At 43.0% G+C, this 288358-nt stretch overlaps 1 protein-coding gene and 1 pseudogene across 1 annotated transcript; one reads left to right on the plus strand and one right to left on the minus strand.

The window, feature by feature from the left end:
* The first annotated feature begins 304 nt into the window (after nt 1–304).
* On the plus strand, nt 305–146368 carry LOC126458376 (uncharacterized). Its single transcript, XM_050095351.1, has 6 exons — nt 305–353; nt 29319–29488; nt 54025–54245; nt 82971–83103; nt 110206–110353; nt 146172–146368. The coding sequence occupies exons 2-6, from the start codon at nt 29333–29335 to the stop codon at nt 146345–146347; spliced, it is 834 nt and encodes a 277-aa protein (XP_049951308.1). The 5' UTR covers nt 305–353; nt 29319–29332; the 3' UTR covers nt 146348–146368.
* LOC126459550 (5S ribosomal RNA) lies at nt 99451–99568 on the minus strand (annotated as a pseudogene).
* Nucleotides 146369–288358: the final 141990 nt, after the last annotated feature.

The raw sequence follows: 288358 nt of genomic DNA on the forward strand, positions 1-288358 counted from the left end.
AAATTTCTGCAAAGGCCCATGAGGTTTTACGCAGTTGTTCTGCACATATTTTATTACTCAGTTTAACACTGCCAGCGGTCTCGCATATTTGAACACAGAAATTTACGTTTTGGTGGTCGTAAACAGTTCATGTGATTGAAGGCAGCTCTTTGTTAAGTGACCGAGCTCAGAGCTGAATGTTGGGAAGACGGACTTCGGGCCGCAGATAAGATTAGGGCTGAATGTCGCACTGGTCACACAATGCGCGGTGACACGGGGACCGCTATTTATCACCGCCCCCAGTCTCCGCTAGAAATCACTCTGTGGTCTGCTGCGCACCTTCAGCTCCAGAGCGCTCTGTCGTCGTCACCTGTGTGAGTACCTTGTTAGGACGTCAGCTGGGTAGCTTGTAATTATGTAGTCGATATTTGGTGCACCTTCTTGTCCCAGAGAGGGGCACAAGGCACTCTGTTCTCAAAAATCTCTGAGGAGGTAGCTTCCAACAGAATATTCAGCCATCTTTCTGAGAATAACCTTTTGACAAGAACTCAGTCTGGTTGCCGTAAAGACTCTCACAAAGTGAATTAAACAAGAAAAGTTAGCCTTTTAGTATTTTCTGTGATCTTGCCAAGGCCATTGATTATGTAGATCATAAAATTATTCTAGACAAACTAAAATAGTATAGCATTAAAGCTCTTTCCCTTATATGGATAGAGTTGTATCGTATCAATAGAAAACAGAGGGTCCCATTAGGTGGCACGACTTGAATGGGGAAACGTTATTAAATATGGTGTGCCACAAGGTTTAGTATTTGGTCTGATCTTGTTCTTAGTTTACATAAAAGATTTACCCTGGACATCGGAGGATTCTTCAAAAACTGTAAAGTTTATTGATCAAAGGCCAGAACAAATCCACATCAGACATAGCCAGGAGCGTAATGGAACAGCTCACAACTTGTTCACAGCCAGTAGTTTAATCCCTTAATCGTACAAAAGCTCATATAATACCAAACAAATGAAAATGGCTTAGAGTTACCAGAAGTAGACATCAATGGGCATACATGCGATGAGGCTCCGAGTGTGAAATTCCTACACTCTCACATGGACAATAAACTGGGGTGATACTAGAACATGGATACGTTACCAAAAATTTTAGTTCTACCTTCTTTGCACTGAACTGTCTCATTGCGCTGTTAGACTGGACTGCTAGCATAGCGTTCATATTTTCACTCAGTACTTTACTATATTGTAATATTTTGGGGCAATGCAGCTAAGGGGGAAAAAGAACTTATTCCACAGAAGCACGAAGTAAAAATCATATGTAAAGTTGACTTTACGTTCCAATAATTAGCATACCCCATAATGGTTTTTGTGGTTAATATCGGGAGTTTTAGAATGGGATCTGCAATCGCTTAATAAAAGCTAGTCTTCTGGTTCAGACTGTACACCAATTAGGTTCCTTTCGGAGTATGCTGATGCATTAGCTCCATACTTAACAATCATATACAACCGTACGCTAGACGAATGATCCGTACCCAAAGACTGGAAAGTTGCACAGGTCACACCAATATTCAAGAACGGTACTAGGAGTAATCCACTAAATTACAGGCCAATATCGTTAACGTCGATATGCAGCAGGCTTTTAGAACATATATTGTGTTCGAACATTACGAATTACCTCGAAGAAAACGATCCATTGACACACAGACAACATGGGTTTAGAAAACATCAGTCCTGTGAAAGACAATTATCTCTTTTTTCACATGAAGTGTTGAGTGCTGTTGACAAGGCATTTCAGATCGATTCCGTATTTCTGGATTTCCGGAAGGCTTTTGACACTGTACCACACAAGCCGCTCGTAGTGAAATTGCATGCTTATGGAATATCGTCTCAGTTATGTGACTGGATTTGTGATTTCCTGCCAGAGAGGTCACAGTTCATAGTAATTGACGGAAAGTCATCGAGTAAAACAGAAGTGATTTATGGCGTTTCCCAAGGTAGTGTTATAGGCCCTTTGCTTCTCCTTATCTATATAAACGATTTTGGAGACAATCTGAGCAGCCGTCTCCGGTTGTTTGCAGATGACGCTTTCGTTTATCGACTAATAAAGTCATCAGAAGACCAAAACAAACTGAAAAACGATTTAGAAAAGATATCTGAATGGTGCGAAAAGTGGCAGTTGACCCTAAATAACGAAAAGTGTGAGGTCACCCTCATGAGTGCTAAAAGGAACTCGTTAAACTTCGGTTACACGATAAATCAGTCTAATCTAAAAGCCGTAAATTCAACTAAATACCTACGTTTTACAATTAAGAACAACTTAAATTGGAAGGAACACATAGAAAATGTTGTGGGGAAGGCTAACCAAAGTCTGTGTTTTATTGGCAGGATACTTAGAAAATGTAACAGACCTACTAAGGAGGCTGCCTACACTATGCTTGTCCGTCCTCTTTTAGAATATTATTGCGCGGTGTGGGATCCTTACCAGATAGGACTGACGGAATACATCGAAAAAGTTCAAAGAAAGGCAGCACGTTTTGTATTATCGCGAAATATGGGAGAGAGTGTCACGGAAATGATACAGGATGTGGAATGGACGTCATTAAAAGAAAGGTGTTTTTCGATGCGACGGAATCTTCTCACGAAATTCCAATCACCAACTTTCTCCTCCGAATGCGAAAATTATTTGTTGACACCGACCTGCATAGGGAGGAACGATCACCAAGATAAAATAAGGGAAATCAGAGCTCGTACCGAAAGATGCAGGTGTTCATTCTTTCCTCGCGCTATATGAGATTGGAATAATAGAGAATTGTGAAGATGGTTCGATGAACCCTCTGCCAGGCACTTAAATGTGATTTGCAGAGTATCCATGTAGCTGTAGATGTACCACAATACTTGGAAATGTATTCTGGGTTTTTCTCGTAAGTGCCCTCAGGCGAATTTTCTCTGGTGTTTCGTCAAATATTTGCAAATTTTATTTCTGCATTGTGTAGCTGGAGTGAGCCTAAACAAATACTGCTCACCGTCTATTCATGCAAGACCCAGTCTCTACGAAAGTCGTGTGTCGGTTACAAACAAAACAGTTTTTAAAGCGGAATTTTACGTGCCCATTCCTTAGCGCGGTCACAGATACTACTCTAGTGCGATATTCGTTTCATCGGTACGTATTGACAGGGGTGGTAAAACACGAATATAACGTTTGCCGTCGACAATTGGCGTCGCATGAAAGATGTGATGAGCAATATTTTCTTGGGCTGACTCCAGGTACACAAACGAAATGATATTAACGAAACACCACAGGAAAAGCGCCTAACGCCTCTTAGGAAGGACACCCTGTACACAAGATGGTCAGAAATAGTCTGAAAAGCTTGCAAGAGTGCTGCAGAGTAGGTTGTCCTGAGAATTAATTGTTATGAGAAAAGTGCGATACACCGTGTCGTTTCTTAGAGTTGAAGTCAGCCGATTACGCCGTTGGGCGTTCACATTCGCTTACTAGACTGCTCAGCCTGCGGCTCGGGTTCGCTCATTACTACCATCCCACGACCAATTATTGTGTTTCTCTCTTGTTCGGTTTTAAGAAACCAAACGAAGAACGCGTTTAGCAACACCGTCTCTGGCGGACCGTTTGAATTTGCGGGTGCAACGACCTAATGGGCTAATTTCAAAGTTAAATAACTCGGAAATGGCGAAACGTATCGATTTTTTTCTTAACAATTATTTTCCAGCACAACCTACTTTGCAGCTCCCTTATAAGCTTTACAGACTCTTTCTGACCACTCTGTATATGTATTAGATACACATTGTCAGTATAAACATACAGCTGACGGTGTGCTGTGTAAAGTACGAGTAATATACTAACTTTGCTTAAAGTACTAAATAAAAACAATAGTTCAGTAGTATAGGAGGAGATGCAGTGACTTTTTTCAATGTAGCTGGTTTTTTCCCAGTACACATACATATCTTAATCTAGAATTAATGCCTATGTTTATCAGTGTGAGTAGATTAGCGGTAGCCACAGTTGGTCGTTAGCAAATTTTGCAAAAGTAACCAGACAGGGCCCGTACGAAAACATGATTGCACACAAGTGACTTATCATTTGGCACCACCCTCTCCACCCTCCACTTTTTCCCCGTACACCTTCAACTTTGTCAGTTTTCGCTACTGATTGGGATAGGCGCTTTACAGGCATAACAAACCCTTGTACCTGGGAGCGATCCCAGCATCGCACCCCAAGCGTCGGCTTATCTCGCTTTGTTCTTAAACTATCTCAGTGTCTAGCTGCTTCACCCAGACTGTTCCTAAGTCATGAAGACCCTCCTTCATGTCGTGTGAATATACACTGAAGACGCAAAGAAACTGGTACTCTTGCCTGATGTCGTGTAGGGGCCCGCGAGCATGAAGAAGTGCGCAGCATGTCGTGATGTGGACTCGGCTAATGTCTAAAGTAGTGCTGGAGGGAACTGACACAATGAGTCCTGCAGGACTGTCGATAAATCCAAAAAAGTACGAGGAGGTGGAGATCTCTTCTGAACACAACGTTGCAAGACATCCCAGATAAGCTCAATAATGTTCACGTCTGGGGAGATTGGTGGCTATCGGAAGTGTTTAAACTCAGAAGAGTGTTCCTGGGACCACTCTAGCAATTCTGGACGTGTGGAGTATCGCATTGTCCTGCTGGAATTGCCCAAGTACGTCGGAATGCACAATGGACATGAATGGATGCGGGTGATCAGACAGGATGCTTACGTATGTGTCACCTATCAGAGTCGTATCTAGACGTATCAGGGGTCCCATATCACTCCAACTGCCGAGGCCCCATACCATTATAGAGCCTCCACCAGCTTCCAGTCAGCTGCTGACATGCAGGGTCCATGGATTCATGAGGTTCTCTCCATACCCGTACACATCCATCCACTCGATACAATTTGAAACGAGACTCGTAAGACCAGGCGACATATTTTCAGTCATCAACAGTCCGATGTTGATGTCAGAAGGCCTAGGCGAGGTGTAAAGCTTTTTGTCGTGCAATCATCAAGGGTATACGAGTGGGCCTTCGGTTCCGAAAGCCCGTATCGATGGTGTTTCATTGAATGGTTCGCACCCTGATACTTGTTGATGGCCCAGCACTGAAATCTGCAGCAATTTGCCGAAGGGTTGCACTTCCGTCATGTTGAACGATTCTTTTTAATTGTCATTAGTCCCGTAGGATCTTTTTCCGCCCGCAACGATGCCAGAGAGTTGATGTTTTATCGGATTCCTGATATTCATGGTACACTCGTGAAATGGTCGTGCGGGAAAATTCCCACTTCATCGCGGCCTAGGAGATGCTGTGTTCCAACGCTCGTGCGCCGACTATAACATCACGTTCAAACTCACTTAAATCTTGATAACCTGCCCTTGTAGCAGCAGTAACCGATCTAACAACTGCGCCAGACACTTGTTGTCTTATGTAGGCGTTGCCGACCGCAGCGCCGTGTTCTGCCTGTTTACATATCTCTGTATTTGAATACGCATGCCTATACCAGTTTCTTTCCAGCTTCATTGTATTTGTCAGTATAAACAGGCAGCTGACGGTGCTCTATGTAAAGTATGAGTAGCATACTAGCTGTATTAAATAAAAACAACAGCTCAGTAGTACAGAAGGACGCGCAGTGATTTATTTCAAAGTCTTCCCAGTACACATACATACATGAATCTAGAATAATGCCTATGTTTATCACTGTGAGTAGATTAACAGTAGCTATAAGCTGTTGTTAGAAAACTTTATAAAAGTGTCCAGCCAGGAACAGTTCAAGACATTATTCCACACAAGTGTCTTATCATTTGGTACCCCGTCTACACCCTCCGCTTTTTCCTGGTACACTTTCGACAGTGTCAGTTTACGCTACTAATTGGGATACGCACTGTACAGGCATAACAAGTCTTGCACTTGGACGCTATCTCAGCAGGACGGCCAAAGCGGCGGATTTTCTCTCGTTTTGGTCTTAAACTAGCCCGGTGTCCAACTACTTCACCGTGTTAATGTGTAGCTTGACTTGTTTCTCATTCATGAAGGTCGTCCTTCATGAAGTGTGAATATATGAATGAGTCGACGCAATGGATTTGTATTTGGGATGAGCAGGGTCGAATTCTCCCTCCCGTTATTCCGATTTTGAATTTACGTGGTTTTCCTGTTTCTATTAAGACAAATGCTAGGACGTATGTTTTGGGGAAAAAAACCACTGCCGATTACCTTGCTCATCCTTTTCAGTCCGAAATGAAGTCTTGTCTCTAATGATCTCGCCGTCGATGGGATGTCAGTTCCAAACTTTCTCTTTTTCAGCCTAATTGCTCCGATTAGATGCACACCAATTTTTTGATTTTTCTGGTGTTATTGTTTCAGTCTAGACTGAGTGAACAATCGATATCGATTCTTTTCGTACATTTCGCAGTTTACATTAAATTTATTTATGTTGCCTCTATGTCTACAACTACAGTTTCCGCGAACAGTTTCAAAGAACCACAAATGTTGTTTACCAGGTAGTTCGTATACAGGATGTTGCAATCAATACAGCAGCCAAAATATTTCCACAACTATTAAATATAGCATGGTGCAATCTGAGCACAGTTATAGCTAACAATATGGCGAAATTTCTGTCGTTCTAGGTGCTTCAGTCTGGAACTGCGCGACCGGTACGGTCGCAGGTTCGAATCCTGCCTCGGGCATGGATGTGTGCGATGTCGTTAGGTTAGTTAGGTTTAAGTAGTTCTAGGTTCTAGGGGACTGATGACCTCACACGTAAAGTCCCGTAGTGCTCAGAGCCATTTCAACCATTTTGAATTTCTGTCGTAGGCAGTTAGTTTGTAACGTTCGTAACTACAAAATTATATCATCGACATATTTTTTAATGGCGCTATGAAACTACATACTTTTCCTGTGCCGAACCACGCTGCTGTTCGTCGGATCTTCTCTATCTCTTATATTTAACCATTGGGAATGGTCCCATACTGGCGGCAATACTTACGATATTTTGAACAGGTTTTTTGTTAGTCACTTTTTTCGTGCATGGATTACATTACCTCAGGGTACTTTCAACGAATCTCAGAGAGACATCTGCTTTTACTAGAACTAGTTTCAAGTGGTCGTCAGACTTTACGTTCACTCCGGACGGTAACTTCCAGGTATTTTACGGTTGTTAATGTTCCTAGTGATGTATTGCCAATGTTGTACTCGTTAATGTTCTTTAAGCTCATATACTGAGGTAACGGAAGACATGTGATACCTCCTAATATCGTATGGGACCTCCTTTTGTCCGGCGTATTGCAACAACTCGACGTGGCATGGACTCAACAAGTCATTGGAGGTGCTCTGCAGAAACATTCGGCCGTGTTGCCTCTATAGCCTTCCATAATTAAAAAAAATGTTCAAAGGTGTGTGAAATCTTATGGGACTTAACTGCTAAGGTCATCAGTCCCTAAGCTTACACACTGCATAACCTAAATTATCCGAAGGGCAGACACATACAACCATGCCCGAGGGAGGACTCGAACCTCCGCCGGGATCAGCTGCACAGTCCAAGACTGCAGCGCCTGAGACCGCTCGGCTAATCCCGCGCGGCCCTCCATAATTACCCAAGCGTTGGCTGTGCAGGATTTTGTGCACGGATTGACCTCTCGTTTATGCCCCATTAATATTCTATCGAGTTCATGTCGGGCGATCTCGGTGGCCAAATCATTCGGACTAATTGTCCAGAATGTTATTCCCAGCTGCGAAAAGCTATGGCCTTGTGACATGGCACATTGTCGCCCATAAAAACTGCGTCGTTGCTTGGGAACACGAAGTCCATTAAAAGCTGCAGAAAGTCTCCAAGTACCCGGACACAACCAGTCCACCGGTGTGGCCAAGCGGTTCTAGGTGCTTCACTCTGGAAACGTGCGACCGCTACGGTCGCAGGTTCGAACCCTGCCCCGGGCATCGATGTGTGTGATGTCCTTAGTGTTGTGTTGGCAGAAGATCCAACACCGTGTTACTAGAGGAGGCCGAAATGCACGCGTTTTATCTCACGCAGGCTGGCGTGAGGAGGGAAGGACTATACTGACGTGAGGTCTGGAACATGACAAGGAATTAGAATTCAGAAAGCGGACGGAATTAGTTTGATACTTAACTTTAATCCATTAATGATGAACGTCACTCTTGACGGTACATGACTCACAATATTATCTGTTCAGACTACATTCATAGAAGCTCAATATGGCGCCTTGCTAGGTCGTAGCAAATGACGTAGCTGAAGGCTATGCTAAACTGTCGTCTCTGCAAACGAGAGCGTATGTAAACAGTGAACCATCGCTAGCAAAGTCGGCTGTACAACTGGGGGGCGAGTGCTAGGGAGTCTCTCTAGACTAGACCTGCCGTGTGGCGGCGCTCTGTCTGCAATCACTGATAGTGACGACACGCATTTCCGACGTCTACTAACGGACCGCGGCCGATTTAAAGGCTACCACCTAGCAAGTGTGGTGTCTGGCGGTGACACCACACTTAGGCTAGATAGGTTTAAGTAGTTCTAAGTTCTTGGGGACTGATGACCTCAGACGTTAAGTCCCATAGTGCTCAGAGCCATTTGAACCATTCCATGTAAACATAGCCCCCACACCATCGTGGAGCCACCGCCAGCTTGCACAGTGCCTTGAGACAACTTTGCTCCATGGAATCGTGGGGTGTGCGTCATCCTCGAGCCCTACCATCGGCTCTTACCAACTGAAATTTGGACTTATCTCACCAGTCCAACGTTTACCAGACGTTTGGGTCCAACCAGTATGGTCATCAACCCATCAGAGGCGCTGGAGTACGTGTTGTGCTGTTCGTGAAGGCTCTCGCGTCAGTCGTCTGCTGCCGTAGCCCAGTAACGGCACATTTCGCAGAACCGTCCTAACGAATTCGTTCGCCGTACGCTGCACATTGATTTCTGCGGTTATTTTGCGTAGTGTAACTTGTCTGTTAGCACCAACAACTGTACGTGAACACCGCTGCTCTCGGCCGTTAAGTGAAGGTCGTCGGCCACTGTGTTGTCCGTAGTGAGAGGCATTGCCTGAATTTTTGTATTCTTGGCACGACCGATGACACTGTGGATTTCAGAATACTGAATTCCCAAACAAGTTCCGAAATGGAATGTCCCCCAGCATATAGTTCCAACTATCATTCCACTTGAGAGTCTGTCGATTCCCGTCGTGTAACCATAATCACTTCGGAAACCTTTTCACATGAGTCACCTGAGTACAAATGGCAGCTCCGCCAAAGAACTGCCCTTTTATATCTTGTGTAGGCGACACTGCCGCCATCTGTATATGCATATATCTCCATCCTATATGGATATATAGATGTTCTGCGTATGCCTCTAGATTTTCTTCACAGAATTTATCTTCTAAGATATTTTTTATGAAGCTGTTACTTCAAATTAGGTTTACAATTAACGCAATTTTTCTTCTCTGTATAACGTTAATCAGTCTCCTTCCCTCGTCCCTTTCTTTTAGTATTTGTTCACTAGACTTTCTTTCAGTCCATGATGTTTTTGTGGCCCTTCAAAACCTTAGCTTAAAATGCTCCAAATAAATATCTTGATGTATTCCTTTTTCGTTTATGTATTAAGGTGACTGTTTGTTAGTAAATTACCCTTATTTCTTAAGGTTTTTTTAGTCGTCCTAATTCCTCTTTTACTATCGATTCTGTTCTCATCTGTTATTGTAATTCCTATGTAGTAAAATGCATTTACATGCATTAGAATTTTATTTCCTGTCTTACTGTATGTCCTTACTTGTCTGTACGATTTATCTTCCAATATTATTTTAGACTCCTCTGCGTTTATTTTCTGCTTCTGGTTGTCCAAGCCACCAGAAAAAATGTTTTGGTGACTTTTTCCGGGAAGCCACTTCCGGCGCAGGTCTTATTACATTCGACGCCGCATTGGGCGCCCTGCGCGCCGGATTGGGATGAAATGATGATGAAGACAACACAAAACCCAGTCCCTGAGCGGAGAAAAATCTCCGACCCCGCTGGGAATCGAACCCGGGCACATAGGAAGGCAATCCATCACGCTGACCACTGAGCTATCGGAGCAGACCAAACTACCAGACAAAATTATTAACTACAGTTCATGTCCTTTTCAGAATCTGCTAAGACTACTATAACAACAGGAAATCGAATACAATGTACTTGTTTATCATTAATTTTGATCCGTTCGTTGCAGCTTTACATTGTCTGTATGTCAGTTTCTCTAAATCAGTTAATAAGTACTGGGAGAGAAGAGAACCTTTTTGGACACGTGCCGTTCTTCCAGGCTCTTAGTGCCATTGATGTCTATTTGTGTACTCTGTGTTTTGTCTGGATTGAGAATCAGTCTTTTTGTTTGGTGACCCATTACTTTTCTCAGCGGTTTGTAGATTGTGAAAAGCCTTCGACACAGTAGAGCGCAGTTTTTGAAAATAATTCGCTGAATGCGATTTCCTTGACATCAGCTGTTTTAGGTATAGATCTACTACCCAGCAATGAAATGTGAACATTTGTGGCGGATCGAGACTCTCTTACTGCGAGCAGTCATCGTAAGCATGCTCTCTGGAATAACCCAGACTCTCATATCTCATACTGCTTACATCCTTACGTCGTGCTCCACTAAATTCATCACTAATGCTCGCAACATTACTTGGGTTTCCGCCTACGCGAATGATCTCTATTCCTCGCTCCCTCATCCTCCCAGTTGCGAAAATCCAGGTAATGTTGCGAGCGTTAGGAGATGAACTTAGTATACTACGATCTAAGGATGTAAACAATATGACACATGGGAGTATGGGTCAGTGTGGGGAGCGTGCACGGATTACCGAAGTGGTTGAGGTGGACTTCTCCCGATAAGCGGGAAACTTAGTTTCGAGTCCTCGTCCGGGACAAAATGGCTCTGAGCACTATGGGACTTAACATCTATGGTCATCAGTCCCCTAGAACTTAGAACTACTTAAACCTAACTAACCTAAGGACAGCACACAACACCCAGCCATCACGAGGCAGAGAAAATCTCTGACCCCGCCGGGAATCGAACCCGGGAACCCGGGCGTGTGAAGCGAGGACGCTACCGCACGACCACGAGATGCGGGCCGTCCGGGACAAATTTTCGTGTGGGGGCTGTGGGGTAGTAGAGCTACACCTAATACAGGTGATGTCAAGTAGTTTGTAATCATCGAATAAGTTTCAAAATATTGAGTACAGCTCGGAATAGTCAACAGTGCCTGTCCTTTCAGACATTCATGTAAATATAAGAAAGTGTCATTAGTGGGACGAAGTCCGCAATTATAACCAGATGGTGCAGTCGGCGAGGGACAGAGAAGGATGACTACATCAACAAGACATTTCCTTTAGTGTCTGATGACGACGAACCATATGGTGCACTTCAAAACCTGCTTACTTTACGATGCTTTACTTTGGTGCGTAATACAAAGCGGTAAAGGGCATACAGAGAGCGTTTCGTAAGTAATGCGACCAATTTTTTTCTGATGCAACGGTACGCCACAGCTTGTTGTAATCGGCTGGACTAAGTGGAGGGGGGTGTTAGCTTCGAAACGCTTCTTGTCTCATTCGGCTGCGAGCTGCACGGGCACAATGGATCATTCTGTAGAGCAACGGTACGCTATCAAATTTTGCGTTAAACTTGGGAAGTCCGCCTCCGAATCGTTTCCATTACTTCAGCATGCCTTTGGAACTGATTGCTTGTCCAAATCACAATTTTTACGATGGTACAAGTCGTTCATGCAGGGCCGAGAGTAGATCACCGACGAACCTCGCAGTGGACGGGCATCAACCGCACGAGTCGACGAAAATGCGACGCGTGTGCGCGATTGTTTGAACTGACAGACGACTGAGCATTAAATTGATAGCACAAACTCTAAACATGTCAAAAACAACCGTTTTCAGCATTGTGACCGAAGATTTGAACATGAGAAAGGTGTGTGGCAAACTCGTCCCAAAAGTGTTGAGCGACGAACACAAGCACATGCGAGTGCTTCGGTGCCGAGAAATGTCAGAAATGTGTGAAAATCATCCTCATTTCTTAAATTCAGTTATCACTGGTGATTCGTGGATTTTCCGAGTACGACCTTGAGACAGAAAGGCAGAGTTCAGAGTGGCACACCCCATCGTCGCCCCATCCCAAGAAGGCATGCATGAGCAAGTCCAGGATCAAAACCATGCTCATTGTCTTCTTTGAAGTCAAAGGCATTGTCCACCACGAATTCGTACCTACCGGGACTACAGTGAACTCAGCTTTCTACTTGGAAGTGCTCAAAAGACTGAGAAGGAGGCTCTCGCGCTGCCGAAGCGACATCAAGGACACGTGGAAAGTTCACCACGACAACACGCCGAGTCACAGCGCCTTCATTCCTGACCAGGACCGAGTCCCCATTGACTCCCCAGCCTCCCTACAGTCCTCACCTGCCTCCCGCTGACCTTTTTTTATTTCCTTGGTTAAAAGGAGTCATGAAAGGGAAACACTGGTACACAATTGAAAGCATCCAGGCGCATGTTACATCAGCTCTAAAGGACATTCCGGGAAAGGCATTCCAGGATGCCTTCTAGGCATGGAAACACCGCCTCCAGAAGTGTACCGGCGCAAGAGGGTGCTATTTTGAAAAAAATTGATTATCTGTACGAGTATATTCAACAAATGGTATTTTATGAATTTGGTCGCATTACGTATGGAACGCACCTTGCACTGTAGGCAGAACGTAAGTAGGGCAACGCCAGTACCCAAGAGGAGGAAACGCTAGCTCGATGTTAATAAATTCTCTCTGTGTCCGTCTCCGTGTGTCTCGTAATACAATTAAGTCGCGCAGGACTTGAGCCAAGCGTCGGTGACATCCGTAATGACTTTCTTGGCAGTGCGAACGGGCTGCGTGCCAAAGTGTACAGAGGACGGAAAAGCCGATACCGCAGCGGGGCGCCGCCTGGGCGAGATAAGGCGTGAACAGGGCGAAAGGGCGGAGGGAAAGGTACTGCAGCGGGGAGCTCCGCTGTCACCGGTATAGTCAACTGCAGGAGGCCGACGTGTCAGGTGAGAAACAGCAGCAGGGCGAAGGGGGAGGAAAAGTTATATTCCGTGATAAGCGTCTCAGCATAAAGAAGAACCCCAGGTATACAAAACAGAAATCACGATACAGAACTGACAGCTGAAAGAACTACTTAAGAAACACAGGAGAAAAAAACTCACTGCCGTAAAAAAATTAGTACAGCCTTTTAGAGGTTTCAGTTCACTCAAGATTTACTATTACAATAGTGCGTATGAAGTACATGTAATGATTACATTTACAGATCAATACCAAAAGCGGTTGTGACGTACCAGGTATCAACTCACGCTAAAATATCCATATTAACACTTTGCCGTCCGGCGACACCACAGTGGTGTCGTGTGCATAGTATCGCTAAGTGGCCGGCGACACCACAGTGGTGTCGTGGGCTTAGTATCGTGCAGTAGGCGGTGACAGCACTTAAGTACCTTTTTCATTCTGTTGGTGTTTTGTTTACGTGGCAATAAGTTACACACATCAACAAATTTTTTGTTTTTATAAGTACTTGTGCACTTTCATCATGGCAGACGAAAGAGACGATACGATTATTAGCGATGAATGCCTGGACGTCTTGTCTGACGTTCCGGACGACTTGGACGATTGGGAAGAAGACACTGGATATCAAAAAAATGAAAGTGAAGCAGAATCGTCGGAAGGCAGTGAAATACGTCCAAGAAGAATTTGGCGAACGCTACAGATGCCAACTGATTCGGCTGAATCAGACGAAGAAGACAGACTATGATTTACTGAGGACCAATAATAAATTTGAAGGATCTCTGGGTCCACACATATTTCCCAGAGATACACAGAGCGTCGTGGATATCGTAGAATTATATATTGGGAACGCTCTATTTGAATATATTAGCAACTAAACCAACAAGTATTACAGTGAAAATTGCAATAGAAGGGAAATAGATAAAAAAATGCTAAATTTGTCGACATTACGGGACCCGATCTTAGAAAATAGTTTGGGCTTGCTATACTTATGGAAATTGTAAAAAAAAAAAAAAAACAAAGATCGATGATTACTGGTCAACGAATCCGTTGATAGACACATCGATATTTCGCAAAACGATGTCACGCAACCGATTCAGACAAATATTATCATTTTTACATTTTTCTGACAACAACAATAAACCAGATATTGCCGATCGGCTTTTCAAAGTGCAATTCGTAATTGATTATTTTTCCAAAAAGTTTAAAGAAACGTTTAATCCAAGTCAAAACATCTCAACTGATGAAGGAATGATATCGTGGCGTGAACAGTTAAAGTTTACAATCCGTCGAAAATTACGAAATATGGCATACTCCTTCGGTTGCTGTCTGACTCGAATACGGGTTACATTTCCTCATTCAAGATATATTTTGGCGCTGGATAACCAATAGCAAAAACAGTGATTGAACTATTGACACCTTTTTATGGAAAGTGGCATCACCTCTCCGTGGATAATTACGAGGGTCACTCCGAAAGAAATGCACACTATTTTTGTAAAAATACAGTTTCCATTCTGCATGTGCGAAAGTTTTAAAGTGTGTAGATACATCCTTCCCGCTTGTTTTCAAACTTAGTTCATCCTTTTCTCGTGAGTGGTGCTGTCACAGCATGTCTTCAAGATGGCTGCTACACTTGACGTTCGTCAGAAGCAACGTGCTGTCATAGAATTCCTGTGCTGTGAAAACTAGACAGTGGGAAACATCCACAAGAGGTTGAAAAAGGTGTATGGAGATGCTGCTGTCGATCGCAGTATATTTACACATGTCAACAAGTTTTTTTGTTTTTATAAGTACTTGTGCACTTTCATCATGCCAGACAAAAGAGACGATATGATTATTTACGATGAATGTGCGGACGTCTTGTCTGACGATTCAGACGACTTGACCAGTTAGTAAGAAGACACTAGAAATCAAAAAAAAATAGTGAAGCAGAATCGTCGGAAGATAGTGAAATACGTCCAAGAAGAATTCGGCGAATCCTACTGTTGCCAACTGATTCGGCTGAATCAGCCGAAGAAGACAGACTATGATTTACTGAGGACCGATAATAAATTTGAAGGATCTCCGGATCCACATATATTTCGCAAAGATACACAGAGCGTCGTGGATATCGTAGAATTATAAACTGGGAACGATCTATGCCGGCCGGTGTGGCCGAGCGGTTCTAGGCGCTTCAGTCTGGAACCGCGCGACCGCTACAGTCGCAGGTTCGAATCCTGCCTCGGGCATGGATGTGTGTGATGTCCTTAGGTTAGTTAGGTTTAAGTAGTTCTAAGTTCTAGGGGACTGATGACCTGAGATGTTAAGTTCCATAGTGCTCAGAGCCATTTTTTGAACGATCTATTTGAATATATTCGCAACGAAACCAACAAGTATTAAAGTCAAAATTTCAATAGAAGGGAACTGGATAAAAAAAAATGCCAATTTTTCGACGTTACGAGACCCGAACTCAGAGAATGGTTTGGTCTTGCTATCCTTATGGGAATTGTGAAAGAAGCAAGGATCGATGATTATTCACCACCGAATCCGTTGACAGACACACCGATATTTCGCAAAACGATGTCCTGCAACCGTGTCAGAAAATATTATCATTTTTACTTTTTTCCGACAAAAATAATCCGGATAATGCTAACCGGCTTTTCAAAGTGCAATTCGTAACTGATTATTCTCCCGAAAAGTTTTGAGAAACGTTAAATCTAAGTCAAAGCATCTCAATTGATGAAGGAATGACACAGTGGCGTGGACAGTTAAATTTTAAAGTTTACAATCCGTCGAAAATTACGAAATATGGCATACTCATTCGGATGCTGTGTGATTCGAGTACGGGATAAATTTCCTCATTCAAGATATATTCTGGTGCTGGACAACCTTTAGCAAAAACTGTGATGGAACTATTGACACCTTCTTATGGAAAGTGGCATCACCTGTACATGGATAATTATTATAACAGTGCAGAACTTGCAGAGAAGTTACTTTAAAAGAAAATTGGAGTTTGTGAAACAATACGGCAAAATAGAGGGTTTCCGGAAAAATTAAAGCCCAGAAAAGCCAATGTGTTTGAAGCTTGTTATCAACGGAAATGTGACAAGTGGCTAGCGACAAGCCAAGTAATCCGAATTAGCACTGCCGGCGGCAAGAGAATGAATTTGTAGTCCGGCCGCGGTGGTCTAGCGGTTCTAGGCGCTCAGTCCGGGACCGCGTGACTGCTACGGTCGCAGGTTCGAATCCTGCCTCGGGCATGAATGTGTATGATGTCAGGTTAGTTAGGTTTAAGTAGTTCTAAGTTCTAGGGGACTGATGACCACAGATGTTAAGTCCCATAGTGTTCAGAGCCATTTTTGAATAAATTTGTTCAAGACGTGTGGACGGTAAAGTGTTAGTTCGTGGAGTAGCCTTCACGGGAAGGAATGCAGGCGCTGATTCTGGCATCAAGTCGATGTTACAGATGGCGAGTACTGTCCTGGGATACGTTATGCCACGACTGCCCGACCCGTTCATGTAGGTCTGTAAGAATTGTTGGTTGACGAGTTGAACGGGTCACTTCTCGTCCCATCATATCCCAAACATGCTAGATTAGAGACAAGTCCGGAGATTGCGTTGGCCAGGAAAGTTGCTGCACGTAGTGCAGAGCGCATTGAGTTTTAAGGGTAGTGTGTGGGTGAGCGTTATCCTGTTGGAACAACACAGCACCTTCCTGTTACAGCTAGTCAGCGTCCCCTTCAGAAAAACCAAAGGCGAATGAGAATTCTGGCTTATCACACCCCAGACGATAAGACGTGCGGTGGGACCAGTTTGTCTTGGACAAATGAACTCTACGAGGCAGCGCTCACCAGGTCTACATCATACGCGGAAAAAACCATCGCTTGCTTGTAGGCAGAATCCGCTTTTATCGCTGAAGAGCACGGCGCGCCTTTCCATCTCCCAAGTGATCCTCTGAAGGCACCAGTCCAGCCGTGGACATCGTCTCTGTGGCGTCAGACTAGATGTGTCCTGCCCGCAGTTCCACAGCTAATAACCGGTTCGCATCAGTTCGTATTGACCCGTCTGGCCTCACAAGCCGTCTTATCTGTGCCATGTTAGCTGTACAGTCTGCCACTGCTGACCTTACAATACGACGATCCTAGCTGCGTGGACGTCGAGAAAGTCGTCTACGCGTGTGAAAATGTTTACGTGACCTCTGATACCAGCAACGTTAATAAAACATTCTCGGGTTTCAAGACGCGTCAAGTGGTTTACTGCCCACGAGCTTTCGGCAGAGATCTCCTCTCCCATTGTCAAGTGGACGACTGTCATGTTGTTGTCATTGTCCTGCTTATATAGCCGCGCCGTCGCTCTAACGTCACTGGTGCTCGGTCCCGCGCCATATGTGGTAATGTTTTGGCCCCGAGACAGCCGGGCCCGCCGTGTGTCCCCATCACAAACTCTATTGGCATGCTGTCCCAGCTCTTTGAGGACCCCATCGTGGATTCATTTAAGCACAGTCTGACGTCATCATATTTCTTACTTGATGGAAAATACACTACTGGCCATTAAAATTGCTACACCAAGAAGAAATGCAGATGATACACGGGTATGCATTGGACAAATATATTATACTAGAACTGACACGTGATTACATTTACAACCACCTCTGACCGTAATAACGGCCTTGATACGCCTGGGCATTGAGTCAAACAGAGCTTAGGTGGCGTGTACAGGTACAGCTGCCCATTCACCAACACGATACCACAGTTCATCAAGAGTAGTGACTGGCGTATTGTGACGAGCCAGTTGCTCGGACACCATTGACCAGACGTTTTCAATTGGTGAGAGATCTGGAGAATGTGCTGTCCAGGGCAGCAGTCGAACATTTTCTGTATCCAGAAAGGCCCGTACATGACCTGCAACATGCGGTCGTGCATTATCTTGCTGAAACGTAGGGTTTCGCAGGGATCGAATGAAGGGTAGAGCCACGGGTGGTAACACATCTGAAATGCAACGTCCACTGTTCAAAGTGCCGTCAATACGAACAAGAGGTGACCGAGACGTGTAACCAATGGCAGGCACCCCGTACCATCACGCCGGCTGATACACCAGTATGGCTATGACGAATACACGCTTCCAATGTGCGTTCACCGCGATGTCGCCAAACACGGATGCGACCATCATGATGCTGTAAACAGAACCTGGAATCATCCGAAAAGATGACGTTTTGTCATTCGCGCACCCAGGTTCGTCGTTGAGTACACCACCGCAGGCGCTCCTGTCTGTGATGTAGCGTCAAAGGTAACCGCAGCCATGGTCTCCGAGCTGATAGTCCATGCTGGTGCAAACGTCGTCGAACTGTCCGTGCAGATGGTTGTTGTCTTGCAAACGCCCCCATCTGTTGACTCAGGGATCGAGACGTGGCTGCACGATCCGTTACAGCCATGCGGATAAGATGCCTATCATCTCCACTGCTAGTGATACGAGGCCGTTGGGATCCATCACAGCGTTCCGTATTACCCTCCTGAACCCACCGATTCCATATTCTGCTAACAGTCATTGGATCTCGACCAACGCGAGCAGCAATGTCGCGATACGATAAATCGCAATCGCGATGGGCTACAATCCGACCTTTATCAAAGTCGGAAACGTGATGGTACGCATTTCTCCTCCTTACTCGAGGCATCACAACAACGTTTCACCAGGAAACACCGGTGAACTACTGTTTGTGCATGAAAAATCGGTTGGAAACTTTCCTAATGTCAGCACGTCGTAGGTGACGCCACCGGCGCCAAGCCTGTGTGAATGCTCTGAAAAGCTAATCATTTGCATATCACAGCATCTTCTTCCTGTCGGTTAAATTTCGCGTATGTAGAACGTCATCTTCGTGGTGTAGCAATTTTAATGGCCAGTAGTGTATTTTAACCAAAGGCGTGGCGATGGGAAGTCCATTAGCTCCAGCAGTAGCAAACCTCTTTATGGAGCATTTCGAAGACATCGCCTTGGACAAGGCTCCTGCAAAGCCGAGCTGTTTTTATCGCTACGTCGACGATACCTTCGTCATTTGCCACATGGACAAGAAAAGTTAGAAGAGTTCCTGGAGCACCTCAACAGCATCCACGACCACATAAACTTCACAATGGAATTAGAGAAGGAGGGTTGCTGCCGTTCTTGGAGGTGCCTGTCCTCTGTAAACCCAATGGGTCTCTAGGTCATAGCGTTTACCGCAAGCCCACCCACACGGATCGGTATATGCACGCCACCAGCTCCCATCACCCAGCACAGAAACAGTCAGTTCTGAGGACCTTAGTACATCGAGCTGAAACCGTCTCAGACGCTGAAAACTTGCCGAGAGAATTGAGCCACTTACGCAAAGCTTTTAAGGAAAACGGTTACAACAACAAACAGATCTCACAAGCTGTGTCATGCAAGCCTCAAGGGAAGAAGACCTCTGAAGAAGACACCAAGCAGGTTGCATTCTTACCATTTTGTGGTTCGACAACAGGAAAGATTAGTCGGCTCTTGAAGAGGCATAAAATAGACACAATCTTCAGTCCACCGGCAAAGATCCGGTAACTAATGAAATCTGTGAAAGACGATGTAGGCCTCAGAACGCCAGGAATTTACAAGATACCGTGTGGATGTGGGCAGTTCTATGTTGGCCAGACTGTTCGCACTACTGAACAGCGCCGCATAGAACATGAAAGGTGTTACCGTCTGCGCTATCCCGAAAAGTCAGCTGTAGCAGAACATGCTCTGGAAAACGGACACCGAATTGCATTCGATGAGACGTCTATTATTAAACGGACTCATGGCTTCTGGAATAGAGTGATAACGAGGCCATAGAGATTAGAATTTCTGACAACACCTTCAATAGAGACGGTGGATTGCAGCTGAGTACAGCGTAGGGTGCGGTGTTGAGGGAGTTGAAGCGGGCCCGATGGTCGCGCGGCCAAAACATATATGTTGCGGGACCGAGCACCCGTGACGTCACGAGCGACGGCGCGGCTATATAAGCACGGTAGTGACAACCACACGACAGTCATCCACTTGACAATGGCAGAGGAGATCTCTCCCGAAAGCTCGTGGCTTTGACGCGGCTTGAAACCCAAGAATGATTTACTAACGGATATTGCCGCGAAAGCATGCATTCGTATGCCAGTAACGTTGCACAACTGAGGCAGCGCGCCCAACTTGCGTCGGAATGCTGCGAAAGGACCACTCGGAAGGCCACAATTTGACCCCTTTCAGAAAATGGCTCTGAGCACTATGGGACTTAACATCTGAGGTCATCAGTCCCCTAGAACTTAGAACTACTTAAACCTAACTAACCTAAGGACATCACACACATCTATGGCAGAGGGACCCCTTTCATTTGGTTCCCGGGTTCGATTCCCGGCGGGGTCTGAGATTTTCTCTGCCTCGTGATGGCTGGGTGTTGTGTGCTGTCCTTAGGTTAGTTAGGTTTAAGTAGTTCTAAGTTCTAGGGGACTGATGACCATAGATGTTAAGTCCCATAGTGCTCAGAGCCATTTGAACCATTTGAACCTTTCATTTGGCTGCTGAAAGCACAAATCCTGATCTCCGTGGCATGGTTGCCTGTTTTCTTCACACCTTTGCACCACACCGGGCCTTCTGGCTGTGAGCATCCACTATTGAAAGGTAAACACAGATGGCGTTCCGTGTAGCTATGCCACTACGCTATCAGCTGACGGACGACGTTGATACCATTACCAGTGCATCTACTATCCCGCCGGTGACATATCTGGTCATCGGAGAAAAATCGACATCCTTTCCAATTGTACTAATTTTTTTCCGGCAGTGTATGTAATTAGATTGGAATCCATATGATCCCGTTGTGCACAGCGATCATTCGATACAGACAGTGGAAAAAAGGACAACAATCGAACGCGAAATGCGTCCTTTTAGCACAGAGGATCTAGATTTAAACTATTACATAGTCATCGTGAGTACATATAACAGCAGTTGACATTAGTCCAAAGCGTCAGGTAGTAAAAAATATTAGTTGATGTTAAACGTACGGTCTGAGACGTCTTGTCACGGTCCGCGTGGCTGCCCCCGTCGGAGGTTCGAGTCCACCCTCGGGCATGGGTGTGTGTGTCGTCCTTAGCATAAGTTAGTTTAGGTTAGATTAAGTAGTGTGTAAGCTTAGGGACCGATTACCTCAGCAGTTTGGTCCCATAAGGCATTACCGCATTTTTTTTTAAACATGCAAAAGTCTAACAACTCCTGTCTGTTCTAAATCAACCACTCTTGTTATCTACGTGGCACTTTGGACTAATGTCACCTGTTATTATATGCACTCAGTCCGCCTCGATAGCTGAATGGTCAGCATGACGGATTGCCGTTCTACGGGCCCGGGTTCGATTACCTGGTGGATCGGGGATTTTCCCCGCTCAGGGACTGGGTGTTGTGCTGTCTCCATCATCATTTCATCCCCATCCGGCGCGCAGGTCGCCCAATGTGGCGTCGAATGTTTCAAGACCTGCACCAAGGCGACCGTACCTGCCCCCCAAGGGGCCTCCCGGCCAATGACGCCAAACGCTCATTTCATTTCCATATCACTCAAGATGGCTACATAGTAGTTGAAATCTAGATCTGCTGTAATAGAACGACGGATTCACCAAAAACAAACATTACCAAGCCTAATACGGTATAGGAAAACCGTTGGCATTCAAAACAGCTTCCAATCCTCTCAGAATGGATAAATACAGGTCCTGCGTGGTTTTCAAGGTTCAAATGGCTCTAAGCACTATGGAACGTAACATCAGTCCCCTAGACTTACAACTACTTAAACCTAACTAACCTAAGGACATCGCTCACATCCATGCCCGAGGCAGGATTCGAACCTGCGACCGAAGCAGCAGCGTGGTTCCAGACTGAAGCGCCTAGAACCGATCGGCCACAGCAGCTGGCGGTTTTCAAGGGAATCATATAACATCATTCCTGCGCCTCGCGTAGTAGCCGCGTGGTCTCAGCCTTCTTGTCACAGTTCGCATGGCGCCCCTGTCGGAGGTTCGAGTCATCCCTTGGGCGTAGTGTGCGTGTTGTCCTTAGAGAAAATTAGTTTACGCTAGATTAAGTAGTGCGTAGGCTTAGGGACCGATGACCTCCGCAGTTTGGTCCCATAAGACCTTCCCAGAAATTTCAAAAATTATTCCTGCAAAAAGTTGGAAACTTCGGGTAACAATGATGGAGGTGGACAGCGATGAAGGACACCCTTCTCTCCCAAGTAGACCACAAAGCCTCGATAATACTGAGATCTGGTGATTGTGGTGTCTAGATGAGATGCAACAACTCATCCCCTTTCCCCTAATTTCCAGGCTGTGTCGGTAATTAAACGGGTGGATGGGACGCTGGGCCACAAGGCATATAGAAAGAACACTCATACGGATCGATACCTCCAAAAGGAATCAAAGCATCATCCTAGGCAAAAAAGAGGTGTCATGAAAACCTTGGTGGACGGAGCCAACAATATCTGCGAGCCGGCTTACTTACAAGATGAACTAAATCATTTACAGTCAGCCTTCATTGTTGTTGTTGTGGTCTTCAGTCCTGAGACTAGTTTGATGCAGCTCTCCATGCTACTCTATCCTGTGCAAGCTTCTTCATCTCCCAGTACCTACTGCAACCTACATCCTTCTGAATCTGCTTAGTGTATTCATCTCTTGGTCTCCCCCTATGATTTTTACCCTCCACGCTGCCCTCCAATACTAAATTGGTGATCCCTTGATGCCTCAGAACATGTCCTACCAACCGATCCCTTCTTCTGGTCAAGTTGTGCCACAAACTTCTCTTCTCCCCAATCCTATTCAATACTTCCTCATTAGTTATGTGATCTACCCATCTAATCTTCAGCATTCTTCTGTAGCACCACATTTCAAAAGCTTCTATTCTCTTCTTGTCCAAACTATTTACCGTCCATGTTCATTAAAAACGGATATACCTGCAAGGAAATTGATCGAGCCCTCCATCAAAGAAGAAAGGAAGCCAGAAGTCCAGAGCAATAACGGTCACCTACGGCAAAAGTTTTCCTACCGTTCATTAATAAAGTCACGGACCGTATCGGGAAAGTTCTGGCCAAGTATGGGATCGAAACAATCTTCAGACCCACCAAGAAGATTAAGGAATATTTAAGAACTGCAAAAGACGCCCGACACCCCCTAGCAACACCTGGGGTATACAAAATTCCATGCAGTTGTGGACAAGTATATACTGGAACAACAGAAGTAAGTGTAAACACACGCTTAGCCGAACATAAAAGAAATTGTCGCTTAGGACACATCGAAAAATTGGCCGCAGCTGAGCATGTTTTTCGAGATGGGAACCACGAAATTAAATTTAACGAGACAAGCGTTCTAGCACGAACATCCCATTATCATGCGCGCATGTATAGAGAAGCAATAGAGATTCACAAATACCATAACAATTTTAATAGAAAAGAGGAAGTTTTAAAGTTAGACAAAATATGGATGTTGACGCTGCGCCAGCCGAATGACAATCGATTACTCTTAATCGAGAATGATGACGCGTTCCAAAGATAGGCATACCGTCGGCATCACGTGACGAATGGTGATGCGCTCTATAAATGCGAGAATACCTGGAACCTCAGTGGCAGTAGCCGGACGACCTAAGAAGATGTGGAAATTTTATACATCGACCACGGCCTCTCAGCCCGGAAGTTTCAACTAAAAACTCATCCCCTTGTTCACAAAATCAGTCATGGGCACTGCCAACTTTGTAAATAGGAGTCCCGTCTGCATCGAACACAGCATCACCACTGGTCAACAAACACCGAACCGCGGACTGGAACTGATCAGCCAAAATGGTCACATAATCCTTGGAGGTAATGTGGCCTTCCAGAGTAATCAGGGGTCCTTGGAATACCACGATATGGCTGCCCAATAGCCACTGAAACCCCGCTTTCATTTTTGGCTCGTAAACTCGGCCAGAAGATGGAAACTGTGAAGCGAGATTCATCTGACCATATGACCTTTTTCATCGCTCTATAGTCGATGATTTGTGGTTTCGTCAGCACGTTTTCATGTTACGGGCATTTGCCTCACAGGGGTCGCTGGCCGGCCGCTCCGCGTTCCATCAGCCAACTATGTTTGCCCTTCAGCTTTTCTACCCAAAGACCGCATCGTCTAACGGTGCTGACATCTGCCGGGCATCTCCCCACACCTTCTTCAGCCTTTTATGAATGCGACTGGACGTTTCACCTCGCGCTGTAAGGAATTCAGCCACAGAATGCCGTCTGATACGTACCTCAATGTTGGCCACTTTCTAAACTTATACAGTATTGCCACCCGATATTTCCATCTTTTGATGTAGGACGCTGTTACTGAAGTGGGCCGCAGGAGAAGGTTTGTGGTAGTGTGGCAAATTCATCATTACTACACTACGAACTTAATGAAGGAGGAAAAAAAGAAAACAGGAGGCACTATTTTCGTATTCAAAAATACAAAAGTTTTTGTGATTGAAAAGAAGCACAACTGGCGTGCAGTATTGTACAAAAGTGCAAAAAAGTTATACCAATGTTGTAACTGTTTTTATTCTTCATGTATAAAATATTCTACTAAGAACAGTCAGTCAACGCAATAAAAGCTTCTATTAATGAAGGAAATAAATATCCTGATTAAGTCCGCGATCACTGTACATATTTTGTGAGGAAAACCGTCTAGATCGGTCAATATACGCCTTTATTTGTAAAGTCGTTTCGGCTATTGCCCGAATCAGACCAAACTTAGAACTTGTTTGCAAGTTCAGTTTGAATAGAGTATCACCAAACTTTGCTTTAAAATTCGCCAGAGACGTTGGTCGTCGGCAGAGACGTGCACAGTGCGCGAGTTGCATCTATGACTCCGCAATCGATCTGTGTTGGCATGTGGGTATATCATTGTGAGCTGCACTGTGACGACGTGTTTCTGAGTTTATTACACCAAGTGCCGGATTCCATGATTTATCAAGGTTGAAACTACTATCTCTATTATTTAAATTCGACGTCAAGCGAATCTCAATTGCCTCCTTCACTATCGAGTCCAAAAAAGATGATGTAGTTGCCAGAATTTCGACGTTGTCATACAACATACTGTTTTCTTAAGTTTTTACTAAGGTGCTGTGACAAGGGCATAATTCCTAAGTTTACCAGATTAGTACATTTTATAAAATCGACGTCTATGAATAAGATTTTAACAAAAGCTGTTTCTGCTATTGTTAATGAGAGGATCCACTTTACTCGCCGAAAACTAGACCTGGTTTCTGAAGAACTTTATCGCCTGCACCTGAAGATATCTGTGGTGATACCCTATGATTCTTGGAGTTGGATTCATGGTACAACTTGGGCCAAACCAGACTGGATTCGTAAGTTGGCCACATCTAGACAGGCTGCAAAATTTAGTCGACTGAAGACGACATCGCAGCGAGAAACTGCTATTCGACTCCCTGTCATTAATATGACAGGTAGAGATCTGGACGATGCTTCTATAAATAAATTGACCACCATAGGGGATAAGGGAGTACCTTTGGCGACTCCGTCCGTCTGTTCAAAAACTTCGTTCTTAAATAAGAAGTATGTAGAGGTCAGAACATGTTTGAATAAAGCTGGACTGAATTTTGCACCCACGCCACAGTTTCTGTCATTACCTTCGTTTATCAGCGCCATTGAAAAACCAGTACGACCACTTCCCTCGGATTCAGCAGAGGAAATAAGACATGAAACATGCCGTGCAATTATGAAGACTCGCCCACAAAGAAACAATTTATCTGTGGCAGAGAGGGCTGCGCTACGGAAGCTTCGGCAGGATACTCAGACGGTGGTACTCCCAGCAGATAAAGGTAATGCTACTGTTTTATTGTCTCGGGACGAATACCATGATACAATGTACAATTTACTGAGTGGCAGCATGTACAGGAAGATCAGCAGGGATCCCACTAATCGAGTGCGAAGAAAACTGCTTCGCTTCTGAATGATTCTTCCTTCCCACCAGAAGTTGTTCGGAGATTGAAACCAAGTGGTGCGGTGCCTCCTAGATTATATGGACTACCAAAGGTCCACACTAAAGATGTTACTATCCGAGAGTAACATAGGCTCTCCAACCTATGACGTTGCCAAACACCTGGCATCGTTGTTGAGGCCTCTTGTGTGAAAATGTGCTCGCCACATAAGAAACTCTGCTGATTTCATTAGTAAACTGAAATCATTAAAAATGAAACCTTTTGATATATTAGTTGGTTTCTATGTGGCGTCTTTATTCATAAAGGTTCCCCTTCCAGAATCTCTACAACTTATTGAAAGAAGTTTAGACAAAGAGATTTCAGCTTTATTCAAACATGTTCTGACCTCTACATACTTGTTATTTAACAACGTAGTTTTTGAACAGACGGACGGAGTCATCATGGGTAGTCCCTTATCCCCTCTGGTGGCCAATTTATTTATAGAAGACTTGGAGCAGAAGGCGCTTGAAGCTGCTGACCTGAAACCCACGGTATTCTGGAGGTTTGTTGATGATACCTTTGTAATTTGACCCCATGGTGAAGATAACTTGCAAGACTTCTTAAGACATCTGAACTCCCTCCTCGATCGAATAAAGTTTACATTGGACATTGAAAAGGAGGGATGCCTTCCATTCTTGGATGTTCTGGTTCGGCACAGAGAGGATGGCACTTTGGGACATGAAGTGTATCGAAAGCCGACGCACACAGATTTGCATTTATGTGCAAATAGCTGCCACCATCCTGCCTAGAAGATGAGTGTTCTTCGAACTTTGATCCATAGATCGCATATTATTTCTGACGAAAGCAGTCTGAAAGATGAATTTTCTCACTTACAAAGAGTGTTTGAAGACAATGGGTACTCCCCACAGCAAATACAGAAGGCACTGATAATGAAACCGAAAGAGGCCACAAAGAAAGCAGAAGAAGACGAAGAAACCTTTAAATCGATGGCCTTCCTGCCATATGTGGGTAGCCTCTCATCAAAAATAGGACGGATTCTCAACAGTCACAAAGTAAAAGTGATTTTTCGTCCTCCACCCAAGACAGCTGCTCTCGTGGGCTCCGTCAAAGATGATCTGCTGCTCCGAAAATCTGGAGTTTACAAAATTCCATGTGAATGTGCCCTTTCTTACATCGGACAAACAACTCGAACTGTCCAAGAAAGATGTACAGAACACCAGAGGTACACACGACCTTCACAACCTAACAAGTCGGCAGTGGCAGAGCATTGTAATGACACTGGTCACAGTAAGTTGTATGACAACGTCGAAATTCTGGCAACTACATCATCTTTTTGGGACTCGATAGTGAAGGAGCAATTGAGATTCGCTTGACGTCGAATTTAATTAATAGAGATAGTGGTTTCAACCTTGATAAATCATGGAATCCGGCACTTGGTGTAATAAACTCAGAAACACGTCGTCACAGTGCAGCTCACAATGATATACCCACATGCCAACACAGATCGATTGCGGAGTCATAGATACAACTCGCGCACTGTGCACGTCTCTGCCGCCGACCAACGTCTCTGGCGCATTTGCATCTGTGGCCGCATGCGCAGTCGCGCTTGTACGCAAGCATAAAGCGAGCACTGGAGCGGCAGTCTTGCAGCTCACTCTGAAGATGTCTGAACGTTATACAGCCGAAATCTTAGAAGAAGAAGTAGAATTCTTCCGGCTGCACACCCGGAACTTAATGGAACAGTCTTTGCGCCGCCTAAACCTGAAGATTCACATTTGCTTTAAAAGTTCTAAGTTTTGAAATCATGCTGTCAGTAGCCGAAACGACGTTATAAATAAAATGCAGTAGTTAACAGGAAAACTGCCTTTTGTATGCCTAATCTTTTTTATTTTGTTTGTACACTCAGACGCGTTTTGCATTTTAAACTAGGCATCTTCAGTGGATGTCCTAGAATATTACATAAGTTTTTTGTTCTCCTATATTGGTTACAGATTTGAGACACAAGATTCCCATAGTAAAAGAGAAAGGCGCTGATCTGTAAACGCCTAATTCATTATTTGAAAACGAAGCATCTTTTCCTTATGTCAAAAGTCGATTGAAAGCCTAAAATTTTTCCTGTAGCCACTGCGTTTTCGTAACATAATTCTTTGACTGTCATTTCCTGTGTCTAGAACATCTGTTTTTGTAAGTGTTGTCAACTTGCCCCGTTTTTGCTTTCAGTTGTTTTTTGTTTGACTGTACGTGAGCCGTAAGTCTGTGTGCGTGCGTCACTATATACTTTTTATACTTAGGAGAAAAATTGCATCTGTGATCATCTAATGGGATGCTTATCTTTTAAATAATCAATTAGTGTAAACAGTGATTGGTCATTCAATAGTAGTCATTTAGTAATACCTTCTTTTCACTCTTTTCTGGCAAATAATGGCAGAAAATAAGCTACTCTGACAACGAAAAAATCAAGTAGTATTCAAAGACGTCCACATGGAGATGCCTTGCTAAAAAGGTGAAACATTTTTGTGTGTATAAATAACATAAATAATTAATGCACAGCTTGCAAAAGGCGTTTTTCTTGTAAACTACTGCAATTTGTATACGGCTGCTGCAAAAATGGTCACCACAGGACACCTGTTATAAATAAAGACAAATATTAAGCTACCTGCACGGTTTTACTCAAAACATGTAAAATCTTTTAGTGAAATGTTGTTTGGGATGATGTTCTTCATGACAACTCTTTGGATTCGCGTCTGACTTAGCGATAGTACATCACAGGAGTAAGATATGCAGAGACGCTTGGAGCATACGGCACTTGACACTATATACTGTATGTGAGTTATTCATATTTTCGTGATTATAGCTCCTGTGGGTATATAGTTTTGTGTAGAAAGAACATATCTATGACATTGTACACATCTGCATCCATTCATGTCCATTGTGCATTCCAACGGACTGGGGCAATTCCATCAGGACAGAATTCCTACAGAGTGGCTCTAGGAACACTCTTCTGAGTTTAAAGACTTCCGCTGGCCACCAAACTTCCGGACATGAACATTATTGAGCATACGTGGGATGCCTTGCAACGTGGTGTTCAAAAGACACCTCCACCCCCTCGTACTCTTACGGATTTATGAACAACCCTGCAGGGTTCATGGTGTCAGTTCCCTCCAACAGTACTTCAGACATTGGTCGAGTCCATGCCACGTCCTGTCGCGGCACGTCTGTGTGCTCGCAGGGGCCCTGCACGAAATTAGGCAAGTGTATCTGTTTCTTTGGCTCTTCAGTCTACTTTGGACACTGGTGGTGAAACTACAGGTATTTGCACAGGTCTACCCACCAACATGCAGAGAGCAGAGGCGTCCAGCAGTAGAAGGTGGCGGTCGTCCGCAGCGGACACCATACGTCAGCTGGAGCAAATCTGGCCCACCCTGACGTGGCCAGCCAAGCGTCTGCCCGTACTGGACGTGGGGTGCGGACCCGGAGACATCGTGGCCAAGGTGAGGTAGCCTGACTGTCTTCTTCTGAAAGGAACATCAAATCTTGATTGTTGACACAAAAAAGGGCTAAATGTGCGCAGTACCCGTCCTGTACTACTGAAAAAATTCACTACTAGCCATTAAAATTGCTACACCACGAAGATAGACGCGAAATTTAACCGACAGGAAGAAGCTGCTGTGATATGCAAATGATTAGCATTTCAGAGCATTCACACAAGGTTGGTGCCGGTGACGACACCTACAACGTGCTGACATGAGGAAAGTTTCCAACAGATTCCTCATACACAAACAGCAGTTGACCGGCACTGCCTGGTGAAACGTTGTTGTGATGCCTCGTGTAAGGAGGAGAAATGGTACCATCACGCTACAGACTTTGATAAAGGTCGGATTGTAGCCTGTCGCGATTGCGGTTTATCGTATCGCGACATTACTGCTCGCGTTGGTCGAGATCCAATGACTGTTAGCAGAATATGGAATCGGTGGGTTCAGGAGGTTAATACGGAACGCCGTGCTGGATCCCAACAGCCTCGTATCACTAGCAGTCGAGATGACAGGCATCTTATCCCCATGGCTATAACGGATCGTGCAGTCACGTCTCGATCCCTGAGTCAACAGATGGGGACGTTTGCAAGACAACAACCATCTGCACGAACAGTTCGACGACCTTTGCAGCAGCATGGACTATCAGCTCGGAGACCACGGCTGCGGTTACCCTTGACGCTGCATGACAGACAGGAGCGCCTGCGATGGTGTACTCAACGACGAACCTGGGTGCACGAATGGCAAAACGTCATTTTTTCGGATGAATCCAGGTTCTGTTTACAGCATCATGATGGTCGCATCCGTGTTTGGCGACATCGCGGTGAACGCACATTGGAAGCGTGTATTCGTCATCGCCGTACTGGCGTATCACCCGGCGTGAAGGTGTGGGGCACCATTGCTTACACGTCTCGGTCATCTCTTGTTCGCATTGACGGCACTTTGAACAGTGGACGTTACATTTCAGATGTGTTACGACCCGTGGCTCTACCCTTCATTCGATCCCTGCGAAACCGTACATTTCAGCAGAGTAATCCACGGCTGGATATTGCAGTTCCTGTACGGGCCTTTCTTGATACAGAAAATGTTCGGCTGCTGCCCTGGCTAGCTCATTCTGCATATCTCTCACCAATTGAAAACGTCAGGTCATTGGTGGCCGAGCAACTGGCTCGTCACAATACGCCAGTCACTACTCTTGATGAACTGTGATATCGTGTTGAAGCTGCATGGGCAGCTGTACCTGTACACGCCATCCAAGCTCTGTTTGACTCAATGCCCAGGCATATGAAGGCCGTTATTACGGCCAGAGGTGGTTGTTCTGGGTACTGATATCTCAGGACCTATGCACCAAAATTGCGTGAAAATGTAATCACATGTGAGTTCTAGTATAATATGGTTTGTCCAATGAATACCCGTTTATCATCTGCATTTATTCTTGGTGTAGCAATTTTAATGGCCAGTAGTGTAGATGTATGTGCTAATCCACGCGAGTCACCTTACGGTACGTGGTGTAGGGAGCTTTTGGTACTACTGTAATCAATGGGGTTCAAACCAGCAGCCGGCTGTTTAGATGCGGGTTTTCCCCGGTTTCTTTCATTCGTTTAAGGCCTGAGAGTCTACTGCAGCAGGAGACATGCAAATTTAATATGCACAGGAAAGGAAATAATGAAGTCCACAACAAAAGGCTGTCCGCAGGGATCTTTGTGTGGCCCAGAGCTTTCAAATATAGCAGTGCCATCCATACTACAGAAGCTACACGATAGCGGTAACGTAAGACGACTGGTTAGCATTTGCAGTTGATGTGGTGCTCGTTTTAATCGGCTATTCCAGAAGATTGGTAAAAGATACATGTAATGCAGAGCTCGATGAGCTTGAAGGATAATGTAGAAGTGATAAATTATTATTGCCATCTGACAAAGCCACGCATCTCTTGCTGGAAGAGAAACTAGCAAGAAATATTAAGACAAAATTAAACGATCTAACTACACTGACAGAAAAAAAATCGCAGCACCAAGGAGTTGTGCGACGTAAACGAAAGTTCGTAAGCGTGTTTCTACATCTCAAGGATGATGTCTATTCCAATTTCGCGCCAGTCACACAGGAGTGGCGCTAGTAATGGTACTATGAGAATGCAAAGCGGGTTTGCGTTAAATACACACGGTAACGCTCGTGAGACTGGACGTGGTTTATTTTATTTATTTATTGTTCCGTGGGACCAAATTAAGGAGAAGTCTCCATGGTCATGGAACGAGTCAATACATGAAATTATAACACAATAGTGGAAACAGATAAAATGAAATATAAGAAACATATTCAGGCGACAAGTCGTAAGTTTAAATAAAGAAAATCAACAGTGTAACACTGGAATTTGCTTAATTTTTCAGCTCTTCCAGGAGCTTCTCGACAGAATAGAAGGAGTGAGCCATGAGCAACTCTTCAGTTTTGACTTAAAAGTGTTTGGGCTACTGCTAAGATTTTTGAGTTCTTGTGGTAGCTTATTGAAAATGGACGCAGCAGAATATTGCACTCCTTTCTGCACAAGAGTCAAGGAAGTGCAGTCCACATGCAGATTTGATTTCTGCCTAGTATTTACTGAGTGAAAGCTGCTAACTGTTGGGAATAAGCTAATATTGCTAACAACAAGCGACATTAAACAAAATATATACTGCGAGGGCAATGTCAGAATTCCCAGACTATTGAATAGGGGTCGACAAGAGGTTCTCGAACTTACACCACACATAGCTCGAACAGCCCGTTTTTGAGTAAAAATACCCTTTTTGAATGAGAAGAATTACCCCAAAAAGTAATACGATACGACATAAGCGTATGAAAATATGCGAAGTAGACTATTTTTCGTGTTGAACTGTCACTTATTTCAGATACTGTTCTAATGGTAAATAAAGCAGCATTTTTTCTGAACAAGATCCTGAACATTGGCTTTCCACAACAGCTTAATATCTATCCGAACGCCTAGGAACTTGAACTGTTCCGTCTCGCTTATAACATGCCCATTCTGTCTAATCAAAATATCTGCTCTTGTTGAATTGTGAGTTAGAAACTGTAAAAACTGAGTCTTACTGTGATTTAGCATCAAATTATTTTCCACAAGCCATGTACTTATTTCATGAACTACATTATTTGATACTGTTTCAATACTACACATGATATCCTTCACTATCAAGCTGGTGTCATCAGCAAACAGAAATATTTTTGAATCACCTGTAATACTAGAAGGCATATCATGTATATAAATAAGAAACAGCAGTGGCCCCAGCACCGACCCTTGGGGAACGCCCCACTTAACAGTGCCCCATTGGGACTGAACATCACTGCCACTCTCAATATTGCGGAGAATTACCTTCTGCTTTCCGTTCTTAAAGTAAGAGGCGAACCAATTGAAAGCTACTCCCCTTAGTCCACAATGGTCCAACTTCTGCAGTAATATTTTGCGGTCAACACAGTCAAAAGCCTTCGTTAAATCAAAGAAAACATCTAGCGTTCGCAACCTTTTATTTAATCCGTCCAAAACCTCACAGAGAAAAGAGAATATAGCATTTTCAGTTGTGAAACCATTTCTAAAACCAAACTGTACATTTTACAGCAAATTATGTGAATTTAAATGCTGCTGTAACCTTGTATATACACCCTTCTCGATGACTTTAGCAAACACCGATGGTATAGAAATAGGTCTAAAATTATCAACATTATCCCTGTCTCCCTTTTTATAAAGTGGCTTCACAACCGAGTACTTTTTATCGGTCAGGAAACCGGCCACTCCTAAAGGAAAAGTTACAGATATGTCTAAGTACTGGGCTAACACATATAGAACAATACTTCAGTATTCTGCTAGTTACCCCGTCATATCCACGAGAGTTCTTGGTCTTTAGTGACTTAATTATTAACTCAATCTCCTTCTTGTCAGTATCACGGAGGAGCGTTGATGGTAGTCAAGAATGCCTTTGAGACGACAAAGACGCCATTTTGAGCACCTGACTGAGTTTGAAGGAGGTCGTGTAATAGGACTACGAGTAGATGGATGTTCCTTCTGCGATCCTGAAGGAAGACTTGGCATCACTGTAGCCACTGTAAATGATTGCTGGCACAGGTACGTACGGTCGCAAGAAGTCCGGGCTACGGGTGGCTAAATGGCACTATCGAGAGGGAAGACCATTGTGTACGGCGTATGGGATCTAGCGCATCGTTCTCCATCTTCAGCAGCAATCTGAACTGCTGTCGGCACCGCAGTGATACAAGGAACTGCTACAAATCGGCTATTTCAAGGACAGCTCCGAGCCAGACACCCTGTAGTGTGCATCCTATTGACTTCAAACCACCGCCATTTGCGACTTCAGTGATATCAAGTCATAGCTCACTGTAGGGTACTGTGGAGGTCTTTCGTATTTTCTTATGAAATCTGTTTCTACTTGTACTGTATCTGCGGTAGTAGAGACAGAACGCGAACGATATTCCACAATCCGTTTTTATTGGGAAAAAAACAATAAACAAGTACATTGCTGATGACGACAAAGTAGTCGAAAACAAAACACAAGTTAAGCAAGAAACAAAGAGCGGATCCCACTTCGGATCTTATAACAGAAGAATAACAAAATAAACTGTTTTTCTCACAAGTCTCTCGCTCGAGAAAATCCACCACAGAAAAGTCCGCCCCCGGTAGCTGAGTGGTCAAAGCGACAGAATGTCAATCCTCAGGGCCCGGGTTCGATTCCCCGCTGGCTGGGTCGGAGATTTTCTATACTCAGGGACTGAGTGTTGTATTGTTCTAATCATCATCATTTCATCCCCATCAACGCGCAAGTCGCCGAAGTGGCATCAAATCGAAAGACTTGCACCCGGCGAACTGTCTACCTGACGGGAGGCCCTAGTCACATGACATGTACATTTATTTAGCACAGAAAAGGCGGAAACAAAACTACTAGAGAGTGGTCGGCGTAGCACAAAGCTGTCCAGGGAGGCCAAACCACCCACAGTTACACGACACTCTAGAGTCACAGTCAGAAGCTACCATTCCTGACGACCTGGGACTACCAGCAGACGAGGCGTGTGGATGTTGTTCCTGGGATGGCAGATCCCTAAAAGTCCGGGCGGCGTGCCGAACTGCCTTCTTCTCAGAGGTGCGCCGGCTTATAACGCCGGTTGGCGGATGCATCTTCTGGGACTATTTTAGATCACATGAGTGGCGTAGGAAAATAGTCTGCTTGTCGATCGCGATGTCTGGCGCTGCTGTCGATCCACGGTGGTGGAGTAGCGGCCGTTGGCAGAGACACATGGCTGTGTTTTCATCTCCGGCAGCGTCCTCGGTCGTGCCGTAAACATCTTCTTTTTGTTTCACTCGCTGTTATGAATGCATCCCTCATATCTGTTCTGTCATGCGGGATACCGATGTCGCACGCAAACGAGACTGATGCTATAACCTCGGTGCCAGTCAGTGATGGCCGTGTGTTGGTTGGTTGAAGGTCACTTGATAACCTGCAACCCCACTGTCTGTGTGCTACACATTTGATGTATACGTCTGGTATAGTCTGGGGTGCGATTTCGCATGACAGTAGGAGCACTCTCGTAGTTATCCCACGCACCCTGATTGCAAATTTGTACGTCAATTTGGTGATTCGACTTGTTGTTCTGCCATTCATGAAGAATGTTGTTTACCAACAGGATAACGCTCGCTCGCAAACCGCTGTTGTAACCCATCTTGCTCTACAAGCTGCCTTGGTCTGCTCGATCACCAGATCTGTCTCAAATCGAGTATGTTTGGGGCATCTCTGCATGACAACTCCAGAGTTATCCGCAGTCAACATTAGTCGTCCCTGTACTGATCGACCAAGGGCCACATGCATGGAACTCCATCCCACAAACTGACATCTGGAACCTGTACAAGACAATGCATGCATGTTTGCACGCTTGAGTTTAAGATTCTGGCGGCTACACCTTTTACTTATGTACCAGTATTTCACTTTTGCAGTGGTTTATCTCGCGCTCACATTAACCCGTAATCTTGCGATGCTAATCACTTAAATATTTTACCTATACAAACGTTTTCCTGAAATTTCATTACTCTACATTTATTATTTTTTGGTGTTGCATTTCTTACTGTGAGTGTATTAGAAGAATATGAATATTGGAAAGAATAAGAGGTAACACGATTATTACACCCATTTGTAATGAAGATATTTTACGTCTGCATCAAAGTCTCATATATTTGTATCTAAAATGATACACATTTCTGTATCGAAAACCATTTTGTTCTTGAATATTGTTCGTCAGGAACTGACTTTTGTAAGAAATTTGCGTTTTTGTAAAATACGTGACATAATATCTGTTACTTTTTTCTGTTTATTGTAGGTCCTCAGATGATGGGTGTAACCCAAAACGCGTCATTACAGTTAATAAACAAATTCAGAGAAAACCAGGGACTGTTTTTAAGGCACAATATAGTCTTTTTAAATTCTTTCCAATAATCATATTCATAATGGCTACATGCCTCTAAAAGGAAATTCAGTCTAATTTAGAATACTAGAAGAAACGCTGTAAGGAGGTATCGAGAGCCATTAATGAACGAATGTCGTAACTTTGCACATTATACAGGGTGTTACAAAAAGGTACGGCCAAACTTTCAGGAAACATTCCTCACACACAAATAAAGAAAATATGTTATGTGGACATGTGTCCGGAAACGCTTAATTCCCATGTTATAGCTCATTTTAGTTTCGTCCGTATGTACCGTACTTCCTCGATTTACCGCCAGTTGGCCCAATTGAAAGAAGGTAATGTTGACTTCGGTGCTTGTGTTGACATGCGACTCATTGCTCTACAGTACTAGCATCAAGCATATCAGTACGTAGCATCAACAGGTTAGTGTTCATCACGAACGTGGTTTTGCAGTCAGTGCAATGTTTACAAATGCGGAGTTGGCAGATGCCCATTTGATGTATGGATTAGCACGGGGCAATCGCTGTGGCGCGGTACGTTTGTATCGAAACAGATTTCCAGAACGAAGGTGTCCCGACAGGAAGACGTTCGAAGCAATTGATCGGCGCCTTAGGGAGCACGGAACATTCCAGCCTATGACTCGCGACTGAGGAAGACCTAGAACGACGAGGACACCTGCAATGGCAAAGGCAATTCTTCGTGCAGTTGACAATAACCATAATGTCAGCGTCAGAGAAGTTGCTGCTGTACAAGGTAACGTTGACCACGTCACTGTATGGAAAGTGCTACTGGAGAACCGGTTGTTTCCGTACCATGTACAGCGTGTGCAGCCACTGTCAGCAGCTGATTGGCCTCGACGGGCACACTTCTGCGAATGGTTCATCCAACAATGTGTCAATCCTCATTTCAGTGCAAATGTTCTCTTTACGGATGAGGCTTCATTCCGACGTGATCAAATTGAAAATTTTCACAATCAACATGTGTGGACCGACGAGAATACGCACGCAATTGTGCAATCACGTCATCAACACAGATTTTCTGTGAACGTTTGAGCAGGAATTTTTGGTGATGTCTTGATTGGGCGCATGTTCTTCCACCTACGCTCAGTAGAGCACCTTATCATGATTTCTTACGGGATACTCTACCTGCGCTGCCAGAACATGTGCCTTTACAAGTACGACACAACATGTGGTTCATGCACGATGGAGCTCCTGCACATTTCAGTCGAAGTTGTTCGTACGCTTCTCAACAACAGATTCGGTGACCGATGGATTGGTAGAGGCGGACCAATTCCATGGCCTCCACGCTCTCCTGACCTCAACCCTCTTGACTTTCACTTATGGGGGCATTTGAAAGCTCTTGTCTACGCAACCCCGGTACCAAATGTACTCTTCGTGCTCGTATTGTGGACGGCTGTGATACAATACGCCGTTCTCCAGGGCTGCATCAGGGATTCCATGCGACGGAGGGTGGATGCATGTATCCTCGCTAACGGAGGAATTTTGAACATTTCCTGTAACAAAGTGTTTGAAGTCACGCTGGTACGTTCTGTTGCTGTGTGTTTCCATTCTATGATTAATGTGATTTGAAGAGAAGTAATAAAATGAGCTCTAACATGGAAAGTAAGCGTTTCCGGACACATGTCCACATCAATATTTTCTTTCTTTGTGTGTGAGGAATGTTTCCTGAAAGTTTGGCCGTACCTTTTGGAACACCCTGTATAGAAGAGGCTCGAAGGAAAGGTATGAACACGATGAACAAAATTCATAGCAGATAGGCAATTTTGACTTCCTTTGAAAACAATCAGAGCAAATCACCAATATTTATTGACGTAAAAAATCGCAACATCATAAAATAATTAATGTAGAGTAATGAAATTTCGGGAGTACATTTGTCTGGGTAACATATGTAAGGCATTAACACTGCAAGATCACATGTTAATTTACGCGCGAGATAAGCCAATACAAATGTGAAATATTGTTAGATAAATAACCGGTGTAGCCGCCAGAATACTGAACGCAAGCATGCAAACATGAATGCATTGTATTGTACAGGTTCGAGATGTCAGTTTGTGGGATGGAGCTCCATGCATGTCGCACTTTGCCGGTCAATACAAGGACGGATAATGTTGGGTGTGGATGACTATGGAGTTGTCCGATGATTCCCCAAACATGCTCGACATATTCGATCTGAGACAGAGTTGGTGATCGAGCAGGCCAAGAGAACATGTCGACATCGTGCAGAGCAAGATGGGTTACAATAGCGGCATGTGAACGAGCGACGACCTGTTGGTAAACACTCACTGAATTACTCTTCATGAATGGCAGCACAACATGAAACTTCCTGGCAGATTAAAACTGTGTGCCGGGCCGAGACTCGAACTAGGGACCAGGAAGTTTCATATCAGCTCACACTCCGCTGCAGAGTGAAAATATCATTCTGGAAGCACCCCCCAGGCTGTGGCTAACCCACGTCTCCGCAATATCCTTTCTTTCAGGAGTGGTAGTTCTGCAAGGTTCGCAGGAGAGCTTCTGTAAAGTTTGGAAGGTAGGAGACGAGGAACTAGCAGAAGTAAAGCTGTGAGGACGGGGCGTGAGTCGTGCCTGGGTAGCTCAGTTGGTAGAGCACTTGCCCGCGAAAGGCAAAGGTCTCGAGTTCGAGTCTCGGTCCGGCACATAGTTTTAATCTGCCTTGAAGTTTCAAAGACGTCATTATCAACATCTCACTGAACTTGAACGAGGTCGCGTAACAGGGCTACGAAAAGCGATGTTGCACAAAAACTTGGCAGGAATGTAGTCGCTGTACATGATTGCTGGCAGCGGTGGTCAACAAAATGCACGGTCGCAAGAAGTCCGGTCTCCGGACAGCCACGTGGCAGTACCGTGAGGGAAGGCCGTCGTGTTCCGCGTATGCCTCTGTCGCATCGTACTGCATTTGCAGCAGCAATTTGAGCAGCAGTTGGCACCGCAGTGACACAACGAACTGTTACAAATCGGTTACTTCAAGGACAGCTCCGACCCAGACACCCTGTAGCGTGCATTCACCTGACCCCAAACCACCGATATTTGCAACTTCAGTGGTATCGAGTGAAAGGTCACTGGAGGGCAGGGTGGAGGTCTGTTGTGTCTTGTTCTGGCTCGGTGTCAGTGATGGCCGTGTGTTGTTTAGATTAAGGTCGCTTGAGGGCCTGCAACTATCCTCTCTATGTGCCAGACACAATTCACCTACACCTGTTGGTATGGTCCGGAGTACGATTTCGTATGACAGAGGAACACTCTCCACGCTTCCTGGCTGTAAATTTGTACGTCAGTCTGGTGATTCGAATTGTTGTGCTGCCAGAATGAGATTTTCACTCTGCAGTGGAGTGTGCGCTGATATGAAACTTCCTGGCAAATTAAAACTGTGTGCCGGACCGAGACTCGAACCTGGGACCTTTGCCTTTCGCGGACAAGGGCTCTACCACCTGAGCTACCCAAGCACGACTCACACCCTGTCCTCACAGCTTTGCTTCCCGTGGTACCTCGTCTCCTACTTTCCAAACTTCACAGAAGCTCTCCTTTCTTCCAGGAGTGCTAGTTCTGCAAGTTTCGCAAGACAGCTTCTGTGAAGTTTGGAAAGTAGGAGACGAGGTACTGGCGGAAGCAAAGCTGTGAGTACGGGTTGTGAGTCGTGCTTGTGTAACTTAGTTGGTAGAACACTTGCCTGCGAGAGGCAAAGGTCTCGAGTTCGAGTCTCGGTGCGGCACACAGTTTTAATCTGCCAGGAAGTTTCATATCAGCGTACACTCCGCTGCAGAGTGAAAATCTCATTATGGCGTCTTTATCGCCTTAAAGGCATTCTTGACTAAAGTGAATTCGTCACATCTACTCTCGAATGCAAGTAACGCTCACGACTGCTACAGCGTGTATTTAAAGAAAATCTTATTTGTATCCTCATAGTGGCGTTAATAGCGCCACTCTTATGCGACGCGCGAAATTTGAATACACATTATTTTTCAGATGTAGGCAGACGTGTACCAGCTTTCGTTTACGTCGCACAACTCCTTCTTGGTGTAGCGATTTTTTTCCGTCTGCGTATATTAGTATCAGTCGTAGGATGTGGAGCGGTGTTTGGGCTCGTAGATTGCAGCTTGTGGGGCGAGCTTCAGTAGTCAGAAGAGTTCAATAAGGAATGCTACTAATTGTAAGATCAACGGGCGCCTACTGGACTCCCCCGAATAACACATTGAGAGTACCTTTAGGAACATGCCCACTGGATTTGGAAAGTAGAAAATGGGGAGTAGTTTGTTAGTTAAAGAAAGGCAACCAAAGGGAAGTACGAAGGATACTTGGAATTGAGGCCAGTACAAAAAAGTTAATACAAGATCGCATATTACAACTGTGGCAAAATGAATGGGAGTCTTCAGGCACCGGAAGGAAGACATACGAGTTATTGTCTAACATCAAGGAGGTACTAAAGATAAGATGTCTTCAGCCGTCGAGTGGACTGGTACATTACCTGACTGGTGACGAACAGAGAGCTACGTACCTGTACAAAATCAAAAGGCAGATTAATGATAGTTGCAATTGCGGCAATGTGTGCTGTGCACTCCACAGCACACGTTGAGGTACAGTGCGCTCTACGAAGATGCAGCGGCTAATTGTTGCCAGGCGTCAAGGAATTTTTTGATTTGTGGTGAGGTCTTACGGGACCAAACTGCTGGGGTCATCGGTCCCTAAGCCTACACACTAATTAATCTAACTTAAACTACCTTACGCTACGGACAACACGCACACACACCCCCATGTCCGATAGAGGACTCGAACCTCCGACGGGGGGGGGGGGGGGGGAGGGGGGGGGGGGGAGCCGCACGGACCGTGACAAGGCGCCCCAGACCGCGCAGCTACCCCGCACGGCTGGCGTTAAGGTCGCTGGATCTCTGAGAAGCACTGCGAGACGAGTCAGCCTGGTGCATCTTGGACGACACTGCAGCCGCGGAAACCAACAAGGCCAAGGAAGACATCACAAGGCACTCACAAGGGGACCCTCCATATTGTAAATCACGGATTTTGGTGCACTTCAAATATGTTGTAGAGACACTTACTCTCACAAGGGAACCTCCCCATGGCACCCCCCTCAGATTTAGTTATAAGTTGGCACAGTGGATAGGCCTTGAAAAACTGAACACAGATCAATCGAGAAAACAGGAAGAAGTTGTGTGGAACTATGAAAAAAATTAGTAAAATATACAAACTGAGTAGTCCATGCGAAGATATGCAACATTTAGAAGGCTGGGAGTCTAGGTGCGCCGTGGTCCCGTGGTTAGCGAGAGCAGCTACGGAACGGGAGGTCCTAGGTTCAAATCATCCTTGGAGTGAAAAGTTTAATTTTTTATTTTCAGTTTATGTGACAAACTCTTATGTTTTCATTACTATTTTGGGAGTGATTATCACATCTACAAGAAAACCTAAATCGGGCAAGGTAGAAGAATCTTTTTACCCATTCGCCAAGTGTACAAGTTAGGTGGGTCGACAACATATTCCTGTCATGTCACGCACATGCCGTCACCAGTGTCGTATAGATTATATCAGACGTGTTTTCCCGTGGAGGAATCGGTTGACCTATGACCTTGCGATCAAATGTTTTCGGTTCCCATTGGAGAGGCACGTCCTTTCGTCTACTAATCGCACGGTTTTGCGGCGACACTAAACTTATTACAGTGAACAGAAACGTCAATGAACGAACGGACACATCATAGCTTTGCAAAATGAAGAAAGTAAAATTTTCAGTTGAGGGAAGACTTGAACCAAGGACCTCTCGTTCCGCAGCTACTCACGCTAACCACGGGACCACGGCGCTGCTGGGCTCGCATTGTCCTTGATGTTGCTATCTTCCATATGGACTACTCAGTTTGTATATTTTACTAATTTTTTTCACGGTTCCACACAACTTCTTTCTGTTTTCTCGATTGATCTGTGTTCAGTTTCTCAAGGCCTATCCACTGTGCAAACTTATAACTAAATCTGAGGGGGGTGCGATGGGGAGGTTCCCTTGTCAGTATCTGGCTATCCGGTTTTTTAGCGACGGGCCTTGGTTTCTGAGAAAATCGATTTTGAAGTTCATTGCGCGCTGTGTATACCTGTAACATTACATATGTTTCTGAGCAAGTCAGTGTAGCGCAGCGGTAGAGGTTCGCGGCTTCCGCGCTGGAGATACCGTGTTCGAATCCTGCTCGTGTACTTCACTTTTTTTTTTTTTTCAAAACCGACCGAATTTTTCAATTTTATTTGAAAGAATATCAAAAAACAGTGTAAGGTGTGCGAAATTATAAAGCCGTATTCAGTTATTAATTTTTTCTGTCATACAATACTACAAAATCTTATTTTTCATCGTCCACATTGCTTGATGTGCCAGAACAATATTGTGGGTTATACTTATCATAGAAACAGCCGAAGCACAAATTTTCGCAGCACTACGCGCATTTTATGAAAGCAACCGTCTTGCAGGCGCACGGTTTCTTCATGAGCGATACCGGGAAACACGATTCTTTTGCATTCAAAAAGATTTCTCTTTCACCCACTAATATCTATGCGAACCATGCGTATCCAATCGTGCTTTCAAAATTAGGTGCGCTGAATTGATGTAGGATTAGCGAATGTAATTTTATCGAGTCTTCCCTAGAAGCGATCTCTCTATTGTCTTTCATTAAGCTGGGAACATTCTGAATAATTTTCGTGAAGATTTTCACCTGTCGGTAAAAATAAACATCGCATGGCTGGCAATAGGAGTGCACTTTGGTGGGACCACTTTTAGGGTACAGGTGCTCGCTTTCCTTTCGTCAGTGAACAGATGATCGTATAAAGTGGAATCGGTTTGCCATCCCCATGAATCGATAATGCAGAAAACATTTTTCTGTCCCACGTGCGAAAGAATTACAGAACGCAAAAATTCTTCGTACACCAGTTTCGTGAACTTCCAGGATTTCGTGCAGGACACGACTTCATTTCTGTATTTCCCAGTTAATTCGTCTACTCGTTTTTGAACGTTAGGTCCAAATTTTCGGGACGGTTCTGGAGCAGAGTTCGAACACGGTACCTCCTACGCAGAAGCCGTGAACCTTTACCGCTGCGCTACGCTGACTTGCTCGGAACAAATATAATGTTATGGATATATAAAGCTCGCAATGAACTTCAAACTCGATTTCCTCAAAAACCAAGGCCCGTCGCTAAAACACCGGATAGCCAGGTACTCAGGGTAAGTGCCTCTACAATGTATTTGAAGCGCATCAAAATCCGTGAGTTACAGTATCGTGGGTTCCCTTGTCAGCCGCACGGCGGTACGCTGCCATCCCGGCTAGACGAGATACTCTACAGATGGAGAGAAGAAAATTGAAGTTGGCGGCCACTGAATGAAATGGTGTTTCAAGAGTCTGCATTGTGTTGGTGCAAGTGGTGATGCAAGTTTGAATTCTGAGGCGTTTCAGTGAAACGTGGAATCGCTCGCGCCGTGGAAAAGCCCCTGTCGGTGCCCTAAGCCCAAGGAGTCCAGCAGACGGCGATACTGTCCAGGGCGTTATGAGGGCGGATGTAGCAGCGCAAACAGATATGAACTGGTTAGATGCACCCTAAGAAATGGACACCAACAGAACAGAATCTGTAGCACTAAAATACTATTAATAGTTGGGTAACTGATTGAGGTTAATTTTCTGAATTTCAATTTTGTAGAGGTAAACTGTAGTGGTAGCATTTTTTTTTAGAATTAGCTTTTTTTAAAGATATTTAGAAGTGCCAGAAACAAATAATTAATTCACAGATTTACAAAGGACGTTCAAAAAGTTTTGTACAGTCGTCTCTAATTTCTTTATTTTTTGCAAGAGGAGAATGAAATTTTTTGTGAGCATACTTGGAACATTTAGCTATACATTGAGCCTACTCAACGAAGCCTCCATCAGTTGTGACGTATCTGGCCCAACGTTCTTTCCATGATGTAAATGCACTTTGGTAAAATTCTGTGGATTTACTTTTACACCATCGCTTGACACAGGAAATAAGGTCTTTCTCACTATCAAATGTTTTACCGCGCAGGTGGACCTTCAGACGACTAAAGACGTAAAAATCAGACGGATCCATGTCCGGACTATAGGGAGGATGAAGATCAGTTTTCCAACCCATTTTCCTGATTTTTTCCTGCGTCATAAGGGCTGTATGGGGTTTGGCATTGTCATGGTGTAGTCTGAATGAGCTGACCCTGAAGCCGTGATCTGTGGGCCTTGATGGCACGTCGCAGCTTGTCCAATGACAAACAGTAACGGTCCCGTTTAATTGTGGAGCCTGGTTCCAAAAAGTCAATGAAAATGACACCACACTGATCCCAGAAGAAGGAGGCCATCACCTTTAGGCCTGCTGTTCGTGAATGTCTTGGTTTCTTCACCCGAAGGGGACCCGGATGACGCGACTCCATGGATTGGGTTTTGCTCTCAGGTTCGGACAAAAACAACCATGTTTCATCCTGGGTAACGACGCCGTCCAAACACTGTTTCCACTCTTCAGTAAAGGTCTTCATGAGACCCTCGCACACATTCTTCCTCAAAATTTCGTTTCTCTTGTCGATAATCTAGGCACCCAACTTGCACAGATTTTTCTGTACCCTAGTGACTGTACCAGTGATACCACACTACCCAATGACAAATGAGTCATTTCAGCAAGCTCTCGTGTCGTCACTCATCTGTCATTTTGGATGATCTAATCAATGGTCTCCTTATTCGCATCACTCACTGCCGTCGATGGTCTACCGCATCGTGGATTGTCCAGTAGAGAGAAATCACCTTCTTTAAAGCTCTGCAACCACCGCTGGATACTGCTGCGGTCCACTGTGTCCTCCGCATAAACAGGGAGCAACTTCCTGTGAATCTATGTGGCAGAGTCATCGCCGGTCTTGAAGAGGAACTCCATCACCGACCGGTGTCGGAACCTGACATCTACTTCACTGTCCATTATGACTCAACTGTAAATACGAGGGCAGTTCAATAAGTAATGCAACACATTTTTTTTCTGAAACAGGGGTTGTTTTATTCAGCATTGAAATACACCAGGTTATTCCCCAATCTTTTAGCTACACAACACTATTTTTCAACGTAATCTCCATTCAATGCTATGGCCTTACGCCACCTTGAAATGAGGGCCTGTATGCCTGCACGGTACCATTCCACTGGTCGATGTCGGAGCCAACGTCGTACTGCATCAATAACTTCTTCATCATCCGCGTAGTGCCTCCCACGGATTGCGTCCTTCATTGGGCCATACATATGGAAATCCGACGGAGCGAGATCGGGGCTGTAGGGTGCATGAGGAAGAACAGTCCACTGAAGTTTTGTGAGCTCCTCTCGGGTGCGAAGACTTGTGCGAGGTCTTGCGTTGTCATGAAGAAGGAGAAGTTCGTTCAGATTTTTGTGCCTACGAACACGCTGAAGTCGTTTCTTCAATTTCTGAAGAGTAGCACAATACACTTCAGAGTTGATCGTTTGACCATGGGGAAATACATCGAACAGAATAACCCCTTCAGCGTCCCAGAAGACTGTAACCATGACTTTACCGGCTGAGAGTATGGCTTTAAACTTTTTCTTAGTAGGGGAGTGGGTGTGGCGCCACTCCATTGATTGCCGTTTTGTTTCAGGTTCGAAGTGATGAACCCATGTTTCATCGCCTGTAACAATCTTTGACAAGAAATTGTCACCCTCAGCCACATGACGAGCAAGCAATTTCGCACAGATGGTTCTCCTTTGCTCTTTATGGTGTTCGGTTAGACAACGAGGGACCCAGCGGGAACAAACCTTTGAATATCCCAACTGGTAAACAATTGTGACAGCACTACCAACAGAGATGTCAAGTTGAGCACTGAGTTGTTTGATGGTGATCCGTCGATCCTCTCGAACGAGTGTTCGCACGCTCCGCCATTGCAGGAGTCACAGCTGTGCACGGCCGGCCCGCACGCGGGAGATCAGCCAGTCTTGCTTGACCTTGCGGCGATGATCACACACGCTTTGCCCAATGACTCACCGTACTTTTGTCCACTGCCAGATCACCGTAGACATTCTGCAAGCGCCTATGAATATCTGAGATGCCCTGGTTTTCCGCCAAAAGAAACTCGATCACTGCCTGTTGTTTGCAACGCACATCCGTTACAGACGCCATTTCAACAGCTCCGTACAGCGCTGCCACCTGTCGGAAGTCAATGAAACTATACGAGACGAAGCGGGAATGTTTGAAAATATTCCACAAGAAATTTCCGGTTTTTTCAACCAAAATTGGCCGAGAAAAAAAAATGTGTTGCATTACTTATTGAACTGCCCTCGTACAAGAAAATATTTTTGTACACCAACTTACGGCTAAATGTTCCAAGTATGTTCACAAAAACATTCATTCTCCTCCTGCAAAAAATAAAAAAATCAGAGACGACTGTGCAAAACTTTCTGAACGCCCTTTGTATTACTATCCATAAAAGTGTGATTGTATTCCTTATGCTAGCTTTGTGGATGAAATGCTGCAATGTGAATAAGAAATAAATATAATAAAGAAACTCGCTTAATGCAAATGCCGGGATGGTTCATCTACATCTATATGAGTACTCTGCAATTCACGCGTAAGTGCTAGTCAGAGAGTTCGTACAGTCACTTTCAGACTATTACTGGACCGTTACACTCTCTAATTGCACGCGGGAAAAATGAAAACCTAAATCTTTCCTTGTGAAATCTAATTTCCCTTGTTTTATTATGATGACCGTTTATCGCTATGTATTTACGAATAAAAAAAAAATATTTTGACCCTTGGAAGAGAAATCTGATGATTAAATTTTCTTGAAAATGCTTTTTGTTTTCAATAACTGCCGTCCCAACTCCTTTAATCTTTCGTGAGACCGTTTCCCCTATTTAGCGATAATACAAAACGAGCTGCCCTCCTGTAAATTTTTTCAATGTCCTCCGTCGATCTTACCTGATGCGGATCCCGCACTGCGCAGCAATACGCCAGAAGAGGACAGACAAGCGTAGTGTAGGCAGTCTCTTTGGTAGACCTGTTTCATTTTCTAATTTTTCAGCCGTCGCAACGGCCTTTGATTCGCGTAATGGTTCCAATGCAGACTGCTCGTAATCGTAAGTATTTCGTTGAATCAACAACGTCTAAATTTGTATTATTTATCCTCCACCCGAAATTTAACGGATTCCTTTTAGTACTAATGTGGATGACCTCATACCTTTTAGAGTCAGCTGCTCATTTTCTGCACCATGCAGGTATCTTTTACTATATGGTATATGACATCAACCGCTAACAATCTAACACGGCTGCTCAGAATGTCTCCTAAGTCGCTTATAGAGATTAGGAACAGCAGAGGGCCTATAACACTTCCTTGGGGAACACCAGATAACAGTTCGGTTACACTATATGACATCTCGTCAATTTCTTCGAATTGTGACCATTCTGACAGGAAATCACGAATTCCGTGGCACAACTGAGACGATGATTTATCGGCGAGAAATTTGATTATATGCCACTTTTGAGCAGCGGTGCCATCTTCAAACCTAGAAATATGGAATCAACCATAGTGTCCCTCAGTCATTACTTGGTAACTCTTGATCTAATGGTTATCGTTGCTGCCTCTAGATAATGGGATACCGATTTCTCTTCTCGGCCGGGTCGGAGAGTTTCTTCGCTCGGGGACTGCGTGTTTTTGTTGTCCTAATTATTTCATCTCATGTTCAGCACAAAGACACACAAGTCTTAGAAATGGCGTCAAATAGAAAGACTTGCACGCAGCTGGCAGACAACCAGAGACGTGGTCTCTTTGCCAGTAGTGCCAGAAGAACATTTCATTGCATTACTTGGTGTGAATAAGGAAACAATTGCACTCGTTTGAAACGGAAAAGTCCGAATTCCCGCCTCGTCCATCCTAAATCCAATCTCATGCTTCGTCTCTAAATGTCAGTTTTATGAGATAATCGTGAATTAATATGAATTGGATCAATTCAAATGCTTCGAGAGCCGCGCAAACAGCCTTATCAGTTTCGTTCAAATCATAGCAGAGCTGTAATAATAACGAAGAAAGTGCATCCACTTGTATTCCTTACTGAAAGTAACAATACTCCTTACATATGTAAAGAAAACAAAAAGGCATTTTATGCTTCATTTCAAAGTAGTATTCCAATTACGAACATGCATAAATACATGTTATTTACATATATGAACACATTTTAAATCAGACTTTTTCTAAAAATTGTTTGAAGGAAGGAGACAGGAATCTGATGAATGACACATGTGAAGATAACGAATTACTTTTTTTTGATACCGACGATCTTGTTGTGAATCCAGTATTTTTTGACATCAAAAAACTTTGAACAAAGTGCCAGAGCTATGATTACGAACGTACGGTGGTATGGCGTATCAAACTATGTATGTGACTGGATTCTGGATTTCGTGTCAGGGAGGACGTAGCGCTGTATAAGGGAAGGAGAATCTTCGAAATATGTAGGAGCATCTTCAGGGCTTTCGCAGACAAATGTGTTGGAGTCGTTGGTGTTCATGTTGTGTAGTGACGACCTAGCGGAAAATTACAGGCCCTAATAGCAACCTAAAATCTTCTGCAGTTGATTCTGTTATCTACAGTGAAGGAGTATCTGAACACTTCGCATAAATACCGAGTTAGATATTCATAATATTTCAGAATGATTCAAAGATTGTGAAATTGCTTCAAACTTCATGCACTACAGAGAACGACTTCATCATAATATCCTTTGGTATCAGTCGGCTCATACAGATATTAGGTCGATGAATAAGCTATTAGGGTTTTTGTTTTGTATGTTGGTATTCCAGACGTTAAGGGCTTGTAATTTTTTATTTGTATTTCACAGTTGCTATTTGGGTTTACGTATGGTCATTTTGTCAGCTGGAGATAGTCCGTCCCCGGTAGCTGAGTGGTCAGCGCGACAGGCTGTCAATCCTAAGGGCCCGGGTTCGATTCCCGGCTGGGTCGGAGATTTTCTCCACTCAGGGAGTGGGTGTTGTGTTGTCCTAATCGTCATCATTTCCTCTCCATCGACGAGCAAGTCGCCGAAGTGGCGTCAAATCGAAAGACTTGCACCCGGCGAGCGGTCTACCCGACGGGAGGTCCTCGTCACACGACATTATTATTATTTGGAGATAGTGAATGGAGCTGTGGGCGCTAGAAAAATGGAGTGCCAGGAAGAGAAATCGGAACATTTCCGGGATATTCTTCTGTTTGAATGCAATAGATGGGTGACAGCAAAGTTTTGCTATGCCGACGACCTTGCCATAGCCGTACAAACCAGCACACTTGAGGAAGGAGAAGCTATGTTATCTAGTGACTTAGAAATTCTCAACACATACTAGAAAGCATGGAGACTCCATCCAAATGCAGCAAAGATAGAAGTCTGCGTATTCCATCCAAACAACAGAATTGCAGACCAGCAGTTGAATGTCAGCTTCTGCCAATAAAAGGTTAGACATAATTTCCAGTCTAAATACCTTGGTGTCGCGCTAGATCGGACTTTGACGTATAAAAAACACTTGGATAAAACCAGCCAAAAACTAAAGGGCCCACACGAGGAAGCTGGACGTACACCTGAAAGAGTCAATGAGGGTTATTACGGGCACATTAAAATCCGCCCCGATCCCCTGGCTGCACACCATCAGCAACATCCCACCACCTGAATTACGACGCCAATAAGCAATCAATCGAGAATGAAGGAAACTACACGACTCCGACTACCCACAAGACCTCCCAATTCATACAGTCTTAAACAACCCTCCCCCAGACCGCTTAAAATCTCGCAGTTCACTGGGGCATAATGGAAGGAACGATAAGAAGTTCGGCATTAAAGAAGAGTGGCACAAGAGGTGGAACAGTAGTACATCGAGGTGACCAAGACCCAACTGCCAGCCTACCAGGATTTCATCTGCAGAGAAGGGATTGGACAAGGCTGAACAGAATAAGAAGTGGCCACGCAAGGTGCAACGCTATGATACACAAGTGGGGACTCCGAGATACTCCAGCCTGTGATTGTGGGGCCCCAAGAACACTTGTTCATCATATTGTTAGAGACTGTCCTCAGGGGAAGTGTCCTGGACCATATAGTGACTTTATCAATGCTACTCCTGCTGTTAGTTGGCTTCAAACATTAGATATTGAACTATGATTAAATGTATGTGCCTTTTTTAACTTGAAATTATATCAGTCAAAGTAGTCGGTAATATTAATTAGTAATTTTCACAATTTAAAAATGGGTGTACAATCTGTGCTAAAAGTAAAACCGAAGTATATGTAAATACTTAACTAGGTATACATGTAAAATTAAACTTTATGTACTTTATATTTGCTGTTGTTGCCATACGATGAATAAAATAAAATAAATAAATAAGCAGTGGTGCCAGCTATGAACGTTTGCGCCGTGTATGGGGATAATGCCATTGGGTAGAGTACGGCACTAAAATAGTTGTTCCGTTTAAAGATGGTCGTTTTGACTTCAGAGACTCTCCACGTTCAGGAAGACCTTCGGGTTTTGATGATGATGTTTTCACGAGCTAATCTACAATGATCCACGTCAGTATACTCGAAAACCTTCAGATATGGTGAACTCTGATCATTCCACCACCATGTGATATTTGCATGCAATGGGGAAGGTGTGTATGGGTACGGTATGCTCTAAGCCAAAATCACAAAAAACACCACGTGACCACATGTCCATCTCTGCTTCCTCATCATCAATTGACTTGTGAACAATACCGTCCACTCCTATCCCATGTCGTTACTGGTGATGCGAAGAAGTGTCTTTATGCTAACACAAGGAAAAGAAAGGAATGATTGAGCAAACAAAGCAGCAATTATCCGTACAAAGACCTGCAAAATACACTACTGGCCATTAAAATTGCTACACCACGAAGATGACGTGCTACAGACGCGAAATGTAATCGACGGGAAGAAGATGTTGTGATATGCAAATGATTAGCTTTTCAGAGCATTCACACAAGCTTCGCGCCGGTGGCGACACCTACCACGTGGTGACATGAGTAAAGTTTGCAACCAATTTTTCATACACAAAACAGCAGTTGACCGGCGTTGCCTGGTGAAACGTTGTTGTGATGCCTCGTTTAAGGAGGAGAAATGCGTACCATCACGTTTCCGACTTTGATAAAGGTCGGATTGTAGCCTATCGCGATTGCAGTTTATCGTATCGCGACATTGCTGCTCGCGTTGGTCGAGATCCAATGACTGTTAGCAGAATATGGAATCGGTGGGTTCAGGAGGGTAATACGGAACGCCGTGCTCGACCCCAACGGCCTCGTATCACTAGCAGTCGAGATGACAGGCATCTTAACCGCATGGCTGTAACGGATCGTGCAGCCACGTCTCGATCCCTGAGTCAACAGATGGGGACGTTTGCAAGACAACAACCATATGCACGAACAGTTCGACGAAGTTTGCAGCAGCATGAACTACCAGTTCGGGGACCAATGCTGCGGTTACCTTTGACGCTGCATCCATCACAGACAGGAGCGCCTGCGATGGTGTACTCGACGACGAACCTGGGTGCACGAATGGCAAAACGTCATTTTTTCAGATGAATCCAGGTTCTGTTTACAGCGTCATGATGGTCGCATCCGTGTTTGGCGACATCGCGGTGGACGCACATTGGAAGCGTGTATTCGTCATCGCCATACTGGCGTATCACCCGGCGTGATGGTATGGGGTGCCATTGGTTACACGTCTCAGTCACCTCTTGTTCGCACTGACGGCACTTTGAACAGTGGACGTTACATTTCAGATGTGTTACGACCCGTGGCTCTACCCTTCATTCGATCCCTGCGAAACCCTACATTTCAGCAGGGTAATGCACGACCATATGTTGCAGGTCCTGTACGGGCCTTTCTGGATACAGAAAATGTTCTACTGCTGCCCTGGCCAGCACATTCTCCAGATCTCTCACCAACTGAAAACGTCTGGCCAATGGTGGCCGAGCAACTGGCTCTTCACAATACGCCAGTCACTACTCTTGATGACCTGTGGTATGGTGTTGAACCTGCATGGGAAGCTGTACCTGTACACCCCATCCAAGCTCTGTTTGACTCAATGCCCAGGCGTATCAAGGCCGTTATTACGGCCAGAGGTGGTTGTTCTGGGTACTGATTTCTCAGTATCTATGCACCCAAATTGCGTGAAAATGTAATGAAATATTAGTTCTAGTATAATACATTTGTCCAATGAATACCCGTTTATCATCTGCACTTCTTCTTGGTGTAGCAATTTTAATGGCCAGTAGTGTACTTTTCGACATAATCACCATTTCTGTCGATGCATTTTGGTAGACGCTGTGGCAGTTTTTGTATGCCCATGTCATACCAGCTGACCGCCATGTTGTTTAGAAAGTTATGAACCTCTTCTTTCACCTCGCCGTCGAAGCTGAATCGCTTTCCGGCCAAATGTTCTTTTAACTTAGGAAACAGGTGATAGTCACTGGGCGCCAAGTGAGAACTATAGGGTTGGTGGGTGATTATGTTCCACTGAAACTGTTGCAGGAGAGCAACGGTTTGCCGAGCGATGTGTGGGCGAGCTTAGTCATGGAGAATGTGTACGTCCTTGTTCAACATTCCTCTTCTCCGGTTCTGAATTGCGCGTTTGAGTTTTTTCAGAGTCTCACAGTACCTGTCAGCGTTAATTGCGGTCCCAGCGATTCAGCTCCGAAGACGAGGTGAAAGAAGAGGTTCATAACTTTTTGAAAAGCATTGCGGCCAGCTGGTATGACATGGGCATACAAAAATTGCAACAGCGTCTACAAAAATGCATATTCAGAAATGGTGATTATCTCGAAAAATAGCTGAATGTTCAAGCTGTAAACTGATGTAAACCATTGTAGAAATAAACGGGTCTACGTGCTTATAAAAAAAATTGGAAACCTTACTTTTGGAATTACCCTCGCAGATGGTTTAGTAGATAACCTCGATGGTTCGATGAGACATTTCGCGGACGATGCTGTTGTATACAAAGAAGTCGGCTCCCTAGGTAACTGCAGCAGAAAGGCATGCAGAGAATCGACGCTTGTTGCAGGGAAGGTCATTGATCATCAACATAAACACATGTAACGTATTGAGAATACGTAGACATAAGACCCACTGTTGAACGATTACACAATTGTAGAACAATCACTGGAAGCAGTTACTTCCATAAAATATCTAGGAGTATGTGCACGCAGCCATTTGAAATTAAACGACGATATAAAATTAATCGTGGGTAACGCAGATATCAGACTGAGATTCCTTAGAAGAGTTCTCAAAAAATGTGGTCCATCGACAAAGTAGCTTACAAAACACTCGTTCGACCAGTACTTGGATATTACTCGTCAGTGGGGGATCCGTTCCAGACAGAACTGACAGAGGAAATATAGAAGCTCCAAAGAAGAGCAGCACGTTTCGTTACAGGTTCGTTTATTAAGCGCGAAAGTGTCACAGAGGTGTTCAGCCAGCACCAGTGGCAAATGCTACAAAAGAGGCGTTGTGCATCACGTGATGGTCTACTGTTAAAGTCCCGAGAGAGCACGTTCCTAGAAGTGTCAACTAATATATCGCCTCTTCCTGCGTTAATATCGCGGAAAAATCATGAAGAGAAAAAAAATGGTTCAAATGGCTCTGAGCACTATGGGACTTAACATCTGAGGTCATCAGTCCCCTAGAACTTAGAACTACTTAAACCTAACTAACCTAAGGACATCACACACATCGATGCCCGAGGCAGGATTAGAACCTGCGACCGTAGCGGTCGCGCGGCTCCAGACTGTAGCGCCTAGAACCGCTCGGCCACTTCGGCCGGCTCATGAAGATAAAATGAGAGTGATTCGAGTCCACACGGAGGCTTACTGACAGTCGTTCTTCCCGTGGACCATACGCGACTGGAGCAGGAAAAAGAGGGAAGTGCACTGATACACAAAGTATCCTCCACCACTCACTGTAAGGTGGCGTCTATGTAGATGTAGATGTGAAGACCTGAGTAATGTTACTGTTTTATGCTCACAGTTCTTGGCGCCGCGGGTCCCTGAAGGCACGAAGATAATCGCTTGTGATGCGTGTCCGGAAAAGTTGGAACACGCTAAAGGGCGCAACTCTGTGCCCGACGTGATCATACACGATTTGTTTGACGTGACGGGGAAGGACTTGCAGAACACTTCTGTCTGGAAGCAAGGGCCCTACTGCAAAGTGTTCAGCCTGATGCAGCAGCTGTGGTTGCCAGAAAACAGGTGAGCGGCGAAACACTGCACTGTAAGCCTGCATTTCTGTTTCTCTTCCACAATTTTATTTCACTTCCTTGATTGCTTCTTTAAGTACCAGTTTGACAATATGTAACCCTGCCTCACTCATTTCGCAACACAAACTTGTGTTTCTCGACTGTCGTTTTTGCTAATGACCCGCTTTCGGGTGTTCAGTCGAGTCGTTGATCCCATATTTCTCCACGGTATTTCAGCGACCTAACAAGCCGTCTTCTTCGGGTGCAGCGAGCTATATCGTTATAAACTGATCAGGCGGAACAGTATTACCAGCGACCTCCTATGGATACAAATACATTCAGGCAGTAACAGCGTCACCTGGCGAGGAATGGCTACTATTCAGACACACACACACACACACACACACACACGATGCATCTAGTACGAGGGTCACTCCAAAAGAAATGCACACTATTTTTTTTAATCCATCTTTTTATTCTACATGTTTGAAAGTTTTGCAGTGTGTAGATACTTCCTTTAGAAACAATATTTACATTTCTCCACATAATTTCCATCCCTCTCAACTACCTTACGCCATATTGGAACCAGCGCCTGTATACCCGCACGGTAAAAATCTGGACCAACATGTTGGAGACACTGTTTGGCAGAGTGCACAAGGGAGTCATCATCTTCAAACCTTGTTCCACGACGAGAGTCTTTCAGTTTCCCAAAGAGATGATAGTCAGGACTGTAAGGCGGGTGTTTCAGTGTTGTCCATCCGAGTTTTGTGATCGCTTCCATGATTTTTTGACTGACACGTGGCCGTACATTGTCGTGCAACAGGAAAACGTCCTGCTTTTGCCGATTTGGTCGAACACGACTCGGTCGAGCTTGAAGTTTCTTCAGTGTCGTCACATATGCATCAGAGTTTACGGTGGTTCCACTTGGCATGATGTCCACAAGCAAGAGTCCTTCGGAATCGAAAAACACCGCAGCCACAACTTTTCCAGCGGAAGGTATGGTTTTGAAATTTTCTTGGGTGAATTTGCATGATGCCACTCCATTGATTGCCTCTTTGTCTCTGGTGAAAAATGATGCAGCCATATTTCATCACCTGTCACAATTCTTCCAAGAAATTCATCTCCACCATTCTCGTACTGTTCCAAAAGTTCGCTGCATACCGTTTTTCTTGTTTCTTTGTGAGCCACTGTCAACGTCCTGGGAACCCACCTGTCACAAACCTTTTTTAACGCCAACACTTTCAGTATTCTGCAAACACTTCCTTCCCCTACCCCCGCATTCGGGAGGACGACGGTTCAATCCCGTCTCCGGCCATCCTGATTTAGGTTTTCCGTGATTTCCCTCAATCGTTTCAGGCAAATGCCGGGATGGTTCCTTTGAAAGGGCACGGCCGATTTCCTTCCCAATCCTTCCCTAACCCGAGCTTGCGCTCCGTCTCTAATGACCTCGTTGTCGACGGGACGTTAAACACTAACCACCACCACCACCACCATCCCCTACCCCAGCGTAGGGTGACAATTCGTTCACTGTGATGCATCTGTCAGCAGTCATCAATCCTCAATATTACCGTGCCCGCTTTCATCACATAAACTGCTTGCCCACCGACAAACTGTACTGCGATCGACAGCAGCATCTCCATACACCTTTTTCAACCTCTCGTGGATGTTTCCCACTGTCACGTTTTCACAGCACAGGAATTCTAAGACAGCACGTTGCTTCTGACAAACGTCAAGTGTCGCAGCCATCTTGAAGACATGCTGTGACGGCGCCTCTCACAGGAACAGGTTGAACTAAGTTTGAAAACAAGCGGGAAGGATGTATCTACACACTGTAAAACTTTCACTCATTCAGAATGAAAACTGTATTTTTACAAAAAATGTGTGCATTTCTTTTGGAGTGGCCCTCGTATCAGTGAGCGTGCTGCCCGGGTGTTGAATGTGGATGGCGCCATCTGTCTTTGACCGAGAGATTGTGTTGCCCTGGAGGCCAGGCACGAGCATTTCGGAAACTGTACAACGTGTTCGGTGTTCGAGGAGTGCTGTGGTGAGTGTCTTCAACACGTGACGAAACCAAGGTGAAACCACATCCACAGGCCGTGGTTCTAAGCGCTTCAGTCTGGAACCGCGTGACCGCTACGGTCGCAGGTTCGAATCCTGCCTCGGGCATGGACGTGTGTGATGTCCTTAGGTTAGTTAGGTTTAAGTAGTTCTAAGTTCTAGGGGACTGATGACCACAGATGTTAAGTCCCATAGTGCCCAGAGCCATTTGAACCATTTTTGAACCACATCCACACGTCGCGTCGTGGGGTTGGGCGACCACCCCTCATTGCAGAAGTCGGACGTCGTAGATAGGTAGACTGGTAAAACAGGACAGGCGGCGAACTATGGAGGAACTAACTTCAGACTTCGATGCTGGTTCAAAATGGCTCTAAGCACTATGGGACTTAACATCTGAGGTCATCAGTCCCCTAGACTTACAACTACTTAACCCTAACTAGCCTAAGGACATCACACACACCCATGTCCGAGGCAGGATTCGAACCTGCGACCGTAGCAGCAGGGCGGTTCCGGACTGAAGGGCCTAGAACCGTTCGCCCACAGCGGCCGGCTTGGATGCTTGGGATGTTGGGCAGAGTGCAAGTATGTCTGAACATGCAGCGCACCAAATGCTCCTATCGATGGGCGTCCGCAGCTGACGACCCATGCATGTGCCAATGTTAACACCAGGACATCGGCAACTACGACTGAAATGGGCTATGGAGCATCGGCAATGGACGTTAGCGTAGTGGCAACGCGTTGCATGGTCTGACACCTTCTTCCTCATGCTGATTGGAAGGGGCGGGTCCACCGTCTTCCAGGGGAACAGCTCCTTGGCACCTGCACTGCGGTACAGGGACAAGCTCGCAACTGCTCCATTTATGTTCTGTGGAACAGTCAAGCGGGCATCCAAGACTCCAATCGAGCCCGTGCAAGCCACCAAGACGGCCAAGGAATATCGTACACTGGTACACTTATACACCCCTTCATAACGATCATGTTTCCCTATGGCAGTGCTATTTTTCAGCAAGATAATGCGCGATGACACAACGCCAGGAGTGTGATGGAGTGGTTCGAGGGACACAGTGGTGAGTTCCGTTTGATGTGCTGCCCCGCTAACTTGCCAAATCTGAAACCGATCGAAGACATCTGCGATGTTGTTGAACGTGGAGTCACAGCTCGTCCCCTCCCCCTCCCTCCACCCCCCCCCCCCTCCCCACGGTATTTACGCAGCAATTAGGTGACTTGTGTGAGTAGATGTGGTGCCAGCTCCATCAAGCGACGTACCAAGGCCTCACTGCTCTCATGCCACGACACGTCGCCTCTGTTATCCCTGCCAAAGGTGGACATACCGGCTAATAGGTAAGTGGTCGTAACGTTGTGGCCGATCAGTGTATGTACTCGCTGACTAATTCAAAGGGTCGGCGGAAGACAGTCCTAATCCAAGTGAGCGTAGATTTATCACATGTTCATGTTAAAAATTTGTAAATAATAGATCACAATGGACTTACTTACAACTTTTTCTACGAATTCTTACACTACTTTTTTAGCTACGTAATCTGCCATGTGGATAAAAAATAGTTAAAAACTCTTAGGATACGGTTTATTTGTAACTTTGTTACTCCTACAGTGGGTTAGCACTGCCATAACCACCAAGTACTTGGAAAAGTTTCAGAGCAATACGTGGCTTTTACTGTCTTACTTCAGGTAGGCGTATGCCAGAGACACTGAACATAAGAAAGAAAGAAAAGTGCAACAGCATATTTACAAAGCAACAATGTGAGTTGTTCTGTAGTGACAGAATTAATACAGTAAGCGTTTCAGAACTTCCGTGTCAGTTCTCCTTTACATTAGAAAATATGATACTAGAGAATGCAAATTTCTCACATTAAGTAAACTGCAAAAAATATGTGTAAAAGACTCAGGAGGAAACTATGAGAGTTTTAGGTAAGTTTAGTCCCAAAATAATAAAGAAATTTTGGATTTTTATTTTCTAATAATAAAGAAATTTTGGATTTTTATTTTGTTAATTACCTCGGGGAAGATCAGTTTGGATTCCGTAGAAATGTTGGAACACGTGAGGCAATACTAACCTTACGACTTATCTTAGAAGAAAGATTAAGGAAAGGCAAACCTACATTTCTAGCATTTGTAGACTTAGAGAAAGCTTTTGACAACGTTAACTGGAATACTCTCTTTCAAATTCTCAAGGTGGCAGGGGTAAAATACAGGGAGCGAAAGGCTATTTACAATTTATGCAGAAACCAGATGGCAGTTATAAGAGTCGAGGGGCATGAAAGGGAATCAGTGGTTTGGAAAGGAGTGAGACAGGGTTGTAGCCTCTCCCCGATGTTATTCAATCTGTATATTGAGCAAGCAGTAAAGGAAACAAAAGAAAAATTCGGAGTAGGTATTAAAATCCATGGAGAAGAAATAAAAACTTTGAGGTTCACCGATGACATAGTAGTTCTGTCAGAGACAGCAAAGGACTTGGAAGAGCAGTTGAACGGAATGGACAGTGTCTTGAAAGGAGGATATAAGATGAACATCAACAAAAGCAAAACGAGGATAATGGAATGTAGTCAAATTAAATCGGGTGATGCTGAGGGGATTAGATTAGGAAATGAGACACTTAAAGTAGTAAAAGAGTTTTGCTATTTAGGGAGTAAAATAACTGATGATGGTCGAAGTAGAGAGGATATAAAATGTAGACTGGCAATGGCAAGGAAATCGTTTCTGAAGAAGAGAAATTTGTTAACATCGAGTATAGATGTAAGTGTCAGGAAGTCGTTTCTGAAAGTATTTGTATGGAGTGTAGCCATGTATGGAAGTGAAACATGGACGATAACCAGTTTGGACAAGAAGAGAATAGAAGCTTTCGAAATGTGGTGCTACAGAAGAATGCTGAAGATAAGGTGGGTAGATCACGTAACTAATGAGGGGGTATTGAATAGGATTGGGGAGAAGAGAAGTTTGTGGCACAACTTGACTAGAAGAAGGGATCGGTTGGTAGGACATGTTTTGAGGCATCAAGGGATCACAAATTTAGCATTGGAGGGCAGCGTGGAGGGTAAAAATCGTAGAGGGAGACCAAGAGATCAATACACTAAGCAGATTCAGAAGGATGTAGGTTGCAGTAGGTACTGGGAGATGAAGAAGCTTGCACAGGATAGAGTAGCATGGAGAGCTGCATCAAACCAGTCTCAGGACTGAAGACCACAACAACAACAACATTTTCTTAATTATTCAATCGAAGGCTTGCAAAACAGTAATTATGCATTGGACATTTATTGCAAACTGCTAAATCTCTTTTTGTTGATAGGATGTGGACCTTTATGTTTTCTTGATCTCTAAGATGATATGAATTGCATCTCTGTATCTGTTTCAATGAAACGTTTAAAAAGTCAACATTCATTTAATCTCTGACCTTAGTGGACATTGCAGTCTGCTTTCTATTTCTCTTTCAGTGGATGTAGATTGTACTTCTTCCTAGAAATAAATACACATAAATGTTTATGGAGAAATAAAGTAGCAAAAATAATATATTATGTATCAGTAGATAGTAATAGTAGTAGACTAGCAACAGCAGACGAATATTGACTGATGGGAATGAACGGAACAGGAAGTCGCCAGGTAGATCTTTGCACAAAGCATGATTTAATCATCGCTAACGAATCATGAACGAAGGTTGTATACGTGGAAGAGATGTGTAGACACTTTTAGGTTTCAGATTGATTGTAATATGATAAGAAAAGATTTCTGAATCATATTTTGAACTGCAAGAGATTTGCAGGGGAAATTTGGGCTGTGACCATAATTTATTGGTTACGAACTGTAAATTAAAACTGAAAATTTTGCAGAAAGGTAGGAATTTAAGGAGATGTCACCCGGATAAGCTGAAAGAACCAGATGTTCCTAAGAGTTTCGAAGGAAGCATTAAGCAACGATTGACTGAAACGGGGGAAGGGAGTACAGCAGAAGACGAATGGGTAGCTTGGAGAGACGAAATAGTGAACGCAGCAGAGGATCAAATAGGTAAAAAGACAAGACCTAGGGGAAATCCTTGGAAATCACAGGAAATACTGAATTTAACTCATGAAAGGAGAAAATATAAAATGCAGCAAGTGAAGCATACGAAAGGGAATACAAAAATCTAAAAAATGTGATTAATAGGAAGCGAAAAAGGACCAGTGAGGAATCGCTAGAGGACAAACGGAAGTCTAGAAACGTTCATAACTAGGAGAAAAATAAATTCCACCTACAGGAAAATTAAAGGGGCCTTTGGAGAAAAGAAAATTAGTTCTATGAATGTCAAGAGCTGAGATGGAAAATCGGTACAAATCAAAGAAAGAAAAGCTGAAAAGTGGAAGGAGTTTATAGAGGGGCTATACAAGGGAAATGAACTTGAAGGCAACGTTAGAGAAAGGGAAGTAGAGGAAGAAGAGGTGGGAGATACGATACTGCGAGAAGAATTTGACAAAGCTCTGAAATGTCTAAGTCGAAACAAGGCCCGAGGGGTAGAGGACATTCCGTCGGAACTACTGATATCCTTGGGAGAGCGAGCCACGACAAAACTCTTCCACTTGGAACTCAAATGTATGAGACAGGCGAAAAGGAATGCAATGATTCCAATCCCAAAGTATGCAGTTGCTGAAGGTCTGAATATTACCGAACTATCGCTTTAATAACAGATGATTGCAAAATACAGACCCGAAATATTTACAGAAGAATGGAAAAACTGGCAGAAGCCGACCGCGGGAAAGATCAGTTTGGATTCCGGAAAAATGTGGAACACGCGAGGCAATACTGACCCTACGGCTTCTCTTAGAAGGTAGCTTAAGGAAAGGCAAATCGACGTTTTTATCATTTGTAGATTTGGAGAAAGATTTTGACAATGTTGATTGAGAAACATTCTTTAAAATTCTGAAGGTAGCAGTGGTACAATGTGGGGAGACGAAGGTTATTTACGACATATACAGAAACCAGAGGGCAATTATAAGAGTCGAGAGGCATGAAGGCGGAGCAGTGGTTGGTGGTTGAAAAGGGAATGAGACAGGGTTGTAGCCAACCACCAATGTTATTGACTGTACACTGAGGAAGCTGTGAAGGAACGCAAGGAGATATTTGGAAACGAGAATTAAACATCGTACAATGAGACAGTCCGGCTTGCAAAGTTATTTTTGTACAAATAACGCGTTTAGCCTGGTTAAAGGTTTCTCAGATTTTTTTAAAGGATATCAAAGCAATGCATATCACCGGCTGGTAGAACGTAAGCTCTATAGGAAATTAAAGTTCAGGGTGAAGAAATAAAAACTTTGCAGTTTTCCGATGACATTGTAAAGCTGTCAGAGACAAGAAAAGACTTGAATGTGCAGTGAACAGAACAGGCCGTGTCTTGAAAGGAGAATGTAAGTTAAACATCAACAAAAGTAAAACAAGGGTAATGGAATGTAGTCGGATTATACAGGGTGACACACAGGAGACGGAAGGTTTTGAACTCCATAGTACTGAGGGCGCGATGGTGGTATGTGTTCATGGTGGGGATAGTTCTGATCCACGCAAGACGCCATTTCATTTACTCAGTCACTATGGAGCAGTGGGACTTGCAACGTCGAGTGTTTGTCCATGACAGTTTCGTGAAAAGTGGTGAGTCTATTATTGCTGCGCAACGATTGTTTCGTGCGCGGTTTAATGTCTGTCGACATGGAGCTGTTCCGAGCCGTAACACAATCCTCAGATGGGTGGAAAACTTCATATAAACTGGAAACATACTGGGAAAGAAGCATCCTGGGCCGAGACGCAGAGTGACGACACCAGAAAATGTTGAAAGGGTAAGGCAAGCGGCAGTCAGAAGCCCAGGACGGTCAGCTAGCGTCATGCTAGTGAGTTACGAATCAATCGTGAATCGGTTGGACGAATTTTGCATAAAGAATCAAAATTCCATCCCTACAAAATGCGCATTGTCCAACAACTTAAGGAAACTGATTTTCCTGTACGAGAAGACTTTTCTTACAGAATACAAGTGATTTTGGGATCGAGCGAAAATGAAATTTTATTGATGAGCAATGAAACTCATTTTCATTTAAACTGGACCGTGAATAAGCAAAACCTACGTTACTGGGCTCCAGAGCATCCACACCTTATCCACCAGCGTCCTCTACACTCATAAAAAGTAAGTCTGGTGTGCATTATTGGACCTTATTTTTTGAAGAGAACGGGGCCACAGTTACTGTTAATTCGGTTCGTTACATTCGTATGCTTGAAACATTCTTGAAACCAGTACTAAGAAGACGACGAATCCCTTTAAAACGGGTTTGGTTCCAGCAGCATGGGGCTACATCGCACATGGCAAACACTTCCACTACGCAGTTCTTAGACGCGTGTTTCCTGGCCGGATTATCTCACGTTTTGGCAATGTTCCTTGGCCTCCCTGGTCTCCCGACTTGTCAGTATGTGACTTTTTTCTGTGGGGGTACCTTAAGAACTGTGTCTATAACTACAAACCACGAAATTTGGACGAGTTGAAGAATGCAATCATTCAAGAAATTGCTGCCATCCCTGCAGAATTTTTAGTCCGTGTGATGGAGGATTTTGAGAAGAGACTTGAGTCCTGCATTCGCAATGATGGACGTCACCTTGACGACATTATTTTTGACAAATAACTTTGTTAACTAAAATGGCAAATAATAAGCTTTGATTTTGTGTAAATAAACATGCATTAATTTTAAATTTGGCTGAGTATTATTTCATTAAAAACCGTCCGTCTCCCGTGTGTCACCCTGTATCAGGTGATGCCGAGGGAATTAGATTAGCAAACGAGACGCTAAAAGTAATAGATGAGTTCTGCTATTTGGACAGTAAAGTAACTTATGATGGCCGAAGCAGGGAGGATATGAGATTTAGAAAGGTAATGGCAAGAAAAGCATCTCAGAAGAAAGAATTATGGGAGTAAGTAGCGTGGAGCGCTGCATCAAACGAGGCTTCTGTCTGAAGAGCATATCAACAAAAACAATAAATGTATAAACAACTCTCTCAGCAGAGCGACCCTTTTGAAATCTGAGTGCCGTTGCTTATGTTCTCGCTACTACACTGCTGGGACACAACAGCGGTATGTGGGCGAGCGTAATCCTGTTGGAAAACATCCCCTGGAACACTGTTCATGAACGGCATCACAGCAGGTCGAATCACGAGACTGCTGTAGGTTCAGTGTATCTAGTAAGAAGAAAGGTCGGATGGAGATCCCCAACTGACGTCTTTCTAACCAAAACACGGCCATCACTGGCACAGAGGTAGAAACAGTTTTCATCAGAAAAAAAACAACAGACCTCCAGTGCGACTTTCATAACTCATGATTGCGAAATGCAGACCCGAAATATTTCCAGAAGAATGGAAAAACTGGTAGAAGCCGACCGCGGGAAAGATCAGTTTGGATTCCGGAAAAATGTGGAACACGAGAGGCAATACTGACCCTACAGCTTCTCTTAGAAGGTAGGTTAAGGAAAGGCAAACCTACGTTTTAGCATTTGTAGATTTGGAGAAAGGTTTTGGCAATGTTGATTGAAAAACATTCTTTAAAATTCTGAAGGTAGCAGTGGTACAATGCGGGGAGCCGAAGGTTATTTACGTTATGTACAGAAACCAGACGGTAATTATAAGAGTCGAGACGCATGAAGGGGAAGCAGTGGTTGGTGGCTGAAGTCTCTAATGGCAGTGGTTTGTGGTCGGTGGAATGCGCGCTACAGAGCATCTGACTCGGAGCTGTCCTTTCAGTAAGTGGTTTGTAACAGTTCTTGTCACTGTGGTGCCAACTGCTGCTCAAGTTGCTGTTGCAGATGCAGTACGATGCGCCAGTGCCAAAAACCGAACACGATATTCGTCCCTCTCGCCCGGTCTTTTTACGACTGTACAATCTCAGACCACCACTGCCAGTAGTCATGTACAGTGGCTACACTCCTGTACTGAAACAGAGGATGACAGACTAAAGGCCGAAACACTAAATGTCTTTTTCCAAAGTTGTTTCACAGAGGAAGATTGCACTGTAGTTCCTTCTCTAGATTGTCGCACAGATGACAAAATGGTAGATATCGAAATAGACGACAGAGGGATAGAGAAACAATTAAAATCGCTCAAAAGAGGAAAGGCCTCTGGATCTGATGGGATACCAGTTCAATTTTACACACAGTACGCGAAGGAACTTGCCCCCCTTCTTGCAGCGGTGTACCGTAGGTCTCTAGAAGAGCGTAGCGTTCCAAAGGAGTGGAAAAGGGCACAGGTCATCCCCGTTTTCAAGAAGGGACGTCGAGCAGATGTGCAGGACTATAGACCTATATCTCTAACGTCGATCACTTGTAGAATTTTGGAACACGTATTGTGTTCGAGTATAATGACTTTTCTGGAGACTATAAATCTACTCTGTACGAACAGCATGGGTTTCGAAAAAGACGATCGTGTGAAACCCAGCTCCCGCTATTCGTCCACGAGACTCAGAGGGCCGTAGACACGGACTCGCAGGTAGATGCCGTGTTTCTTGACTTCCGCAAGGCGTTCAATACAGTTCCCCACAGTCGTTTAATGAACAAAGTAAGAGCATATGGACTATCAGACCAATTACGTGATTGGATTGAGGAGTTCCTAGATAACAGGACGCAGCATGTCATTCTCAATGGAGAGAAGTCTTCCGAAGTAAGAGTGATTTCAGGTGTGCCGCAGGGGAGTGTCATAGGACCGTTGCTATTCACAATATACATAAATGGCCTTGTGGATGACATCGGAAGTTCACTGAGGCTTTTTGCGGATGATGCTGTGGTGTATCGAGAGGTTGTAACAATGGAAAATTGTACTGAAATGCAGGAGGATCTGCAGCGAATTGACGCATGGTGCAGGGAATGGCAATTGAATCTCAATGTAGACAAGTGTAATGTGCTGCGAACACACAGAAAGATAGATCCTTTATCATTCAGCTACAAAATAGCAGGTCAGCAACTGGAAGCAGTTAATAACACAAATTATCTGGGAGTACGCATTAGGAGTGATTTAAAATGGAATGATCATATAATGTTGATCGTCGGTAAAGCAGATGCCAGACTGAGATTCATTGGAAGAATCCTAAGGAAATGCAATCCGAAAACAAAGGAAGTAGGTTACAGTACGCTTGTTCGCCCACTGCTTGAATACTGCTCAGCAGTGTGGGATCCGTACCAGATAGTGTTGATAGAAGATATAGAGAAGATCCAACGGAGAGCAGCGCGCTTCGTTACAGGATCATTTAGTAATCGCGAAAGCGTTACGGAGATGATAGATAAAAAAACTCCAGTGGAAGACTCTGCAGGAGAGACGCTCAGTAGCTCGGTACGGGCTTTTGTTAAAGTTTCGAGAACATACCTTCACCGAAGATTCAAGCAGTATATTGCTCCCTCCTACGTATATCTCGCGAAGAGACCATGAGGATAAAATCAGAGAGATTAGAGCCCGCACAGAGGCATACCGACAATCCTTCTTTCCACGAACAATACGAGACTGGAATAGAAGGGAGAACCGATAGAGGTACTCAAGGTACCCTGCGCCACACACAGTCCGGTGGCTTGCGGAGTATGGATGTAGATGTAGATGTAGATGCAGAAGTCTTTCTGCAGTATCTCAGAAGGAAAATTCCGCTTCTCGTAGCGATATTACACGACGCCGTTCACACTCACTGAGGGTTGATAATGTCGCCTTTGTCACTTAAAGGCATTCTTGACCGACGTCAACTCTGCCTGTTCCATCTCAAAGGTAACTAATGCTCACGACCGTTACTGCATGTATTTAAAACAAACCTGATTTGCTTCCTCATAATGGAGCTGCTAGCGCCACTTACGCGACCGGCGCGAAATTTGAACAGACATCATCTTTGAGATTTGGAAACACGCCTACCAACTGTCATTTATGTCGTACAACTCTTTCTTGGTGTTGCGACATTACAAACCTTATAAATCATGGTATGGCATTACCTCCGACAGAAATGCTTTTTCCGCACATACACCACGACATTGAATATAGACAGTGATCACCAGAGTGTATATTAACAGACCGAAAGTGCGGTTACACGTCGGCGACAGTGTAAGGTCGCAATAAAATCATCGAATTTAGAAAGTGATTCGGCATGAAGCCGGTATTTGCAACTCCCTCATGCCGACGCTAGATACTCCTCCAGTACTTGTAACGCATTCTGTCTCGGTGCCACGTCAGAAGTTCTGCGATATATCCACTGGGTTATAGGAAATGGCTGAATGAGAATGATCACAAACAGCAAATGGTGTGCTGTTTGAAGTCATAAGATATGTACGCAAGCTTTTCAGATCGCTAGTGCCAAGCTTTCCGGTAGAAACGCTGTCTGCAATTTGAAATCAAGTCTTTCAATTCAACCACATGCCTGCGTTGGATCCTGTGCAGAAGTCTTTTAATGATTACAGCCACTAGTGAATCATATTTCTGGCACTCTCACATCTCGAAACGAGTCACCTTTTTCGAACTTATCTGCTACTGTTTGATTCCAGCATGGTTTTAGGTAGTCCCTATGCATCCTGCAACTGGCCGTCAGACTCTGCACTACCATCCCTGCAGCTTTGCGCAAGTGATCGTTCCAGTTTAAGTCAGGACTGAGTAGAAGTCAGAGAGAGCTATATCTACCACATTCTGCAGTCCGTGTAGATACAGGCTAAGCTGAGGCAGTGCGACAGGATTGTGTTTTGACCATTCGATGGCCATGGGAACATGTTGCCGTAGCTCCACCCGCTGTGCACGATGCGTAAGGTCGGCGCCAAATGAAGCCCGCTCCTGCAACACTAGGTACTATAAAGACAGTACGAACAGTCATGGTGGTGTTTCTTATCGGGAAAATTAGGAAGACTCAACATCATTCAGGTACTGCAGTCCAAAGCAGATCTGCATTCCTCAGGGTCCATTCATATCTATTACCCCATCATTGTATCATCGTTATTCAGTACCATCCAACAGAGAAAAATTACGAAGTATAAAAGCTCTGCTAACTTCGTTTGATAGAGAACTCGACAAGATTTTTACCGCATCTCTCTTCCCATATATCGAAAACAAACACCATCTGCATGACGGCATCAAGTGCATGTGGCGATCCTATTAAATATACAAGTACTTATCCACTGGAGCAGGCAGCCAGTGATCAAAGTCGCTTGCACAGACCAGTGTAAAGTGTCAATGCCCGTAGTGTAGGAGGATGACTGTATCCCACAGACTATACAGTCAGTCACAAAAGAGGCTCCCTGTGTCATTGTTTGAAACATTGTTTTTATTTTTTTTTCTGCTGTAACACCCTCTGTACTCTACCAAAGTCAACTCCACCCATTCCATCTCAAAGGTAACTAATGCTCACGACCGTTACTGCATGTACTTAAAACAAACCTGATTTGCATCGTCATAATGGCGCTGCTAGCGACACTCTTATGCGACCGGCGCGAAATTTGAACACACATCATCTCAGATTTGGAAACATGCCTACCAACTGTCATTTATGTCGTACAACTCTTTCTTGGTGTTACGACTTTTTTCGATCAGTGCATTTACAGCAATAAGAAAGGTTTAAAAGTGGCTTGCAATCTCTTATTTATTTAATTACACTGCCTGACAAAAATAGTGAAGCACCCAGAAGGCATGGTCAGAGGTCAATATACCTTAGTACACGCCATCGGCGGGTATGTAAGTAATCAAAATTGTAATTCTCTGCCACAGGCAGAACCACCACCACCACAGTGCAGTGTCCATGGTTGTTGTTATTGCCAAGCACAGTCGTCTGCCACCGGTAGCTGAATGGTCAACGTGACGGCTTGTCAATCCTCTGGGCTCGGGTTCGATTCCCGGCTGGGTCGGGGAATTTTCTCCGCCCGGGGACTGGGTGTTGTGCTGTCTTCATCATCATCCTACCACACTCATCCACTGCAGGTCGCCGAAGTGACGTCACATTGAAAGAGCGGTACCCAGCGAACGGACTGCCTGACTGGGGACCCTAGCCATACGATTAAATAAATAAAACCAGGCATAGTATTGTGTACAAGAGACGTGAACAGCGACAGATGTTGAGCGGTCGCTGTTTAGGACACGGAGATGCCACGTGGCCGTGTGAGACAGCGTTATCAGTACCTGACAGGAAAGGGGCCTTATTACAGGTCTCCATTTGGCCAGCTGGGTGAATCGTACACTATCCTACTATGTGGGGGATTCTGATATGACATTTGGCTGATATTGGACTGCATGGATACATGAGGGCAGGCATATTCGTCGACGAGGCTGCGGTCTACCAACTCTGATCACCGCAAAAGAGGAATGCCGTATTTTGCACCTAGTAAGTCGTAACCTGTCGCATCTGCGTCTTCCATCCAAGAAAAAGTAATGGACTACCTGCACATTCCGTGCAGTTATGCAGCAATGGTCGACGTGGATTACTGTGCTAGGCTGCCGTTAACACCACAATACGAACACCTGCGTTTGGAGCGGTACCGTGAACGGAAAGCATGAATTGCTGATAAATGGCGTACCATTGTGTTCCGCGATGATCTGTGGTTCTGTACTACCCTAGATGGCTATCTTCGGTGTGTATGGGTTTGACCTGGCGAGAGATCCCATTCTTCCGATGTGTTGGTGGGGCACAGCGGTCTTACTTCTGGCATCATGGTGTGAGGAGTCTTCCAATATTGTTTCAGGTCAGAGAGAGAGACGTCCTGCATCGGCATACGTTACCTCTCATGCCATTTTTCAACAGGACAATGTTCGTCCACACAAGGCACGACTCTCTGTGAAATGTCTGTGTGATACTGAGTTACTACCGTGGCCAGTAAGATTCACAGACCAGACATGACAGGCAGCTGTGGCCGAGCGGTTCTAGGCGCTTCAGTCCGGAACCGTGCTGCTGCTCCAATCGCAGATTCGAATCCTGCCTAGGGCATGGGTGTGTGTGATGCCCTTAGGTTAGTTAGGTTTAAGTAGTTCTAAGCCTAAGGGACTGATGACCTCAAATATTAGGTTCGAAATGGGTCAAATGGTTCTGAGCACTATGGGACTTAACATCTGTGGTCATCAGTCCCCTAGAACTTAGAACTACTTAAATCTAACTGACCTAAGGACATCACACACATCCATGCCCCAGGCAGGATTCGAACCTGCGACCGTAGCAGTCGCGCGGTTCCGGACTGAGCGCCTAGAACCGCTCGGCCACCGTGGACCAGATCGGACATCAACTCCATCCCAGTGCCAATATCCACTACATCCAGGACCAGTTACAGCAGCCGTGGACCTGGTCGACAGGGCGCGCTCCGTTACATTGATAAGAGGGCTCATACTGCAAATGCTTTGTGAATTCCCTTCGATTCCATAAACACTGAAATACACTCCTGGAAACGGAAAAAAGAACACATTGACACCGGTGTGTCAGACCCACCATACTTGCTCCGGACACTGCGAGAGGGCTGTACAAGCAATGATCACACGCACGGCACAGCGGACACACCAGGAACCGCGGTGTTGGCCGTCGAATGGCGCTAGCTGCGCAGCATTTGTGCACCGCCGCCGTCAGTGTCAGCCAGTTTGCCGTGGCATACGGAGCTCCATCACAGTCTTTAACACTGGTAGCATGCCGCGACAGCGTGGACGTGAACCGTATGTGCAGTTGACGGACTTTGAGCGAGGGCGTATAGTGGGCATGCGGGAGGCCGGGTGGACGTACCGCCGAATTGCTCAACACGTGGGGCGTGAGGTCTCCACAGTACATCGATGTTGTCGCCAGTGGTCGGCGGAAGGTGCACGTGCCCGTCGACCTGGGACCGGACCGCAGCGACGCACGGATGCACGCCAAGACCGTAGGATCCTACGCAGTGCCGTAGGGGACCGCACCGCCACTTCCCAGCAAATTAGGGACACTGTTGCTCCTGGGGTATCGGCGAGGACCATTCGCAACCGTCTCCATGATGCTGGGCTACGGTCCCGCACACCGTTAAGCCGTCTTCCGCTCACGCCCCAACATCGTGCAGCCCGTCTCCAGTGGTGTCGCGACAGGCGTGAATGGAGGGACGAATGGGGACGTGTCGTCTTCAGCGATGAGAGTCGCTTCTGCCTTGGTGCCAATGATGGTCGTATGCGTGTTTGGCGCCGTGCAGGTGAGCGCCACAATCAGGACTGCATACGACCGAGGCACACAGGGCCAACACCCGGAATCATGGTGTGGGGAGCGATCTCCTACACTGGCCGTACACCACTGGTGATCGTCGAGGGGACACTGAATAGTGCACGGTACATCCAAACCGTCATCGAACCCATCGTTCTACCATTCCTAGACCGGCAAGGGAACTTGCTGTTTCAACCGGACAATGCACGTCCGCATGTATCCCGTGCCACCCAACGTGCTCTAGATGGTGTAAGTCTACTACCCTGGCCAGCAAGATCTCCGGATCTGTCCCCCATTGAGCATGTTTGGGACTGGATGAAGCGTCGTCTCATGCGGTCTGCACGTCCAGCACGAACGCTGGTCCAACTGAGGCGCCAAGTGGAAATGGCATGGCAAGCCGTTCCACAGGACCACATCCAGCATCTCTACGATCGTCTCCATGGGAGAATAGCAGCCTGCATTGCTGCGAAAGGTGGATATACACTGTACTAGTGCCGGCATTGTGCATGCTCTGTTGCCTGTGTCTATGTGCCTGTGGTTCTGTCAGTGTGATCATGTGATGTATCTGACCCCAGGAATGTGTCAATAAAGTTTCCCCTTCCTGGGACAATGAATTCACGGTGTTCTTATTTCAATTTCCAGGAGTGTAACATCACATACCGTCTAAAGCAATTTCTTTTGCCCCTTCTTTTCCGGGTGCGTCACTTCTCTCACCAGTCAATGTATTTACGACAGCACAGTTCTCAATGATCCTACGAGCACAGTGTAACCACCCAACGCACTGGAAAGGTTCTTCATTAGTTTCAACTACATAACAGTCAAATCTCTCAAGCACATGTAATACAGAAACTTCCTGGCAGATTAAAAGTGTGTGCGGGACCGCAAAATGATTTGGATAAGGCATATGACTGGTGCGAAAAGTGACAATTGACCCTGAATAAAGAAAAGTGTGAAGTTATTCACAAGAGTACTAAAAGAAATCCGATAATTTCGATTACGCGATAAGTCACACAAATCTGAAGGCTGTAAATTCAATTAAATACTTAGGGATTACAATTACAAATAACCTAAATTGGAACGATCACATAGATAATGTTGTGGGTGGAGCAAACCAAAGACTGCGATTCATTGGCAGAACACTTAGAAGGTGCAACAGGTCGAATAAAGAGACTGCTTAACTGCACTTATCCGCCTTATTCTCGAGTATTGCTGTGCTGTGTGGCATCCGTATCAGGTGGGACTGACGGATCATACTGAAAACGATCAAAGAAGGGCGGTTCGTTTTGTGCTATCGCGAAATAGGGGAGTTAGTGCCACAGAAATGATACGTAAATTGGAGTGGCGTTTTTCGTTGCGACGGTATCTTCTCATGAAATTTCAGTCACCAGTTTTCTCCTCCGATTCTGTTGGCGCCCACCTACATAGGGAGAAATGATCATCAGATAAATAAGGGCTCGCACAGAAAAATTTAAGTGCTTGTTTTTCCCGCGCGCCGTTGGAGAATGGAACGGTAGAGAGACAGCTTGAAGATGGTTCATTGAACCCTCTGCAAGGCACTTAATTGTTAATAGCAGGGTAATCACGTAGATGTAGAGACTCGAATTCTGGACCTTTGCCTATCGCGGGCAAGTGCTCTACCATCAGAGCTACCCAAGCACGTCTCACGACCCGTCTTCACAGCCTTACTTCTGCAGAGTGAAAATTTCATTCTGGAAAATCCCCCCGGCTGTGGCTAAGCCATGTCTCCGCGGTATCCTTTCTACTGGAAGTGCTGGTTCCGCAAGGTTCGCAGGAGAGCTTCTGTGAAGTTTGGGAGATAGGAGACGAGGTACTAGCGGAAGTAAGGCTGTGAGGACAGGCCTGGATCGCGCTTGGGTATCTCAGATGGTAGACCACTTGCCCACGAAAGACAAAGGTCCCGAGTTCGAGTCTCGGTCCGGCACACAGTTTTAATCTGCCAGGTAGTTTCATATCAACGCACACTCCGCTGCAGAGTGAAAATTTCACTGTGGAAACATGGAGAATTTCAATTCACGGCCTTAATCTCCACATCACTAGTTAATTACTAATTGTCTCCATTACTATAAACACATCGATTATGTCCACTTCCATCGACTGCTCAAAGGACGCGTGTAAGAGCTGTAATCTGTAAGATTGGCGAGGAACCGAGCCTTGCCTCTCAACATCACAGACGATGTGCGGACTGAAGGGACGAATGAAAATTTGCACCAATGCTGGGATTCGAACCCAGGTCTCCAGATCACTAGGCAGCGTGTCACAGTGGCTTTACACAGCTGCATGGACTACCCTAGCACGCCTCCCTCCTAAATCCAAATTCCCATTCACGCTTCACAGCACTGGGTGTTCCCCCCTAAACTCAAACAGCAACGCAGGGGCTCGCCAACTGTGTTGGAATAGCACCACAGCATCGAACGAAACGGAAGATCCTGACGAAACCCAGCTGTAGCTACTTTGAGCGAACAAAACTATTTGATCCAGAGACTTTTTCAGTTTCAAATGGTTCTAATGGCTCTAAGCACTATGGGACTTAACATCTGAGGTCAACAGTCCGCTAGACTTAGAACTGCTTAAACCTAACTAACCTAAGGGCATCACACGCATCCATGCCCGAGGCAGGATTCGAACCTGCGAACGTAGCAGCAGCGCGGTTCCGGACTGAAGCGCCTAGAGCCGCTCGGCCACAACGGGCTGCCTTTTTCAAGTCTCAAACATCTATGATGTATACGAGAATATGAAGATTGAAATGAATGAAAATTTGTTAGTGTAATCCATGCAGTTTTGCAAAGACACTGTGCCAGGGTGGCGTAGTGGTTAGCGCATCTGCGTAATGAGCAGGAGACCTGGGTTCGAAAGGTTGCTTCGTTACAAATTCTCATTCGTCACTTAAGCCTGCATATATACATCATAGATGTTTGAGACCTGAAAATGTCTCTGGAACCATATAGTTTCATTTGATCGCAGAAGATACTGGAAATGGCCATCATTAACATCGATGCAGCGCTGTGCTTGATTTAAGAAACCGTGAGACACGCGTAGCAATAACTGCAATAGTGTGTTCAGGAAGAAAAGGGTTAAGCGTCCCGTCGACATCGAGGTCATTAGAGACGTAGCACAAGGTCGGAATGTTACAAGAATGTGGAAGAAATGCGGCCATGAGATAGAAACGATCCTGCCATTTTCCTAGATTGGAAAACTTAAATACTGAAAGCCGGAAGCCGATCTGAACCGTAGTCATCGCGAATGCGAGTTCAGTGTGCTGACCACTGAGCCACCTTACTCGGTAGGATTTTCAGTATTTTGCTGAAGCACTTTCAGTGATGGAGGAAATAGTACACCTGACTCAACTGGTAAAAATCGCGGGGAGAGAGCTGAAGCGATCGAGGTGGCCACGGGATTGCACTGCCTCGGCTCACGGTCATCTCCTCGTCGAACACCTCATGCACTAGTGACGAGACCGTCAACACGGTGGGAGCTGTTGCTCCGTCTAGCCGAAAATACCCATACCGTTCATCTTCTGTGAGTTGGTCCAAATGTGTATTAAATAGTGTCTGCACACACCGGTTATCATTAACATTTTGGTGAAAGAATCTTTTTACCGTGCGGACACCAGACATTAAGCACCAAACACCAGTCTTGAGATTATTCAACGGCTCTTCCAAGTTGGTTGGTTGGTTGGTTCGGGGAGTAAAGGGACCAAACTACAGGGTCATCAGTCCCTAAAATGATACAGCCGTTGGCTCCGAGTACTGAAGCGGAGTTTCTGATGCACAGCGGTGCATGTTCTTTGAGTTCACATGGCACAACAGGGCGAACCAGACTGCATCAGAAAAAAATAAAAACTGTGGATCTAAGAGTCTGCATCCAACTGACAAAGAAACCAACATAATAACGCAACATGCGACAGTTCGTCTTCAAGCTTTAACACAAGCACAACACTAAATCTGCAAGAATACAGATCCTGCTGGTAGATGCCACTTTCCTGAGGAATACCAAACTGCATGTAGGAAATGAGATTTTGGCATATGATAGCATATAAAGAGGAGTGTATTTTACCACATTATTATTATGTAAAACTTCAGTATCTACCATGTTATAGCAATAACTATAGACTTTTACGGTGAAAGAATGTAATTTTTATGGGTCATCGATAGCTGGTGAAATGAGAAATGCTACGGGTTTTGGAACATCATATGTGAAGACATTACACGCTTTTTGGACCGAGAATGTGCTTTTTGATAAGCTACTCACTTTGCTTTTCCTCAGTTCCTCACTTAATAAACTTAATAAAGCACTGTTTCAGAATTCTCTCACAATTGTGGCTGCACAGCATGTTAGCAAGATGAGACTGTAAACTCCGCTTTGTTTTGGCAAAGGAAGCAAATTTTGACATGGCAACCAGAGAAATGTGTAGGTTTTACCCAAAATTCGCCACCCACGATGTTCCTCTGAAAGTTACAAACGGTTAACATGCCAGGCGGAAATAAGTCGCTGCGTTTTTGGAGAAATTCTTTTTAAATACTAACGAAATGAGATATGACGCAGATCTTTTTGAATAAGGCTCATCGACGTATATGTTGGGTATTTCGGTGCTCGGCCGCCAAACCTTTGAGACACAAACTGTAGTCACTTCCTAGACTGCACAAGGCTGGTATTTCCTGCTAGAAGTATTACTGAATCTAGGTAACAACGAAGGATATGTTTCGCAACCATGAGACCAACGAGTTACTTCCTGCATGACGCAGAATTAACCTAAAAAATTCGCTTGATATATTCATATAACTTCCATTAAATAATCTGAGTGAGTTTCATATAAGGTGTGAAATAAAGTTATCAGTTCATGGTTTCGATCCTAGGAAAGTCATTCGATGTAGAAATTGCAATTAATTTCGTCTTTCACATTGCGAGGTTATCTGCCCTAGCCAGAACTGGAGCAATAAGGGAGAGCAAAATGCTGCAGTATTCTGCTGGCCGTAACATAATGTCATTGCCTGGCAAGCTGGCACTGCTTTGGTTCCCGGCTCCAATCTCTCTGGAGGATACATTTTTAGCCATTTTGAGACAGAGCTACGAGCAGTAAGATCGAAAATCAATAAGGAAATTTTATTTACGAGGGTTGAATGAAAAGTAATGCCTCCGCCTTCGTTAATTGGGTTTAGATGGAAATATTTTAATAAATCAAACGCAGAAATAATCCTTAGAATGTGATCTTTATTACCAATATTCACCTTTCCACATAATCTCCAGCCAATTGGATACATTTCTGCCAGTGATGAACAAGTTTTCTGAAGCCGTCACGGAAGAAGTCGATACTCTGTTTCCGCATCCACAGTCTCACAGTTCTCTCAACATCATCATGGACATGGCACCCAAAGAGAGATGCACACTTGTGTTGATACATTGTGCCTTGCATAATGCGAGGTCACCCAGGAAATATCACGAAATCATTCCCCAGACCATAACGTTTTCTACTCCTGCCCGGATCTTTCCGACCATTGTCACAAGAAATTTGCTTTCAGACATTTCACGTCGTCCACGCCAACAGCCATATGTCCGACAAAATAAACATGACTCGTCCGAAAAGGCCACCTGTCGCCACTCACTGGACGCCCAGTTGTGTTATAGGCGTGCAAATTCCAGCCTTCGTCGCTGATCGACAGCAGTCAGCATCTGTGCGTGAACCAGTCGCCTGCTGTGGAGGGCTGTACGTAGCAACGCTCGCTGAACTGTGGTTGGGCAATTACTTTTGGTAGCTCCTCGGTTCATCGGCCGGTCAGCTTGAAAGGTATGGGCTGATCAGGGTAGATCCAGAAAATAAAGTCAGTAGTTGCCAACCGTAAGGGGGAACGAGTATAATATATTTGAGTGAGAGGATCTTTGATGGTTAAGAGAGCCGGGCGCGCGCAATAAAAAACCGGGGAGTCACAGGTAGGTGCCTGGAGGAAGCAGACGTGTGCAGACAGCTTTAAGGTAGGAATCGCGCTCGCTGTGCAGTTATTTTAGCACATAAATGAGAGAAGATATGAAATGATTTCAAATTGGTTTTTGTTAGATAATGTTCAGAGTTAGGATTTGTATGTCTAAGGTTCGACACAGGAAGCGTTTTGAAAAATTTTTGTAAGAGTGATTCGTGCTACAAAAATGTTGGAAATTGTAGGTTTTGTGTATGACTTAAAATTTTAACAATATATGTATTGAGATCAACATTGTGTTTAAATCTAACAGCCTGAATCATAATCCACATCCTTTGTTTGTATTGAACATGAAAATGAGAAGCAAAGTAAAATTACCCACCAATGAAAGAACGTAAAGAAAATGAGGCCTCTATGCAATATATATGTGCAGTTCATGGTTTGGAATCGATTTTGATATAACTAACGTTATCAGAGCAAAGTTATTTCAAATATCTAATTTTATGCTATTGCGCAACTGGCATTATTCAAGTAAAGATACAATTTCATTAAGTGAACATCAGAGCCAAAAGTTACCATCTTAATGCCATTGCACAAACGGCATTATTCTCTTAAACTTGATTGCTGAGTCAAATACATGTTGTATTTCTGGCAAAATGGAGGAGTGCAAGAAACAAGTTCACAGACGAAGTCAGATGCAGGTTTGTTGAATAATTAATTTAGAACAATCTTACCATTGATACTTTCACAAACAAAAAAGGATACAATTTTGGTTAGATACTTTCAAGCTGTTCAGCGGTTGCGCTTCTATTCGCCCATACACGTCTCCGCAGCCGTCGTTCACCCCTGTCATCCATGTCCTGTGGTGTACCACAGTTGCCTCGGCGCCGGTGTTGTATTGCGCAATTTCACCTTGCACGGTAAACTTTAATCACTGTGGCATATGAACAGTTTACTAAGGTAGCCGTTTCCGAAATGCTTCCCCCTTTGGCCCGAAAGTCAATGATCGTACCATTTTGGACGTCAGATAAATCGCTCTGTTTACGCATTACGACAACGACTCCCCCCCCCCCCCACCCCCCCTTGCCCGACAAGCCTCATACAGGGTGATTTCTCCACCGTGTTCAAACTCTAGCGACTGATCGATGAGGGGATACGGAACTAAAAACGTCTGATGAACTTATATCTGGAAAAGCATGCCTTCCACGCTAGAGGCCATTTATTCAATCAAACATTGTTATAGAGACTGCTGTCTAATACGCCCTTAACATGCAGCCAATACAGTACGTGTTGAAAATGGTTTCCATGTGTCCCAGCGCATGCGCGTATGCGTTGTACCATGTTCTGTCTCACACGTTCACATCGGCCAGGTTGCATCCGAAAGGTGTCAAAGGTAGCATGAATACGCTGCTCCAACGTCTCCACATCTGGACTGGGCCCTGCATACTCTTTTGAGACGGCCCCATAACCAGAAATCGCACGGGTTGAGATCAGGTGAACGAGCAGCCCACGCAACTGGACCCTCTCGTCCGATACATCGACCATGGTAGAACGATTGAGATACATCTGGACCTTACCGGCGAAGTGGTCTGGAGCGTCATCATATAGCAGCCACATAGCCCTTCGAATCATCAATGGCACTTCTTCCAGCAGGGGAGGCAAAGTCATCCGCAAGACACACCGATAGTTCCGGCCTGTTAGGTGATGTTGAAGGAAGACTGGTCCAAATATACGGTCGCAAATATCCCCCTTCACACGGTCTGGTTGTACGGATGCCGATGATTCGCTGTCACCATACCATGGGGGTTCTGCATATTATCCCACAGATGGCTTTTGTGAAAGTTAACGATACCAATCTGCGTAAAGGTGTCCTCGTCTGTGAATAGGATGGATGACACAAATCCCGGAATCGTGGTTGCCTAGTGAAGAAACCAGTGACAAAACTGTTTCCGATGTGGTAAGTCTGTCGCTAGTAACCTTCTACACTGCGAGTTTGTCATATGATGGCATGGTTGGACACCGTGGCTGTTATTTGAAGACAAATGTTGATGGTGTTGAGACACTCTATAAGTGATAAGGGTAGTAACAATTGTCGTGGAGAATGTTCCACCCGGTCGTCTGGTTCACCCTGTACTGAGCAGCCAACTGCCTGGTACTGACACGGCGGTCGCCTTCCACAGTCTTAATCACATTTTCCTCCAAGTCTGGTGTCCGAACGTTTCGGGCACGTCCTTTATGGTTTCCTGCTTCCTGAAATGATCCTGTCTCAAACAAACGGCGAAACACTGTTGGGAACGTTGAATGCTGTGGTTGTTGTCGGCGGGGACAGGCCTCCTGATACAACCTCGCTGCTCGCTGCATGATGCCATTTGCCTTTCCGTAAGTAAACACCATGTCGGCAAGCTCTCGATTCGAATGCAGAACCATCATGTAAAACATTGTATCACATCCACTACAAGGTGAGTCAGCAAGGGAAGTGAACTGGACACAGCGTCACCAATTACTATGCCAGGAGAGGGCGCTATGGCATGTCGTATGAGGAACAGTACCACCCTCTAGGTGGGCCCAATGCATACTGTAACTGTGGCTGTATGGTACAGCGCGTATTAGGCCGCAGTCTGTAACAAAATATGATTGAATAAATGGTCTCTAGCATAGAAAGCATGCATTTCCGGATATAAGTTCATTAGACCTTCTTTTGTTCCGTATCCTCTCATCGATCAGTCTCTAGATTTTGTACCTTGGGGAAATAATTACCTTGTATTACCTTGTATATCCTCCACTGCTAGTGCTGCCATCTGCCGTCTGTGAGTAATTCTTACTCGTTGACGTCGAACAAAGGCGGTGGTCACATTAATGTGACTCGACCATGCTAAATTCACATTATTTAACAAGAAATCACTGTCTTTAACATACAGCAACAGTTTATGACGATATGGACGCTGTGTGATTACAGCAAAGACAGTCTGCGCCTCTTGTAGTCAGCGAGACGAGCCTCAAACTCACGCCCAATTCATAACAGATGGAGACATCATTCATTAATGCTGCAGTCTTGCGATTGTCTCTCCCCACCACTGTTTACTGCACGTTCACTGGTACCTTTCAACTGCAACTGCTAGAGACTTCGCCGGCCGGTGTGGCCGTGCGGCCTAGGCGCTTCAGTCTGGAACCGCGTGACCTCTCCGGTCGCAGGTTCGAATCCTGCCTCGGGCATGGATGTGTGTGATGTCCTTAGGTTAGTTAGGTTTAAGTAGTTCTAAGTTCTAGGGGACTGATGACCACAGATGTTAAGTCCCATAGTGCTCAGAGCCATTTGAACCATTTTTTTGCTAGAGACTTCGAGAAGCAAGAAATATCTGGCGGGAAAGAAAGATATTTAGATTACGTTAAGTGTACCTTTCATTTCAGTAGATCCATCGTGAGAATATCCTCCAGGATGTAGAGCTTGTCAGAAAAAAAGTATACACAATAAATATATACAATTATGCTAATGTACCTTCCACATCTTTCAAGTGGAGTGCGGGAGGATGCGATCCAGATTTAGGTTTTCCGTGATTTCTCTAAATCGCTCCAGGAGAATGTGCGGTTGGTTCCTTTGAAAGGGCAAGACCGCTTTCCTTTCTCATCCTTGACACAATCAGAGCTTATGCTCTTATCTCTAATGACCACGATGTCGACGGGGCGTAAAATCCAGTCTTCCTTTTTTCCAAGTCAAATGGTCCTCATGTCTCTGGAAGAAGAAAAAAAAATCTTCAATATATTTCCATTTAAAGGTAATAAATAGTTTGTCACAAAATATTTAAATGTTCTTGATCTATATTAACGACATAGGAGACAATCTGAGTAGCCGTCTTAGATTGTTTGCAGATGACGCTGTCATTTACCGTGTTGTAAAGTCATCAGATGATCAAAACGACTTGCAAAATGATTTAGATAAGATATCTGCATGGTGCGAAAAGTGGCAATTGACCCTAAATAAGGAAAAGTGTGAAGTTATTCATACGAGTACTAAAAGAAATCAGCTAAATTTCGATTACACGATAAGTCACACAAATCAGAAGGCTGTGAATTCAACTAAATACTTATGGATTACAATAACAAATAACCTAAATTGGAACGATCACATAGATAATATTGTGGGTAGAGCAAACCAAAGACTGCGATTCATTGGCAGAACAATTAGAAGGTGAAACAGCTCTATTAAAGAGACTGCTTACACCACGCTTGTCCGCCCTATTCTGGAGTATTGATGAGCGGTGTGTGATCCGCATCAGGTGGGACTGACGGATGACATCGAAAAAGTACAAAGAAGGGCAGCTCTTTTTGCCTTATCGCGAAATAGGGGAGATAGTGTCACGGGCATGATACGTGAATTGGAGTGGCAATCATTAAAACAAAGGAGTTTTTCGTTGAGACGGGATCTTCTCATGAAATTTCTATCACCAGTTTTCTCCTCCGATTGCAAAAACATTCTTTTGGTACCAACATACACAGGGAGAAATGATCATCACGACAAAATAAGAGAAATCAGGGCTCGCACAGAATAATTTAAGTGTTCGTTTTTCCCGCGTGCCGTTCGAGAGTGGAACGGTAGAGACCTAGCTTGAAGGTGGTCCATTGAACCCTCTGCCAGACACTTAATTGTGAATAGCAGAGTAATCACGTAGACATAGATGTAGATGTGCAAATGTTAATGCTTACCCTATCCATGGCCAAAAAGAAATAACGTGTTACAACACACTGATCTCATTACGGCACTGATAGTGTATCGAAGACAGATTGTGCTAATACTCATATTATTTGATAGTATTAGTAACGTATACACATCAGTTGGTTCTACTAAGAAAGAAGGAGTTGCCGCCAATAAACTGCTTTAGGATTCTCTAAAACAGAACGTTAGTAGTAGTTAAACTTTTTTGACAGCTGGCAGTTCATTGACAATGTGTGTTCCTGAATAAAGGATATCTTTCTAGACCAAATAACGTGATCTTATATCTCTGTGAAGATTATTCTTATTCCATCAACTGAGCTGTTATTTTGACAAAGGGTATACGACAAAATTCATTAAGAATTAAATATTTCTGGAAACAGCAGTTAGTATCTCCACTTTCCTAAACAGTTTTCTGCAGGATGATCTTCATTTCACACCACACATAATTCTTATTATACGTTTTTGGGCCCAGAAAAAATTTAATTTGACTACATGAGTTACCCCCAAAAGTAATACCGTGTGACACTGAGGACTGACAGTAAACATAGCTAGCTTTCTTTATTTTTATGTCACAAATGTCTGACAACATTCGCATTACAAATTTGTTTACCAGCTACAGCATATCTGAGGTATTCTCCTCCCAGGTAAATTTGTCATCAGACTGTAATCCTAAGAATTTAACACTGTCAACTTCTTCTCTCTGTTTGTACTTGTATCTTAAGTATATTCTGGCAAGAAACCTCTTACCAATTCTGAACTACAAGTACTATGTTTTTCAAAAGTATAGTTACAAGGAATTGGAAGGAAACCTCTTATTAATGTCTACAAAGATTTCATTAAAAGATATTTCTAAAACTCTACTTGATACAATATTTGTATCATCTGCAAACAAAATAAACTTGGCAACGACACAGGTGAAAGATCAAGAAAACGTAAGGGTCGTGAGGTGGAAACTTGTGGGGACACTATATGTAATTACTTCCCAATTGGATGATGCCTAATGGGTCTATACATGACTCTTTCCTGATGACACCACTGTTTCCTGTGAGAGATTGGGATTTAAACCAGTTTGCATGATTTATTGTTATCCAGTAATGTTCTAATTCACTTAAAAATATTGTGGTTTACACAGTGGAATGCCTTTCGTAGATCACAGAATATACCGCCAGCCTGTAATTTATTGTCTAATGAATTAAGTACATTCTCGCTGCTTGTGTAGATATCCTTCTTAATAAAGGAACCATTTAGACATCCCAACTGAGACCTCGACGATATATTATTTGTTGTCAGATGGTTACGAAGCAGATTGTATTTTACCTTTTCTAAAATTTTTGAAAAGGCTGGCAAAAGTGAAACTGGACGAAAACTGGAAAATATTTTTTTATCTCTTTCCATAAACAAAGGTTTAATTCGACATATTTCAACTATTCAGGAAATGTTCTACTGATAAAAAACTATTTATACAAATAACTTAAAATGTTACCTATCTCAAAAGCATACTCTTTCATACACTTAGCTTATCTCATTTCATAAACAAAAGCTTAGCTTAAGCATATTTCAACTATTCAGGAAATGTTGTACTGATAAATGACTATTTACACATATAACTTAAAAATGTTACTTTCATAAACTCAGCTGCAACGGAGCAAGGGGTGCCTACTGAACAAAGGAAGATATTACACACGAACATACAGGGTTTGTGTGGTGCTCACATAGAAGGAGAGACTCACATTTAAAGTCATGCTCCCTTTTACACCACTTAACCAGAACTGTTTTCAATATCAGCAGCTCGTTGACGGTACACAGAAGCAGTTAATTTTTAGTATTTATCTCACTCGTACATATTTCTTTCGTATTGGACCCATTAAATAATTTTAGAAACACTTTTTTGTTCAGACGAGCCATACAGAATATCCACAAGCTGTTGTCACCAGGAGGCGAGGCCATCTTCACTGTGGTGCCAAAGTTTTCCCTATGGGGTGGGTTTGAAGCGACGATAGACGATCCAGAATGGAGACAGCACATGCAGGTAATTTCAGACGAAATTCTTGCTTTTTTAAAATATATTTTAGTAATGTACTTGTTTTTTCAAGACTGGCGTGACCGAATGGTTGTCTGTACACAGCAGTGCATCACTAGGCCAGCTTACGCATAGCGTGATGTTTGTTATTATTTATTTACTATTTTTTACTGTATCGTTTTTAGTTCTTAATAACATTTGATCCTACCATGTCATTAAACGAACAAACATTTTGAAGAAAAACTCACAAAGAAAACTGTACACCAATAATATACTTAAATGTCAATAATAATAATACTAACAACAATAACAGTAATAAACATTTGTTACAAGAGTTTATTTTTCAGAGTCAGATAGTGGGAAAGGAACAATGGAACTTGTTTTATCTTTGTCTGTGAAGACGCACTTTTCGAGCATTCGCATAGAAAAATTTGCGTCTACAGGGCGCAAGCCACTTTATGGTGTGTGTGGGAGAGGGGAGTTTGCGCACCACTGCTAGCTACTTGCCTGTTCCAGTGACGAATGGGGGCGCGAATTATCGTCCATGGAGACGAACCCAGTACGTTGTCCTCGATTGTGAGTGTTCATCGGAGGTGAGGGTATCATCTGGAGTGCCCCAGGGAAGTGTGGTAGGTCCGCTGTTGTTTTCTATCTACATAAATGATCTTTTGGATAGGGTGGATAGCAATGTGCGGTTGTTTGCTGATGATGCTGTGGTGTACGGGAAGGTGTCGTCGTTGGGTGACTGTAGGAGGATACAAGATGACTTGGTCAGGATTTGTGACTGGTGTAAGGAATGGCAGCTAACTCTAAATATAGATAAATGTAAATTAATGCAGATGAATAGGAAAAAGAATCCAGTAATGTTTGAATACTCCATTAGTAGTGTAGCGCTTGACACAGTCACGTCGATTAAATATTTGGGCGTAACATTGCAGAGCGATATGAAGTGGGACAAGCATGTAATGGCAGTTGTGGGGAAGGCGGATTGTCGTCTTCGGTTCATTGGTAGAATTTTGGGAAGGTGTGGTTCATCTGTAAAGGAGACCGCTTATAAAACACTAATACGACCTATTCTTGAGTACTGCTCGAGCGTTTGGGGTCCCTATCAGGTCGGATTGAGGGAGGACATAGAGGCAATTCAGAGGCGAGCTGCTAGATTTCTTACTGGTAGGTTTGATCATCACGCGAGTGTTACGGAAATGCTTCAGGAACTCGGGTGAGAGTCTCTGGAGGAGAGGAGGCGTTCTTTTCGTGAATCGCTATTGAGGAAATTTAGAGAACCAGCATTTGAGGCTGACTGCCGTACAATTTTACTGCAGCCAACTTACATTTCACGGAAAGACCACAAAGATAAGGTAAGAGAGATTAGGGCTCGTACAGAGGCATATAGGCAGTCATTTTTCCCTCGTTCTGTTTGGGAGTGGAACAGGGAGAGAAGATGCTAGTTGTGGTACGAGGTACCCTCCGCCACGCACCGTATGGTGGATTGCGGAGTACGTATGTAGATGTAGATGTAGATGCAGAATGCCTCGCCAGTATGCTGTCAATATGGTTGCAATACCGGTCGGAGGATGGCATTCACGTATCGTACAGCCGATACGGCGCCTCCCACGACCACCAGCGGCGTACGTCGGCCCCACATAATGCCACCCTAAAACAACAGGGAACCTCTACCTTGCTGCACTCGCTGGACGGTGTGACCAAGGCGTTCAGCCTGACCGGTTTGACTCCAAACACGACTCCGACGATTGTCTGGTTGAAGGCATATGCGACACTCATCGGTGAAGAGAACGTGATGCCAATCCTGAGCGGTCCATTCGGCATGTTGTTGGGCCCATCTGTAACGCGCTGCATGGTGTCGTGGTTGCAAAGATGGACCTCGCCATGGACGTAGGGAGTGAAGTTGCGCATCACGCAGCCTCTTGCGCACAGCTTGAGTCGTAACACGACACCCTGTGGCGGCACGAAAAGCATTATTCAACATGATAATTAAATCAACCTAAGCTGCCGACAGGCGTTGATATACATCAACGGGGACAGTTGAAAATGTGTACCCCGTCTGGGACTCGAACCCGGGATCTCCTCCTTATATGGCAGACGCTCTACCCATATGAGCCACGGAGGGCACAGAGGATGGTGCGACTGCAGGTATTTATCCCTTGCACACTCCCCGTGAGACCCACATTCCCAACTTAATGTCCACACACTACATTCCTAGGGCCCCTGCCCATTACACTCATTACTCGCGACAGACAATCTTACCGAGTCCCGTAAGAGTTCGGGCAATGCGTGTGCATCCGCACAGACGGAGAAGGTCAATGGTCGGTTAGCCTTAACTATATGAAGACCTTCTTCTTCATATTATTCAAGATGGTGGCGTTGCTGCCAGGGTTCCTCCGAGACATAATCCGTAGGTAGCGGTCATCCACTGCAGCGGCCTGAGCGAGGCATGTCATCGACAGTTTCTGTCTCTCTGTATGTCCTCCATGTCAGAACAACACCGCTTTGTTTCAGTCCGAAACACCTGTACACTCCCCTTGTTGAGAGCCCTTCCTGGCGCAAAGTAACAATGCGGACGCGATCGAACCTCGGTATCGACAGTCTAGGCATGGTTGAACTACAGACAACACGAGCTGTGTACCTCCTTCCTGGTGGAATGACTGTAAGTGATCGGCTGTCGGACCCCCTCCGTCTAATAGGGGCTAGTTCTAGGAACCGGGTGATGCAAAATATTTTTTGATGTGTGTAAAAGCCTTGTAGCAGTCCAACTATATTGCGTAATAGAATTAAGGGATCACTTTTTCGAAACCTCGCAATTCGAACCCATTGCGATGTGGAAGTTTGAAATTTGGCTCAAAAGTGCGTACAATCTTCCTCTCTAATGATGTAAAAACATGGCGCCCTGCGATATCTCCCTTGGGCTCGACGATAAGCAAGGTGTTGACACATGCGAACAAAAGGTCACAGCTCAGCGCTTCACGTGTCGTATAAGGAGGATTAATGATGTCACATTAGCAGCAAATTTCACTACAGTACTGCTCAGTGGCTTCGATGACATGTCACACCCTCTCTTACCTAGATTTCACCCCCTTTTTTTGACGCCTCTGCGAGCGAAGCAGCAGGTGCTAAGCTTGTCATACCGTATTTGTATAGAATTTTCGTCACATATGCAGAACGATTTATTTGAATACAGTTATTAAATTTAACGACTTGTCAGCCCAGGAACTAATCAACCTCTTCCTCAGTTATCTGAAAATATTTAGGGGACTATTCAATAAGTTTAGTTGTCGCATCAATACAATGAGGTCATGAGTCATAGGATAGTCATATGCTCATATACTGGTGGCGGTAGTATCACGTACACAAGATATAAAAGGGCAGTGTATTGGCGGAGCTGTCATTAGTATCCAGGTTATTCACGTGAAAAGGTTTCCGACGTGATTATGGTCTCACAACGGGAATTAACAGACTTTGAACGCGCTATGGTTGTTGGAATTAGTCGCATGGGACATTCAATTTCGGAAATCGTTAGGGAATTCTACACTTAAGAGCCAAAGAATCCGGTACACCTGCCTAATATCGTGTAGGGCCCCCGTGAGCACGGAAAAGTGCCGCACCACGACGTGGCATGGACTCGATTAATATCTGAAGGACTATTGGAGGGAATTGACACCATGAATCCTGCTGGGCTGTCCATAAATCCGTAAGAGTACGAGAAGGTGGAGATCTCTTCTGAACAGCACGTTGCAAGGCATCCAAGATATGCTCAGTGATGTTCATGTCTGGGGAATTTGGTAGCCAGCGAACTGTCTAAACTCAGATGAAACTTCCTGGAGCCATTATGTAGCAATTCTGGACGTACGGGGTGTCGCATCGTCCCTCTAGAATTGTCGAAGTCCATCAGAATGCACAATGGACATGAATGAATGCAAGTGATCAGACAGGATGCCTACATATGTGTCACCTGTCTTAGTCGTATCTAGAAATATCAAGGGTCCCATATTACTCCAACTGCACACGCTCCGCACCATTACAGAGCCTCCGCAATCCTAAAATGTCCCCTGCTGACATGCAGGGTCCATGGATTTATGAGGTTGTCGCCACACCTGTACAAGTCCATCCGCTCGATACAATTTGAAAATAGACTCGTCCGACTAGGCAACATGTTCCCAATTATCAAAATGCCAATATCGGAATTGAAGGGCCCAGGCCAGGCGTAAAGCTTTGTGTCGTGCAGTCATCAAGGGTACACGAGTGCGCCTTCGGCTCCGAAAGCCCATATCGATGCTGTTTCATTGAATGGTTCGCACACTGACATTTGTTGATGGCGCAACGTTGAAATCTGCAGCAATTTGTGGAAGGGTTGCACTGCTGTCACAGTGAACTTTTCTCTTCAGTCGTCGTTGGTCCCGTTCTTGCAGGATCTTTTCCCGGCCGCAGCGATGTCGGAGATTTGATATTTTATCAGATTCGTGATATTCACGGTACACTAGTGAATGATAGTACGGGAAAATACCCACTTCACTGCTACCTCGGAGATGCTGTGTCCCATCGCTCGTGTGCCGATTATAATACCACGTTCAAACTGACTTATGTCTTCATAAGCTGCCATTGTAGCAGCAGTAACCGGCCTAACAACTGCGCCAGACACTTGTTGTGTAGGCGTTGCCGACCGCAGCGCCGTGTTCTGCTTGTTTACGTATCTCTGTATTTGAATACGCAGGCCTATATCAGTTTCTTTGTCCTTCAGTGTATATTTCCAGATCCTCAGAGTCAAGAGTGTGAGGCACAAAATTTGAGGCACCGGTCCGAGAACAGCGGCGTTTGGGTAGAGTTGTCAATGGTAACAGACAAGCATATCAATCTGAGACGCATAACGAACGTATCCCTTAAGACAGTGCGGAAAAATTAGGCGTTAATGGGCTATGACAGCAGACGACTGACACGAGTGCCTTTGCTAACAGCACGACATCGCCTGCAGCGCCTCTCCTGGACTCGTGACCATATTGGTTGGACCCTAGATGACTGGAAAATCGTGGCCTGGCCACATGAGTCCCGATTTCAGTTGCTAAGATTTGATGGTAGGGTTTGAGTGGGAAGCACACACAACGAAGCCACACACCCAGCTGGTGCTGTCTCTATAATAGTGTGGACTGTGTTTGCATGGAATGGACTGGGTCCTTCGGTCCAAGTGAACCGATCATTGACTGGAAATGGTTATGTTTCGTTAAGTGGAGAACTGTTGCAGCCATTCATTGACTTCTTGTTCCCAAACATGTCACCTAGCCACAGCTGTTCGCAATTGTTTTGAAGAACATTCTGAGCAATTTGAGAGAATAATTTGGCCACTCAGATCACCCGACTTGAATCCCATCGAATATTTGTGGAACATCATCGAGAGGTCAATTCGTGCACAGACTCCTGCACCGGCAAGAATTTGGCAATTATGGACGGCTATAGAGCAGGATGGCTCAGTTTTTCTGCAGGGAATCTCCAACGAGTTGTTGAGTCCATGCCCTGTCGGGTTGCCGCACTGCGCCGGGCAAAAGGACGTACGACACGATATTAGGAGCTATCCCACGGCTTCTGTCACCTCGCTGTAGAGCCCCTAGCCAACAGCAGTACCATTTTTTCGCTGTAGAACATACATGGACCTGAACAGCTCTCCCATAAATTGCATTCAGTAAAAAAGTTAACAGGACATACATTCCAGCATTCTGAGGCTGGCTTTAAACGATACAGACTCTTCAGTCATTTACGCACAAGTCGTGTACCATGACCAAAGTCCTCTGGTTGATACATGCAGATTTATTCCTTCGAAACACCATTCAGAAATGCCGCCCTCACATCAGAATGCCTTATATGCCAGTCATATTGAATTGCAACACTCAACAGGGATCTCATTGCTTCAGATCTTGCTACAGGGCTAAGTATGTCAACGTAATTTATTCCAGTACATTATTCTTTTGCCACCAGTTGAGTCAAATACTGAACCACTTCATTATTTTCTTTTACTTTTGTAGCAAAAACCTGTCGATTTTCAGTCATCTTAAATGTTTAAATTTTTTAGGCTGGGTCCCGTGTTTCCAGAATAATTTTCACTTTGCAACGGAGTCTGTGTTGATATGGAACTTCATGGAACATGAAAACTATGTGTTGGACTCGAACCGAGGACCTTCGCCTTTCGTAGCCAAGTGCTTTACCAACCGAGCTACCCAGGCATGACTCACGATCCTTCCTCACAGCTCTGCCTCCGCCAGTAGCTCATCTCCTGCCTCCCAAACTTCACAGAAGTTATACTGCGAAACTTGCAGTACTAGCACTCCTGGAACAAAGAGTATTACGGAGACATGGCTCGAAAATTCATTCTGAAACCAGTTCCCCAGACTGCGACTTAGCCATGTGTCCACAATTGCTAGTCCCGCAAGCTTCGCAGGAGAACTTCTGTGATGTTTGGAAGGTAGGAGACGAGGTACTGGCAGAAGTAAAGCTGTCAGGACAGGCCATGAGTCGTGCTTGGGTAGCTAAGTTGGTAGAGCACTTTCCCGCGAAAGGCAAAGGTTCCAGCTTCGAGTCCTGGATCGCCACACAGTTTTAATATGCCAGGAAGTTTCACTTGGTTTCCATGTTTATTTTTTATTTTTTTTTCAAAGCATTCATTTCGTCCTATATTGCTTTCCTCCATTCTTCAGAATTTTCTGACTGAACTGGACCTCCATAATGCCTTGGTGTCTCACAAAGAAGTATCATTTTTGGGTGATTATTTTTCACAGTCACCGAATGGTGTCTTCGAACTTCGCCGTCAACATGAATTGTGGCGTCTTTTGTCTTCACTTATTGCTTGAAAGTTGCTCTCAACATGTCCCTTAGTGTCATACCATTTCCGTCACATAGAGCTACATCTTATTTCACCCAATCTCGTTGCCCATCCTCTTCAGTATCAACATTTTCGCTTTCAGTTTCTGTAACATCTTCCTTCATCTACATCTGACATGTCAACAGCCTTTTAGTCTCTTGACTAGTGGTTTCTTTAATTGTTTGCAGCTGAATTTTGCTTATTTGCACACACACACAAACACACACACGCACACACACACACACACACACACACACACACACACACCCACACACACACAACATATCCATTTGACGATTTAGCACCAAATTTCTTACGTTTTTGCCTTGGCACCCAGGCATAGCATCCTGCTCCAAATATCACCAGTTTATCAAAAAGACCATATTTCTTAAAAAATATCTCATTTGAGTTTTATCTTTAATTTTTGTGGGTCCAGTTCGATTCAGAATGTATGATGCAGCCAAAACCGCCTCGCCGCACAATCATTTTGACAGATATTCAGCAGGTCAGAGCCAAGCACGTGCCCTCTCACAAAGGAATCTGTTTTCCCTCCAGACAACACCAGTCTGCTGAGGAGTATATAGCAGAGCAGTTGAATGTTTCAGTCCAGTTGAGTCAGCAAACTTACTTACATCTTTATTATGTAACTCCTTGCCACCGTCTGTACGTAATACGTTCTCATTAACTTAAGCCTGAGTCTTTATCATTTTAATGAGCAGTGTTAAATTACCTTTAATTTCATCTTCCTGTTGCAAAAGATTCGTAACCCTGAAACTGGAAAAATCATTCTTAAAAGCATCAAAGTACCGATGACCCTGCAGATAATTTTCTTCCTATGGGCCAAAAACATCTGCATAAGTTAATTCTCCAGGTTTAATGGATTTCTGCACTCTTTCCCCAATAGCCAACCGAAGAAGTTTACCTTAGAGGCACCCCTGACAAAAGCTGCTAGGAATCGCTGTCTCTAGACAATGATCCTTCAAAAACTGGTGTACATGTTATTATGAAGACCTTTTTTTACCATATCATCTCTGTAAAGTATTGTCAGTTTCAGCAACAACAGAAGGAAGTGGTCTGGTGACCTTCACACCCAAACGATGACGCAACTGCAGTTGCAATATTGTGAATGAAAAACAGCCATGATTTGCCATTGTTTTTAATCATTTCTTTTTATGCTTCTTTCTTAACAGAAAATAAGTTTCAGGATTCCTCTGTGCAGAACTGGATAACTTAAAAATGAGGCTCTGTCCATTTCTGCCTAGTGAATACCTGCACATCACTCCGACCTGTACCATGCTTCTATTTGCACTCACCAGTTTTGGCACTGTCCTTCTGCCTTGAAGTTTCAGATGGTTCATACGTAGTGTAACAATCACGCTCGTTTGTTTTGCAATGAGCCATACCATCGTCAGTGTACCAATCTCCACAGTCCAGTTAGTTTACATTGATAGAAAACCATTAATCCTTTTTTCTCAATTTTTGAAGTATGTTTGTCACTACAACTTCTTGAACTTTCCACAGGCGCTATACTAGTTGACAACATAGCGCTTGCTTCTCTTTTGTCTACGATGGTACACTCATTTGATCGCTGGCGCATTTTGGTAAGTGAGCTACTTTGCCAAGGCGCCTTTGTTGCAGTCTGTTAACCTTCATTTTCGACGTAACTGTTCTAGCAACACTTTCATAATCACAATCTCTCATTCTCAGCTCATAATTTAATCACTGTTTTTGTAACCTATTACGTGTTTCCGCTTCAGCAGGTGAACTATGCCAAACATTTTGGACAAAGTTCGCAAAAATCGTGCGTCGTCGATCGGCGTGACTAACAAAGAAAGTAAAGTTCGTACTTCATCAAATTTGGTTAGATGGGCACCAGATTCTCCTTACGCACCTCTCATGAAATTTGTGCCTAAAGAGATCAATGTTTTCGGCCGAGTGAACATCATAAATCTTATGTAGCTTGTAACAAATCTCTTTGGTATTACTGAATTCCCCAAGCACGAAGTAAAGACTTGGTGTCAAATGATAATATTTGTCGCTTACTTGGTTTTGCTTTGGTCTTGATCGATTTAGCACGATTTGTTTCGTAATTTTGCGCACTTTCTTCTGATTTAATCAGCTCTCCATTTAAGTCGTCAAATATTTCATCACATTCTGAAATACGCTGACGGGAAACAATCGCAGGACCAAAAAATAATTAATGTAGAGTAACAAAAATTCGGGAATACATTTGTCTCGGTAACATATTTAACTGATTAACATTGCAAGTTCACAGGTTAATGTAAGCGTGAGACAAGCCATTACAAATGAGAAATGTTAGAGCATTAATAACCAGTGTTACCGCCAGAATGATTGAATGAAAGCATGCAGGGGTGCATGCATTGTGTTGTACTGGTGTGGGTTAGATTAGATTAGATTAATTATTCATTCCATAGACCCATAAAAGAGGGAATCCTCCTGAGTGTGGAACATGTCAGATAAACACATTACAAAAATGTAATTAGAAAAACTTGAGTTTCATTAATTTTAATGATTCTCGTCAATAAGCTGTGAAATTATGTACATGAATTAAATTTAAACTTCTAATATTTACAGGTTTAATACTTACATCTGCTTTCATTAAATCCATCATTCAGACATTTGCTAGTTTCTTGGCTATTACAACCAAGTATTGTCAAAAATTAAAGTAAATTATTCATTTCAGTGATCCTCAGTTAAGAACAGTCAGATTATGTACAAGATTTAAAATTAAACTTCCACTATTTACAGACTTAAGACTTACATCTGCTTTCCATACATCCATCATTCACACAGCAGGTAGTTACTTGGCTGTTACAACCAAGTACTGTCAAAAATTAAAGTATAATAAATTTTCATTAAAATTGTCTACTGCACTTGTTGAGAAACTCATGGATGGAATAGAAGGAGTTGGCCACCAAGAATTCTTTTAAATTATGTTTAAATTGTGCCTTGTCTGAAACTAAACTCTTAATGGTTGCTGGTAACTTATTGAAAATATGCGTTGCTGGATACTGGACTCCTTTCTGGGAAAGAGTAAGTGATTTTAAATCTTTATGTATATTGCTCTTATTCCTAGTATTGATACTGTGTACTAAGCAGTTAGCTGGAAAAAGAGATGTATTATTTACAAGAAACTTCATTAAGGAATTAATATACTGAGAAGCTGCGCTTAATATGCCCAATTTTTGACTAGGTTTCGACATGATGTTCTTGGATTTACACTTCTCATTATTCTCATTATACGCTTCTGTACTCTAAAAATTTTTTGTCTGTTTGTGGAGTTACCCCAAAATATGATACCATATGACATAATGGAGTGAAAATAAGCAACATACGCCAGTTTTTATATATATATATATATATATATATATATATATATATATATATATATCCTATGTCTGACAACATTCGCATTTTAAACACAGACTTGCTTAGGCGCTTTAGCAGTTCATTAGTATGTTGCTCCCAACTGAATTTATTATCAAGTTGTAATCCCAAGAATTTTACACTCTCAACTTCTCTTATTTCCATGTCGTCATGTTTTATACACACACCAGAAGGAAATCTCTTGGAAGTTCTGAACTGCATATAGTGGGTCTTTTCAAAGTTTAATGACAGTGAATTGACTATGAACCACTTATTAATGTAATTAAAAATTTGATTATCTGCCCTTTCTAAATTTATATTTGATTTACTGTTTATTGCAATGTTTGTATCATCTACAAACAAGACAAACTTGGGCATCTGGTAATGTAACAGATGACAGGTCATTAATATACACAAGAAACAGTAGTGGGCCTAGGATGTCAGTCTGTGGGATGGAGTTCCATGTCTGTCACACTCGCTCGGTCAATACAGGGACGGTTAGTGCTGTTTGCGAATGACACAGGAGTTGTCATCCCATGATGTCCTTACTTGCTCGACTGGAGACAGATCTGGTGATCGAGCACGCTGAAGCAACACGTCAGCATGCCAAGACATCACGTCGGCAATCTGTAAGGCATATTGGGTTACAACAGGTGTATGTGGGCGAGCGTTATCCTCTTGGAAAAAAACCTGGAATGTTGTTCATGACTGGCAGCACAACATGTCGAATCACCAGACTGACGACAATTTTGCAGTCAGAGTGCGTGCGATAACCACGGGAGCACTCCTGCTGTCATACGAAAGTGCATCCAGACCCTAATTCCAAGTGTAAGTCTGGTGTGTGTAATACGCAGACAAGTTGGTTGCTGGCCCACAAATGGCCTTCTTCTAAGCAACACACGGCCATCACTGGTACGAGGCAGAACCGGCTTTCATTAGAAAACGCAACAGATCTCCGTCGATACTTCCAATGAGTTCTCGCTATACATTACTGAAGTCGCAAATGGCGATGGTTTGGTGTCAGTGGAATGCACACTAGAGGGCTCTTGGCTCGGAGCTGTCCTTGAAGTAACAGATCTGCAACAGTTCGTTGTATCACCGCGGTGCCGATTGCTGTTTAAATTACTACTGCAGATACAGTGCGATGCCAGAGACATAAGCCGAACTCAATGGTCTTCCCTCTCGGTAGTGCCCCGTGGCCGTCAGGTGCCCGGTTCTTCTTGCGACAGTACATTCTGGTGCCCACCTCTGCCAGCTATCACGTACAGCGGCTACTTTCCTACCAAGCCTTAATGTAGTGTCACAGAAGGACTGTGAGCTGCTCATAGTGTTACTACACGACCTCGTTCAACGTCAGTGAGGGGCTTAGTCTTCGTAGACTAAGGGTATTCTTGACTAACATCAATACATCTTCCAATCCCAACGGCAACTAACGCTCACGACCGTTACTGGGTCTATTTAAAGCAAACTTACTTTGCCTCCTCATAGTGACGCTATTAGCGCCAATCTTACACAAGTGATGCGAAATTTGAATAGAAATACACCACTGGCCATTAAAATTGCTACACCACGAAGATGACGTGCTACAGACGCGAAATTTAACCGACAAGAAGAAGATGCTGTGATATGCAAATGATTAGCTTTTCAGAGCATTCACGCAAGGTTGGCGCACCTACAACGTGCTGACATGAGGAAAGTTTCCAACCGATTTCTCAGACACAAACAGCAGTTGAACGGCGTTGCCTGGTGAAACGTTGTTGTGATGCCTCGTGTAAGGAGGAGAAATGCGTACCATCACGTTTCCCACTTTGATAAATGTCGGATTGTAGCCTATAGAGCTTGCGGTTAATCGTATTGTGACACGTGACATTGCTGCTCGCGTTGGTTGAGATCCAATGACTGTTAGCAGAATATGGAATCGGTGGGTTCAGGAGGGTAATACGGAATGCCGTGCTGGATCCCAACGGCCTCGTATCATTAGCAGTCGAGATGACAGGCATCTTATCCGCATCGCTGTAATGGATCGTACAAGCACGTCTCGATCCCTGAGTCAACAGATGGGGACATTTGCAAGACAAAGACCATCTGCACGAACAGTTCGACGACGTTTGCAGCAGCATAGACTATCGGATTGGAGACCATGGCTGCGGTTAACCTTGACGCTGCATCACAGACAGGAGCGCCTGCAATGGTGTACTCAACGACGAACCTGGGTGCACGAATGGCAAAACGTCATTTTTTCGGATGAATCCAGGTTCTGTTTCCAGCATCATGATAGTCGCATCTGTGTTTGGCGACATTGCGGTGAACGCACATTGGTAGCGGGTATTCGACGTCGCCATACTGGCGTATCACCCGGCGTGATGGTATGGGGCGCCATTGGTTACACGTCTCGGTCACCTCTTGTTCGCATTGACAGCACTTTGAACAGTGGACGTTACATTTCAGATGTGTTACGACCCGTGGCTCTACCCTTCATTCGATCCCTGCGAAACCCTACGTTTCAGCAGGATAATGCACGACCGCACGTTGCAGGTCCTGTACGGGCCTTTCTGGACACAGAAAATGTTCGACTGCTGCCCTGGCCAGCACATTCTCCAGATCTCTCATCCACTGAAAACGTCTGGTCAATGGTGGCCGAGCAACTGGCTCGTCACAATACGCCAGTCACTACTCTTGATCAACTGTGGTATCGTGTTGAAGCTGCATGGGCAGCTGTACCTTTACACACCATCCAAGCTCTGTTTGACTCAATGTCCAGGCGTATCAAGGCCGTTATTACGGCCAGAGGGGGTTGTTCAGGGTACTGATTTCTCAGGATCTATGCACCCAAATTGCGTGAAAATGTAATCACTTGTCAGTTCTAGTATAATATATTTGTCCAATGAATACCCGTTTATCATCTGCATTTCTTCTTGGTGTAGCAATTTTAATGACCAGTAGTGTATTTCAGATGTATAAACACACCCACTAATTTTCCTTTATCTTGCACAGTTTCTTCCTGATTATGAGTTAACGAGCATTGCTGTCTCATTTGATAATATGGCCGCAAGAGTCAGCCTACAGGAATTGTGAAACGCATACTGTCATCCAGGACCGCCTGCTACAAAAGGCGCAGATTCACCACGAGATGGGGAAACTCACAGGCGTCTATTGTCTATTGAGGCTTAGCGCTGCAGTGTACGAGTGAGACAGACGAGAATCTACGTCATAGGGAAACCTAGTAAAATCCGTTTGTGGCCAAGGAGACGTAGCAGTGTTGAATATGGCGGACCTAAGATCGGCCATATGGGAAAATATTTACGAAACCTATTTAATTCTGTAGTAATGCAGGGAATCAAGCCACAGTAATTTTAATCTGTCATCCTGCATAAATTTTCATGGTGATCCCAATAAAACGTGAATATTGATGGGATCTATAATAGCTTAGGATTTACTGTTCAAGTGAAATTAACAAATTTTGTAACAAAGACCTGAATGCTAAAATCTGAAACCTTTTGTCGACCTTAACGATCGACATTTCACATAGAAGATCATCATTAAAATGACAAACGTTGTAAATATCACCTCTGTAACTTTATTTGTTTAAAAGAACTGAAACTACCAGTATTTTCATTTAAGCTTCAGATCATCATTTACTCCACACAAAACACATTGAACGATGGCAACAAGACACCTTATTGAATCATTAGGAAATAGATAATTTGCAGTTAAGTTTAGTGCATAATAGTTACTTTTGTTCTTTCTTTATTTATCAGAGAACACATTGGTGCAAGGCTACTGGGCGTGACATTCAAAGTTAAGAAGCAAATTGTATTGGTTTTATGTAAAAGAATTTAACGTTTATTATGTAATGGATATTATTATTACTTTATTTAGAACGTGAAAGTGGTCAAGCTTTGATTATTTAAATGTGTTAAAACGTAAATCAATGTAGAATAACCTCTAACCAATCGGATGGACGGCTTCAGGTAGGGAACTGCCCTAGTCAGTTGAGCGAGGATATTTGGCGCGCTGGAAACGCGGCCGGGGACGGGCAGAGGGACAGTGCTGGAGGAGACGCGAAAGCGGACGGTCGGTTTCTAGACAGCTAGGAAGTGAAACGACTTAGAAAATTTCGCGTTGTGTGGTATCGCTGGACTTAGTCTCTCAGCTGTGAGAAGCCGCGCGGCTGGTGTGAACTCTTAACTTTTCGTATAGTTAAGGAGGCGGAGTATTTGACTTGTGTTTCGCGATGAGATTGTGAATGATCGAACTGTATCAAATAGATACGCACTCGAGTGCAACAGTAACTCTTAATACGACCACTTTCGCTGTTAGTTTGCTTTCTGAATAAACATTATTCTAACCAAATCGCAACTGTGTGGCCTACATCATTTATGAGTCGTTAATTTAGTTTCCTATATTATTATTACTGTTGTTATATGTTATACTAACATTCTATTTGCCATCAGCCAGACAATTTAACCTAATGGTCACAAGTGTCTAATTTAGGGAGTGTAATGCGACACGTGCGCTTCAACCTCTAGACGAGTTTGAGGCAAGACATTTCGACGAAGAGGACCCGCATGTGAGCCAGAACATCTTTGGGATGTTAGCTCGCATGATGTTGCAATTTTTTCCCATCAGTGTAGTTCTCGCTACGCTTCCGTCTCCAGGTTCTCCAATTTTCTTCACCAATGAGTTTTTCAATTTACTGTCTTTCGTTGGCCATTGTGTCGTCGTTTCCACTCTATAACGTCGAATTGTCGTGAAAATGGTCTACAAAAGAAGCACCTCATGAAAATTTTGCCAACCACGCACATTTGCTAACATGTTGATAAAACACTCCAATGCCAATTTAAACAAAACTTTTGTTTAAAACAACATAAAAGTTCGACAGTACCGGAAAAATACGGCAAAACCATCAAAGCACAGTCATTAACCACTCTGAAGTGAGCTGAAGAACTTTCTACAGTGACAACAGACAACATTCAAATATTAATAATGCATATGTAACGGGTGTCTGGGATGGGAGGACGAATTTTGCGCCATTTTGTCGTATGACTGTTGGCAGCAATGATTTTTTTATGTTTGTTATCTACGATCCTTCCCATTAGTAGCCTGATAGCTTTTGTTTCGTGAGCGTTGTTGTTTGATGTCTGTTTTCGTCATGGAGCAGATGACAACTGAGTAACGTATCCAAGTGATAAAAAGTTATTATAAAAACAGTAGAAGTCCCAAGGCAACCGTTCGTAAATTACATGTGACACTAGGACGTAATGCTGCTCCAACCGAATCATCGGTTTAGAAGTTGATCTGGAAGTTTGAGGTCACGGATTCTGTTTCAAACGTTAATAAAACAGTACGATCACTTTCTGTTCGAACACAAGGAAACATTGCCGTCGTGTGTGACAATGTCACCGTAAGCCCCAGAAATCGGTTCGCCGACGAGCTCAACAACTGAATGTGTCACAAAGTTCACTGCATGAAATCCTTTCAAAAGATCGGGGTGTATGTACAAGATTTAACTTACACAAGAGTTGAAGCCTGCAGATCATGGAAAGAGACATCAATTTGCTCACTGGGTCTTGGCTTGACAAGCGGAGAACGAGAACTTCACAAAAAGAGTAGTTTTCTCAGATGATGCGCACTTCCACCTTAGTGCGTACGTCATTGAGCAGAAATGCAGAATTTGGGGTAATAAAAATCCACGAGTGACTGTGGAAGATGAGATGCATCCACAGCGCACAACCGTGTGATGTGGGTTCTGGCAGGCGGAGTGATCGGCTCGTACTTTTTCGAAAATGATGAGAGAGCTGCCGCCACTGTGAATGGTGACCGTTGCCGAAACGTACTTCTGATTGATTTTTCCCTCGTACTGATGAAAATGACGATTTTTGGTTTCAACAAGATGGTGAGAAATGTCAGACATCCAGGGAAACGATTGCTCTACTGAATGAAGGCCACAAGTGGTCTATCGGGACCATCCGACCACCGTGTCATCCTCAGGATGCGAATAGGAGGGGCATGTGGTCAGCACACCACTCTCCTGGTCGTTATGATAGCCGCTACTATTCGGTCGAGTAGCTCCTCAATTGGCATCACGAGGCTGAGTGCACCCCGAAAAATGGCAACAGCGCATGGCGGCCCAGATGGTCACCCATCCAAGTGCCGGCCACACCCGACAGCGCTTAACTTCGGTGATCTGACGGGAACCGGTGTATCCACTGCGGCAAGGCCGTGGCCTCTGCTGAATGAAAAGGTTCCTCAAAACATTATCCCTTTGTGTGCCAACAGGGAATGGCCTGCTAGAGCATGTGATCTTACGCCTTGTGATGCTCTTTGTGGGGCTTTGTGAAATCAAACGTTTACGTGAACAAACCACAAAAAATACACCAATTGAACGATGAAATTAAAAGGGTTATTAACGGCAGCCCACCTGATGTTTGTGAACGTTTCATCGAGAACTGCAAGGAACATATTGCTGGTTGCTGCACGGCCTTTGGTGGTCATATGGATCATTACATTTTCAATAAATTTTGTACGTTCTATAGCATTTAATATTCGTCCCTACTTCCCAGATACCCTCTATAATAACACGGCATAAAAACTCATACTTTCAAAACAGGGGTTAAATGAGCAAATTTGCCAATCGCCATTAGATATCGTAGGATTGAAAGATAACTTTGGGAGGAAAGTAATTTGTGAGAGGTTTTACATTAACTTCAGTTATTATCTAGAAAATAGTCACCAAACTCATGGCAGACATATACAACATGTCCTTAACGGATCACAAGGGTGTACGATACCACACTTTCACAAAAAGCAGGAAATAATCCCATATTCATATAAAATTAATTGTTGGTAAGGCGGGTACCAGGTTAAGATTCATTCGGAGAATCCTTAGAAAATGTAGTCCATCAACAAAGGCGGTGGCTTACAAAACACTCGTTCGACCTACACTTGAGTATTGCTGATCAGTGTGGGATCCGTATCAGGTCAGGTTGACAGAGAAGATAGAGAAAATCCAAAGATTAGCGGCACGTTTCGTCACAGGGTTATTTGATAAGCGTGATAGCGTTACGGACATGCTTAGCAAACTCAAGTGGCAGCTCTGCAAGAGAGGCGCTCTGCATCGCGGTGTAGCTTGTTGTCCAGGTTCCGAGAGGTTGCGTTTCTGGATGAGGTATCGAATATATTGCTCCCCCTACTTATACCTCCCGAGGAGATCACGAATGTAAAATTAGAGAGATTAGAGCGCGCACAGAGGCTTTCCGGCAGTCGTTCTTCCCGCGAACCATACGCGACTGGAACAGGAAAAGGTGGTAATGACAGTGGCACGTGAAGTGCCCTCTGTCACACACCGTTGGATGGCTTGCGGAGTATAAATGTAGATGTAGATGTAGATATGCTACATAATCCCCGTGATACTGTTTACAGAGTGGGAAAGTAATCTGAAAGACGACCGATATTCTCGGATGACTCAATGAAACATTGATATTAATCCTCGCGCATTCAAACAAAGACGCGATCTGTACCAACCCTATCCTTGCTCACATGGATAGTCAAATGCAAAAGCATGTCTCACAGACGCACCTGGAAAGTCATATAACATAGAATTATACCAGCCTAACACGAGCAAGCAACTATTCCACCGAAAATCACGGATGCCGTAGATTTGAAAAGCTCAGCTCAGTAACATACAAGCCACCGTCAGAACCCTAGAAATCGGCTTCGTACGGAGGCAAGAGAGTAATTTCTGCTTTTCCACAGGGCCCAATCGGCGCGTGATTAAAATACTGTTTGAAGACAAGCTTTTCACCACTCAACTCAAGATAAGGCTACACTATCATCTGAAAACAAGAGCTATACAGCCTCTTAGTCATACAAATGCTTCACCAATCCCATACCACTAGATAAACATGAAAGTCGTTTGCAACAGACGCCTTTCAGTGAAACTGAGAAAGGAATGGAATTGGGATAATTGAATTGTTCAGCACAGTTTATTAGCATCATATGAACAAACATATTTTTTTTAAAAAAAAAGTGCTGTCTTACACGTCCATGCAAAAACTCAATATTAATAATATTTTGTAACTATATGCAGACATAATTGCTAGGCATATGCAGTGTAACGTAAGGAATATTACAACCAAGCAAATATGGCTTATAGTTAGTTCAAATACAATAGCATTGATTGACTGTTCCATCCCTTCTTGGTAGAATATTTTACACATTGTGAAGGAAAACACACTTGTCACTGGTGTAATACTCTAATTTGTTTTAATTTTATGTTTGAAACCAGATTTTAGCTGTTATACAATCATCAGGTACACAGACAAATACATGTGGATGTGAAATTTTTGTAGGGTCAAAGATTTTAGTCTAGTTCATCTACAGAGTATCTCAGTTGGTTTTCAAAAGTGACAGTTGTTAATATTTGATTAGGCCTAAAACGAGATGAATTATTTCAGTGGAAATGCGATACAGAACTATTAAACTTACATGAAATATGTGACACACTATATAACGAACTATATGACAAAGTACAACAATAGTTCTGGGAAGAAAATAAATTTAACAATAAGCTTTGATGACATGTTCCAAGAGGATGACTAAACAAAATAGTCTGGTCTTTAACAGGTCCAATGTTTCGATCAGATAAGATATAAATATTAGATTAAGCAGGTAAGTGAAGCAGCTATGATTATAAAAAGCAAAAAAAAAAAAAAAAATCAAGGCAAGTGAAACTTTAGTGACTGAAATAAAGGAATAATGATGCTTGTAAGAGAGAGAGGTAATTTACATCATGTCCCAGATAGAATTATGAGTAGTACCTGCAGTTAGAAGTGAAGAGTAAGGGAACTACACTCCTGGAAATTGAAATAAGAACACCGTGAATTCATTGTCCCAGGAAGGGGAAACTTTATTGACACATTCCTGGGGTCAGATACATCACATGATCACACTGACAGAACCACAGGCACGTAGACACAGGCAACAGAGCATGCACAATGTCGGCACTAGTACAGTGTATATCCACCTTTCGCAGCAATGCAGGCTGCTATTCTCCCATGGAGACGATCGTAGAGATGCTGGATGTAGTCCTGTGGAACGGCTTGCCATGCCATTTCCACCTGGCGCCTCAGTTGGACCAGCGTTCGTGCTGGACGTGCAGACCGCGTGAGACGACGCTTCATCCAGTCCCAAACATGCTCAATGGGGGACAGATACGGAGATCTTGCTGGCCAGGGTAGTTGACTTACACCTTCTAGAGCACGTTGGGTGGCACGGGATACATGCGGACGTGCATTGTCCTGTTGGAACAGCAAGTTCCCTTGCCGGTCTAGGAATGGTAGAACGATGGGTTCGATGACGGTTTGGATGTACCGTGCACTATTCATTGTCCCCTCGACGATCACCAGTGGTGTACGGCCAGTGTAGGAGATCGCTCCCCACACCATGATGCCGGGTGTTGGCCCTGTGCGCCTCGGTCGTATGCAGTCCTGATTGTGGCGCTCACCTGCACGGCGCCAAACACGCATACGACCATCATTGGCACCAAGGCAGAAGCGACTCTCATCGCTGAAGACGACACGTCTCCATTCGTCCCTCCATTCACGCCTGTCGCGACACCACTGGAGGCGGGCTGCACGATGTTGGGACGTGAGCGGAAGACGGCCTAACGGTGTGCGGGACCGTAGCCCAGCTTCATGGAGACGGTTGCGAATGGTCCTGGCCGATACCCCAGGAGCAACAGTGTCCCTAATTTGCTGGGAAGTGGCGGTGCGGTCCCCTACGGCACTGCGTAGGATCCTACGGTCTTGGCGTGCATCCGTGCGTCGCTGCGGTCCGGTCCCAGGTCGACGGGCACGTGCACCTTCCGCCGACCACTGGCGACAACATCGATGTACTGTGGAGACCTCACGCCCCACGTGTTGAGCAATTCGGCGGTACGTCCACCCGGCCTCCCGCATGCGCACTATACGCCCTCGCTCAAAGTCCGTCAACTGCACATACGGTTCACGTCCACGCTGTCGCGGCATGCTACCAGTGTTAAAGACTGCGATGGAGCTCCGTATGCCACGGCAAACTGGCTGACACTGACGGCGGCGGTGCACAAATGCTGCGCAGCTAGCGCCATTCGACGGCCAACACCGCGGTTCCTGGTGTGTCCGCTGTGCCGTGCGTGTGATCATTGCTTGTATAGCCCTCTCGCAGTGTCCGGAGCAAGTATGGTGGGTCTGACACACCGGTGTCAGTGTGTTCTTTTTTCCATTTCCAGGAGTGTATGTCTAATCATTCAGTATCAAGCTTGGGCGAATGGACATATGTATTAGTTTCTTTTGTTTCAAGCCAGTTCATCTTCCTCCCCTTATGTGATGCACCTTGTACCCCTCTACCCTTCTTTAAGAAGGTGGTCTGCTAAAGAAGAGATTCCTTTTCTAATAATCGAACTTTCATTGTGTTTCTTCGAAAGCGGGTATATCGCCATTGCCAGTCTGAAGTATATAGAATTTGCTGCTGTTACAACTGGAATAAAGAAACTTGCTAAATCTGACATGTATACCTTACCTGTTTGTAAAACTGGGTGTGTTAAAGACAAGATTAATTTGTTCAGCCATTCCCTTGGAATATATCACAAATGTTTATATTTCAATTTATTTTATCCACACAACAATTATTCTAACTTGCTACATAGTTCATTACTTAATGTGTTGCATATTTTATCTAAGTTCAGTAGTTTTACATAGCATTTTCACTTAAATAATTTCCTTCATTATAGTCCTAATCAAACAATTACACCTGAAATTTTTGAAAACCAACAGAGACACTCTGTATGTGCATAGTTTAAAGTCTTAGATCGTACAAAAATTTTACTACCACACATATTTAAATTAATTAGCTACTGAACTTGTTAACTGGAGACTGTGTGTGTGTGTGCTAGTAATGTGCTGACTAGTAATGTGAAAAAAAGTACTCTTAATAAGGCCAATTACAGTATATCATCTAGAATTGCCTGTGGTACCCTGCTTTTAAACATGACATAACTGCACAGATCACTTTTGATATGTGTGATACCAACTAAACAAAATTTCATGTGACTATTTATAAATCAGATTGAATATAATGAATAGCTATAAATAATATTCAGAATGACTTTCTTATGGCACAATCACACACAGTAGCTGGATCAGTCTATGTGAAATCAACCAGTGCTCTGGTTCTTGACATCTCAAATTTTCATAACTTTTGTACACTTATAGCTGTAGTTGTTTGCATGAAAAGTCTCAAACTACATTTTTTTGAAATTTTCGTTTTTAAGTCATTAATTTTTAAAATCTTCAAAATTATGATATTTTTGTGACATTTTGAAACCTTCAAATAACTGTACCTCAGAAACTACTTGACTTACAATGTAAAATTTGTGCGGTTTTATTCAGTTTCTTAGAAGCTTTAAAAGTGTGTGATGATATTCAAAACAATGTTGAATTTCTCCAGATTAAATTATATTTAATTTTGAAGATTTCAAATTGAAATTTTTTGTTTTGAAAAAATGTATATTACTTGTACATTAGTTATTAATGTGTATGCCATATTTCATAATGGTGTTTCAGTGGGAACTTATTGAAACAAATTTTATTTTACTGGTAAATGCAGCACATCATGTACAGGCTGTAGTGCTGAGGACTTGTTACTATGGTGTACTATGTCAAAAACCAAATAAGATAATAAATTTATTACTCTTCTTTATTTGGTGACAATCAGTTTATTACATTATTAGAATTTAAATTTAAATTCACATTTGGCTTTGGCTATCTCATGTTAACTGCGAACATGTTTTAATAGATGTACACCATAACAACATGTGCTCAAAAAGGACTACAAATAATTTACTTAATCCTACCTTCATTTTAAAACTTCAAATATTAATTGATAAAATTAAATATGTAATGATGTGACTGTAATTGTTTAACAATATGTTATTTGTGTACCTTGCAAGGAGAAATTGTTCATTTCTCTCCAACAAGAAAGCTGTTATGGTGATCCACTAACAATATTATTGGAGTCCAAAACTATGTATTTCACTTTTCTCTGAAATTATGTAACATAGTTCTTCCAAGCAACAATGACATAAAAGGTGTAACAACATGTTATTTTCTAATATAATCTGACACCTTTCACAGCTCTTCATCTGATAGTCAATGTGTTCTTCCAATGGCAGCTGTGGGATTTAATTTACAAAGTATGAGGTTTTTTTTATTGCAGTATATTTATTGGTCTTCTTGGTCACGAAAAAAAAGAACTGGTCCACAAGGATGTATAGATAAAAGTTCTACTTCTACATAATTACTATTAAAAACAGTCTTGATCACGATTTATTTTACAAGGTGACCGGTTTCGACCACTACTGTGGTCATCTTCAGACCATTGAGTAGGAACCCCTTTCTGTTGGAGAATCACAACTGATTCTCCAACAGAAAGGGGTTCCTACTCAATGGTCTGAAGATGACCACAGTAGTGGTCGAAACCGGTCACCTTGTAAAATAAATCGTGATCAAGACTGTTTTTAATAGTAATTATTTACAAGACATTGATCACTACTGTTCCCATAATGCATTCAAAAGTAATTCTACTTCTACTTTTTCATATCTGGATAGCACAGAGATCATCGATCATTTGTTGTCATAAATACAAGAAATAAGTCGTGTAATCTGTTCAAAACCATGCAGCCCCTGAACCCACTTGAATTTCGTGAACATCAAAACCCTTAAAACCCTATGGCTTTGCTGATATGAATAAATGCATGATACTTCTGAGTCCCTGTGACTGCTATGGCTTTATAAAATCTTTTGCCAAACTTCTTTCTCATGTGGCATGGTCATCATTTGTCACACAGAAGTGACTCATGGCATATATGCTTTACTTCACTCAAACAAGTGGTATGAAGTTAATATTTAATCATGTTGTACTTCAACAAGTGATTAAGATGAATGTTAAGAAAACCACTTTGACTTTTATATTATATTCATTAATGAAGTCACTGGTTTCTTTTTGTATGAACATCCGCAAGTGACAAAGTGGCACATATGTGTCAATGTCATGATTTTAAATGCTTAATTTCCCTATATGACATTGAACTGCACATGTCATAATACACTAACACAATATTGTGTTCTTCATGGGCTATGCTCGGCACTTCTCATATTCCAACATGTGCCTTTTGGCATTTTATTGGGCGATGAAGGATTTTAAATCATGGCACCAGCACTTTTCTGCCACTATATCCCCTGAGCACATGTACTGAAACATTTACACATGCAAAAAGCAACCTGGTCCTCTTAGCTTTGCTAATGCTTTGCCAATTTTATCTCAATAATTCATCTTTATAGAAGTAGTTTAGTGTCAATAGAAGTGGATGTTTTTGTTTTATTGTACACACACACACACACACACACACACACACACACACACACACACACACACACACGCACACACTTTTCTATTAATATGAACAGCTACCACTGTATATCAGAGGTCATATAAGAATGCAAATGCATACTGTCCCTTACATTGTTTATATTGTTATATAGCATAGTTTACTATAATTTTTAAATGATAAAGCGAATTATGCTTAATTAGTACTCAATAATTTCATTTTAGCAGTAGTTTAATGACTAGTGTGTAAAGCAAGTGCAGCTGAGGTGATACTGGCAATATGAATAACAATAAAGAAATATTATCATAGGTTCCCTTTGGAATACCATAACAAAATCTGGCACAAACATTAACAAACAGTGCACGACTAACAAACTTTTTTCAGAACAAACAAATTACAATTTTGAAATTTTCAAAATTTCAAAATATTTTGGTCTTGGAAAATTTAGTATTTAAGAGTGCATACTTGGAAAGACTATCAGAAGGTTAACGAATATTTACAAATGGATATGAAAGCGTTTTGAAATTATATTGAATCCTTTTAATGAGACAGAAAAGAAACTTGACCTAGCAAAAACAAAGATTTTTTATTTATGTTACCACATAAGTAAAATTAATCTTTGTACACAATCATTAAATTACCCTTTGCCTTTCTTAATAAAATACTTTATCTAATAGTGGAGGGAGTAAGAGAATTAAAATACTGAACACATGATTGGTAATTAACCTTGGATACCAGCACATAAGTATTGTTAGATGCAATGAAATCTTTACACTACAATAATTACTTGGCTAGTGCTTGCAGGAAAATAAACTGAATACAAATTACTTCTCCTTAAAAAAGGAGTGATTGAATAAATAAAACTTACTCCCATTCACACACACACACACACACACACACAAACAAAATAAATGCAACAAATAATACAAAAATGTAGGAAATCCACAGTATGTGGTAACAGAAGAACTTCAACTTCAAAATGAGTTTTCGAAAGTGTTTCTCTATAAAATTATCTTAAAAATCTTACTTAATCCTCAGTCATATTTGGGGTTATTCCAAATGAAATTTCATTCTCTGAGGAGGACGACCGCCTTCCGAGCTCCTCATTCAGCCATGCCAACGCTTTCTCCCCCCCCCTCTCTCTTCTCTCTCTCTCTCTCTCTCTCTCTCTCTCTCTCCCTCTCTATCTTCTCTCTCTCTAGCCGACAACTGCTATCTCCCTCTCTGATCGACGACTGCTGACTCCTTCATGCGGCCGAACTCTTCCCACTAACAAGATAACCTCCGATAGCCAAAGAATACGTATCACTCATGTGTTCAGTCTTGTAAAGATGCTACTAGTGGTGAACATTCCAAATAAACCACAGTCTAACGCATGAGTGCAAATACTGACGTTTATATTGATTTTTAAGATAGGTTTTACAACAGGTAGTGTATGTAGTACCATAAAAATCGACAATAACTAAAAAATGACACCATATCAGTCATTATTTCGTTTCCTAAGGACTATAAAGGCACGAAACATACATTACCAGACGGTTTATTTAGGACTCTCCTGTAATGTATAGATATTTACTGAATGATGTCGTTTTCGTTTAATAATAAAAATACCAGGTTTCTGGTAAATACCAGAAGACCTGATGTTTTGCAGAAAGATGACACATATCTTTGTTCACTACACTTTCAGCTAAATCAGTGAAACCTATACAGGATATAATACCTACACTATTTAACATACCAAATAAGCTACCACAACTGTAGCCTAAGGAAAAACAACACAGTCGTGATGATAAAACGTCAAAGCAACAAAACTGTTTCCCAAAACAGAAGAAAGAAGTTTCACAATTGTTGCTAAATCTGATCCACAAACGGCAAGAATCTTCAAAACATTCTTTTGAAGCAAAAGGAATTACATTTATAAAAATATTCGCGTATTAGAAAGTCGAGTGAAGTGTAAGAATGGACGAATTATTAGTTCCATAAAAAATTTTAAGTGTCAAGAAAAGCGCCTTTGATAATACCAGCAGACAACATAACTATATGCTTCTCATGCATGAAATGTGTGTTTATGTTGTCTTGTTTTCAGCGAAATAAGCTGAAAATATTCACATATTCTTCATGAACGAGTTGTAGCTGTCATTATAGAATCAGTGCAAGTCGGCTGTTTTTAAATGTATTTCACGATAATTCATGTCCCTTGGCAATTTACTGATACACTGCAAAAATATAATAACTATTTCGTTAATTAAGTAGAAAATAATAGAGAACTAACATTATCCTTACGACACATGTGACTGTCTGCTTTCTCACCACTTGGAGCGCTAGTGTCGCTCCATCTATCAAACGATAACAACTTTCGCACCAGAGAGTTAAGAGCTGTGAGAAAACTGACAAATGAAACAACTGAACAGTCGTTTCACGTAATATATACCTCTTTCACAACCATTTCTCTTAATATGTACCCCTTTCAGTATCTATCGTTGTATCTAATGAAGGCGCACAGCCGAAAGCCGGTTAGTAACACAAAATAATAAATATTATAAAATATAATACCAGCGTCATGTTTACTTTCATAGTCAAACAGTTGTACAATACTTCCCCAAAAAATCACTCTTCAAATGAAAGAATCAAATAATCTCATTCGCTAGCTGGTTTTAACTTACACTTCTTGCTGACAAGATTTCTTATAGTTCCTTTTTTTTAAAAAAAAAAAAAGTTTCGCGGTGTCACGTAACCTTGGTATAACGCCACAAGTGAGTAAGCTATCTGTCGGACGAAACGGGTCTTAAGACATGTACGTTTTCCGTAATGTCTCCACAACGAATAAAGCTGTCTGGAAATGGGTTTCGCCAGCTTCACATGACGGCGTCTGATGACAAGAAATAAACTATGTGATAGGTACTGTTTTGGATGAGATCGGCTTCCTGTGCAATCGTTTTCACTTCCAAGTAACAAAAATTCCGTTAGTCATTATTTTACGAGTCTTAGCGGATTTGCCAACTAAAGTGCCACTTGTTTGACCAGACGCCAATGACAATTCGAGGCGAGGGAGCGCCGGATTTCGGGCGTGAACGCTCACTAAATTCATGTCAGCTGTCAACTGAAACCACTGAAAAATTAGGGCGAATAATCCCATACAAAATAATTACGTCTGCCACGTCTCTGATTATTATATGTGGGCACTGCAGCACGCTATTGAAACAAATACACTTTTTTATTTCAGAAGTCTGTAACTTGAGCCCATCTGTGATACCTCGTACTCCTATGTCACTGTGGTGACAAACACAGGTGTAACGAAAGCCTTGCCGTAGGGGAAAAGCGATATAGGACGTATAGTGGAGTTTCATATCTAACATTATCGCATAGCCTCTAGAACAGACCATTTTGTAGCACAATGATGGTTGGACTGAATGTTGTGAGTGACTTCTGTCTATGTGTGCAGGACGTGCAGAGAACACTGTTCCCGTATGGCGACTATGAAGATCCCGTCAGTGAGCTGAAGAAACTGCTGATTGCGGAAGGTTTCCAGATTTCGCACTGTGCGCCAGAAGCCATGGAAGTCGATTTCAGATCTCGAAAGGTGGTCAGAGGTGAGCATTTGCCGTAGCTTTCTGGTACAAGCAACAAAAGTATCATTACGGAAGTAATTATGTGACACGTCTTTTTATCACGTGCAAATTTAGAACACGTAGTACGAACATTTTTTTAAAATTTTCGTTAGTTTGATGGTGTCCGCCACGAATTCCTCTCCTCTGCTAGCTTTTTCATCTTACAGCAGAACTTGAAACATATGTCCTCAATTATGGATGTACTCCAATCTCTATCTTCCTCCACAGTTTTTATTCTCTATAGCTCCTTCTAGTACCATAGGAGTTATTCCCTGATATCTTAACAGATGTCCTTTCATCCTATCCCTTTTTTCTGTGAGTATTTTTCATGTACGTGTACTTCTTTCCTCTGCAATTCTGCGAAGAACCTCCTCATTTCTTACCTTACTCTCTAATTTTCAACGTTCTTCTGCAGCACTACATTTCAGTGGCTTTGATTCTCTTCTGATTAGGTTTTTTCACAGTCCATGTCCAACTACCAAACAACGCTGTGATCCAAAAGTACATTCTCAGCAATTTATTGTTCAAATTATTTTTGACTTATGTTTGAAACTAGTAGTCTTCTCTTGGCCAGGAAAGCCCTTTTTGCTATTGCTAGTCGGCTACCTGTTTGCTCTGCTCTTCATGGTTTATTTTGCTGACTAAGTAACAGAGTTTCTTAACTTCATCTTCTTCGAGATCACAAGTTATGATGCTACGTTTGTCACTGTTCTCGTTTCTGCTACTTCTCATTACTCTGGTCTTTTTTCGATTTACTCTCAATCGATATTCTGTTCTCATTAGGCTGTTCATTCCATTCCCTTTCACTGAAGTTAGCAATGTCATCAGCGAATCTTAACATTGATGTCCTTTAACCTTCAATTTTAATTTCACTGTTGAACCTTCCTGTATTTCCGTCGTTGCTTTTTCCACGTATAGAGTGACCAGCAGGGGTGAAAGACTACGTCCTTGTCTACACTCTTTTTAACACAAACACTTCGTAGTCTTATTGTTCCCTCTTGATTCTTGTACATGTTGTATAGTATCTCGTCTTACCCTATGGCTTAACCCTGTTTTTCTCAGGATTGCACCATTTTACATTGTCTAACGCTTTTTCCAGATATGAATATCTTATGAACATGTCTTGTTTTTTTTCAGTCTTGCTTCCATTATCAACCGCAACGTCATAACTGCCTCGCTGGTGCCTTTACCTTTCCTAAAGCCATATTGATTGCCAACTAACAGATCCTCGATTTTCTTTTCCGTTCTTCTGTGTATTATTCTTGTCAGCAACTTGGATGCATGAGCTGTTAAGCCTGCCGGACTTTTCGGCTCTTGCTAATCTTCGGAATTGTGTGGATGATGTTTTTCCCTAAAATCTCATAGTATGTCGCTAGTTTCCTTATGTTTTCCCTATTGACTCCTGTGTCTTTTTCTGTCAAGTCATCAGTTAAGTTCTCCCCCTCACAGAGGCCCTCAATGTAGTCTTTTCACCCACCGCTCTCTCCTCTTCATTGAACAGTGGAATTCCCATTGCACTCTCAATGTTACGCTTGATGGGCCACATCGTGTTAGTGTAGTATACTGCATTGTGGTTTCAATAATCTTTAAATATACTTCAAATACAAATGAAAGTTAAAATTACTATCGTTAATCCTTGCGATAAAAACTGATTATTTCCATAAAACCACATTAATACTCAAACACAATTATGACACCAACAGCACTCTGATGCTATGTGAATATTTTTAACTATTTGTGAGCAAACCCGGAAATGGTTTGCGTAAATTACTTGTACACACATCAGAGCATCAGAACTGTCTGCCTATCTGTGCCACCGCAATAGAATTTGATAATTCTCATATGACTATTGTGGTAGCATTGTTAATATTAAATTGTTAAGGGCTAAATCAGTAACACTCTGCGCAAGCGACGGATAGGATTTCAGCAGCATGCTCAGCTTGATGAACCCATTGTTATTTCGGGTCCCTCTTGTCTTAAGCATACTACACGTTGAAAACTCTTCAACATCAACGCTTTTCGCTTTTACTGACGAAGAATCAACACCTGATACATTTCAATGATAACGAATAGATCAATGAATCTTTCTTTTAGTTTTTTTAGAGAACATAGTTGTATGGAGATAAACAGCGATTAATTTACTTATAATCAATTATTCAAAATGACAGTCACAATCGCATTATTTATTTTGCCGCCAACCGGTTTCAACCCGTGATGGGGTCATCTTCAGGGCAATTTACACCACATGGTCGCTCGTTGGAGTTGTCACCCTGTCTGTGCACGGTTAGTAACTATAGTTACCGTGCACAAGCAGGGTGACGACTCCAACGAGCGACCATGTGGCGTAAATTGCCCTGAAGATGACCCCATCACGGGTTGAAACCGATTGGTGGCAAAATAAATAATGCGATTGTGACTGTCCTTTTGAATAATTGCTTTATTTTATTACTTATGGACTGAATGACAGTTTTACTCGAGGATGAGCCATTCTAGACATTATTGTTAGTGTTTTGTGTTCCTTGTTCGACTATCTGAGAACAACTGATTCTCCTTTCACATTAGCAGAAGCTGGAATCGAAGTTGCCCTCCAAACATTCACTAGTTTAATTTCCAAAGGGATTTTGAAGCTGCGTTTTCTGTCATTTCCGCACAGCAGCCTTTCTTGATATGGAGGATGTTATGTATTGCAATAGATACTGTGTTTTTGTTTCCTCATTTGTGTGCCTGTGTTTCATGGAGAGTGCAGTTGACATCAACCTGAAGAAAAATATTTTCCAAGTCTATTACTACAAAAAAGACGTGTTGCCTAATCATAACGTTGGCAGTATAACTACTGGAAATGTCCTAAAATGTGAAACACGTCTGGAGGTGAGCTTTTGAATTTCAGTATGCTTAAGACACACAAATAATTGTGACAGTTAATGATTTTTGCTGTTTAGTCTGCAGTCGACGCATCTGAGTACTATTAGTGGCTGTAGTCCCTGTACCCAGTAGCAGGATACGGTGGCCGATGTGTACTGACCATCTTTTGTCCAAAGTGCTGGGCGAGATCATTCGTTTGTTCTGAACGGGAGGCCGATAAATGTTTTCCACCTTTCGGCCGTTCAGCGATGACAAAATCGAGGCATGCGCCTTGCAATCTTTCTAAAATGACTTTACAGAAACTATTCGGTAAAAGAATTTCATTCTTGCTTTACTTATAGCGTAATATGTCAGGTTCATTTCGTTAATGATAATAGTTATTGTGATATGTACACGAAAGTAAGACACAGCGAAATTCGGAAAAGAGTGCAATGAAAAACAGAGGACGCTATGATTTTGTGTTTGATGCAAATTGCATACTGTGTTGTTGCTTACGAAATTTAGCTAACATACTAAACTTTTCTTAACAATTGTGTACAAGTATTTATCTGTCACCAGTCTCGAGCAAACTGATGTGATGTAATACACTCATTTGCGATCGCACTGCACCAGTGATAAAGCCACAGTGAAATAGCCACAGATTACTCATATTTCGTAATCAGTTTCAAACATCGAAATGAGATTTTGGCAAATGATAGTATATAAAGAGGAGACTATTTTACCATTACGTTGTTATGTAAAATTTCGGTATCTACCGTGTTAGTCCAATAACTATAGACTTTTACGGTGAAAGAATGTAATTTTTAAGGGCCATCGATAGCTGGTGAAATGAGAAATGCTATGGGTTTTGGAACATCATATATGAAGACATTACACAATTTTTGGACCGAGAATTTTCTTTTTCATAAACTACTGACTTTACTTTTCCTCAGTCCCTAACTTAATAAACTTAATAAAGCACTGTTTCAAAACCGTCTCGCAACTGTGGTTGCACAACATGTTAGCGACATGAGACTGTAAACTCCGCTTTGTTTTGGCAAAAGAAGCAAATTTTGACATGGCAACCAGAGAAATGGGTAGGTTTTACCCAAAATTCGCCACCCATGATGCTTCTCTGAAGGTTACAAACGGTTAACAAGTCAGGTGAAAATAAGTCTCTGCGTTTTCGGCGGAATTCTTTTTAAATACTAACGAAATGAGACGTGACGTAGATCTTTTTGAATGGTCACCACTCAAGTGTGGACGTGCAGGGGCCCCACTTAATATTTACAAAAAATGTGAGTATAGGCTTCAGTTTAGAACAGCACTTCCCTCCAGCACTCGGCATTTCCCTGGAATGCCTGCCCGTAACCCCCACCGCTACCATTCTTCCCACATGTTCAGCGCCAGCTGCCCATCTACCAGCCACGGAATTCCGTGCGGACTATACAGAAACGGAAATAAGGCTCATTGACATATATGTTGGGTATTTTGGTGCTCGTCCGCCAGGCCTTTGAGACACAAACTGTAGTCACTTCCTAGACTCCACAAGGCTGGTATTTCCTGCTAGAAGTATTACGGAATCTTGGTAACAATGTAGGATATGTTTGGCAACCGTGAGACCAACGAGTTAGATTAGATTAGATTAATACTAGTTCCATGGATCATGAATGCGATATTTCGTAATGATGTGGAACGAGTCGAATTTTCCAATACATGACATTATTAGGTTAATTTAACAACATACTTAAGTTAATATAACAATTTTATGTTTTTGTGTTTTTTTGTTTTTCTTTAGTTTTTATTTTTATTTTTTATATTTTTTTCAATATTTTTGTTTTTTTTTCTTTTTTTTCTTAATTTATATCTAAAAATTCCTCTATGGAGTAGAAGGAGTTGTCATTCAGAAATTCTTTTAATTTCTTCTTAAATACTTGTTGGTTATCTGTCAGACTTTTGATACTATTTGGTAAGTGACCAAAGACTTTAGTGCCAGTATAATTCACCCCTTTCTGTGCCAAAGTTAGATTTAATCTTGAATAGTGAAGATCGTCCTTTCTCCTAGTATTGTAGTTATGCACACTGCTATTACTTTTGAATTGGGTTTGGTTGTTAATAACAAATTTCATAAGAGAGTATATATACTGAGAAGCTACTGTGAATATCCCTAGATCCTTAAATAAATGTCTGCAGGATGATCTTGGGTGGACTCCACCTATTATTCTGATTACACGCTTTTGTGCAATAAATACTTTATTCCTCAGTGATGAATTACCCCAAAATGTTGTTGTTGTTGTGGTCTTCAGTCCTGAGACTGGTTTGATGCAGCTCTCCATGCTACTCTATCCTGTGCAAGCTTTTTCATCTCCCAGTACCTACTGCAACCTACATCCTTCTGAATCTGCTTAGTGTATTTATCTCTTGGTCTCCCTCTACGATTTTTACCCTCCACGCTGCCCTCCAATACTAAATTGGTGATCCCTTGATGCCTCAGAACATGTCCTACCAACCGATCCCTTCTTCTGGTCAAGTTGTGCCACAAACTTCTCTTCTCCCCAATCCTGTTCAATACTTCCTCATTAGTTATGTGATCTACCCATCTAATCTTCAGCATTCTTCTGTAGCACCACATTTCGAAAGCTTCTATTCTCTTCTTGTCCAAACTATTTATCGTCCATGTTTCACTTCCATACATGGCTACACTCCATACGAATACTTTCAGAAATGACTTCCTGACACTTAAATCAATACTGGATGTTAACAAATTTCTCTTCTTCAGAAACGCTTTCCTTGCCATTGCCAGCCTACATTTTATATCCTCTCTACTTCGACCATCATCAGTTATTTTGCTCCCCAAATAGCAAAACTCCTTTACTACTTTAAGTGCCTCATTTCCTAATCTAATTCCCTCAGCATCACCCGACTTAATTAGACCCCAAAATATGATGCCATATGAAAGCAATGAGTGAAAATAGGCGTAGTAAGCTAATTTACTAAGATGTTTATCACCAAAATTTGCAATGACCCTTATTGCATAAGTAGCTGAATCAAACGTTTCAGCAGATCATCAATGTGTTTCTTCCAATTTAATCTCTCATCAATGGACATACCTAAAAATTTGGAATATTCTACCTTAGCTATATGCTTCTGATTAAGGTCTATATTTATTAATGGCGTCATACCATTCACTGTGCGGAACTGTATGTACTGTGTCTTATCAAAATTCAGTGAGAGTCCGTTTACAAGGAACCACTTAGTAATTTTCTGAAAGACAGTATTGACAATTTCATCAGTTAATTCTTGTTTCTCAGGTGTGATTACTATACTTGTATCATCAGCGAAGAGAACTAACTTTGCCTCTTCATGAATATAGAATGGCAAGTCATTAATATATAATAAGAACAACAAAGGACCCAAGACTGACCCTTGTGGAACCCCATTCTTGATAGTTCCCCAGTTTGAGGAATGTGTTGATCTTTGCATGTTACGAGAACTACTTATTTCAATTTTCTGCACTCTTCCAGTTAGGTACGAATTAAACCATTACTTCCTGGATGACACAGAATTAACCTACAAAATTCGCTTGATATATTCATATAACTTCCATTAAATTATCTGAGTGAGTTTCATATAAGGTGTGAAATAAGTTATCAGTTCATGGTTTCGATTCTAGGAAAGTCATTCGATGTAGAAATTGCAATTAATTTCGTCTTTCACATTACGAGGTTATCTGCCCTAGCCAGAACTGCAGCAATATGGGAGAGCAAAATGCTGCAGTATTCTGCTGGCTGTGACGTAATGTCATTGCCTGGCAAGCTGGAACTGCTTTGGTTCCCGGTTCCAGTCTCTCTGGAGGATACATTTTTAGCCATTTTGTGACAGAGCTACGAGCAGTAAGATCGAAAATCAATAAGGAAATTTTATTTACGAGGGTTGAATGAAAAGTAATGCCTCCGCCTTCGTTAATTGGGTTTAGATGGAAATATTTTAATAAATCAAACGCAGAAATAATCCTTAGAATGTGATCTTTATTGCCAATATTCACCTTTCCACATGATCTCCGGCCAATTGGATACATTTCTGACAGTGATGAACAAGTTTTCTGAAGCCGTCACGGAAAAAGTCGACACTCTGTTTCCGCAACCACAGTCTCACAGTTCTCTCAACATCTTCATTAGAAGCATTATGAATCCCTGCAAATCGTCTTTTATTATCGGGAACAGATGGGCGTTAGACGGTGCTAAATCTGGACTGTATGGAGAATGCCGCACTGTGGTGAGATTCAGTCTCTGAAGTTATGCTGTGGTGGCATGTGAAGTGTGTGGTTTGGCATTGTCATGCTGCAGGAAAACATTTCCCTCTTCCTTTCGGACCCTTGTTAGCCGTCGTCTCAGAGTTCGCAACGTTGTGATGTAACGCTCTGAATTTATTGTTGTTCCACGACCAGGGAAATCGATATGGATAACACCATCTGCGTCCCAGAACACTGTGGCCATGATTTTTTCAGCTGAGGGCTGCGTCTTGAATTTATTTTTCTGGAGCGAGTCTTTTTGTCGTTATTCCACAGACAGGCGTTTCGTCTCCAGGTCGTAATGGTGTACTCACGTTTCGTCTCCTGTCACAATTGAATGGAGAAAGGCGTCACCTTCATTCTCGTATCGCGAGAGGAGGTCCTGGTAAATTTGAAGTCTGTGCGCTTTCATTCCAGGAGTCAGCATCCGAGGTATACATCGTGCACAGATCTTCCGATAGCCAAGCAAAGCAATAATGTGACCCACACCTTCTTGTGAAATGCCGATTGTGCTTGCAGTTTCTCTCTGAGTGATACGACGATCGTCCTGAATCAATCTGTCAACATTTTGCTCGTGAAACTCGGTGGTTGCTGTCACAGGACGTCCAACGTTTTGTTTGTCACGCAGGTCAGATGATCCCGCGTCAACATCTTTAAACTTACTCGCCCAGCGACGCACAGTACTCACATGAACACAATCACCATAAACTGCTTTCATTCTCTGATGAATCTCCTTTGGGTGTCACCTCCTGCGGTCAAGAATTCAGTGACTGCACGTTGCTTAAATCACATTGACTGACCTTCTGCGCAGGGTGCCATACTTTACACTGTAACAACAGAACTGTTCAATGCTAAGGCCTCCCGGCAACTGGAGCTGTAGAGAAGAGGCTACGGAACAAGCCAGTACCTGCCGCATACCAATGGTGTCAACTGTTGAAGAGTTACGAACGTGGAGGCATTACATTTGAGCCAACGCTCGTATTTTGTTTATAAAATGTTTCATTTCCAAACTAATTCATTGTGACACAGGACAGTAAGTAAACACAAGCCCTTTGGTGGTGAAGTCCAGGATGAGTAATATTTTACTTATTCATGGTGATACAGAAACACTCCTGTTACAGATACTTAATGTTTCATAAAAATTAAGTTTCGTCATAAGGATGTCATAGTAATCTCCATTTCTTTTGAATTAGTACAGTGCATATTTTAATGGCGTTGTCCGTTATTTTATTGAATACAACAGTAAACATCTGAGAGGAATTCATCATTAACAGAACAGGGTATACTCTCACATTATCTAAAACAGTCTCACAACGCTCAGGTAGTTGCCGATTCTATACCTACCCATTGTATCTGAGTTAAAAATGACGTCAAACCAGGTTTGAAGTGCATTTTCGTCCATAAAAGAGTTTTCTTGACTGTTGTTCGATAAGGACATTTAAAGGTAAACATCTGAGGGCATGAGATCAGAAGAATAAGTGCGTGATGATGACTTTTCAAACTCCTTGATAGTTTTGTTACTGAAATCGGCAGAGTGCATTATCCTGTAGTATCAACAAGTTATGAAGTTTTGTAGGCCGTTTTTCTTACACTGTGGCTGATACGTGTCTTAGTTGTCGACCGAAGGTACCAGCTGCGATACGCCCTCCCCTGGGGCGGTTTTCACAATGCACAACATCCTTTCTGAGCCACCAGAGGCAAAATATTATGTTCACACTGCCCTTTGCTTGAGTATATGCTCTATGTGAGGGCTGAGCCACTGATTCTTCTTAAGAAGTTAATATAAAGACGCCATAACTAGTCAGCTGTAGGAATACTGCATTGGAATTTGCAATGAGCCAACCAATGACGATCAAGTAAACATGCATCAATCATCACCCTTTGACTTCTGTTGTTTTAAATTAGAGCATGCAGTACTACTGTCCCCGACTTCTGGACCTTGCCTGTTGAATGTAAATGTCGCATGACGCTTATATAGGCATACTCCACCACATATGTTACTGAGGCTTTCTGAATGTGTGAAATCATTAATGTCACAACAATGTTTCCTGTAGTGCGGAAGTCTTTTTCTGACGTGTACTGCCCAAAAGCACTCGCCCTACAAACAATACAAAGGTTCAGTGCTGCCTCTGTTGCTATATGCCTCTACTAAACAAAAAGCGAATAGTATGTCACAAATGCAAGACCTTTTTCCACTTGCGACTATATTTTATCACATTTGAACAACATTCATAAGTTTCGGGCATGTAAAATCCAAGTCGTAATTGCGCGATAAATACGAGAACGGCTGCTGTTAAACACGCTCATAGCCCTGTGTCACGTTCACCTAGTCAGAGGCTGTGGGGCGACGAAATTCTCGAGCGTAAACTGTTCTGATCTTGACGCAGCCACAAGCTGTTTGGCGGAAATGTTTCTGAAACTTTTTGCTGTTGCAAGTGGATTATAAAATGGGACGAATTAGGTCTGAACCTCCGTCAGACTGATAACTTTAGCCGATACCCGAAATGCGATTTAAATAAACTACGTTTACAGAGCACAAAGCTTACCGCTACATCAGGAGCACACACGTTTCCAAAACACCTCGAGAAGACTGACAGAACTTCCTCTTCACACTTCTGCACCCTACGGTGTTGCCAGATCGTGTATCTCGTCTAACAACTGTGAGGGACTGTCGGGAATATTGGCCGCCTTAAGTGAACGACTTGGACTTCGTCTCTACGGCGGCCACGTTTCACGCCTAGTACTGTACTTCTTTGACATCTCGGTGAAATAATTTGATTTGTGTCCACTTAAGATGTGACACCGTCTAAGTGAAAGTCACTTTTTGAACCCAGATTTGACGTTTGGCACCTAAGCTAAGATTGCTGTTCAACGTCACGTTCCGAGTAACGAACATTTGGTGCATTACAGTGTAGGATTGAGCAAACGTGTCTGTTCTGGAAACACTGAGTTACTTCACAAGAGAGGCTCAGAAAAGGCTCCAAGGGACCATCAATGACTGTAATTTGTGTGTTGTTTGTCATTTAGGGAATCATCATCCGACACAAACTTCACGGAAGCAACGAACATACTGAGGTAATTCTGAAGGTGAAAAAGTATTGAATAGCAGAACTGCACGCTTTTTCGTATATTTGTTTTTGTCTTTTTTTCCTTGTAAATATACATTTCGATTACGGTGTGATATAATTGAATCAATTCACAACTGTGCCTGAAACATTTTTCTTTCATTACACCAAACATTCTTAGTAATATAGATACGATAAGCGTACAATTAAACTGCATTTTCTGATACATTTCAATCACGGTGATGGAAAGTATGCTTCAAACGTTCTCAAGCTATTTTATACGCGAGCAGAGCATGAGTAACTTCGCCACCACTGTGACGAAATTTTACGACACTTGCTTTAGCACTTATTAATTTCTCACACTCTCCCACTAATGGCGTCTCCAAACGAAGCAAATCTGATAAAACCTAACAGAATACTTACTGCGTCCCATCCGGTTAACTTACGTTCTTCGCAACTCCATTCACAGAAATTAGTCAGATGGGCTGTCTGCATTTCCGTGGAAGACGCACTGCTCCACTTTCACTCCGTCTATCATTTCATTTTCATGGAGAAGGTATGATATTACAAACCATATACCATTTGCATGCATTTTTATTGGTGATAAGGCTTATTAGTTCAGGAGAGCATCTAGATTTATTAAGTACGTACAATTTTAAAGTATTCCGTCTTCGCTCTCAGCTTCAGGCTGTGATGGTTTCGGTTACACAGCTTGAGACTGCAGTAGAAGGGCACCACTATTGTGTGCCGGCCGTGGGGATCCAATGGACATTCAGCGTGTCAGTCCTCCGATCGGTCCTCACCGGTGGACAACCCACTCACTGCTCGCACTGAGGCTCACCCCTCACCTGTGGTCGAGTGGGAGGTCGCCCTGAAGCGAAGCAGGCGGCGAAAGACTTTCCAGGCGGCCGCACGTAAGGCCTCCGCGATTTGTCTGACAAACAGGTTCCAGGTGCTGTCCGTGGCTGACACTGTCGCTGAGCCACATTCTGTCGCCTGTCCTGTTTCATAGGAAACCTCGCAGCCTGCAAGATCTGGACAATCACAGAGGGTGGGATTATTGGTAGTTGGGAGCTCCAACGTTAGGCGCGTTATGGAGCCCTTTAGGGACATGGCTGCCAAGAAGGGAAAGAAAACCAATGTTTACTCCGTGTGCATACCGGTCATTCCAGATGTGGAATGGGTCCTCCCAGATGCCATGCAGAGCACAGGGTACAGCCAACTGCAGGTGGTTGCTCACGTCGGTACCCATGATGTGTGTCACTCTGGATCAGAAGAGATTCTCTCTGGTTTCGAGAGGCTAACAGAAGTGGTAAAGGCTGCCAGTCTTGCTTGCAAGATGAAAGCAGAGCTAACCATTTGCAGCATAGTCGACAGGACCTATTGCGGACCTCTGGTAAAGAGCAGAGTGGAGGGTCTGAATCAGAGGCTCAGATGGTTCTGCGACCGTGTAGGCTGCAGATTCCTCGACTTGCACCAAATGGTGGTTGGGTTTCGGGTTCCGCTGAATAGATCAGGTGTCGACTATACGCAGGAGGGGCTACAGGGGTAGCAGGGGTTGTGTGGCGTGAGCTGGGCGGTTTTTTTAGGTTATAGGGTCTCGGGAAGACACAAGAAGGGCTTCAGCCACAAAGGGTGCAGGCCGAACACAGGAAGAACGTAGATACAGGAACCATCGGTATAACAGTCGTAAATTTACGTAGCTGTGTTGGGAAAGTACCAAAGCTCCAAGAGCTAATAGAAAGCACTGATACTCAAATCGTTACAGGCACTGAAAGCTGGCTAAAGACGGAGATAGGCTCAGCCGAAATTTTTGCGAAGAACCTAACGGTGTTACGAAATGATAGGCTACACACGGTTGGCGGTGGCGTGTTTGTTCCTGTTAGAAGTAGTTTATCTTGTAGCGAAATTGAATTAGATAGTTCCTGTGAGTTTGAATGGGCAGAGGTCATTGTTGGCAACCGGAATAAAATAATAATTGGATCCTTTTACCGAGCTCTCAATTCAGATGATACAGTTGATGAATGGTTCAAAGAAAACTTGAGTTTGATTTCAAACACGTATCCGACTCATACGACTATAGTTTGTGGTGACTTTAATTTACAAAATATCACCCGAAATTGTACGAAGCGCATTCTCCGAAAATTATTTCGAGCAGTTAGTTCATGAGCCGACGCGAATAGTAAACGGTTGTGAAAACACACTTGACCTCTCAGCAACAAATAATCCTGTGTTAATGACGAGCCTCAAAAGGGACACAGGGATTAGTGAACACAGGGTTATCGTAGCGAGATTGAATACTGTAACCCTTAAATTCTTCAAAAATAAACGAAAAATATACCTATTCAAAAAAGCAGATAAAAATTCATTTGACGCCTTCCTGAGACAATCTCCACACCTTCAAAATTAATAATATAAGTATAGACCATTTGTGGCTTGAATTCAGAGAAGTAGTATCGGCAGCAGTTGAGAGAGTTATACCAAGTGAATTAACAAACGACGGAGCTTATCCTCCTTGGTACACAAAACGGGTCAGAACACTCATGCATCGAAGACAGTGCTACCAAAGCAGAGCTACTAAACACAACCTTCCGAAACGCCTTCTCAAAAGAAGACGAAGTAAAATTTCAGAATTTGAATCAAGAACAGCTGCCAACATGAGTAACGTAGAAGTAAATATCCTCGGAGTAGTGAAGCAACTTAAATCACTTAATAAAAGCAAGTCGACAGAAGATCCGTACCCAAAGACTGGAAAGTTGCACAGGTCGCACCAATATTCAAGAAAGGTAGTAGGAGTAATCCACTTAATTACAGGCGCATATCATTAACGTCGATATGGAGCAGGATTCTGGAACATATATTGTGTTCGAAAATTATCAATTACCTCGAAGAAAACGCTCTATTGACACACAGTCAACATGGGTTTAGAAAAAATCCTTCTTGCGAAATACAACTAGCTCTTTATTCACATGAAGTGTTGACTGCTATTGACAAGGGATTTCAGATCGTTTCCGTATTTCTGCATTTACAGAAGGCTTTTGACATTGCACCACAGAAGCGGCTTGTAGAGAAATTGTGTGCTTATAGAATATCGTCTCAGTTATGGTACTGGATTTGTGATTTCTGTCAGAGAGGTCACAGTTCGTAGTAATTGACGGAAAGTCATACAGTAAAACAGAAGTGATTTCTGGCATTCCCCAAGGTAGTGATATAGGCCCTTTGCTGTTCCTTATCTATAAAAACGATTTGGGAGGCAATCTGAACACCCGTCTTACGTTGTTTGCAGATGACGCTGTCTTTTATCGACTAATAAAGTCATCAGGAGCTCAAAACAAACCGCAAAACGATTTCAAATGGTTCAAATGGCTCTGAGCACTATGGGACTTAACATCTGTGGTCATCAGTCCCCTAGAACTTAGAACTACTTAAACCTAACTAACCTAAGGACATCACACCGCCGAGCGAGGTGGCGCAGTGGTTAGCACACTGGACTCGCATTCGGGAGGACGACGGTTCAATCCCGTCTCCGGCCATCCTGATTTAGGTTTTCCGTGATTTCCCTAAATTGCTTCAGGCAAATGCCGGGATGGTTCCTTTGAAAGGGCACGGCCGATTTCCTTCCCCATCCTTCCCTCACACGAGCTTGCGCTCCGTCTCTAATGACCTCGTTGTCGACGGGACGTTAAACACTAATATCCTCCTCCTCTTCCTAAGGACATCACACACATCCATGCCCGAGGCAGGATTCGAACCTGTGACCGTAGCGGTCACGCGGTTCCAGACTGAAGCGCCTAGAACCGCACGGCCACATCGGCCGGCAAAAAAACGGTTTAGAAAAGATATCTGAATGGTGCGAAAATTGCCAGTTGACCCTAAATAACGAAAAGTGTGAGGTCATCCACATGAGTGCTAAAAGGAATCCGTTAAACTTCGATTACATGATGAATCAGTCTAATCTAAAAGCAGTAAATTCAACTAAATACCTAGGTATTACAATTACGAACAACTTAAATTGGAAGGAACACATAGAGAATGTTGTGGGGAAGGCTAACCAAAGACAGCGTTTTATTGGCAGGACACTTAGAAAATGTAAGAGATCTACTAAGGAGACTGCCTACAGACGCTCGTCCGTCCTCTTTTAGAATACTGCTGCGGGGTGTGGGATCCTTACCACATAGGACTGACGGAGTACATCGAAAAAGTGAAATGATACAAGATTTGGGCTGGACATCATTAAAAGAAGGGCTTTTTCGTTGCGACGGAATCTTCTCACGAAATTCCAATTACCAACTTTCTCTTCCGAATGCGAAAATATTTTGTTGACGCCGACCTACGTAGGGAACGATCACCACGATAAAATAAGGGAAATCTGAGTTCGGATGGAAAGATATAGGTGTTCGTTCTTCCCGCGCGCTATACGAGATTGGAATAATTGAGAATTGTGAAGGTGGTTCGATGAACCCTCTGCCAGGCACTTAAATGTGATCTGCAGAGTATCCTTGTAGATGTAGATGTAGATGTACACCACCGGTCTTGAGCCACTTTTTCACTTTACATTGATTTCTGCTTAGCATTAAAGGAAAATGATATCTCTTTCGCGCTTTCGTCGGCACTGGCGTCCTGCCTGCATGTAAATAAAGAGAACACAAACTAATATGATGCATTTTCTCGACGTAAAAGAACTAAATACCTTTGATACCTTCATGTGCCACGTGAAAAACGATACTTCCATGTTTGTCTCAGTCTTTTTACATCAAATGTTGTAAAATAGTTTAAAATCATTAGTCTATTTAACGACTGAAAAGAATGAAATAGCTTAGTTTTTATGTATAATCTGTTCCGTTTTCTTCCTCTTCGAGGGAGAACAAAGCGTTCATTTGTCATAAACAATTTCCCCCTAACAACACAGTAATTCAGTACCGCGACCAGTTTCCGTCTTCCTCTACAACTGCATTTAGCTGCCAGGGAATAGACACATCTAGTTTTCGGATGAATCAGTTATACTACAACTCTTGCCATGAGTCATGAACAGCTGTCATGGTTCTCGTTGCTGGTCTTGTACACCTAATAATTTTGTCCATCTCTGCCTGTGAGTGCACTATGGGATTGAGATCAGCACCTTTGTGGGGGCCAGTCCAACACTTGTTTCAAATGAATCTTTGGGAGGACAGTCCAGTAGCTCAATGTCTCCGTTCATTTGAAACAGGTGTTTTACACAGCTCGCTGTATCGACAGGAGAACGGTCATGTGGAAGATTATCCTGCCTCTCTCAAATCTTTGACGAACAGAAAGAATGATCACGTTCTCCAACATTTCGTAGTAGCAGTGACTAGAAAAAGGACTATCCAGTTGCCACAGATCGCCGTAACCATTTGCTGCGAACTAAATATTTCCCTGTATTTGGGCCACTGCTTCTGAAAATGACCAAGAGGCATTAAATGTTTCCCTCAAGCATACAGGTAGCAGCAGAATGAAGAAGTTAATAGCGATAATGGCAGTAATAATCGAAGTATTTGGTAACTTTACACTCTTGACTGGTATATCTCTATCTAAGAATTTTTTTGAAACAGTGAAAATTTCAAAATGGCTTCCAACCGAGGTTATGATGGCTAAAAACATCTTTATATCCCACTGGCAAGAGACTAGGACACTTCCGTGTCAGAAGCCTGCTGACAACAAAGCAGTTAATAGAGAACTGAATTTTTTCACCGTGTCTAATTTGTAAGCTAAGCGCATCATACCTTATGACACAATCATGAATATAGCAAATCTGCGCTTCATTGGTCTGGTGGATTGATCTCACCTTATTAGTTTTGACGTATATGTTCGATTCCCACTTCCGGAATTTATTTTAAACACACACAAACAAATCTCCTTCACCTCTAGCAATCTCAAACGAAGAATGTTAGGTTGCTCTATAGTTCAGAATCCGCTTTATAAACATTATATCCCTTCGCTACCAAATGGGCCAGAGGTGGTTTAGAATGAGCAACAACGCAAGTCGTAGCAGACAGAAACTCTGTCGCTAGTGAGATTCCTTTCACTAGAAACTTTTTGTTTTATTTAATGAGCCAAAGTTATTTACGGTCACAGGGCTCTTATTTCATATGAACCTTAGGTGCTGAAAAATTTAGTGCTGTACTGGGATTCGAATTCGGATCTCCTCTTTCATGGTATCTGACGCACACGGAACGATATAGTTCGATCATTTCATTGTTTTGCCCAAGATGGCGAGCTCTTCTAGGTCCCCATGAAAGGTACAGTAGTGCTCAAAAGTATCCGAACGACCTGAACTGCATTTCGCCTTCCCAGGACTCCAACCCGGCACCTATCGCTGTTATGCTCTAGAGAAAACGAACGTTAAATATGGGTTTGTTGCACCAGCAGCGACATGTGAGCATGTTTGAACTAGAAATAATATGTCGATGAGTTCAGTGCTCACTGGGAATAGAGCCCCACACATATCGTTGTTGACTACACACAAAGAGACGTCAGCTACCGAATTTTTCTCCACCAGCAACTCGGAATAACATCTTGAACTTACAGTGATCTCGCAGATAGTTCTGTGTCCCACTGGGAGTCAAAAACGTCAGATATCGTTAGTGTTGACAACGAATGAAAAAACATTAAAAATCTAAATTATTATCCACCAGCTGATAGGTGTTCTCATGCTAGAGCTTGATAATACATAAAGAAATCTTTAGTGCCGGGCTAGGATTCGAACCCATGCATGCGTAATATGTGGAGATGTTGAGGAATCTGCAGTTTTGAACAAACAACAAATTGCAGCCGAGCTGTATTGTCACGAAGGGATCAAATTCCGCGTTAAGGGCGGTCTGAGTTGCATTCTCAGTTCAGAACCAATTTTATCGACATACAGAAGTTCAGATAAAAGATGGAATAAATGTCCTGAGACCGTACATAGCGTTTGTTTCGTCACTAGAAATAAAGAACTAGTATAAGAAAGGTTACTGGTGATAGAGTTTCTACATGTCGCCACTCGAGACTTTATTGTGGTTCAACCTAACGTCTACTTGGCAGAGAAGGAATATGATCTTTAATGTGAATTTCAGACCACACTGCCATTGTATCTTCTTCACTTGGTGTACTCAGAAGAGAATGGAATCTTTCTCTCCCTATCTAAAATCATTGACAGAAGTGGGAATCGAACCCAGACCATAGGCAAACAAATTACCATCAGTCCAACAGACCACAAAACCCTCTTTTCTGTGACTCATTTTTCTATCCTAACACCGTTGCGCCACACTGGATGAGAATTCTGACACACAGGCTCCCTGTAGTAAATTGCAGCATGTTCAGTAAATTCATTTACTTGGTTGACCGAATCACCTTGAACTAGCTGCCTCGGCTACCCAGTGAATACATTCGACTATTTTGTAGTCACCGAAATAAAATCACGTAACTGCCACCTACACAGAACTGCCAACAGTGTAGGATGCAGAAATTTAAATAGGAAGCGTTCCTTTCCACTTGAGCTATTCTATTGCGCCATCTGTTTGTAAAACACGTCATGCAACGCAACAGAAAAGCTGTAACTGTTTCTCTCAGAAGTCTAGACCCGGCCATTTGCATTATCTCACAGCGCTGTGGTATGCAGAAATTCTGGAGTACTGTTGTTCAGCTCTGGAGGTGTTGTAGCTCTGTGTCAGCTAGTAGCGTAATGGTAAGAGTCGTGCACCACAGATAAGATGTCGCCAGTTCGAATACATTTACTGCTAAATTTTTTTAAAACGTAATTCTGCTGTCTGCTGAAGTTACCAATCTAATGGAACTTTGAACATAATTCCCTTCACTTGTCAACCCAAAATAGTCGCATGTGGAAAAAGGGCGAACTTCTGTTACGTTTTGTTGTTTTCAGGTTTAATAGACAGCCAGGCAGCAGATACATCTCGAAGCTTTTAAAAGTATTATGTATGGGGAGAGCGCATCGTTCCCAAATACGTCGGAAAAGTGTTTTCTACATTAGCTGTCGTGTGGTAGTGGCATTTTATTCTTCTTCAAACATTGTTTGACAGCTTTAACTCAGAACAAGTTTTTTACATGCATGTAATCGATAAACTGCATGTGCATCGTCAGACTGTTATAGATAACATCAGAGAATTCGCATATATCGTTGACGATTAATTTCGCTCTCATGTTTACTATTGTTTCAACAACACTAAAGGAAACCTTACGAAAATTTGTGCACTGTATTATAAGAAATGAAATAAAATTACCCACAATAACCTTACGACGAAAGTCTGTTTTAGTAAAACTGAGTATCTGTACACAAGCATGCCTCTATCGACACGAATTAGTAAAATACTACTCACTTACATTTTGTTTAGGTCTGTGTTTAATTGGTATGCTGTGCCATACTCAAGAGGTATGCAAATGTGGAATTTCATAAATATAGTTACGTATTACTAGAAACCCAAACTTTGCTTGTCAGCAGGCTTTACCTGTTGTGCAGCATTGTAAGTTTTTCACCATTGCACTATGAGCCAAAAGTATTTTCTTGCAATTTCCTTATCGATGTTTGATCTGACTGCTTGTAGCTCTTTCACAGAAAGGGTAAAAACGTTGAAGCCAGTGAGACTGCAATGCGAACCACAACAGACGCTTTTTCACAGGTCAGTACGTTACCACAGAGCTGGCGAAGAGGTATGTGTCTTAGCTTACTCTTAGGAGGCCAATAGTGACTAGAACTCATAATCAGCTATTTAAAGGACGAGATTAGTTACGATTTCCACCTGCAACGACTTTCCTGGGCTGAAAACCGTAAGTTTACAATCTTTTGTTACACCTCAAGCGATAATAACTGAGATTATCAATGGAAATGACAGGTAAAATCAAGTGAACTTTGAGGCCTAATTCCGTGCACACGAGGAAGTAACTCGTCGATCACAGAGTTGCCAAACATACGTTGCCTTGTTGCCAAATCTCGGTTACAGTACCAGCAGGAAGAAGACGAACCGATGTGATCCTACAGCGGGCTGGGAAGTGACCGTAGCTGGTGTCTCCAAGACGCAGCTCCTACGGCTTGGAATACGTAATGAGTCTAATTTGCATTTCTGTAACTAGGTTTAGGGACTGGAGCGTAGTTACTAAAAATACTCAGAGTTGACTGCAAACTAAGGATTATAAATCAGTAACACTCATAGTTATTTTTATATTTCTTTCGTAAGTGTACTCAAAACTAAGAAACTCATTCACAGGCGTTTTCGTGCCTCACCGATAGTCGCGCACAGCAAACAAATAAAAATTAAACAAGAATGTGTGTGTGTGTGGCAGAGAGACAGAGAGAGAGAGAGAGAGAGAGAGAGAGAGAGAGGGAGAGTGAGAGAAATAAAAAAGAATGAGAGAGAGAGTGTGTGTAAAAAATTGTTGTAAAGAAATTGACTCATGGTATGTAAAGAAATCTTTCATTTAAAATGACGCGTTCCACATCATTACGAAATGTCATATTCATGATCTATGCAACAAGAATTAATCTAATCTAATCTAATCACATCATACTGATGACTAGCCATGAAGAGTCATGAATTACTGAAATTTTTTGCCAATACCACTAACCAAATCTAAACTTGAAAATGAAAGACGACAATTTATGTAATAAACCGGCGTTCCTATCAAGATCCTTTCGTCCCTGTTAGCTAACCACAAAAGATGTCTGATATACCTCCATTCTGAAGTAACAAAGTGTGTATGCAATTAAAGACGAAGTGCATGATGTGAAGTTCTGTGACGGAAATACGAACCCAACACGTACTCTACTTGTTAACTAAGAAAAATCAAATGTTACGAATCAGTTTTTCTTACTAGCTGCTAGGTGTTTGAATCTAAAATGAGGATACAAACTTTTGTGCCTAAGCGACAGTCGAACTGCACACCTACCGTGCATCCACGAATATAGCTTAAGTATCAGTTGCTTACTCACCAACAGTAAGATGCGTGCGTGGTTGCTCAGAAATAACGATACCTATTGCGATTGTTAGCAACACATCAACAAACATTAAAAATGCACGTTAATTTTCACTAGCAGGTGGGTGTGCACGTGATAGGGCTTGAAATGAAATTATGAATATTTTTGTACTGGATCCTTTGGAGGAGACCTAGAAAAGATTGCAGTCTTGGGACAAGGAACGAAATGATTGAACTATACTGTTCTGAGAGATTCACATCCTCGAAAGAGGAGATACGAATCCGAATCACAGTCCAGCACCAAATTTTTCAATCAAATTGTTCAATCAAGTACAAGTAAAATAAGAGACCTGTTCCTTTAAATTGCTATCGGTTCATCAAATAAAATAAAATTTTCTAATGTAAGTAAGTTTACTGGCGACAGTATTTCTGTTTGCCATGACCTCCGCTATGTCATTTCCCAGCGTAAACCGGCTCTGCCCAGTTGGTAATGAAGGAACGTGATGTTTAATGCGGATTAGGGACTATAACGTCTTTCTCTTGAGGTTGCCAGAGGTAAAATAAATCTGTTTCTGCCTCTTAAAAGTAAATTCCTGAACCCACACAGTGCACCTGTGATAATACGTTCCACCAGACCATTGTGGCCACATTTCCCAGCCTCAAGAGTGTGCTGAAACGGATGATGTGCTTAGCTTACAACATTAGTCACGGTGGAAAAAATGCGAGTCTATTGAATGGTTAAGTAGAAGCTAGCTTCTGACGTGGAGATTATGCTATTCTCATGTCAGCAGGATGTAAAGGCTCTTCTAGGCATCATAGGCTCGAAGTAAAGCCATTTTGAATTTTCACAAATTGAGCAAATTTCTTAGTTCGAGAAAATCCACTGTGAAGTTACCGGATAATTCGATTATTACCGTCATTATTACTATCATTTCATTCATACCGCTGCTGGAACACACTTGCTTGAAGATCATTTAATGCCTTTTGGTCAATATAGAAGTAGTTTCCCAAGAACAGGTTCTTTCCCTGTCTACGGAATCCTTTTCATGTTAATATCAAACATCAGCAGTTTCTCGTAGATTACATTAAAACTAAAGTAATTGATGAAGACGTTACTTGATAACAAAAACGCGCTGCCTTTCTTCATTTACTTGCGCCTAGAAATGTCTATCGAGTACTGCCAAACTAAAAGGCAAGAGATCTTCTAATTCGAGCTCTAACACCTGATGTTACTAGCTAACAATCTGATCACGTGCTGGGTTCGAATCATGGCATTTCGATTTAAACACGTGCAAGCTTTGTCATTTGAAAAAGTTGTTCGTGGTTTGTTAATACCGAAATAAGGACCTTGACAGAATTCCAGATAGAGCACAAAAATTTTCAAGCTTAGATTTGTTATTGATATTAGTGAAAACTTCGATATTTCTCGACTCTTTGTGCGTATCCACCAGTGACAAACGTTGTTATGAGCGAGTCTCGGTCAGACACGACAGCTTTACTTAATTACAACGGCTATAGGTGTTTGGTTTCAATACAGATCAATACAGTGCGTGTTTGTTTTATTCTAAACGAATTATCGGGCATCACAGAATAAAACACACACACACACACACACACACACACACACACAGAATAGGAGGAACAAGCGGAACAGATTCAACGTTTGCGGACGTCAAAACAAAGCAAAACAGTAAACAAACGATAGTCGGAAGCACATCAGAGATGTAAATCGATGCAGTGAAATGTGTGTCCATCCACAGCAACATAACAGAAGGCAGAATTTGCAAACGAGCAGGGGAAAATGTGAGTAAACACATTCAAAATACGAGACGTAATCCGTGAACAACCAACCACACGAAATTGTTCGCTATACCTAAGCTTCTCAAAACTTTTATCGATGTCCACAGGTTCAGCCCAACTACACAAAAACACATTTGATACATAAAACAAACTTCACAGAGCTAAGGACTAGCAAAATACATCTATGTTAAAGCCAAAAACGGGAATATATCACGAATTTTATCAGAACATACATTTCAAAGTTTGGATAATAAACAAAAAATTAAGTACAGACGATTTTCTAACATCCCTCATGTTTGCAAATGACATTGTGCACTAACTGTGGCTCATTTTAGTTGGTAGCCACAGGACACACACAAGGTAAAATAAGAGGTAAAGCGTACATACAATGTGGATGACGACAAAATCTCATGTATCACATTCCTTAACTTAAAAATAACACTATATGTACCTATTTCAGGAAAATAATAAAAAAATCACTGAGTAAGCCACAACAGTGGGGAATCTTGTTTGTGTGATAAAACAAAACTATAATTTCCGTACTTGCAAAAAACGGACCCATCCTTAATTCATTATTATTTTTCATTAGCTTTACAATAAGAATTAGTTGCAGAGGTGCGCAAAATCAATCTAGAAGGCACATTTGAGCTTATTCATGTTGCTTGTTTACTGACTCAATATGTTTGCTATCTGGTATATACATGTTGTGGTCGTTTTAATATGTATTCTACTTATACCTTATTTCAGCCAGGGAGTATTTTAAGTCAGTATCATCATGTTGTAGTCGTTTTAATATCTAGTCTATTTATACGTTATTTCAGCTACGGCATATTTCATATTAGTATCATCTTTGTGGCAAAGTGAGTGTACGCCCATCATTGAATCACCTACCATGAAAATATTTCACAAAATCACCTCTGTATATATGCATATTGCTTGCACGTAAACTGACGAGTAAACAACATGCAAGTTCTTCCTTCGTCAACACGCAGAACCCTTCAGAGAGCTAAAGTAACCGACTGCCATAGGAATAATCCATAGCGTTCAAAACCTATTGGCGATATTTTACAGAAGCTCGGAAGTTAGCGCGGACTTCAATGCGAGCCGGCCGGAGTGGCCGAGCGGTTAAAGGCGCTACAGTCTGGAACCACACGACCGCTACGGTCGCAGGTTCGAATCCTGCCTCGGGCATGGATGTGTGTGATGTCCTTAGGTCAGTTAGGTTTAAGTAGTTCTAAGTTCTAGGGGACTTATGACCACAGCAGTTGAGTCCCATAGTGCTCAGAGCCATTTGAACCATTTGAACTTCAATGCGAGATAGTGATAATAGCCTCCTCAAAGAAATTTTGACTCGAAACCTGACAGAAAATCCAAGGAGATTCCGTTCATACGTAAAGTTTGCTAGCGGCAAGACACAATCAAAGCCGTCTGCCCCCGGTATTCTCTGCGCGATAGCAATGGACGTGCTATTGACGATAGTGCTGCTAAAACAGAGTTACTAACCACGATCGCTACAACACAACTAAATAAAACCACTGGCTCGTCGAAAGCTCCGTACCCAAAGACTGGAAAAATATTCAAGAAAGACTATATTAGTAATCCGCTGAAGTACGGACCCATATCATTAACGTCGATATGCTTTACGATTTTGGAACATGTATTGTGTCCGAACTTTATGAACTGCCTCGAAGAGAACGGTCTATTGACACTTAGTCAATACGGATTTAGAAGACAACGTTCTTGTGAAACAGAACTAGCTTTTTACTCACACGAAGTGTTGAGTGCTACCGACAAAAGCTTTCAAATTGATTTCATATTTCTAGATTTCCAGAAGGCTTCGACACTGTACCTCACAAGCGGCTTGTAATTAAATTGCTTGCTTGTAGAATATCGTCTCAGTTGATGCAACTGGGCTCTTGATTTCCTGTCACAGTTGATAGTAACTGACGGAAGGCCACCAAGTAAAACTGAAGTGATTTCTGGCCTTCCCCAAGGGGGTGTTATAGTCCCTCGGTTGTTCCTTATCTAAGTAAATGATTTAGGAAACAATCTGAGCAGCCATCTTAGGTCTTCTGTAGGTAATGCTGTCGTGTATCGTCTACTAAAGGTACCAGAAGATCAGATATTTGGCAACTGACCCTAAATATCGAAAAGTGCGAGGTTATCTACATGAGTGCTAAAAGGAATCCGCTAAATTTCAGTTACACTATGTATCAATCATATCTAAAGGCTTTAAATTCAACTAAATACCTGGGAATTACAATTAAGAGCAACTTAAATTGGAAAGAACAAATAGAAATTATTGTGCTGAAGGTGAACCAAAGACTGCGGTTTATTGGCAGATTATTTAGAAGATGCAATAGACCTATTAAAGAGACTGCTTACGCTACACTTGTCCGCCCTCCTTTGGAGTAGTGCTGCACGGTGTGGGATCCTTACCAGACAGGATTAAAGGAGTACATCGAGAAAGTTCAGAGAAGAACAACACATTTTGTATTATTGAGAAATAGGATAGAGTGTCACGGACATGATACAGGATTTGGGGTGGACAACATTAAAATAAAGGCGATTATCGTTGCGGTGGGGTCTTCTCACGAAATTTCAGTTAGTAGCTTTTATCTTCCAAACGCAAAAATATTTTGCTAACGCTGATGTACATAGGGAGAAACTATCAACACAATATAAAAGGGAAACCAAAGCTCGTACGGATAGATATAGGTGTGCGGTTTTCCCGCGCGCTTTCAGAGTGGAATAATTGAGCTTTATTGTGAAGGTGGTTCGATGAACCTTCTGCCAGGCCCTAAAGTGTGATATGCAGAGAAGCCATGTAGCTGTAGATGTAGATCACGGACCCAGACAGGGATATTGAGTCTGTTGTCTGCATCTACATGGCTACTCTGTTTTGGCTAAAGAGAGTCGTTTTCCTATAATGTCCTTGCAAAGTTTCGTAAATCTTGCTCCCATCTCTTCTACACATCTCCTATACATTCCATGTTTCTAATTTCAGTTTCGCCATGTGGTTTAGCAGCTACAACACTATTGAAGCGTTTGGAGTCACCACCACCAAGATAGTGAGTGTATCGCACACCACGTGTAGCAATTGACCTAGTATAAATAGAGATACGCCCTCTTGCTTTCCGTATCATCACCTGAAACCTTCAAAGTTCTTGTCACATTTGTGTTTATTTACATTATTGGCACAACCTTGAAATTATTCTAACCATGCTGGCCAAAGCCGGCCGCGGTGGTCTGGCGGTTCTAGGCGCGCAGTCCAGAACCGCGCGACTGCTACGGTCGCAGGTTCGAATCCTGCCTCGGGCATGGATGTGTGTGATGTCCTTAGGTTAGTTAGGTTTAAGTAGTTCTAAGTTCTAGGGGACTGATGACCACAGATGTTAAGTCCCATAGTGCTCAGAGCCATTTGTACCATTTGAACCATGCTGGCCATAAACAAAATCACTTGCATGGAAAATGCTTAATATTTTACATAAACTCTGCCACTGCATTATACACACGCTGTAGCGACCGTCACGAAACTACGCACCTCAACTTCATCTCACTGTTCTAAGCATTTCCAGTTAGTGATAGTTTCAAATGTTTGTAAAATTCAGGAAATAAATTAGATATTTCTATTTTTAGTCTAGAATGTGATGGTGTACTTTCCAAAGGAAGATTCTTGCCAGGTACCACGAGAAAAAATAGCACTCCACCTTCAGGTCACAAGTGGCCCATCGGGACCATCCGACCGCCGTGTCATCCTCAGTTGAGGATGCAGATAGGAGGGGCATGTGGTCAGCACACTGCTCTCCCGATCGTTACGATGGTTCTCTTTGACCGGAGCCGCTACTATTCGGTCGAGTAGCTCCTCAATTGGCATCACGAGGCTGAGTGCATCCCGAAAAATGGTAACAGCACATGGCGGCCTGGATGGTCACCCATCCAAGTGCCGGCCACACCCGACAGCGCCTAACTTCGGTGATCTCACAGGAACCAGTGTATCCACTGCGGCAAGGCCGTTGCCCGCGAGAAAAAATAGCGTTACAAGAAATTTTGTGGAAGAAAATTTCCTTACTTCAAACTGTGATAAAAACAGAACGTTTGATATATTTGAACTGATAATAATTTATGAACATTCTCAAACTTTATAGATGCATGTGATACATATTTTATTGTGAAAACATAAAAGTATTCTGAGACCATAAATGAAGTACCATAAGATGTATGAAACTGTTCCGCCTGTGTAACGACAAATGTTGCCTCTGTTGAGTTTGAGTCCTGCTGGACCTTGTAGAAACTTCCAACGAGAAAGGATTTTAGATCCGATGGCTCGCCTTAATACGAGCAAGATTATTCCCTACCCCAAATTTTTCTGTTTGTAGCTCGTCATTCCACCCATCACCCAAATCGCCGATGCACGCTACACAAAAGTTACTGTAGGTACCTTCAGGCAAATATTTCCTTTAAGACGAGAAAAGCGTATTTTTGCGTATGGTTCTTTGAGACCCAAGTCATACCGAAGTATACTACAACCGGTTGTCCTCAGCATGCAGTATGCACATTTTACTCAAAACATCGTTCTTACTGCTGCAGTGCCTCTGCACTGTACTGCAAATTTTCGTCCACCAATTCACTTTCTGAATCAGAAACCAAGTGAGCGAAAATGACAAAGACCGGAGATCACTGAGCAAGAATAATTAATTTTTTCAAGGAGATTACCTTGTGCTTTTCTAGCCGTCGGCTACTCTCCTCTGTCGTAGTATCGAAGTACAGTTCTACACACTAACTTTTTGTCAAAATCGCCAAATCCCGTAATTTACGATTTGATTTACATCCCATGCTTGGAGAATCAAACCAGCGTGCTCACATCTAAAGATTCTGCCTATGTTACTGCAATGTTAATACGGAATTCAGTCGATTCGGATATACCACAAGGTTTTGCTGTCATTTTATGAACTTGCACAAAATTTATTTTTCACAGCTTCTTCACTATTGGCGTGATCAGTAAAAAAACTTGACCACCTTCGATACGTTAATTTCAGATTGGTTTCGAATGCCTTTTTATCCTTGACGCAGTCTGACCGGAGGACCACTATAAGTAGGCATTCGCTCTTGCATTTCACTCACTACCAAACAGACGTCAGTGCACCGTTCCACCGAAGAATGAAAATATCCATAAACACATGATATTCCACAGAAAAGTTGAACATTCATCTTATGCTGACTAGCTGCCCTGTTAACAATACGGCAACAAAGCTATGAAGCGCGCGAATCACAGCACATAGCGCCGTGGGACTGCAGAGAGCAGGTGTGACCTTGAGATGTCTAATTACTTAACGGCCACTCTAGTTACCACATCGCATAAATACATCTTATATTTACACACAATGAAAAGTATACATGTAACTAAACATCGCGTACCTACTAAAGTGTAATTATAATTAAGCGCACCTGGATATCATAAGGGCCCAGAAAATGTGATTTTTTATTTAATAAATATCTATTATTCTTCTTAATTACAAAAATTATGTACTTCATCTGTAGTACTTCATCATTTTCGTGTTTAACTGCCTTCCTAAAGCAGATATCAAATCTGAACGTCTAGCTCTTACACTACCGTCAAACACAAAACATTGCCTAAAGTGTCTCGTTCTTTGATTTTGGCACCGCTATTTCCATAGCAGCTCGTTTGTGTATTATCCTTGAAGGAGCTGTCGACTGTACTATCAGGAGAATAGATCTTACTTTCGATACAAGCAGATTGCTTGAGTTTTTTATGCTTTTCGTATGCATTCGTGTCGTAAACTTGTTATTGTGGCCGCATATTTTAGCCATTTTACATAATAAAATCCTAAAAACGAAGAAGTTTAATTGCAGTCGTAAATGTTACGGCAATCAACACAAACATGTTATTGGACATCGTAAAAATGAAGAAATTGTTACGCCACAATGAAGTGAGGTTAGGCCTAAAAGTTCACCAGACAGCGCTTCAAAACGCAGGTTGAAACATCTTACTGAAAATAAAACAGATGGGGGTGTTGTAAACAATGAAAAATAACGGTAAAATTTGGTTAGTAAGTGGTAGCTTTCTTAACAGCTTTTTTCTGTCGCTAAATGTAAATACTGTAATAGTGAAAAATCACTTAGCCTACGTTTAGCGAGGACATAAGAGAAAGGGCCTATTCAGCAAAACTGCAATGGAATGTCAAGTATGCAAAGAAACGAAATGTACAATGACATTTCTTGTAACACTCATAAAATATAGTGACATGAATTTCGCCTTGCTTATGCCGTGAGGTGTATTAAGAAGGGAAGAAAACAGTCCTAGTATCTTGTGCTATGATGGACCTCCCATCGCCACCTGCCAAATTTGAGAGGTATCACCAGACTTGTCGCCAATCGAAAATGTGTGGGATATGGCGGGACGACGGGTGCTGCGCTGTGACTTAATGCCAAACACAGCACATGAACTTCGGAACCACGTGAATGCAGCATTAATAGCTATATCGCAGAACGCCATTCGCGCCTTATACGCGTCGATATCATCACACATGATGATGTCGCACAGATGACAAAATGGTAGATATCGAAATAGACGACAGAGGGATAGAGAAACAATTAAAATCGCTCAAAAGAGGAAAGGCCTCTGAACCTGATTGGATACCAGTTCAATTTTACACAGAGTACGCGAAGGAACTTGCCCCCCTTCTTGCAGCGGTGTACCGTAGGTCTCTAGAAGAGCGTAGCGTTCCAAAGGATTGGAAAAGGGCACAGGTCATCCCCGTTTTCAAGAAGGGACGTCGAGCAGATGTGGAGAACTATAGACCTATATCTCTAACGTCGATCAGTTGTAGAATTTTGGAACACGTATTGTGTTCGAGTATAATGACTTTTCTGGAGACTAGAAATCTACTCTGTAGGAATCAGCATGGGTTTCGAAAAAAACGGTCATGTGAAACCCAGCTCGCGCTATTCGTCCACGAGACTCAGAGGGCCATAGATACGGGTTCACAGGTAGATGCCGTGTTTCTTGACTTCCGCAAGGCGTTCGATACAGTTCCCCACAGTCGTTTAATGAACAAAGTAAGAGCATATGGACTATCAGACCAACTGTGTGATTGGATTGAAGAGTTCCTAGATAACAGGACGCAGCATGTCATTCTCAATGGAGAGAAGTCTTCCGAAGTAAGAGTGATTTCAGGTGTGCCGCAGGGGAGTGTCATAGGGCCGTTGCTATTCAGAATATACATAAATGACCTTGTGGATGGCATCGGAAGTTCACTGAGGCTTTTTGCGGATGATGCTGTGGTGTATCGAGAGGTTGTAACAATGGAAAATTGTACTGAAATGCAGGAGGATCTGCAGCGAATTGACGCATGGTGCAGGGAATGGCAATTGAATCTCAATGTAGACAAGTGTAATGTGCTGCGAATACACAGAAAGATAGATCCTTTATCATTTACCTACAAAATAGCAGGTCAGCAACTGGAAGCAGTTAATACCATAAATTATCTGGGAGTACGCATTAGGAGTGATTTAAAATGGAATGATCATATAATGTTGATCGTCGGTAAAGCAGATGCCAGACTGAGATTCATTGGAAGAATCCTAAGGAAATGCAATCCGAAAACAAAGGAAGTAGGTTACAGTACGCTTGTTCGTCCACTGCTTGAATACTGCTCAGCAGTGTGGGATCCGTACCAGATAGGGTTGGTAGAAGAGATAGAGAAGATCCAACGGAGAGCAGCGCGGTTCGTTACAGGATCATTTAGTAATCGCGAAAGCGTTACGGAGATGATAGATAAACTCCAGTGGAAGACTCTGCAGGAGAGACGCTCAGTAGCTCGGTACGGGCTTTTGTGAAAGTTTCGAGAACATACCTTCACCGAAGAGTCAAGCAGTATGTTGCTCCCTCCTACGTATATCTCGCGAAGAGACCATGAGGATAAAATCAGAGAGATTAGAGCCCACACAGAGGCATACCGACAATCCTTCTTTTCTCGAACAATACGAGAATGGAATAGAAGGGAGAACCGATAGAGGTACTCAAGGTACCCTCCGCCACACACCGCCAGGTGGCTTGCGGAGTATGGATGTAGATGTAGATGTAGAAGTTATCAGCTCCATGGCGGACCCTATGCCTACTAGACAAGGGGGCACATGCTGAACCGAGGTGACTGAAATGTTAATCATTTCTGCAGAACATACTAATGTACATGTCCAGTGAATATGAATGATCTATCTCTAGACGTTCAAGGTGTTCTGTTTTCTCTAAACATGTGTGTACTTCCAGATCCTCATCTGGTGTATTAATTAACTTTTCCCTGGTGTGAACGAGTAGTTTTGCTTTAAGCATGTGTAACACATTGTGACTTGTTATCCCTTTTTTCAGTACTTGGTTTTGTTTATGCACTGTTTGGAGTAGCACTAAAGCTACCTTGGCACTTACGGTATGGTTCAAGATTGAAGACCTCTTTGTGGTGCTTCTGTCTATCACGTGACCACTAATTAGTTAAGAATGCTTTCTCGACTTGCACAGGTACATGAAGCTTCAGTTGCCCAAAGATTCGCATCGCCGTTAATAAAACTACTGACAAATTCGCTTTTTTGCACTTCATTTCAGCGCCGTTAGATGGGCACTTTTCTTCTCCATTGTTAAATTGATGGTAGCAGATAATATTTTTCTCTATAATCACAGTGATATCCAGTCCATAGATTGCTTCAGGGTTCGTAATTTCATGTTCTTGGGTTGTGAACTAGATCCAGATTGCAGCACAAACCTATCACTTGGACTAGTCACGTGAGTACCAAAACTATTCGATGAGCTATCTGTTTCAGTGATCTGGTTAATCTGACTCAAGTCTTGTTTCACAGAAGTGTTACTTCACTATCAATTCGTGCCACTCTCTTATTTCTGAAGCAACAGAATCTTCTACATTTCTGCACAAAGTGTTATATATTCTGGGCATCCGCAGCTGTTGAAAGGCATGATAAGAAAATTCCACTGCCACTGGGTTTTAGGTCGTGAAACCGGTTGTGTATCAATAAAACAAGAATTTTACCACATGTCAGGGAATTCTTCTTAAGATCTACATATTTTAGTTCGTTATCAATGATCTTTACACGAGTCTCCTGTTCTTTCTTTAACAAGTTGACCTGGTTAGATACTATCCCGCTAATACATTTATCTGTTTCTGTCCTGTAATCTTGCAGAGGTACCATGCTCTTAGCTTACTATTTGCTCTGCCAAGTGGTAAATTTGTTTTTAACAACTCTGATGATCTGAGTATCTTTCTTAGTGGACCACAGAGTCATTTCTCGCTTCACAACAGTGCAATAGCAGTCGAACTGCTCGGAGATTATTTTCTCCTAGTTCGTTATTAAATTCTGTACGGTCTAGTAAGATCTGGTTGAGCTAGCTCTTGTGCATGCGTAGAATCTTCCTGACGATATGAAATCTCTTTAATTTGGTTTCATTATTCTACCTTTATATCATCATGGCTTTGGACGACTATTCGATTTTTGCTAGTAATTCTGTCTTGGTCTGCTCCTATGTTGTCAACAGAGTCTGCATGGTCAGGGTCAGACCTGGCAGTCTATTTAGAATCTCATCTAGCTGGCTAATAGGGGCTGCTACGGGAGTTTTTCTTCTTCTCCATACGATATTTTCATATAATTCTTAGCGTAATTAATATTACCTAAAAATTACACTCAAGGTAATACCAAACATACAAAAGCGAATAATTAAAAATTAAAGGACTCCCTTTTCAGACATCGTTTAATGGCTGCAGGAATGGCGCAAGAACAATGTGTCGACGTGAGGCTACCAGCTTTGCGCACTGAATTTAGGCGTGGTGCGTAAACCTGCACACAACTCCAACAATTGTATCACGTAATTCACATTTCCGAGGTGAACTGAACAGAAAGAACTTACAGTTATGCACTACTCTGCAAAGTTTCTTAGCTTCTAATAAAAAGAAAAAATTCTGCTTTCAATTCTTTCCAGCCGTGAAAGATCTGTCTTCCGTACTTGTTCGGAATTTTCTGGTTTTCTATGACTAGGTATGTAGACTCCGCTGTCGTTGGTAATTACAGGATTTATTAGATTTAAGCGTGGAACTAAAAGAATATGTATATTGTCTTGAATGAAAAACAGCCCACAGTTGCACTAAATTATGTTTATTCTAAACCTTGACCATGGTTTCTGCTATAATAATATAGTCTTCTTCAGAAGTCATACACACTAATAATGAAAAATGTCTTAGCCCAGCGGCTGCGTCAAGGCCGTGCGCCTAGTATAATAGAGGTAGTGGCGTGAGGAGATACAGTGCCACATGTAATTTTACTTATGTTCGAAACAGACTAATGTCTGCTGAAATTATTTTATTGGTCTTGACGCAGCCGCTGGGATAAGACATTTTTCATTTATTAGTGTGTATGACTTCTGAAGAAAGTTATATTATTATAGCAGAAACCATGGTCAAGGTTTAGAATAAACACAATTTAGTGCAACTGTGGGCTGTTTTTCATTGAAGACAATTTCGTAACGGTTGCTGTTGTCGCTGCCATGATGAAAAAAATAAAGAATCTGTATATATTACTACACAACAATGGAAGTCCTTTAATAAGCCCCCAGTGTGGCATCCGTATAAAATAAAAGGAAGATATGTGTCAACAAATATTAAACTCTTCAGTTGTGTGGCCATATTGCCCGCAGTTTCTTTACAATTGTTGAGGGTGTTTTCGTTCTGTCGTTACAGCTACAAAAAATGCGTATTTTTTTTTTCACCAGACGCGTTTCGCTTTATTGACGTAAAGCATCATCAGTGGTCTGTAATTTATTTACATTTTGATTTGTTTTAAGATCAAAGAACAGTTCTTTAACAATATGTTGTTTTCTACTCACGGTGATTTTCGCCTGATTTCTCGCCTACATCGGGAAATACCGTCTGCTAGCACTTCGTTGATGTTTTTCTTGTTTAGACATTGATAGCTGTGACCTAATTTTTAGTTGCTCTGCAGCACTATGCACTTTTTATGTTTTACACTGCACACTTTTTCGCACCACTGACACAATATAGAGAATAATCCAGTGTTAACATATAATGAAAGGTAATAAAACGTAACGGGTAATCTTTCTTTCCCCAGTAAAGAATAAAAACAGAAAAAAACTTATTTAGGGAGTGAAATATCTAGGGATGGAAGAATAACTAACGAAATTAATACGAGGTTACAGAAGGTAGGAAATTTCTACCAAACAATAAAACACCTGATTTGGAATAATGAAGTTTCAGAAAGAGCAAAACTCCTTATGTATAAGAATTATTACTTCCCTATTGTCACCTATGGTGGAGAAACATGGACAATGACCGAAAGGGACTGGAGCAGACTGCAAGCAGGGGAAATGAAATTTCTCAGAGAATGGACAGAGTAAGGAATGTAGAGATTAGAAAGGACCTGAAACAAGAAAGTATGAGAGAAGAAATTGAAAGAAAGAGGTTAAGATGGTATGGGCATGTTAAGAGGATGCATGAGCAGAGACTCCCCAAAATTATGAAAGAACTAAACATGGATGGGCTAAAGACCTAGGGGGCGCCCAAGAACACAGTGGAAAATTGGAGTGAAAATATCTGTAGAAAGGAGAGGTGTGACCTGGCAGCAAGTCTAGGAAGAAAAGTGGTGGGAGGACCGAGCCAAATGGAGAGGACTCGTCAGCAACCAGACCCGGCAGTAGCTGGAGCGGGATTCGGATATAGATACATAGATAGACTTTCTCGCACCACTATTTCTGTTTGTTTTTATACTACTAAATATGTTTTGTGGCTTGTGTTTTGTAGTGTTCCCAACATAATTAGTGCGTCTTTGACCTATACTCTATTTTATATTCTATTGTATGTGTGTAATTCTATTCAATTATGTTGCCGTATGTTTATATACTGTGTCAGAGTAGTGAAGGAATAATGCTGGGTTTTTTTGGGTGGGGGAGGGGAATGCCATGGTGAGTGGACATAAGAATGTAGTAATGTGATGGTGTGTGAGTTGAAGGGCAACGTCAGGAGCAAAAAGTGAAATGAAATTGAGGAGAGGGGGGCGGGAGAGTTGGGTGAGAGAGTGGGAGAGAATGAGAGATGGAAAAGGCTCTTTTCTTTTTCATGTAACTTCATCAATTATTTTGTATAGAGACTGGTGTTCAATATTTCATTCACCCTCTCCCACTTTCTCACCCAACACCTTCCCCCCACGCCTAATCTCATTCCACTTCTTGCTCCTCACCTTGTCCTCCAACTCACGCTCCATCACGCTATTGTACACTTACGTCCACTCAACATGGCTTCCCCCTCCCCCTCCCAAAAAAAGCCTCTGTCACTATTCCTTCACTACTCTTACATAGTATATAAACGCACAGCAACATAATTAAATACAATTACACACATACAGTAAACCATAAAAAAGAGTGTAGGTCAATGACACACTAGTTTTGTTGGGAACACTACAAAACACAAGCCACAATACATACTTAGTAGTACAAAAACGAACAGAAAAAATGGTGTACAAAAAAGTGTGCTGTGTAAAACATAAAAAGTGCATAGTGCTGCAGAGCAAGTAACAATTAAGCCACATCTACCAATGTCTAAAAAAGAAAACCATCACTGAAGTAGTAGCACGCGGTATTTCCCGATGTAAGCGAGAAATCAAGTGAAAATCATCGTAAAGTAAAAAAACAACATCTTGTTAAAGAACTGTTCTTCGATCTTAAAACAAATCAAAATATAAATAACTTAATTACAGACCACTGATGATGCTTTACGTCAATAAAGCGGAACGCGTCTCGTGAGAAAACAGATTTTTTGTAGTTGCAACGACAGAACGAATATACCCTCAAGAAATACTTAAATATGTATATGTGGTAATAATATGTCAGTTCAGTGCGTCAGCTTCGTATTTCAACTTATAACACTAATCTGTATAATAAAAAGTTACTGATAATTGACTGTGCATTAGGCTCCCTGTCTTAGACTGTGATGACAGCGAGAAACTAAAAATTACCCTGTACTACTCTCGCTACGTTTTAAAAATAAATTTACACCAACACATTAAATGTATCTGTCCTATCTTAAACATACATATAACAGTGCATAAGATTAAAAAAACATATCTGTAAAGGTATAACAACGTGAAATAAAGAATTTAGAGAAATCCTTATTTCAATTTCCTCCACATAAAAATTACATTTTCTCCAACGCCACTGAGAACATATGTAAACCATAGAAGGTTACTATGTACTGCTGAAAATGCGATTTATGCAGAATAATTATCAGAGGAATTGCACTTATGGCATAACTCTGAGAAAGCTCGTACCCAATAGAGAGAAGAAGAAGAAGACGGAGATACCAGATGTTGTCTTATCATAAAAAGAAATGTAGCTGCAGAGTTCAATGAATCCAGATACAGATTAGCATTAAAAATAAATTTGGAACATTACTGAAGGAAAAGAAGTGAAAGTGATATTTTAACACAACTAAATTTTGTTGATACTGTAAATAGCTTCATTAGTGTGGAGTGTGGGCACAAACCAGTTAGTTAATGAGATTATTTGAAATTCATATTTTAATGCTGATTATTTGGGAAAGAATTGTATCCGAAATAAATACATGAAAAATTTACTTGGTTGATACATTCCTTTTGTTATCTTGCCTTTCCCTAAGTAGTATGTTTGCTTGTAGTTAGAATATGTTATTTTAAAAAATTGAAATATTGATTTTAGCCTGGGTTTGACTCTCACTTTTTTGTGTTTTGAAAGAAAGAGCATGTGATGTCAATAAATTGTGCACTGTTTTCTAAACATAGGATGTGGCTCATGAGAAAAATTTCTTGTTTTCAGAATTACTCATCTCCCTGAACGCGTTACTGAACAGCATAGTAGAAGACTTTACCAACGACACGTTTCATTGCACGTGTGAACTGGATGGAACAGGAGAGGAACAGGATGGTTATTCTGGAGAGTCTAAAACAATTTCACCTTGTTCGTGTGTGATAGTAGTGGGCAAGAAGTTGTAAGAAAACAGTCTCGCCATTGATTTGCATGGTCGCGCATCAGGCGCATATCTGTTCTATGTTAGCTGTTTGCTCTCTGCTAAATGATGAATAAAGGGTTTTTTCGTGTTGATTTCATCTGTTTCTTAAAAGAATCCTCGTTAAATGTCATTTTAAAAACTTTCTAAACCGAAGTTTAAGCTGCGTTCCGATCCAATGGATACAGGTCCAAGACAAGTTCAATAATCACGCTGTTTCGCACCAAGGGGTACAGTTTCAACACAGCTTCAGTAATCACGACTGATAGGTGAGGGGAAAGGAGGAGGTAAGCCAACTTTTGTCATAATAGTGCAAAATACAGGGTGTTTATAAATTTTTTATACAAAAGTAACCTTCAATTATGAAACGGGAAATAACTTACAGAAATGTTTGTTGTAACACTGCTTGCAGTATATCTTCGAGTTTTATTCCCTCCTAATATTGTTAGTTCCCGACGTTCCCGTTAGGTGTCACGCGCGAATGAGCTGTTCCAACAGTAATCGTTGATTTTTTAATTGATTTCATCTGCCTTTCAGCTTTCAGGCTTTTATTTTGCGGTTGTAATTTCGGCATTAAGCCATTTTCAAGCATAAGATTTTGACGTATAATCTTGCAGATGGGACGTTTCTCGTGTTGTTACATATGCTAGCCACGTTGAACATTTGTAAATAAAACTTGAGGATAAACTGCATTCAGTGCTGTTTCAGGCATTTCTGAAAGTTATTTACCTTTTTCACAGTTAAAGGTTATTTTTGTATAACCAATTTTTAAACGCCCTGTACATTTTCATCTTCTAAACTTTATGTAGTCAGTTTTATTAAGCTTCATTGACTCAATGTACAGAATAATTCAGTGTTAACATATAATTAAAGGTAATAAAACGTAACAGGGAATCTTTGTTTTCCCAGTAAAGAATAAAAACAGAAAAAACTTTCGGACTTCCACTATTCTTTTGATGAAACACATCACCTAAAACCAAACAAGAAGGTAAGTCAAATAAGAATTCTTTGTACAAAGACATTAATTTCTATTAATATTGTAATGTCTAGTATTCGCACTATTGTGTTACCTAAGAGAGGTGTCCAGTAAATGCAACAGGAAGCGATCACTCTCTAACAGTTATATGTAGTTAAATGGAAGTGGTCTGCTTACACACTTGCTACACACTCTTCACAGGACAATACCTCGGAAACATAATAACTAGTCAGTAATCACGATTACAATGTCAATCATCTATTAAAAGAAGTGTACACCACATATACACAACTTTGGCGTTGTGATAAGGAGTGGTACTGATAAATCTAACCCAACACAGTAGAAGTTTTGTGACTTCAGTGGGTGGACAAAACTGCGGATACGCCAATAAAGCAACACATTACCACCGTGCCTAATACAGTGTAGGAAAACAGTTGGCGTATGGCCGAGCGGTTCTAGGCGCTTCAGTCTGGAACTGCGCGACCGATACGGTCGCAGGTTCGAATCCTGCCTCGGACATGGATGTGTGTGATGTCCTTAGGTAAGTTAGGTTTAAGTAGTTCCAAGTTCTAGGGGACAGATGACCTCAAATGTTAAGTCCCATATTGCTCAGAGCCATTTGAACCATTTTTTTCTTTGGCTTATTGAACAGTTTCCACTCATTTCAGAACGGACGATTTTCAAGGGTATCTTACACCATTCTTCCTGCAAAATAGAGAAAATTTCAGATAACGATGGTGGAGATGGATAGCGATCACATGCTCTTCTGCCCAAATTATACCATAAAGGCTAAATAATACTGAGATCTGTGGGTGTGGTGGCTAGAGGGGATGTGGAAATTCATCTTCGTGCACATAAAACCAGTCTTGAATGTGTGAACAAGGGCTGTGTCGTCTTGGAAAACGGCATCGCTGTTGGAGAAAAAGCATTGTACCATGGGATGGATTTATCAGTCAAAATGATCACATAATTATTGGCAGTAATGCGACCTTGCACAGTAATCACTGGGCCCCTGGAATACCACGGCATTTATGCCCAAATCACCGCCGTACCCCGCCATGTTTCACTGTTGGGATGTAAACTCGGCCAGAAGTTTGAAACAGTGTGGAACAAGACTTTCTTCAATTTCTCGACAGCCCACGTTTTATGGCTCCGGCACCACGTTTTCCTGTTACGGGAATTGGCATCACTGGTGAGTGGCTTCGAAATTCGAGTTTGCCCTGCAATTCCCTGTTTATGGAGCCCCCTTCGTGTTATTTTGGTGCTGGTAGGCTTCGCGAATGCGACATTCAGTTCTCAGTGACTTTTCCAACTGTCGTCCACTTACTTTTCGTCACAATCCTCTTCAATGGACGGCCGGAGTGGCCGAGCAGTTCTAGGCGCTACAGTCTGGAGCCGCGCGACCGCTACAGTCGCAGGTTCGAATCCTGCCTCGCGCATGGATGTGTGTGGTGTCCTTAGGTTAGTTAGGTTTAAGTAGTTCTAAGTTCTAGGGGACTGATGACCTCATACGTTAAGTCCCATAGTGCTCAGAGCCATTTGAACCATTATACCAATCAACATTGTCAAAAGCTTTCTCTAAGTCTACAATTGCTAGAAACGTAGGTTTGCCTTTCCTTAATCTTTCTTCTAAAATTAGTCCTAAGGTCAGTATTGCCTCACGTGTTCCAATATTTCTACGGAATCCAAACTGATCTTCCCCGAGGTCGGCTCCACCAGTTTTTCCATTCGTCTGTCAAGAATTCGTTTTAGTATTTTGCGGCTGTGACTTATTAAACTGACAGTTCGGTTTTTTTTCACATCTGTCAACACCTGCATTCTTTGGGATTGGAATTATTATATTCTTCTTGAAGTCTGAGGGTATTTCGCCTGTCTCATACATCTTGCTCACCAGATGGTAGAGTTTTGTCAGGACTGGCTCTTCCAAGGCCGTCAGTAGTTATAAAGGAATGTTGTCTACTTCCGGGGCCTTGTTTCGACTCAGGTCTTTCAGTGCTCTGTCAAACTCTTCACGCAGTATCGTATCTCCCATTTCATCTTATCTATATCCTCTTCCATATCCATATTATTGTCCTCAAGTACATCGCCCTTATACAGACCCTTTTTTCGCACATAAATACTTTCATTTAACTATTATTAGGCTTCCACCGACAAAACAATTTTTAATGCGACTTGTGGTTACGAAGTGTACTGCTTTTACTGCTATAGCTTTGTCCGGCTTAGAAGAGCTTTATACGCAGCAGGGTCGCACAGCGCCGTAGCAGATTTGTAATCACTGAAATAACATCATACACTCGCTCAACCCGTGAAGATGTATTTTGATTTTCCCCTCTTTCTGGGTGTTCCATGCTTCTTCTCAGGCAATGTATCAGGTGTAGAAGTACGAAACCGGAATTTCCCTTTAGGCGATGTTAGCCGTTAGTGTAGGGCCCTTGAGAACGCGTCAGCGGTGCTATCTGCTTCCTGTAACGGTTGATGACGAATGTCAACACACAGTAACCCAAGATCCATACGTCGGTATCTTTTTCAAACCCGTAACCATATCGAGTTTTCTACCTACGAACTACGATATGCGGACAGCATTGGTTTTCTGTTATCATTTGAAGAAAGCTGCTGTAGAATAGCATCGAATGCTTGTCGAAACGTTCGGCGAACATGCTCCTGAGAAAACACAGTGTTTAGAGTGGTTAAAAAAATTCAAAAGTGGTGATTTTGATGTGAGAAACGACGAGCGCGGCAAACCACCGAAAGAGTTCGAAGACTACGAATTGCCAGCCTTATTGGATGAAGATGATACTCAAACTCAACAGGAACAATTGAACGTGACGCAGAAAACTGTTTCCCTTCGGTTGAAAGCTGTGGGAAAGACGCAGAAAATGGGAAAATGGGTTCCGCATGAACTGAATGATAGACAGCAAGCAAATCGAAAGACCACTTGTGAAATGCTGCTCGCCAGATAAAAAAAAAAAATAATAATAAAATTAAAAAATAAAATAAAATCGTTTCTCTTTCGAATACTGACAGGTGATGAAAAATGGATATATTTTGAGAATCCGAAGCATCGTAAATCATGGGTGAATCCATGCAAATCATCGACATCCACTGCAACACCAAATCGTTTCGGAAAGAAGGCATTGCTCTGTGTTTGGTGGGACTTGGAGGGTGTCATCTACTATGAGTTGCTAAAACCTGGTGAAGCCGTTAACACTGATCGCTACCAACAACAAATGATCGATTTAAATCGAGCATCCAGAATATGGAAAAAGGCAACACAAAGTCATATTGATCCATGATAACGCCCCATCACACACAGCAAAACGTGTCAGGGAAAGCCGACCGCTGTGGCTGAGCGGTTCTAGGCGCTTCAGTGTGGAACCGCGCTGCTGCTACGGCCGCAGATTCGAATACTGCCTCGGGCATGGATGTGTGTGATGTCCTTAGGTTAGTTAGGTTTAAGTAGTTCTAAGTCTAGGGGACTGATGACCTCAGATGTTAAGTCCCATAGTGCTCAGAGCCATTTGAACCATTTTTTTGCTAGAGACTTCGAGAAGCAAGAAATATCTGGCGGGAAAGAAAGATATTTAGATTACGTTATGTGCACCTTCCATTTCAGTAGATCCATCGCGAGAATATCCTCCAGGATGTAGAGCTTGTCAGAAAAAAAGTGTACACAATAAATATATACAATTATGCTAATGTACCTTCCACATCTTTCAAGTGGAGTGCGGGAGGACGCGATCCAGATTTAGGTTTTCCGTGATTTCTCTAAATCGCTCCAGGAGAATGTGGGGTTGGTTCCTTTGAAAGGGCAAGACCGCTTTCCTTTCTCATCCTTGACACAATCAGAGCTTATGCTCTTATCTCTAATGACCACGATGTCGACGAGGCGTAAAATCCAGTCTTCCTTTTTTCCAAGTCGAATGGTCCTCACGTCTCTGGAAGAAGAAAAAAAATCTTCAATATATTTCCATTTAAAGGTAATAAATAGAACCATTTGAATCCATTCCATGGTACAATGCTTGTTCTCCAACGGTGATGCCGTATTTGTTGGGAGGTTATTATATTTTTCTGTTGAGAGGTTACAAATTCCTACCTGAGGGAACGACGATGAACGCTGTACAGTACGCTGAAATTTTGACCTGTTTCATGCAGCGTTTATGCAGGGTAAGATAGTACGCACAACAAGATTCCTGGTTTTTCGTTCAAGGTAACGCTCACCCACACACAGCCAATATCGTCAAACAGTTCCTGGCGAAAAAGGGGGTGGTGCAACTTCAACATCCACCGTACTCACCAGATCTCAATCCTCCAGACTTGTTCCTTTTCCCTGGACTCAAACTCGCTTTGAAAGGAAAGAGATTTACCGATATTCCTGACACCCAACGAAACGTTACACAGCTTTTTAACACCATCCCAAAGGAAAATTTCGTGCAAAGTTTCCAGGACATGTAGCAGATGGTTCGCGGTTCCAAGCTGTAGCGCCTAGAACCGCTCGGCCACCACAGCCGGCTGACTGGAATACCCTCTTTCAAATTCTAAAGGTGGCAGGGGTAAAATACAGGGAGCGTAAGGCTATTTACAATTTGTACAGAAATCAGATGGCAGTTATAAGAGTTGAGCGGCATGAAAGGGAAGCAGTGGTTGGGAAGGGAATGAGACAGGGCTGCAGCGTTTCCCAGATGTTATTCAATCTGTATATTGAGCAAGCATTAGAGGAAACAAACAAAAAAATTCGGAGTAGGTATTAAAATCCACGGAGAAGAAATAAAAACTTTGAGGTTTACCGATGACATTGTAATTCTGTCAGAGACAGCAAAGGACTTGGAAGAGCAGTTGAACGGAATGGACAGTGTCTTGAAAGGAGGATATAAGATGAACATCAACAAAAGCAAAACGAGGGTAATGGAATGTAGTCGAATTAAGTCGGGTGATGCTGAGGGAATTAGATTAGGAAATGAGAGGCTTAAAGTAGTAAAAGAGTTTTGCTATTTGGGGAGCAAAATAACTGATGATGGTCGAAGTAGAGAAGATATAAAATGTAGACTGGCAATGGCAAGGAAAGCGTTTCTGAAGAAGAGAAATTTGTTAAAATGGAGTATTGATATAAGTGTCAGGAAGTCGTTTCTGAAAGTATTTGTATGGAGTGTAGCCATGTATGGAAGTGAAACATGGACGATAAATAGTTTGGACAAGAAAAGAATAGAAGCTTTTGAAATGTGGTGCTACAGAAGATTGCTGAAGATTAAATGGGTAGATCACATAACTAATGAGGAGGAATTGAATAGAATTGGGGCGAAGAAGAGTGTGGCACAACTTGACAAGAAGTAGGGACCGGCTGGTAGGACATGGCCTGAGGCAACAAGGGCTCACAAATTTAGCATTGGAGGGCAGCGTGGAGGGTAAAAATCGTAGAGGGAGACCAAGAGATGAATACACTAAGCAGATTCAGAAGGATGTAGGTTGCAGTAAGTACTGGGAGATGAAGAAGCTTGCACAGGCTAGGGTAGCATGGAGAGATGCATCAAACCAGTCTCAGGACTGAAGGCCACAACAACAACAACAACAACAACAACAACAATGGGGATCTCGCTGACCATAGCAGTACCTAATCATCGCGCAGAAACGTGCCACGTATTGATGAGCACTGTCCTGTTGAACAATAACACCACGATACTGTTGCACAGCCAGGTTACCCTCAGTCGCTACCAGTCGTACTCAATGGTTGCCCACACAACGACGTTGCTGTGCCTCTCTCGAACACTGTAACAACGGGACCTCTTCGCAAGTCGGCCCATGTTCGCTAACGTTGGCCATCTGGGCTAGTGCGGAAGCGTCATTAGTCGCTGAACACACTGAGACGCCATTCGTGAGCAGTCGATGCTTCCCTGTCACAACACCACACCAGATGCTGACGTTTGAGTTGTGGTGTTACCGGTAGCCTGTGCATGGAACGATAATTCTCTGCTATGGTATGGGGTGACATATAGTGTTACAGGGGGTTGGTGCACAATGCGGCATTCCTCTCCTGTGGTGATCAGACGTGATCGATCGGAACCTTCACATCGAGTTTGCTTGCCCTCACATTCCGATGCAGTCCAGCATCGGGCCACTGTTACATCTGAATGCTCCAAAAATCTAAACACTGCACGTTTCGATCAGCCGACGAAATGGAGACCCGCAATGAGGTTTCTTTCCAATTTTTCTAGGTGCTGATAACGCTGTCTCACACGAGTACGAGGATTCTGCATGTCCTTCACGCCCTTTATATTATCCTACCAGACCTGACAACAGCACTTTACAAGAACGCAACTAACGCACTGTAGTAGCTGTTCTATCTGTCATTGGAAGTCTAATCATTTACATGCCTGCCCATGACGTGTTCGAAGTTACACTGATATCCGACCATGTCATCAGCGTACTTCAGTTTCTTTTTGTCAGACAGTTTAATCACAAATGAAAAGAGCAGAATACAGTATCGATGTAATACACTCGTCTGGATGATCTACATCTGCATCTACATTTAACATATGGAAACCGTTGTGAAGTGCTTAGCGGAGGGTACCTCCTATTTTACCACCATGCATTATGGTTTCTTCCCGTTCCATTCGCCAATAGAACGCCGGCTAAATGGCTGCTTTAATGCCTCTGTGCGCAGTATAATTAGTCTACGCTTTTCTTCGTGGTCTGTAGGGAGCTTTAGTAAATTCCTAGATTATCATTTAATAGTGGCTCTTGGCACTTTCGAAGAAGGCTTTGTGGCATAGTTGGCAGGATAGCTGCCGTTTTCCAGGTTAGATTTTACAGCATTCACGTAATGCTCTCGCGTGTGTGAAACAAACCTGTGACAATTCATGCTTTCTTTTCTAATGCACGTTCAATATAACATGTTAACCCATTACATACACTCACACTTGGGCAAATATTTAGGAGGGGTCACTCGAATGTTCTGTAAGAAATCTTCTTAGAAGACTGACTGAGCCTATGTGACCACTGCGTTTCATATCCCCACAAATTCTTGCATTGAGTTTGTCTACTTTGAAATCTTATCAAGAAAAAAAATGGTTCAAATGGCTCTAAGCGCTATGGGACTTAACATCTTAGGTCATCACTCCCCTAGACTTAGAACTGCTTAAACCTAACTAACCTAAGGACAGCACACACATCCATGCCTGAGGCAGGATTCGAACCTGCGACTGTAGCAGCAGCGCGGTTCCGGACTGAAGCGCCTAGAACCGCTCGGCCACAACGGCCGGCTCTTATCAAGACCTGACTGAATATTAGCGCAGCTTATACCAGATACTATTTCGTTACAGATAACTGCAACATCTGCAAAACGTCTGAAGTTTCTAATTTCATCTATCAGGTAATTAAGGTACAACACACTTCTCTCTGGCATATGTATCTACATCTGTCTCTGACTTCACCCAAGATGATCTGCAGCAATCTCTCTACTAACAAATTCTCAATACAGTCACAAACTGCCAATAGCTGATATCCCATATAACCGTATAATCGTTCATAAAGGTTTGTGAGATATCGAATCCAGTGGATTTGAAGTCAAGAAATACTGCATCTACCTGGTTGCTTTTATCCACAGATTTCACAATGTCATGTGAGAAAAGACATTGAATCCCCTTGCTCCCGTCCAGAACTACATGTTTCAAACCTCAAACAGTGACGGAAAAAACAGCAACAGCAAGAAGGAGTTGTGCGACATAAACAAAAGTTAAAATGATCATTAAAGGTACGTTGTCCAAGACGCGTCGCACACTAGCGACTGCGACGGGTCGCTACGTGACGTCAGAAGTTGACTGCTAGCGCATGCGCAGTTCGAGAGTTTGGGATGCGACGCGCGACTGTTGCGGCAGCCGCCGCAGCACTGCACCAGTGAGCAGTGTTGCGACGGAAGTCGGACGACACAAAGACGTACGGCTGCTAGAAAGATGCCGAGGCAGTACTTATCGCAGCTGAGTGGTCAGCGTGACAGACTGTCAATCCTAAGGGCCCGGGTTCGATTCCCGGCTGGGTCGGAGATTTTCTCCGCTCAGGGACTGGGTGTTGTGTTGTCCTAATCATCTTCATTTCATCCCCATCGACGCGCAGGTCGCCGAAGTGGCGTGAAATCGAAAGACCTGCACCAGGCGAACGGTCTACCCGACGGGAGGCCCTAGCCACACGACATTTCCATTTTTTTTTATCGCATCACGTACTGTGAAGCGACAATGCAATACTCACGGGAAGTAATACCCAAACCCAGTGTCGCTATGATTTACCTACCACATCATATAAAAAATATAATTGATGACAAGGCGATATTAAACTAATTTGAACGTTTTTTCGCTCTGTTGAAAAACGTTAATTTTTGACATTTGTTGGTTTTGTTAGGACGTCTACTTCTACTTGGGTATCCTCTGCCAGGTTCAGAAGAAAATACTAGAGGTGAGTAATTTATTCTCTTCCCAAGAATGAGAAGAAAATATATTGAAGACAGCATGTCTTTACTTTTAAGAAACCTACATTTCGTGGCATTTTAAATGAAATTGTCAAGAGCATATGGAGAAATATTAGTAACTCATACCGGAGAAATATATGACATAAAATGGTTTCATTAGGTCCAAATGTGTCGGCGAAACAAAACAAATGCATTCTCTATCGTGTGATGACCACACGATTCACGTTGCGCGTCGACAAAACCGGCGGCTAGTCGCAACGCTCCCGGAGATATATGAGCCCAAATCTCGGACTCGGAGATCGATATCATTCTGATCTCAACTTTAAAAATAATTTCGATATGTTAGCTTCTTGTCATCGGCAACGATGTATGACATAACGCGAACCATACGCAAAGTAGCCAGCGACCACATTTTTCACTGTACACAATTTTATGCAGTAGGTTACTTGTAAATTAACTATCGGAATAATTGTGACGAATATCGGAAAAATAGACACCTCATTATGAAGCTGTGATGTGAAACTGTAAGATACGCAAACACCAATTTTTTGTGCCTTTTACTTTCCTCACAATCTATAGAGAAGTGATATACAGCGAAAATAACACGCAAAACCGGAAGAGATACTTTTCAATTTTTTAAAGTAAAAGGAGAATCTATATCGAAAAACTAACTCTGGGAGCCGATGTAACTTTGTTCCATTAACATACAGTATTTTTTACAGCAAGAAAATCGGAATTCTTGTTTTTCTTATGTATTTGAATCCGCCGCCGCCGACCGGAGCTTGGGAAACAGCGACGACTCCAGTCGTGTTGCGGCCGTGTCGCCGTCTGCCAGGGTGGGGAAAGAGGAGGGGGCAGCGTCGCAGTCGCAGCCAACTGTCGCGTCTTGCTCAACGTAGCTTAAATCAAGACCCTACGCTGCCGACAGGCGTTGATATACATCAACGGGGACAGTTGAAAATGTGTGCCCTGACCGGGACTCGAACCCGGGATCGCCTGCTTACATGGCAGCCCCTCTATCCATCTGTTTCTTTTGGCATTTTGTTCGTTGTTGATCGTTGTGTTTGGTCGTTGCGGACGTCACGTGACATCCGTTCAAGTTCGTTTGTTGATCCTTCCACTCAGTTTTTTATTATAGTGGCCAACCAGCTCTGACCGAAAACGCTAAGCTACCGTCCCGGCATTTGAGCCACCGAGTGCACAGAGGATAGTGCGACTGCAGGGACTTACCCCTTGCACGCTCCCTGTGAGACCTACATTCCCAACTTAATGTCCACACACTACATTCGTAGTGCCCCTGCCCATTACATTACACCATAACTCGCGGCAGACAATCTTACCGAGTCCCGTAAGAATTCGGGCAATACGTGTACATCCGCACAGAAGAAGGTCAATGGCCGGTTAGCTTTAACTATATGAAGATGGTATCTGTTCTTTCGGACATGTCGCATAACTGAGACAATGTTCCATAAGCACGCAATTTGATAACAAGCCGCTTGTGAGGTACAGTGTCAGAATCCTTCTGGAAATCAGGTCGGAATAAGTTACGGGAGAGGCCGACTGATCGTCACAAATGACCTACAGTTTCGTAAAGTATGTCCCAGGTGGTCCCTCACCTTTCGAATCAAAAATAGAAGTTGAGACGTTTGAAGGTCTGTCAGAGCCTTACAGCAAGGTTTGCGAAAGAAAGTGATGCATTTTTGAGTCGGATCGTCACCTGCGACAAAACGGGCGTCCACCACTACACTTCCTAATCCAAACAAGCCAGCAAGGAGTGGCAGAGAAAAGGGGAGAGAGCCCCTGCGCAATCAAAGACTCGGCTCGCAACTGGCAAGGTTCTTTAAACCGTTATTTCTCGACCGAAGCATTTTGCTCATTGATTTCTTGTATGAGCAACGCGCAACCAATGCTGCGTACTACTGATAGCTGTTCAAGAACGTGAGGGATGCACATCGCCGGAAAAGACAAGACCGACCGATTCTACAGGTCATCCTCCTCCACGCAATGCCAGGCCCAATACTGCAGCTCTAATTGTACCGAAACTACAGTAAATGCACTGAACTCAATTTCATCGTCCTCCTTACAGAACGGACCTATCACCCCGTGATTTCCATTTGCTTGGACTGCTTACAAAAGCTTTAGGAGGGCATCCATTTGAAGATGACGATGGTGTGTGTAACCTCCCCCTCACTTATCGACCTTAATGACAGTGGAAAATTAAACCGCGTGTACCTAGTGGAAATTTGGGAAAAGCAATCGTCACCGAAGTTAATTTGTCAGTAAAGAGGGAGGAAAGGGTTACATCTAAATGAAAGGAAAAATGCTAATGAAACTGGTGGAAATTAATTTTGAAAAGGGGTAAAGTCAATAAAGAAAGTAAATGTGCGGCCGTTACGTTAACGTTACGGTAATGAGATATTTGAGATTTGGGGGAAATTACGGTCGCCAGTCCTATGGACAATTACTATAGTAACTGAAAAAGAAAGGTTATTACACATATAATTAGCACTAGAAGCGTGGCAACTGAAGGCTGACACGTGTAGTGTGAAAACTGAAAGTTTGTCAGAAGTAATAAATTTCGCTACACTCTGACTTAATTTAGCAAAAGAATTAATAAACCCGGAAAATTGAAAGTTAATTTAGTGACTGAAGTTAATAGTGAGCTTTCTTTCTGAAGCACTACGAAATTCAGTAAAATAATGTTAGTCTTGGGCTACCTCAACAATCATTTCAAAAGCTACTTGAATCTACGCAATTTAGAAATAAGAGATTTAACTTTGAACTTGAATTAAATGATTCTGAACAATTAACAATAGTAAAATTCAGTACATATCAAGCTGAGCTGCAGTCACAGGTATGATAAAATACGGTAACAAAACTCGCACTCTTAATTTGTGCTTGTGTAATCTGAATATTGTAGCCAGCTATTAATGCCTTAACTGAACTTTGAAATTAAAGCAGTGAAATCGAATTATATTACTTTAATGCTGGCGTTTGAATTTCAACGACACTCGGGTTCATGTCGGGAAAGGAAGGGACCCTGCTTGGCAATGCAATTGGGACAATGAGCAACAAAGGTTCATGATAAGTTGCTGCAATTTTGTGATGCAACAATTTTAAAAGTTTGAAAAGCTGAGGTCTGCCACACAGTTCTAAAACTTTACGTGCTTCCAGTCTTCCTTGTTGGTTGATTGAAGGTTTGAAGCCGTCGATCGAGGAGGTGGCGACAGTCACTCATTGTCGGCCGTAGCTGTTGCAGAAGCTGGATGTTGGCGCGCCTTCTTCTCGACACGGTCACCAGACGAAACGGGCTCTTGATGTGCGCCAGCTAATGGTTCCCGTCCACGACACCATGTCAGAAACTATCATCGCAAGTCGAGCGCAATTACATGCTGCCAAACCCCGAAAGCGCGGCAACTCGCGGGAGCGTCAGACAACACACCTGCTCCACCGCCCTACTCCCGCTAGACTCTCTCTGCTCTCGCTCCATGCGGCAGAGTTAACACTACCAAAGATCCTACACACTTTGGTTCTCCACACGACCTATCGATGTATTCGTTCGATAGCATAGTTATCCCTAGGCCAGACCCAGCGTATAAATACAAATAATATTCACAAAACAAACCAACATAAATGCATAAATATATATATACAAACAGTAAAACAATTACAATATATAAAGAGACAGAAATGTCATATCTTGAGGTAACAAAACAAGGAAAAAGAATTATAGTACAATAGATGGAAATAGGAGGATATGCATTTCCGGCGTTACATGTGGATGAATTACTGCGCAGTTGGCTCCTCAGGCAATCAGCTTCATTCTATGATGCTACAGTAAAAGACCTTCCACTTCACAGGACATAAATGTATTTATAAAGTGGGAAACTACTTGGAAAAATAAATTGTTGCTATCTTTTATTTTTTAATAAATTAATTTTCTTTAAAAATAAAATCCTGTTTATATGAATTCAACAATTTATTTTATTTACATATATTTTGTATACATATTTTACTGGCTTAACTTCTACAAAGCTCAGTTGCATCACTACAAACTGTTCTGATTAGTCTAATAATATTGGTGCCCACCACAAGAGACGAGTGCTGTTTCATGACACGTTCTGCTTGTTTACAGAGAATATATCTAACTCTGTCTCCTTAATTACTCAGTTGCGTCAGAGACAAGTACTATACCACGAGTAGTAGTAACTCGTTACAGAAACACAGTAGCTTACTACTACAGACAAGTTCAGACTGATCTTGTTCCTCTATTATCTGACACAAAAAGAGACCCAATATTACTGTTGCTCTCTACTGATTTAAAACAGTTCCTCTCCGGAATGGAAGACAGTCTTTCTCACAGATTGCATACTGCGCATGGCACTCTGAACTGTGATGTGAAGGCTTCGCTGGTGAACTTCAGAACGTGTACGTTTTCTCACTCCGACAGCTCCTGTACAACGGTTATTAGTTTCGTGTTCGCAGGGTGCTACTGGTTTTTCAGCTTCTGGAAAACTCTAGAATACGTGTAGCCTTGGTAGCACTTTTACGTTTCATCTGCCGACCCATCTACTGCTACCTAGAGGAAAGTTACTGCAGGGATATGACAGTCTTGGTGAAGCAGTGAACGCGCCACTTTACCCTGTGTGTGTTCACATCGCATCGTTTGTCGCCTGTACTACTTTCTGTCGATTGTGCGTGACACACTGAGGTGACTCAAGTCATAGGATACCGATATACACATACGAGGTGCGACAATAAAGTAATGAGACTGATGTGAAAAAAAAGGTTGCTTACCGTTTTAGTCAAGTTTAGTGTTGTTCCTTCAAAGTAGTTCCCTTCTGATTAAACACACTTTTTCCAGCGCTTCTGCCATTGATGGTAACATTTCTGGAACTCATCTTCTGTAATATCCTCCAAGACCCTCGTCACAGCTTTTTGGACATCTTGTGTTGTTTGAAAATAGTGTCCCTTGACCGCTGTTTTGACTCTTGGAAATAGAAAAAAGTCGCACGGAGCGATATCTGGTGAATAAGATGGCTGTGGTAGTACTGAAATTTGTTTTGAGGTTAAAAATTGCTGTACTGACAGGGTAGTGTGGGATGGCGCAATATCGTGATGCAGAAGCCAGTTATCAGCAATGTTGGCACGGACACGAAGAACTCTTTTACGACGTCTTTCTAAAATTTCTTTGTAGTAATATTGGTTAACTGTTTGTCCAGGAGGCACCGACTCTTTATGAACAATTCCCTTGGAATCAAAGAAGCACACAAGCATGCATTTCACTTTTGACTTTGACATGCGAGCTTTTTTTTGGTCTGGGTGATCCCTTTGAGCACCATTGCGAACTTTGACGTTTTGTCTCTGGATCGTACTGAAAAAACCAACTTTCATAACCAGTGATAACACGGCTCAACAATTCTGGATTCATTTCCACTTGCTCTAACAGATCGGCTGCCACATTTTTCCGTGTTTCTCGCTGTTGTGGTGTGAGATTTTAGAAGACCATTTTTCCACAAATACACTCCTGGAAATGGAAAAAAGAACACATTGACACCGGTGTGTCAGACCCACCATACTTGCTCCGGACACTGCGAGAGGGCTGTACAAGCAATGATCACACGCACGGCACAGCGGACACACCAGGAACCGCGGTGTTGGCCGTCGAATGGCGCTAGCTGCGCAGCATTTGTGCACCGCCGCCGTCAGTGTCAGCCAGTTTGCCGTGGCATACGGAGCTCCATCGCAGTCTTTAACACTGGTAGCATGCCGCGACAGCGTGGACGTGAACCGTATGTGCAGTTGACGGACTTTGAGCGAGGGCGTATAGTGGGCATGCGGGAGGCCGGGTGGACGTACCGCCGAACTGCTCAACACGTGGGGCGTGAGGTCTCCACAGTACATCGATGTTGTCGCCAGTGGTCGGCGGAAGGTGCACGTGCCCGTCGACCTGGGACCGGACCGCAGCGACGCACGGATGCACGCCAAGACCGTAGGATCCTACGCAGTGCCGTAGGGGACCGCACCGCCACTTCCCAGCAAATTAGGGACACTGTTGCTCCTGGGGTATCGGCGAGGACCATTCGCAACCGTCTCCATGAAGCTGGGCTACGGTCCCGCACACCGTTAGGCCGTCTTCCGCTCACGCCCCAACATCGTGCAGCCCGCCTCCAGTGGTGTCGCGACAGGCGTGAATGGAGGGACGAATGGAGACGTGTCGTCTTCAGCGATGAGAGTCGCTTCTGCCATGGTGCCAATGATGGTCGTATGCGTGTTTGGCGCCGTGCAGGTGAGCGCCACAATCAGGACTGCATACGACCGAGGCACACAGGGCCAACACCCGGCATCATGGTGTGGGGAGCGATCTCCTACACTGGCCGTACACCACTGGTGATCGTCGAGGGGACACTGAATAGTGCACGGTACATCCAAACCGTCATCGAACCCATCGTTCTACCATTCCTAGACCGGCAAGGGAACTTGCTGTTCCAACAGGACAATGCACGTCCGCATGTATCCCGTGCCACCCAACGTGCTCTAGAAGGTGTAAGTCAACTACCCTGGCCAGCAAGATCTCCGGATCTGTCCCCCATTGAGCATGTTTGGGACTGGATGAAGCGTCGTCTCACGCGGTCTGCACGTCCAGCACGAACGCTGGTCCAACTGAGGCGCCAGGTGGAAATGGCATGGCAAGCCGTTCCACAGGACTACATCCAGCATCTCTACGATCGTCTCCATGGGAGAATAGCAGCCTGCATTGCTGCGAAAGGTGGATATACACTGTACTAGTGCCGACATTGTGCATGCTCTGTTGCCTGTGTCTATGCGCCTGTGGTTCTGTCAGTGTGATCATGTGATGTATCTGACCCCAGGAATGTGTCAATAAAGTTTCCCCTTCCTGGGACAATGAATTCACGGTGTTCTTATTTCAATTTCCAGGAGTGTATTTCTCATACCAAGATCTTCAGTTATTATTAGATGAACCGTTTCTCTATTGATGTTCAGTTCTTCTGCAATCATTTTCATGGATAATCTTCGATCAGATCATACGAGTTCATGCATCCTGGTCAAGTTGACATTCGTCTGTGAGGTTGATGGTCGCCCACTGTGGTCTTTATCTTCAACATTCGTTCTGCCTCCACAAAACATGTAAGTCCAAAGAAAACTTGAGCTCTTGACATAACCTTCTCACCCAAAGCCTTCTGAAGCTTACCGCAAGTTGTCGTCGCGTTTTCACCCAATTTAACGCAAAAAGAAATGGCATACCGTTGTGCAATATTATGCGGTTCCATTTTCGCGATGAGAGACACAAACATGTGTTAACTTATTACAGCATAATTCACGACTGAGCAGTTGCATCGATGTGCCACCGACCGAGGTGACGCAGTGGTTAGACACTGGACTCGCATTCGGGAGGACGACGGTTCAATCCCGCGTCGGGCCATCCTGATTTAGGTTTTCCGTGATTTCCCTAAATCACTCCATGCAAATTCCGGGATGGCTCCTCTGAAAGGGCACGGCCGACTTCCTTCCCTAATCCGATGAGACCGATGACCACGCTGTCTGGTCTCCTTCCCCAAACAACCAACCAACCATCGATGTGCTGCTTGGACTAGAAGCAGCTTATAGACCAAGGTCAAAGATATTGTGCCTACCCAAGCCTGTATGGTTGCCACATCTCGCAAAGAAAATCAGTCTCATTACTTTATTGTCGCACCTCGTATACAGATGGCGAGTATCGCATACACAAAGTATGAAAAGGCAGTGATTTGGTGAAGCTGGCATTTGAACCCAGGTGATTCATTAGGCTTCCGTCGTGATTATCGCTGCACGACGTGAATTAATAGACTTCGAACGCGGAGTCATAGTTAGACCTAGAAACATGGAACATTCCATTTCGGAAATCGTTAGGGAATTCAATATTCAGAGATTCACACTCAAGAGTGTGCCGAGAATACCCAATTTCAGGCATTACCTCTCCCCATAAACAACGCAGTGGCCGACGGCATTCACTTAACGACCGAAAGCAGAGGCGTTTGTGTAGAGTTGGCAGTGCTAACAGACGAGCCGCACTACGTGAAATAATCGCAGAAATCAATGTGAGACGTACGATGAACGTATCTGCTAGGACTGTCCGGCCAAATTCGGCATTAATGGGCTATGACAGTAGACGACCCACACGAGTGCCTTTTCTAGCAGCACATCACCTGCAGCGCCTCCCCTGGAATCGTGACTATATCGATTGGACCCTAGACGACTGGAAAACCGTGACCTGGTCAGATGCGCTGCCGCAGACCCCACGAATTCAAGGGCACAAGTTGTCAACAAGGCACTGTGCAAGCTGCCTCCGTAATGGCGTGGACTGTGTTGATATGGAATGGACTGACAAGGGGAGGCCGCCAATTGCGAAATTCAGATTCGGTTCATATTGCGCATAATAAAAGCTCATGGCCAGAGGTGTAATGTGGCAAAGCACCAAGATGCACTTCTCAGCCGTTGTCCAGAAAATCGACAGTTAAAAGAAACCGTTGCGGTGAAATACTGTCTACGATTAATAGTACTCTACAGCGTCGTGGCGCAGCGGTAAGCGCTCGGGTTCGTAATCCGAAGGTCGCCAGATCGAATCTCGCGCCATGCAATTTTTTTTTTTTTTAGTATTTGTTTTTTGTAATTTAAATGTGTGTATATATATATAATTCCCGGCATTGCAACAATTATGCATATAATAAGTTGTTGAAAGTCGTTTGTCGTGGAAAAACTGGCGACTTCGAACATCATTATGTTTTCCGCAAACAAAGTTGTATTTCACAAATGTTATTAACTGTCTTCATAATGTTAACCACGTATAGTTAACGGAAGACGTAGAACCGATATTCCGAAACGAATGCGTATAGCGCAAGTCAAACGTTCGAATTAGAATAGAGGCCCCACGAACACAAATTTGCTGTGGCAGGTATGAAATATAAACTCCGTTACTCGCTCGTTACACTTGAAGGACAGATGTTGAATGTGCCGAAACGAGCCGCCCCATAACAGCGTAGTTGCCTGCTAACTCCGAAAGAAGGTAGATGCGGTCCCTAGCGCAACTTACAACATCGTCGAAAATCAGTGCGGACGGGAGAGCTTTGGAACACCCTGTTAAACAAAAGTAAAAATGGGGGCGGTACAATTGGAGAGCGATCCGCCTTCACCAACATGCAAAAACAATTCATTAATAGTATATATATATATATATATATATATATATATTTGAATTACAAAAAAACTAATAATAAAAAAATTGCATGGCGCGAGATTCGATCCGGCGACCTTCGAATTACGAACCCGAGTGCTTACCACTGCGCCACGATGCTGTAGAAGATTATTAATCATAGAGAGTATTTCACCGCAACGGTTTCTTTTAACTGTCGATTTTCTCTACAACGGCTGAGAAGTGCATCTTGGTGCTTTGCCGCATTACACCTCTGGCCATGAGCTTTTATTATGCGCAGTATGAATCGAATCTGAATTTCACAATTGGCGGTCTCCCCTTGTGAGTCCTCTTGTCCGGATACTTTTCGACCATTTGATGACATTCATGGTCTTCATGCTCCAAAACAAGGATGAAATTTTAATGGATGTCAGAACATTGTGGACAATTCGAGAGAATGACTAAACCACCCAGATCCGACATGAATCCCATCGAACACTTGTGGGGCATAATCGAGACTTCTGTTGGTGAGTAAAATTCTGCACCGGCAGCACTTTCGCAGTTATGGACTGCCATAGAGGCAGCCTGGCTCACGTCGATTTTGTGCAGCATGCCGGCAAAAGGAGGCCCGACGCGATGTTAGGAGGTATCTCACGTCTTTTGTCACCTCACTGAACGGTAAGGTATAGGATTGGTAAGCAGGGCATATGAGCTGCAGGAGTTGAGTGCGAACCCATTTGAGGATACAAAAAATTTATTTTCACCACGTTAACTAAAACAGAGCACTGATAACAACACAATGATACTTTGTACTTGAAAATTGCGGTTATCTACATCGTTTATTCAATTGTATGAAAGCAATGCGAATAATTCAAAACAAAAATTTGAAACAAAAACAGCCTTAAGGCCCCAATTTTAAACTAATAAAGAAATTACTTTACACGAATATAACTTTAACATAACTAAAGATCTGAGTCACTTGTCAGTTATCAGGTCTTGTGAATTTGAAAAATAACAATTTGTAAAAGCTATTAGGTTTCAAATAATACTCAAATAGCAAGATTTCATAAATACGTGAATTAACTATTACGGAAAACATTCGGCAATATGATGTTATGATAGCCTGAAAGACCTACACAGCAACCAGCACATACTCAATTTTTGGCATTGACATCGGCCTCGTGTCTGAATTCCGTGCTGGAGAGCTCAAGTGACAACAACAGGTAAGAGCGCCTGCGCACACCAATATCGGCTTCTAGAACACACAAACCCAGTATTAATTCACAGTTCACTAAAATACTATAGCACTGGATACCGCCAAATGCAGGAAGAGATGTTAAATGGTATAGTGTGACAACCGCAGTTATTATTATACTCGTAGCAGCAATTCATTACACAATATCCAATGACTTGAAATTTCACTTGATAAATTTATAAACCACAATTAGTTCAAGTTGTAATGATCAGACAATCGGCACCCAACCTTAAATACCAAAGCACCGATTGATGGCGCAAAATTGTTACTATTATTGTTGCCAACCAAAAGGTAGCTGGCAATTCCCGTTTAAATTGGTGGCTGAAGTTTTATACAGAGACTAAACTTTGATTCCTAAAATTGACCACTTAACATATTAACAACAATAATAATAAAAAGAATCGCCGAATATTGGCCACACTTGTAACGCAAGAGAACCAGGGCACAGCACAATTACATGGACTTGCAATACCAAGTATCCCGGACCCACGCCCAAGTGGTTTAAGGAATGACTAACGAAAATCAAGGTGGTTACATGGAGCAATCACATCATAAAGTTCCACCATAAAATGGCTCACCACTTAAGGTTAGTCCAGGAGCTCGCCATTAACATGCACGCCAGAGTAAGCCTCCGCGCTGTCCTCAGGATTCGAGATAGACACGATTGTTAAACAGAGCCTGTGTTGACCGGTGACGGTTTCCGCACTCCAGTTCCGCTCGCCACCAGACCCAGGCGCCGTAATGTCGAACACCGTGCTTCCTCGCAGTACACCAAGCGCCGACTGACTACTCGCGATGTTCCGTGCGCTGTCTTCCCTCTGTCACTGCTGCCAACCATGTCTCCGTCACTGCTGCCAACCGAGTCTCCGTCACTGCCCCGACCGAGTCTTACATCGCGAGCCACAGCAGTCCTAAATAGAGGGTGCTAGCCAACCAGGACGCCGCAATGCGCATAACTTCGACAGAGAAACTTCCTGCCAAGAGCATTGCCGCATTTCACGGTTCAAATATTATCTATTCTTGTGAGCATGAATAGTTTTTTATTATCAAATAAGTTGAACAATTTTGTTTACTATACACAATAAATAAAAAAAAGTGGAAAAAAGAGGGAATAGGTGGGAATCCGAGAAAAACTCTCCAGCGTGATAAATAAAAACCAAGAACATTCATCAATCGTACATACTGTGCCCCAACAATCCGTTCGACAAAGTGGGAGCCTCCAAAAGCGATCTGCCAGAAACGATAAAATATTAAATTTCATTAGACACAAGAGCCTCATCACATCTCATCTACTTCTGAAACAAAAAGTGTAGCTAGCAAAAAAAATTATTAAAAATGTTTGTAAAAGATTTTTATAGCAAATGTGCTACTTAAGAAATCCAGGACTGGACTATAAAATTGTAAATCAGTTGGTAGGCTGCTTTCTGCTAATTCAATGGCGACATGTGAGCTCAGAGAAATTTTTAAATAAAAGCACTATTTGCCAAACATGTCAGTAATGTATGTCTGACTGTAACAATAGATTTAAATTTTTTGAAAAAAAAACAGGGAGGGAAATGGGGGAGAGAGAAACATACATTGAAACATAATATAATAATCGAACACAGACAATGGGTATCCTTTTTTAACTGCACAAACTGTGCCAACAGGAGGTTGACGTAAACTTAGTGGCTACCAAATGGCAATCAGATAAAATAAAATAAGATGAAGCATCGAATATGAGTACATACATATAATAACATTATAAAATGCCATATCACATGAGAAGACAAGGGAAACTCTAGCTGGCCAAAAGTCCCACGTGGTCCTAATCTATATATGTTTCATTATCTCTGGATGAGTAAGGACAGTATTTACTATCTTGGAATTCACATTATATTGCATGAAATAAATTATAATTAAAAAGGTAATAAAGGGGAAGGTGAGTGTGGAAAGGGTAAGGTTTGGGATTAGCCGAGCGGTCTAGGGCGCTGCAGTCATGGACTCTGTGGCTGGTGCCGGCGGAGGTTCGAGTCCTCCCTCAGGCGTGGGTGTGTGCGTTTGTCCTTAGGATAATTTAAGTTAAGTAGTGTGTAAGCTTAGGGACTGATGACCTTAGCAGTTAAGTCTCCTAAGATTTCACACATATTTGAACATTTTTTGGGAAGGTTTGGGGGCATAGGGGGAGGGGGGGGGGGGGGAGTGGAAGTAAGACAGAAGATAGGCGTCTGGTGTGCATTGTACGGCATGCGCGTTATTGGCCAGATATTTTTCAATTACTCCTTAAACAGTGCCAAACATCTGGAGATCTTTGACTATTTCTATGAACAATTAACAGCTGCAGGGAAGCTGTATGCAGTATTCCAACAAGATGGAGCAACCGCTCACACATCCAATCAAAGTATGGCCCACAACACCAACGTGATCAATGAAGACAGACTTGCTAATAGAGGACTCTGGCCTCCAAGGTCCCCGGAGTTAACGTCGTGTGACTCTCTTATTTATGGGGCACCCTAAAAAGTAAAGTGTATGCTGATAATCCTCTTACAATAGACGACCTTAAACGGAGCATTACTAGAGATATTAACAACATCACTCCTGCGAAATTACAGCGTGTTGCTGGTGACGTCATCACACGAAGTCAGCGGTGTCTGGATGCCAATGGTCACCACTTCCAGCATCTCTTATAAACAGGCAACTATATGTTTTTAACGTTACTATTACTGTTCTTTTTTAGTTAGTTGTTACTTGAATCTTGGCGTCACGCGTACCACTTTTATGTGGGACACCCTATATTTGTCAAAACCATGTGTATGCCGAAAATTAAAATTTCGTTATTTGTTATCCTCATTGATGTTGCAGTCTTAATGCATAGCAGAGATGTTTAGTGAAAATGCAAGTCTTTCTCCTTCTTGTAGCAGTCTTTTGCACTTTCTGAATCGCCGGCCGCGGTGGTCTCGCGGTTCTAGGCGCGCAGTCCGGAACCGCGCGACTGCTACGGTCGCAGGTTCGAATCCTGCCTCGGGCATGGATGTGTGTGATGTGCTTAGGTTGGTTAGGTTTAAGTAGTTCTAAGTGCTAGGGGACTGATGACCACAGCTGTTAAGTCCCATAGTGCTCAGAACCATTTGAACCAACCAATTTTTCTGAATCATTGTTTCTACTACTGCCTCATGTTCATTGATAACAATTTCAGTGTGGTTATCCTTAAAGAGGTCACGTCCATTTGCTGCGATTATATCTGACATAGAAATATTTCCGTTATGAGTGAGCTCTAGAACTGCATGTCTAAGTAGCTTTTGCATGAAGCATTCCATAATGGATTGCAGGATGTTTTGTCACGACCGCCACTTACAAAACTATAATTATCCCAAATAATGGTTGGGCGGTTATAATCTCCTCCTATGATGACAGTATGTTTGGACAATATATGTCGTAGCGAGCGAGAAGTTGTCTCGCAGTTTTAGTTTAAATATGGGGGTGAGTCTGATGGTCGATAGAAAGATCCGATAACTAGCTTATGCCCGCCTTTGACACTGAGTCTAACCCAGCCAGTTTCTATGTCAGTGGATTTGAGTGTCTTATCTACTGCGATGAATATATCACCTCCTTTTCCCATTTGCCGTTCCTTTTGATATATTAACTCAGCCCCAAATATCACTCTGCTGTCAATTTTGTGTTTTATCCAGCTTCCTGTACCTAGTATTATGTGAGCTCTTCTGCTATTTAGGAGTGCTACAAATTCTGTTTGTTTTTTTTCTTTTTTGTTGCGAATCCTACGACACTAGGATTTAATCTCTCCATAGATTTCACATGAAGACTTCGGGGTCTCGTGCAGCTATCACAATCTGGACCAGATAGAGAGTCGGCTAATCTAAGAAACCCTTGTGTGCATGCCACTCGCAGATTCCCGAATAGCAGCCGCTTATGCGTAGAGCGAGCTTGACTCATTTAAGGAGACCCAACAGATGTCAGTCCTATGGGGCAAACCTGGAGCCCAATTGTCAGAGAACCTAGTAAGTCTCTGGTTCATGTCTTCAACTTGACGTAGAACCAGGGGTCATAGATCAGTTCTTGTGAGCTTCGTTGAAATTCCTTGAGCAAAGCTCGTTTTCTCAACCTTTTGTTCCAATCACTGGAATGATCTAAGTACGGACTCTGAGCCCAGATGACGGGTACCGATCGTCCCAATAGGCTTCACAATCTGTCGTTGGTTGCACCCCATTCCCTCAACAGCCACTGCAACGAACTCTTCAACAAGTGGCTTCGAGGCATGCACTCTGAATGGAGAAGACGATCCTTGTTATCCTCTGTTACCATTTCCCTAAGGGGTATCTTATTCGCTTCCTGATGAAACTGCTGACAACTAAAAGGACCTTACCTTCTCCCTGCGATTGAGTCATGCTCACAACAGGTTTTCAACAAGTGACGTGTGTCACAATGGATCACCCTCAGATTCACTGCGAAATGTCACCTCTGTTGATTAGGGGGATAGGCTTAGTACCCTGAGTTCTCCACAGTCCCCTCATTCCCTGTGCAGGGCCCCCAGATGTGCCACTTTTACGCCACTCACAGTCGACAAGGATGTGTTATTTGGAGACAGTAGACACGGGAGTGCATAATACGTTATGTCTTTGGATATTTGTCTCACCCAACAAACCCATTCGCAGCAGCTTCGAATCGCTTGGGGGATTTAAGGTTGCTCACGAGGAGCAACTAATTCATCCTCTGGTGCTGTATTGTGACTGGTGCAATGTTTTTGTGACAGTAAACAAACAGCTTCAAACCAAGCTTAGTGATGGTCTTGTAACTTCTGGATCTGTTACGCGACAAGAATTAAAGTTTCCTATAGAACTGTGGCAAAAATGACTGTCATTCAGTAAATTGATTTTCCGCTAAACCAAAAGAAAAATATAGGATAAAATTTACTGATTCCATGAAGCTACTTGGGACTCTTGTTTTGCCGAAATTATGCTCACCAACAAAGTCGCCGAAGACAAAAATAGCGGAAATTTACTGCACGGCGAGAGTTTCTCGTACCTTGGCCAGCAAGGTCGCCGGATCGTTCCCCAATTGAGGACTTTTGGAGCGCTATGGGTCGGGGCCCTCTAGATATCTCGGGTTTTGATGAACTGACGCCCCAATTGGACGTAATTTTGCACACTATCCCTCAGCATGAAATATAACAACTCTGTCGATGAATGCCAAGTCGAATGACCGCTTGCATGAGGGCCAGATGTGGACCAAAGCGTTATTGACTTGTTAAATTTGTGAAGCTCTTACTCTGGAATTAAAAATCCAATTTTTCTGAAACTGTAATCATTTGTTTGTCTGTACATGTACATTACATTTGTCGATTTCCGCCCCATTCGGATAATTCCTTCGTGGTACGTCGTTTCGTCTTAGGATGTATGTGTACTATTATGCTGTATCGTTCTACTTTGCAACATCTGTTTTTAAATCTAGATCGTATGTTTTCAAAGACTTCTTTGTTATCAAAATGGACAACGAGCAGAAGAAGGTAGAAATGTTAGACTAATCACGTACGTGGCCACTCCGCAGTTAAAGGGAAATAGTTGTCCGGACCAGATACTGCTGCTAAAACTTGCAGAATCATAAATTGTTTCTCGCAACCGTCTATTTACTACAGAATATGTTATATACGATACCTGACATCTACCGAACACACGTCACTCCATTTAGCAACACATACATACTCATACAAGATATACACAGTTTACAACATACACAACTTGTCAATTTTTGGCTGCGGCAAAGTTTTCATTGAAGGACTTTGTTCCTGAAATAAATTAATACGGTTCGAATCCTCCGGTTCCAGACCAAAGTTTTCGGAAGGTTTCCTTTGATTGTTAGCCGAATGCCGGAAATGGCAAGCCACTCCTACCCATTCTCAATTGGGATCCCCATTAGCCCCATTATCAGTTTCCTGACAATCGACTGAACAGAACCGCGACTCTTCACTGGGCTGGATCTCGTACAGTCTCCTCCACTCCTATGAGTGGAAAGAAAAAAATCTTCCGTAATTTCTGACACATCAAGTCACATGCGCGAGTTTAGGACCGGTCAGTGAAAGGCAGTGGGGAAAAATGAACAGAAAGTTTAAATTGTGCACGGAGTGTTAGAAGATAAATTTTCGAAAAGGAATTTATCTGAAACACATGATTTCAGATGTACAAAAAGGAAATGCCGAAAGTCGGCTGTACACAGAGAGTTTCAAAGGGAATAGTAAATATTTTAGGAGGTCGTAGTGTAGATAAATTCGAACAAATCTTTTCACATAATACATATACAAGTTTTATTGGGCACAGAAATACATTTGGTTAAAGAGATCAATTTTCGTTTCACATATTGGCAGTCCACTTGCTACGGGTTTATTTGTCGACTGTCATTTGCTTTGAGGTTGAAATTACGGAGTTGTGCTTGAGTTTACATATCGAATTTTTCATTTGTGATTGTTACTGTAATTTGTTGGATAATTCTACTGTATTGTTTAAACAAGCTGCGCGTGTTTACAAAGTGCTGATATGGTATTTGTGTGCGAATTTTGAAATGGAAACGTCGTACTTCTGTTGCTTTTAAGGAACGCGGTAGTCGGTTTCCTAACCGCAGAGCACTATATTCAGTAGCGTTTACTCGCGTTTTCACTAAACTACGTCAGAGTGGTGCTGTGCGCAGCAGTCATATCTCATCAGAATGTGCGATCGTTCAGAGTGAATGAAGTAGAGGATATTACTCAGTTGGTAGAGCATAGTTCTTCAACAGGCACACATAGAATTTCTACACGTATCATCTGAAAGGTGACTCGGAATGAATGGCCACGTACGAGGGTTGTCCAGAAAGTAAGTTCCGATCGGTTGCGAAATGGAAACCGCAGAGAAATCCAGAAGTGTTTTATTTGCAACAGTTAGGTACACCTTCCACCTGCTTCTGTACATAGTCGCCGCTCCAACTTCGAGTTTTGTCGTAGTGTTGTATCAACTTTCCAATATCCTCGTCATAGAAAGCAGCCGCCTGCACTTTCGGCACTGGTCTGCAGCTCGTTGTCTGTGGAAAAATTTTGTCTTCATGGCCAGCGGTTCTTGTGAGCAGAGATGAGACGCAGTCGGAGCCAATTACGGACTGTATTGTGGGTGATCAGACACTTCTCATCGGAAACGCTTCAGGAGCGTCTTCATTGCCCCTGCAGTGCGCGGCCGAGAATTGCCGTGAAGAAGGAACTGCTCGACAGTTGTGTTATGTGGACTGCATGACACAGGCGAAATCTCTAACCAGGCCCTCATACTTGGCCGGAGACGCTATTCCCTGCGCATCTTTACGTGCTCACTGGTCACTCAAAACTGAAAAGAGCGATGCGATACGATCGACGGGCATACTAGAGACACTGCCCAACACATCTGTGCAAAGCTTTACCGGACTTTCCCAGTGGTTTCCTTTTCGCGACTGATCGGAACTTCCCTCGTATTTTGCGCCCAAAGGTCCCTGTCCTTAACCCTTTAGATTTCTGCCTGTGGGGGGAAGTGGGGAGGGGCGGTTGAAAGGCGAAGTCTACAGAGAAAAAGTAATCACAAGACCCGAACTGATCGTCAGGATTTTCATCAAAAGGACGCCAGAACGGTTTCAGAAGAGCTACACGTGCTGTTTTCAAGAGAATTCGAAAGTGCACTGAAACTGGAAGTGGGATTCATGAAAATCGGCTTTGAACTCAAACATTTGCCGTTGCATAACACCTTCTGTGAGTATTTGTTTTGGTTACATAAAGATAGTTGTAACCCTGCGGCCAAAAAAATTGGATGCTACTTATATGGAATGTTTTATTCGAAATAGTCTATACTACCAACTCCTAAAAAAACTTAGTATTCGTCTTGAAATACCTGGTACGTAAAAAAACGTGCAAAATAGATAGATTTTGCATTTAGCTGCTTCCGTGACACTTCCTATAATGCTGTGCCTAAGAAGAACCCTCTAGCGTTAGCGTATCCCTCTAAAAACAGCGAAAATCGTGAGCCTACATTCACTGGCAGTACCTCTCGTGAGCGTCGTAGCGAGAACAGCTTTCTTGTGAGCTCTGCCATTTGCAGTCTTTTTCTTCGCCCTCTGACGTTGTAACTACCAGTTCGTTCCAGTGTCCCGACAATCATGCAGGTAACTCGAGCTTCTAACGTGGACGATCACGTTTGATCTCACTACACCGTCCTATTGCATTTATAGCATTACTTTCATGTTCACCATATAGTACAAGTTGGGTTCAGACTTTTCATCACTGGTGTCCGAATATACGTCTAAGCAGAAATGACCTGTGAAGAGCAGGTCGATACATAGAAGCGGGTCGGAGTGGCCGAGCGGTTCAAGGCGCTAAAGTCTGGAACCGCGCGACCGCTACGGTCGCAGGTTAGAATCCTGCCTTGGGCATGGTTGTGTGTGGTGTCCTTAGGTTAGTTAGGTTTAAATAGTTCTAAGTTCTAGGGGACTGATGACCACAGCAGTTAAGTCCCCTAGTGCTCAGAGCCATTTGAACCATTTGGTACATAGAACTTCCCTGTTGGTAACGCACTGCAGAGAAGCAAAGTGGAAAGGTTTCATATGACGGAACCTGCCTGAGATCCCTGTTTGGCGGTTTTTATACCGGAATAGCGGATACCAAACTTCCTGTCGTTCAGTTTCAGTACATTTCTTAAATGAAAACGTTCAGCACCGTGATTAAAATGCATTATGCCAAAGTACTCAAATTTTCAAGAGCTGTGTGATGATGATGACGATATTTGCTGGAAGATTAAAACTGTTTTCCTGACCGGATCGAGCCAAGAACCTTGCATTTCCCGGGCATTGCTCTTCTGTCTTAGTGGAAGCGATGTTGTTAGGGCGAGTACCTGGATATATCAGCAGGTAAGCGCATTTCACGGAAAGCAAAGGTTCTGGGTCCAAGCCTTTGTCCGGCACACAGTTTTAATCTGCCAGGAAGTTTGAAAACAGCGCACATGCAACTCCAGTGTGACAAACTCATTCTGCACAAGTATGGTACATTAATAATGAGTGTATGACATTGGTGGCTGGGAGACCCCTCGCGGGGCGGTTCGGCCGCCGCTCCACAAGTTCTTTAACGCCACTACGGCGACTTGCGAGTGAATGAGGATGAAATGGTGATGAAAGACACACAACACCCAGTCATCTAGAGGCAGGGAAAATCCCTGACCCCACCGGGAATCGAACCCGGGACCCCGTGCACGGGAAGCGAGAACGCTACCGCAAGACCACGAGCCGCGGACTATCGTATATTGGTTTGGTCGCACAACAGCTTGCTTTTATGCTGTTCCAGAAAAAAATTTCCGAATCAATATTTCAAGTGTTAAGAGTATTAAACGCGTAAAAATAAATTACGCCTCCCTGATCATTCTCATTATCAAAGCCTCTTGAAAATTACGAGTTCTTGGTTTGATATTTTTAACCAGGCTTCTAATTAGCTGATTTAGGGCCTGCATAAATGAAACGGAAAGTATGAAAATGTTCCAAAACGCAACGCGTGGCACAATTAGCAAGAACAGTGGCGCAATTAACAGCCAAGGAAGAGTTAAAAATATGGCTCAACAGCTTTTGCAACAAATCCTCCTGCAATAAAATCCAATGAGCGTTTGACACTAGTTATATCCCTGCGACTCTTACCTCTTTTAAAAATAGTGTTTGGCCACTGTACACAACGGAAAATCATCCCAATGAAGCAAAAATTCTAGAAATACAAATGGATATATTTATTATTTAAGGGTCGCATAGCCTTAGGAAAGTTGTAAGAGGTACGAGATCTCAAAATGTTAGACAGACTGAGAATACAAAATTTTAATCTAGTGAAGAACTAGCAGCCAATAGTACAGAGCAATGCTCTAAAGCTGTGGCGAACTAATGTAAAATGCCTCTAAAATCTGTGCGACCCACGTTCAGTTGGAAGGGAAATATGTAAGACTTCCACAGCTTGGTGACTCGCAAAAGCAAGATAATTGATACAAAAGACTCATCGAAAATAACGGACCGTACGAGGTGTGTGAGAAAAGTAATGAGACTGATTTTTTATCTACCAATTTTTTTTATTTTTTTTCAAACAACAATATTGTCCCCTTCAAAGTAGTTCCCTTTATCAGCTATACACCGGCGGAGTCGTCGTTCCCAGTCTTGGTAGCAGCACTGAAAGGCATCAACCGGCAGGGCCTGTAACATGTCAGCCACAGTCTTTTAAATGTTCTCCAGAGCCCCAAAATGACGTCCTTCTAAGACACTTTTCAACATCGGGAAAAGAAAAGAAGTCACAAGGACTCGGGTGTGATGAAAACAGGGGGCTTTGGAACAACAGGAATGCCTTATGAGGTAACAAATTCCGTGATGGAGGTAGCCGTGTGACGTGGGGCATTTCATGATGCAGCATACACTTGCTTTCACTGCCCTGTCTCACTCGATTCACCCTTTTCCTGAGCCTTTGAAGGATATCTTTGTAAAACACTTGGTTGGCAGTTTGTTCTGGAGGAACAACCTCAGAAGAGCACGCACACTTTCGACGTATTCGTCGGTTTTTGAAGTTGAAGGTCTGCCTTAGGGAGGTTTGTCTCCAACGTGTTCTCGGCCTTCCAAAAATGATTTGTGCCAGTCAAAAACTTGTTGTCTTCATCAGGAATGTTCCCCATAGGCCTGTTTCAACTTTTTACACTCGCGTATTCCTCAAGTTTAACACAAAACTCGAAGGCCTAACGTTGCTCTAAATTCAGCTGTTCCGTTTTCTTAACACAAAACAAAAACACAACTTCGCTAATGGCGGTCTCAAAACTCACAAGAGTGCTGTACGGAGCTGAAACTCGGACTGAGCATTTGGAAGGGATGAACACACCGACCTACACAAGTGGAACAACACAGCGTTGCCAGATCGCTCGTCGTGTTGTCAGTCCCGTTACTTTTCTCACACACCTCGTACAACATGCATAGCCACAAGAAGGATTTCGCTACTGCCTGAGTGAAACATACATTCTTCAAGTACGGCACCAGACTGCGCCGGGTAAGAGCCGCAAAGTGAATCCTCTGTTACAAAAAAGTTCTCTCCAATACCCACATTATTCCCAAGCAAAAAGTATAATTACGTTTCTTGAGGTTGTTGCTGGTTTTGGACAGTCTCTTTCTATTGGTCAGCTCCAACCACATCGCTTCTCGTTGCGGGGGCATCACTAAATACCGTGATGGAAGTAGTCGTATACATGAGGCGTTGTTATGGTGCAACATCACTTGTCTGCAGTGTCCAGTCTGACTAGATTTACCATCTTCCTGAGCCTGTACATCTTTGTAAAACACAAAGAGAAGACCAACACACAACACTGCAACTGTCGCCTGTCCTTTTGTGCAAGAAGAGGTTGCGCTAGCAATCTCAGTGCTCACAAAAAAAAGCACTTGGACCAGATGGTATCCACTCGGAAACACTGTAAACTCTAGCACTGCAGATCACCCCGTTCCTAAAAATGTTACTGAACGATGCATTACGTCTGGACTGGGTATCTATACCCTGGAAAGCCTCCAAAGCCGTCATTATTAAGTAATCATCAGACAGGGATCCTTCAGATTCAAAGCCTCACAGGCCAATATGCCTAATAAACCCCCTAGCAAAGATTCAAGAAGACCAACTGTGTGAGCATATGCAAACACATGGAGCTCTCAGGGGCATGAGCCAATACCAGTTCGGCTTCAGATCAGGCAAATCCATGGATGATGCCATCAACCAACCCCATACAAGTAGTTGACACTACAACACAGAAATATGCCATGGCAATAATGACTGACATTGCCGGCACTTCGATAATCTCCTGGCCCGCATTGTTTCACAGGATAAGACATCTGGAAGTACGGCAATCACTGTACAACAGTTTCCTACATTACTCGAATGGCAGATGGACAGCCAGAAACCAATTAAAAGATTTACCAAAGGCTGTATTCAAGAGTCGGCCTCAGCCCCATTGTCTCGTGCATAACATTCGACCCCTCCTACAATTTCTAGATGGGAATGACAGGTCAGACGGAACTGTCGCTTACGAAGATGACCTATTAATTCAAATAACTCTGAACACTATGGGACTTAAATATGAGGTCATCAGTCCCCTAGAAAGAACTACTTGAACCTAACTAACCTAAGGACATCACACACATCCATGCCCGAGGCAGGATTCGAACCTGCGATCGTAGCAGTCGCGAGGTTCCGGACTGAAGCGCCTGGAACCGCTCGGCCATCGCGGCTGGCTGACCTATTAGTTGTAGTCACTGCAAACAACAGAGGCCGGAAGAGAAAGCCAGTGGAATATCACAAACAATTACACAATGGTATCACAACAAAAAACTCAGGATAGCCTAAAACAAAACAATGTAGACATTACTGGAATATCATGCCATAGGAATCCTTCAGTTAAAATAGGCGACACGAACATCAAACAAGCACATGTTACTCGCTGTCTTGGGGTAAACTGGTGAGGCTAAATTCAAAACAGTTCAGACTAACTTTACCAGTCCCACAGATATATCACTGTGCGCTCTTCGAATCAGTAATCAGCTTTGCATTTAGCACCCAGCACTTGGGCACACAGATTGAATCTGGTGCCCAACAAAGCATCAGTCAGACGATGGCAGAGAAGTGTCCTACTTAGGCTATTAGTTGCCTTCAGTGCCACCTCAGTCGATGTACCGAGTGTAGTGCTCGGAATATTCCCCATAGATATCTCAATCAAATACAGAGCTGCAAAGTAGTGGTTAAATAAGGGGAGACTAGATAAGGTACACACAATAACTGGTGTACCGATATAGACAACACGCCACCTTAAAAGTTGGCGTTTAGATACATGGCAAGGTGAGTAGGATGTAAGTGATAAGGCACTAGACTGCACGACTTTCTCCATGCCATAAGGGAGAGGTTGGGAATGAAACGTACTGATCCCAGGCAGGATACGGTACACTTCTTAACTGGACACGGACCTTATCCCAGGCACTTAAAGCGAGTGAGTCTGGGACAGATACCTACGTGCACATGCGGGGAAGAATGTTGCCGGATCACAATGTCTTCTTCTATATCTATATTTATACTCCGCAAGCCACCCAACGGTGTGTGGCGGAGGGCACTTTACGTGCCACTGCCACTACCTCTACGGGCAATACGTGAACACTAGACATACTGTTGTGACTGAAAATTCGCAGTTTTTCACAAACACAACTTTAATTGATGTAAGTTCACAAGGTTAATGACAGAACAACAAACGAAAGGTAACAATAACGATGCCAGTAAAAGTCTCCTAATTGAGTCAAACAACAGTTCACTTCTAATTTTCCACAAAGGTTTGTGGCAAAAAAAAACAAAAAAAAAAAAAAAAAGAAAAAAAAAAAAAAAAAAACACACACACTAGTAACAGTAAAATTCAGAGACGAAGACGTAATCTTAAACAGTCACAGTACACGAGGTCGGCATCCGGTATGAAGTGAACTTCGGGGCTGGTTCTAGCCCCTAAATAGCTGTCTCCAGCCAATCAGGTTTTGGCGTAGTGATACTTCCTGCAGGCCGTGGCTCGAGAGCTCTCCCTGCAGGAAGTAGTGCCCGGAATGTCTGTTTCCATTATCTTGTATGTAAATACCCCGTGTTTACCACGGTGCTTTTGGTACGCCTTGGGCGTAGACAACCTCGTCCTCTGTGATGTAATATGGGTTGCCGGGCCTCAGGGGCTGCCTTGGCTCCGGTATAACACTAACTTGTCGCTTTATTTCCGTCTTGATCAGACAAACTTCTACACTTCACTATTATCGGTTTCGGCTACTGCTATCTTCAGATCTGTTACAAAGCAAAAACGGGGTATAATCAACTAAGTCCAGTTTGCTGAAGCTAAATCTATAAAACACCTGGTGCTACATAAAAAATAAAATGTATTTACATAATTACCAGCCATGTATACTAGCCATGCATACCACAAAATATTGTGATATAGGTATCAACGTCAAACTGTACATGTAGGTACATAGTAAGTGCTGGTGACGATCAGGATGTGTCTGGTATTTATATAAATAACCGAGGCCACCAGAGGGCACTATAGCTAGGTTTCTGAATACATCAGAGTTAGCATTCAGGTGAAACTCATTCTGTTCGTTCAGCAGCAATTCTGGTTGTCGTTCTCTGTGTACATAAATCACCATTTCCTTGAGTAGGTTCAGTAATTGCCCCTTTGGCACCCTATGCAACATTTCATATTATTCTCTATGTTTCCTGTCGAATGTTTCTCTCTGTCCAAATGTGCACCAAAAGCGCTTTTATTTTGATTATACGTATGCTCTCTAAAACGGGTCTTGAAGTTCCTACCCGTTTGACCGATATAAAACTTGTCACAGTTTTGGCAGTTGATCTTATAGACACCAGATTCTAAATATTTGTTGTTTTGTGGCGTAGTCTAGAACCAATTGTACTTTTCGTTGTAAATCCAACTTTAACTTTCGGTTTTCTGAAAGCTTGTGCAATTCTGTCGGAAAATGCACCATTGTGTGGCATAGCAACGAACTTCTTGCCCTCTACTTTTATTGCCTCCTTCTCGTCGCGTACTTCTGACTTTATTATAAGGGTTCATTACATCACGCTCCTTACACCCGTCTGCGTCGGCTACCTGTGTAATCACTTTTAATTCTTTCACTTCGTCGTTTGGAGTGATTGGTAGTTTTATCATCCCGTTGATCATGGCTCTGGAGTACGCCCATTTATGCTTCTTAGGGTGGCAGGATTTCGTATTTATAATCGTACCAGTAGACGTGGTCTTCCTTGATGTGCTAATCTCATGCCTTCCAACCCCTTTTAGTCAGTCCAAGATCCGGAGAACTTATAGTTCGTTCTTCTTCCTTTTCCACTGAGCACTTAATTTTTTTCGTGCACCCCACCCATTCTTTCTGCTACCTCTCGTATTTCACTTTCTTCACCTTTGTACAGTAGTATGATGTCATCTACATAACGTCTGTAATAGACAGTTATTTCTCAGCCATCAAGAGTTTCTTCAAAAAACTTATTTCGTAGCTCATTTACAAATATCTCAGCTAAAGTACCCTCAAACCGTTGCCCATTGCGAGTCTGTCTGTAACCTCCCCCTCACTTATCGACCTTAATGACAGTGAAACATTAAACCGCGTGTACCTAATGGAAATTTGGGAAAAGCAATCGTCACCGAAGTTAAGCTGTCGGTAAAGAGGGAGGAAAGGGTTACATCTAAATGAAGGGAAAAATGCAAATGAAACTGGTGGAAATTAATTTTGAAAAGGGGTAAAGTTAATAAAGAAAGTAAACGTGCGGCCGTTACGTTAACAATTAACTAGCGGTAATTAGATATTTGAGATCTGGGGGAAATTACGGTCGCCAGTCCTATGGACAATTACTATAGTAACTGAAAAAGAAAGGTTATTACACATATAATTAGCACTAGAAGCGTGGCAACTGAAGGTTGACACGTGTTGTGTGAAAACTGAATGTTTGTTAGAAGTAATAAATTTCGCTACACTCTGACTTAATTTAGCAAAAGAATTAATAAAACCGGAAAACTGAAAGTTAATTTAGTGACTGAAATTAACAGTGAGCTTTGTTTCTGAAGCACATCGAAATTCAGTAAAATAATGTTAGTCTTGTGCTACCTCAACAATCATTTCAAAAGCTACTTGAATCTACGCAATTTAGAAATGAGAGATTTAACTTTGAACTTGAATTAAATGATTCTGAACAATTAACAATAGTAAAATTTAGTACATACCAAGCTGAGCTGCAGTCACAGGTAAGCTAAAATATGGTAACAAAACTCGCACTCTTAATTTGTGCTTGTGTAATCTAAATATTGTAACCAGCTATGAATACCTTAACCGAACTTTGAAATTAAAACAGTGAAATGGAATGATATTACTTTAATGCTGGCGTCTGAGTTTCAACGACACTCGGGTTCATTTCGGAAAAGGAAGGGACCCTAATTGGTAATGCAATTGGGACAATGAGCAACAAAGGTTCATGCTACGTTGCTGTAATTTTGTGATTTGAACAGTTTGAAAAGCTGAGGTCTGCCATGCAGTTCTAAAACTTTACGTGCTACCAGTCTTCCTTGTTGGTTGATTGAAGGTTTGAAGTCGTCGATCGAGGAGGTGGCGACAGTCACTCATTGTCGGCCGTCGCTGTTGCAGAAGCTGGATGTTGGCGCGCCTTCTTCTCGACACGGTCTCCAGCCGAAACGGGCTCTTGATATGTGCCGGCTAACGCTTCCCGTCCGAGACACCGTGTCAGAAACTGTCATCGCAAGTCGAGCGCAATTACATGCTGCCAAACCCTGAAAGCGCGGCAACTCGCGGGAGCGTCACACAACACACCTGCTTCACCGCCCTACTCCAGCCAGACTCTCCCTGCTCTGTCCGCGCTCCCCGAGGCCGAATTCACACTACCAAAGATCGCAAACACTTTGGTTCTCCACATGACCTATCGATGTAATCGCTCGATAGCATAGTTTTCCCTAGGCCAGACCCAGCGTAAAAATACAAATAATATTTACAAAACAAACCAATTATACATCGACATAAATGCATAAATAAATGTATATATATACAAATAGTAAAACAATTACAATATATAAAGACACAGAAATGTCATATCTTCAGGTAACAAAATAAGGAAAAAAATTTATAGTACAATAGATGGAAATAGGAGGATATGCATTTCCGGCGTTGCATGTCCTTTTGACAGAAAATCTTATCGTTAAACTTAAAATAATTAAATAACAGTACAAGTTCTAAAATTTCCAAGAGTTACACTATTTCCCCTTGACTTATTTTCCTGTATGTTAGCAAGTTCTTACCTATAATCTCCAACGTATTTCTTACTGGGACGTTGGTATACAGGTTAACCATGTTAAAAGAAACCAATGTAGTTCCAAGTAGGATTGGTACATCCTTAATGTGATTCGTAGAGTCATAACTATTCATGACATTGAATGACTTTTTATAAGTATATCCTGGTCTCAGTTTTTTGTTGCATGTACACATAAAACGACATCCGGAATTGCTGCTGAATGAACAGAATGAGTTTCGCCTGAATGCTTACTCTGATGTATTCAGAAACCTAGCTATAGTGCCCTCGGTTATTTGTATAAATATCACATGCATCCTGATCATCACCAGTACTTACTATGTACCCACATGTATAGTTTAACGTTGATTCCTACATCACAATATTTTATGGTCTGTATGGTAGTATACATGGCTGTTAATCATGTAAATACTTTTTATTTTTCATATAGCATCAGGCCTTTTATAGACTAAGCATCAGCAAATTGAACTTAGTTGTTTATTTATTTATTTATTTATTTACACGTCAAGTTCCGTAGGACCAAACTGAGAAGCAAATCTCCAAGGTTTGGAACGTGTCAGTACATGAAATTACAACAAAAGTAATAACAGATAAAAATAAATGTTCATGAACCTGAAAAATGTCAGTCCATAAGTTTAAGTAAACGTTATCAGCAATACAATAAGAATCAGCTTAATTTTTCAAGGAACTCCTCGACAGAATAGAAGGAGTGACCCATGAGGAAACTCTTCAGTTTCGATTTGAAAGCGCGTGGATTACTGCTAAGATTTTTTAATTCGAGTGGCAGCTTATTGAAAATGGATGCAGCAGTATACTGCACACCTTTTTGCATAGGAGTTAAGGAAGTCCGATCCAAATTCCGGTTTGACTTCTGCCGAGTATTAACCGAGTGAAAGCTGTTTATTCTTGGGAATAAACTAATATTGTTAACAAGAAACTGCAATAAGGAACGTACATATTGAGAGGTCAATGTCAAAATACCCAGACTCGTGAACAGGGGTCGACAAGAGGTTCGTGAACTCACACCACGTATTGTCCTAACCGCCCATTTCTGAGCCAAAAATATCCTTGTTGAATGGGAAGAGTTACCCCAAAATATAACACCATACGACATAAGCGAATGAAACTAAGCAAAGTAGACTAATTTTCGTTTCGAAGTATCACTCTCTTTTGATACCGTTAGAATAGTAAAAATGGCAGTATTAAGTCTTTGAACAAGATTCTGCACGTGGGCTTACCACGACAGCTTACTATCTATCTGAACACCTAGAAATTTGAACTGTTCAGTTTCACTAATGATATGCCCGTTGTGCGAAATTAAAACGTCAGTTTTTTTTTAATTGTGAGTTAGAAACTGTAAAAACTGAGTCTTACTGTGATTTAACGTTAGTTTATTTTCTACAAGCCATGAACTGAGGTCATGTACTGCACTAGTTGAAACCGAGTCAATGTTGCACACAACATCCTTTACTAACAAACTAGTGTCATCAGCAAACAGAAATATTTTAGAGTTACCCATAATACTAGAGGGCATGTCATTTATATAAATAAGGAACTGGAGCAGCCACAACACTGATCCCTGGGGCACCCCCCACTTGACAGTACCCCACTCAGATCCCACATCACAGCCGTTATCAACACCTCGTTTTGGTTTTGCAACAGACCTGGAGATGGCAGTAGGCGAAACCGGTGATAGTGAAGAGTAATAGATTGCGTGATCAAGACGGACCTGTAAAATAAAGTGCCACAGTATGGTCACGGACTCATTTTCAGACTTCATGTCGTCACTTGGTAAACTGTGGCGCGTACGTGTCTACTTGTGCAGCGGGAGGCGTCCTGTTTTCCACCAGCCCTGGGAGGGGCTTCACCCGGAATGCAGTGGCTTCCGTTTTCGCTTTTGTTAGGCCCTGTTGAGCGCCTGACACACATCCGGCAGTTAGAGAGTATTTTTCTGGCAGGATGTCATTAGTTAGGATGCGCACTCAAGTACTCTGTGCATCCGAGCACTAGCGGCGACTGCACGGTAAACGAGCTGGAGCAACAGGTCAAAAGTCACGGCATACTCGGGGACAGGTGGTGCCAGAGAATATTTACACCATACACTGATTTTGGAATGGGTAGGTCTGGCTAAAATTTTTCTGTGGATGGAGATTAGGTTTGTGGTAAAATATAATGTGAGCGTGTCGCGTCTGGCGATAGTGGATTCAGGTAGACAAAACGAAATAATTCTAAGGGTAATGGGCTTTCTACAAGCCTTAGTGTACTGCAGAAGTATACGTAAAAGGTATTTCACAATTTTCCCTGCCTCAGCTGTGGACTCAGTACATCATGTGTCTGCAGATACATTACCGAAAACAACGGTATCCGAACGTTTATTTGTGGGCATTTATATGGGTTGTGTCCACCTTTCGCCTTTACGACAGCTTGAACTCTTTTGGAGCCACTTTCAATAAGGTGACTGAATGTCTTTGGATAAATGGCAGATCATATATTGTTATTTTCATTGTGTTTTATGGTTTTATGCATAAGATTAGCTTGTTTTCTTGGTTTTCAAATGTCGTATTGAAATGTCCATTGAAAATAAACTCGCCTTGTACGTGTTTTGTCGTGTGGTAACATGTTGGTAAACAGCTGTCGCAGATTTCTTGTTGTGTGCTCTTAAATCCGGGGAAAGTCGCCGTGTTTATCTAAAGGTTCGTTCTCCAATCTCCCCAGCGTCTCTGCAACTCCAAGTCGACATAGTGTTGCTGAAGCTTTCTACAGTCATTAGAATAACAAAAAAGAGTAATGTTTACGTTCGAGTCTCACCTAATTATTTATCAGAGATGAGCACTCGTTCATTTCTTCCTTGAATACAACTTTTACTCCTACTATCGTGTTGTAATATCTAACATTCACACTTGTATGTTCCCTTCGTCATTATCAGGGCAAAAACAAAATCGGAGTCATTAACATTTCATCCAACAACAGAGATAATAAAAATCGGAGATAATGCAGTTATAATGTTCACTTTTCTTATGCAAGGAGTAACGTCTTTGGTTCCCACACAGTATCTGACACAGTCATTTACGTAATAAAATGTGATATTACATCACTGTTCCTCAAAAACCGAAACCAGAGTAGGTAGTCATGTTGGACGCTAGGGTCTCGAGCGAAGTCGAGGTTCTAATTCATCCCGAAGATGATCCATCGGTTCAGGTCGGGACACTGGGCAGGCCAGTCTATTTCAAGAACATTGTTGTCCACAAACCATTGCCTCACTGATTTTTCTGTATGACATAGTGAACTGCCAAGCTTATACAAACAATCAACGTCTTCAAACCGCTCTCTTCAAACCGCTCCTGTAGTATACAGAGTACACCATGATGTAAAATATTTTCATATCCTTACGCATTTATGTTTTCTAAAGCGCTGTAAGGGGTCGCACAGCACTACACACGATAGCAAGTAACGTTCTCCATGCTTTTGCTGAACCCAAACCCTTCCTTCGGATTTCCATAGAGAATAGCATGATTCATCGCTCCATGTGACTTGTTTCACGTCATTCACTGTCGAGTGCCACCGTTCGTTACACCACCTAACGCATCACTAAGCACTAACTTCATAAATGCCTTGCGTATGAGGACTGTTTAGCCGTTGAACCCCATTATGAGGACTGCTCAGCCGTTGAACCCCATTATGAGGACCGCTCGGCCGTTGAACCCCACTATGAGGACCCCTCGGCCGTTGAACCCCATTATGAGGACCGCCCAGCCGTTGAACCCCATTATCAGGACTGCTCGGCCGTTGAACCCCATTTTTTTACCTCTGTGTGCACAGTCACAGTCCTAGCTACATTTCTCGTAGCACTTTGGAGCTTACGAGTGGTTTCTTGCACTGATTTCATGCGATTTTTTTCAAGAGCCCTCTGCAATGAACGACAGTTCCTGTCCGTCTGCACGTGAAGTATGTCTGGTCTTGGTTTAGTTATGGTTTCCACTTCACAATTACAATGCCAAAAATCTACTTAGGGAGCTTTAAAAGAGCTGAAATATCCCTGACGGATTTGTTACTCGGGTAACACACAATGACTAGTCCAGATTCGAAATTACTGAGCTCTCTTGACCAACTCATTTTGCTGTTATTGCTTCTCTAATGGGAATACAATACTCCACAATTCCTTTTATGCTGATGGTTCCGTCTCTCATGACATTTTGTGGTCAATTAAGCATTAAAAAGGGGTGTCCGGATACATTTGATCAGATAAAGTATCAGACTCTCAACTGGTTAAGTGGTTGATGCACCCCGACAATAAATGTTGCGGCGGCGGAGGAGGAGGGGGAGGGTGCATGTGCTTTGTTCTGCTCGACTGTTTGTCGGAAAATCAGATACGTACGACCTACGAGAATAGCGCAGTGATGAAGCTCGTATGGCCAGTCAAACCATTTTCGATTATGCCTACCCAAGTTTTGATGTCAACGTATTTTAAAATCCATAACAACGTGTAGCGTGAGGTCAAATCTAGCTTTTTTGATTGTCCCTACTGTAAAACACTTCGTCCATGAAAATAGTTCGCCATGGAAAACGGGGAACGTAGTAGTGAAATCTACAACTCGTGGACAAAAATGTTCCTGTGAAAAATTTAATCTGAAATTTGTTTGACATCTCACATTTTCAATAATTTATGGAAATATTGTAACATCCCCGCTATATATGTGTATGTCTGAAATTTAGCCAAGTCCACCTCCCAGTGTATAAAAAGTCTATGTACCCATAAACTGTTATCCCACATAAACTCGTGTGCTAACCTTTGATTGAAGAGAAGCTAATTTGAAGTGAATTGTAACTGATGTCTATAGAATTTGTCTTTACATTAAATGTCAACTGCAGTAAAACAGTTATCTGGAACGAATCAAAATTTCCACTTACCTTGCGTTTTGACAACATTGTTGCAGATTTCTCGAAAGCACAGCAGCAAACAGCAAGCAGGCAGCGTCTAACTAGACTGTCCAAACTGTATTCAAACTGTTGCACACCACATGGTGTAATGTGGTAATGCGTAATGATAAATAGTGGGATGGGGCGATTAACTATTCCTATGAAATGAAATTCCAAGAGAACAATCTTAGAGTGAAGTATGTATTAAAAAAGATAAAGCCTCGCGTGTTCTTCACACATAACATTGGTCTGAACAATGCTATGCTTAACAAAGTGAACAATGATTTTAAGAAGAGTACAATGTTAGTAGAGAATCTCTATAAAACCAAACAGCTTAATTAGTTAATATGAGGGGCTTATTTCAATAGTGGTACAAGTCTGTTACCTCCACTTTTTTGCCTATAATGCTTCTGAAATTAATGACCCAAACAAACAGAAAGAAAGATTCATCTCTAGTAAGAAGCCACATGCTTGAATATTTCTGGTGTCTCAACTGCAGATTTTTCAGCGCTCATTTAAGTTTAGGACTCTGCATCTCAATATGAACAAAAATGGACTTGTACCACTATTGAAATAAGCCCTTCATACAGGGTGTTTCAAAAATGACCGGTATATTTGAAACGGCAATAAAAACTAAACGAGCAGCGATAGAAATACACCGTTTGTTGCTATATGCTTGGGACAACAGTACATTTTCAGGCAGACAAACTTTCGAAATTACAGTAGTTACAATTTTCAACAACAGATGGTGCTGCGGTCTGGGAAACTCTATAGTACGATATTTTCCACATATCCACCATGCGTAGCAATAATATGGCGTAGTCTCTGAATGAAATTACCCGAAACCTTTGACAACGTGTCTGGCGGAATGGCTTCACATGCAGATGAGATGTACTGCTTCAGCTGTTCAATTGTTTCTGGATTCTGGCGCTACACCTGGTCTTTCAAGTGTCCCCACAGAAAGAAGTCACAGGGGTTCATGTCTGGCGAATAGGGAGGCCAATCCACGCCGCCTTCTGTATGTTTCGGATAGCCCAAAGCAATCACACGATCATCGAAATATTCATTCAGGAAATTAAAGACGTCGGCCGTGCGATGTGGCCGGGCACCATCTTGCATAAACCACGAGGTGTTCGCAGTGTCGTCTAAGGCAGTTTGTACCGCCACAAATTCACGAAGAATGTCCAGATAGCGAGATGCAGTAATCGTTTCGGATCTGAAAAATGGGCCACTGATTCCTTTGGAAGAAATGGCGGCCCAGACCAGTACTTTTTGAGGATGCAGGGACGATGGGACTGCAACATGGGGCTTTTCGGTTCCCCATATGCGCCAGTTCTGTTTATTGACGAAGCCGTCCAGGTAAAAATAAGCTTCGTCAGTAAACCAAATGCTGCCCACATGCATATCGCCGTCATCAATCCTGTGCACTATATCGTTAGCGAATGTCTCTCGTGCAGCAATGGTAGCGGCGCTGAGGGGTTGCCGCGTTTGAATTTTGTATGGATAGAGGTGTAAACTCTGGCGCATGAGACGATACGTGGACGTTGGCGTCATTTGGACCGCAGCTGCAACACGGCGAACGGAAACCCGAGGCCGCTGTTGGATCACCTGCTGCACTAGCTGCGCGTTGCCCTCTGTGGTTGCCGTACGCGGTCGCCCTACCTTTCCAGCACGTTCATCCGTCACGTTCCCAGTCCGTTGAAATTTTTCAAACAGATCCTTTATTGTATCGCTTTTCGGTCCTTTGGTTACATTAAACCTCCGTTGAAAACTTCGTCTTGTTGCAACAACACTGTGTTCTAGGCGGTGGAATTCCAACATCAGAAAAATCCTCTGTTCTAAGGAATAAACCATGTTGTCTACAGCACACTTGCACGTTGTGAACAGCACACGCTTACAGCAGAAAGACGACGTACAGAATGGCGCACCCACAGACTGCGTTGTCTTCTATATCTTTCACATCACTTGCAGCGCCATCTGTTGTTGAAAATTGTAACTACTGTAATTTCGAAAGTTTGTCCGCCTGAAAATGTACTGTTGTCCCAAGCATATTGCAACAAACGGTGTATTTCTATCGCTGCTCGTTTAGTTTTTATTGCCATTTCAAATATACCAGTCATTTTTGAAACACCCTGTATGTTAATGCATGACTCAGGGAAGTGGGGTGGTCTTTCTCTCAACTCTGAGTAAGTGAACGAAGTTGACTAACTGCCAATAATGATTTCCACAAATTAGGTGCGCGTTGCTGCAATCTTACCTCAAACTACTTCTCTTCAAAAAATAATAACATTATTTACTAGGTCTACAACTTTGCTTCCGCCGTTTTTCCTCGAAGTTCGGGACCTTATTGTGAAAAACTTACAAAAAAACTATGATTCATAGTACTGCCCATCGCTGGCCACTACATTCCTCCATCTTTCTGATAGCATACGAATCCCGTGACGGTAGAACTGTGAGTCTTTTGTGGGGATCCATGAATCGATTCAAGTTTGCACTTGTTAATATGATCGGAAGTGCTGGTCAGCCAGACTGTATGCCACTGATCGAAAAAGGTGGTAGTCAGAGAGAGGAACGTATGGAGAATACGGCGGGAGGGACAGGACTTCTCATTTCAACGTTTCCATGTATATTTTGACGGGTTTTGCGACATGAGGTCGAGCACTGACTTCCTGCAAAATTACCTTTACGTGTGTATCGCTGTATTGTGTTTCAATGCTGGGCTCGAACTGTGACTGTCTTCGTCTGTTTCAGTAGCTACGAAAACGTTCTGTTTTCCACCGCCATGTCGGTCTCCGACATCAAAATCGCCGTTCTTAAGCGTTGAAAACATTCTCTGCACTTTCTTCCACTAATAGTTCCCTCACCATTGGTCTTAGCCAGCATTTTAAGAACCACAGCCGCAGATTTCTTAATATTAAAGCGGAAAATTAAAACTTTCTGCAAATGGCAAGAAGCTGACGTACTTAATATAGAATAACCTCATGATGCAATCACAAATCGACTAACATTTATATGGCATTATGTTTACAGATGCCGAAGCTTATTGTATTACACCTATGACCAACCACCCGAACTCCGCTTGCCGCAACTGCCGTCTATTGCAAAACGGCGGAAACGAAGTTGTAGACCTAATAACATTTATATTCCTTTCGCCTTTCGATATACGTATCATATTCATCCTTGCTGTGCTTTACAAGAAATCTTTCTTCGTCTAACATATACAATCACAAGACAACACATCACTACTGAATACGTCCATCACCTACCACAATTCAACTAAGACTGTATCAGACTGCGCAGAGGCAAAGACTGTGCCACAACCAGACCGAAGATTGTTTAACAGCAACGTAACTTGCTCTCTCTCTCTGACGTGCACATCGATAACACACAAAAATCAGAGTGGCATGTCTACCTTACAATGTATTTCAATATTTTTCATTTAAAAAAAAAAAAAAAGGTTGTTTTGTAACGCTCTCGACTTAAGAGTGGCAATATGCCGCTATCAGCCATGAAGGGCTAGGAAATCGAATAACAAAGTGTGACTTACATGCCGACTGTGTGGCACTGTTTCAGCCGCTGCACGTGGCAGACGCTCACGGCGGTCGCAATACGCCAGCTAAAGGAACTCTGGCCCACGCTGACGTGGCCGGACCAGCCTCTGCTCGTGCTGGGCGTGGGCTGCGGGCCTGGCGACATCGCGGCCAAGGTGAGGACGGCGGCGAGGGTTTCTGGGGTGCCGACCCATTTCATCCTGTCTGGATGAAAGGAAGGTCCTGCAGAACAGATTTTATAATTTTATCAGCCGACTTTTTAGCATCGCCCAGTTGTCATTCCTACTTTTATTTTACAGAAAAACAGTCACGTGGATAACTGAACCCGCCAGGGTAGCCGAGAGCGCTAACGCACTGCTGCCTGGACTCAGGTAGGCGCGCCGGCCCCGGATCTGAATCCGCCCGGCGGATTAACGACGAGGGCCGATGTGCCGGCCAGCCTGGATGTGGGTTTTAGGCGGTTTTCCACATCCCGCTAGGTGAATACCGAGCTGGTCCCCATGTTCCGCCTCAGTTACATGGCTCGCAGACATCTGAACACCTTCACACTATTCCATGAATTACACTCGCCGCAGACAGTTGGGATACACTAATTCCGTTCTGGGGGGTACAGGGTGGCGGCAGGAAGGGCATCCGGCGACCCCTTAAACATTAACATGACAAATCCCATTAACGATGGCTGACCCTGCGTAATTGCGGGACAAGGCTCAAGCGATAGAATAGTCACGTGGTGTTATAAAACTCTGAAATCGATAACATATTGTACATCTAAATAATAAAAGTCAAGGCAGCTGGTGAGAAGTTGTCACACATGCACTGCTGAGCCAAAACATTACGACCGCCTCCTTAACAGCATATTAGTCCACCTCTGGAAGCAGCGAATCTGCTTGGCGTGGACTCGACAAGTCCTTGGTCCAGACGTATCACCAGACGTCTGCGAACACGTCACGACTACTCGTAAATTTCCGGCGGATGGTTCATGGGCGCGTAGCAGGCGGCTGACAGATCCGAGTTCGGATTCAGAACAAACGAATTAGGTTGTCAAAATACCGTAATGCACCAACCACGTTTGGTCATGAGCTCACGAACTTAGAGGACTGCAGCGTGCCGGCCGCAGGCGAGCGCGAGTATTGTGCTTTATGAAATGTAACAAGGTGTCGCAATGCTGCGCGGCGGGTCAGCCTGGTACTGTACGGGAATAGTTAACGTAACAGTACTCAAGCAGCAAAATATCACAAGCCGAAGTGTTAAATGTATGTGCCAACAGCTGCAGCACATGCCAAAACTAGCAGCTCGGAAGAGTATATATACCCAAGCCATTTATACTAAAACCACTTCCGTCATTACCACAACTCTACCACAACACAGGCTGTCTCGCCTTGACACCGTTCGGGACGCTGATTCAAGATCGCAGTTCACATCTACTCGCGTGAAGCCCACCCTGAAGCTGGGCTAAGGGCATTTTTCATTAATTAGTATGTATGACTTCTCAAGAAGGCTATGTTACAGTACTGGCCTTTAAAATTGCTACACCACGAAGATGACGTGCTACAGACGCGAAATTTAAACGACAGAAGAAGATGCTGTGATATGCAACAGGTTAGCTTTTCATAGCATTCACACAAGGTTGGCGCCGATGGCGACACCTACAACGTGCTGACATGAGGAAAGTTTCCGACCGATTTCTCATACACAAACAGCAGTTGACCGGCGTTGCCTGGTGAAACGTTGTTGTGATGCCTCGTGTAAGGAGAATAAATGCGTACCATCACGTTTCCGTCTTTGATAAAGGTCGGATTGTAGCCTATCGCAATTGCGGTTTATCGTATCGCGTCATTGCTGCTCGCGTTGGTCGAGATCCAATGACTGTCAGCAGAATATGGAATCGGTGGGTTCAGGAGGGTAATATGGAACGCCGTGCTGGATCCCAATGGCCTTGTATCACCAGCAGTCGAGATGACAGGCATCTTATCCGCATGGCTGTAACGGATCGTGCAGCCACGTCTCCGTCCCTGAGTCAACACATGGGGACGTTTGCAAGACAACGACCATCTGCACGAACAGTTCGACGACGTTTGCAGCAGCATGGACTACCAGCTCGGAGACCATAGCTGCGGTTACCCTTGACGCTGCATCACAGACAGGAGCGCCTGCGATGGTGTACTCAACGACGAACCTGGGTGCACGAATAGCAAAACGCCATTTCTTCGGATGAATCCAGGTTCTGTTTACAGCATCATAATGGTCGCATCCGTGTTTGGCGACATCGCGGTGAACGCACATTGGAACCGTGTATTCGTCACCGCCATACTGGCGAATCACCCGGCGTGATGGTATGGGGTGCCATTGGTTACACGTCTCGGTCACCTCTTGTTCGCACTGACGGCACTTTGAACAGTGGACGGTGCATTTCAGATGTGTTACGACCCGTGGCTCTACCCTTCATTTGATCCATGCTAAACCCTACATTTCAGCAGGATAACGCACGACCGCATGTTGCAGGTCCTGTACGGACGGGCCTTTCTGGATACAGAAAATGTTCGACTGCTGCCCTGGCCAGCACATTCTCCAGATCTCTCACCAATTGAAAATGTCTGGTCAATGGTGGCCGAACAACTGGCTCGTCACAATACGGCAGTCACTACTCTTGATGAACTGTGGTATCGTGTTGAAGCTGCATGGGCAGCTGTACCTGTACACGCCATCCAAGCTCTGTTTGACTCAATGCCCAGGCGTATCAAGGCCGTTATTACGGCCAGAGGTGGTTGTTCTGGGTACTGATTTTTCGGGATCTATGCACCCAAATTGCGTGAAAATGTAATCACGTGTCAGTTCTAGTATAACATAATTGTCCAATGAATACCCGTTTATCAATTGCATTTCTTGTTGGTGTAGCAATTTTAATGGCCAGTAGTATATTATAGCTGAAACCATGGTCAAGGTCTAAAATAAACATTATTTAGTGCAACCGTCGGCTGGTTTTCATTCGAGGAAACTACTGAAACCACTGGAAGTGGTTCCACTTAACAGCATATGAGCTCCCTATTACGCTCTCGAAACCACTGTAGCAAGATTCTGGTCTTGTGACGTACACAGTTATCCTGCTGAAAGACGTCATGGCCATTGGGGAGGATATCAAGCATAAACGGATGGCCGGCCGAAGTGGCCGTGCGGTTAAAGGCGCTGCAGTCTGGAACCGCAAGACCGCTACGGTCGCAGGTTCGAATCCTGCTTCGGGCATGGATGTTTGTGATGTCCTTAGGTTAGTTAGGTTTAACTAGTTCTAAGTTCTAGGGGACTAATGACCTCAGCAGTTGAGTCCCATAGTGCTCAGAGCCATTTGAACCATTTGATAAACGGATGTTCAAGGTCCCCAAAAACGTTCACAGATTCCACAGTGTCACTGTGCCTTCGATTACTACCACAAATCTCATAGAGGTCTATTTGAATGTCCCCCTTACAGCAATACTAAACCTGCCATTCTACAAGCAGTCTAGTGCATCACAACTGAAGTGCCATCAGACAGCATGGAAACCACAATAACTATGCATCCACCACTAGTCTATTGTGTTTTCGGCGATTTATGCATGTCATCCCTTGATGCAGCCATCCAATCTCTGCTTGTACTAAGGGTGGCCAATCCCAAATAAAGCATTATGAGGGCTGCCCACTGAGAGATGTAATGCGCCTGGTTGCTTTGCTGGCACTTGATGCTGTAAGAATATGACGTAAGAGGAGCTGAGACAATGTGAAATCATTCTAGAGACGATACGGGCCACAAAAGGGGAAATCCGCTGATACAAGCGACTTTGACAAAGTGCAGATTCTTGTGACGTTGCGCCTGGGAAGCTGATCAGCTGTTCATGGACTACTGTCTTGAGTGTGTCGACAAAGTGGTTGAAGGACACTGAAACCATGAGTAGACGACAAGGTTGCTGCTGTTGTATACTGCTCCACACACAACAGTAAGGACAGGTGGGCTACAGAGTGTGGCAGCACTGTCATCACAGGGAAACTGGGCAGGACCAGACATGATTAGCGACCACATAAATACAGTAAACAGAAGTCTTACTTGTCTTGCAGATTTCTCCAGGCGTTACAAAGAAACTTTACAAAAGAAGAAATGGCAATGAAGTCCAGCTATTACAAGAAGCAAATTGAAGAGCACTATGGAGTGTGAGACTCCTGCTGCTAATGCACGAGTCAACTGTCGAAGGCTGACTCAGACTGAAGACTATCGAAGACTGCGACTGCGACTGGGTCGTACCGCTGCGCTGGTCATCCTACATCGTGGCAGAAGAGGGCCTTCGCAGTCAGGGCTGCTGAAGGCGTGACACAGCGGGCGCGCATCATTGGATCCGCCGGGTCCCGGCGACTGTCGGGAACGTGAGTTTGCATTGCAACTGTGAGGCGTCAGTGGTGCTGGTATCGATCTATGAAACCACAGTTGCGCGTCCACACTTCGTCACAGAACGTCACAGATCGAATACTCGCCCGATACATGAAGCAGGATAGGTGGCGACCTGTGGCAGATCCAACGACAGAGCACAATGGTGGTACAAACATAAGTGTTTTGGAGCACACCATTCAGAGCACATTGTTGAACATGGAGCTCTGCAGCAGACAACCTCAACGTGTTCCGATGTTGGTCGACAATTACCGTTGCAATGGGCATGGTATCATGTTTGGGACAGTATTATGCTAAGAGGGTCATTTACCTGAGCTTTCATGGGACCTGTGGTAGTAATCGAAAGCACCATGACGGCTGTGGACAACCTACACTTTATTGCGGACCATCTACATCTGTTCATGCTTGATAACCTCACTGAAGGCGATGGCTTCGCCAGCGGGGTGAGTGTCCATGTCAAAATACGAGACTCATTGTTCAATAGCACGATTATGAACTCACGGTGAGGTCCTGTCCACCAAATACGCCAGAACCAGATGGAATACATCTGTAATGCTGTCGGGCGCCAGTTTTTCGCTCACAGATCATAAGCCCATAAATGGCGAGAACTGACTCGTACACAGACATCTGGTGCCACTTTTCTCCGAAAAGCCGCCAAGGATTTATTGATTTCATGCCACTCAGAATCGTTGGTATATTGCGCTCAAAATGTGGTGCATACCCTAAATGCGACAATGTGTGAAAGCATTTCGATGTATAGTTTGAGTTGTAGTAGATAAAATAAATGCATTTTTTATTTTTCCAACGACAGAACAGCTGTTAGCATGAGTGACATAAAAGCAGATATCTTAGGTGTTGCGAAACAACTAAAAAAAAAACGGTTCAAATGGCTCTGAGCAGTATGGGACTTAACTTCTGAGGTCATCATATCCCTAGGACTTAGAACTAGTTAAACCTAACCAACCTAAGGACATCACATACATCCATGCCCGAGGCCGGATTCGAACCTGCGAGCGTAGCGGTCGCGTGCTTCCAGACCGTAGCGCCTAGAACCGCTCGACCACCCCGGACGGTGAAACAACTCAAATATTTTAAGAAAGGCAAGTCTTCCGGTCCAGATGATATACCAATCAGGTTCCTCTTAGAGTATGCAGACACAATAGCGCCTTTCTTAGCAATCATATACAACCGTTCACTTGACGAAAGGTCTATTCCTGATGACTGGAAAGTAGCACAGGTCACACCAATATTCAACAAGGGAAATAGGAGTAACCCACTGAATTACAGACCCATATCACTGACCTCAATTTGCAGTAGGATTTTGGAGCATATACTGTACTCGAACATTATGAATCACCTTGAAGAAAATGACTTATTGATACATAAGCAACACGGATTCAGAAAATATCGTTCTTGTGCAAAGCAGCTAGCTCTTTATTCCCGTGAAGTAATGAGTGCTGTCGACAAGGGATCTCAGATCGATTCCATAATCCTAGATTTCCAGAAGGCTTTTGATACCGTTCCTCACAAGCGACTATTAACCAAATTGCATGCATATGGAGTATCGTCTTAGTTGTATCACTGGATTCGTGATTTTCTCTCAGAGAGGTCACAGTTCGTAGTGACAGACGGTAAATCATCGAGTAGAACAGAAGTGATATCTGGCGTTCCGCAAGGTAGTGTCATAGGCCCTCTGCTGTTCCTGATTTATATAAATGATCTAGGTGATAATCTGCGAGCAGGCCCCTTAGATTGTTTGCAGATGACACTGTAATTTACCGTCTAGTAAAATCATCAGACGATCAATTCCAATTACAAAATGATCTAGAGAGAATTTCTGTATGGTGCGAAAAGTGGCAATTGGCACTAAACAAAGAAAAGTGCGAGGTCATCCACATGGGTACCAAAAGAAATCCGATATATTTTGTGTATACGATAAATCGCACAAATCTAAGGGCTGTCAATTCGACTAAATACCTAGGAATTACAATTACGAACAACTTAAATTGGAAAGATCACATAGATAATGTTGCGGGGAAGGCGAGACAAAGACTGCGCTTTGTTGGCGGAACACTTATAAGATACGACAAGCTTACTAAAGAGACAGCTTACATTACACATGTCCGTCCTCTGCTGGAATATTGCTGCCCGGTATGGGATCCTTACCAGGTGCGATTGACGGAGGACATCGAAAAAGTGCAAAGAAGGGCAGCTCGTTTCGTGTTATCGTGCAATAGGGGTGAAAGTGTCACTGACATGATACGTGAGTTGGGGTGGCAGTCACTGAAACAAAGGCCGTTTTCTTTCCGGCGAGATCTATTTACGAAATTTCAATCACCAACTTTCTCTTCCGAATGCGTAAATATTTTGTTGACACCTACCTACGTAGGGAGAAATGATCATCATAATAAAATAAGAGAAATCAGAGCTCGAACGGAAAGGTTTAGGTGTTCCTTTTTCCCACGCGCCATTCGAGAGTGGAATGGTAGGGAAGAAGTATGAAAATGGTTCGGTGAAACCTCTGCCAGCCACTGAAGTGTGAATGCAGATGTAGATGTAGTGGAGACAGATTGATGGCTGCCTAAAGAAAGCTGTCAGATTCCCCATGGTAGTCTGTTCTATGCGCTAGACGTGGTAGTATTGACAACTTACCGGAATTTGGTCCGTGTTCGGCGTACTAGGCGTTTCTATACGTAATAGAAAATTTTCATGCGGCCGTTCCAGAGACTTACAAAATTTCTGAGTGTGGTCGCGGACTTGGAAAAAAGTTCTGTAATAGATTTTGCGAACTCTTAACTTCGAAGTGTAGTTTTCAAGAACTGGTAAATTCTTGCATGTGTTGCAGACTCGTAATATTTTACTCAGCGATTTTGCACTGAGATGTCAAAACTCACTGGGTAGCGATATGCACATATACAGATGGCGCCAGTATAGCGTACACAAGGTGTTTCGTGTTGTGACCTCCCCTTCTCTCTTTGCTCCTTTTCTTTCGCTAATCTTTCCTCTTCTTTCTTCCTTCTTCGTACTGCGGCTATATCTCAGGGTTTTCAATGCAGAAATGTAGTGAGAAGGGGGCACATGTGTGTGGTGGTTTACAATATCGTAGTGCTGTGAGAGAGCGTCACTCGTGCCCCTGGTTTGAGAAGACTGATGACTGAAGTACGAAAAGTTCTCAAAAGAAAAACAGGTATGTTTTCTCTTTTATTTTAAAACTATAAATAGTAGCTTATCTAGTACTATCTATCGTCCTACTAAACTGAATGAACGCGACACCATTGATGAAGTTTCAACCTCGAAAGAAGTTTATTAATACCAATTAGCTGAAATAAAAAAATAAAAAACTCATCCAATCCAGAAGTCACTCACAGAGTAATTACCTTCTGATGTGTGTGTAGTGGTCATTGATACTTAAAATTCAGTCTGGAACCGCGCGAACACTACGGTCGCAGGTTCGTATCTTGCCTCGGGCATGGATATTTGTGGTGTCCTTAGGTTAGTTAGGTTTAAGTAGTTCTAAGTTCTAGGGGACTGATGACCTCAGATGTTAAGTCCCACAGTGCTCAGAGCCATTTGAACCATTTTTGATACTTAAAACATCGTTTCAGTAATTCTATGACTGTCCGTTTATGAGTTGCTAAGCAACGTATCAGCAAGCTGAAATGGTTCAAATGGCTCTGAGCACTATGGGCCTTAACTGCTGAGGTCGTCAGTCCCCTAGAACTTAGAACTACTTAAACCTAACTAACCTAAGGACATCACACACATCCATGCCCGAGGCAGGATTCGAATCTGCGACCGTAGCGGTCGCGCGGTTCCAGACTGTCGCGCCTAGAACCGCTCGGCCACTTCGGCGGGCCAACAAGCTGACTATGCAATGATTATTAATTGTCGTATCCCGACAGTAAATCGCTTCTTGCTTGCTTTAAGCATCAAGACGATTACTATGCTGCTCATATAAGTCTTTGATAGTTATTATCAAGCTAATGTCCGTAAATTGCGGTTAATGTTACTTAATCATACACACGACGACATGCCCGATATCCAGCCTCGTATCTTAAACTCCGCGCCGATATTTGAGAATTCGCGCCAGATTTTTTTGCACCAAAGTAGGGCCGTGGTACCCTAGAATAATTTTAAAATCAACTCCGGGTTGTAAATTAACAATTCTGTACCCATTATGAAACTTATAGCAGATCCGCACTCGACGAATACTTGATCGCGCACTCGAACAACACAGAAGTTTTTGTTCTTACAGAGAGAAAACATATCATGCATAAAGCAACAACGTATTTGCTGTGTCAAAACATATTTACATCTATATCGTTAAAACTCATTACCTATTACATGTTGTACATGATTAAATTCTTTAATTCTTTACTCCGTAGATAATCAATAAAATTTAGAAATGAATTACATGTATAAAAAAAATTCTCAAGTTGATATGACTCCCTACACTCACGTGACGCAAAGTAGATCCGACTATATGGACATACTCATGTAATGTTACAGTGTGAAAAGACGGAGCGGGATAGGGCCGTGGATAGCACACCGGACTCACACTCGGGAGGCCGACGGTTCAAACCCGCGTCCGGCCATCCTGATTTGGGTTTTCGTGATTTCCCTATACCGTTTAAGGCAAATGCCGCGATGGTTCCTTCGAAAGGACAGGACCGGTTTCTTTCGTCATCTTTCCCTAAATCCAGCTTCTGCTCCGTCTATAACTACACTACTGGCCATTACAATTGCTACACCAAGAAGAAATGCAGATGATTAACGGGTATTCATTGGACAAATATATTATACTAGAACTGGGATGTGATTACATTTTCACGCAATTTTGGTGCATAGATCCCGAGAAATCAGAACCCTGAACAACCACCTCTGGCCGTAATAACGGCCTTGGTACACATGGGCATTGAGTCAAACAGAGCTTGGATGGCGTGTGCAGGTACAGCTGCCCATGCAGCTTCAACACGATACCACAGTTCATCAACAGTAGTGACTGACTTACGGTGACGAGCCAGTTGCTCGGCCACCATTGACCAGATGTTTTCAGTTGGTGAGAGATGTGGAGAATGTGCTGGCCAGGGCAGCAGTCGAACATTTTCTGTATCCAGAAAGGCCCGTCCGTACAGGACCTGCAACATGCGGTCGTGCGTTATCCTGCTGAAATGTAGGGTTTAGCAAGGATCGATTGAAGGGTAGAGCCACGGGTCGTAACACATCTGAAATGTAACGTCCAGTGTTCAAAGTGCCGTCAATGCGAACAAGAGGTGACCGAGACGTGTAACCAATGGCAACCCATACCATCACGCCGGGTGATACTCCAGTATGGCGATGACGAATACACGATACCAATGTGAGTTCACCACGATGTCGCCAAACACGGATGCGACCATCATCATGCTGTAAAAAGAACCAGGATTCATCCGAAAAAATGACGTCTTGCAATTCGTGCATCAAGGTTCGTCGTTGAGTACACCATCGCAGGCGCTCCTGTCTGTGATGCAGCGTCAAGGGTAACCGCAGCTATGGTCTCCGAGCTGGTAGTCCATGCTGCTGCAAACGTCGTCGAACTGTTCGTGCAGATGGTCGTTGTCTTGCAAACGTCCCCATGTGTTGACTCAGGGATCGAGACGCGGCTGCACGGTCCGTTACAGTCATGCGGATAAGATGCCTGTCATCTCGATTGCTAGTGATACGAGGCCGTCGGGATCCACCACGGCGTTCTGTATTACCCTCCTGAACCCACCGATTCCATATTCTGCTGACAGTCATTGGATCTCGACCAACGCGAGCAGCAATGACGCGATACGATAAACCGCAATTGCGATAGGCTACAATCCGACCTTTATCAAAGACGGAAACGTGATGGTACGCATTTATTCTCCTTACACGAGGCATCACAACAACGTTTCACCAGGCAACGCCGGTCAACTGCTGTTTGTGTATGAGAAATCGGTCGGAAACTTTCCTCATGTGAGCACGTTGTAGGTGTCGCGACCGGCGCCAACCTTGTGTGAATGCTCTGAAAAGCTAATCATTTGCATATCACAGCACCTTATTCCTGTCGTTTAAATTTCACTTCTGTAGCACGTCATATTCGTGGTGTAGCAATTTTAGTGGCCAGTAGTGTACCTCGTTGTCAACGAAAGGTTAAACACTAATCTCCTCCTCCATCTCTTCCTTGTCTGAAAAGGTTTCCGACATAAATATGACCGCATGACAGGAATTAACAGATTTTTCAAGCAGTTTGGTAGTTGGAGCTAGACGCATGGGACATTCCAGTTCGGAAATATTCAGAGAAATCAATAACTCGAAATCTACAGCCTAAAGCGTGTATCGAAAGTACTAAATTTTAGGAATTACCCCTCACCGAGGAAAACGCAGCGGCCACTAGCCTCCGCTTTACGACCGAGAGCAGCGGCGTTTGCGTAGAGTTGTCAGTGCTAACAGACAAGCAACACTGATTAAAATAACCGCAGAAATCAATGTGGGACGCTCGGCGGACGTATCCGTTACGACAGTGCGGCGCAATCTGGCGTTAATGTGCTATGGCAGCAGACGACCGACACGAGTGCCTTTGGTAACAGCACGACATCGCCTGCAACGCCTCTCCTGGGCTCGTGAACATGGACGACTGAAAAAATATGGCCTGGTCAGATGAGTCCCGATTTCAGTTTGTAAGAGCTGATGGTAGGATTCGAGTGTGGCGTAGACTCCTTGAAGCCCTGGACCCAAATTATCAAAAAGGCTGTGTGCAAGCTGGTGGCGGCTCCATAATGGTGTGGATCCAACTGAACCGATCAGTGACTGCAGTCGGTCATGTTCAGCTCCTTAGAGAATATTTGCTGCCATTTATGAATTCCATGTTCCCAATCAATAGAATTTTTTATAGATGTCAACGGGTCGCAAGTGTTCGCTATTGGTTTGATGAACATTCTAGATAATTCGAGCCAGTGATTTAGCCACTCAGATCGGACAACATGAATACCATTTCACATTTATGGGACATAACTAAGAAGGCAGTTCGTTCACAAAATCGTGCACAGGCAACACTTTTGCAGTTACGGAGGCAGTATGGTTTCTGCAGGGGACTTCCAACGACATGTTGAGTCCACGATAGGTCGTGTTGCTGGACTACACCGGGCAAAAGGAGATCCGACACCATATTACGAGGTACCCCATGACTTTTACCACTTCCATGTAGGTCGGCCGCTGTGGCCGAGCGGTTCTAGGCGCTTCAGTGCGGAACCGCTACGGTCGCAGGTTCGAATCCTGCCTCGGGCATGGATGTGTGTGATGTCCTTAGGTTAGTTAGGTTTAAGTAGTTGTAAGTTCTAGGCGACTGATGACCTCAGATGGTAAGTCCCATAGTGTTCCGACCCATTTGCGCCTCCTCCGTGTAATAGACTTGCCATTACTTCATGGAACATCAGGAGTTAATAAATTGTAGATTATCTTTCGACGAAGTGCAACTATAAATCAAGCGCTGAACTGTTGCTATCGAGGAGAACCTATTAACCCGTCGTTGCACTCGCTGCTTGTATAAACGCGCGAGATAAACGATTTATTTACTAAACTATAGCTACACCGTATCAATTTTCGGTAACTAACACGACAGTTATCAGACGATGCGACGGTGATGTAGTCGCTCCCTCTATGCAAAGGACACCGATCGCTCACTGTCATTTCGCCTTTGCGTACACTGCGCTACATAGTGATAAGATAATTTTTGAGAATATTTCTCGTTGAGAAACAGCGATCTAGCTATAAGTAACCGCTGTAAAACATTTATTTACAATGGTTACCTGTTTCGGTCATAATGTGGGGCGTCTTCAGACCATTTATACCGCGATGAGAAGCGATGGCGGTGAACGGAGCAGGTGTTACGTCTCCACGAACGTCAAATGCTGCAGTAGCAATTGACGTTCGTGGAGTCACAACACCTGCTCCATTCACCACCACCCCCTACCATAATGGTATAAATGGTCTGAAGATGGCCACATCTGACCGAAACCGGTAACCATAGTAAATAAATGTTTTACTGCGGTCGCGACTGTTTTTAGTCCATTTTTATTGTGTTAACGGTTACTCAAACACTAACACGGAATGTTTCACAAACCCTATAACAGGATTATAGCAGTTGTAGAGTGTAATTAGTAGATAAAGTTTTGATAAGGAACCAATGTCCGGAAATGTTTCGTTTGGGTATAAAACTAATTCGAGGAGCGGGTCATTTTCAACCCTTCCGCACCACGGTACGATATTTTATGATAGAGCTGCACAACACACGTATCGACAACGTCTTATGGATCACCTCAGTCAGTCGCATACCATTTTCGTCCACTTACAGTAACGGCTGCGTGAAGTACATAGAAAGGTAGACTGTGGTGCTCCACGGAGGCGCACCAGAGTTCGTGGACCGTGCGTATGAACAGTGTGTCGCAGGTACTCCTTGTGCAACGACAGCAGGGTCGCCACGTGGAGCACGATCTGTAGAGAAAACAGGTCCTAGCTCGTTGTGCCCGCTGTGTGCGCACTGTGAAGGGGAGTTCTGAAAGTGATCCAATCTTCAAACTTAGCTTACACCCAAACGGTATATTTCCGGACATGGGTTGCAACAGTGACTGGCAAACAAATAGGAGAGTGCAAAGAGAGCAGTGCAAGAGGAATGTGAGTATATAAAGAAGGCCATAGATGAAGCACAGAAACAAAAAGATGGAGGATTTGAGAAGAAGATGAAACGAGTTTGGAGGGAAACAGAAATAGCAGAGGTGATTTAAAAAAAAAAAGAAGAAGCTTATTTGACAGTCTTGATGTAGATGACATCAAAGTACAGATAGATATGCGACACTTAATAGAGAAGTAAAAATATAAGTGTTAAAAGAGAAAGACAAATGGTGGGAAGAAAGATGTGAATGTGTAGAGAGGATGATTGGTGGGGCTCATAGTGCTGAGGCATGAGAGAACAATCAAGTCAATGCGAGTGTTAGCTAGTGAAAAGGAACACATAACAATATTACTCATGGATATTTAAGGATTAATTCCAGGAGAATCGGCCTGAATTTTCACATAAATATGAGGTGACGATGCAACAGGAGTAATAATGACGTTCAGATACAAAAGTTCTTCAACTGGCTCTGAGGGGCAGTAAGATGAAGAAGATACTATGGATCAGCATATCCAGAGATGATGAAGTTTAGTACACCGAAATTGTTGGAGGTGCTAAGGAGGCTGTTTGAAAGAGTATTAAATGGAGAAGACGTTCCATCGGAATGGAAAACATGTTGTATAAGACAGGTACAAAAAGAAAGTCACGCAATGTCCCAGATAAATATAGGGGATTGGCATTGATCCCATGCGTTGGAAGACTATACTCGAGGGTGGTGAAAGATCTGTTACTGAAAGGAACAAGTCACAAGCAGCCAAGAAGAGCAAGCATGATTTCGAAATGGAAGATCGGTGATGGACAGCATCTTCACAATGAAACTAATATGTGTAAAACGTACTGACCTAGAGAAAGCATACGATAATGTGCCCACAAACAAACTGTAGGACAAGTTGAAAGAGATAGATTTAATCAAAGATTCCTAAAGGCAGTTATGAAATTGTATGAAAATAACACAGCGAGACTAAGGATTGGGAATAGTCGGGCAGAAGAATTCGAGGTGGTGTGGGATGTGTCACCGACCTTCTTTAAGCTGTATCTAGGAGCAATCCTGCAGACCTGGCACAGAAAACACCAGGTTATGGGAGTGGCAGTAGAGGACAACAAGATATTTAGCCCGTACTTTGCAGTACATCAGATTGTAATGGCAGAAGATGAAGATGTGAGCTGTATGATAAGAGAGCTTAAAGTAGAATAAATAAGGCTAGCCTGAAGATGACCATGAAGAAGTGTGAGTACTTGGCTATTCAAAAGGAAAAAGTAAATAATTTGGAGGTAGATGGAGAAGTAATTGTAGTTGTGGAAGAGGCAAAATATCTTGACATATTACTTAATAAACTGGGCACAAACAATGATGAGATCACTAGTAGGTTTAGTAAAGGACGACCTGTAACAAGGGCAATAAACTCTGTCCTGTGGAACAAAAAGATAAGAAGAACAACGAAGAAGAGAACGTATAAGACTACGGTCCAGGGTACAAAAAAAAAAAAAAAAAAAAAAAAAAAAAAAAAAACCTGAATTGGATTACTTAAGACGAAGCTAAAGCTATACTACGACGGATGGGTTAAGAAATGACGTAATTCGTCAAAGGATGAAAATGGATAGAAATAACTGTGATGACACCCAACAAAAACTGCTGAGGTACATTGGCCATGTGAATTCGATGAATGAAGATAGGACACCAAACAGGATCCTACGATGGCTACCATCCCAGCGGAAGAAAATGGTTCGCCCACAACGCAACTGCCAAAATGATGTAGAGGAGGCAATGCAAGCAAGGAATATGAATGTTGAGGTAAGTCAAGACACAATAAGATGGCGACTGGGGGCGGAGAAGCGGCGTCAACCCTAGATATCGGCAAAAAAGAAGAAGAAGAGAACAAGGTTTCTTGTCAAAACTTTATCTTCTACGAGTAAGTCCACTTTACAACGCCTAAAAGCCAGTAGCAGGAATTGTGAAAGACCCTCTGTGTTTTGTAATCGATTGACCACTGACGAGTCTCAGTAATGATTTGTGTTCCTAGAATAAGTTATTTCTGCCTCATTACAGTATAGGTTGATCGCAAAGTTGAAAACAACCAATGGAAAAACAACAGGAATTGCAACTCTTTCCAGTCGAGTGTCTATCGTCCAGAGAGGTGGCTGTTCAAGAAAGAGTGCACACTCTTTTCAGTCAATCGATGTGTTTCGTCCTGAGACGTCGCTCGGGGTAGCCGCGCGGTCTAGGACGACCTGCACTGTTCGCGCGGCTCCTCCCGTCGGAGGTTCGAGTCCTCCCTCTGGCATGGGTGTGTGTGTTGTCCTTAGCGTAAGTTACTTTAAGTTACATTAAGCAGTGTGTAAGCTTAGGGACCGATAACCTCAGCAGTTTGGCCCCATAAGATCTTACCACAAATTTCCAAAAATTTCATCCTGAGACACTTTGTATACTATTCATTACCTTCACTTGCATGTCTGTAAAATATTGGATAATGTATTAATAGCTCCTTTCAAATTTTTCTATTTTCCATGTCTAAAGGACATATGACCAAATAATTATTGCTCGATATAAATAGTTTCTAGCGTCCAAAGTCCCTGAAGGCACGAAGATAGTGGCTTGCGATGTGTGCCCAGAAATGTTGGATTACGCCAAGGAGCATAATCCAGTGCCCAGGGTTGTTATACACGAGCTGTTTGACGTGAAGGATCCAGATGTGGAGAACACGGCCGTCTCGAAGCACGGTCTCTACTCCAAGGTGTTCGGTTTGATGCTGCTCCACTATCTGCCAGACAACAGGTGAGACTCTACACCGTTCTTCAGACCAGACAGCAAAGTAAAGACTGCAAAGCCTATTGAGTACTTTTGGAAAGGGTCAGGGGGAGGAGCAGGTGTTTCTCGTAATGAACAGGAGGAGCCTCCAGAATTCAATAACGCAGGGGTGAAAATGTTATTTACAGTTACTTGTTCATGTCCAGTGAAATAATAATCAATGTGAAACCATAGCTGTAAAACTTCCTGGCAGATTAAAACTGTGTGCCGGACCGAGACTCGAACTCGGGACCTTTGCCTTTCGCGGGCAAGTGCTCTACCAACTGAGCTACCCAAGCACGACTCACGCCCCGTCCTCACAGCTTTACTTCTGCCAGTACCTCGTCTCCTACCTTCCAAACTTTACAGAAGCTCTCCTGCGAACCTTGCAGAACTAGCACTCCTGGAAGAAAGGATATTGCGGAGACATGGTTCGTACGAGAGCTTCTGTAAAGTTTGGAAGGTAGGAGACGAGGTACTGGCAGAAGTGAAGCTGTGCGGACGGGGCGTGAGTCGTCCTTGGGTAGCTCATTTGGTAGAGCACTTGCCCGCGAAAGGCAAAGGTCCCGATTTCGAGTCTCGGTCCGGCACACAGTTTTAATCTGCGAGGAAGTTTCATATCAGCGCACACTCCGCTGCAGAGTGAAAATCTCATTCTGGAATCATAACTGTAGTCCGCCCCGATAGCTGAGAGGTCAGCGTGACGGACTGTCATGCGAAGAGGCCCAGGTTCGATTTCCGGCTGGGTCGGAGATTTTCTGTCCTCAGCAACTTAGTGTTGTGGTATCATCATCATATCCCCCATCGACACGCAAGTTGCCGAAGTGGCGTCTCCTAAAAAGACTTGCACCAGGCGATCGTTTTACCCGACGGGAGGTGCTAGCACACGACATTTTCATTTACCATATTTGTAGAGTCGATTAGCAATCACATATAACCGAGCGAGGTGTCGCAGTCGTTAGCACACTGGACTCGCATTCGGCAGGACGACGGTTCAAACCCGCTTCCAGCTTCCTGATTTAGGTTTTCCGTGATTTCCCTAAATCTCTTCAGGCAAATGCCGGGATGGTTCCTTTGAATGGGCACGGCCGATTTCCTTCCCTATCCTTCTCTAATCCGATGGGACCAATGACCTCGCTGTTGGGTCCCTTCCCCCAAACCAACCAACCAATCATATGGGAAGGTGTTTCCGCCTGAAAAAATGGGAAGAAACTTACAGCACTCTAGACTTTCTCGACACGAACATATTAAGAGGCAAGAATGCAAGGAATTGAGAATTAAGGAATAATATGTATAAAGATAAAATAAATTAACTGAAATACTGAAACCAAGTCAATTTCAGTAGTGGTGACACGTAATGTGAACTCTTCGTCAACTGCTGGAAAAAGGCCTCCTGCGAATTTTCTTTGCCTTGCTATCTTCCTTTACATGCAAGCGCGCAGATCCCGCATGCTTTTGAATGACATATACCAACTTTCTACTGGGTAGTAGTTTCTGTCTATTTTTATCTCTCAGAATCGAACAAACAACATCCATGTTCCATCCACAGTGCACTGGTCTGGCTGTAGGTCACGCACAACTGCTCTTCCCTTCGTTACAGTCATAATTACACAAAACGTACCACCACAAGGTGTTCCCTGTTTTACTGGTCTGTTTTCCAGTCTTTCCCAGTAATTCGCGACATGTGTCTCCTCCATTTTTCGATGATTTGAGCCGTTTTCACATCAAAAGACCATGTGTCAAAACAAGAATTCTTTGCATTCCAGAAACTAAGTTTCGAAGGTTCTGTTTGATTTGGCAAATCATTCCAGCCCATTTTTACTCTTACAGGTATTTTTTCCCCTACCCACTAACTTATTGCTTCCAACTAAGCTAGATACAGAAACCCATTAACAAATTCTGAGCAAAATTATGCTTCATAACCACTGTCATCCCTTTCTTTTATACTTTTTGTGTTGTTTGTTATTATCTATCACAGCAGTATGTATAAATTTGTAATACACTTAAGTTGCGACATAGAAGTTGCGCCGAAGCCCTGCGACCATTATGTAAACCCTGAGCATGTCTAATATCACTGATTTACTAGGTCGCTAAAACCAACAGATCACTTGTTGTTAAAAATTGTATTTTCTGGGGCGTTTTCGGTGCAGCCACCATCAGAATGTCTGTCAAATGGAACAAAATTGCCATGAAAGTACAGGCACGCCATAAACATGACATAAAAATTAAAAATATTTACAATCACAAAGAAGATATAAAGAAGCAGCTTTGGTGGACTACTATTAGAATGCATTTTATTCACAGTGTCCCCATACCTGATGTTTCCCTTACTTCTGGTTTACGTGCATTTCCCAAAGAATCCTGGGTGATTCCTTTCTCTATAATGTTCGATTCGACAATGTTGTCTGTTATTGGCTCTCATCTGTATGAATCACGATTGGTGTGTTACTGTCTCAATATGCGCACCACATATCCTTCCACCGCACGAGAAGGTGCAGTGGTTAGCACAATGGAGTCGCATTCGGAAGGACGACGATTCAAACCCGCATCCAGCCCTCCAGTTTCAGGTTTTCCGTAATTTCCCTAAACCACTTAAGACAAATGTCAGGATGGTTCCTTTGAAAGGGCATGATGGAGTTCCTTCCTATTGTATTGTATGTTAGCCAGGGCCCTAGAAACGACGGAGAGGGTACACTACCGCACGACGACTACCACAGTCCACTTCACCCCTTCGGCGCCGCTCACCGAACCACTCCTTCAGGGTTATTGTGCGGTTCGGCCCCCGGGTGGATGAAAGGCGATGGAATCGCGTCCCCCCATCCCACATCAGACGAGTGTGTCGGCCAGGGTGGCTGAGCGGTTTTAGGTGCTTTAGTCTGGAAAGGCGCGACTGCTATGGTCACAGGTTCGAATCCTGCCTCGGGCATGGATGTGTGTGATGTCCTTAGGTTAGTTAGGTTTATGTAGTTCTAAGTTCTAGGGGACTGATGACCTCATATGTTAAGTCCCATAGTGCTCAGAGCCATTTGAACCATCTGAACCAGACCAGTGTAACCCCAATGTCTGCATGGTGGAGTAATGGTGCTGTACACGTATGTGGAGAACTTGTTTGTGTAGCAATCGCTGACGTAGCGTAGTTGAGGTGGAATAAGGGGAAGCAGCCCATATTCGCCGAGGCAGATGGAAAACCGCCTAAAAACCATCCACACACTGGACCGTGACACAAGTCCGCCAGGCAGATTCGTGCCAGGGACCAGGTGCTTCTTCACAATCTGGAAAGCCATGTGTTATACCGCATGGCTAACCGGGCGGGCTCCTTCCCCATACTTGACACAATCCGAGGTTGTGGTCCATCTCTAATGACCTCCAAGTCGACGGTACTTTAAACCCAATCTTCCTTCCTTCCTTTCACCTATTCTTCCGCCATATCCTCCCCACCACCCATCAAATTAATCACGTGATTTATTGATGTACTTTTTGTTTATGCACTTTGACTGTCGTTTCTAAATTTCCTTATTGGTGTTTGCTCCTATAATCTTTACATTTCTGTTCTAGTACCAGTTTTCTTATTAATGTGTCTTTCTACCTTTTTACTGTACACTTTTAAAAGCCACTACAACCATACAACTATGTCACAAGGTGGTACGTATAGGTACTTAATTTTAGAAACAGCAACTCACCGATCAGTTAAGCACCGATGTCAAGAATGTAATTACATGACACAATAGTATGTACATGGGTATGCAAAGCTTAAGGACGAAAGTAGCTTTCGCATGATGTGACACTGCCAAGTAACACACCTCGATGAAACTTGGACCATACATAGAAAGAATTGCTAAAATGTAGTACGGGAGATATATGAAATCAGTACGCAATGACACAAACAGAAATGACACATTTATTCACAGGCAATAATTATACTGAAGTCACTGCTGTTGTGGCTTACCAACACAAGTACAAGGATAGTGTACCATTAGGGACAAGAAAGGAGGCATGAATGGCGCCAAAAACAGACATAACAATCATCCATTTATTGCACCATTACACACACACATCATGATATATGAGACATTATAATTGCCATACTCAAATCTATTATGACAAACAATATGTATCACGAAGGGCACACACCATGGAGTTTAAGAAATTACAATGGCACATCAACTCCACTATGACAAACAGTGTGCATAATGAATGCTTCTCAATTTTACCAATGTAAGAAATTAAAATAATACTAGCATAAAATTGACTAAAATGCCTTGAAGGAAATGTTTATGAGAAGAACACGACGGGGCTGCAAGGGAGGAGGCAACACAATACTTAACTCAGGTGCCCCAAAACAAACAACGGACACCAGGCCGCGCCAACAACGGACACGTAAGGCACGCAACTACTCTCTCCATTGCGGTTCCGCGCGTTCCACCCAAGTAATAGCTACCTGAATACTCGGAACAGTACACCAGTGATCAGCAAATTAAAAAAAAAGCAATAACATGACATAAAAATACAATAATTTAAGAAAATCACATCATATGATTATGAGCTTAAGGTCTTACAGTAATTAACAGATTATGAAACAGGTAAATGGGCATGTGCCACTATTAAATCTTCCGTAATTACACTACTAAATTTCTCAGTACCCAAGTTGCAATTAACGCAACAAGAATTAAATCATTTAAGTGATAATGTTACTTTAAAATAATAATAAATTCATTTCATACAACAGAGGACCAAGAATGGCCCGATCAGTACTCCCCAGTGAAGCAGTTCACACAAATGGTACTCCACGGCTCCGAGCACACAGCCCCATACAAAATGTAACACAACCCCAGCGACCCGGCGTACTACCAGAACCACCAGGCAGTGAACCAAAATCGTACTAAGCCAAAACAAGGACCGACTTTTAAAATAAAGAGACCTAGCCCGGGCCGGACAACAGACCAAATGACGGGAAATCCATAAGAAACCTCAGCCAACTTAATACCAAAACAACAATTTATGAACAATATGCAAAACACAAGACCTCTCAGTCCAAAGGCTTCCGTTTAGTCGCAAAGGTGGCTCCGACCCGCCTGCTGAGGTGCCAAGCGTCGTGCGGAGTGCCGAATCTAGCTTAACCTTTGTTAACGGAAAGCGGAAGCACCACAAGACAAAATAAACTCCAATCTAACTGCGCAAGGCAAACTCTAAGGAGTGCCACTCGAAGGCTATGCACTTGAAGATCAAACATAAAGCACCCAGACTAACGTGCCGCTGAACGACGCACTTCCATCACCAGCATCTAGTAGAGTACGGAGAGCAGCGTACCCCATCGATATACGACGGCTTAAAAATAAATAAAGTATTGGAAATTTTTTTTATTATGTACAGATGAAAGCCACACTTAAATGCTACTTTTCTACATAGTTGCCATTTAAATTAAGGCACTTACCGTAGCGATGGACGAGCTTGGAAATTCCTTCGTCGTAAAATTCGGCCGCCTGCGCCTTCAACCACGTGGTTACCTCTTCTTGAAGCTGTGCGTTGTCATCAAAACGCTGCATAGCCAACCACTTCTTCATTGCTGGGAATAAGTGGAAGTCGCCGGCCGCGGTGGCCGTGCGGTTCTAGGCGCTCCAGTTCGGAGCCGCGCTGTTGCTGCGGTCGCAGGTTCGAATCCTGCCTCGGGCATGGGTGTATGTGATGTCCTTAGGTTAGTTAGGTTTAAGTAGTTCTAAGTTCTAGGGGACTGATGACCACAGCAGTTGAGTCCCATAGTGCTCAGAGCCAATAAGTGGAAGTCGCTCGGTGCCAGGTCGGGACTGTACGGCGAATGAGGAAACAACTCCCACTTAAAAGATTCGAGAACTTCTCGAGTGGCATTTGCCGTGTGGGCCCGGGCGTTGTCGTGAATCAGCAAGATCTTTGAGCCCAACTTTCCCCTTCGCTTGTTTTGTATTACTCTTCTGAGGTTGTGCAGAGTTTGGCAATACCTTTGAGAGTTTATTGTAGTGCCTCTTTCCAGGAAATCCACAAAAATCACACCCTTTTCTGTCCCAAAAGACAGTCGCCATCACCTTCCTTGCCGACATTGTCTGCATGCATTTCTTGGGTTTTTGGGGGGAATTTGTGTGCCCCCACTGCATTGACTGCAATTTTGTCTCGCAGTTCACACGCTTAACCCATGTTTCGTCATCAGTAACGATGCGATCGAGTAATGAGTCGCCATCTTTCTCGTAAGCGTCCAAAAACGTTAACGCTGCAGCCATTCGCTGATTTTTGTGAATCTCTGTCAAGATTTTTGGTATCCATCTTGCACAAAACTTGTGGTAACCAAGCTTTTCGGTAATGATTTCGTGTAACAAACTTCGTGAAATTTGTGGAAAACTCATAGAGAGTTCCGTTATTGTGAAATTACGGTTTTCACGGACCGCGGCATCGACTTTTTCTACAAGTTCGGCAGTCACTATGCTGGGTCTTCCACTTCGCTCTTCGTCGTGAACGTTAGTTCGGCCATTTTTAAACTTTATGACCCATTGACGCACTCCACCTTCAGTGATTATGTTGTCCCCATACACTTCACAAAGCTGCTAATAGATTTCTATCGGTGTACAGTTTTTTGCAGTCAGAAACCTTATTACAGCACGCACTTCACACTTCGCGGCATTTTCAATTAACGCTGACATTTCAAACTGTCACAGTAACTCAACGGAGTACAGCACGAACCTCTCACTAGCACGGCAGGATGCCGACTGAGCGGCGGAATGCCATGACACCAAGATGGCCGCGCTAGCCCCGCCCCTAACGGACACAAACGAAAACGTAATGTACTTTGTGGATAGCCCTCGTACATCCATGGGACGGTAAACGAGGATAGCAATCCCAGCGACGGAGAGACAGGAGGACAAAATGACATCCCGCCGCACATAGAAGGTATTTCAAACTCAGGCTCGGCAAACTACAACAGGCGAGATTTTGCTCCCCTTTGCGAATCAAGTTAAACGGCACACCACGCCGCTGTCCACAATATTAACCGTAAAATGACGGTCCGGTCTTCTCATCGGGCCCCACTCGGCGTCCAGACGCAAACAACCACAGCCGAACCGAACTATCTCCATGCCAAGGCAGCCACCTCTTTCCTCCTCACACGCTTCCAGCTAATCTCTGGCCAGAGATCACACACGGAAACAACCCCCTAACGCCAAAGCGGCGTCTGAGTGAAAAGTCAGCACTAAGATCGATACGGACTTGGAAATGAGCGAGCACTGTAACAACTGCAGTTTGAGATGATCCCGCTGCACATTACAAAATGGGTACAGGGTGTGAACTCCACGGATGGAAATGTGCACTCTGCAAAGCACACCCATGCTGGTCACAATGCTGGCAAGAAGGTCTTGTGACAGTGCGTTTCATTCCTCCAACAGTGAGGTGGACAACTGCTGGATGGTCGGTGGTGCAAGTGCAGGGCTGCAGTACGTCTGCCCAGCGCATCCCACACGTGCTCGACGGGATTTAAGTCGGGATTATGGGCAGGCCAGTTCACTGCAGAATATCTTCTCATTCCAAGAGCTCCTCTACCTGCAGTGTTCGTTGCAGTTCCGTAAAAATGAAGTCAGGACCGAATTCACCATTGAAAAAAAGCACATGGAAGAATATCACCATGTCGTAATAAACATTCAATGGTGAGTGTACCGTTGTAAGGTTTTGAGGACAGAACAAGTGTGTAAGCTGTAAATACTCGTATTTTTGTTGTAATGTTGCAATCTTATCACAGAAATACATGTATTTACACAGTTTACAATGTGACAATGTTACAACAGTTGTCAAACGAACGCATCTCATCCTCAGAAAGTGAAATAATCCTAAACACAACAAAGGTAAATTTTAACTAGAAGTTTCTTTACAGAATTATTCTTATGACTATGTCATGATGTTGGCCAGTACTACGATAAATCATCCGATTCCTGTTCAAAGTTCGGTTTACGCCTACGTCATGATGTTGGCCATTACTATGGTAGATCATGTGATTCCGGTTCAAAGTTCGGTACTATTTTTAGGATGACAATCAAGTCTATGGAGGATGGTTAGTTTTGTGAAAGGTGAGCAAAAGATTACCCAAGGTCACTTGAGTTTACAGTGGACACAAGCTGGTGAACCCACAAGTTTACACCTCTGCTCTGCTCATGGTATTTACCTTAGCTGAGATGAGCTGTTGTCTGCATGGCTGCTCTCGTCCTCTGAAATTCCCATAAAAGCTAATTGAGCCTTTGATAATTTTTCCAGCGGAAACTCTCTCTGTGTTTCCCATTATGCAAGAAAACATATACTCATCCCTAATCTTGGAATATGGCGATATCCACAAGCATGGCTAGAGCAGCATGCATATTAAGGGGCTCCGGAACGCCCTATACCTGCAATGTTAAAATAACGCTTATAAATTACATCTTTCCTCACAAAGTATTTGAGGTAGGAAGTTGAACTTTTTACAGATTATTTATTGGAATATGGGCTACAACTTAACACAGGGATTTTACAAAATTTTAGTTCAGTTATTAAAGATGATTTTTTTTTCAATTGTAATGAAAATTCACAACATTTTTTTGCAATTTTTTTATTTATATATTCAAAAATATACAGTTTTTTGGAAAAAGGCTGTGTTAAATTATGCAGAAGGTACTGTGTAACATTTACTGAAAGTTTGAAACAAATATGTTTGGAAGATCCTTAGAAAACGTGTAATTAGTATGAGAAAATAAAAGTTTTGGGAATCGAGCGACAAAGATTGGATTAACTTTTTAGTGCATTCCAGGTCCATAGGATGGATTATCTTCATCCTCTGCAAACTCCTCCTCCAGCTTGCTCTTGTTACTCCTCCTGTTTACTCTTGCTTGTATTTCTAGACTCTTTACAGCCCTGTCTGCAGCCCGAAGGCGTTCCTTGTCTAATGCAAGCATCGCTCGTTGTTGTGTTCGTAGATTTTATTACCATTTTCTTCAGTTGCAGTTACTGCAACACTGTTCCAAAAGGTGGTCATGTATGAACACTTATCACATTTCAGTTGTATTTCACTAGCAAGTCCTACGTGCTTTATTATGGAGAGTTCCAGACCAAATCCCTACAATGAATACATCTTACACAGTTTGAAAAAATTCCTTTGAGAACCGACATATCAAATATTTCATTCACATCCGATTCGCCCATAAAACATTCATAGTTTTCACTCATTGAACCAAGCTTCTTCCGTGAAGTATTTTCTTTCCCACTTTGACTGCTATGGGCAGGTGTACTTGAGAGGTTAGGTTCACTCACTTGGTTATCGTCTTTATTGTTTACGGTAATAACACATACCTTTGGCTTTCCAACATTTCTCCTTTTCTTAAAAGCCTTCAGAGGATTTCTAATAACTTTACTTTTACTCATTATTATACTTCAACAAAACAGAGACTCAAGAAACAGAATTAATTACGAATATTTTCGAGATAACGACAGAGTAAGTAAACATGAAACAATCGACAATCACACCAGCGATATATATTGAACCATCACAGGTTAGCCACAACACATACTTTATCTCACATCACTAAAATGTACCTGATGAACACGGACGTTAATAATAACACCATTTGACAGCAGTTTAGCAGCGACACAGTGGGTCACGCCCATGTAGAACACATTTCAAAAAAAATTTAAAAATAGTTGTAGTCTTCGGAATTGAATAAATTATATATCTATTAAAAGGTAATAGTCTGCAGATTCAAAAAACGTAAAAAAGTAAAAACTGAACTTTTCATGATTTTGAGCCTTTCTGGAGCCCCTTAAAATGCCATCTGTCCTCGCAAGAACAATTAACTAACTGGCTGGTTCGTTTCCCCACAGTTGGAGCTCAACGACGCTACAGCTAATACCTAGCTGAATGACAGCCGCCGTGAACGCAGTGTTCACACAGATTTCTCCTCTGCGTCATACGGAGCATTATGCGCCCCCGTTCTGCACTTAACGCCAGTTCAGAGAAGAGTCCCTGAAAATTTCTCTCTTGTCTTTCTCGTAGCTGAACTGTCTCCCCACCTGGGTTCTTTTGTTCTCCACATCATGGCTTTCTTCAACCAATAGGACAGTTCCTCTTATTTTTGTGGAAACTCTCTCTGCCAATTGAGAAGGCCCTACCATTAAACTGCTTCGAAATCTCGGCACTTTACTCCTTCCTAGTTCGTTTCCGCCAATCGGACCATTTGTGCCCGCTCCAGATGCCTAAAAGTTACATACATACATCACAAGTGTACCACTCGCTATTCACGTTATCAACTACGTTACTTTTTTCGTCTGTATCCATTTGGAATTCTGAAACGCAGTTTTCTAAAGCTTCTCTCTGTCCTGCTTCTGGTGGCTCGATACTTTCTCACCAGTATGCGTCACCTGTCTGGTTGCTGACTCTGCCGCGGGACACACCCTAAGGTGCCTCCCGTGGGGCGGCCTCTGCTTCTGCCCACGCCTGCTTACACACAAATCGTTTCCTCTCGCTGCTTGTTTCACCTTGTGCTCATTGACGTGCATTATATAGGAGCGGTGTGTTAATACCATCGATTGAGTGTCATCCCTTTTGCATTACATACTTATAGGCAAATTTGCTCATTACTGTCAAAGTAAGTTAGGTGTCATATTCACCTTCGTGTTACGGTGTATAAAACTCTTATGTAAGGTGCGAAATTGACCTTCATTTATTCTGTCACCTTACACCGTGTTCAAAAATTTGAAGATCAGTACACCTACGCAACATTATGCCTCTGCACACGATAGCACCTGGACTACCAATACGATCATGTTCGACAATGTTCCTGCATGCATTACGTGTTCTCACCTCTACCCATATAAGGGAACACCCAAAGTCACCACTCACACTGAATCCACTCTCTTCCGAGAACAGCACACGACAGCACTTACAGTTGGTCCAGTCCCTATGAGGCTGTCAACGGAACACAACTTCCTTGTCGTCGTGCGAAATGACTATATCCACGCAGTCGTCTTAGCAGTGTGGAGCGCCTTGCAGTCCTGTTAAATGTGGTTGCATCTGTACCCGCTGTTTTATGGGGTTCCCCTCCAATCTTTTGCACACGGTAGCGGTCATCTGCTGCTGTAGTTGACCGTGGTCGGCCATCTCCTCACCTTTAGGCAGAAGTGCATATGATTCGGAATGTTCCCTTCACACGTGAAACAAAGCTGTGAGCAATACCAAACAGCTGGGCTACAGTCGTTACTCTTCGCCCTTCTTTCAGTTTATCGATGGTTGTTCCCCATGTAATTGCATCCAAACGTTGTCACTGGACGATGATGTTATGAAGAACGCCGCGACAGCACACCGCAACTGCCTCGTGTGGTGGGACCAGGTCCGTTTGGCGCTTTAGTCACGCTGACCTCACGCCGCGTGTCGTCCATCTTTCTGCACATGACTGGGAGACCGGCAACACGCTGCCGCACTTTGATTCATTTCCGCCGAGTGATTAATGTGCTATGTTAGTTATCTAGCACTTCTTGAATTTTTGCAGAGCAGTGTATTAAGACACTCTGTATCGTGTGTAAACCTAAGTGCTAACGCTTTTAACAGAAGTCAAGGGACACCCCCTAACATTGTGTCGGACCTCCTTTTGCCCCATGTGGTGCAGCAGATCGGTGTCTCATGGACTTAACAAGTCGTTGGAAGTCCCGTGCAGAAATATTGTGCCACGCTGCCTCTACAGCTGCCCATAATTGGGAAAGTGTTTCTGGTGCACGATTTTGTGCACGAACTGGCCTCTCGATTATGTCCCGTAAATGTTCGGTAAGATTCATGTAGCGCGGTATGCGTGGCCGAATCATTCTCTCGAACTGTCTGTCCGCCGCTCGTGGTCGTGCGGTAGCGTTCACGCTTCCCACGCCCGGGTTCCCGGGTTCGATTCCCGGCGGGGTCAGGGATTTTCTCTGCCTCGTGATGAGTGGGTGCTGTGTGATGTCCTTAGGTTAGTTAGGTTTAAGTAGCTCTAAGTTCTAGGGGACTGATGACCATAGATGTTAAGTCCCATAGTGCTCAGAGCCATTTCCTCGAATTGTCTGGAATGTTCTTCAAACCAATAGCGAACAGTTGTGGCACAGTGACATGGCGCATGGTCATCCACAGAGATGCCATCTTTGTTTGGGAACATGAAGTCCACGAATGGCCTCCTAGTAGCCGAACATAGCCATTTCCAGTTGACAATAGATTCAGCTGGACCAGAAGACGCAGTCCATTCCACAGTCCACACCATTATGCAACCATCACCAACTTCCACAGCGCCTTGTTTACAACTTAGCTTCGTGCTGTCTGCGTCACACTCGAACCCTACCATCAGCTCTTACCAACTTAAATCTGGACTACTGTGATCATGCTACGGTTTCCCACATGTCTACCAACCTGTATGGTCACGAGCCCAGGAGAGGCGCTGCGGGCGACGTCGTGCCGTTAGTAAAGGCACTCGCGTTGGACGTCTGCTGACATGGTCAATTAACGCCATATTTTGCCTCCTCGTCCTAACGGATACTGTTGCCGTATGCCCCACATTGATTTTTGCGGTTATTTCACGAAGTGTTTCTTGTTGTATCTCTACGCAAACGCCGGTACTCACGGTCGTTAAGTGAAGGCCGTGACTGCGTTGCCTATGGTGAATCATGTTTGATATTCTCAGCAGTCTCCTGACTCAGTGAATCTCAAAATTTTGAAGTCCCTAACGATTCTCGAAATGGAATCTTGATTGGTGTTGGTGCTTACCGGCGCGAAACGGAATGTCCCATTTGTCTAGCTCCAACTACCTCCACGCGTGCAAAATCTGTTAATTCCGATCTTCCAGTCATAATCACATTGGAAACCGTTTCACATGAATCACTTGACTACAAATGACAGCTACGCCAATGTACTGCCCTTTTGTACCTTGTGTACGGGACACTACCACCATCTGTATTGTGCATATCGCTGTCCCATGACATTTGTGGCGGCCGCTGTGGCCGAGCGGTTCTAGGCGCTTCAGTCCGGAACCGCGCTGATGCTACGGTCGCAAGTTCGAATCCTGCCTCGGGCATGGATGTGTGTGACGACCTTAGATTAGTTAGGTTTAAATATTCTAAGTCAAGGGGACTGATGACCTCAGAAGTTAAGTCCCATAGTGCTCAGAGCCATTCGAACAATTCCAGCTGAGTTACTTACTCTTTTAACCAAACATACAATAAATCCGTCAAATGAAAATCTGTGCCCAAAAGTGGGTGCCTATAACGTCGGTCATGCGAAAGCTAGTTCTAGCTTTTCTCATGTGACTTACTGAAAGCCATCGACCGAGCCAATTAGGTAGATGTAGTATTTAGTGTCTTCAGAGAAGCATTTGACTCACAACCACACCAGCGCTTACTAACGGAAGGTCAGTTTATGGCTTGGTTGGGTTGGGTTGGTTGGAGAAGGAGACCAAACAGCGACGTCATAGGTCTCATCGGATTAGGTTGGGTTGTTTGGGGGAAGAGACCAAACTGCGAGGTCATCGGTCTCATCGGATCATGGAAGTCCAGTGTGCTAACCACTGCGCCACCTCGCTCGGTGTCAGTTTATAAGGGGTATCAAACGAAATTTGTGACTTTATTGAGGATATATTGGTATATTCCATTGGAACTACTGACGGCCGTGGGAGAGCCAGTCCTGACAAAACTCTACCATCTGGTGAGCAAGATGTATGAAACAGGCGAAATACCCTCAGACTTCAAGAAGAATATAATAATTCCAATCCCAAAGAAAGCAGGTGTTGACAGATGTGAAAATTACCGAACTATCAGCTTAATAAGTCACAGTTGCAAAATACTAACACGAATTCTTTACAGACGAATGGAAAAACTAGTAGAAGCCAACCTCGGGGAAGATCAGTTTGGATTCCGTAGAAACACTGGAACACGTGAGGCAATACTGACCTTACGACTTATCTTAGAAGAAAGATTAAGGAAAGGCAAACCTACGTTTCTAGCATTTGTAGACTTAGAGAAAGCTTTTGACAATGTTGACTGGAATACTCTCTTTCAAATTCTAAAGGTGGCAGGGGTAAAATACAGGGAGCGAAAGGCTATTTACAATTTGTACAGAAACCAGATGGCAGTTATAAGAGTCGAGGGACATGAAAGGGAAGCAGTGGTTGGGAAGGGAGTAAGACAGGGTTGTAGCCTCTCCCCGATGTTGTTCAATCTGTATATTGAGCAAGCAGTAAAGGAAACAAAAGAAAAATTAGGAGTAGGTATTAAAATTCATGGAGAAGAAATAAAAACTTTGAGGTTCGCCGATGACATTGTAATTCTGTCAGAGACAGCAAAGGACTTGGAAGAGCAGTTGAATGGAATGGACAGTGTCTTGAAAGGAGGATATAAGATGAACATCAACAAAAGCAAAACAAGGATAATGGAATGTAGTCTAATTAAGTCGGGTGATGCTGAGGGAATTAGATTAGGAAATGAGGCACTTAAAGTAGTAAAGGAGTTTTGCTATTTGGGGAGCAAAATAACTGATGATGGTCGAAGTAGAGAGGATATAAAATGTAGGCTGGCAATGGCAAGGAAAGCGTTTCTGAAGAAGAGAAATTTGTTAACATCCAGTATTGATTTAAGTGTCAGGAAGTCATTTCTGAAAGTATTCGTATGGAGTGTAGCCATGTATGGAAGTGAAACATGGACGATAAATAGTTTGGACAAGAAGAGAATAGAAGCTTTCGAAATGTGGTGCTACAGAAGAATGCTGAAGATAAGGTGGGTAGATCACGTAACTAATGAGGAAGTATTGAATAGGATTGGGGAGAAGAGAAGTTTGTGGCACAACTTGACCAGAAGAAGGGATCGGTTGGCAGGACATGTTCTGAGGCATCAAGGGATCACCAATTTAGTATTGGAGGGGAGCGTGGAGGGTAAAAATCGTAGAGGGAGACCAAGAGATGAATACACTAAGCAGATTCAGAAGGATGTAGGTTGCAGTAGGTACTGGGAGATGAAGAAGCTTGCACAGGATAGAGTAGCGTGGAGAGCTGCATCAAACCAGTCTCAGGACTGAAGACCACAACAACAACAACAATATTGGTATAGGCATATACAGCATATTATATCGGACGGAAAATCATCGATTGATGTAGGAGCAATTGCAGGCGTTCCACAGGGTTATGTGATGGTACACATGTATATTAAAGATCCTATAACGATCAGTACTAATGTAGTAATAATGTTGTCTGTAACCTACCGCTTCCTAATCGGCCTACGGGATTTCTATACAACTGACCGGGATGGCATATGCTAATAAAATTTTATTGTATGTAAGGAAAATAACACCGGTTAGTTGGAGGAAAGTGTACAAAAGAGTGAAGGAAGAATCTATTCTAACTTAAGCTAAATACTGTTGATAATTTTGAAATGGGTGGAATATAGTGCAATCGTCACGAACCGCACGGTGAGGGGGGGGGGGGGGGGGAGGGGGGTGAAGGATACCATGTAATATTTACTACAAAAAATACTGTTGATACAAAGAAAACACTGATTAGCTAAAAAGAGAGGTAATTAAACGGTCGCCAGATCGCTAGGGTAGTGAATCTCCAGAACCTTCAGAAAGGAAATGGCGAAGAAATTAAAGCAAATAATCACTGGCGTTGCAACAGAAGGTTGTCACGCTTTTCCACAGCACAACAGTTCACGAGAAAATAAATGAGTCAGAAAGCACTGAGTTTGCAGTTACTTATTCTGAAAGACTAGATTTTGAAAGTAAAGTAAATGAAGTTAATGGTTAAATACATGACAGGCTTAACTTAAATGTTGTTATGTAAAAAATGATTTTCAGTACCCTCAGTGTAACGTAATGCAAAGTTTAGAAAAAAGCAACAATTTTACATTTGACTTTTGGAAGACTGAAATGAATTTACTTTTAATATAACAACAATAAGGTACATACCAAGCCAGCAGAAACCACTCGCTAGGCTAAATATGGAGTAAATGAAATAGCGCACACTTAATTTGTGCTTTATCTTTAGTTATTAGTTTCGCCAGTGAAATTTTACTTTGAGTTAATAAATTTAATACCAAAATTTGCAAATTAGTTCAGCCTCTGTTTAGCAATACAAGAAAGAACAATTACTAAGGCAGAAAATTTAAACTGAAACTGGTCATTAGCTAGCTCACGGAACTGGCAGTAAATAGTTAATCAATTTTCATATTCTTACGACACTGAGTGATTGCATGGAAAGGAAACGGGACCCTGCCTGGTAATGATGTCTGAGCACAATGACAAGACAGGTGCCCCACAAGTTTTAACTATTGCAAGTCATTATTTAAACGTTAGTCATTCTTTGTGAAAGAAATGTAACTGGGTAAAGCCTTTACATTCCTATACCTGTCAGTTAACAGTCTTACGACGTTGTAGCTGTGCGGACGACGAAGAATGTACCTATTGTACATACCTGTTGTCGGTAGAGCAAACCAAAGACTGCGATTCACTGGCAGAACACTTAGAAGGTGCAACAGGTCTACTGTAGAGACTGCTTACACTACGCTTGTCCGCCCTATTCTGGAGTACTGCTGTGCGGTGTGGGATCCGCATCAGGTGGGATTGACGGATGACATAGAAAAAGTACAAAGAAGGGCAGCTCGTTTTGTATTATCGCGAAATAGGCGAGATAGTGTCACACACATGATATGTCAGTGGTAGTGGCAATCATTAAAACAAACGCGTTTTTCGTTGCGACGGGATCTTCTCATGAATTTCCAATTACCAGTTTTCTTCTCCGATTGCGAAAACATTCTGTTGGCACCTATCTACATAGGGAGAAATTATCATCACGATAAAATAAGAGAAATCAGCGCTCGCACAGAAAAATTTCAGTGCTCGTTTTTCCCGCGTGCCGTTCGAGAGTGGAACGGTAGAGAGACAGCTTGAAGGTGGTTCATTGAACCCTCTGGCAGGGACTTTATTGTGAATAGCAGAGTAATCACGTAGATGTAGATGTAGCCGACGACAATGCTGTGTTGCCACTGTTGCTGCTGTTTTACAAACCTGAGTCGTCTCCAGAGCCACGGATAGTTACGGGACAGAAAACAGCTAAATCGCGCGAGCACAGATGCACACTGCGTCGGCGGGAGCGCCTACAGATACTTCCCCACTCCTTCATCACTCAACCTGCTCTCCTTCCCCTCTGCTCGCAAAGCGAGAGAGAGTCTCCATACGCAACGATGAACAACGGCACAGCTACTGCCATATCGTCGTTGCTATCGATACAATAAATAAAGATCCCTTGGCTATTACATAGCAATTTTCAATATTTTCACTATACACTACTGGCCATTAAAATTGCTACACCAAGAAGAAATGCAGATGATAAACGGGTATTCATTAAACAACATATTATACTAGAACTGAGATGTGATTACATTTTCACGCAATTTGGGTGCATAGATCCTGAGAAATCAGTACCCAGAACAACCACCTCTGGCCGTAATAACGGCCTTGATACGCCTGGGCATTGAGTCAAACAGAGCTTCGACGGCGTGTACAGGTACAGCTGCCCATGCAGCTTCAACACGATACCACATTTCATCAAGGGTACTGACTGGCGTGTTGTGACGAGCCAGTTGGTCGGCCACCATTGACCAGACGTTTTCAGTTGGTGACAGATCTGGAGAATGAGCTGGCCAGGGCAGCAGTCGAACATTCTCTGTATCCAGAAAGGCACGTACAGGACCTGCAACATGCGGTCGTGCATTATCCTGCTGAAATTTAGGGTTTCGCAAGCATCGAATGAAGGGTAGAGCAACGGGTTGTAGCACATCTGAAATGTAATGTCCACTGTTCAAAGTGCCGTCAATGCGAACAAGAGGTGACCGAAAGGTGTAACCAATTGGCACCCCATACAATCACGCCGGGCGATACGCCAGTATAGCGATGGCGAATACACGCTTCCAAAGTGCGTTCACCGGGATGTCGCCAAACACGGATGCGACCACCATGATGCTGTAAACAGAACCTGGATTCATCCGAAAAAATGACGTTTTGCCATTCGTGCACCCAGGTTCGTCGTAGAGTACACCATCGCAGGCACTCTAGTCTGTGATGGAGCGTCAAGGGTAGCCGCAGCCATGGTCTCCGAGCTGATAGTCCATGCTGCTGCAAACGTCGTCGAACAGTTCGTGCAGATGGTTGTTGTCTTCCAAACGTTCCCATCTGTGGTCTCAGGAATCGAGACGTGGCTGCAGGACCCATTACAGCCATGCGGATAAGATGCCTGTCATCTCGAGACTGCTAGTGATACGAGGCCGTTGGGATCCAGTACGGCGTTCCGTATTACTCTCCTGAACCCACCGATTCCATATTCTGCTAACAGTCATTGGATCTCGACCAAGCGAGCACCATTGTCGCGATACGATAAACCGCAATCGCGATAGGATACGATCCGACCTTATCAAAGTCTGAAACGTGATGGTACGCATTTCTCCTCCTTACACGAGACTTCACAACAACGTTTCACCAGGCAACGCCGGTCAACTGCTGTTTGTGTATGAGAAATCGGTTGGAAACTTTCCTCATGTCAGCACGTTGTAGGTGTCACCACCGGCGCCAACCTTGTGTGAATGCTCTGAAAAGCTAATCATTTGCATGTCACAGCATCTCCTTCCTGTCGGTTAAATTTCGAGTCCCTGGCACGTCATCTTCGTGGTGTAGCAATTTTAATGGCCAGTAGTGTAATTACAATCAATAAGAAATAAATGCACAATTACATCGATTACTTATTAAATATAGTTTCTGTAATACAGCCTACAGCTTCAGAATCACAAGTACAGTACAAGTTATCAAAGGATATTAAACGCCGAAAATTGTTGGATAGTGCATGAACTATTTTATCTGCATATTCGGTGTTATATGTCCTGACAGTTTGTTGTATTCGTTTATCTGCGTACTGTCCGCTGATACCGTTGCAATGCTACCTCACAATCTGGCTCATTGCTATCTGACTCTACCCAATCAACTGTCGTCAGGTAATACGTTGAATCACTGATAATAACAGTTAATTTATATAACTTCTCGCTTATCTTAGAAGATAGGTTAAGGAAAGGCAAACGTACGTTTCTAGCATTTGTAGACTTAGGGAAATCTTTTGACAATGTTGATTGGAATACACTCTTTCAAATTCTGAAGGTGGAAGGGGTAAAATACAGAGAGCGAAAGGCTATTTACAATTTGTACAGAAACCAGATGGCAGTTATAGAAGTCGAGGGGCATGAAAGGGAAACAGTGTTTGGGAAGGGAGTGACACAGAGTTGTAACATATCTCCGATGTTATTCAGTGTATATATTGAGCAAGCAGTAAAGGACACAAAAAAATGTGGAGTAGGAATTAAAATCTATGGAGAAGAAATAAAAACTTTGAGGTTTTGCCGATGACATTGTAATTCTGTCAGAGACAGCAAAGGACCTGGAACAGCAGCTGAACAGAATGGACAGTGTCTTGAAAGGAGGATATAAGATGAACATCAACAAAAGCAAAACGAGGATAATGGAAGGTAGTCGAATTAAATCGGGTCATGTTGAGGGAAATGACTTAGGAAATGAGATACTTAAAGTAGTATGTGAGTTTTGCTGTTTGGGGAGCAAAATAACTGATTATGGTCGAAGTAGAGAGGACATAAAATGTAGACTGGCAATGGTAAGGAACGCATTACTGACAAAGAGAAATTTGTTAAAATCGAGTATCAATTTAGGTGTTAGGAAGCCTTTTCTGAAAGTATTTGTATGGATTGTAGCCATGTATGGAAGTGAAACATGGACGATAAATAGTTTAGACAAGAAGAGAAAGGAAGCCTTCGAAATTTGATGCTACAGAAGAATGGTGAAGATTAGATGGGTAGATCACATAACTGATGAGGAGTTACTGAATAGAATTGGGGAGAAGAGGAATTTGTGGCTCAACTTGACTATAAGAAGGGACATATTCTGAGGCATCAAGGGATCACCAATTTAGTACTGGAGGGCAGCGTGGAGGGTAAAAATGGTAGAGGGAGACCAAGAGATGAATACACTAAGCAGATTCAGAAGGATGTAGGTTGCAGTAGGTACTTGGAGGTAAAGAGGCTCGTACAGGATAGAGTAGCATGGGGAGCTGCATCAAACCAGTCTCTGGACTGAAGACCACAACAACAACAACTTCTTGCTAGCCAACTGCTACTGTCCTTATTTAATTGTCACATTGTGTCTCCAAAAGCTGATTCTTCAAGAGTTTCTCAGAAGTCAGCCTTGAGCCGACGAAGTTAACGACTCCTATAAACACAGAGAATTAATCAAAACTAGACTTGGCCACTGTTTCTATGTTTCGATACAGTGTATCGGTACGTAGCACTGTTTCAGTGTTTCGAAACGGCTATGTTTCACTGCTTCGAAAGTGTGGTGTTTCATTCCGTTCTGTGTCGGATAACGGGACCAGCCACAGAAACTGTATCGTTGTTTCAAAATAACGCTGTTTCAGTCCACTTGTGCTTGGAACGGACTAATTGTATCGAAACAGTGATGTTTCTCTTCGCTCTGTCTCGGACAAGATTCGGGCACAGTACAGATACTGAAATACGTTTAATATACTACTTCATAAAACACTTTCTAGAGTATCGAAATCTTTTTGACACACTACAACATGAAGCTTAAGATTTTCGAAAATAAAGCTTCGTTTCTAATTGACTGCTCTATTCCGAAATGGCGTAATATATGCTCTATAAACACTAACAAACAATAAAATAAAGCACACTATTCGCATTCAGAATAATAAAAGTGTGAAAAACATTCAGTTAAATTACACATCTATAACATACGCTTCTCCGTTCATGTAAAATTATCATATTAAAAAACGCAAGTAAACCTACAGCATTTTGAATTAGAAAAGGCGTAGAGTGGCAGTTTTTAGACATATACGTAAACTCGATGTACTTTCAGGCAATGTGATAGACGGATCATTAATGATGTAATGGTGAACGGGAAGAGCTGGGAAGCATGGTGGGTTTATAGTAATTGTTCGAAACACCTTGGAGGACAAAATTTTTTTCTCTTATATTATGTTATTTATTCGAATTATGTGGCTTTATGTGTGAGTCTATAGTCAAATCTATAACCTAGATTTGAAACCATAACTTACGTGTAAAAATGGACAAATCATCTAATATTTCAGGGCATCCACTGAAGATGCCTTGTAAAAAGGCGAAACGCGTCTGGGTGCATAAATAAAAATAAAAATTTCGATGTGCAGCAGGCAAAAAAGGCATTTTCCTTGAAACAACTGCAATTTTTATAGTCAATGTGCCTATTCTCCACAGTGATTTCTTATGTGTGCATGGAAATTAGCAGGACGGGTATATATTATCCGTACTAACAAAATGTGGGAATCCCAGTAGCGTATCCGTTGTTTCTGCAGTTTGACTCCGCCTCCAGTTCCGTTCGTGTTGGTTCTTCTGTCTTCAGCTATGGCGTTACGGAGCCAAACGTGGGATTATTTTATGAAGATAAATCCTGAGAAAATTAAATGTAACTTGTGCTCGGCAGTGTTGACGGTTAAAAGTAGTTCAACTTCTTGCTTAAACAGACACTTGCGACATAAGTATCCAACAGTTAATTTAAGTGAAACTCGTTCGAAACCAGTTTTTGTGAATCTGGGCAGTGACGAAGCCAGTTTAGTTTCCACAGCAACTGTTCAGGAATCTGCAATTTCAGTGCATGTGCGTCAAGATGAACAATCTGTGCAAGAAATACGCAGCAGTTCCACGGTTCAGTTCAGGGTAGGTGTGGTAGACAAAGATTTACTGGATCTGCATCAAGACCAGTACCTTCATCCAAACGAGCCAAAACAGACGAACAGATTTTTAGACTTGTTGTTTAATAATACCTCCCATTTAATGTAGTTGAGAGTTTAGTGTTTAGATAAATTACTTATTTATTAAATGAAAACTATGTACCTCCCAGTAGAAAAACACTCTCCCACAGTTTACTCTCTCAAGTGTTCGACAGCACACAGTGCAAGCTGCATCCTACATCTGCATTACGCCTGATGGATGGAAATCTGTGAATAATGTGAATTATATTGCAGTGACTGCTCACTTCATTGATGGAAACTGCTATCTGAAGTCATAGTTGTTATCTAGTTTTAAATTCCGTGACAAACCTACAGCAGAAAACATTTCCAGTGAATTACAAAATGTGACTTCAACTTGGGGTACCACCAACAAAATTGTAGCTTGCATTACAGATAATACAGCTAATATGGTGAAGGCAGTGATGATGTGCAAATGGTGGCATGTACGTTGTTTTGTACATACACTGTACTTAATTGTGCAAGCAAACCTTGAACCAATTACAGACACAAGGGCAAAAGTGAAGTCAACAGTGGAATTTTTCAAAAGAAGTCCTCAAGCACTTGTGAAATTACATAATACTCAGAAGCAAATGTGCTTCCCTATTTTAATACCGAAGCAAGATTACCCTACGTGATGGAATTCCACGTATGAAATATTTGACAGGCTTTTGAAAATCAAACAGTTTTTGCAAAGCATCCTCATTGTGGATTCACAAACCAAACTGTTCAGTGAAGACTGGTCAGTTATTGAAAAATCTTGTGAAATATTCTCTCTTTTTGAACAAGTCACAACAGAAATTAGCAGTTGTCTTTTTAAGCAAAGGTTTACAAAGTCATTGTCTGAGACTGAAAAACTAAGATCACAGCAATAAAGCCACTAATACAGTAACTGCTAAACTTGAGGACGGAATCTGTACCCGCCTCGTTTAAAAGTTTGCAGATAAAGCAATTGCTTGTGAAGTAACATTATTGGATCCTCGCTCCAGGGAGCATGGATTTCCAAAAACTGGGCATCGATTAAAAGAAACAAAAGACGCCATAATTAACAAATGCTGTGCAATACAACAGAAACCCATTCGGTGTTCTACAGACAATCCACCGCCAGCCAAACCAGTTGTGGTGAGGACATTCACCTCTAGCAGTGGCAACATTCAAAATGGCTCTGAGCACTATGCGACTTAACTTCTGAGGTCATCAGTCGCCTATAACTTAGAACTAATTAAACCTAACTAACCTAAGGACATCACACACATCCATGCCCGAGGCAGGATTCGAACCTGCGACCGTAGCGGCCACGCGGTTCCAGACTGAAGCGCCTTAACCGCACGGCCACACCGGCCGGCAGTGGCAACATTTGGCAAGATTTTGACCAAGCTGTAGGTGGCTTGATCCAAAGTGTAGACAATCCACGTGCCGCAAGTATAGTCGAGCTTGATAAATATATAAAGAAGCCACTGATGCACAGATCAAAAGCTCCGTTATTGTGGTGGAAAGAAAATCATGTGCTGTTTCCTACACTGTTTGAAATAATGAAATGACGTCTCTGTATTATGGCCATGTTCCATGTTCCATGTGAACACATATTTTCAAATCAGGGGCAAACAATAACAGACAGACGATCCCGTCTTTCAAGCAAAAAAGTATCAAAAATGATATTTCTAAACTACAGCAAACCTACCCAGAAATGAAACAGTAAAATTTCAGTTGATTTTGTTCTTCTCTGGACAGCGTGCACTAAATTTGTATTTGATTGTATTTTGTTAGTCCAATAAATCGTGCACGTAGCTACCTTACAAGAACAATTTTCTCAAATTTGTTGCACACAGAAGACTCGTTTTTGCTCACAATTCAGTGAGTTTAATTTTTTTGAGTATGTTATTTATTCATTTATGTGTTTGAGAATAATAATCTGATTTGTGTATGTATTTGTTTCTGTGTTTATTTTTGTAAATGTGCTATGTTTGGTTATTACACTATAGGCATCTTGATACTTGTGTGTCATAAATAATTCTCAGGCAAACCAACAATGGTACTTTAATACTTTTGGATTTGGCGTTCAGATACTGCGATAAAAATTGCATTTCAACAGCAGCTTAACTTCTTCTCTGATTTCCTGGGGAAGTTTATAATAAAATGGTAATACATCTGCTTGCTGTGAGTACTTGATGGATCAAGTACCCACAGCAAGCAGATGTACCTGTACCTCAAACAAACTTCTTTAGCAGCCGGCCGAAGTGGCCGAGCTGTTCTAGGCGCTACAGTCTGGAACCGCGCGACCGCTACGGTCGCAGGTTCGAATCCTGCCTCGGGCATGGATGTGTGTGATGTCCTTAGGTTATTTAGGTTTAAGTAGTTCTAAGTTCTAGGGGACTGATGACCTCAGCAGTTAAGTCCCGTAGTGCTCAGAGCCATTTTTGGAACTTCTTTAGCAAGAACTATAAGCGGTGTAGAGGCAGATCTACCATGATATAGGTATCACAAAGGTCTGGATTTTATACTTCGAAGATACATACCGAACTCTGCATTTCAGTTATCTTGAAATATTTTAACATGTTTTCCAGTTCTGTCAATGGTATTATTATGAGATGTATCCAGCTAACTTGTGAATGTTTGATGGGAGACTGCCATACTTGATCATTGTGCTATATGCTACAGTCTGTAATAGTAATTTTATGATCTGTGTGCATCAGTCACTTTGTATCCTGGTCTGTATAACAAACAATGGAAATTTTAACTGTGAGTAATAAAAGTGTGAGTGGCACACTCATAAATGTTAATTCAGTGTCACGCTTTTCATAATGTTATCTCAATAAATTATATCACATGATACGCCTTTTCAAGAGCACATACATTTTATCACTCATAAAACCTATCAAAATTATGCACTAGAGTGCAGGGAAACGAGTTTGGCAAAATCTGTTATGGCAAACATATTTAGTCTGACCTCAGCTAATTGGAAAGTATGAAAGTCACATGACACGAAAGCAGGGCACTTGCTACACGAAATACGGAACTGCAGAGACGCCTAAGTGAAGGTTTCGTACTTTCTGCGATATGATTGGCGCTCTCGCACCTCATTTGTATTTTTATGAGAATATTTATGCAGTACACGCCCGCCTTTCGAGAGTTACGCCCACTATTTCCTCAAAATTCAACATTAAAGCCTACTTAACGGACGTTACATGTGAATCATTGTTGTACATTTACTTATCTTCTCACCGAAGCTATCTTAAGAGTCCTTATATATAATGGTGTACAAAAAGTCTGCCTGTGAGAAAGTTTTACATTTGTACTCTATCACAAGAAGCACGTCAACAGCCATTGTGGTTTTAACTGAGAATCTATCGTTAAGAAACTATCGTATATGCGTCTTTGGTATTCAGAAGCGACACGTATCGAGTTTACGACGCAAACATATTTCTTGTTGCAACTGTAGTACCAACGTACGATCGCATAGAGTATGAAGTGAAATCTGTGACTAGATCGAAGACTATTTTTAGGGAGGACGGAGCTTGTTATCTTGAATTGAGAGTCATCGTCATATGTAGGAAGTAACTTCGGGTGTGGCCCAGGGAAATGTCTTGGGACATTGCTGCTCATGTCGTGTGTTAATGACCTTTCTGACAATGTTAACAGTAACCTCACACTCTTTGCAGATGATGAGTTATCTATAATGAATGCTGTCTGAAAGAAGATGCATAAATATTCAGTCATACCTTGAGAAGATTTCCATGTGTTGCGAAGAATGGAAATTTGCTTTCAATGTTCAGAAATGAAAAACTGTGCACTTCACAAAACGAGAAAACGTAGCAACCTATGACTATAACATCAATGAGTCACAGTTGGAATCGGTTAACTTACAAATACTTGGGTGTAACAATTTGTAGGGACATGAAGTCGACCATTATACCTGTGATGTTATAAGGACGTGAAACATTAATATTTAGAAAGAAAGATGAAGAGAAACTGTTAATATTCGAAAGAAAAGTACTAAGGAAAATTTTTGGATCTGTATACGACGAAAATAACATGGAATGGAGAATAAGAAGAAATGAAGAATTAAGAGGGCTGTACAAACACCGCAACATCGTCGAAGTGCTCAAGAGGAGAAGGTTGAATTGGGCAGGCCATATAGCAAGAATGACAGAGAATAGACTACCTAGAATGGCATTCAGCAGAACAATAGATGGAACGAGAGGAAGGATGAGACCCAGAATCAGATGGCGGGATAACATTCGGGAGGACCCAACTAGGATGAACAGCGACAACAACTGGACAAACAGCGCATTGGACAGGCAGAAGTGGAAGAGGCTCGTAGAGCAGATGTATGGTCGATAAGGCCCTTGCCACATGTAAAGTAATGTAAGTAAGTATGAAGTCGAGTGATCACATAGGTTCAGTCATGGTTAAAGCAGGTGTCACACTTGAGAATACTGGGGAAATACGAACAGTCTACAAAGGCATGTGTGGGACCCATACAAAACAGGGTGAACAGGGGATACCGAATGTGTATAGAGAAAAACAGCACGAATGGTAACACGTTTTTCTTATTTTAATCTTTGGGGGAGTGTTACGGACATGCACAAGAAACTGATCTGACAGACTCTGATGAATACTCCCATAGGACTCGTGTGGACAAAATTAGATTAATTAAAGCATACGTGCAGGTATTTAAACAATCATTCTTCCCGTGCTTCTAACGTGAATGGAATGGGAGGAAAACTTATGAACTGTTAAGATGGCAACAAGCTTTCAGCAGTGTGTTTACATTTCGCGGCGTGTGATTGCAGCTGTAGCGGTTCTAAAGCTAAGTACTGTCAAAGTTATTTGTGCACTGTTATACAGTTATTAAATTTAATAGTTTTCAGCGGTGTCTCGTGCTGTTTGTGGCGAAATAACGATTTAATAAACTTTTGGAAACATTCACTCGCTGTGTTATTTTAGTTTTCTGTGCGTTGAAATCGTTTACTAAATTACGTGCTTTAGTGTTCAGCTGACGTTTCTTATTGTTTCTATTGAAATATTTCAGCAAAATTTTCATTCGGTTTTTAACTTCGTGGAGTGTTCCAGTGGATTTTAGGTTTTAGCTAGTAATATTGTGATTTTTTGCTGGTATTGGTATTAGTTGTAGTTTAGTAGTATTAATAAAAGTAGTAGAGAGAGAATTTCGAGACCGCTATTGTTAGTTCTATAAATAGTTCTTGTGGTGTAATTGAACTTAGGTAACGTAGACGTATAGTTTTTTTCAGTAACTGTAAAATTTTACCATCAGTGTGCATTGTGGGCTCTGTCGTAGGTTTGTGAGTAGTGAGTTACGGTGTGCGATTTGTTCAAAGTCTTTTCATTGGAGAGAATGCTGTGGGGAAGCCAGTGGGCATTTTAGTAAAATCCTCTCCTGGGAATGCAGAATCCGTAGTAGAAATAAGTTGATAGAGGACTAGGAGCGTAAGAGTTGTGCCCTTCAGGTGCAGTTACAACACGCAAAGGAGGAGCTAGGTAGATTGAGGAGGGTGTAGGGTGCTGGGGAATGGGAACTCACAGTTGGTAAGAAGGCATCTAGGAGGAGGAAGTATTCAGACAGTTATACTATATGCAATAGATTTGACCAACTGTCAGAATTGAATGGAAAGGAATCTCTTGTAGCTGTAGGTATAGGAAACATGCAGCAGTCCTCAGCAGTTAGGAGGCCAAGTCAGTTGCAAAGCCTAACAGAAAGAAGAAGGTTCTGCTGACAGATAGTTCCCACGGTAGAGGTGTGGGCCAGCAGTTGCAGGAAATGTTGGGGAGTGAGTAGCAGATCACCAGCATTGTGAAGCCTAGTGCAGGGTTGGCTCAGGTGACTGACTGCATAGGGGAGCTATGTAGGAATTTTATGGAGGAGGATCAGGTAGTAATAGTGGGTGGAGCAGGGAACAGTCTTGATAGGGATGGGCAATATGATGTAGGTGGTGACCTGGTAAAGATAGCTACTCAAACTGGCGGTACTAATGTGCATTTCGTGCAACTGTTTCAGCGTCACGATCGGCCTCACCTTAATGCAGCTGTTAGGCGCGTTAACATGGGGCTGGGGTGGGCCCTGATGGCGGAGGGCATTGGTGCCAGTTGGGTCTATCAGTAGATGGAGTTTCACTAGGCATGGCCTGCACCTCAATAGGTATGGGAAGGGGAGGCTGGCAAAGCTTATAGGTGACAGTGTGTAACCTCCCCCTCACTTATCGACCTTAATGACAGTGAAAAATTAAACCGCGTGCACCTAATGGAAATTTGGGAAAAAGCAATCGTCACCGAAGTTAATTTGTCGGTAAAGACGGAGGAAAGGGTTACATCTAAATGAAAGGAAAAATGCAAATGAAATTGGTGGAAATTAATTTTGAGAAAAGGGTAAAATTAATAAAGAAAGTAAATGTGTGGCCATTACATTAACAATTAATTGGCGTTAATTAGATATTTAAGATTTGGGGAAAATTACAGTCGCCAGTCCCATGGACAACTACTATAATAACTGAAAATGAAAGATTAATGCACATATATTTAGCACTAAAAGCGTGGCAACTGAAGGTTGACACGTGTTGTGTGAAAACTGAATGTTTGTCAGGAGTAATAAATTTCGGTACACTCTGACTTAATTTAGCAAAAGAATTAATAAAACTGGATAATTGAAAGTTAATTTAGTGACTGAAATTAATAGTGAGCTTTGTTTCTGAAGCAGTACGAAATTCAGTAAAACAAGGTTAGTCTTGGGCTACCTCAACAATCATTTTAAAAGCTACTTGAAGCTACGCAATTTAGAAATAAGAGATTTAACTTTGAACTTGAATTAAATGATTCTGAACAATTAACAATAGTAAAATTTAGTACGTACCAAGCTGAGCTGCAGTCACAGGTAAGCTAAAATACGGTAACAAAACTCGCACTCTTAATTTGTGCTTGTGTAATCTAAATATTGTAGCCAGCTATGAATACCTTAACTCAACTTTGAAATTACAGCAGTGAAATGGAATGATATTACTTTAATGCTGGCGTTTGAATTTCAAAGACACTCGGATTCATTCCGGAAAAGGAAGGGACCCTGCTTGGTAATGCAATTGGGACAACGAGCAACAAAGATTCATGTTACGTTGCTGTAATTTTGAAACAGTTTGAAAAGCTGAGGTCTGCCATACAGTTCTAAAACTTTACGTGCTTCCAGTCTTCCTTGTTGGTTGATTGAAGGTTTGAAGTCGTCGATCGAGGAGGTGGCGACAGTCACTCATTGTCGGCCGTCGCTGTTGCAGAAGCTGGATGTTGGCGCGCCTTCTTCTCGACATGGTCACCAGGCGAAATGGGCTCTGGATGTGCGCCAGCTAATGCGTCCCATCCGCGACACCGTGTCAGAAGCTATCATAGCAAGTCGAGCGCAATTACATGCTGCCAAACCCCGAAAGCGCGGCAGCTTGCGGGAGCGTCACACAACACACCTGCTCCACCGCCCTACTTCCGCCAGACTCTCTCTGCTCTCGCTCCATGCGGCAGTGTTAACACTACCAAAGATCCTACACACTTTGGTTCTCCACACGACCTATCGATGTAATCGTTCGATAGTATAGTTTTCCTTTGGCAAGACCCAGCATAAAAATACAAATAATATTTACAAAACAAATCAATTATGCATCGAAATAAATGCATAAATATTTATACACAAATAGTAAAACAATTACAATATATAAAGACACAGAAATGTCATATCTTCAGGTAACAAAATAAGGAAAAAATTTATAGTACAATAGGTGGAAATAGGAGAATATGCATTTCTGGCGTTACAAGTGTAGTGAGTGGTGGTTCAATCACTCATGGAAAAATTCCTGTAGTAGCTGGTGTTAGAGCTGCATCTTCTTTAGATTGAAGTCAGCTGATAGTTATACCTGCTTAAAGGAAGTCCCTCTAACTAAGGGTCTCTTTCAGAGGACGTCATATTTCCATGTAGAGAAGGAATTAGCATATTTCATTAAAATGTAAGAGGTACTAGAGATAAAGTTATTGAACTTCTTGTAGATGTTGACCCTGAAACTACTGGTATATCGAAGCACCACTTAAGTAATTTGACAATTCAGAGGATTCCTTTACTAGGATACTGATTAGCTGGCTGTTTCTGAAGGAGTTCCTTGTGGGGTGGGGGAGTGGCTATGTACGTAAAAAACAGTATTCCATTTGAGCCCAGAGATGTATCACGACACTGCACTGAACAGATATATGAGCAGCGGTAGTTAAATTTACTGAAACTCAACTTCTAATTGTTGTTATTTATAGGTCCCCTAAGTCCGTCTTCAGAGCATTTCTGCTCAAGCTAGAGAGGGTTCTTGATTCACTTTGTAGGACATACCAGAAATTAGTTATATGTGGTGACTTCAATATAAATTTTGTATATGATGGTGCAAGAAAAAGGATGTTCGTTGATCACCTAAATTCATATGATCTGACACAGAATGTGTTTTTTTCCAACTAGGGTGCATGGGAACAGTAGCACAGCCGTATACAATATTTTTATTCATTCTTAATTACTACATGGGCATTCTGTTAGTAAAAACGTGAATAGCATTTCATACCATGATGCCTTTTAGTGTTAAAAGGCTTTTGTACTCAAACAAATGTCACACTTAATTACAAACTATGTAGGAAAGTTAATCCAACAACAATAGAGAGTTTTTTAAACCTCGTCAAGGAACAAGAGTGGCAGGATGTTTATAGTGCCAATAACATAGATAACAAATATAATGCTTTTCTTAACACATTTCTCATGCTCTTTGAGAGTAGCTTTCCATTAGAACGTTCGAAACGGGATCCTAGCAGAAAAGGCAGCCTGGGTGACTGACTAGTGGGATCAGGATATCATGTAAAACAAAGTGGGAATCATATCAAAATTTTTGAAGCAGTCACCATCAAGCTACAGTAGCCCATTAGAAACAGTACTGTAAGGTGCTCAAAAATTTTATTAGGAAGGCAAAGAGTATGTGGTATGCAAATAGAATAGCTAATTCGCAGGATAAAATCAAAACCATATGGTCAGTTGTGAAGGAAGTGTCTGGTCAGCAGCACAGGCTCAACAATATAAAGTCAGCTGGTAGTAAAAACATTTCTGTTACTGATAAATCGGATATATGTACAGCATTTAACAATCATTTTCTGAGCATTGCTGGTCAATTAAACAAAAATTTAGTTTCTACAGGTAATCATATACCCTCTTGGCAAATGACTTTCTGAGATTGACGTCTGAAATAATCCTCTGTGATACAGATAAGGGGGGAGGCTGAGTCAATAATTAAATCACTGAAGACTAAGGACTCACAGATATGATGGAGTGCCTAGCAGAACATTAAAATTAGCCCTGTATTTAGCTCTATTTGTAATTTTTTCTGTAGGAATCGTCAGTTTCCTGAACGATTAAAGTACTCAGTAGTAAAGCCGGTTTATAAAACGGGAGAAAGGGATAATGTAGACAAATATAGACCTGTTTCTATGCATCAGTGTTTGCTAAAGTTATTGAAAAGGCTATGTATGTAAGGATAATTGATCATTTTATATTACACGAGTTGCTATCAGATGTATATTTCGGCTTTAGAAGTCGTTTAACAACTGAAAATGCTACATTTTCTTTTCTCTGTGAGGTAGTGGATGGGTTAAACAAAAGATTTCGAACGCTAGGCACATTTTTTTGTTTTAACTAAGGCATTTGATTGTGTTGATCACAAAATATTGCTCCAGAAGCTGGACCATTACGGAATACAGGGAGTCGCTCACAATTGGTTCACATCTTAGTTTAGCAACAGACAGCAAAAGGTCATTATTCACAGTGTTGAGAATGGCTGTGATGTGGGGTCTCAGTGGGATACGGTCCAGTGGGGGGTGCCCCAGGGATCAGTGTTGGGGCCACTCCTGTTCCTTATTTATATAAATGACATGCCCTCTAGTATTATGGGTAACTCTAAAATATTTATGTTTGCTGATGACACTAGTTTGGTAGTAAAGGATGTTGTGTGCAACATTGGCTCAGTTTCAAATAGTGCAGTTCATAAGTTCATGGATTGGAGAAAATAAACTAACGTTAAATCACAGGAAGACTCAGTTTTCATAGTTTCTAACGCACAATTCAACAAATCCGACGTTTTAATTTCACAGAAAGGGTGTATGATCAGTCAAAATGAAACAGTTCAAATTTCTAGGTGTTCAAATAGATAGTAAACTGTCTTGGAAAGCCCACATTCAGGATCTTGTTCAAAGTCTTCATGCTGCCATTTTTACTATTCGAGCGCTATCTGAAGTGAGTGATCGTTCGACACGAAAATTAGTCTACTTTGCCCATTTTCATTCCCTTATGTCGTATGGTATTATATTTTGGGGTAACTCTTCTCATTCTAAACAGATATTTTTGGCCCAGAAACGAGCGGTTCGGGCAGTAAGTGATGTAAGTTCGAAAACCTCTTGTCCACCCCTGTTCACGACTCTGGGTATTTTGACATTGGACTCTCAATATATATACATACATGCACACAAACACACACACACACAAACACACACACACAAACACACACACACACACACACACACATATATATATATATATATATATATATATATATACTCCTTACTGTCATTTCTTGTTGACAACATTAGCTTAGTCCCAAGAATAAGCAGTTTTCACTCAGTTAATACTCGGCAGAAGGTAGAAATCAAACCTGCATTTGCATCGGAGTTCCTTAACTCTTGTACAGAAAGGTGTGCAGTATACTGCTGCATCCATTTTCAGTAAGCTACCACAAGAATTCAAAAATCCTCGCAGTAATCCACGTGCTTTTAAATCGAAACTGAAAAGCTTCTTCATGGGTCACTCCTTCTATTCTGTAGAGAAGTTCCTTGAAAAATTAAGCTGATTCTTGTTGTATTATTGATTGCGTTTACTTAAACTTATGTCTGGACTTTTTTCGGGTTCATAAACATTTTATTTTTATCTGTTATTTCTTTTATGTTGTAATTTCATGTACTGACACGTTCCATGACCTTGGAGATTTACTCCTCAATTTGGCCCTATGGAACTTAACGTGAAAATAAATAAAAGTAAATAAGATGTAGGTGTATATGTATTCTCTATGTGTGGAAGTAATACTTTTTATTATGTAATAATTTATAATATGTAGACTGTCCATTAGTTGTATAAGTTTATTATAAACGATTGAAACTATTTCATAAATTCACTGTAGCTACATTAATTGACGTATTGCCACAAAACTCAACACTCGTATAGGAAAACTCAAAAAGTTCTGTACTGTGGCAGTTACTTTTCAGATTTCCATCAAGAGAGCGCATCAGTAGATGCTAGGCAATATGGCGACAGGCGCCAAGGAAGTGTATGATGTGCCTGAAATGCCTTCACACTGGTCGACCATAACAATGCAACAACACTTCAGAACGAATTTTAACAAAGCTCCGCCAACTGCCAACTCCAATCGGCGATGATATGCGCAGTTTAAAGTTTCATGATAATTCTGTAAAGGGCTGGCCAGCAGTGGATGTAGAAAGGGTTGACGCGTACGGGTGAGTTTCAGATGTAGCCCACAAAAGTCGACGAACAGAGCAAGTAGAGAGCTGATCGTACCATGTCCGACCATTTGAAAGCTTTTCAGGATACAACTGAAGTTGAAGCCTCGGCGTTTGCAATTGCTACAAGCTCTGAGTTCCGAAGACAAAAACAGATCCTTTGAAGTTTTGGTACAGTTGCAACAGTTGATGGAAGAGGACAGGTTTTGCGAGAAACTCATCTTAAGGGATAGAGCAACATTTTTTTGTGAATATCACAGTGAACAAGCACGATGTGCGAATGTGGGAGCAGAGAATTTGATACCATCCAGCACAATCAAGATTCGCCAAAGGTTAATGTGTTTTATGCAGTTTCACAGTTTAAAGTTTATGATCCCTTTTTCTTCTGCGAAAAGACAGTTACAGGCTACAAGTAACTGGACGTACTGGAAAAGTGGGTGGACCATGCCACAACTGGAGACCGACAGTGTGGAGTTCATGTACCAATAGGATGGTGTTCCCCCCACTTCCACCATGACGTTCGTCAATACTTAAACAGGAAATTGAGAAACCGACCGATTGGTCGCGGTGGGGTTGATTACCAGGAATTCACGTCATGGTCTCCACGCTCTCCCGACCTAACTCCATGCGATTTTTTGTGTGGTGTTATGTGAAGGGTTCAGTGTTTACGCCTCCTCTGCTAATAAACCTACCAGAACTGCGAGCTCGCATCAACAGTGTTCTTGTACAAATTAACAGAGACATTGTTCGCAGAACGTAGGAAGAACTTGATTATCGACTTGGTGTCTGCAGAATTAGTAGGGGGCTCATATGGAGCACTTGTAATATGTCAATAACACTTTTCGGGGTTTTCTATATGTGTTCAAAGCCACGTGACAATATATCATATAATACAGCTACAGCAAATCTGTGAAACCGATTCAGTCATTTATAATAACCTTGTATTTGGTTTCGCCTTTTTCTGCACATATGAAGAAGGTAACTACTGACCGAAATATCTCACAGTCAGTGGCAAAATTTTTTGTAGTCAAAGAATGGAATAAAAGAAACCGGTTCTAAAAATCAGAGAACCTACCAGAAGAACCTGATAACTTTGGAAGTATAAAAACTGATGAATTTCCTTTCAGAATCTACTTCTTATCAAGATCAGTAGGAGACACCTGAGGGATGCCGATAATTTAAGAGAGTTCTCGACTTTTTTTTTTTTTAATCAGTCACTTCCATGGAAAAACTAAAGGCACTCTGCGTGACACAGGAATGTCAGACACGGAGCTGTACAAGAAATTTCGAAAAATATTGATAGCTTCAGAGCTGCATAATTTCTACAACCCGTCGATATTGCCTCGAGAACCTGGGTAATGTGGAAACCCCTGAAAGGTAATACCAATAGTATGAAATACAGACATAATAAAACTCCTATTGTAAGAAAGCAACACAGACGTATAAAATAAGTACCCAACATGTTTTTCGAAAATGATATCCAAATTTGGAAAAATAACCAACTTCAGCTTTATTGAAACCTAGAACTCGGTTGGTACTTGTTGTTACTGGTCTTCTTAATCGTATTTTAGGATTCCTCATTTTTTACAACCGGAAACCCAGTCTTCTTTAGCCATTTTGTTAATTTTGTTGAACGCCACATCTCGACGAGGGAAGTGCCATAGTATAATTGTGCCAATGTAGTCATAACATTTACTAATTCTTGTTTTTGTTAGGAGTAAAAATATATCTTCTCTCCAAAGAATTTATCTTGCCTAAATTTGATTTTAATCCACCATAAAGAGTAACTCGTGATGTGTTCAGCTCCTTTGATATGTCGTTCAGTAATCTCCCTGATTTCATTAAACTTATTTACTTTCTTAGGGTTTCTTCGGTCCATTTAGATCTCTCTGATATTCTTTTCCTTGTCCCCGCCTTCTGATGTTTGATTAAGACCTTACTTAAGTGAAAACTAATGTTTAGAAGATGTAGAAATGTCGACAATCTGTCCACGGTTGTTACCTCACTCAGACATCATGGCGAAGATCAGAATTTAATGACTTTGCTGATACTCGAAAAGTTATGAAACCCATGTGAGCTATCTTAGTCGTTCTACTAGACAAAATACTTAAGCACCCTCAATTCTGCACGGAAGGACCGTGGGCGCAAAACCAGAAACGTTTTCAACAATAAACTAACAACAAATACCAACAGTCCAAATAGTTCACAAATTTTTGATTTGGCACTGACATTGGCACGCAACGAACAGAATAGTCTCGAAACAAGCAGCCTTGCTGACAGCTGCTTTCAAAGAATATATTAACACGTGTTGGGTACAGACAAACTCTAAAACACACATATAGTAAACAGTTACAAAACGTACACTCGCAAATAATCATTCAACATAATTGAAAAGAAACTTGCTTGACACCTATGTAATCAGTCTTCCTATTAAATTAGATGCGATTAATATTCACTAAAACGGTTACACCCAGGAGTACCAAACAAAAAAAGAAAAAATTTGCAGAAAGCACACTTTACCTTAAGATAGAATATTAACACTTGCATCCTACATTAATTCAGTTTTAGCTCAGTATAACCAGCTGACAGAGATCCACAAGGCCTTGCAAGCTGGCGTGTTTCGTAACATGCTTCAAGCATCGTAATCATTTAAATTCGAAATGAATTACAGAATTAATGGCACTAGCATAAGTGGGCTAACACAATAAAAACATTTAAAAGGTATTGTGTCAACAAACACAAAATGAACATTAAACACTTTACCCTCCAGTCTTATAACAACAATTTCTTAAACCAACAAAGCCTTAGGTCCAGCGAAAATCAGGAACTTCAAAGCCCAGACACACATACCTGAACGTTAAAAGCACAAATGAGCCTCTTGTCCCGACGCCAGTGAAAAACTATTTGCCGGTAAACGTGACGGTCGCCATAAAATGAAGTGTTGCTCTGTTCTCCATCAGCAAGCATATCTCAGGAAGCAACCGCAGCAGGCGGCTAATACTGGCAGTGGCTGACAACTCCGTCTGGTGTTTCTGACGGCCAGTGTGCAGCACCTCTGTTAAAAAACCGTATTCGACAGCCATCCACTATGGCTAAATCTACATCTACATCGATACTCCGCAAATCACATTTAAGGGCCTGGCAGATGGTTCATTGAACCACCTTCACAATTCTCTATTACTCCAATATCGTATAGCGCGGGGAAAGAATGAACTCCTATATCTTTCCGTACGAGATCTGATTTCCCTTATTTTATCGTGGTGATCGTTCCGCACTATGTCGGTCGGTGTCAACAAAATATTTGCGCATTCAGAGGAGAAAGTTGGTGATTGGAATTTCGTGAGAAGGTTCCGTCGCAACGAAAAACGCCTTTCTTTTAATGATTTCCAGCACAAATACTGTATCATTTCTGTGACACTCTCTCCCATATTTCGCGATAATACAAAACGTGCTGCCTTTCTTTGAACTGTTTCGATGTACTCCGTCAGTCCTACATGGTAAGGATCCCACACCGTGCAGCAGTATTCTAAAAGAGGACGGACAAGCGTAATGTAGGCAGTCTACTTAGAAGGGCTGTTACATTTTCTAAGTGTCCTGCCAATAAAACACAACTTTTGGTTAGCCTTCCACACAACATTTTCTATGTGTTCTTTCCAATTTAAGTTGTCCGTAATTGTAATACCTAGGTATTTAGTTGAATTTACGGCTTTTATATTAGACTGATTTATCGTGTAACCGAAGTTTAACGAGTTCCTTTTAGCACTCATCATCTCACACTTTTCGTTATTTAGGGTCAACTGCCACGTTTCGCACCATTCAGATATCTTTTCTAAATCGTTTTGCAGTTTGTTTTGATCTTATGATGACTTTAGTAATCTGCAAACAACCGAAGACCGCTCAGATTGTCTCCCAAATCGTTTATATAGATAAGGAACAGCAAAGGGCCTATAACATTACCCTGGGGAACGCCTGAAATCACTTCTGTTTTACTCGATGACTTTCCGTCAGTTACTACGAACTGTGACCTCTCTGACAGGAAATCGCAAATCCAGTCACATAACTGAGACGATATTCCATAAGCACGCAATTTTACTGCGAGCCGTTTGTGTGGTGCAGTGTCAAAAGCCTTCCGTAAATACGGGAATACGGAATCGATCTGAAATCCCTTGTCAATAGCACTCAGGACTTCATGTGAATAAAGAGCTAGTTTACTCCACTGCAATGTACGCTATGTCGACCAAGGAACGACAGTATGCATCCAAATGCCAGAGCGCCACATCACAACTCCTGCAGGATCTTCCTTTGATTCACAACAACAGACTCGGCAGGTGTAGACACTACTCGTCCGGTGTCACATTAAGCACTGCTTGCAGAGGGGAACCCCTTCAGGTCGCAAAAGGTCAGTAATATTTACGGCATTCGACGACTCACATATTGTCTACAACGCTGTAGTATTCGCTGCTAATGGCAACAGGGGGCGCAATTGGAAGAATGCAATAGTGAGCACATCATGAAGCTAAGGAGCGCAGCTGAACTGCTTAGTCGACGAGTAAGTCACAACACTGCTACAATGCTTGTGGGGTTGATACAAAGCAAAGCAAGGGCAACGATAAATAAAGCAAACATTGCATTATATCTACAACAACAGTTGCCAAAGTCGATAATTCGTCAGAAAAGAACCCAAGGAATTTCGCAGAGTTAGAAGGTCGGATGATGCTGTAGTATACAGAGAAGTTGCAGCATTAGAAAATTGTAGCGAAATGCAGCAAGATCTGCAGCGGATAGGCACTTGGTGCAGAGAGTGGCAACTGTCCCTTAACATAGACAAATGTAATGTATTGCGAATACATAGAAAGAAGGATCCTTTATTGTATGATTATATGATAGCGGAACAAACACTGGTAGCAGTTACTTCTGTAAAATATCTGGGAGTATGCGTACGGAACGATTTGAAGTGGAATGATCATATAAAATTAATTGTTGGTAAGGCGGGTACCAGGTTGAGATTCATTGGCAGAGTCCTTAGAAAATGTAGCCCATCAACAAAGGAGGTGGCTTACAAAACACTCGTTCGACCTATACTTGAGTACTGCTCATCAGTGTGGGATCCGTACCAGATCGGGTTGACGGAGGAGATAGAGAAGATCCAAAGAAGAGCGGCGCGTTTCGTCACAGGGTTATTTGATAACCGTGATAGCGTTACGGAGATGTTTAATAAACTCAAGTGGCAGACTCTGCAAGAGAGACGCTCTGCATCGCGGTGTAGCTTGCTCGCCAGGTTTCGAGAGGGTGCGTTTCTGGATGAGGTATCGAATATATTGCTTCCCCCTACGTATACCTCCCGAGGAGATCACGAATGTAAAATTAGAGAGATTAGAGCGCGCACGGAGGCTTTCAGACAGTCGTTCTTCCCGCGAACCATACGCGAGTGGAACAGGAAAGGGAGGTAATGACAGTGGCACGTAAAGTGCCCTCCACCACACACCGTTGTGTGGCTTGCGGAGTATAAATGTAGATGTAGATGTAGAAGATCTAGTTTAGCGCTTCTGCAAGATGAGTCAGCGGAGTATGGTGTCCTATGCTGTAGACTGTGCGGACAATGTATATGAGGAGTACTATGAAGACAATACGTGCTTTACAAGTAAAAGTGGGGAGGGGACCACAAATCCCGTCTCCAGTGAAAAGCAGTAAAGGACAATCGTCGTCCAGGGAGCAGGCACTAAACATAACTACTTACGTGCAAGATCATCCGCAGTATGGTAAAAAACAATTATCAACAGATTTACAATAAGCCCGTGGCAATATGACCGCGTAGGGAGGAAGAGGCGCACTTTTTACAAACACTGGTATTTGAGTGTTTCAAGGATGCTCTGTACAATTTATAGGAAGTGCGTGACAGTGATCTACTGCGTTACGCACATATGAAATTGCGCGCTACATAGACTTCAAGAGAAAAAAAAATGGATGGTTGCACAACTTCAAACAATGCTACAGATCTGGAAGACGTAAGACAACGGGATTTCAAACAAAGAGTCAACTTGATGATGCACAACGAACAGCAGAATTGGCCCGAAAATTTGCAGATGAGATAAACAAACTTATCCCATCGATCAGCAAGGAATCTGATTTCATCTCCGAGCAATCGAGATTTGAAAAGGAAATGCGTATGAAAGGTTCCCTGGAAATTAGAGGTACCAAGAGAGTTGTATCAAGATCACCTAACATATATGAAACTTCCTGGCATATTAAAACTGTGTGCCGCACCGAGACTCGAACTCGGGACCTTTGCCTTTCGCGGGCAAGTGCTCTACCATCTGAGCTACCCAAGCACTACTCACGGTCTCTCCTCACCGCTTTACTTCTGGCAGTACCTCGTCTCCTACCTTCCAAACTTCACAGAAGCTCTTCTGCGATTCTTGCAAACTAACACTCCTGGAGTGTTAGTTCTGTTAGTTAGTTCTGCAAGATTCTGCAAGGTTCGCAGGAGAGCTTCTGTGAAGTTTCGAAGGTAGGAGACGAGGTACTGGCAGAAGTAAAGCGGTGAGGAGAGGTTGTGAGTCGTGCTTGGGTAGCTCAGATGGTAGAGCACTTTCCTGCGAAAGGCAAAGGTCCCGAATTCGAATCTCGTTGCTGCACGCAGTTTTAATCTGCCAGGAAGTTTCATATCAGCGCACACTCCGCTGTAGAGTGAAAATCTCATTCTGGAAACTAAAATATGTAATTATGGCGCGTGTTAATCGGGATAGTAAATTGGCTGGAAAGTTATTTATTGTGCTGCAAGAAATTAGGTCTGGTCTGCGCCATACGGTTCTTTCTCGTGCGCGTATTCTTGCAACAGGTAATAGGAAATATTAACGTCACAGTAAGCAAGAGGAGGAAACAGGGCAACTATGTTATGAGCACTGCTTTTGGCCAATAGCTGGTCAAAATAACTTGCTTTTGCTTGATTCCTGGTCTGCGTATAAAAATCATACTCCTTTAGAGTAAAGTGTCCCTCCTGAAAACTGTGTGACATTGCAGCTTATACCTCCTGGAAACACTGGACAAATTCAACCACTGCATGTTTTCTTTTTCGTGTCTATAAAACATATTATTGCACTATCTGCAGCTACGCCTTATGGGATGGCCAGTTTGACGATAAGCTCCATGAGAGACTGTTTCGCATTCGGTTGCATGCCGTCACATTCCACCAGTTCTCATCACCCCGTTACACCAATATTATTCTGTATATGTTCTTAAATAATGGATACCTAGCTGCACGGTTTGTAACTCCCACGGAGTTCGCCTTCGACCGTGATGGTGCGAACCTTTGTGATCATTTGTGGCTCGCCATTTTTCATGGTGCAACTTAGTGGTTTGTTCTCAGAAATTCTTGAATGTCGACGCTGTCCATTTTGTGAAGTGTAATACATACACCCCATAGAAGGTTTATCTCAGCACCTCCCGGACACTCATTTTCTGTTGCCCTCCAGACACACTTGCTATGTCATTAAGAGCTAATATTTGTCCTGTGATAATTGTTAACACAACACTTTCAAATGAGTCTCACTAAAGACTGAACTTGTGACCTCGTTCTCAAGGGGCTCCTTGTTAGCAGGGCTGTGCGTGCTCCTTTGTTTCTCAGAGTCGCGACGCTACCACCTCCTGGCGGGGCGACAGGGCAGAACAATCTGGAGTGCGGCCCGAGATCTTTGACAATCGATCACGGACCGACTCATCATGCTAAAAGGCGCACTAACAAACACACTCTCTACATATGCAGGGTGGTCCATTGATAGTGACCGTGCCAAATATCAAACGAAATAAGCATCAGACGATAAAACTACAAAGGACGAAACTCGTCTAGCTTGAACGGGGAAACCAAACGGCGCTATTGTTGGCCCGCTAGATGGCGCTGCCATAGGTCAAACGGATATCAACTGCGTTTTTTAAAATAGGAACCCCCATTTTTTATTACATATTCGTGTAGTACGTACAGAAATATGAATGTTTTAGTTGGACCACTTTTTTCGCTTTGTGATAGATGACGCTGTAATAGTCACAAACGTACAAGTACGTGGTATCACGTAACACTCCGCCAGTGCAGACGGTATTTGCTTCGTGATACATTGCCCATGTTAAAATGGACCGTTTACCAATTGCGGAAAAGGGCGATATCGTGTTGATGTATGGCTATTGTGATCAAAATGCCCAACGGGCGTGTGCTATGTATGCTGCTCGGTATCCTGGACGACATCATCCAAGTGTCCGGATTGTTCGCCGGATAGTTACGTTATTTAAGGAAACAGGAAGCGTTCAGCCACATGTGAAACGTCAAGCACGACCTGCAACAAATGATGATGCCCAAGTAGGTGTTTCAGCTACTGTCGCGGCTAATCGGCACATCAGTAGCAGACAAATTGCGCGAGAATCGGGAATCTCAAAAACGTCGGTGTTGAGAATGCTACATCAACATCGATTGCACCCGTACCATATTTCTATGCACCAGAAATTGCATGGTGACGACTTTGAACGTCGTGTACAGTTCTGCCACTGGGCACAAGAGAAATTAGGGGACGATGTCAGATTTTTTGCCCGCGTTCTATTTAGAGACGAAGCGTCATTCACCAACAGTGTAACGTAAACCGGCATAATATGCATTATTGGGCATCGGAAAATCCACGATGGCTGCGACAAGTGAAACATCAGCGACCTCGGCGGGTTAATGTATGGTGCGGCATTATGGGAGGCAGGATAATTGGCCCCCATTTTATCGATGGCAATCTAAATGGTGCAATTTCCTACGTAATGTTCTATCTATGGTACTACAAGATGTTTCACTGCATGAGAGAATGGCGATGTACTTCCAACATGATGGATGTCCAGCACATAGCTCACGTTCGGTTGAAGCGGTATTGAATAGCATATTTCATGACAGGTGGATTGGTCGTCATAGCAACATACCATGGCCCGCACGTTCACCGGATCTGACGTCCCCGGATTTCTTTCTGTGGGGAAAGTTGAAGGATATTTGCTATCGTGATCCACCGACAACGCCTGACAACATGCGTCAGAGCATTGTCAGTGCATGTGTGAACATTACGGAAGGCGAACTACTCGCTGTTGAGAGAAATGTCGTTACACGTATTGCCAAATGCATTGAGGTTGACGGACATCATTTTGAGCATTTATTGTATTAATGTGGTATTTACAGCTAATCACGCTGTAAAAGCATGCGTTCTCAGAAACGATAAGTTCACAAAGGTACATTGGAACAACCGAAATAAAATGTTCAAACTTACCAACGTTCTATATTTTAATTTAAAAAATCTAACTGTTACCAACTGTTCGTCTAAAATTGTGAGTCATATGTTTGTGACTATTACAGCGCCATCTATCGCAAAGCGAAAAAAGTGGTCCAACTAAAACATTCATATTTCTTTACGTACTACACGAATACGTAATAAAAATGGGGGTTCCTATTTTTAAAAAACGCAGTTGATAACCGTTTGACCTATGGCAGCGCCATCTAGCGGGCCAACCATAGCGCCATCTGGTTTCCCCCTTCAAGCTAGACAAGTTTCGTTCTTTGTAGTTTTTTCGTTTGACGCTTATTTCATGAGATATTTGGCCCGGTCACGATCAGTGGACCACCCTGTATTACAATGATTACGAGGTTAAAAATGTATTTAATCACTTACTTCAGTTTAAGCACAAACCAAAACCAACAGCAAAATTCAATAAAAAATAATTTCTAGTGTCACAATACGAATGTTATTTACAAGAACGTGACCGCTATGCTGCGGCTCTATCTCCCACTGACTACAGCGCTACCCACCTGAGAAAACGATAGTGTCGGTACTGTCTGGAATGTCGGTATTCCCCCAACCCCTCCTAATGAAACACCTCACGATTAAATTAGCAAGTTTTCAAATATAATAAACTTATACAGAAGGGACTCAGCTGTTCAACAGATTACAGAGCTCTTCTTGCGCAGGACGTGCAGACGTTCAGTTCCCCGTTCTACCACTCGGCTGACCCCGCCGGTGAGCTGAGACAGCTGATGGAGGACGAGAGCTTCCAGGTGCTGCACTGCTGGTCTGGGCCCCTGGAAGTGGAATACAGCTCCGAAGAGGAGGTGACGGATAAGCTTCTCTCTCTTCAGCTGGCGCTACCTGTCTATAATCACAAACTCTTTTCCGGGACGATATTTCACACGCAAAGGGCCATTTTTATACAGGATATTTTCTTAAGGAAAGTTTTCCACTTACGATAAATCAGTAAACTAATGGAAGCAACTTGTCGACACACTCTATAATAGCATCGGAAAAGTGGATACAGAAGGCGAAATTACCTTCCTTTTTCCAAAATCGTTTCATTGAGGAAGATCGTACCGCGGTTCCTCCTGTGAAGCGTTCCGTGAACGTCAAAATGACTTACACAATATATCGAAATAAGCGAACAGTGGATTATTCTGATAATGTTATGCCTGTGAAAGGATTTTTACTGCGTAAGAAGCTAGCAAATGTTCCTGTCAAGCGGAGCCACGTACAGCACTATACTTCAACAGAACAAATAGTCCTCCTAGCGGAAAAGCCACGTTTAAAACTACTATACGGCGAATCGAGCATATAGTATAATGTTACCCCTTTTACGGGATTCGACCTTGATGTATGACTAATGGATATGGAAATCACACTATAGTTCCTTTTCCTATGAGTTCTCTAGCTGTTAGAACGAAACTCAGTAAAAATGGAACAATACTGAATCTAGGAGGTTTGTGTACAAAGTTCATTAAGTGGTTCACCTAATGGATTTACAGTCGGCAGCCTATCTAGGCAAGGAAATGGTTAAGTTTCAAAATAGCAGAAGAAATCAATTTGGCTTACTTTCTACTGTTCTCTAATATAACTTCACAAATAAATATAGCTTTGAGGAATGGTTCAAATGGCTCTAAGCACTATGGGACTTAACATCTGAGGTCATCAGTCCCCTAGAACTACTTAAACCTAACTAACGTAAGGACATCACACACATCCATGCCCGAGGCAGGATTCGAACCCTGCGACCGTAGTTCCGGACTGAAGCGCCTAGGACCGCGGCCGGCTTTGAGCATATAGTTCTGAGAAAGACACAAGAATCTTTTAGCTACTACACCCACATACATACTTATGTTTTGATCTAGAGCGTGCACGAATTTTTAATCATTACTATGTCCTTGAAAAGTTTGGCCATGGGGACTTCTATGTTTCCATTTTGTATATTAACCAACCAGTTAAATTCTTAAATATTCTAATACTATAACACACACATTTAAATTTATTACGGCATTTGTTTGTATCTTTCTCTTAACAAATGATCTGTAAAAAGCCAAAGGTGGGGAGGGTGTGTGAGCCATGTGTAGGGAAGCAGCCTACTCACGCCGTATAAAATTCACATCAGTCTTTCCATTGTGTGCCAGCCAGTCCGCTGTAACTAGCTCTGACGGCATAAATGTTGCGGAATACTTTAAAATGAAGTAAATAACCTGAAACGTTACTAGCATGCCAGGAGTAATACTAAATCAATATGTGTTGAATATCAGTTCAATAACCATTTTCGAAATTTGGATGTTTTTCTGTAAAAATCGCTCACCGATAGATCTGTACCTGCAGATTGGAAAATTGCGCGGGTCGCACCAGTGTTTAAGAAGGATAGTAGGAGTAATCCATCTAACTACAGACCTATATCATTGACGTCGGTTTGCAGTAGGGATTTGGAGCATATACTGTGACAATCTGAGCAGTTCTCTTAGGTTGTTTGCAGATGATGCTGTAATTTACTGTCTAGTAAGGTCATCCGAAGACCAGTATCAGTTGCAAAGCGATTTAGAAAAGATTGCTGTATGGTGTGGCAGGTGGCAGTTGACGCTAAATAACGAAAAGTGTGAGGTGATCCACATGAGTTCCAAAACAAATCCGTTGGAATTCGATTACTCGATAAATAGTACAATTCTCAAGGCTGTCAATTCAACTAAATACCTGGGTGTTAAAATTACGAACAACTTCAGTTGGAAAGACCACATAGATAATATTGTGGGAAAGGCGAGCCAAAGGTTGCGTTTCATTGGCAGGACACTTAGAAGATGCAACAAGTCCACTAAAGAGACAGCTTACACCACACTCGTTCGTCCTCTGTTGGAATATTGCTGCGCGGTGTGGGATCCTTACCAGGTGGGACTGACAGAGGACATCGAAAGGGTGCAAAAAAGGGCAGCTCGTTTTGTATTATCACGTAGTAGGGGAGAGAGTGTGGCAGATATGATACGCGAATTGGGATGGAAGTCATTAAAGCAAAGACGTTTTTCGTCGCGGTGAGATCTATTTACGAAATTTCAGTCACCAACTTTCTCTTCCGAATGCGAAAATATTTTGTTGAGCCCAACCTACATAGGTAGGAATGATCATCAAAATAAAATAAGAGAAATCAGAGCTCGAACAGAAATGTTTAGGTGTTCGTTTTTCCCGCGCGCTGTTCGGGAGTGGAATGGTAGAGAGATAGTATGATTGTGGTTCGACGAACCCTCTGCCAAGCACTTAAATTTGAATTGCAGAGTAGTCATGTAGATGTAGATGTAGATGTAGAATAGAACTAGAAACTTAAAAATTTATGTTTAGATTCCTTTTGCATAATAATTTTTTCTGGTTTTTGTCTTAAAAATTAAGGAAGCAAGATAGATTAAGTAGGCGAATAAATAAGGCTAGGATGTTTAAATTTAAGTATAAAGGAGATCCGCTATAATCATAAAGATGTGAGAAGTTTCAACTGAATAACTATAAAACAATAGCGATAGCGTATCTCCAAAGAGCAAGTTCAGAGCTCGTCTACTGCGTGTAGTGAAACTAAATTAATTCTCTCGCCCAAAATATTTGACTTAGCCACGTCAGATTTTTATTATAATTACTTATCTGTGTGCTGATTGCACATTTATATTGAGAGCTTAATCGGCCATCAGCAAAGGAAGCAATGATTTATTCAATAACTTAAAGTGGTGCATTACTAGCCCAGCAGCTAGTCGGGAGAGCGGATTTGATCAGGCGTTCCCTTAGCCGTCCACACCGCGGCTTTATATATAAGAACGCTGCGCGAGAAAGAAAGGCCCCAGTTCTCTCCAGACGCTGATTAGCGCACCACCTGTGCCGGGAGTCGCGTCGCGTCGGTATCATTGCTATAAACAGCCTCGGATGCAGTAATAAGTTGCTCGGGATATGCGTAACCATGAAATCGCTTTCGAGTGAAGTGTTAATTCTGGGATGACTTTAATGATCTATCTTCAGTTTGCATAAGTCGTATTTTCACGTGCCGCTGCGGGACAGACATTCTACCATTATTTAGCGTGCCGTTTGATGAACATTATCGTCAAATTATGGCGAGCATTCACTTAAACATTTAATTTGAACAGTTATAGTTGCATCAGCGCATTAGACTCTGAACTGCTCTGGTAAGTGGATTGTGTGGATTCTTTTTGGCCTGTGACTTTCTGAATATAGTGAACATTTTAGAGAGAATGGTTTTTGATTACGAATCCTAGACAATCTCCTAATTCCCAGAGCTATAAGCTGTAGCTATAAAATGTATTTCTCAGATGAAGTGGGCACTAGGAATTCTAATTACAGGCTTAACGTTTTGCTAACCACTTTCTGGTTGCCAATATTGTAGTTAGTGAGCCAGTGTTGCGAACGGCAAACAACAGCATTAAACAAATAATAGGAACATTCATAACAATTATTCCACCCGTCGCCCCACATATGCTGCTAATCGGCCGGCAAATGCATCTTTTCTACAATACAAAACATTTTAATAACAATTGATTCCACCCGCCGCCCCACATATGGTGCATCGGGCTGGGAAACTCATCCATACATTTATATAACAATTAATTCCACCCGCCGCCCCACACGTGGTAAAAAAAGTTTTGAAGAGCGCGCCGCAGCGCGTAGTGTGAAGCAGTCGCCCTCCGTTTCTGGCGGTGGCGCCGCTGTGGCAGTCGCAGCTTTGGTGTCTCCCTCTGATGGGAAAGGGGAAAGGTTGCCTGTTCACGTGAATTTCTAGTCTGTCTCTTGTCCGCATTTGTTAGGCAGTTAGTGTCTGTCTGTCGCTCGGAGTGGTAGTATATCTGTCGTTCGGATCAACCTTTAAAGCCGGCAAAATAAGAGTCTTTCCACTCCGCCAGTAAGAGAAATCAGCGAGTGGTCACCCGGTCGGAGCTTAGTTTCTGCATTTGAGTCTGCGCGTTAGGCCGCCAGTCTGCTCGAGTTTGCTCAGGCAATGGTCATTGGCGGTTGGATCGATCGATTGGTCGGTTGCGCACTGAGACACAAGATGGCTTGTCCGGCTTGAACGTCGGCGCATGTGAGGTCGCCACGTTAGTCCAGTGGGCCGCGGCGTATAGCGAGGGGTAGTGACTTCGCGGACGACACGAGAGCAACAGGAGTCAACCCACGACATCAGTCTGGCCGGTGCGAGCTGCGACGCCGTGAGACGGGAGATCGGCGCGCCTTCCTGCGTCCGTTGAAGCGGCTGGCAGCGGACGGTTCGGGAGAGCGATTTGGAGGTGCTGCGCCAGGTCTTCTCGAGAAATCGCCGTTTATTAGAAGTTAAGTGATTGGTGATATGTTGTTTCATTTACTCTTGTTAAATTCTACTTGTTTTCTTGGTGAGGTCACCAGCCGGTTTACTTTGGGGTCGTCCCACCATTCTCCGTTTGCCCACTCGCGGGAAGGAGAGTGTTTATAAATTGGGTGGTCTGTTTTCCCTTGTGGAGTAGGGGCGGGTTAAAGCAACCTGTGGTTCGGGTTGTTCGGTAATCTCCCTATCAATCTACCGTACGTTAGTAGCTGCCTCCGTCATGTTTGTCGGATTTGGTGTGTTAACGAATTTATTGCTTGGAGTGTAACAGTCTAATGCCTGAAATATGTTTTGATCTTTGGAAACTTTGATATTATTGCCTATGATCTTGAGAGGCAGTATCTGTGTACTGTAGAGCGTCTTAAGTATTGTTTGGCCAACCTTGTAGAAATTTATATAAGATTGCATTTCATAGGCTTTTATTTAAATGATCATTTTAGTATAAAAAGTTGCCACCCTTTCACCGTAAGACTTTTCTTAGAAGTTTCTTAGAAGTGGCAAGGTTAATATTTTAATTGTTAGTATTTTGTACCATTTCCATCCCTCCTACGGGTGCATAGTTTGTGTGTTTGTGTAAACTGTTAAAACTCTTAGGTTAAAGTTTTCTGGTGTGTTGCAGATTTGCACCAGTGTAGTCTTTCAGAGGCTATTGTGAGCGGTCGTAACTACGGCCGTGTCAAAAGGGAGCAGCAAGGTTCTCTGCCCGAAAGTTCATACAGTCCAAACTTGTTTCTTTCTGCCTCTGAATAAACTGACCCAGTCCATTCCACTTAAACACAGACCACACCATTGAGGAGCCACCACCAGCCTGCACAGTGCTTTGTTGACAACTTCAGTCCATGGGGCCTGCGACACACTCGAGCCTTACAATCAACTCTTAACTACTGAAATCGGGACTCATGTGGCCAAGCCACTGTTTTCCAGTCGTCTAGTGTCCAAACGATATGGTCACGAGCGCAGGAGAGGCAGTGCAGGCGATGCGCTGTTAGCAAAGGCACCGACGACGATCGTCTTCTGCCATAGCCCGTTATCGCCAAATTTCGACACACCGTCCTAAAGGATTCGTTCGTCGTACATGCCACATTGATATTGCGGATATTATGCGGATATTTCACGCAGTGTAGCTTGCCTGTTAGCACTGACAGCTCTACGCAAACGCCGCTGCCCTCGGTCGTTAAGTGAAGGCCGTCGGTCACGGTGTTGTCCGTGATGAGAGGTAATATCTGAAATATGGTATTCTCGCCACACTCTTGATACTGTGGGTCTTCGAATATTAAATTGCTCAACGATTTCCTAAATGGAATGTTCTATGTGTCTAGCTCCAACTATCTTTCCGCGTCGGAAATCTTTTCACAAGAACCACCTGAGAACAAACGACATCACCGCCAACGTATTTCCTTTTTACCTTGTATACACGATACTACCGTCATCTGTATACATGCATATCGATATCCAACGATTTCTGTCACCTCAGCGTAACAGCGAACAATTTAGGAGATGTGTCCTGCGAGCGTTTCTGATCATTATGCATTTCATATGTGTGTCACACTCTTCCAAGACAGAAGTAATGAACATTAGCGGAAATGATTCAAATGGCTCTGAGCACTATGGGACTTAACATCTATGGTCATCAGTCCCCTAGAACTTAGAACTACTTAAACCTAACTAACCTAAGGACATCACACAACACCCAGTCATCACGAGGCAGAGAAAATCCCTGACCCCGCCGGGAATCGAACCCGGAGCGGAAATGAGATAAGCATTAAACTTAGTAACAAATTTACACGTAACGACCACGATGTACACGAAGGAACCAAAATAACACGTGACGGAAGAATCAAGGAGGACACAAAAAGCAGATTAACGCAGGTAAAGACGCCATTCCTGGCCAAGATAGCTCTACTAGTATCAAACATTGACCTTAATCTGTAGTGGAGATTTCTGGAAATGTACGTTTGGAGTTAATCATAGGAGGTACGAATACAGGAAGAGGAGAGAATCAAAGCGTTTGAGGTGAGGTGCAACAGAAGAATCTTGAAAATTATGTGAACTGACAAAATAAGGAACGAAGAGATTTCCGTAAAATCAATGAAGAAACAACTATACGGGAAACATGAACAAAAAGAAGGAACAGAATGATACGACATATACTAAGGCATCAGGGGTGAACTCCCATGGTACTAGAGGGAGGTAAAAGGATTGGAATACACCCAACAAATAATGTAGGACTTACGGTGCAACTAATTTTGTCACAGGTTGCTAACGTGGTGTTCTCTATTATTCGCTATAAAGCGCAAAAAACGAGTGTCAACAAAAATCAAGCAGAATACGAGCAATATAGTTACAATCGAACTAAGTCGAGCAGCCGTTCTCCAAGATACAGAAACTAGCTGCTTCCAAAACAACGCGCGCATTTCTACGCCAACAACAAAGATCCCGAAATCAAATACTGTGGTGACTGCAGCATGCAAAGCCAAGCATTAACTATGGAGCAGTACACGAAGGGACGAGCAACGTGTTCTAAAAGTACAACAGAAAATCTGATGGTACGTGTCTCTGCAGCCTTTATAATCGCACACACGTTTCTAATAAAATTTCTACAAAAACCAACACCTACTGCAAGGGAGGAAAGTATGGACGTGCAGTTTTCATGAGGTTAATACTGAAAATACACTGCACAACAAGATTAAAGGACCATTTTTTTTTTAAACTCCATGATTTTCTCCCATTGCCACGCAGAAGTGCCCGAACAGAGACTAACGTCTCTTTCATCTCTAGGCGCCTTCAGGCAGGCAACCCCTTCGACATAGTTCCGATACTGCACGACCGCAAGCAGGCGCTAGAGCAGCAGCGTGTCCAAGTGTTATCTCCCTTTAAGTGCCTAGACATCAGAGAGATGGTAGTCCCTGAACAGATACATTTTTAACGTGCTGAACAAAGGCGTTAGCAACGGGGGGAGGGGTCTCAGAGGAACCGTTTGCCAATTTTTTCATGCATGTGTCAATGTTGCACAACTCTGTAATCATCATGTCACAGGATGGCACAAAACAGCGTGGCTGAAAAAGCATAAACACGCTCTGCTGCTTCGAATCGCGTTCAGATTTCGTCAGATGGTTTTGAACGGTCCGGTTCCACCTTGCAAATCAAACCAAAAATGGCGGCTGCGCTACACTCCAAAGGAATCAGATAACGTTCAATTCGGTTCAACAACACGATGCCCTTCGAGAAGGGTTGAATCATGTGGGCGTATCAGCACTGTCAAAAATAGTTAACAAAGTTGTTCTGTTGCACATTGTACAGCGAACTGTCGTGTTAGACTGCGAAATGTGTGTACATGGATGAACCAAAAGATGGGGTGTTTCCATTGGTGTCGTTTATGACACCGCCTGAAGCCTTTATATGTCAATTCTGAGCGGCTTTGTGTCTGAAACACAGGGTGAGCACAAAGTCTTCCCCTGATTATAAAAATTTATAACAGGATAACCGTTTGACATAATACGAGGGTCACTCCAAAAGAAATGCACACTATTTTTTAAAAAAAATCCATCTTTTATTCTACATGTTTGAAAGTTTTACAGTGTGTAGATACATCCTTTAGGAACAATATTTTCATTTCTCCACATAATTTCCATCCTTCTCAACTGTCTTACGCCATCTTGGAACCAGCGCCTGTATACCCGCACGTTAAAATTCTGGAGCAACCTGTTGGAGCCACTATTTGGCAGCGTGCACGAGGGAGTCATCCTCTTCAGACCTTGTTCCACGAAGAGAGTCTTTCAGTTTCACAAAGGGATGATAGTCACATGGGGCCAGGTCAGGGCTGTAAGGCGGGTGTTTCTGTGTTGTCCATCCGAGTTTCGTGATCGCTTCCATGGTTTTTGACTGGCATGTGGCCGTGCATTGTCGTGCAACAGCAAAACATCCTGTTTTTGCCGATGTCGAACACGACTCAGTCGAGCTTGAAGTTTCTTTAGTGCTGTCACATATGCATCAGAATTTATGGTTCAAAAAATGGCTCTGAGCACTATGGGACTCAACTGCTGAGGTCATTAGTCCCCTAGAACTTAGAACTAGTTAAACCTAACTAACCTAAGGACATCACAAACATCCATGCCCGAGGCAGGATTCGAACCTGCGACCGTAGCGGTCTTGCTGTTCCAGACTGCAGCGCCTTTAACCGCACGGCCACTTCGGCCGGCCAGAATTTGTGGTGGCTCCACTTGGCATGATGTCCACAAGCAAGAGTCCTTCGGAATCGAAAAACACTGTAGCCATAACTTTTCCAGCAGAAGATGTGGTTTTGAATTTTTTTTTTTTTTCCTTGGGTGAATTTGCACGATGCCACTCCATTGATTGCCTCTTCGTCTCTGGTGAAAAATGATGGAGCCATGTTTCATCACCGGTCACAATTCTTCCAAGAAATTCACCTCCACAATTCTCGTACTATTCCAAAAGTTCGCTGAATGCCGTTTTCCTTGTTTCTTTGTGAGCCACTGTCAACATCCTGGGAACCCACCTGGCACAAATCTTTTTTAACGCCAACACTTTCAGTATTCTGCAAACATTTCCTTCCCCTATCCCAACGTAGCGTGACAATTCGTTCACTGTGATGTCTCTGTCAGCAGTCACCAATTCGTTAACTCTCTGCACATTGTCTGGAGTGTGTGCAGTACGAGGCCTGCCGCTGCGAGGACAATCCTCAATATTGCCGTGCCCGATATCATCACGTAACCTGCTTGCCCACCGACTAACTGTACTGCGATCGACAGCAGCATCTGCATACACCTTTTTCAACCTCTTGTGGATGTTTCCCACTGTCTCGTTTTCACAGCACAGGAATTCTATGACAGCACGTTGCTTCTGACAAACGTCAAGTGTAGCAGCCACCTTGAAGACATGCTGTGACGGCGCCAATCGCGGGAAGAGGTTGAACTAAGTTTGAAAACAAGCGGGAAGGATGTATCTACACACTGTAAAACTTTCACACATGCAGAATGAAAACTGTATTTTTACAAAAATAGTGTGCATTTCTTTTGGAGTGACCCTCGGACATTACATTTGATGCCGTTGCAGAAGTTAGTGTTACAAGTTGTTGTGACCAATAGATGGCGCTAGTGCTCCACAACACCGACGCGGTCTGTTAGGTCACGTTAGTTGCTGGCGAAATGGCGTCGAAGCAGGAGAAAGCGCAATGTGTGCTTTGGTTTCACGAAACGAGATCGCCCATCAGTGTCCAGCGTAAATTTCGGACTTGTTATGGACGCAGCCCTCCTAACGTTAAATCAATAAAGCGACGGTACGCAAAGTTTAACGAAACAGGCAGTGTTGAAGATCGTCCTCGAAGTGGCAGGCCTCGTGTGAGTGATGCAACTGTTGATCGTGTTCGGCATCGTTTCATCGGAGTCCGTCTAAATCAACTCGTCAAGCATCTCGTGAACCTCAAATACCGAAAGTAAGTGTGGTGAAGATTCTTCATGAAAGGCTTACGATGCATGGTTACAACGTGCAAATCGTGCAGGCCTTGCAACCGAATGATTTGCTGAAACGTTCTGAATTTGCAACTGAGTTTCTCAACAGGATTGACAGCGATAACGATTACTTAAATCGTATATGCTTTACCGATGAATCCACCTTTAATGCCATAATGTCCGCATATGGGATTCAGAGTCTCTACATGCTATTGTACAGTTTCAGTGAGATAGCGAAAAAGTGAATGTTTGGTGCGGCCTCATGCATAACAAGGTTTTTCTACCGTTTTTCTTCGCGGAAAAATCCATTACCGCTAACATTTACTTAGACGTTTTGAAACAGTTCATTGCCCCACAGTTAGAAGAATATCAACCATGGATACTTTTCCAGCAAGCTGGAGCACCCCCCCCCCCTCCCCCTCCCCACTGGGCTTTGATAGTGCGTGATTTCCTGGATGAAACATTTCCGGATCGGTGGATTGGAAGGAATGGTCCAACGGTCCAACACCTTGGCCACCCCGCTCTCCAGACATTACGCCCCTCGACTTTTTTTTCTGGAACTATATCAAGAACAGATCGTCACGCCAGTTGCTGACGTCGACGAACTGAAGGCTAGGATACAAGCTCCTGTTGGTACTGTGACAAGACACATGTTACGAAACACCTGGCGGGAACTGTGATACCGTCTCGACATTCTCCGATCTACCAAGGGAGCACACGTAGAGGTTTACTAACGTAAGTGGTCTTAAAAAAAATCTAGTAACACTAACCTATGTAGCGGCATCAAATGTAAATTATTATGTCAAACGGTTATTCTGTAATAAAATGTTATAATCAGGGCAAGACTTTGTGCTCACCCTGTATTATCTTCGGCCAACCATAATAAAACCGAGTGATTTCAATGCCGCACATCGCGGTCCTGACCTCCCTCGCAGAGGCGCAAAATGTGGGGGAGGGGGTGGTGTGACGACGACCCCATCGTGTGACGAGTCCACGATGACGTTAGGCAGAATTGTAGCGAAATTAGGTGACAATGTGACACCATTAACTCACCTGACATGTCACGTGAACTTCTTGAGCTCTGGCCTTTTTTCGCACGTGTCGACATGTTGCTCTTAAAGGCGTCGCTGAGCCGGAGCGTAACGTTGCGGAGTGCCACGCTTTGCACCGTTTACAGAATGAGGTCTGCTTCGCAATGGGAGAAAGTTATGAGGTTTCAAAAGAGTGAACCTTTAATTGTGTTGCTCAGTGTACAACTATTTCTCATATCGGAACAAATAACAAGTGAAGGAGGGTCCCATTGCCAAATGTGTCAGTCGATCAAGTCACACTTTGTGAGCTGATTTGCCTCATTTACGTCACACTACGGCTAAAAACCGCTCAACGGGTTGCGCTCCTGCCCAGCGCTGCGAGCGCAGCGGCTATTGGTGCTGAGACTCGGGAGGGAAGAGGAAAGGAAGGCTGCAGCTGGACGCCAGACAGTCGCCTTGCCAGAGGCCAAGCAATTCGCTGACGCCACTACTGTTGTTGTTGTTGTGGTCTTCAGTCCTGAGACTGGTTTGATGCAGCTCTCCATGCTACTCTATCCTGAGCAAGTTTCTTCATCACCCAGTACCTACTGCAACCTACATCCTTCTGAATCTGCTTAGTGTATTCATCTCTTGGTCTCCCTCTACGATTTTTGCCCTCCACACTGCCCTCCAATGCTAAATTTGTGATCCCTTGATGCCTCAGAACATGTCCTTCTAACCGGTCCCTTCTTCCAGTCAAGTTGTGACACAAACTCCTCTTCTCCCCAATTCTATTCAACACTTCATCATTAATTATGTGATCTACCAACTTAATCTTCAGCATTTTTCTGTAGCACGACATTTCGAAAGCTTCTATTCTCTTCTTGTCCAAACTATTTATCGTCCATGTTTCACTTCCATACGTGCCTACACCCCATACAAATACTTTCAGAAATGACTTCCTGACACTTCAACCTATACTCGATGTTAACAAATTTCTCTTCTTCAGAAACGATTTCCTTGCCATTGCCAGTCTACATTTTATATCTTCTCTACTTCGACCATCATCAGTTATTTTGCTGCCCAAATAGCAAAACTCCTTTACTACTTTAAGTGTCTCATTTCCTAATCTAATTCCCTCAGCATCACCCGACTTAATTCGACTACATTCCATTATCCTCGTTTTGCTTTTGTTGATGTTCATCTTATATCCTCCTTTCAAGACACTGTCCATTCCATTCAACTGCTCTTCCAAGTCCTTTGCTGTTTCTGATAGAATTACAATGTCATCGGCGAACCTCAAAGTTTTTATTTCTTCTCCATGGATTTTAATACCTACTCCGAATTTTCTTTTTGTTTTCTTTACTAATTGCTCAATATACAGATTGAATAAAATCGGGGAGAGGCTACAACCCTGTCTCACTCCCTTCCCAACCACTGCTTCCCTTTCATGCCCCTCGACTCTTATAACTGCCATCTGCTTTCTGTACAAATTGTAAATAGCCTTTCGCTCCCTGTATTTTACCCCTACCACCTTTAGAATTTGAAAGAGAGTATTCCAGTCAACATTGTCAAAAGTTTTCTCTAAGCCTGCAAATGCTAGAAATGTTGGTTTGCCTTTCCTTAATCTTTCTTCTAAGATAAGTCGTAAGGTCAGTATTGCCTCACGTGTTCCAATATTTCTACGGAATCCAAACTGATCTTCCCCGAGGTCGGCTTCTACCAGTTTTTCCTTTCGTCTGTAAAGAATTCGTGTTAGTATTTTGCAGCTGTGACTTATTAAACTGATAGTTCGGTAATTTTCACATCTGTCAACACCTGCTTTCTTTGGGATTGGAATTATTATATTCTTCTTCAAGTCTGAGGGTATTTCGCCCCTCTCATACGTCTTGCTCACCAGATGGTAGAGTTTTGTCAGCACTGGCTCTCCCAACGCCGTCAGTAGTTCTAATGGAATATTGTCTACTCCCGGGGCCTTGGTTCGACTCACGTCTTTCAGTGCCACTACTAACTGCATTAAATTAGTTTTGCATTCTGCACGGTGTCTCCGCACTTGCACTAAACAGAAAGAAACAAAGAAGCACACCACTAAATTACGATAGGGAATTGCCTTACTTTTCGTGTAGTTTGAAGGCCATGCGAAGCACTTAATACGCTATTATGAGCTGCAAAAACAGTTATTGGAACGTCATTACAACACCAGGCACAAAGACGATATGATTCTCTTGTTTCCTGACGAACTATAGTGAATGCTGGCTGAACTGAAGGATACCATTACGGAAAAATCTGAGTTACGAGCAAGCAGAGTGGTGACATAATCTTCTGTGGTCCATATCACCAATTGTTTGGTAACAAACGTGCAGACGAGATTGATGCTATTAAACAAAAATTAATTCTATGGAAAAAAATCAGCTTAAACTTCATAACATGAAACGTTTCCAGGCATTCGAGGTAGTCATTTGTGGATGAGATGTGACTGACTATGCTTCAGTATTTAAGACATTTCATCCTGAGTTCCCAGAGAGATTCCAAGATATTGCATGACTCAAGACTAGTTTCGATTTATTTGTCAGACTGTTCTTGCTTTTCGCTGCTGACGTATCTCATTACTTCCAACTTAAGCTGACAGACATACAGTGTAGCACAAAGGTCAACGAACTGTTTGCCCAATCCAGGAATTTACAAGGCTTTAGTAAAATGTTACTGCGAGAGCCATATCCTCGGCAGCACAGCAAGCCGCCAAAGTTATTTTAATATTTGGTTCAACAAATGTATGCAGACCTTTTTTCTGTCACGATACTGATAAATTCGGGTTTAACACATTTTAATCTGCATAATTCCATTTGCTTCACTGTATCTCGAACCGTCCTTCCAGATATATTACATATTCCAAGATCTAAAAGTGTAGAAGTTTATAAACATCTCATCTTTATGTTAAATACCTGTATGTAAAGATTTTTGTACTTTTGTTCACCGTGTTAGCACTATCTAATCTACTTATTTCATAAAGTAATAAATGTCATTGCTTTAGCAGAAAAATAAAATGATGAAAATAAAAAAAAAACACTCCGTCTTCAGGCCACAAGTGACCCATCGGGACCATCCGACCGCCGTGTCATCCTCTATTGAGGATGCAGATATGAGGGGCGTGGGGTCAGCACACCGCTCTCAAGGTTGTTATGATGGTTTTCTTTGACCGGAGCCGCTACTGTTCGGTGGAGTAGCTCCTCAACTGGCATCACGAGGCTGAGTACACCCCGAAAAATGGCAACAACGCATGGCGGCCTGGGTGGTGACCCATCCAAGTGTCAGCCACGCCCGACAGCGCCTAACTTCGGTGATCTCACGGGAACCGGTGTATCCACTGCGGCAAGGCCGTTGCGTGTTGAAAACAAACACACCTAATAAAATCGTGCTTATAAAAGTAGATGCAGTCGCACTGTATTTCAAACACGTCTTCCTAAGTTTCCTGCAAGTGCAGTCTTCGGTGCATGTTCGTCCCGGTGTGAATGCTCCAATTCAAACGAATGTATCTCTATCAGTGACCGTCACCGGTGACCGTCTCAAGTGTCCCAGTGTGAAACGAGCTCGTTTCACACTGGGACACTTGAGACGGTCACCGGTGACGGTCACTGATAGAGATACATTCGTTTGAATTGGAGCATTCACACCGGGACACTGTCACGCACATCAACTCGGAATAGCGGAGTAATGGGGAAGCCGGAAGTTTGGACATCGGCTACGCTTGGGGAGTGCGAGCGCGCTCCAGGAGTGCAAATATTGGCCAGGCCTGCGTTAGCGAAGCAAGAAACGCAGAAATGAGAAGGAACTGTTTTCCAGCACCTCTCACAACATTACTCATCTTCATAAAGACTAGCTTCCAAACACTTCCGCTTACGGAGAAATGTATGAAATAATTAAATCTTAATCCAGAAATGAAGCAGCAGCATTCCTTTAGAATGGCATGATTTTTTTGTGGAGGAGGTGGGGAGGAGATTCATCATTGTTCTTTCTGGTTTGATGCATCTTCCTTGCCATGACTTCCTCTCCTTTGACAACTTTTCATCGCAGATTAATACTTGCATCCAATGTTCTTAATTGTTCGTTGGATATATTCCAATCTCTGTCTTCCCTTACAGTTTTCACCCTCAACAGTACTCTCAAGTATCACGTAAGTCATTTCTAGAAGTATTATCAAATGTTCTATCATCGTTTCCCGTCTTCTTGTAAGTGATTTCCGAGAGTTCCTCTCCTTGCTAATTATACAGAGAACTTCTCATTTATTTTCTTACCAGTTCAATTAATTTACAACATCCTTCTATAGCACCACATCCCAGACACTTCGATCATCGCCTTTGCCTTTTTTTCCTAATTCCGTGATTCAATTACACACACTGATGTATTCCAGACGTACATTCTCAGCAACTTCACGTACATTCTCAGCAATTTCTTCCGAAAATTAAGGCTTATGTGTGACACTATTACACTTCTTCGGCCAGGTATGCCGTCGTAACCGATTCTAGTCTGTTTTTATGTCCTCCTTGCACCGAGGGTAGCAGAATTCTTTTCTTCGTCTCCTTCGTCGTCACCAGTTTTGATGTTTAGTTTATTACTCAGGTCATTCCCGCTACGTCTCATTGCTTTTGTCTTCCTTTATTTTAGCCTCAATCTGTAGTGTGTCCTCTTCAGAGTGCTCATTCACTCAACAGGTCGTGCAGTTCTTTCTCAATTTGATCAAGTTTACGAATGTCATTGCCAATCTCATCATTGATACCATTTCACCCTGGATATTAATTCCACGCTTAACTCTTACATCTACATCTACATTTATACTCCGCAAGCCACCCAACGGTGTGTGGCGGAGGGCACTTTACGTGCCACTGTCATTACCTCCCTTTCCTGTTCCAGTCGCGTATGGTTCGCGGGAAGAGCGACTGCCGCAAAGCCTCCGTGCGCGCTCGAATCTTTCTGTTACTTCTGTTATGCTTCTTCGATGTATAAATTAAACACAAAGGGCGAAAGAATCTATCCTTATCTTACAACATTTTTAATCCGAGCACTTAGTTCTTGGCCCTCATAGGTTCTGTATATTACCCACTCAACATCTTGCACCATTTTCCATTATCAGAAGGAAGACTAGGTTTAACGTCCCGTCGACATCGAGGTCATTAGACACGGAGCACAAGCTCGCATTGTGTCAAGGATGAGGAAGGAGATCGGCCGTGCCCTTTCAAAGGAATCATCCCGGAATTTTCCTGGAGCGATTTACGGTAATAACGGAAAACCTAAATCTGGATGGCCGGACGGGGGTTTGAACCGTGGTCCTCACGAATGCGACTCCAGTGTTTTCATTGTCGAACGTTTGTTTCTAGCTCGGCATATCCTATGAATGTATCTTGGTTTCCTTGCTTCTGTTAACAAGCGCAACGTCTGGTGCCTTTACCTTTCTGAGTGCCAAACTGATCGTCATCTAACAGATCTTCAATTTAGTTTTCCATTCTTCACTTGGATGCATAAGATGTTAAGCTGACCGTGTGGTAGTTCTCGCCGTATCTACCCCTACTAATTTGGGGATTATGTGGTTGATAATTTTCATGAAGGATGATGGTATGTCTCCAGAGTCAGAGGCCACAAACCAACTTGGATACTCATTATGTTGCCGTTTCCCCTAATGATTTTTGAAATTCCGAAGAAATTTTATCTATGCCGCCCACCCTATTTGTTCGCAAGTCTTCCAAAATTCTGTTAAAGTCAAATACTGGATCCCCCATGTCTTCCATATCGACTACCTTCTTCTATCACATTATATCAGACAGTCCTCTCCGTCGTAGTGGCCTGCAATGTACTCTTTCCATCTGTCCTCTCTCTCCCTTGAGTTTAGCAGCGGAATATTGACGGCCTTGATTTTAATTTCACCGATGGTTGCTGAATCAGTCCTTCGGACGACCGTTTATTTTTCTATTTTTCGCATTTTTCCTGCAGCCATTTCGGCTTGGCATCCCAGAACTTAGTTTTTATATCATTTCTGAGTGGCTTATAGTGTTGTATTCCTGTCATTTCCTGGATTTCTTAACATTGTCTGTCCAACATATGTGATTGCTTTTTTTAGGGATGTCTGTTCCTCTTCCACTGAACTGCCTACTATGGAATTCATTATAGCTGTATATACGATCTTAGAGATTTTCAAACGCACTGACCATTATTCAGTAGTTCACTACCCACTTTTTCCCCGGATTGATTCTTCCAGATGATTCTCTTAAACTTCAGCCTAGTCTTCATCATTACTAAACTATGATCTGAAGCCACATCGACGCCTGCATACGCCTTACAGTCCCGTACCATTTTGGAATTTCTTTCAGGTCTAGATGTAATCCAGCTGGCGTGATTCCTCGACTCCAGTCTTTTTCCAAATGCTGACGGTCAGTACAGGCATTAGTAATAGAGATTAATTTGAGACCACTATTCTTGGAAGAGATACCACAGCCTTCGGTCGGTCTGCAGCGTTTCCCACAAGAAATCCAGCACTGCCACTGATGCGGAATGTGTGACAAGACGATGCGTTGATAAAGGCATACTTGTGTGCTTGATAGTGGTACAAATCGACCTCTACATACACTACATGATCGAAAGTATCTGGACAGCTCTTGGTGGACATTAGTTTGGGGTGAGGCCATCCTTTGACTTGATATCGGCTTGAACTCTGCTGGTGATACTATCAATGAGGTATCTGAATGTCTGTGGAGAATTGACAGTCCGTTACTCCATGTAAGCTGAAAAACGAAAGACAGTAGTGATGTTGGACGCTGTGATCTCGGTCGAGGTCAATGTTGTATCTCTTCAGATGGTTCAAATGGCTCTGAACACTATGGGACAGAATATCTGAGGTCATCAGTCCCGATTAACTTACAACTACTTAAACCTAACTAACCTAAAGACATCAGACACATCCATGCCCGAGGCAGGATTCGAACCTGCGACCGTAGCAGTCTCACGGTTCCGGACTGAAGCGCCTAGAACCGCTCGGCCACAGCGGCCGGCTGTAACTCTTCCCAAAGACTTCTTATTAAGTTTAGGTCGCCACTCTGGTCTGGCCAGTCCATTTCAGGAATATTGTTGTACACAACGTGTTAGGACACGGTGTATTGTTTCCTGAACTGTTCCTCTACTCTGCGCAGTACACGAGGCCGTAAAATGTGTTCATATCCTTCCTCGCTTAGCCATTTCTTGAGCGCAATGAGGGAATAACAGCCCGCCCACGAAAACAACGCCTTACCTTAGCACCGCCTCCGTCCTTCACTGTTCGCGCTGCATATGATGGCACGTAAGGTTTTCCTAAGACAAACTTTTCCATTGCATTATCTCAGGGTATAGCGTGTTTCATCACTGTAAATCACTACTTTCCAGTCATTCTTTCAGGTGGTGTCGCTATACTCGGTGATTCACGATGATATGCAAATATTTTAATATGTTATTCTACAAGTAAAACTAAAGAAAAAAATCATATAAACATATGTCCGCAAATGTTTAGTTACGGCTAATAAAAGATTTTGCCTGAAATTTAGCAGCCGGCCGCGGTGGTCTAGCGGTTCAGGCGCTCAGTCCGGAAGCGCGCGACTGCTACGGTCGCAGGTTCGAATCCTGCCTTGGGCATGGATGTGTGTGATGTCCTTAGGTTAGTTAGGTTTAAGTAGTTCTAAGTTCTAGGGGACTGATGACCACAGATGTTAAGTCCCATAGTGCTCAGAGCCATTTGAACCATTTTTGAAATTTAGCAACTTCGCTAATATGAGGCCATCACAAAACTGTACGAGGCTGAAGTAAAGCACGATCTCAGTTTATTCTGTTGTTATTGGTCTGGAGAATCTAATAAAACATAGACGTGTACCTGCAGTAGTTTTCCAGAACATCCAGAGGGGCCAAGATTGTTATACAAGTAAATTTGTTGACTTTCCATTAAGAATGTAGAAACGTTTATGTCATTGTTGACAACCGTTAGTGAGTTGTTTCTCACTTGAAACGAGTTAATTTTCTGTATTTTTCAGCGAAAGAACATAATTTTACGAAGTTACTTATTTGCTTCTCTGGATGGTCTGAAAACTACCGCAGATACACGTCTGGGACATGTTTTATTAGATTGACCAGATCAATAACAACAAAATACACTACTGGCCATTAAAGTTGCTACACCAAGAACAAATGCAGATGAGAAAGGGATATTCATTGGACAAATATATTATACTAGAACTGACATGTGATTACATTTTCACGCAATTTGGATGCATAGATCCTGAGCAATTAGTACCCAGAACAACCACCTCTGGCCCTAATAACGGCCTTGAAACGCCTGGGCATTGAGTCAAACAGCTTGAATGGCGTGTACAGGTACAGCTGCCCATGCAGCTTCAACGCGATACCACAGTTCATCAAGAGTAGTGACTGGCGTATTGTGACGAGCCAGTTGCTCGGCCACCATTCACCAGTCGTTTTCAGCTGGTGAGAGATCTGGAGAATGTGCTGGCCAGAGCAGCAGTCGAACATTTTCTGTATCCAGAAAGGCCCGTACAGGACCTGCAAAATGCGGTCGTGCATTATCCTGCTGAAATGTAGGGTTTCGCAGGGATCGAATGATGGGTAGGGTCACGGGTCGTAAAACATCTGAAATGCAACGTCCACTGTTCAAAGTGCCGTCAATGTGAACAAGAGGTGACCGAGACGTGTAAACAAAGGCACCCCATACCATCACGTCGGGTGATACGCCAGTATGGCGATGACGAATACACGTTTCCAATGTGGGTTCACCACGATGTCGCCAAACACGGATGCGACCGTCATTATGCTGCAAACAGAACCTGGATTCATCCGAAAAAATGACGTTTTGCCATTCGTGCACCCAGGTTCGTCGTTGAGTACACTATCGCAGGCGCTCCTGTCTGTGATGCAGCGTCAAGGGTAACCGCAGCCATGGTCTCCGAGCTGATAGTCCATGCTGCCGCAAACGTCGTCGAACTGTTCGTGCAGATGGTTGTTGTCTTGCAAACGTCCCCATCTGTTGACTCAGGGATCGAGACGTGGCTGCACGATCCGTTATAACCATGTGGATCAGATGGCTGTCATCTCGACAGTTAGTGATACGAGGCCGTTGGGGTCCAGCACGGTGTTCCGTATTATCCTCCTGAATCCACCGATTCCATATTCTGCTAACAGTCATTGGATCTCGACCAACGAAAGCAGCAATGTCGCAATACGATGAACCGCAATCGCGATAGGCAACAATCCGACCTTTATCAAAGTCGGAAACGTCATGGTACGCATTTCTCCTCCTTACACGAGGCGTCACAACAACGTTTCACCAGGCAACGTCGGTCAACTGCTGTGTGTGTATGAGAAATCGGTCGGAAACTTTCCTCATGTCAGCACGTTGTAGGTGTCGGCACCAGCGCCAACCTTGTGTGTGCCGGCCGGAGAGGCCATGCGGTTCTAGGCGCTACAGTATGGAGCCGAGCGACCGCTACGGTCGCAGGTTCGAATCCTGCCTCGGGCATGGATGTGTGTGATGTCCTTTGGTTAGTTATTTCTAAGTTCTAGGCGACTGATGACCTCAGAAGTTAAGTCGCATAGTGCTCAGAGCCATTTGAACCATTTTCGAGCCAACCTTGTGTGAATGCTCTGAAAAGCTAATCATTTGCATATCACAGCATCTTCTTCCTATCGGTTAAATTTTGCGTCTGTAGTAAGTCATCTTCGTGGTGTAGCAATTTTAATGGCCAGTAGTGTAAATTGAAATCGTGCTTTACTTTAACCTCGTACAGTTTTGCGATGGCCTCATATTAGCCAAGTTGTTAAATTTCAGGCGAAATCTTACATCAGCCGTAAGTCCGTAACTAAACTTTTCCGGAATTATGTTTATATGAACTTTTTCCTTTAGTTTTACTTGTAGAATAACGTATTAAAATATTTGCATTTCTTCGTGAATCACGCTGTATAGATGAATTCAAGCGTCGCTCAGCACTGAGCACAGATACAAGTGGCTTGAGGGATCTGTTCGGCCACTGTGCCACTTGCTTCTTAACCTCCTACGCACACTCAGTGTGTTTGTAGGACTGCTGGCAGCACTCGGTAACTCACGAGTCATTCCTTTCGCTTTGTCACAACTGCATCCACAATGTTGCCTGGTCTTCATTTAGCCATTGTTGTTCCTTCACATTTTCACTTTGCTATCATATAATCAACAGTCGATCTGGGCAGCTTCATAAGTGTTGCAATGTCCCTGATAGACTTGTTATACTCGTTATTCGGGCTACATCCAGTGACTAGCCCACGATCGAAGTCAATAAGCTTTCCTGACCAACCCATTCTGCTGTTGCTGCTTCTGTTCTGACAACGCAGTACATCAAGTCTTCATTTATATAGGTTGGTTCGCTTCCAGTGACCTCTAATGGCTAGTTCAGCGTCACATATTGGTGCTAGGACACCTTTGTTCGGGTAATGTAATTGCTTACATATTCCGCCCTCACAATCATATTCCGCACATCAAGACGCTTCATTCGAACCCAAACTCGATAAGATAAAGTCAATGTTGTATGAATTCATGTAAACGATACGCAAATAACAAGTGCGCACTGGGGTTGAGATAATCGAGGCTGGTGTACACACACACATTCAAGACACGACGGTCACAGGAGCTTTTAGTTCGGGAAAGGCAGACCGCATGCCGAGAGGCCAGTCCCTTCAGAGGACGATTCAGCCTATCTATGTCGGACGGCGACCGTCTGTGGAGCGGACAGCATTTGCCCGAGTGAAAGGGGAGAACAACCCCATGTTCGGCTTAAAAGCAAATTCCGCTACATTGTGTGGGAGCGCCCAGCCTACGCATTCTTTACAAACATAGCACGCAGTTTCAGAGGTTTTCACAGATGCTACAGATTTCTGGATTGGTCGCCTTAAACGAAACGTTGTAGAAGAGCAATGCTGATTGGCAGACGATATTCCTGACGCCTTGAGCTGAAGGAGTAATGGAAGAGACCGAAAGATACACCCCTTCAAGTCTTGCATGCAGAGGGGCTGCTCCGTTGTCGCTCTTGGAGCGAGAACCCATAACGAGAGCGTGTGCGCTGGTACGTGTACTCAGAGAGCGAGGAACAAGTCTCTCCTCAGTACTTCACTGGGAGAGCACCACTGTCGAGAGCGAATCAGAGTGTGACTCTATATTGAGTCCTTGCAATTAATCGTTGTTCACTGTGTTATCCGTCACACTTATTTTGCATTGTGAACGGACAGAGTTATAGTTAAACGTCTGCAAGCGAACTTTTGAGTGGCATCGCAGTGGACTGGTTATCTGACTGGTGTACCACGCCAATAGTTAGACTAGGTGCAAATAGGAGTCCTTGACTTCATCATGGCGTAGGGAGAGATTGATTGGCGAAGGTCAATCCAGATAGAACGAGAGTTCTCTTATTTGTCAGCAGCGAGCGGCGCAGACAGCAGTCATCGCAGCTTACGGTATTGTGCGCTACAGCTCTTGCGAGCCCCATATTTCCTCCACAACAGTACACTTCGCTGCATTTCACAAGCGACAGCTTCGACCATACCTAGCAACATTCTAATGGATAATTATTCAAGTTGAGTAGGCGCGGCTCTCAGCCATTCTGCCAAGTCAATAACAATAAACTTTGTATAGAAATTTCATTAGCGAATCCTATCCTTAAGAGGTAACTTCACATTCCGAAAAGAACCCGGAAATAACTTGTTCAGTTCATAACTAAAAGTGCCATTGTGATTTCTCAGAATTTTTGCAAAATAAATAATAATTTTCGATAGTTACATGTTTTTCTTACACTAACTAGCACTACTCCAGTAGCCAAGTATCCCACTAGTTATGTAAGAAATTTTGTGAATTTTTGTGTCATTTCCTTACAGCGGACGACTCCACAAGATATTTATTGCTGAAAGTTTTTCAGGCATTTCTCTTTATAACGTTAGGAGAGTCTGTCTGACTTCTGTAGTAGTGTGGGGGTGGAAATTGCATCTTGCAGGAGCCACAGGGTAAAGGGTACATCTCAGATTAATCAGTTGCGCAGGATGACAGAATAGCACCCACACGCTCACACGGGTGGGTCGTTCTCACTCTCTAAGGTAAAGAGGAATACAGGGTGTCTCAAAATAAATATACGTGTTTTAAGTCTCTGTAGCATTTATTGCATTCAACTTACAATTATAAACAATACATCAAATGAAAGAGCAGCCCAAACAGTTTTGTTTCTATGCCTGAGTGCAAGGGGAAGACTATGGACCGACCAAGAGTGACTGAAGAACATGTTGAACGAGTGAGTCTTTCGCTTGTAGTCCCAAGAAATCAGTTCGGAAGGCTAGTCGTGAATTAGCAGTTCCAGTGACTTCTGTGTGGAGACTTTTATGTTCAAATGTGTGGGAAATCTTATGGGACTTAACTGCTAAGGTCATCAGTCCCTAAGCTTACACACTACTTAACCTAAATTATCCTAAGGACAGATACCCACACCCATGCCCGAGGGAGGACTCGAGCCACCGCCGGGACCAGCCGCACAGTCCATGACTGCAGCACCTAACACCGCTCGGCTAATCCCGCGTGGCAGACTTTTATGGAGGCGCTTACAACTACGTCCTTATTGTTTACAGCTGTTACGGGTTCTAAAACCTACAGACTCCGGTTTACACCCCAATTTTGCATACGAAATGTTGCTGTATGACGATACGATTTTCTGGGTAGTGTCGTCTTCAGTGATGAATCAACATTTCACACACAATGTGCCCATCAGGGGGTCAGAAAATCCTAACTGGATGGTACATTCACAAGATAGACCCTAAATTGAATGTTTTTTGTGTCATATCCTGGCGGAAAGTTTACCGGCGTTTCTTTTTCGGTGAAGCAACAGTAAATGGTGTTTCTTATCGTGATACGCTAGAACTATGGGTCTTTCTCAGCTGGAAGAAGCTGAACCATAGAACTTCATTTGTCAGTAAGATAGTGCACCGCCTCAATGACGTAACTCAGCAAGCGATTGGTTAAACGACGTTCACCCGACCGCTGGGTTGGATCAATTGGCCGGATGTCAAGAGCTTGTTTTTCATCACCTCCATATTCACACACTCTCTGGTGCTATGCGATTTTTACCTTTGGGTGTTTATAAAGAATGTGTATGTCCCTCCGCTACCAACTGAACTACCTGACTTTAGAAACAGCGTTGTCGCAACAGTTACTCCAGAAACCTGATTAAAGTTTGAGAAGGACTCACCTATCGATTCGATGAGTGACGAATGGTGGTCACAATGAGCTCTCGTAGAAAAAACTGTTTGAGTTGCTCTTTAATTTGATGTATTATTTGTAACTGTAAGTTGAATGTAACGAATGCAACGAAGTCTTAAAACTCGTATATTCATTTTGAAATACCCTGTATGTTATAACAACCACAACAGACACGTATAGTTGCAGAATTCGCTAATGTGTATTACAGCTCGCCATATGTAGTTCAATGTGTGGTATAGACTGGTTTAAGAGGATATGTTGACATTAAATGTGTTATATCCTTTTAAACAACTCCATCGCGCGGCGTTACGTCTGTATACGTCTGAGACTGTTTTATAAACTCCCTATGTTCCATAATTACCCTGCCTTACATCAGTGTTACGAAAATAATAAATCGGATATCCCGTGATAAGTGTGCGCAGCTTTCGGCCAGACACGTGTCGAATGTTATTTACTCTCAGATTATTTTTCTTTAAGGAGGTAATTGGAACGTCGTGAAGTTGAACTCCAGGTCGCAGATAAGATTACAGCATGGAATTGTGTCGCTGAAATTTCATCCAGCAGGTAGTTCCCACTCTACTCTGGCCTCGACTGCAGCAGCCCCGTCTTTCTGCATACAACTTGTCACTGTTCAGTAAGTACCTTGTTGGCGTGTTCAAATGGCTCTAAGCACTATGGGACGTGACATCTGAGGCCATCAGTCCCCTAGAACGTAGAACTACTTAAACCTAACTAACCCAAGGACATCACACACATCCATGCCCAAAGCAGGATGCGAACCTGCGACCGCAACAGCAGCGCGGTTCCGGACTAAAGGGCCTAGAATCGCTCGGCCACAGCGGCCGGCAGTGGCGTGTTTCTTCGACGGTCTGTATTTCACTTCTTACGGTTTGTTTTGTTCTGTCGTCTAGTAACCATTCCTAGACTGTCTCCGCCGCAACAATCTACAATCTAAGACAAAAAAACAACGCAGCACGAAGGAATTATCCGAAAGGGACGAAAATCAGTAGATGTGATTTACATGTGCAGACAAACAAATGATTACATTTTCAGAAAAATTCAAGAAAAAGAGCTTCACAAATTGAGAAAGTCAGTAACGCACTGGTCCACCTCTGGCCCTCATGCAAGGAGTTATTCGGCTTGGCATTGATATGTATAATTGTTGGATGTCCCCTTGAGGAATATCGTGCCAAATTCTGTCCAACTGGAGCGTTAGATAATCAAAATCCCAAGCTGGTTGGAGGGCCCTACCCACAATGCTCCGAACGTTCTCAATTGAGGAGGGACCCTGCTATGTTGTTGGCCAAGGGAAGATTTGGCAAGCACGAAGACAGGCAGTGGAAACTCTCGCCGTGTGCGGGCGGGCATTATCTTGCTGAAATGTAAATCTACGACGGCCTGCTACGTATGGCGACAAAACGGGCAGTAGAATATCCCTCTGCTGTAAGGGTACAACGGATGAAAACCGTACTGGTCATGCTACGAAATGAAGTGGCACCGCTGACCATCACTCTAGGTTGTTGGGCCAAATGGGAGGGGGATAATCCGTTTGATATCCCACCGCCGAGCACAGCGACTCCACATACGTCTCCGGCCGGGAATCTTATTGACTGGAGTAGAATTGTCTTGTGATGAGTCGTACTTCGAAACGAACCTCGATGACCAGCGATTTTTTCTTCATCTGATGATGCTGTACTACTCCTTTCCTTTACACGTTTTGTCTCCCTGGTCTGCGTAGCTGTTCTTGATTAAGGAGTTGTATACCTTCATGGACTTCCTTTCTCCAGTTTATTATGAGATCTTCAATACAGATGTTGGAAAGAGTCGATAGCATGCTACATCCCTATCTGACACCTTGATTTATTATAATCTTACCTCTGTTTGCAGGGCTTTGTTTATGATTATTTTGGTGTCTTCATGTATGCTTCTGATTATCTGCTTTAGATGCATGGGGTATCCTCGCTTGTTCATTATTGTCCGTAGTTTATTTCTAATGACCGAGTCAAAAGCTTTCTCGAAGTCAGCAAAAACATGTGTCTCTAAATGTACTTCTAGTCATTTTTCTAAAAGTCTACCGTCGCACGAGTGTCCTTTCCTTAACCTAATTTCCTCTTTTATCAAACATACATCTGTTAATACTTTCAAGCGATTGTTTATTGTTTCTAAGTAAGCTTAATAAACTATGAGAATTACACCCCTGTAATTGTCACATGCATTTCACTTGTCCTTTTTAAAAACACAAATTACTTCGGCAATTGTCCAATCGTGAGGGAATTTATAACTTGGTCGACATTCATTGTATAGGTGCAACAGTTATACTTCGAACAGCGTCCTTCCATTCTTAATATGCTCAGCATTTTTTCCATCTGAGCGACAACTTTTTCCACTTTTCAGAACCTTTTGATCCTCATCTAACCTTTTTGAATCAACTGTCTTGTTAAAAAGTGCTTGGTATTCTGTATTATTACAGTGATTTCACAATACCCTAAATTCTTACTATATTGCGACGACTATTCTTCATTAATTACACTAATTCTAGCATTGTTTCTTTCTGAGCGATTTAAGTTCTTTAACGTTTTACATGCAAAGATCCGTTTCACATGTATATCATGTTCGATATATGTAAGTAATTTGTGCAAAGAGTATCGATGTGCATATCTTATTACCTGCTTAGTATGGTTCCGCTTTCCCCTATACTACTGCTCTGTTTCTCGTGTACTCTTCTGTAGCAGGAGCTGACAATTTGCTTTTGTTTTTTTTGTTTTTTTTTTTGACAGCCTCTTCATTTTCTGTCATTTTCTGTATCCATATTTTTAACCCTGTCCTTCTTGTTAACTTTCCATTCTTACCAACTGCCTCAAAAACTGCCGGCCAGGGTGGCCGAGCGGTTCTAGGCGCTACAGTCTGGAACCGCGCGACTGCTACGGTCGCAGGTTCGAAGTCTGCCTCGGGCATGGATGCGTGTGATGTCCTTAGGTTAGTTAGGTTTAAGTAGCTTTAAGTTCTAGAGGACTGATGACCTTAGAAGTTAAGTCCCATAGTGCTCAGAGCCATTTGAACCCTTTGAACCTCAAAAATTCCTCTTTGTGTAGTTCTTTTATACTGCTTCTCTGCCTCCACGTCATCTGCAGTTCGTATTTTTACTAGTTATTGCTAGTTGACATAGTTTTTAATACTCTCTTCCTGTGGTAAATATACTTTGAATATTTCTTCCGAACAAGCTGGTTTCCTTTTAGCAAACTTTTTCCATCTTGCTATTAGAGTTATCGTTCCATCTAAGAGTAAGTGGTCTGAGTATGTATATTTTCTTCTACTCAGCCTTATGTCTTGCCCTTGATTTCTCAGTTTCTAAATTTAGCTTAAAATGATCTGTTAATGATTTCAAACCTCGTGCTGTCCACGTACATTTAAGACTCCGTCTTTTCGTAAAAAGTAATCACACATTTTCAGTTGCTTGTATGTAGCCAACTGCCTTAGCTTCCGCCCATTATAGTTAATGACTTGTTCTCCAAAAGTGCCAACGCTTCTGGTGCTGTTTAACTACCTGTCCCTACGTTTAGGTCACCACATATAATAACATCGTCTGTCTCATTGACCTTATTTAAATCCTATTGAATGTGTCATAAAATTTCTGGGTCACATAAAGTATGACAACATCTGACTATACTGAATTTGCATGTGGCAGTTCTCTCATTTATATAGCTATAGATTGCTATCAATTCTTCCACTTCTTTTTCACTAAAATTGATACACCACTACGGGCTCTTCCGTTTCGAGGGACTCCACTGTGCACTGAGGTGATAAAAATCGTGGGGCCTCCGTTTGTTCGGCGTATAGGAGCAACTCGCCGATTCGTTGGATGTCCCCTGCAGAAATGTTGAACAATGCTGCCTCTATAGCCTTCCATAATTGCGAACATGTTGCCAGTGCAGCATTTTGTGCGCGAGCTCATCTCTCGCTTATGTTCCATAAATGTTCGACGTGGTCCACGTCGGCCGATCTGGATGGCCAAGTCATACATTCAAATTGTCCAGAATGTTCTTCAAACCCATGGCGAACAATTGTGGCCCAGTGACAAGGCGCGATGTCATACATACAAATTCTATCGGTTTTTGGGAGTATGAAGTCTGTGAATGGCTCCAAATGATCTCCAAGTAGCGGAACACTACCGTTTTCAGTCCATCACAGGTTCATTTGGACCAGATGACCCAGTCCATTCCATGTATGCACAGCCCACACCAGTATGGAGCCACCACCAGCTTGCACCTTACCTTATTGACAACCTGCGTCATAGCTTCGTGGTATCTGCGCCACATTCGAAACTTACCACCATCTCTTGCCAACTGAAATCGGGACTCATTTGACCAGGCCACGGTTTTCCAGTCATCTAGTGTCCAACTGATATGGTGAGAAGCCTAGGAGAGGCGCTGCAGGCGATTTCTTGCTTTTAGCAGAGGCACTCGCGTCGGTCGACTACTGCCATATCCTATTAATGCCACTTTTCGCCGTACTATCCCAACGGATACGTTCGCCCTACGTCCCACATTGATTTCTGCGGTTATTTCACACAGTGTTGCTTGTCTGTTAGTACTAACAACTCTACCCAAACGCAGCTTCCGGTGGTCGTTAAGTGAAGGCCATCGGTCACTGCGTTGTCCGTGGAGAGAGCTAATGCCTGCAATTTGGTATTCTCAGTGAACGCTCGACACTGTGGACCTCGGAATATTGTATTACCCAACGTTTTCCGAAATGGAATGTACCATGCGTCTAGCCCTTTTATACCTAGTGTACGTGATACTACCGCCATCTGTGTATGTACATACCATCATCCCCTCAGTATACATCGTTATGTAATTGTCATATTCTACTATCCCTCTTAATTTCTTTAGAATAGGGGAGAAGAGGAGTTTGTGGCACAACATGGCAAGAAGAAGGGACCGGTTGGTAGCGCATGTTCTAAGGCATCAAGGGATCACAAATTTAGCATTGGAGGGCAGCGTGGAGGGTAAAAATCGTATAGGGAGACCAAGAGATGAATACATTAAGCAGATTCAGAAGGATGTAGGTTGCAGTAAGTACTGGGAGACGAAGAAGCTTGCACAAGATAGAGTAGCATGGAGAGCTGCATCAAACCAGTCTCAGGACTGAAGACCACAACAACAACAACAACAACAACAACAACATGACTATACCAGTCTTACATTCTTTTAGTACCTTATTCAGTTCCATTCTTTTATCCCCAGGACCTCTCACATTGAATATTGCTATCTTTGCTCGTAGTGGAATTACCAGTCGCCTGTCCTTAATTTGTCGCCAAGGTCGTTTGCCAAATGATTCATCCAGTCTTTTCTTGTGGAGAATTCGAGTTTGTTGCTTTTTCTGCAGAGAAAATTACCAGCTTCTCACCACATATGTCTAATAGGGCGGCTGCTTCCTCTCAGTCTTTAAATCTGCTGTCAATTATACTGTACGCAATTGGATGGTTGCCTCTTCTACTGGTTACAGGTCTATCGTTGAGGTCTTCACCCTGTTGCCCTGGGCTGGGCTCTCCATATTTATGTCCCCTGGAGAGGGAGTGTTTCAGTATTCTAAGCCCCCGGATACTGGGATCCATATTTATGTCCCCTGGAGATGGAATGTTTACGTTTTGTAAGCCCCCGGAAACTGGGATCGTTGTTGGTACGCGTGCCCTTACTGCTTATTCGGGCTACCCCAACATATCCAGCGGGATCCTCCTCCGTTCACCGAGTAGGGGTTGTCACCCCCCCCCCCCACCCCTCATTGGAATATAGTGGAGCACGAAATTGATTATAATGGCTCTGAGCACTATGGGACTTAACATCTCAGGTCATCAGTCCCCTAGAACTTGCAACTACTTAAACCTAACTAACCTAAGGACATCACACACATCCATGCCCGAGGCAGGATTCGAACCTGCGACCGTAGCGGTCGCGCTGTTCCAGACTGAAGCGCCTAGAACCGCTCGGCCACTAGTGGACGGCGAACTTGATTAATTAATTGCATATCGTGCACTGTGCGAACATATAAAATAAGCAAAATTCGTTAGGGTGACCGAACATGTCCCAGATTCCCGCCAGGACACTCAGGTTCCCAGGACTTTGGATAAAAAATAAACCTCTCCCCAGTGTCTTATAGTATGAGGGCACGCGACTCTATTGGTGGAGTGAGGAGAGGGGGCATATCACACTTCTGATGGCGATCCATCCGTCGGATGGGAATGTTAAGCCCATATTACAGGCTCTGCCAAAAGTATACACCTCTGTAGCAGCAGCCCAAGCGCATCCATTTGAAACTGAAGACATGTTTGCGTCGTCCGATTACACAATACACACGGGATGTTCACAGCGCGAAAACTCGAACGAGAAGGTCAGATTTATGTAAAGTCGTTGTTCACCCATATTAAAAATGTCTGAATGGCAACGTTCTTGCTTATAAAGATAAAATTGCTCTACTCTGTAGTTATAACGGAAATGTGTTATTACTGTGTTTAATTATGGGATCAACTGCCCGTTTTATATCATGTCACGTGCTTGCAGGAGCATACTCGTATGTTGATCTAAATTTACGTGTATACATCATTTTGCACGTGGAAGTGGCAGTTATTTTTACACCTATTGCCCTGACAGTTGCCGTAATCTGCAGGAGGATAGCAGAACGACGACGTTCACGAAAAGCCAGAAGCAGTTGGGTTCGATCTTGCATGGTAAGAAGAGATGAAGGCATGGACGTACACTGATTAGCCAGAACGTTATGACCACCAGCCTAAACCCAATGCTGTAGGGAGTTGGCAACACATCTGAACACACTAGTTACCTAATTCCTGTAAATTCCAGGGTGGCAGCCGATAAGCTGTGACACCACGTTCAGTCACATACCGGATGTGTTTGATCGAGTTCAGATGTAGCGAGTTGGGAGGCCAGTACATCAATTGGAACTCGCTACTGTGTTCCTCGAACCACTCCATCACATTTCTGGACTTGTAATGTGATACATTATCTTGTTGAAAAATCCCTCTGCTGTCGGGAAACATGATCGTCATGAAGGGGTGTATGTGGCCTGCAGCAAGTGTAAGATACTCCTTGTCTGTATGGTGCCTTGCACGAGCTGCAATGGACTCATGAATGCCCACGTGAATGTTACCCGGTGCATAATGGAGACGCCGCCAGTTTGTATCCATCCCGCCGTATAGGTGTGAAGGAGCTCCAGAATGAGATTTTCACTCTACAGCAGAGTATGCGCTGATATGAAACTTCCTGGCAGATTAAAACTGTGTGCCGGACCGAGACTTGAACTCGGGGCCTTTGCCTTTCGCGGGCAAGTGCTCTACCAACTGAGCTACCCAAGCACGACTCACGCCCCGTCCTCACAGCTTTACTTCTGCCAGTATCTCGTCTCCTACGTTCCAAACTTTTCAGAAGCTCCCCTGCGAACCCAGGAGACCTTCTGTTAAGTTTGGAAGGTAGGAGACGAGATACTGGCAGAAGTAAAGCTGTGAGGACGGTGCGTGAGTCGTGCTTGGGTAGCTCAGTTGGTAGAGCACTTGCCCGCGAAAGGCAAAGGCCCCGAGTTCGAGTCTCGGTCCGGCACACAGTTTTAATCTGCCAGGGAGTTGCACGCTGGTTGTTTCCTGGCAAGTGGCAAATCTGTTAAGACTTTGACTTTTAGCCATAGAATATCATACCCCATCATTTCGAAAGTTTTTATGGATTTCTGTAGTAAAAGCTGCAAAAAGTTAGGGGACCAATACTTAATACAAAATATATACATGTATCACTAAGAATCTTGTTCAATACAGTACTGGTTTGGTGTATGCTACATATGGATTGGAAGATTTTCTATTGTTCAATACAAATATTCACGGCAACTTCTTGGCCCCCTAAAATAAAGCAAAACATGCAGTCACATCAAAGGTGAACTTTCGGTAACTAAGCCGTTATGTATACAACTCTAAAATCACACAAATAAAGTTATATGCATGTAAAATCAGAAATAAACGATTGCTGGCGTACCTTAGTATAACACAGGGGGAGACACATTTGGCTGGTCCCGGCGGAGGTTCGAGACCTCCCTCGGGCATGGGTGTGTGTGTTTGTCCTTAGGATAATTCAGGTTACGTAGTGTGTAAGTTTAGGGGTTGATGACCTTAGCAGTTAAGTCCTATAAGATTTCACACACATTTGAACTTTTTTTTGGGAGACACATTTCCTCCATATGCTCCTGGATTAGTACGGTTAAGACTTGTTACGTTCCATTCCATTTCTAGAACACGAAGCAATCATTTTAAGAATGCTTTTTGTAACAGCAATAATAGAAAGTTTGATGGCAAACATTTTGAAATTGTTTAATTACGGCATTTATGAAAATTGACTCTCTGAAATTTGGGCAAAAACTCAAATACGAAAATCTGAAGTCAGCTAATGTCCACAGATGTCAACAATAAAAGTGAACAATGAACAATAAAAAGCAGAAACTACACTCTGTGCGTCCCCTTCTGCACATGCGCGTGTTAAGGCAGTCTAGTTCGTACGTGCGAATTTGTTGCGATTAAGAGCTGCTATTTCCGCGCACTGCCAATCGATTTATTAAACGGCTAACTGGGTTCATAGTTCATGGAGCGATGTTCCAGTTGCAGTTTTTCTAAGGGCTTCCAGGGGCAATAAAATTTTGATTCTCAGTATTTCATTTAATTATTGACCGAATTTAAATATTTAGAACGCTAGCATAATGTGTTCATTAAGAGGTATAATCTTATGTTAAAAGTCGAACACAACAAGACAAATATTACAGTTAGAAACTGTGTGTATGTCTTCGGGCAGTGTAAGTAACGGTGCGCTAATTAGCCAGACTATACACTGAGAGCCTGCCGCAGTGGCCGAGCGGTTCTAGGTGCTTCAGTCCGAACCCGCGCGACTGCTACGGTCGCAGGTTCGAATCCTGCCTCGAGCATGGATATGTGTGATATCCTTAGGTTAGTTAGGTTTAAGTAGTTCGAAGTTCTAGGGGACTGATGACCTCAGATATTAATTCCCATAGTGCTCAGAGCCATTTGAACCATTTTATACACTGAGCTGACAAAATTCATGGATTACCGATGTGCACATACATAGATGGCGGTACTATCGCGTACATAAAGTATAAAAGGGCTGTGCATTGGCGGAGCTGTCGTACGTATTCATATGTTTCACGTGAAAAGATTTATGACTTAATTATGGCCTCACGACGGGAATTAATGGACTGTGATAGCGGAATGGTAGTTGGAGCCAGATGCAAGGGACGTTACATTTCGGAAATTGTTAGGGAATTCAATATTCCGATATCCACAGTGTTAAGAGTTTGCCGAGAACATCAAGTCTCAGGCATTACCTCTCACCACGGACAACGCAGTGGCCGACGGCCTTCTCTTAACGACCGAGAGCAGCGGCGTTTGCATAGAGTTGTCAGTGCTAACAGACAAGCAGCACTGCGTGAAATAACGGCAGAATCGATGTGGGACATACGACGAATGTACTCGTTAGGTCAGTGGGGCGAAATATGGCGTTAAGAAGTCATGGCAGCAGCATCTCTCCTGGTCTCGTGACCATATCGGTTGGATCCTAGACGACTGGAAAACTGTGACCTAGTCGTATAAGTCCCGATTTCAGTTGGTAAGAGCTGATGACAGGGTTCGAGTTTGGCGTAGATCCTACAGAACCATGGACGGAAGTTGTCAACAAGGCACTGTGCGACCTGGTGATAGCTCCAGAATTGTGTAGGCTGTGTTTACATGTAACGGGCAAGATTTTCTGGTTCATCTGAATCTTTCATTGGCTGGAAACGGTTGTGTTTGGCTACCTGAAGACCATTTATAGTCATAGGACTTCATGTTCCCAAATAACGACGGAATTTTTATTGGTGACAATACGCCATGTCACCCGGCCACAGTCGTTCGCGATTAGTTTGAAGAACGCTCGTGTTCATGCCGTTTCTTGCTTGACAGCTTCTCTTTACGGAACTGTCGCCTCGTTTCTTATCGATTTACTGGCGTCACTAAGTTTCTGGCTTGTCTGCCCGTGAGTCGCAGCAGCACCGCGTATCGATAAGTGCACTGTCGTATTATCTTTGAAGCGACCGCTAGTATTTCCGGCTCGTCGTGTGTTTGGTGTTGAGTTGGGACGGAGTGCCAGAGAGCTCCGGACAGCCAGTACTCTCCGACCGCTGGTGTGACGTATGCACTGTCCGAGGGAAGGAGACTTGAGCGAGGACGACCGTTGGTTGGTCGTTCGTCTCATCGGGCGACGTGTATTTGGTCTTTTGACTGTTTTTGGGTCTCATCAGTTGGTCATCTTGCCGGACGTGGGTCGGTTCCTTCCTTGTGCAGAGATGTCGGGTGGCCAATAGGCAAGTGTTCCCTCTGCATGGTTGGGTCCGAGCCAGTGTGCCCGGCTCGCCGTGTCTCCGAGTTCCGAACGGACATCAGGTTGAGTCGGGATGGAGCTGCGGTAAGCTCCGGATAGCCATGACTCGCCCGACCGTTGCCAACACACGTAACTTGAGTGGGGACGACCCTGGTTGGTGTTTAGGTTGGTAGTCTCATCAGACGACGTGTATTTGGTCGCCGACCGCTTATGGGAACTCTGTGTGCGTCGACTTGTGGTTTTTCCTTGTTGTTCCACAGTGATTAGTTTTAGGATTGTCGCAGTTCTTGGTGCAAGTATTTACGTGGAACTGTGTGTAGCTTCTGTGATTTGCAGTGAGCAGTTATCAATGTTGTCTGCGTAGTGAAGCAGGAAGTCATTCGGCTGGGACAGAGCAGCGAGTGTGTGTTTCCTCGCCGTGTTGATACTGTCCGGCATGGCGTGTAGTTCGACAGCCTACGTGTAAGTTTATATTTTTGCGTGCTTATTGTGTCTTGGCTGTATTTAAACGCCAGTTTTGAAGACGTAGTGCTGCTGGTATCTTTGTCGTCGCTGATGTTTTCCATTGTCGCGCCATTGGTTGGGCGGAAGGGGATTGATTAGCTTGTTGAGCGGTCCTTCAGCTGTTCCTGGGTCGGGTGGCCATCCGATTATTTAGTATTACGCTTGGCTGCCTGTCTCACAGCCGCCCGGGAGGCCGAGCGGTTTTAGGTACTTCAGTCTGGTACCGCACGACAGCCACGGTCACAGATTCGAATCCTGCCTCGGGCATGGATGTGTGTGATGTCCTTAGATTAGTTAGGTTTAAGTAGTTCTAAGTTCTAGGGGACTGATGACCTGAGATGTTAAGTCCCATAGTGCTCAGAGCCATTTGAACCAGCCTGTCTCACCTAAACTTTGTTGTTAGTGTTACCTCTTCAGGCTGACCCTTGGAACACTTCTGAGCACCACTGTTCTGTTTTTTTTTTTTTTTTTTTTTTTAGATTGTGATTTTCTTTTATCTCGAGTACTGTCCGAGGCCTATTAATTTAGTTTGTTTTAATTGTAAAATAAGCCCTTTGCCGACTTAAATTAATGCTTCAAGATTCAATTGTTTAAAACTTATTTTCAAAAAGGAGATTTTGCTCTATTTCAAATGTTTGTTATTCGGGCCTTAAGCCTTGAGTTGTTCAGTATATGGCCTTCAGTCGAGTATTTACGTAAAATTTTGTTGAAGTAAGGCCTTCAGCCGCGTGTATTCCTTAAAGCAATTGTAATAACTTGTGTTCAGCTTTCAGCCTTATTGTTTTGAATTCTTTTAAAGGCATGTATGATTAAGTGTTTTGAGGAAAACAAAGTCTGTGTGTTTTGTGCAACTGACAATAATTGATTTTGGCCCCTTTCGGCAACCATAGCTTGATCCGCTCTGTCCTGCGAAACCAGTTTTCAAACATTGTGGTCAGTTTGAGCGTATTATCTGCCCACTGTCATCGCAAGGCACGGGTCCCATCGTACATTTATGGGACATAATCAAGAGATCAGTTCATGCACAAAATCCTGCACCGGCAACACTTTTGCAATTATGGACAGGTATGGAGGCAGCATGCTTCAGTATTTCTTCAGGGGAGTTCCAACAACATGTTGAGTCTATGTCACATCGAGCTGCTGCTTTAAGCCGGACAAGAGGAGACCCAGCACGATATTAGGAGGTATCTCAAAACTTTTGTCACCTCAGTGTATATTCATCCAATATTTAAGTACGAGAGCACTCAGCGACTCCCACAAACTTTACACGTCATTTCAAACATTTCCTCGCTGACAGACTGCCCTCCCAACACCGCCGCCCACACCCCCGAAAACGACAGGAAAAACGTTTATCGCTTATTACATTTTCACTGCAGTAAAATTCCAGCTTCAAGCATGACGTTGTAATTTTTTACTTCCTCACTACTAATTCTGTTCGCAACACATTTTACAGACAGTATTCATATATACACTGAAGCGCGAAAGAAACTGGTATAAGAATGCGTATTCAAATACATTCCCTGTTCCACTCCCAAATAGAATGAGAGAAAAATGACTGCCTATATGCCTCTGTACGAGTCCTAATCTCTCTTATCTTATCTTTGGGGTCTTTCCGAGAAATGTTAGTTGGCGGCAGTAAAATTGTACTGCAGTCAGCCTCAAATGCTGGTTCTCTAAATTTCCTCAGTAGATATTCACGAAAAGAACGCCTCCTTTCCTCTAGAGACTCCCACCCGAGTTCCTGAAGCATTTCCGTAACACTCTCATGATGATCAAACCTACCAGTAACAAATCTAGCAGTCCGCCTCTGAATTGCTTCTACGTCCTCCCTCAATCCGACCTGACAGTTATCCCAAACGCTCGAGCAGTACTCAAGAATGGGTCGTATTAATTTACATTTATCTATATTTAGAGTTAGCTGCCATTCTTTACACCAATCATAAATCCTGTCCAAGTCATCTTGTATCCTCCTACAGTCACTCAACGACGACACCTTCCCGTATACCACAGCATTATCAGCAAACAGCCGCACATTGCTATCCACCCTATCCAAAACATCATTTATGTAGATAGAAAACAACAGCGGACCTACCACACTTCCCTGGGGCATTCCAGATGATACCCTCACCTCCGATGAACACTCACCATCGAGGACAACCTATATAAGAC

The sequence above is a fragment of the Schistocerca serialis genome, chromosome 2 (genome assembly GCF_023864345.2).
Source record: "Schistocerca serialis cubense isolate TAMUIC-IGC-003099 chromosome 2, iqSchSeri2.2, whole genome shotgun sequence".
NCBI lineage: Eukaryota > Metazoa > Arthropoda > Insecta > Orthoptera > Acrididae > Schistocerca > Schistocerca serialis.

Coding starts and splice junctions, on each gene's coding strand:
- LOC126458376 (XM_050095351.1), top strand. CDS start 29,333: ATGCAGAGAGCAGAGGCGTCCAGCAGTAGAAGGTGGCGGTCGTCCGCA. Junction 54,246..82,970: donor CTGTGGTTGCCAGAAAACAG/GTGAGCGGCGAA, acceptor TTTTTTGTTCAG/ACGAGCCATACAGAATATCC. Junction 83,104..110,205: donor AATGGAGACAGCACATGCAG/GTAATTTCAGAC, acceptor CTATGTGTGCAG/GACGTGCAGAGAACACTGTT.